Consider the following 288,358-nt stretch of genomic DNA (forward strand, 5'->3'; position numbering starts at 1 on the left):
TCGGAAGAACAAGAGGAGGTCTGCTGTTAAGGTTTTGGTTTGCATACTCTGAGAAGCAGCATGCAGCAAAAGCAAAGCTTGGAGTCAGGGCACCAGCCTGGCGCTGGCATGAAGTTATTACTGCTCTGTAATAACTTAACCAGCCAGCTGGGAACTGCCCTCTCATTAGAGGAATCAGTCAGAGGGTGGCATGAAGTGCATTACCCCACTCACAGCACACAGTGTTTGCAAGGAATAGCAGGTGAGGACAAAGTACCTCTGCTCTCCTCTGGCAGCTGCAACAGCCTTTTGGCCAGCTCTGAGTACATGAGAGCAGCCTTCGTCCAGTTGCAGAGGCAGAGGTGTGCAGTTGGCCAAAAAGGTGGCTCCTTTTGCTTAGCAGAACCACGGTATCAGGCCTTCAACGTACGGACAAGTCATTTCACTTCTCTCTTTTATCCTGTGTTTTCCAAGTAAGGAGGACTGGGACCAGGGCCAATCCTCCCCCTCTGTCATGTGCTGAGTGCTACTTGCCTAACTCGAGACTTACTCCTTTAGTATTTTTAAACGTACTCTGAAATCTTCCAAGGGTGTAAAACGGCACGCTCTCAGCTCCTGCCTGCATCCCTCCCTCTCCGCCTTCCCTTCCACTTGATTTTAATGCGGCGTCTCTCCAAATGCAGAGAGGTATTTTTAAAACAAACCTACCAGACACTTCTGGAAACAAACCCCAACAGCCCGTGCTTGGCCTGAGTCCTGGCAGCGTGTTTCCAAGAGGGCCCGGCTAGCATTTGGTTAGCCAAAACAATGGATTTAGCACTGCGTCAGATCCCAGCTCTGCTGCAAAATGCTCAAGTACAAATCAAGGTAATCATTGTTTCTTATCACAGAAGAAAACAAACCCTCTTGGCAGGAAACACTGTTTCAGAAAGCAACACCCTGCATGACCAAGATGCAGTTTGACGGCTGTAAATGCCCCTATTTATACAATATTGGACTCCCAGCAGACATTTGCACTGCAAAGGACAATCAGCTGGAAACACCTAACCCGGGAAATCAGCCCCAAAACCACCTTTAATTCCACATTTAATCCAGCTTCTTGCTAATTCAAGACAAGTTTCCGCTAGTTAGCGTAGAAATCCTCATGGGTCCAACAGTGCTGGATTTCATTCAGAACTGGCCTTTGAGCTCTTTTTCATAAATGAATCTTTATCCGTAGCGAAGATGTCGATTGTCACTGCACTGCAATTCAGTTGCAACTGGATCAGGAATTGCAACTTTAAATGTTACCAGCAGGAAAAAGTCTTTAAGGCTCCTCGGAAGCGATCCCCGAGGTGAATCTCATCTCCCTGAAAATCAACAGGGAAACTCCAATGTCAGGGGGCCAGGCGCTTCGTCGGGTAAGGAAGCAGCTCCGTGGAGGGAGAGCTTTACAGAGCCATCCGCACCAAGACCGCAACTCGCGTTGACAGTCGTATTTTACACTCTGAAAATCCTGACGCGGGTTCACTTTTCCGTCACGCTGGCCCCGCATTACCTGTGGCCGACTCCACGAAAGGCAGAAAGCAAAAGACTTCCTTTTGGCCTCTGCCGGCATCCAACGTGAGGAACGGGCAACGCGTCAAGCGAAGCGGGAGCCGGCTACCTGAGGGACCATCGGCTTCCTACCGCAGGTTGCCTCAAAGGGAAAAGGAAGCTGTCCTTGAACAATACGTGCAGCCGGTTATAAATAACTCTGGGACAGGCGCTCCTTACTGGAAGCGAGACGCTTATTCCCCCGTCGTCAAAGACCGAAGAGCAACGGACCTGTCGCGGCGTCCGAGAAAGCGGCGGGAACCGTGTGGCTGCAGCGAGTCCGAGCCTGAAGGAAGATTAAATTCTCGAAGCACGCTCTGTCATTAAAGGTCATGATTTTTAATGTCTCCAGGTCTTTGCCCATGCATAATGGCACCGCACAAAGTGGCTAAAAAAAATGGCCAGTGGGAATTGCAGCACCTGCGGTTTTGGGGGGTGGCGATGGGCTTTGCCGTGGTCCCTCCTGCTTCGTGTGGACGCGACGGTGCCGGAGGCCCTCATCACCCAGGCTGCGCTGAGGCCGGGGTCCCCGACACCCAGGGTTGTCCACACCCCGCTGGGGGGAGGCTGCACCCCTGAGGGCCCCGCCTACAACTCCCAGCGCGCCCCGCGCAAAACGACACCCCCCAACATGCAACGCGGCACGGACTACCACTCCCAGCGTGCTGCGGGGCGCGCCGCTCCCGTTGGCGCCGGGAGTGGGACTGGCCGCGCATGCGCCGAATCCCTTGCGAGGAGGGCGTCTGAACTCGCCGCGCACGCGCCGTGACGCACTTCTGCCAGTCTGCGAGCGACCCGGAAGGTGCCGCCGTCATGCCCGAGGCCCGCTCCGCGCTGCGGGAGGTGCTGCCCAAGCGAGGTACCGGGTCGCGGCGCCGGCCCCAGCCCCAGCCCCAGCGGCCTCGTTAGTTCAGTCAGATATTCAATTAGCTGGCTCATAGAATGATGATAACTAGATTCGGCGTTATTACATTAAACCTCACAGGGCGTACGTGCGTTCAGCGCCGGAGCGCCTCTGATTTGCTCTGCTCCAGCTGTCATCCCGGCCCCCTGCGCGAGGGGGCTTTCCCTGCTCCAACCCCCTTCTAAGAGGCAGGGTTTTAAGCAGGGCCTGTTCCCAGCCTCGCAGGAGGTTGCCAATGACACGAGTTCCCTGAAACCGTCTATTAGGCAGGTCCTGACGTATGTGGCCTATGGCCACCTCGCACCTAAACCTCACTTCTTTTTCGCCTGCAGGCCAGTTGGCGGTCGAGGACGTGGCAACCCTGGTGCTCTGCAAGCCCAAACTGCTGCCGCTGAAGTCCATGACACTGGAGAAGCTGGAGAAGATGCAGCGGGCGGCGCAGGAAACCATTCGCCAGCAGGAGATGGCCCAAAGGGAGGAGCCGCAACAGTAATGGGGGTGGAGGGGGGGCACATCCCCACTTCTCTCCTACAGTAACGGGCACGGCCAGAGGCAGCATTGTAGCTCCTGTGCTGCAGCCTCTGCCCGCTCATGTAGCAATCACTGGCCAGTGTTAAAAAGAGATTAGGGATAATCTGAGTTTGCATCTTCTTGCCGTAGGTGTGGACTTTGAAAGTGCGGCTGGACCCATTGTGCTTGGTTTTCATTTGAGTTTTGGGGGTTTTTTTGACATAGAGCTATCTACCTAGTAGGATTATTTTTCTCTCTCCTTTTTAAGTAAAAAAAGTCTTTATTAAAGTTAATCCTGGCTTTAGAAGAGAGAAAGAGACAGTGTCTTATTTCTGCAACTTGCTGCTCAAGGCTGCAGTTTTGCAGCTGGTCACTCTGATGTGTTGAAGTACAGGTACTCCTTCCTCCCTTAAAGTCAACTCGTTATTACTTCGCTGATCTATTGGAAAACACGCTCGTTTAAAGCCACGCAATGTTTGGTTATAAATATTGTCTGGTGGCCGCCTGCTAGTAGGCAGCTGCTGCAACACAATTAGATTCGCTTAACATTGGTTTGCTTAAAGTTGCATTTTTCAAGAACATAACTACAACGTTAAGCGAGGAGTAGCTGTCTTACATGCTCCGTCTCCAGCTAAAAGCCTTTCCCACTAGAAGGGAAGAGCACAGGTTCACAGCTACAACAGTCTTTAAGATGAGCAAAAATAGCAGGGAAAGGAGTGTATGGAGCTAGGTTTAAAATTGAATCCAGAAGGGAGACAGAGACTCAACTGCCTGAGGGTGTAATCAGTGGATGCAACCCAAAACAGTTGTCTGGAGCTGTGAGGCACACTGAGACTTGGACCAGGCAGACTGCATCCCTTGGTAGATTTCCTCCAGCCAGCGGCAAACATTGGAACCTTTTAGGGGTGGCGGCTCAAAATAACAGTGTAGTCCAAAGACCAGCACTGACTACTGCTGCAGATGTGTCAGCTTCACAGGCTGAAATTTGCGTGGCCAGGCTAGGCTGCTGCCTCCTGGCATACATCACATTTTTTGACCGTCAGATCACTAGGAGCCCTCATAGAAGTGAATCCATGCACCTCCCACATGCTTCTGACCTGTCTAACTAGTGCTTCTGTAGCAGATACAGACAACTCAGACTCTTTATTTACTGAACTATTATCAGAAGGCACTGTCAACTCCACAGGTAGAGTTAAGATGAATATTATCCCAGTATCCAATTTTCAGCATTGTAAGTTTCAGCTAAATAGACATTCTGGAGAGCAAAAGATACTAGCAGACAACCTTAACAGTGTTAAGGATCTGAAGCTATTAATCTATATATGCCTACTCACCCAATTCACTCCCGCATTTCTTCTGTGAAGAAACGGTTAGACGAATGATTCAGGAGCCGTGGAAAATGTCTGTTCTCTCAAAAATAGGTTTATAAAGATAAATGAGACCTGTGTGTGGTGCATTTCATGATTGAAGATTTCTCTGATTTGAAAGTCCTCAACATTCATTAAAGACAAGCGGTCATCAGAATCTCAAATCAGCTTGGGTACATGTGCAGGTTGAGGTTGCACGGGCAATTCTCTGCTTTCCACAATGAAACAATGGCAGAATACAACATGCAGTTGTAATGCCCTTCTAGAGAGATCTGAATTTCCGCTTCATCTTAGTGAATCCATATGTGCATGTCTACGTCTAAGGCAAAGCTTGAAATCTGAATTCTAGAGCAGTGACAGATGAGTGAATAATAAGTCAGGCAAGAACGCTAGCCTTAAAGCAGCAACTAAATACCACTTTCCATGGTTTACATACATCAAAAGCAAGGTAACTCATATAAGTTTAACGTAATAAATGAAAATATTCTATTTCTTTTGTAAAATGCAACAGGACAGCTGCGATTGGGTTAGATGTAATGAAGAATAAATGCTACTGGAGAAACTGCAGTCATCTTTACAGAAGTCTTTGGTGAAAAAAGAACTGCTAGTTTAGTTGCTCATTCATCTGCAGATAATGAACTTTCCAGAATTGATGATTAAAAACAGCAGAAAAATACCTTAACCAAGTGTGTTTTTTTTAATACATTCTACCAGAACTGTTCATTTTTCCAGTTATATAGAAAAAATAGATGTTCCAGCCACTATTTACTAGACTGGTCATTAAGACCAATCAGGATATACCCCTGGAAAAGACACATGCATCTGATGACCAAGGCCCGCCATCCTTTTTTTTTTCCAATTCTTTAAAACAAATAAACCATATTTTCCTCCCAAAGCACAGTATTTCAACAGCAGCAGCCAAAGGTGGGTCACAGGAGCTCCACTTAACCCCTTCTATAAAGCTTCATATAAACCAGTGATTTTACTACAAAAAAAAAAAAAAAAAAAAAAAGAAAAACCTGTTCTTGAAGGAAAAGAAATGGCAGTCAAAGGACAATGCAGAACATGGAATGATTAGGTCAGAAACATACGGCACTTACAAAATGGTAGCTTATTTGAAGGCACCACCACAGATGTGGTTACTTGTTCTATTATATGCCCATAGAAAGGAATCTGATTCCTGAAGATAAATTTATAAAGCTATTTTAAATGATTTTTACCCCAAACAAGTACTTTTAAAAATATGAACTGTGCTAAGCAACTCTTTATGATTCAGTTGTAGAATATATATATTTTTCCCTTTAAACGTCTAAGGCTGTGGGAGTCCATCCTTATATTCAGTAGCTCTCTAGTTTGAAACGACCTCCATCACCTTCACTTACAAAACGCTTTCTTCCCCTGGGAAAACAAAAACAAAAACCACCATGTAAAGACATTATTAGTTTAAATGAGTTGCTCTTGGCTGTCCTCGTCCACCAGAGCTGAGGAGTCCTCACTTGCGTCACTACCTCCTCTGGGCACAGGAGCAAGATCACTTAACTGATCACCAGCTCCCTCTAACTGTCATATAGTTGACTGTTTGAGAGGCCACGTCATCCAACCGAGCTCTCTAAACAGAACACTTGACTTGCAAATTTAGGCTTTTCAAAATTTGCCTTGTATGCTTTTATCTTACTTCCTCCTCCTATAAACTTTCATGGGAACATTAGTACTTGTGAAAGATGCTGGCTTGATATTTAGGAGACTGAAGTTCTCCATATATTCAAAAAGCAGGCTGGAACACATAGTGACAGAGCCTTTCAGAATATTTACTGAATTTTATTTTTATATTACGTGAGTTATTACATTATTTTTTTCCTAAAGTATAATCAATTTAACTCCTCAAAGACACCCCCAAAGGCAATTTTAAGTGCCAAGTGTATGGCTGGTGGCTGCCTGGGAAGAGGATAAACAAGATTTACATGCTGGATTTCTTGTCATCAAAAAGAAAAGCTGCTGTATTAAAAGCCACGTTGACGCAGCGCAAGTTGAAGACAATTGATAACCCCCCCCCCCAAAAAAAAAAACAGTCTAGATCCACACAGCACTTCAAATAGGAACTATGGGTATCTATAAATATACTACAGGGTGGGTGGAGGGGGCACACTTTAATTAAAGTGGTGCTGAGCCACTCTATTTAAACGTGCCTGTAGTATCATGTATACTCAGCGTCCCGTGCTTCAAAATGGCAGCAGGGGTGCTTTAACTAAAGCTCATTCAATGCAAGTTAAAGTGTCCCTGCTGCCTCTCTCAAGTGTAGGAACACCAGATCCACAGGACATGGAGGCTGCTGGAGTCTGCCAATTATAGCGTGCAATTAATTGAGTCTGCTCCGGCACATGCTAATTAGCACACGTTGGAGCAAAGGTCCATCACATGCATAGGTGCCATATAATCTGAAAGAGCAGAAGCCCAAAAAAACAAACCCTGGCTTTCTGAAAAGAGGACAGAAAGTACGTTTAAAGCTGTATGCTCTATAGGGTGCAATGGAAAAAGAAGAATGTGGCCACACAATAAACAGAACAAAACAAAACGCTAAACCACCATCTAAGCAAGCATCATCTATCTATGCCTTGCACTTAATGCAGAAATAAGGTCATGGGGTTGTAGATTATGTCACACTGCATATATCTACAAGGAGGAAAATCTGATGTTGGATAAAAATTCTTATTTCTGATATTTTCTTGACCTTTGATTGCTTTATTTAGCATCCTTGATAATGCTATCACAGCCACATCACTACTCCACTATAAGCATGCTCCCCACTTCTAAAATTACATTCCTTTTTTCCTAAAGTATCAATTTAACTCCTCAAAGACACCCCCAGAGGCAATTTAAAGTGCCACAGGTTGTTGGCACGACTGGAACCTCTGTTAGTGGCGTAACTCAGTGGAGTAGGCAGTGCTGGACCAGCACTGCAGGGCAATGGACACAACAGGCAGGTTTCACCCTGTAAACAGCAGGCCGAGAGCATGACTAGCATTTTGGATACCACTCTAGGTTCTGAGAGTGGGCACAACCTCTCTTATCTCTGTTTGGCTGCCAAAGCTTGAGCCTCTTTCTGCCCTGTTCTTTTCAAGCCTCTCCCAAGCAAGTCTTTTCTTTCTCACCCATGGCTCTTTATCCCAGCCCTATTCTCCCTACCTAGTCATGCCTAACCTTCTCATCCTGGCTTCTCATCCCAATTCTTCCCCCTAATTCTTCAGCCATCGTGTCTCCCCCGACCTCCTATCTCCACTTTTCCAGAGCTGAAATTCCCTGTCCCCATTAGCTTCAAATCTAAAATGTTATAAACCTATGTTTGGTTACTTAGTGAGAAGCGTTGGGCAGTCTTAATAATGACAAGTGCTATCACCATTCAGCTGAAATTATAAAGTACGTACCTAGAAGGACAGAGATCTCTGAGTGGTTTAGAAATGATACCAGCCTGGAAGCATTCTTCTACAAACCGCTCAAGCACGGAATAAGAGTGCGGCACATCCAGGTTAATATCTGGTATTTCACGATAAATTCGTTCATAACCCTGCAATGTCAGATTTAGAATACCGATTTCAATGTTCTGCTACACAAAACTTCCCTTTTATATTGTCAGAGCAAAATAATCCAAGCAATAATTCCAAGAAATAAAGTTTTTAATAAGACAGCTCAGTGGAAGGCTAGCACCATACCAGGCAAGCAGGCATATTATACCTACTAAATAGAAGAGCTACCAAATGTTAAGGCTCCTAAATGATGAGGCCAAAAAGTAGCCACAGTAAAGGACACATACAGCGCAGTCTTGTAGGTGGTGGCACGGAAAGGAAGACAATAGCTGTGAACTTGCCCTACTCCTCCCGTACAAGGCAGAAGAATTTGGGCATCCCTTCCTCAATACAGGCACTGAGCTGATGCAATGCAAGAGGGGAAAAAAAGCCTGCTAACAGGTACATATGTACTTCTCTTCTTAAGAAGGCTGGGGAAAATAACAGGTGGGTCCCCGTCTGCTCTGATAACATGCTTGCATTATTTGTTTGAGGCTTGTGACAAAACCACAAATAACTGATTTGACTAAATACATTATTTTTAAAGTCCACTGGAATTAACTCAATTTTGGCTGCCTCACTTATGAACATTATATTGCAACTTTAGGAGGAGTTAATATTTAATGCTTTCATTACATAATTTGATAGGTAGGCAAATCCCATTTTCTTGGCAGAACATGTTTAAGTATTCTAAACTTTGCAGGTCAACAAGGAATCACTGCCCAGAAAAAGTTAAATCAGTGGATCACCACCCATAGTTGAGGAAGATTTAAAATGAAACTGTCCTTTGAACAACCTGTAAATGCTTTTTTGATTTTCCATTTCATGTATACTTCTGAAAGACATACTTACTCTTCTCATTTGGTCCAGAGTAATAACAGAAGATGTCCACAGGGATTTCAGCAAATCCAGCATCATTTTAAAGGTCTTTTCCCCAGTTGACTCCACAACCATTACAACTGTCTAAAATAAATCAGGTATTTAACCAATGCTGAACATACACCTTGTAAACATGACAAATGAAAAATACTATGAACAAAGAACTATGCAGCTTCCACAGCAATACAGCCATCTGTCAAAACTACTTTGTGTCTTATCAATGAAAGGTACGATGGAAAGAGTCTTTGGATAAGGATACAAGGCATGAAAACCTACCATGGGTATTTGTTATAGGCCACCAAAATGGAAGAAGAAATAACAAAAGTTTCTGTACGATTTCTAAAGGTGCTATAAACCACATAACCCCAAATTCATGCATCAGAGCAGCATTACAGATTGCTGTTTTCTGAAATGACACATGCATGCGCTAGACACCTGTATGAAGAATTAAGATCTACTAGTAGAACTGTTTAGACCCTTCCTTGAACAAGTTTATAAAAAGAAAATTCAGCACGAATAATCAGTAGACAGTATTATGATCTCTCAAAATTGGAGGAAGCAGCAGGGAAGCATTTAAAACTACACTACATAAACTAGGAACTAGACTAGAAAACAATTCTCCACTGACAAGGGATTGTTTATATCATCTAAGGGAAATGGTAGACACTGATTAGAACAACAATCCATTTGTCTGAAGTCTGGTGCAATAGCTCATGGCTTTGACACCAAGAGTGTCTTGATTTAGCAGAACTGAAGTATTTTCTTGCTATTCTCCTGTAGCAAGAAAGCCACATACAACAATATACAACTATCCAATAACTGACCCATTCTTAAGGCAAATCACTTAAAAGTTCCTGAATACACAAACCCAAGTCAAAAAGCACAAGTTTTACTTGCAGAAATTTAGATATTCTAACAACATCAGAACTTAGGAAGTGATCAACAAATTCTACTTATGCTATCTGCATGCCTGTATCAAAAAAGCCAGCCCGCCTTCATTATGCATAATCAAAAGGATTCTGATTTCTGTCTTACTTCGTACACAAGTTCATGGTGAAAGTGGGGTACTTCTAGTTCTTGAAGGCAACGTTCGGCTTCAGATACATCTCCAGAAAGCAAATATTCCTTCAGCAACATATCAATCTATTGAAATAAATAAATAAATAAATAAATAAATAATTACCCCCAACTACGAGGTAGAATTTAACAACTTGATAATTCATTAGTCTATTGCATCATCTGGCAAAAAAGTTACTCTTTCAAACTGCAACTATTATTTTCATAAAAAATAATCTTTAGTAGTGAGGACATTATAGCATGTTGATGCTGTTTATGCTAATCATGCATATACAAATGTGAAATGCTGTTTAATAGGTTCAAATAGTCATACCCATTTTAAGATGTCCAAAATTCAAGTCTGTTACTCACCCCCCACCACCAAGTCCTGTCCACCTCATTCACTTTTCATTACTTGCGGCAGTATTAGCATCCTCCAGGCAAGACTGGTTTATAACCTGAAAATGATAGGCTCCTTTCTTTAAATCCCATATTGATATCTAGAACAGTACTTCCCAAACTGTGGTTGGTGAACTACTGGAGGCTCCCTGCACCCTCTTTTCTGTTAAAAAGTTTGATGTTAAGTGTGCATAGTCATTTGTGAGAAGTGAGGGTTAACAATAAAATGGGTATCCAAAAACTATTTGGGATCCACTGACCTAAAGCGTATCCAAAGCTTGCTCCCTATCCTAATCAAGTGAGTTATTACGTTGTTTTAACCAATATCTTTTGAAAAGCCACCTTCATCCACCAGGCCAAAAAGAATATTCATTAAAATACTGACACCTTCTCCCTTTGAATTTCTCAAGGCTTCTCATCTTGAATGAGCTTACCTTATTTAGACTGTAAACTTATAAAACTGCAGTTACACCTCCGCATTCGTTTACTATATAAAATATACATGCATGCTTTTATGCCAGCACCAAACAATGTTAGAGAAGGCAGCTAGTTCAACTAATGTAATGCTCAATAGCTGTTGTTTAAATTAGACGCATGCACTTCAAAACAGTAAAACACCGTTTAGTTGCAAAGTAAAATATACTTCTTTCCTCCATGCTACTAAATCAGTATAAGCTTAGGTAGACAATATAGGCAGAACACCCCCCCGTAGGAAACAGTTTTGTATGAATTTGTTACCTCTTTAACGAGATGTTTTACAGATTGCTGTCCACCTCCTGATCCCCACACGTTGTCTATACGCTTTCCACCCTTTGTCACACTCAACAACACAGTAGCTCGGTCCAATGCAGCTCTATAAAGCAAAGGTGGCAGAGAAAGATCACACGAAAGAGAAAGGAAAATATAGACAACATTTGGTAAACCTTCTCTGAATGCTAAATGCAGTACCCTCTCAACATCAGAGAGGACTTAGAGCACATATTCCCCCACCCTGTCAGGAAAGGTTTCACAAGATAGGTGGGGCAATCCCACTGCACAGATGGCTTCATGAAGTGGCTGTAGGTCCCATTCTATAGAAAAAGACATCAGCTCACCATGTGCATATAGCAGCACATATGCCATTCCTGCTTAGATGGGTTGCTCACACTAAACTCAGTCAGCCCCAAAGACAAAGGCTCTGCAGGACACTTCACACCAACCATCTGGGAACTGGCATTCATCAGAAAACATCCCCGAGATCTTTTCTCCACCAACTTTCCCCTTAGCTGCAGCATAATCAGGCCGGGCCATGCAGCAGCAGCAGGCTACTGAAGTTCTCAAGGCAGAGCCTGAAACATTCCCCTCTAACGGGAATCCAGTCGTGTCCTCCGCAGAGTAGTACAGAACCTGGAAACCTTCAGATCAGAGCTGACAACTGGGCATGTAGACCTTCAAAAGCTGTTGCTAAGCCCAGATCACCTCGATGTGGGCAAATAGTTTCTCCACTAGAAGCATTCCTCATGTTTGGGTCAATACAGCTCAGGAACCTCTTTGAGGCCCAGCAATACAAAGCACTTCAGTGGAGAGGCAAAAACCAGTTGTTTCCAGTGACATGGGAATTGGGGACGCTTGTCAGTATACTGGGAAGCAGGAGGAGGATCTGGCTGTGAAAAAAAACCCAAAAACCTAGATCCAGATGGACTGCCATGTACCCAACTTAGGGGTACCCCCTTCTTTGTAAGCACCTGGGGGAGCATTAGTCTATTCAGCATTAATGAATTAACCAAAACATTAGTTAAACCTGGTTTAATAACCCAAGAGTTGAGTCAACTAAACACTACATAATACACTTTATCCCAAGGCTTAGGTTTAGTCACTTCAGGTTTCGTGACAGACTCCCTCTGGTAGCATTTTTTTTGGAATAAAAATAAAAGTGGCCACACCTAGTTTACTTTAAAACCCTAAATTACTGGTGTGCCTGGGTCAGCATTTAGAAATGAAAATTATAACTATAAAAAACAAATCGCTTACCGAGCTTGGACACAATCCACAGTGCCTTTGTAGCCATCTATGTAAGTATTACTTAAAATCCCATCTCCAACAGCTCTTGCAATAAACTGGCCTACCAACTGTGAGAGAAAATAAACATTTCTAATGCATATGTAGTTTCACACGCTCTTGAAGTGCAAGTTGTTTAGTTAGTCATGCTTTCCTTAAATATTTTTCTTACTTTACTTTTTTTAATGAAACATCTCAAATGAAAGAGTTTGGGGAGCTAGCAAGGAAAGTAGAAAGAGAAATAAGTTTACAGCCCAGACTAACATTTTAAATATAGTGTGCTTTTATTTCATTATTCCATTTAATTTCAGACCACTGAACTGATCATCATCAACTATGGAGTTTAAAAGAAAGATTTTGCTTCTTGTACAAACCGTTACATGCATACCTGCGGTGCTCTGGGCGAATCCAATGCCAGCTCAGGTAGCTCTCTAAGAAGTCTATCAAATGATTTTTCGACATCAGTTTTGCTGACTACTGTTCCACAAAGGTCAGACAGGAGCTTAGATGTCATTTCTCTGTGACTAGCCTTCCCTTCCAGTGCCAGTGATACTGCCAATACTGGCACACTACATTTCATTTCACCAAGATGTAAATCCTTCAGCATCTCCTAAATCCAAGTCGAAAAAAATATTTCAACTATTTTGCACTAAAATTAAAGCTATACATGTATCACTACAAGAACAGAGAAGGATTTTTTGGGCACATTAACTGTACATTCATGTCAACACCTCCGTAATCTCAATCTCATCTCCAGCTCATTGTGGTTCACATGCAAGTTACAGTGTTTTTAAAAATGCAAGCTGTCTGACATACCGCAACTTCATTAGTATCTCCATGTTCAAAATACTCCTGTATAATTGGTGTTAATGTTTTTTCAAATGCTCTTTCATCCAGGGGTAGAACAACTGTTTCATAGACACAATTCTCCTGTTTAAAACGGAACAAAACCAAAAATTTGACATCCTTCTCTGAAAACTGCTCTCTCCTCCCCAATAGCAAGCCAGCCTGTTTTCCCCTCAAGTCACAGGTACCTGCATGGCCAGATAGGCACAAGCATGTAAAAACCTGCAAGGAGGAGAGGACAAGCCCTCTATTTTCAGCATGTTTGTCAGCTTCAGGCATTTCAAGGGGGGGGGGGGTCGAAATAAAAAAAAAAAAAAGAAAAAAAAAAAATCACACAGCAAGACATCCTGAGCACCAGGGTGTAACAGTATAAACACAATATTAGTGCTTCCTCCACCTCATTGTTAGCTCATGGACTGGCATATTAATTATTCAGCACATAATGTGCCATAAATTCAGGTAGAGACTGGTAATAAAAGGGGTTGAAACAGCAAACCAGTTAGCCAACAAAGCTTCCAACTAGTGCTAATTCAGGACAGTAGATGTACAGGATAGAACTTGTTAGCTTTCCAAAAAGCAATTATCCTGGACTCTCATAATTAGTCAATAATTTCCCAAAACAATCAGAGGGAAAGAGTGCATTTTGGAAAATATGTAACGCTGCCTGATACAGAAGGGAAAGAAGAAACAAGCTGGAAGGGAAACTACATCTGAAAGTGGACATTTGAGTACTGAAGAACTGAACCCTTCTCTCTGTTCCCAGTTTTATAGGACACCACAGTACTTGTCTTTTCAATATCTCTTTTTAGTTAGTAAAACATATCCCCTCAAGTTCTGGCATACAAAGTAGACAGTGGTATAAAGTGTTAGGAGAATCCCCCGATTTCCACTGCCAGACCCATTCTCTTACAAAGCGGATCATAAAGATGGATTTCCTAGATCTAATGTACTTACCACACTGAAGAAGTAAAGTCTTGCAACCCGGCATCTGATTTTATCATGGTTTACACACACACACACACACACACACACACACAGTTTGTACAACTAGTATGTTTTCCTTGTGTTGTCAAACTATGAATGGGGGGCGGGGCAGGGAATGCTGCAGACAGACTTAAGCAGAAAGCTGCTACTGGCTTTGAACTTGCATCTACCTACTATTTTGTATGCGACTATGAAGTTAATAGGCATCTTAGGCCTCTGGCATATGTTCATTTAAAAGGTACCAAGGGATTTGATCTTTGATCTTAACACTTGCACCTCCTACGATGCCACAAGTGTGTGACAGAAGGAGCAACTTTGGAACCAGGGATCAGATTCCAATCCCACCGTTTCTATTTGCCAGGGCAGGATCCTAGGCTCCCACTGCACCAGCAAGTTGAAAACTAGGTGCCTGCTGGTCCAGGGCTAGGGTAGACAAATCAGATGACTGATAGTCCTGCCCCCCAAACCTACCACATGTTCAATTTAAGGTGCCAGACAAACCATCCATTAAAAGACGTTCAACATTATTACACACCGAACAATTTTAAGGCTAGTCACCATTTTACAGCACCTTAAATTGGGTTAATCACAGTATAAATGTAATGTGTGGAGGGGAATCTTATAAACAGCATCAGGACGATTAGGCTGTGTCCACACAAGCCGAGGTGTGTATTTGCAGTGGCACAATTAGTAGTGGCACAAATTGGTGTCACTACTTTGTGCTGCAACGCACACCCCTGCCTGTGTATTCTGCAGCAGGACACAGTGTCCAGCCACTCCATGTGCGGCAAAGGGGACTGGCTGGGGCACAGGGGCCTCAGTGCAGGGCTAACTGGCAGGCAGCCCATGCTGAGGCACCATGTGCCCCAGCCAGGTGGAGAGTGGCACATGGAGATGGGGGAGCAGGCAGCCCTCCACGCACGGCAGAGCCCCTGCACTGGGGCGCAGTGTGCCTCAAGAAGGGGGAGCAGGCAGCCCTGAGCTAGCCGATTCCCTGTCTTGAGGCACACTGCACGGGGGCTCCACTTGGCTCAGCATGGAGGCTCTGCAGAGCAGCCCCCAGCATGAGGCATACGGAGACAGAGGAGCAGCCACCCTAAGGCTGCCCGCTTCCCCATTGAGACACACTGTAACCCAGCCAGCCAGGGGCTGGCTGGCCGGGGGGCACAGTGCCTCAGCGTAGAGGCTCCGCGGTGCACGGAGATGGGGGAGCAGGCAGCCCTGGACTGCCTGTTCCCCTGTCTCCGCATTTGTCTTGGCACACAGCACTTGGCATGCTTTCGCCACTTATTTCTTCAGGTTATTTTGCTACCAGGAAATCCCGGTAGCAAATTTTGCCCTGGCACTGCAAGTTACCAGCACTGCACATGTTTTAACGTGCAACATGTACAGTTTGTGGTGCTGCAGGTTTGCAGCACCACAAGCTGCACGTCTGGATCTGGCCTTAGTGTCCAAGTACTGAAAATAAGATTTTTCTTCTCCTTGTTCTCAATGCCAGCGTCTCCCTCCAAAATATTGCTACAGCATATAAAGACCCTGATGCTTTATTGCAGAGACAATAAAAATACTTATAGACTTAGAGAAATTTCTCTGCATCCTTCTTCTAAAAACCAACCTAATCAGCGTTTTATATGTACGTAACAAGCTGAGAAGCCTTCTTCCTTTTATGTCAGGATCAATTATGCGGAATTAAAAAGCTTGTCCCTGCAAGCTGGAGGGCACCATAACCCTTATCTAACAAAGCATTTAAAAATGCGAAGCACAAATATTCTCACTGAACAAACCAAGGCAACCCTAACAGGCTACACCAGCCTTCTTCACTGTAACTGGGCCTACTTATATGCTTAGTTAAGGATATATTTTCATCCAGGCCAGAGTATTCAACATCTTGCAGGACCATGCTTCACAGCAATTAGACAACTATTTCTACCTTATACTTCCAGCATGTACAAGAAAAACTTCCTTACCTGGTCATCATCATAGTTGGGATCTTTAACATCCACTTCCTCCACATCATACACTTGCCCAGGTGTTCCCCAAACACCTTTACCACCTGCACCACCTGGCAAAATGGGAGGCGATGGAGGGGGAGGAGGAAGAGGGACACTGTTAGTTTCAAGCTCCACCCAGTATTTCCACACTAGAATACCTTTGGACCCCAAGTACAATTTAAGTCTTTCAACATCTGCAACAGGCAACCGAAGGGATTGCATAACATGATTTTCCCACCATTAGCCATTGAGGTTTGCACTACTTTGATGAGAATGCTACAACCCAAGACAATGCGGGAAACACTGAAATACCTGTTAAGTTTGGAACAGCAATGTTTATGTTACTGCATCTTTATGACGGAGTATATCTCTGAACATGACAATCCACTAAGCATCTATTATCTTAAAGAAATAGTTGATAATGCTTGGTATAAATGAATGGCATACACACTAGATTCCCCTATTATCACTACCTGCAGTTCTCATCCCAGTACTACTATTATACAGAGGAGAACGGAATGAAAGAACGGACAGTTTTAGAGGAAAATAAATTCCAGGAGAAACAAAAAACAACTTACACTACGGGTACCCTCCTTAGTAGGTTACACTAACCTTTTTTTGGTAGTCCCCGTCCCTTCCCAGATCGGGATCGTCTGTCCAGAAATTTTCCTTTTGGACTAGTTGGTACAGTGACTCCACTTTTCACTGCCTCCCCATTATCGCTAACGGAGTCTCCTCTCCCAGAATCTCGAGAAGAATTTTTTCTCAAGCGTCTCTTTGCTTTAGCATTAATTTTAGCTTCATTGATGGATGATGTAGGTATCCAATTTCCATTGATTTCAGGCTTTATTTCCTGAGTGCCCCCATTTTCTTCATCACCAGAAAATGGAGTGTCACTTAAGTTATCCAGTTCTCAAGAGAGACGAGACACAGAAATACAGTTACTAATCTTAAAGTTATCTTAAGTCAGGAAAAATGTTCATCTTGTTTAAGTGCTTCTGTTTAAAATGGAAAGCCTGAACTATAAAAGTTTAGCGTTAATGGAGAGCATCTGACCAAAGACAAACCAATCAATTTCCCTACACGTCCAAGTAGGGGAGGAAAGCTTCCCTTTTTCTTCCCTCCTTGAACTACACAAGTTCTTTGACAGAGAAAGAATTGAGGCTGGGAGAGCAACTGAAGAGACAGTTGCAATACAAAAAGAGGCTCTTTTATGAATGATGGAGCAACTGGAATTCCTAGTAGGCATGCAAGTTGTATAGTTACAAACCCTCGGCATACTCGCTTCTTCATTTAGAAGCAAACAAAACTACCTATGCAATAGGCATCAAAACCAACATTAGTACAACGCTCTAGAAAAAATGAAAAATTCATCTTCTAAATTAGCAAATCAAGATCTCCTTCAAGATAAGGAATTAAGTACAGACCAGCAGTTAAGGAAGCACTGACAGAATTAAGACAGCACAGAAATTAAAACTGGAAGTTGTGGCAGCGTCCTCTCCTTTCCCTTTTATCTCCAGGACATCGGCTAACCAAAGAAGATTCTTCACCACACCATCAAAAATAAGAATAAAGTGGAACACCACAATGTTCAAAAGAATATATTCAGACAGAAAATTTCTTTTCTACCCAGTAGAACTCTTAACATCTCTGATTTCTCCTTTGCCTGATGAAGGGCGTGTGTGCCCGAAAGCTTGCAAAGAAAAAAAAAATTGCAGCTATTTAGCTGGTCTAATAAAAGATATCATCTCTGCCCCAAGAGTTTTGTCTGAAAATGCAATCACTTGACGCACCAATTGCTTTTGCACCTCAAAGGCAGTTCTGCATACTGGGGATTTGCAGCGTCAGGTCATTTAGTATTATTTTTAATTTTTTTTTTAACACAGTGTCTACATCCTTATGTAGGCCAATATATCCACACCTGCAGACCCTTACCTACTTAGCCACTCTGGCAAAACCCATTAAGGTAGACCTGCCCTTACACTGTTTTTTCTCCTCCATCTGCCAAAAAAAAAAAAGAGGTAGTCCCAAACTTGGAATTTACATTGGGCCCATACTGCAAATCCTGGATCTCTGCACACTCCATATGAAAAGATAGGTCAGTTAATTACAGAATCAAAAGGTTTCATATAGATCATACAGTTGTTTAGAATAGCCTACTGCAGTATAATTAAGAAAACTCAGCTCTCATTTCCTCCTCCACTCTCTACCAACTAGTTTCAAATCATCTTATGCTGCTGGAAATATATATAATCCCCTTTTCTCCATTTTGTGCATTTTAAAAGCAGCTACACATCACAATAACCAATTCTGTAAAGAATAACCTCTTACAAAACAAAGTGTGTGTAAAAGAGTAATTCAAAGGATATGCAAAAGTACCAAATGTATGCATTATTTCATCTTAATAATGATTGGTACACCATTAAGCTGCATGTAGCTATAGTCCCTCTGCATACTCACATGTTCATTTAGAAACAAACAGAACCACCTATGAAATATGCACTAAGAACCAATAGCATAACACCCTACCACAATGAAAATTAATCTTATAAATCAAGACCCCCTTCAAGAGGAGGAATTTTAAGTACAAATTGCTATCTTGCAATTCTGAACAACTAAACTTTACTTACTTTTTGGTCAAAGTCTAATGATTAGTTAAAGCATTTTCCAGTACCAAAAAACAAAGATGACAAAACCAAAGTCTTAATACAACATCTAAGTTGCAGGATCATCTATTCCAAGTTGGCAAATTCTATATCTGATCTTGCAACTTAACTGTTGCATTAACACTAATTGTATTCCATTAAAAAAGTAAATTCTGAATTCCACTATTTAAATATATTGCTCCATAGCCACTCCCCTTACAGTAAACAAAGTTAATAGATTAGTTTCTAAAAACAGAGTTATCCAGCTTTGTCACGAAGATCCTTAAAAAGATCACTGCATGATGCAATTTACAATTAAGCAACTTCACACAGAGAATGCCAAAGCTATTTCTTACCTCTGGGGTTAACACAGTGTGTCTGCTCATTTTCTACTTCCATAGTTCTTTAACTGTACTTCAACTGAACTGACTGTGAACTGACGTTTTAATGCCTTACTTTCAGACCTGAACAAACAAAAGTGGGAAAGCTTAAGTAAAAATCAGTGCAATCATAATGAATATACAACTATATTTGATTTCTTCAGCAAACTACTTTCTAAAGGAATCAGACAGTTAAGCGCTGCACCCAGTGTTTTACATTATAGTTAACCATCTAAAGTTCGTGGGAGATTGAAAATGTAACATGAGAGAGCAAAAACAGCATGGAAGTATCCAGACCAAGGTCTGGCCTATACTTGAGGTATTTTTCTTTCCCCCCACCCCCTTTCATTCTTTTTTTGCTTTGCAGATGTAGATATTATACTGGTAAAACCTTGAAAACTTTTCTGGCTGCATAACTCTTTACTTGAAAAATACTGTTGCTTGTACCCCCTGTACACCTCTGCAGGCTCATCCTTGGGAAGAGTGCTGACACCAATGTCAATGCACGGCACGACATTACTCACTGTGCACTGACCAATCAGAAGCTCCACCACCTTTATTAAAATTTAGGCACCTATGCCCTGGCAAAGCACCACATATCCCAGTTTCAAAGCCACTAGTTTAGATAATCCATTAGCATTCACCAGTTTATTGCTCCTCCCCCCCCCAGTACAGGTCCTCAGCCTATACAACTTATTCGTCATATAAACCTGTTTTCCAACTATGATTTCTCCTATTTTGCTGGGGGGACAGAGCAGAGGAAAGAAGGGCATGTCAAGGTAAAAAGTTCTTTCTGAGGAGATTTTTGTTATTGTCTCCTATCTTCTCCATTTCTTCCCTTCCCAGATGTTGCTGCTCTATACATTGCTGCATGATACCATCTCTTGCAGAGTTTCAACATCCATCTCTTTTTTCCCCAAAGGGGATTTCAACCTGCAAGACTACTGTCTGCAGGTGAGTCAGGTGGGCTGCACACAAAGGTGCACTGGCTCCAGCAATCATCACACATTTTTACCTGCAAAGTTTGCAAAGTGATTCGTGAAATCTTGTGAAAGTTACTTCCACATGTCTCTGTCCCACGAGACTTCAATGGCTCTTCTCCTTTCCCCTTTCTGTCTGCTGCTGCCCTGCAAACAGCTTATTGTTAAGTGACAAGATTGTGACATCAAATGACATCACCCTACTCTCACCTTCCTTCTGGTTTTCCTTCAGTTTAGTTGCCCACCACACTCCTACCGATTAGAACAACAGTCACCAGTAGTTGATGGTGCAAAAAAAAATAATAATAATAAATCCTTTTTACAGTAATTTACTAGTGTGCATAATCTTCAATTTTCTCATGTCACAGGACAATGTCAAACAGGTAACAACCTCATTTAATGAAGATATATTTTTATTCCCATCCCATCCATCATTTATTCCTCTTTCAATCATACCTCAATCACCCAGTAGCTCTCCAATGTCCTCAAACACTTTTATTTTGTTTTGAATGTCCTCTTCTGTGGGTTACTCATCCAGGGGAGTCCACATATAATGACTAGCTTGCGCAATTAGTTTTTTTCTTCCTGGTAAAATGTTCCATCACAGTTGTTCCCTCCTTTAAAAACAAAAAAGGAAGTTTTGTTTGTTAAATACACCGTGGTTTCTCTCCGTTTAAGTTGCTGTTAAAAAGCACTTGGAGAATTATATCCTATACCAGGCAATAAAAGTAAATATTCACTGAGACAGATTGCATCTGTTTGACCATAAAACCACCTACTTTACTTTTATATACTGCCCTTCATTCATGCAGCTCAAAGTGCTTTACTCCATTTTACAGGTGGGAAGAGAGAGGCACAGAAAGGGGAAATCTTTTACCCAGGACCACCTACTCAGCTGACCAGTGACAGAACTAAGGTCTCCCCAGTCCTGACACTTATCTGTTAGACCACAATGTCTCTCTCACAAAGACAGAAAAACAGTATAAAAAGTAAGTCCTCTCTAACTGTAGGAAACTGAGATATTGAGACCTGCCCAAGGAAATAAAGAGTTAGTATTTGAGACCATATTTTATCAGCCTTAATTCACAGACGTAACTAAAATGTACTCTTCCAGATGACTCTGAACTCCTGTTCTTTTAATTAAGCCATAAACACATGCTTTCAAGTGGTACCATGGCTAAAACACTGAATCATTTCTCTCCACCACGTGTCAATACTTCATTCTCACAGGGTTACAGCCATACTACTTTCCTGGGAAGTAGGCCCAGTATACTACAGACACAGGGACTATGCATCTTCCCCCAACATTTATAGCTAGTATTTAACCAGAGGGGCAGGAGGCAAACCTGATATGTAGGACACGTGGAAAGACAGAAGAAATCAAGTTTGTGTTTGAGGGAAACTGAAAAAAAAGAGTTCTCAAAGCAGGGACTTGTTACAATGGGTAAATCTCCTGCATCAAGATATCAGAAGGAAACTACTTGATACCATATTTATTTATTGCCACAACTAGCTTATAGCTGTAGAATAGCTTCCAGTATGCACAGAGACAAGTTCCTTAGAAGCCCAAATCAACCTCAATTATGAAAAATAAAAAAACCCCGCAACCTCCCCCCCATGCTACAGCACTGGAAGACACGAAGGCTCAGAACAAGTGTCACGGCTTCTTAACCTGGCAGGGGAAATACCATGCACCCATGTCCGAGAAGGCAGTTTCCTAAACTGCTTCGCAGGACAACTGCTCTTCCGGCGTGGTTCGGCACCCCCCAAGGTGCAGCCGCTTTCTGCCCAGTTTAGGGACATGGGAGTCTCCCAAGGGCAACCAAACTCAGGGGCACCCGAACCCCAAGCCTTTGGGCTTGGGCCTGCACGTAGGACGCCCGCCAAAGGTTTTGGAAACATGTGAAGCCCCTGGTGCAGGCGGAGGATGTTTGCTGGTAGTAAGGCCACTTGTGGTTCTGGACTCTTAGATTTGGAATTAGTTTTGGCTAATTTGGCCTTGGATACAAATTATATAGACACACACACATATACATATATATATATGCACACACACACACATATACACACACATAAATAAAATGCATCTTTGCTGCAAAATGAGCTTTGGGCACAACAGCCACAAACCCCAGCTGAAAACGGTGCAGATCTCCTCAGGGTCGGGGTCATGTTCTGCCCCTGCATTGGCCAACCCAACCCAAGGACCGGGCACAAGGCTTCCTCAGCCAATCAGATGCTATTTTTGCTTCAGTCGGGAGTCGTGACCGTTAAACGACTGAGGGCGTTACCTCGTCAGCGTCGAGTCAAGGACCGGGTTGATCGCAATACAGGTGCTTAAGCCCAAAAAATAAACCCCAGCGCCCAGACAGCTTGCAGCTAACGTGCCATAAAACAACGCAACGGACCAACGCAGAGTTGGCACCACCGCGGCCCGAAAGCCGAGGGATTCTCCGAGGCAGAAAACCCACAAAACGCCATTTTCCCGGGTTGCGAAAACCCATTGTCCTTTGCTGGCACCCCAAAAAATCCCAGCCCCCCGCCTCTGCGGCACGCCCCTGACGTCACAGGGGTACCACGCCTGACGTCACCGGACCAGCCCATGTTTGCGGCCGGATGCCTCCTGTGGAGGTCAGAGGTCGGGGGTCAGAGGTCACGCCCCTTTCCAAGAGGGGCCTGACCTGTCGACCCGCCGGCCCCTGCCCCACGAGCCTGAGGGGCCCCCCGGGAGGCGGTCGGTACCGTGGGCGGCGGTCGGTCGGTCGGTCGGTCGGTCGGCCCGTCCCGGCGCTGCCCCGTCCGGCCCGGCCCCGCCGCCGCCTGCTCCGCGCTCCGAGCCGCGCTGCCCTGTTTGTTTTGTTTTGTTCTGCCCAGCGACACAGCCGCGAGCGGATTGGCCGGCTCCTCCCCCGCGCAGCCAATCAGAGCGCGGGGAGGGAGGGGGGGGGCAGGGGCGTTCTGCCAGCCAACCGGCGCGCTCGGGGAGGCTCCATCGCGCCGAGGTGGGAGAGGGAGGAACTATTGTGCTGAGGGAAGGGGATGGAAGAGGGAGAAACCATTGCGGGCCAGTCCACTGGAGCAGGGGTGAGGGGGGAGCTCTGCCAGGCAGCAGAGGGGTCAGGGGCCTGATGCTGCATTGCCCCTTGTGCCTTCCCTGGAGCATCCCAGCTGGGGAGAGCCCCGCAATGCGGGGACTGAGGGCGGGGGCAGGGGATGCAGACCCTCTGCCCTGCAGCCAGCAGGGTGGGGGGGCACCACTGCTCCCCGCAAGCTGTGCATCCTCCACGCCCCTGTGGAGGGGCACGTGTCCTCCACGCAAACCGTTTTGGAGCCGGCCCCTTTCAGCAGGAGCGCACGGCGGGGCACCCGCCCCCCCAGGATGAAGAGCAGCTCTCCTAGAGCCCTGGGCGCCCCTCGCCTGAGCGCCGTCCAGCAACACTTTCCAGCACGACAGCAACAACAGCCACCTGCACCCCGGAGCAGAGAGGCCGCTTCATACGTGCCTACAGGGCAAGAGCATGGAGGGATGTGACGGGGCGGAGAGGTCCGAGCCCCGACCCCAACGGAGAGAAAACTAAACGCAATCCCTCCTGGACAAGCACCTTGATGCCTGCCTTTCCTGCCCATGTGCAGGGGCTGGCCCTGCTGACCTGCATGGCCCCTTCCAGCCCCTGGAATAGTTTTCATAGTTAACAACTCTGAAACGATGAAAGGCCCTCCCTCGTCATCGGGAACCAAAACCCGCTTCCAAAACCAGAGCGAAGCTGTTCCCCTGATGCACGCTTTGTTCTCCTCCCGCCGTCAGCCCGAGCTTAGCCCTGTCAGACCCCGGACAGAGTTACTTAACACAGGCACTTGGGGTAAGGGGCCACATGGTTTGGGTAAGAATGGTTTGAAGGGCAACCTGGGTGTCCTCCATAGCACACTGCAGCACCCCCCTCCCCCAAACTAGCCAGAGTAATTGCAAACGAGTTCCCCATCCATCATCCCATTTAGGGCTTTGGTGATCAGCTTTCTTACTGCCTTCACCGACTCATCTTTAGCATTATTTTCTCACTTCCCAGCCTGCTTAACAAGCTGCACAGGAGCCAATATGAGAGGGGTGCATTAGATATACTTCAGACAGACCAATTTGGACCAGGCTGTGAAACCACAAATCTAAAGCATGCACAAATGATGGCGCTCAGGGCCAAGAGGCAGGAAGCAGCTGGGGGAAGGGAGTTATCAGAGCCAGGTGTCGGGAGAGACGGTCATGAAAGGCCCAGCCCAGCAGTGCAATGCACCTCTTTTAGCTCCACTTATGCTGAGCACACTGAAAAGCGTCAGATTGTCATGCTGACTGTTCCCGTCCCCTAGTGCTCTGCCCACATAACCAGAACAACGAAACCAAGGAAACATTTACATCTTTTAAAAAGCAAATGGGAAAACAATGTGTCAGTGTGTTCGTCCCAATTTACGTGGAACCGGACTGCAGCCCATGACGGTCACTGGGAAGATTGGGGGCAAGGCCCTTCAGCATCGTGCTTAAGTAGTTCAGCTGGGTTATAAATGGCCTAAATACCAGGTGTGTTTTTTTAGTTAATGCCAGCCAGGTGGCCTAGAAACATGGTGTTACGTTCCAAATGTAGATAACAGAAAGGGAAAAGTTATAGTCTGAGCCCTGCAACTTAGTCGCTCCAGACTACATTCGGCCTTATCAGTTCTTTAGCCCTATCTTAACAAGGAACTTCTATTATATTCTGTTTCCTCCGAAGTCACAGTGCTGACCGCGTGGAAAATCTGATGGGAGATCTGAGAAAACAAAAAACAAAAAACCCCACACAAACACGAACGCGGATGATTTGGCAGATGTGACTCAGGAAGGTGGTCCTTGTGATCCTTTCCGACACTCGTGCATTTAATACAGGCACTTAAGATTAGCCACCTTCTCCCCATAAAACACATCTGTGCACACGCAGCTGTGACCTTCCCCAGCCTTGTTTACAGTACATGCTGTACCTCCTCGGTAGCCTATCTGCATTCCCGGATACCAGGCACCTGATCAGAAGGCCGTGCATTTTTCATCAGATACTTTGCCCTCTTCATTGGGCCCCTCCTGAAGACTCCTTTAGCCCATCGTTTCTCATTCAGTAGGTTGCCACTTCAAGGGGGCCAACCAGGTACCTTCTGAACTGGGAGGAGGATACAAGCTCAGTTGCATTCGATATTCATTCTTCTGCCAAATGCACTTATTTAACTGGTAACTCTATCTGTTAATATGGCACAATTTGATTTTTAAAGTGCGGACTTGCTTTTCTCCAGCATTGTCTATGTATGCTCTAGAACCAAATATCCATTTTGTGAACACAGTGTGACTGAAGGGCCTGACTCACAATCTTTCCACTGACTGTCACAGACTTTAGTCTGGGTCTAGGTGAATGACAGTAAATAGAAGTTGAGAGGGAGTGAAATCCCATTCAAAGGCTTGATTGCAAGAGCGTATTATTATTATTATTATTATTATTATTCAGGCAACCCTATCCAGTTGTTACCTTGTAAATCACAGACGGCCGGAATACCCAAACCGTCCCAAATCAGTTGAGGGATGGAAAGAAATCTCTTTCTCATTTTCAAGGAAATATGTTCTGGCTTAAGCAGATCAGTCAGGTTTTAACTGGCACCAAGACAAGACTTTTTTCCTCTCACCTGCAGCCTAGCGGCCCTCTAGAAACATGTAAAGTAGCCTTCCAAAGTTAGATATAACAAATAGAAAGTAATTAGTAGTTGGTATGAACCCAAGAGCACTAACGTAACCAGCTTCCAAAAGCAAACTTTGCTGACCTGCGATAACCGTATGCGGTGCAGTTTGGTTTTTGTGATTATGAAAAGGAAATAATGCTTCCAGCTGATGCTTACCCCAAGGAGGAGAAACGGAGGTGGCAGAAAGTCAGATTGTTTCACTAGCCAGAACCTGCAAAAGAGAAGCCCCTTGCATCGATTCCCCCCGAGCCCGCTGAAGTGCGGCAGAGACTAGTCGAAAGGGTTCTGGGGTGCAGGTTAACACTGGTCTTTTCTGAACAACCAAAAACAGGGTCGCTACTGACAAGAGAACAGGAAGCATTTCCATGCGGGGGGAAATAAGGAGGAGGGAGTTTTCTTTTCTGCCCAATACCACAACTGGCAACTTTGAGATGGATCATCAAATCTCTCAGCATCCGCTCACGGACTTCCAGACGCGTAAACTGCCTTACGTCCAAGATGCGCTACTGAATTCAGAGAAACACCTAGGCTGTAACCAAGCAGGGAGATTTTCCCATCTCAGTGACTACATTGCACAGCAAACACACTAAAAAGCCCCAGGGGAAAACAGGACTTTGCTTTCCTCCAGTTTTATAATTCAGAACAAATTCAATTACCCAAAGTCCCTTGAAAATAATCCCGTGGAAGCGAGCTCTGGCAGTCCTTGCTTCAGGAATGAAGCGTTTCAATCCAGTTGCTCTGTCCGGGGCTCCTTCAACACAAGTGTTGTTTGCTGCCTGCTTTATTTACTCGGGTGCTTGATAAAGCGGGATCCAGGCAAGACCTGCCCGTCTGCCACCTGTGACTCCCTTGCTTCTGCTCTTAACTCGGGGATTAACCAGTGCCGAGCAAGTTGCTTCCCAGCCCTTTCTCTGCTGTAGGTTCTGGTTGTGTGGCTGTTTTCAAACAACCCTCTCTCACGTGTTCAGGTCACCCACTGGGACCACCCATAAAATACACGATTATTGGCCAGCAACCCTCCAACAATTACAGTAGCTCTGCTCTCAGCTCAGGGAGCGCTACATCAGTGGGAGCCAACCTTTTTGGCTGGCATGCCACCCGCACCCTCCCTGCGTGACACTCCAGTCCCTTTCCCTTGCCTGATCTGCTGCTCAGCTTTCTGCTTCTTGCCCTGTGCTCCCTGCCTGATCTTCTGCTTTGCTTTCTGCTCCCTGCTCTCTCTCCTGCCTGCCCCTTCCCCGGTCTGCTGCATTAGGTTACATCCTGGAGGAATAATCAAGTTATATCTTCACCTGGCCTCCATTTATAACTCCTTTTGAGGGTTACAAGTGGACTCCATCACATTGCCTCTTTAAATTCGATATTGAAGATTCTTGAAAACTTAGTATCTCTCAGACTTTATCCCGTACATATGAACTAGTAACATGAGAGCGCCACGTTGGATGGAGACTTCCCATAGCATTTCAGTGCACACAGCAGTTCCGGCTTCTCAACAGCTAGTCTACTTACTAAATAATTTCAAGAGTCGCACCGCCTTCGATGTTAACCAAAGAAAGGTCAGAATCAAACTCCCAGATACATCACCCGTCTGCTGTCTTTTAAATGCAGACTCCAGTTTTTTAAATGCAAGCCCTGTCTTTTATTACAAACTTGCTTGGATGCACTGCATTTCTCTGAACTGGCCAGTAAACTCCTTGGATGAGGCCTCTGTCCAGTTATGTACAGCACTATGCTTACTAATAGGGCTATAACAATGCAATCCTACTGCTAATCATAAATACCATCGTTATAATCCCTCTTGAATCCTTTTTTAGCATGGATTGTTCCTAAATTCACAGCCCCACAATTTACAAAACTGACTTATCTGATGAACATGGAGACACTCAGGGTGTTCCACTGCTGCTGGAAGAGGTGCATATGTGCATATTTTTAATTTGGAAAGAAACACCAGAAAAGCCCTGGGTATGCTCTGTAATGCAGCAACAACTGCAGGCATGCCCTTTTGTATTGCACTCCGCATGCTATCTATTCATTCTTGTCCCAAAAGCCACAGCACTCATCTATGCGATATGCTCCTTATAAGATACCTGGGACAAATTAAAGTGACCTAATACAATCCAAATAATGACCTCAGTTAAAAGCTGGTACTAATGACACATGATGCTGTCTTCAGGCTATTTTTCCGTTTCCAGATTACTGCTGGAGAAAATCTTTTAGGAGTCACTTAGCAGAGCAAGTTACTGCCTAATTAATATATTATTTGATTAGCCGAGGTCTCATGATGTGCATGTGACCAGTAACTCATGTGCCAGTTGCAGCCGGTCTGGGTGTAGGATCATATTTCTATTGACAAGCGATTACAGAACAGCTCCCTGTTGCTTTACTTTTTCATTTCACTGGCAACGATTAACGGATCATTAATCTGAAATTGTGGAACTGCCAGAAAATCCAGTTTTGTCTCTTTGGGGAGGCAAAACCATGCGAGATAACCAAAAGGAAGGTATCTTCCTGCCTAGAGATCCCCAAGATCTGACAGTCGATGCCAAGGGGTCACCTGCTTGGTGATTAGAAACACAAACACACCTGTCTTTGTAACCTGCAAACTGCAACTAGAGTCAGTTGCTCAGTATAGAGAAAAAAATGTGAAGGCTCATGTCTTGGACCTGACAAAAGGAAACTCAATAGTCCTGATGCTCAATACTTTAATGGACAATTTGTTTTTTATTTAGAAATCATGAGACTTTCCAGGTTGTCCCGTAAAACGTGGAAGACACAATCTTGACTTTTTTGGTGTTCCTTAAGTGATGCAAAGCAGCCAACCCCGTTCCCACCCCAGCATTTTGGTAGGAAAATAAGTGACCTTTTAAAAAAGACGTTACGACTACATTTTTTTAAATATCTTTGCATGTCGCCTTCAGCGGTGCTTCACGCTTCGTCTGCAAGATCATTTTATCCCAGGGTGGCCGAGTAACGGGGAGCTGTGACTGGGACTCGTCCCCATTTCCATCTGCACGTCTCTCTTCGCTCAAGCCTTTTGTTTCTCGCCCAGATCTCTGCCATGCTGCGGGTTCAGTTCACCGAGCCAGGGGCCATTTGAACAAAGAGGTTTCTTTATTCACGCCCACAGCACCCAGGCAGCCATGAGACTCCTTTTTGGCCCTCTCTCAAACTCTGCCTCTCTCTCTATCTAACAGTAATATCCTGGAACAGATGAAGCCTAACCCTTCAAGGTACACGGTCCTCACAGTCTCTTCCTCTGTCTCCTTACCTCTTGCCCTTTGTCCTGTCACCGTTTCTGTCTCTCCTGCATGCCAGCCCTGCGTTGACCATCTGTAGATGAGCCCTAATGAAAAACTCTGACCCTCCTACACGGGCTTGACTTTTCAAACCCTGCTATTGCAAGTCCCACGGGTTGTGACATCTCACTCTAGTGCACTTCTGGCTCAGCCGGCCAAAGAACGGCGCACGTCCGAACTGCATTTTTCATCTCACGGCAGGTCCAGACTAGCTTCCCTCTCCCCCCGAGCACAGACATGCGGGAAAAGCAGCAGTGTTTGGTTATAGAGGAGGAGTGGGACATTAGGACTCTTCACCTACATGAGAGACATTCCTGGTTGCCCTTCTCATCCTTTACTAGGCCCACAACTTTCTATCATCCTAAAGCAGAAGCCCCATTGGCATCAAGTAGCTCTTTCGCCTTGAGGCTGCTCCTTGCTCTCTGCAATCAGGGGAGTCACGGCTCCACACGGCAGGATACCCCGGTCAGCTTTAATCTAGCAGTGAAGCCGTGGTGGAAGGCAATTCTTTTGCCTAAATAGGCACCCAGAGTCCCAACAGGTTCGTTCCACTTTGCGTTGAAGCCCACACCACCGTGTCCTCGCTGCTGTAGGTAACCTAGGCGAGTTTAATGCCTATATTGGCCAGCCTTGAGCATCTAGCTGCTGCACAGACGCAACCAAAGGCTTCTGCTGCCCCCCACTCTGGCTCTTTTGCAACTCTCCTGTGGTGTCGAGGGGCTACAGAGCCTGGAGAGTTCCCCCGAGCAGGACCCTGCAGCCCCTCGCTGCCCACGGCATAGCACACAGGTGTGGACAGTGCGTAGGTCAGGCACGTACATGCCAGAGGAGTATAGGCTGGTCCTTCGGACCCATGGAGCAGCCCCCAGAGCAGCTGTGCACAGCGGCTGGAAGTTCGAGCAGTCCCTGCAGCTCTTCCAACATGCTGGCAGCATCACCCAGGATCTGCAGAGCAGAGCCCTCCACCTGGTCCCTGTGCTCCCAACTCAAACTGTCCTGACCAAAAAACAAAAATTACCGCCCTAGGAAAAACAAGCAGACGGGAGCGGTCTAGCAGGGAGGGCACGGAGTCAGCAATTCTGGGTGTGGTGCTCACTTCTAACACTGACTCAGTCAAGACATTTAGCTGCTTTCCCAGCCCTGCTACAGGGTGAGGATAAGAATGGACCTGTTACAAGTGCTACGGGTGCCTGTCGGGTGCTTTGAATTCTTCAAATGTGCTGCATGTTTGTAAGGCAGTATTAATGATGCTCAGAGTTTACAGTCCGGCTCTGTGCACCCGGATCACCACCACCGGAGCCCTGGGAAGCCCCCAGGACCCCAGGTAAGGCTGTTGGGGCCAGCCCAGTCTCTCCTACCCCAACCAGACCAACTTGCTATGTGCAGGGGCATTTCCCAGTGACAACTAGCGGCCAACTAGTTGTCCATGGGGATCGCATATTCCCGCTCGTGGGGACACCCCCAGGAGGTTCAATAAGAAATGCAAATCCCTGCACTTAGGAAGGAACAATCCCATGTACCTGTACAGGCTGGGCAGCAGCTCTGCAGAACAGGACCTGGGGGTGGCAGTGGACAAGCTGAACATGAGCCAGCAGCGTGCCCTTGTAGTGAAGAAGGTTAATGGCATCCTGGGCTGCATTAATAGGGACATGGCCAGATCAAGGGTGATCCTTTTCCTCTGTTCTGCACTGGTGAGGCCACATCTGGAGTCCTGTGTCTAGTTTTGAGACCCCCACTACAGAAAGGATGAGGACAAGTTAGAGAGAGCCCAGCAGAGGGTGACAAAAATGGTTCAGGGGCTGGGACACTTGACTTCAGATGAGAGGCTGATGGAAAAATGAAATACTGCTTATTGCATTATTAGCCTGAAGAAGAGAAGACAGTGGGGGTTTCATAGCAGCCTTCAACACCCTGCAGCAGGGTCCAAAGAGGATGGAGCTGGGCTGTTCCCAGTGGGGGCAGATGACAGGACAAGCAGCAACGGGCTCAGGTTGCAACAAGGAAGGTTTAGGTTAGGTATTAGGAAAAAATCTCACTAGGAGGGTAGTAAAGCACTAGAATAGGTTACCCAGAGAAGTTGTCGCGTCTCCATCCTTGGAGGTTTTGAGCCCCAGCTAGACCAAGCCTTGGCTGGGATGATGTAGCTGGGGCTGGTCCTGCTTTGAGCAGGGGGTTGGACTAGATGTGACCTCCTGAGCCCCTTCCAACCCTCATTGTCTATTATTCTAATTTCATTGACCTCAGTGGACTTGCATCTGAAGGGAATTTGGCTTTCTGCTTCTAGACTACGTCATCATCAGATGCCATTTTCTAGCTGGGATCTTAGCTGTGCAAGTAATCCCGGCTTTATTTTTGCTATGGAAGAGACATTAACCCAGGAGTTGTGGCCAACTCCCCACCAGTACTGGGGCTATCCAGAAAAAAAATATTTACCATTAGAAGAGTGAGACAGTGGCATCGGCCACCTTGGGACGCTGTGCAATCTCCTTCATTGGAGGTGTTCAAGAAGAGCTTGGACTAGCGTTGGTCAGGGATCATCTAGGAGTAGCTACAGCTATGCTCTACTATGGGTATTTCCTATGCTTTCGGGCTTCACTGGTTGCCCCACGGAGCCAGAAAGGTTTTCCCTCTCCTTCTGCTATAGGTGTTGGCAGAGGAGATGGTAGGGGGAGTGGGTTGTCTTCCTTGGAAGCATTTGGTGATGGCTCCAGCCAAGGCTGGGGATTTTGATTAAACCACTGCTGCTGTTGGGACCAACAATTTTGCCCCTCCACTCAATGCCATATTTGAGGTGAGGAATGACTTTTAGCCCATGGTCAGGTTGGTACATGTGTGTGTGTGTGTGGAGGGGTGCCTTCCTCTGTAGTGGGGGCTGTGGTCCTCTATGCAGGATCTCTTGAGCATATATTGACATTTCATAGCAGCAGGACATTGGCTGCTGTTGGCATGTTATGCCTTATGGTTGCGTCCAGGTTGACTGTAGATTTGCTGATAGATGTAAGTCGCGGTGCCCAACCTTTGTGGCCTGTGGGCTGGATGAGTGGGACCAGGTCTGCCTGCGGGCCAGATCCCGTCCCTGCTTTTGACCTGGCATGCAGTGCTGACCCAGTCAGAGCCCAGTCCAGCAACATGAAACCAGCCCAGCTGGGACCCGATGCAGCCGCTCAGGAATGGCCTGGGTGGGACTTTACAGGCAGACAAGGTTCTTTGGTTGAATCTGATAGCTTTTATTAGGCCAACTTAGTTGGAAAAACATTTTTAAGCAAGCTTTATTAAGCAGCCACATGGGAATGGCACGGCCAGATCCCGATCCAGCTGTGTAGAGCTTGGAAATGTGGCAGTGGGGGAGTGGTGACAGTATGAATAGCCTCCACTCCCAAATTTGCAGACCCACATAGGCCAGGTGCACCAGACTTGGCCCACAGTGCACAGGGTTGAGTACCCCTGGGTTAGACAGTGGATTTGTAGAGGAAGGTTTGGATAGGGATGATCTTGCTTCAGGCAGGGGGTCAGACTAGATGACCTCTGGAGGTCTCTTCCAGCCCTACTTCTCTAGGATCAGTTATTTCCAGGTCCAGGGCAGGCATCCTGATCTCTGCCCAGGACTTCCTCGGCAGAGAGGCGAACACAAAGCAACGTCTGGTGGTTGCAGCTGGGAGGTTTTTAGCTAGAAAGGGAATTTGAATGATTGTTCTTAATGAGCAGGGAGTAGGAACACATGTCAAGCACACAGGGGCTGTGCGACAAAGCTGGTAGCGGGAGAAAGAAATAACAAGCAGTTAAGAGGAGCAGAGAAAAGCATACACAGGGGTGGGGTAACGTCCGCTGGAGGCAGACCTGCGTGCACAATGCAGGGGGCTCCGACACGCAGGTCTGGTCTGACCAGCTGCCCAGTCCAAACCTGAGGACCATGGCAGTGATACGCATGCTTGAGACTCTTGCAAGTCTCCGATTTTTAGTGCCTTTCTTAAAGCTCCGGCTCCTTGATCCAATACCTTCCTGGCTTTCATTCAACAACTTGGTACAAACACAACGTAAAGGCTCTGAAGCCAGAAGGCAGTGAGGACGAACCCAATGTTTATCAATTAAAATAAATATATAAATGTCATGATTTTGAATCCAAATGTGTAATTTATGGCTGTATGAGCTTGGCAAGAGCGCCTGTCATCTTTACAGGCAGGCAAGGTTCTTTGGTTGAATCTGATAGCTTTTATTAGGCCAACTTAAATAGTTTAAATAGTTGTAAAGCAAGCTTTATTAGATCAACTTAAATAGTTGGAATTTTTTTTCCCAACTATTTAAGTTGGTCTAATAAAAGAGATCAGATTCACCCAAAGAACCTCGTCTGCCAGTGTCCTTAGACCCACACGGCTACAACCTACACCCCGGTCATCTTTACAAGCACACTCGCCCTCTTTCAGCAGAGCGGTGGCTGCGACATGCAGGCGTTCTGGAAATGCTGACAAGCAGAAAGCTGTGGGAAAGAGATCGTAGCAGTGAATGCTGCCACACATCTCAGCGCTAATCCTTTAGGCCTGGAGCCTTACCTTCTCACCTGGCTCTCACTGGCAGGGAACTGCTTTTTATTCCAGGAGCAGGATGCAAATCAGAAGTATTTCTGCAATGCAAGAAACCCCTTACACGAGAGCCGAATGCCTTGCACCTGACAGCTTGTCCAACTGTATCCCAACTATAGACTTGGTCCAATAAAAGACACCGCCCCCCAGAAATCCTCGCCTCTTGCATCAATCCTGCCTCATCACGGCTACAACGTCACTTTGTCGCAACTAGAGGAGCCAAAGACTCCAAGATATCCCCTATGGATAGTTAAGTTATTCTGCATATTTAAGTTATTAATGGATATTTAACTATTACTCTGCCACACTTCAGTGAGTGGCTTTTGCTAAAGGCACGTCAGGCCAGAACTGAAGCTGTTTTAAGCTCTGGGGATGGAGGAGCTGTGCTCATTTGCCTCTGCTTACGGAAGGAGGTAGTAACTCGGATGCTGGGAGGATTTGCTGCTGTTTTAAACAGATGCCTCAGTAATTTGGGGGTTGATTCAAAGCTCACTGAGTTCAACACTAGTCTGGTGGGCTCTGGATCAAGCCCTCCATACATGTCAGTACTGGTAGAGCTGAAGAGCTGGTGTGTGAACAGCAGCACAGCATGAATCGGAGGCAGCTCTAGCACCGGCAGGAAGAGGAAGGACGTGGTCTGCACAGCCCACATGTAGACAGGGATGGAAAGATTGGGGGTGTCAGCTCACGGGGGAAAAGGGCCTTTAGCATGTACCTTACACGTCCCCTTCAAACTTCTTGTGCTGCCTGAAAGGAGTTTTACTGTACAGATCATACAGACACTTGGATAAAGTGTATATGAGCTGATACATTTGCACACACATGCACATAAAGACTTCTCAAGGCAATAACTAACAGATCAGATGCTAACAAAAAGGGCTGTCTTTATGGGGCAAAGGGGTAATGGGCTGAGCAAAGCCAAGGAGGCAGCACAGCTTCATCTCCTTATATGCTTCACTGAAGGTCACTTCTGGGTTTCTCAGTCCACCCAAGCTGAGGACTAAAGCCAGACGTGGGCAGTGGAGGCAGTCCAGGGATCCTCCCTGCAAGCAGCAGCCTTGATGAAGGGCTGCAAGCCTCTGGCACACCCAGCCACTGCCTGTGGTTCTGCAAAAATCAGACGCGTTCAAATAAACCAGGCCTAGGAAGAGTCCTAAAAAAAACACAGCTTTGTGGGAGGAAAGAGCTGAATGCCATGGGCACCAGCAGCACCATGGCTGCCTCCAAAAACTGGCCACAGATCAACACTCAGTGTGATCTCTCCTTACGCTGCAAATCCTGAACTGTATAATGTACTTATTTTTTCCCCAACTTCTGACCAATGCCACTTGCTGGAAGATCAGCACTAAACCAGCTTGCCCAAGGCACAATAATTCCTTTTTGTTTGGAGCCAGAGCTCAGATTTGGTTGCTGGCTTTCTTGTTATGCTCCCTCTACTTCATTTTTTTGCACATCCAGTCCTGCTGTCCCATAATCTGGCCCTGCTTTGCCACACCTGCCTGGATACAACCTCCTTCCTAGTGCTCTCTGCCTTTTACAGTCAGAAAACATGTATACCAGTCCCTTTTATCCTCTCATTAGGGTCACAGTCTAGTCCAATGCGCTTTAACACCCTGTGGGGGGTGAGGGTGAGCGGGGAGATTGAGATGTTAGAAACTCAGGCACTGTGTATTTCTTCTAAGTGAATTTAGTGCTGGTGAAAACTGCCAAACTGGCTCCTTAAGACTAAAGTCCTCTCCTTCTCCAATGCAAGGCAGAGCATGCTCTCCACCCACCCACACCGTGACCTGCCAAAACGCCCCGAGGGGCCAGCTTCTGCAGACCTTTGAGCATGTGGGGAGGCTCCTTCTAATGTCTTGGCAATTTTACAACCAGGCACTATTGCTGCCTTTCCCATCACTAGTATGTGAAGCAGCATTGGGCAACACACCCTGGGTCAAGGTGAAAGTTTGCTGCCATCAGCATGTCCGTATCAGCTCGAGATAAACCCAGCTAATCTAACCTGCCGTGTAAACACGCCAAACCACAGAGACACCTGCAGACAGCCCATGGCTTCCTGCGCCCTCGACAGACAGCGGCTGTTTAGGGAAGTCAGAAGTGAGAGGTGCTTTCATAGAAGTCAGAAGAATGAGGGAGGACGAGATCTTACAAGTCAGAGTCCAAGTCTCCAAGACACTGGGAATACACTGCTGAGTTTATAAACTAAGCAGTCTATGAGAGGCCATGCTGCTGGCAGTACAGTCCTGGCTGAAAGCAAGCCAGCCCCAGGACACGCTTGCTAATGTTTGCACCTTTAAGGAAATGGAGTCCAGCCTTTGCCTTGCCAAGAGGCCTGTAGAAGCCTTTGAACACAGACTCAAGCAGGCTCTGCACATTTGCACTAGTTCAAGTCAGTTTAAATGAGGCCAGTGTTGACTGGTGTAAACTCTCATTGGGGTTTTAAAGTGGCCAATTTCCACTTAGCTAAAACCTAGTCATGATGGGTTAAGCTCAACTAATATCAGCCTGGCTGAAGTGGAAAGGAGTGTGCCCCTTGGCACCTTTTGTGCTCCACTTTAATTAAATGGGTAAAAAAAATAAAAATAAAATAAAAATCACAGACCAAATTAAATTACCACATGTAGGCAAGCCTTATCCAGAGCATCTTTATTTTGTACCCAGCACTGTCCTGCCCCTTCCTTATCATCCACTTAACTCTGACAATGCGGCCTTTGGGGCAAGTACAAGAGGGAAAGCGGGGATAACTCATGGGGCAGCCACCTCTCTCCAGCTTGTGAATAGTTAACGGGTGCTGTCCAATGTGACCCATTTCATAAAAACCAGGGGCCAAATCCCTGGTAAAGCAGTGTAGTTCTCGTCAAGCCAAGCAAAGTCCATTGCATGCAGGATATGTGTGCACCAGTCTAAGAGAGGGGGGTGAAATCCTCACCAAACATGTTTGCCAACAGGGGCAGAACTTCACCTGGGATTTTTCCCCTCCAGGCCAGACTCCAGCTCTTACAGCTCCCAGGACTGATGGGATGTTGGTGCAAGTGAGGCTCTGTCATTTTTCTCCCTGGTGCCATCTCAGGCTATTAAGAGCAGCATGAGACAGCCCAGTAGTGCCCTGACCCAGTTCACTCTCGCACACCACGCCGTCTGTTTTTTTCAGTGGTGGTGAGCCTCTTGGAAAAAAAAAAAAAAGATGATGGCATTTGTCCTTTACAAGAAAATCACCATTAGCTTGTGATTTAGGACACTTGGCCCCACTCATCCACAGCCCCTTCTGTCCAAAGCACTTAAGACATGTTGATGACTTCAGCCTTGCACCATCTCTGCAAGCTACATCCTAGCCCCATTCTACAGGTAGGGAAACTGAGTCACAAAAAGGTGCGCTCTCTTTGCCCAAGGCCACATAGAAGGTCCATGGCAGAGGTAGGAAAGGACCTCAAGCTCCCAATTTCTGTGCTTAGCCACTCAGTAAAACTAGGCTGTGACAAGAACCCCTTGAAACTAACTTTACCCAGAGGCAAATGCATTTTCCAACAGCCCCGGGGCAGGTAGCAGTTTTTAAGCAAACAATGCTGAGAGCACAACCCTGCTGAAAACATTATTTGGGCCATTGTTATGCTACAGGCTGTCTGGACACGTGAGAAGTCCAGCCTGCTTTAGCACAGGCACTACCACATGCCAAACCCTTGTATTCACACCCATTCTTGGGTGCAATCTACCATAATCAGTGCCTTTTTCTAATGACTTGAGCAATCTCCTCAAGTCCTGGTTGCTTTCTTCCTTCTGCACTTTCTTCCTTCTGCACCCAGAATTAAAAGTGCCAATCTGAAAAATATACAGATCCATGTAAACGCTATCACCCTCATGACTAACGCCAATGCTCACGGCACAACGGCAGTGTAGAAAGGCAGTAGGAATTACTGATCAACAAGCCAGATAGATGGGAAGGAAGCAGGTCTTTCCAGGCATGAAGCTATGAGAATGATAACATCTGGAGCGAATGCCTTGTTCTTTCAGAGCCATGCCCCACTCCTAATGATCTAGCTTTAGGGGAGGCATACTGGCCAGACACTGCTGCTGGAGCAGCATCGCAGGCTGCCGTATTACTGCAACACCTACATCATATACATTGGATCTTGCCTCCAGATAGTGCCTTTCACGCAGGAGGGCTCCAAAGTTGAGATGCACTGGCCCAGGGCATTTCGCTATCTCCCCCACCCCATCATCCCAATGGCTATAAAGCCGATTACTATCCCTCAGCTTGCAAATATTTATTTTGGCACAAATGGTGGAGGACCTGCGATCCATACTGGCGATTGCGGGATGTGTGAGAACGCGGCCGGGTTCGTTACAAAAGCACTTCACAACCTGCTGTAGAGATTATGCTTATACATAAGCATGTGTGTGCATGCACACAGACAAACACACCCACACATGCTACCCACAAAGCCATCCCTTTGAAATCAAGGGGCGCCAGTGTTGAATCCTTTGGGATGGGAAGAGAAGCAGTGCAGAAAGCAACCAAGGATGTAGAATGAAATCACCGAAAGCAGTTTCTCCAGGACGCCAGGGGTTAACCCCCTGCTGGCTGCAAAAGGCTTCCTGATATTACCTGGCTGACTTCCAGCACAGATTTTCATAGATTTTCACAGCAGGACTGCCTTGTTCCTTGCAGCATGAATGAACTGATGAGCTAATCCTCAACCCTGCTCTTCAGGATGCCAACCCCAGATTAAAATATTTGCATCTGAACAAAAGTCTTCCAGTTAGCCCTGTAACGCTCCCTTGTCCCTGCCTCCAGCAGCTTTGTCTCACAGCAAGGTCCACCAGTACTGCAGGCAAGTAGCTCTGGCCCCTCCAAGAGATCTCTGGACACACAGAATTAAAAATCGAGAGAAAAGAGATCCCCTGATGTAGGGGAATCAACAAGTCTTTATTCTGTTGGTGCAAAACCAAGACCCTGAACATAATCAAGCTTGATTTTGGACCAGGTTCTCTTACCTTCTTGTACATCCTGCTTTAGATCTAATTCCTAGACCAGGCTCCAGAAGAGGAAATCCCCTGAACCAGTCTGGAAACATTCAGTGTTGACTAGCTGGTCTGTTTAGCAGGCAGACTATTAGTAATACAGAAGAATGCCTGATTAATGTTTTCCATAGCATTCAGTTCAAAAGCACCAGTCACAGCTTGGAAGCTCGCATATTGGGATAGATACCCAACTCAGAAACAGGTGCCATCAAGGGCACTCAAGGGTGAACCTATTCTTCCACACTAACTCTTTCCACCTGGCCAAGCAAAAAGAAAAAAAAAGCTGCATTAAAATTTTTGGGCGGTTTACATTAACTCCCATGTCGTCTACACATGCACACCCGTACTACGCAGTAAATATGGTGGCTTACACGGACTTGAGCATAAATTTGATACCTGCACCATGCAGGTATCAAATTTATGTCTGATTAGTTACTGTGCAGTAATGCACATGTAGATGCCTTACTGCACAGTTCTCTGCACACCAAGAGATTGAATGGCCCACCTCCCTAACTCTTGTGCTTTAGGTTGGTTTGCCAACCTGAATCCTAGTTCTCCACCTACTCTAAATGAACTCCCCAGGGGCAGTCAGAGCACACTTTTGTAGTAAGATCAACCAGAAGGGGCTGAAACAAACTTCTGGAGCACTTGTGGCCTGACGGTGTTACCCGAACTTGTCCACAGAACGAGCAGCTTTAACAGCGACAGTTTCCTCTCTCCAGTCGCCTCCACCAATTCCTGCGGCATCTTGGCTTTCCTTGGAGGTCTCTCATTTCACTATTAGACAAGCCTGGCCTTGCAACATCAGGCGAAGGCATAGCATTAAGACAGGTGCCAAGACAAAGTCAACTGCTGACTCGATTTTAAAGGCAAGGCTGCCATTAGCATGTGGGTGCACTCGTACTTGGAATCTGTTGGCACTGAGTTTCCCTCTAAGGCAAGTAAAAAAACCAAACCAAACCCTACAGTGGTGGGAAAGTCCTGGCTCCAATCACTGAACGCTCAAAAGAGTAAGCAAGATCATACATCCAAACTGTAGATCCTAAATGGCTGGATACAAAAAAAAAGGAAACAAACCCTCACCCGACAATAACAAACTCCCTGCTCTGAAATCTCAAGAGCACTAGCAAGTGAATCGTGCATCGTAACTTCTCTTTCTGATTCAATGTTGAAACCACGATTTGAAAGTCATCTGAGGAGAGGAAATGAAACCGTCTGTTACCACTTCAGTCACAAGATCTTTCTTGTTTACAAGAGGTCAAAGCAGCATTATGAAAGAGGACCGGAGAGTCAGAAAACCTGAGTTCCTATTCCTGCTCTGCCACCGATTGACAATGTGATTGCAGAGGGGTTACTTTTTTCTGCGCCTCAGTTTCCCCTTCTGTAAAATGACTACAACTTCAAGGGAAGCTGTGACCTGCCTCTGTTCTTCAGGAAGGCCCTCTCTGTCCCCTCATACACAAATACATTTGCATTCTCATTCATGGCCTTGCATCATTGCCACCAACATTCACATCTGGGGGAGGACGACTAATGACAGGCTGCTTTCTCATTCCTGGTGGCTGAGTTCAGGTTCTGAAGATCCCGCTCCAGAGCTCTCGTGTGGCAGAGATGATGCTGCCACTGAACCAGCAGACAGCTTTACATTATATTTAACAGTTTTGGGTGGAGAATCCTAAAACATAAGTAAAGTGACTACTTAACCTTCCCCCTATGCCCCTGAATGACAAAGAAGAGCTTCCAGGAGGCACTGTGCCTTATCAGTAATATAATAATATCAGAACAACTCAGAGGCACCTCTTATGGACCCAGAGGGACAGATTTTCCATCTCCAGCTCCCTCTGCACAAAAATGAAGTTTATTTCCTAACTATGGGGACTTTTCACCATCTTTGATTTTCCCAGAGCCTGACAAAGGGCATTTGAGCTTGAAAGCTTGCAGAAAAGGAGTTTTTGTGGGTTTTTTGCGATTTTCTAGGTGGTCTAATAAAAGGTATAATTTCTGAACCAAAAGTTCTAGATTTCTGCATTTCTTATCAGTAATATCGCATTTGTGATGCCATGATACCGTTCCAGAGTTTGTGAGCAGGACACCTAGGTATTACAGATATGTTGGCCATAAGAAAACTAGCCAGTACATAAACCTGCTCTAAGATCTAGTATAGCTAATACCAGTTCCTAATATCAAAGCAAGCTATAACTGCCTAAGGACTCTTTTGCCAGGAGAAGTTAAGTCTCCACCTTACAAGTTTTTCTAGTATACCTATACTAGCCAAGCAGCCCTGGCAAACCCCTTCAAGTAGAGATAAAGCCCAAGACAGAAGAGAGATTTTGTGCGAGCTGTTGCTAATGGGCACTGCATCTACATGCAGGGTTCACTCATCTAGCTCTGTTGGTTAAGCATAACCTGGGCCTTGCAAGCAAGCCATCTTTGTTTGTACCTCACCGACTGTTGCCATTGCCACAGTCCCCATTTATACAAAAATCAGCAAACACAACTTGCTATCCAAAAGGTGATAGATTGGTTTCACTGGTTCTTTCTGCCTCCTCCCTTAATAGCTCCTTCTCTCTTGTTTTCCACCCCAAGTAAAATCTCAGCAGATTCAGTATGCTAGGCTTCTCCCACTGCTTTTGTTCTTACAGCTTTCTATAAATTTTTCAGTTGAGATAAGAGAAAATGAACAGTTACTTACCCTTTAACTGACTGATTCTTCTCTGGGTGTTTGTTCCCATAGATTCCTGGTGGGTGATGTTACCCAAAGAAAAGATGTAAAAGGAGAAAAGGATCAGTCTTAGCCGTGCACCTTGCAGACCCAGTTGGGAAACTGGGAGCACAGAAGATGACCCATCAACGAGAAGGAACAGCCAGGGACGCAGGCAGACTGAGAGGAGACTAGTGCAATGAAAGCCAGAGGAGGAGATGACAAGCAGGAGAGTCAGACGGCAGGGTATATATGCAGATTAACTAAATAAGATACATATATGGAGCACAGACTTTTGTGGGCTGAAGCTCACTTCATCATCAAGGTGACAGGGAGGACAAGCAGGATGTGGGTAGAATTGGCCAGAAAGGGGCCTTTGGTGACAATGTTTTGAACAAGATAGAAGAATGAGAGGAAATCTAGGTAGAGGGAGGAGTGCGAACAGCTGCAAGCAGCTGGAGATTAAACTCCCCTAATGAGTTTGAAGGGTGATAATGCAGAGATCAGGAACAGCTTTAGTAATTAGAGAGAGCCACATTCTGAGAAGTATTGCTTAAAAATATGGGTATTGGGGACATGGCACCTCTAAGGATAATCATTTTTTGAAAAGTATATCTGCAAGCAGGTATTCTTGCCCTCCGTTCCTAGCACACACCAATTCTCTGCTTTATTTATTTAGGTTTATAATGGATTTTTCTCTGGCAAAAACAAGTGCAATTTACCCTTGTGGCAATTACTACCCACAGAGCATGCTTTAAAAGTCTCTTTATTAAAATCATTCTTTTTAAGAAACAAATTGAAATGCTTTGCAATCAGTTACACGGAGCAGTTACTGCTGGTGACAATTCCTACATAATTCAACAAGAACCAACACTTTCCAATGTTTTACAAGCCAAAATTTAAATTAACAAGATTGTATAAGCTCAATAAATAGTACATCTGGTCCAGTTCAAGTATAATTCAACAAATCACAGCCTTAATAGTTAGAAAATAGAAAAACCCTGAATATAACCAGCCTGACACTAATTTAGTGTTCAAGTCAGTATTATAATTTGTCAAGTCTTATGGGGCAATGTTTCAATTATTTTATTTTATTTTTACCTCAGAAAAAGCAGGTTGCATTTGATATGAAAGACCATTTGAAATCCATCAAGGTTTTGCACAGACTAAAACACACCCCTTGTTTAAAAAGTGAAATCTTTGGTTGAGACATGTTGAGATTATTCATAAATATTGAGGAAGCTCTTCTTTAAATAATAATAAATAACTTTTGGCTAGACTTGAAACTGCTTGCTGCTATACATATATTAATATACGTAGTGAAAATGATATTTGTGAAGACCTATACCAACTAAAAAAAATAATACATCTTAGATTCAGTTTCAGATTTTAAACATAACAAGCCAAAAAAAAGAAACAATGTATTTTACAGCAGCTGAGAGAGGCAAGTAAGCTACCTTTCCAGATGTGTTGACTCTCAGCAGGACAGGTGAGAGAGCTGTCTCAGTGATGCACCTGTCAGCATGGTCATGAAGGCCTGTTTGGTGAGAAGGACTTCATTTCAAATTGCACTGGGCTGAAAACTGATTGCACAGATTATTAGTATTTAGTCTAAGACGTGGGGTTGGTTTTCTTCTGCTTTTAAAATGTGCAGATTTTGAAAATAAAAGAACGTAACATTCTCACAATAATAGTTGTCTTTTTGGCCTAGGAACACGTGCGATTGCACAGCGCCAAGAGCAAAGGGGCTGGATCTGCAGGTACTACTGCAATATAAATAAATAATATTAATAATGATAATCAAAGCATTTCTTCTCTTACTTCAGTTGGGCTGAGGATAAATTGCTAGAAGCAGGTGGCTTTGGAGCAACACGAGCTCTACCTCCCATCCACATCAAACCCAACCAGATGGTGCAACTATCTGCCAGTAATCCTGGCCCCAGTGGGGTAATCATTTTGTATATAAAAATTAGGTGCTTACACTTGGGCGATTTTCCCCTGGACCTACTGTGCTGCAAGGTCATGTGGGTAATTCTGTTCACTCCGTCTGTGCAAAGTACCGTAGCCGCTTTGGACAGCGAAGGCAGGGAAGTTGCTTCTATTTCCATAATTTTTATACCTTCCAATACACACTTGCACCTATATCACTGAATTCAAATATTATTATAATATAATAAGAATGTGTGTAGCAAAACATGTTTGCTTTTCATGCTTTTTAAGAATAAAAATCCTGTGTTAAGTGAAAAATGAGCCCAAATCCAAATATCTCCAAATGCCAGGGAAGATCACCTCTGCATCTCACTATTGTATCTCTTCCCAATAAGCCAGCTCCAAATCTGATCTCCAAAGAATCCCTGAACTCTGGAGAAGTGAGGATACAACATCTGCCATTTGCATTATCTGTTGTTGAAATGAAGGCACATGCGCACCAGGCAAATGGGACCTCAGCGAACAACAAAATGGAGACGGCGCTGTGACAAAAGCTATTCCAGAGGCAGAAGGATACGGCTGATGGTACTGGTTATATGAAACAAGCATTTTGGTGGGAGCAGTTTCAGGATAAATGAAACAAGCATTTTGCATTATATTGTAGTATTAATGTTGCTCTCAAGGATGGATGGGCCTTTCTGGAAAAAGAGATTTCCCACATCCACCACCTACTGCTAGAAGCTGTGCATCCAGTCCCAGAAATTTTAATGGGATTGACTGCAGAAATGGGCAAAAGATGGGACGGGGGGGAGGGGGGAATTTGTAAATCGCCCACCCCATTTTTCAGTGAAATTTAAAAAACTTTCCAACCCTCTATAGTAACACAGTGACCATCTGTCTGCATTCTCCAGTGCATTTTGTGAAGGTGTAATTGCAGGATCAGTTTTTGGCGACGGCTGTCAGACATTCACTTTGCTACACAAAGCCCCATTGAAATTAATCTGAAATTTGCAAGCTGCATTTCAATGGGGCTGTGCATAATACTCAGCACAACACTGTGCAGAAACAATGGCACATAATAACATCAGCACTGCTGGTGCATCCTGTGTTCTCACTGCAGCATTCTGTGAACCATGAGTTGTTATATTTGCCATAAAAAATAGCAGGATAATAAAATACAGAAAATGTCAATACAGCATTGGCCAAATTCCATAAAGAACAGGAAATACAAGGTTGCCGAGATTAGAAAAACATGTTTAAAATAAAACACACCAAGGATAGACTTGTAGTTCAACAAGCACTGTGATCCAAATATGTAGCATTTATAAAGTGTTTTGTGGGAGCTTAATCTAAGATGGAGAAAGCACGCTTTTTAGAATTTTCTGAAGGAAGGTTTTCAAAACCAGAAATGGCTGAAGAGTGGCCTGGCCACCAGATAAGAAGAATGGGAAGTGAAGGAGATGAAGGAACATGAAGGGGATTAATCTTCAGTTTATGCAATTTAACTGCACTGGATTTAGATTGCAAGATGTCTGGGACAGAAATTGCATCTTCCTCTATATGACACTGACTTCATGTCCTAACATTACAGACATAAAATAGTTCTCTAAGGCACAGATGCAGCTGGAGTTTACATTCGCCCATCTAATGTTTATCATTCATTTAGGACTCACATACATAACTTATTATTCATTATGGCAATGAGTGAAGCGAAGGATACTTCTTCAACTACATTAAAGCTCATTTCACTCCAGACATTTCCTTTCTGATTATTTCCACTGGAGGACGCTAGACACTTCTAAATACTCAGCCTGACCCAACACGCTCCAACACCCAAATGAAAACGCTGAGAATCCCTGAGAATCCAATTTAATGCGGGAAGCTGCTCCCAACGGGCAGAGTGTGAGAAAGAATAGCTCCGCTTGTTAGAGATATGCCAGCACTGCTTCACCGTGGGAAACTATTTCAGGCATTTTGTTTTTTTTAGGGGCACTCTGGGCATAAATGCATGGAACATGCTCTTTATTGTGCTTTCCATTCCCCTGTACAGTGCAAATTGACGGTCACGTCAGAAAACAACAAGGAAATATTGGCATTCACCCATTTCCAACTCTTCGTTGGCATCACAACTTTTTCTTCTCAAAGCGAGGAACAATTCCAGTGTCGTCCTGTGGCAGACTGCTGTCTTGTTCGTTCATTTTCAGACTCTCCTCTGCAAGTTGCGAGAGATACTTCTGTCATCAAATTAAAACAGAGTGTCATTATGGAGACTGATGATACTTGGCGCACAGCGGTTTACAGCTTTAGTGCACTCTTGCTAACTCTTGTAATGCTCCCAGGAGGTAGAAAACACACATAAGCCCTGTCTACGTTAAGGGAATTTATCCCTACATCTGCATCAAATATAGCTATCTCATAGTAAACTTCCTCAAGGCTGACAGGACAAAGAAATGGAGCGACTTGCTCAGTGCCACCTAGAGAATCAATGGCAGAGCCAGGAGAGAACTACAGTCCAGGAGAACCTCACTTCTTGTTCCATGCTCAGTCACCCCTGGAGCAAGCCCTAGACCCTGTCACTCTACTTTCTTTAGGCCATCTCCCCTTCAACTCGCCTACCACACTTTTGATAGAACCATGCTTTTAAGAAAAAAGGGGAGGCTGCTGCAGGGCTCCCCAAGCAAGGTCTTGTCCTCATGAACAAAGCTATCACTGCTCATGGGCTTAAGGGCTAATTATGTGACTACCTCATCTCCCCTTATAGCCATGCCCAAGCCTTGTGGATGTCATCAGTCGCTGGGTGTTAAGCCCCATTTTCCAATCCAGTCAATCTTTCATCTGTGGGCCTTCAGCCCCAGCATCTACTCCTGTCAATGTGGGCCTCTAAACCTGGAATAGTCTGCCACTGTTGAGGCCTCTGGCCCTTGTGCCTTTAACCATTCCCGGCCCCTCCTGGGTTTGGGCCTTTGTACCTCGACCCATCTCAACCCTCTGGGACTTGGGGCTACTTTCTCTGCCCCTCCTGGGCTTAAGCCTCATTCTCTCCAACAGACTCTGCCCCCCCCTGAGCTATGGGCCTCCTGGTCCTGCCTGTTCTCACCCCACCTTGGCTACAGGTCCCTGACCTAGCTCTTGCCCCTCACAGGCTATGGGTCCCGACCCTGGTTCTCTCTCTTCCTCAGCTGCAGGTCCCTGACCTTGCCTGCTCTCACCCCTCTTTGGCTGTGGCCCTGCTTCTCAGCCTTGGCCCCTATTCCTCGGGTCTTGGCTGTACTCCTGGGCCAGTTGGGACTTCCACCATCCCTACAGCCTCAATCCCTAAACTACTGGTGCTTCCACACAGTTTAGATGCTTTATCAGAGGCTCCTCTTGCAGCTCCATGAGCTCTTCCCTCCATGACTCCTAGGGCTAAACTGCCTGTCCAACTTAAGCCCTGAGCTTATATCCTTCAAGCCCAGCCCCTTTTTGGGTCATGTGGTTCCCATGATTGCCCTCTGCCTCACCTGTAACCTGCTTTTTCTGTAGCCTGCCTTCCTTTAGATTAGCAGGAGTACCAAGCTGCCTGCTACAATCAGACTGTGCAGATCATTTGTGCTTGCAATGGAGTAAAGTAGGAGTAGCTCCACCAAGGAGCTAGAATACAATAAAATAATGCTGAGAACAAATGCAGCTCCTGATTTAATATGTATGATAAGTTAAATAGTTGTGCATGCAAGTCTATTCATTTTAAGGGAAGGAGAAGTTAAGGCAACAATAAACCACTGGTAATATTGAACAGCCTGGCCTGTCCTGAGTTGCTTTTAAATGATGGAATCTAACACCAACAGGGCAGGTGTAAATTTGATCATAAAATACATACACAGTTGGTGAAGCTTCTGACTTTTTAGTAATGCCCTGGGCTGAGAAAAGGGCATACAAAATTGGAGGCAAAATGATGCAGCAGTGTCAAGTGAGGATCATCGAAAGCACCTATATAGTAATCTAGACCGGTGGCCAGCAACATTTCCTAGCAGTAGATGAAATGACTCTGCTCAGGTTGGAGGTAAGCTGGTGTATGGACCTGCTTTCTGCTGCTGCCACCAGCACCACTTCTTAACACCACTTTTCCCCATGGCCTGGTCGTAGCACGGGCCAAGCTCCCCAGCAACTGTAGACTACATCCAATAGCTTCATGGGCCAAATCCCTGAGACAACCCCTGAGACCCTGTCTGATTAAAGGCTTGTATACACCATTACATGGCATGCACTGTATACAAGAATCACTGGAGTGTCATTAGGGAACACAAACCCAACAACTGGTAAAATGCTCCTCTCTGTGGATCTCAGCCAAGTAAATGCCAGTTCCTTCAATGCCTTAAACAGAGTCATGTTTCGGTTTGTTAATGCCACCAGTCATTGGCAACGAGGCCACATATTTCGCCAGGTATGTGCAACTGCTATGGTGTTGGATCAGTTACCCAAATATGCAGCCTCAGTGAGAGAAAAAGGATTCCTCATGGCAATAGTGCTACATGCACATGATCACTCTTTCACCTGCCACATGTCTCTTCTTTCAGTGGTGTCTGTGTGTGAGACTAATATACATGGCACAGACTCATAACTTGACGACCTTCATCTTTGAGAGAGAAGTTCACACTGGTTCACTGCTTCAAGTTTCATGTGTGCAGCTTAAATGGGAGGTGAAGCAAGACCATTCTTCAGCTTCCAAAGACGAGTCTATTGTTTTGGAGCGACAGTAGGAAGAAGCTGGTCCATTTCTAAAACAAACTTTGCCCAGATTGTATTTATATTGGAGTTGTTCTTAAATTGTGTAACAGGTGTGGATAATATAGGAAATTTTGCTAATGCTTTTTATAAAAAAATGTAAGTGGTTCAGTGTAATCAATCACTGTTATGATTTACTATATATCCTGTACTAGGCATCCTGTGAAAAAGCAGATGGAGGCAAAAACTGCTAGTGGCACTGTTGGGGCAGAATGCTGACATACTTGACCATATGCTCTTAGCTCAAATGCTAAAAAGGTCCTGGCTGCAGTAATTACCTTTCAGTGCTTTCAAAGTGGCATGCTGGTGCTGACTGTCGAAGAGGCAGGATGGAAGAAGTCTTTGGTACATACATGAACAAAATACATCCAAAAGAATAGGGACAGAGGCCGTAAGTCATCATGTCTTCTTCTTGGGATGACTGTGCATGTGTAATTCCTTTACAGATAGTTCCCAAACAGTTGTCACAGTACAGACTTCAGAGTCCATTAAAATAGCAATATTGGGAGTGCATATAGAAATTCTCCTAACTAAGCAAGTGTACATGCATCCATAATGCAGTCTAAACTTTGACCTGTCCTTGACATCTGTTTTTCAGATAGGTGGTGATGAGCTGGACTGTGAGTGAATCCTATTTGCAAAATATATTGGCCACTATTTCATCATTCAGAGACCATTAATTAGAAAGAGAAATTTCTGCTGCAGGTAACAGCTGGGGATTTCCTCACCCCAGGCTCAGAAATTGCTCTTCGTACAATGCCATTCTGGATATAGAAATTCTACCAACGGAATTGACAGCAGAATTGACCTCAGTTCACCCTCCCTGTTCAAACAGCCCATAGCAGCTGTGCTGTCCATCAGTACTTGCATTATGCAGCCCTTTGTAGCAGGAAGAAGCGACTCACATGTTCAATATATCCCTCTTAGTTCCCTAGACTTGTGTGTAAGGAAGCTCTGGAGTTGATTGGAGAGTCCAAAACTACAGACTTCTCAGATGAATACATGGATCTACAGTTGAGTTACCTGAGACCAGGACATAGATGGTGCAGGAGGACAAAAAACGATCCCTTTATAGATGCTGTGTGGCTCCACCAAATCAGGGAAGCTGGCCCTCATGGGAATGACGTAAGCCAGACCGGCAGGCATCTTCGGTGAAACCCAGTATGCTGAGGCACATGCACGCAAAAAGCCATGTGCCCTACTACACTGTTGTCCTTGGCTCTGTTTTCAAATTTTTGTGTAGGGTCAGGATAGTAACAGACCAGTCTCAGGTGAGCAAGCAGCAGCTAAGACAGTATTTGAAACTCTTGTTTTTAAAACTGGCATTCAAGTTGATTTTTCTGTACTAATTTTCAGCCCTGACTGAGACCACAGGAATTGGATTTGCCTGAGGGAATCTCAGGGCTCTGGAGGTTACAGGCTACTGTGCTAGTCCCTGGCATCACACAAACTCTGCCCATGCTACTGAGTTGTGTGTGAATCATGAAGAAGCTGTTTTATAGCACCCTGACATTTTTATACCATCCAAACCATTACTTATATGAAGCTAATGATGAGTTGGTTTTACCTGAAGATTTTTGTAGTGAACAGTACTCCTGCAGTGACTTGTTTTAGCAGTCTCTTCATTTGTGTAGAAGAGTCCACAGAGTTTGCAATAAAACCCAGTTCTGGGCACCACAAATTCCATACCTGTTGAAGGATTTTGAATCACATTAAAAATGGCAGGTGTACTTTTAGGGTTTGCTTTTTATGAGGAAAAAAAACGTGATTTAAGTAAGGGGTAAAGACAGCTAATTCCCACATGTACTATTTGCCATTTCACTTAAAGGAACTTCAAATGCTGGGATATCCATCAACAACAGTTAAAAATGACAACTTTAAACCTGCAAACTTCAACTATGCATTGTATGCCTTTTATTTTATATATTATATGCATTTCCATTTAAACATTTTTCAGATAATACATGGATTTGAGTTTTTGGACATAAATAGTCTTGTTGCCTAACGGGATGATCTTGTTGCTACAATACTTACTTTTGGCAAATTTATGTGCAAGTTACACAAACCATCCACAAGAATGCCAATATTAGTGCAGATCACAGTGTGTGTGTTGCTGCTGATCTTTGCTTGTGTAATATAATCAGTAATTTTAGGAGCGAAATCACTAGATACTGTTATGTCACAAGATTTTGAATTGTATGTAAAGCTCCTTCTTTTAGAGAGAAAATGAGAAGATCACTCCACTCTTAAGGTTTCCTTATCACTGGCCAACGCTCCTATCAAAGGCCAACCAATTTCCTTAGGAATGTCAATGTGTACACCACAGTCCCAAAAGGAAGTGCAGTGTAGTGCAGAGATACCTGAGCTAGCTTTAAACTATTTAGTTGGGCTACTGTTAGCAGCTTAGCCACAGCAGCACAGAGCTCAGTGCTGGTTAACCGGCCTCGCTTCTTGGGTAGTGTAGACATATCCTGGGTCATCTCTATGCTTTAGACACTGAAGACCAAAGGTGCTCACTTTTAGCTCATCAGTGCCATTAACAGATATCCCTAATGTCCTAAACAATTATAATCATCATCTGGAATAAAAATCCCCGTTCTTTCATTGTTTAAGCCCCTCTTATATCTACCTCTTCCAATTCTCCTGTAATTTGTTTTGACAAATAAATACAATTAGCAGCCTTCAAGTGACATCTTGTTGCAAGTTCAAGGTACTGTAATAGGTAAAGTCTCAGACTCATAAGCAGCATTCCTTCTAGGCTGTGTGGTGTGTGCGGCTGTGCAGGTACACTGGGCAGCATGCCATAAGTGCACCTGCACAGCCATGCAGCTTCGAAGGAACGCTGCTCCCAAGGTGCATATGTTTAAACCTACCTAGAGGAATGCTGAGTTCTGTGAACACATCCTCTTGTTCCCAGGCCGGTGAAGGAGGCATTTGTTTAGATTCCACCTCTGAGTATTCAGGAGATTTCATTTCTGTGCATCTAGAATTCACTTAACAGACAAACAAATGCACTAAATGAAAACAGTAGCTTTAACAATTCCATCTAAACCACTTTTTCGATGAAGCCAGATGCTAAACATGACCTAGAGATGATGCCCATTCAGTTTAACACCATGCGGCTGACAATAACTAGCCAAAAAGAAACTCCCAACCTAATTATGAAGTTTTCAGTAAACAGTTTCTTGTTTTTGCTGCTTATGAATTTTTCCATCTGACTAATTGCCTATTGTCATTAGAGAGAGAGAGAGAGACAGACAGACAGACAGACAGACAGACAGACAGACAGACAGACAGACAGACAGACAGACAGACAGACAGACAGACAGACAGACAGACAGACAGACAGACAGACAGAATGTTCTTACTGGTACTTGTGGCATTTTATATAAGAGGGCTACTGACAAATACCATTATTTTGTATTCATGTTTAGGGACATACCCGAGACACGGTGGGAAAATGGGTTTTTCATCTTGCTTGCAGCGTGCAGAGCCAATTTCACAGGCATTTCATGGCGGCCCTGCCTCTTGCCACTGACTGGCAGAAGGTGCCTTTACTCAGTCTACATCACTACCACTTTTTTTGGTTGATTTTGCAGGAAATTGCAGTCACTGCCAGATTTCCCACTGTTTTTCATGGTTTCTGCAAAATCTGTAAAACCGTGATTTAGGTAGGTCCCTATTCATGTTAAATACATGCAGACAGCAGACTTAACATTCACAAAAATAGTGTGTTCATTTGCCACGAAGGATTAAGCCTGCTTAGAACAAATGGCCTTTCCCTCCTTTCCAAGCCTGGAAATTTTCTGTTCTTTTCTAAACATAAAAGCATTCAGGATCCCTGGCTTTATTATTAAGATACAAAATTAAGAATAAGCCATCCTGATTCTCAGCCTGCGGTTATAGCCTCAGCTGTCTTTAGTCTAGCAAAATTCCTACCACACTGGGAATTTTACCCGAGTAAGGACTGCACTCTCTCACAAAGGAAACGTATTGGGTCTGAACCAACCCCCTTCACCTTCCCAGGGCTGGTGTTCAGAGTTCTGCATTTCTGGCTTAGAATAGGGGTGGGCAATTATTTCGGGTGGAGTGCCTCTTGTTGAGTTTTGGCAACCATTGAGGATCACATGACAGGCAGCCAGGGGCAGATAAATATTAATTTTCTAAATGTTTTAGGGGCCATGCGGGCTGGATAGAATGGCCTAGAGGGCTGCATTTTGCCCACCCCTGGCTTACAACAAACCTCTCTGCAATGTTTTGAGAATTTGTATTATTTGCCTTCTCCAGGAACAAGTTGCTGACTTCTGGCAGGTCAGCTTTTGCGTGAACATCAAGCTCTTCCCAGGATTTCCAGGCTTCAGGTCAGCAGCAGGACGCTGTAAAATCCTGCAAGCCCTACCTTGAACTGGAGCACTCAGGATCTCCAAGCTGCTGCTGTGCAGACTACAGCCGAGCCTGAGAGGGCCCATTTTACCCAGAGGCTTACATGCTCCCAGCTCTGAGAAAGAAGCCAATATGCTAGGCTTTGTGGAAAGGGTGAGAGCCCCAAAGATTTTCAGGCTGTGAGCTGCAACCCAGCAGGTTGCACAGGGAATGGGAAAGCCTAGGGAAACAGCTGGCCTAAGACTTTTGAAGCATTAGTGCCTTTGATCCCCAGGTAGTTCACCTGGCAGTACTGCCCCCAGGCACACGGGCATTGGCAGACTGCCTGGTAGGCAAATGGATGAGCTGGTAGCATTTCCACTCAGAACATCTCTAACCAGTTACTCTTCCCAACCTCCATCATTCAGCCTAGAGTAGCAGCCATGGAGCTGAACTGAACTGTGTCTTCTACGTGCTGTAAGACTCCAGGTTTGGCCGTCACTTGATCTAGGTTTGATGCGATGTAGGAATGGGAGCATGACTGGGAAATGTCACACTATTGAAGCTGTTTATTCCTAATAGCTATTATGTTAGTAGGCAGGTATAATTAAGCTTATTCTGTTAGTATATCTATGTTCTGGCACTGAATTATCATGTTATATTACAAGAAACAAACAAGAAATAATTGTATATGGTAATTCAGGTCTCTACAAAAAGTGATACCACTTGCATGAAAAATATTCATCCACAAAATATTTCCATGACATATTTGCATTTCAGGTAAGAAGTACAGACCCTGAAGTTCTTATGTGGGTAGGAGTCAGGCAGGCTTGAGAGATACTTCTAATACTTTTTGATCTGCAAGAACTGTCACTTTTCATTGACAATTCAATGTGCTTTCAGCAGAAGGCTCCAAGAGTTCAGCTCAACTTACATGAACCCAGATGTGACAGCTATGGCTGATAATGCTTTACAGAAAGCTTAAAAGTGACTTTATTTCTTTGACACCATTTGACTAAAAGCCTCTAATAGTTTAACTTGGCTGATGGAAGTGTGGTTCTTTAACTGAGCCAGCCCAAGGACAAGCCATACTATCAGCAGCGTGAATTCTTGTTAGCAAGAGATTAAACTCTGCAGCACTGGGAGAGAGAACTCACAAGAATTCTTGACTGAAAGAAAATCAAACATAGTAGCAGCAGTTACCCTTGGTCTCTTGACACTCCTGGCTTCCTTGGCTTGCTCCTTCATTGGTGCTTTTCACAAGCATTTCCATGACTTCTCTGCTCTCCGTTTCTTGTGATCCCGTTTGCTTATAATCATCCGTAAACTGGTCAGGGAGCTGGAGGGTCTCTTCTTTCAGATGATCAGATGGTATATGGGGATCTTCTGGTTTTAAGTCACAGCTTCCTTCCATTTTCCTCTCCTTATCATGGTAATTAGAATCCCTATGAAGTTTGTCTGCTTGCAATGTATCTGGCTTCTGTTCAGTGTCCAGATTTAGGTTTGATGCTTTAGTAACTGCATCATCATTTTCTTGACAGCCACTGGAAGCTCCTATGCTTTCCTCTGCTGACACAAAACTTGGGTCTATGGTTTCATGGGCAAATATGCCATCACTCCTATTTAATTGGCTATGGTCATTTTTCAGTTCTAAAATGGCAGACACGTAGGGACACATTTCTGAACTTGTTTTATCTTTATCAACTGGAACAATTTCTTCAAGTTCTGTTATATCAGGTTCCATAATAAGATCATCTTCTCCCACTTCATCCACTGTTACTAGTTCTTCCATGTTAGATGGATACCAGGCCTCACCTTCCATCTCGCTTTCACTCTCCCAGTCCCGCTCCTGTAACAAACAAGTAGGGAAAGAGCAGTCATGACATCTTATCAATATGGGCTTTAGAGCTGGAGTAAGTGATGCTTTTGGACTAGGTATGCTGCTGAGGTATACTATGGGCATATTATGACACCACCTAGGTCACAGGTGGCCAACCTGTAGCTCCGGAGCCACACGTAGCTCCTCAGAAGTTAATATGGCGTCTCCTTGAATCTTTGCACCAGTATACAGTGACCAGCTTCCATTTGCACCATGCGCAAAGATTCAAGGAGACGCATATTAAGAGCCACATATGGCTCTGGAGCTGCAGGTTGGCCTCCCCTGTTCTACGTGCTCTTTTATGTGCTAGAGTAACAAGTAAGTGGTCACCTACTACCGTCACTTCAGTCCACCATCAAGGACCCTTTGCCAAAAACATGCTGGTACAACCCGGTTTAAGTTGTGGGAGAGTTAGCTTTCAGAAAGATTCTAAGATGGTTGTCATCTGAAATAGCAGATGAATGCCAAACTCCCAAAATCTGCAATGTGGTTGTTGTTAAATGCTCAGTGCTAGACAGTGGACTTTTGTTCCAAAACATTAGGACTGGCTTGGAGAACTGCATTAATTCTAAGGCTTGATTATTTTTAATGCATATTTGCAACAAGTTGAATTCAGCTCCTGGAATTTCCTAATGCACATAAAAGATTAAAATATCTACGGTTTCCCCTGTTTGGGTATTTGAAATAATTTCTCCTAGAGCCGTAAGATGGCGCTAACACTCATGTAGATACTGTTCTTGAAGGGAGATCAGTTTCCTACTGTAAGAGATATCAATAGCTTCCATAACCATTAACCCATTACTTTAAAGATACGAAGCTGGAGAATTGCCAAAGATATTGCTCCATGCTACTTCAGTGTTGGAAAAGACATCATTCAATCAAACAGAAATATATATTTTTTAAAAAGAGTTCTATGCCATCCATTTAATCTCACCGTTCTGGAAAGATTTCTTCTCTGAAACCCTCCTCTTCAGTTGCAAAGCAATCACGCCCTATTTTTGGACACAGTGTGCAGAGTTAAGATAGTCCTTTCAGGCATACGTTACAGTTAATTGCCACTGCCAAGTGCTATGCATGCGAGGCAGACTACACGAGGAAAGAGCAACTAAAAAAAAAGCCTCTGAAGACCTCAGAACAGCTCTCCCTTGATGCAGAGGTCAAGAAGAGGTAAATGAATCTAAACAGGCCCTCAGAAAAATCTCAGAGATGACTTTCATTGGGGTTTAGCATTTCAACTCAGAATATCTGCTGACTTTCATTCATTTTATAATAGCAGCTAAACCAGTAAGGCATGACTTACCTTCTCTTTTCTTGCACTTTCCATAGGCTCTCCACATTCTTTTCCATGTTTATTAGCTGAAGGTGAGCTCTTCTCTGCAGTATGCTCCTTTTTCCCAAGCTAAAACAAATACAACATGTATAGCTGTAGTGACACTCGCCAGTAATCCTAAACAGAGAGATTTCCGTTATGTTTCTATCCAGAGTCTGGGGCAGTGAAAACATTCACAACGTCACATCCTTTGTTTCTAAAGTTTGTGCAAGTGCCTGGGGAAAGCCTCAGTGATCGGAGTCCTGTACTCTGAATAGAGGCAGAAAAAACGAACAAAAAACCCCGGAAATTTGGGCGGTGGTGGGAGGGCAGGGCATGAAAAATGGAAATTACAGAAGAGAGTTGTCTGGAAAAAAGGAAATTCACAACAGTTTTCAACCTCTCCTCTCCTGTTTTCCAGTCAACTCAACAGTACACGCAGCACCAGCAAAATGAGTTCCTGCTACTGGTTAGTTTTAGAGGAATGACTCAGAAACGCACAGCTCATATTCTGGAAATACCAGCCCACAAAATGATGTGGTGTTTAGAAAAAGGTAGGAAGAATGGGACTTCTGGTTTTGGATCTGGAGGAAGCCCCTTTGGCCAGAAGAGTGCCCTTTACCTTTAAAACCCGTACAAGATTTACCGTTTAACACAGTTAGCTCATGTTCACACAGCAAACTTACAATGTGTGGCAGCAGTGTCCTCAAGCCCAACAGCCTGCCCCCAAAACCAGAAGCAGTATAGTTGCATCTGCCAAGTACTTTATGTGCCTTAATTAGCACTGCTGAGTGACAGACGGTTGGCCTGCCCTTGAGCTCATTACCCAGACCTAGTGGGTTGACCTGGCTAGACTGCTTCTAGACCTGAGGGCAGTCTGTGCAAAGCAGCATCACATGCTTAAGGGCACAGTAAGATTACCATGAAGATGTGACCCTAGAGACTTGTACGGATCTTCCCCTACATGACAAGAAAACAAGATGAACCACATCAACAGGAACAAGATCGAAGACAGTCTTCATGTAGCTTGCATAAAGTGGCTTTACAGCAGCCAGAGAGCGCCACTGGAGAACTCTCTCTGTTCAGGCAATGATAGGCTCTGGGGCCCATCATCCCCACCACCTTGTAAAGGGAAGGAGGGAGCATATCAACTGGCATGCCAAGTGTGGGATGAGACATAGCAGAGCGAGGACATAAGTTGGGGCTGCCCTTGAGCACTGGATGGAGTGGCAGTGAACCGGGGAGTTCCCTAAAACCCTCCTTCCTCACTCCAACCAAGACAGGGTCACGCCCATAGAGACTGCAATGTCAGCTACCAGCAGAGTTTGCCAAGAAATTCAGAACCGTGAATTAATGGATGGACTGATTCGTTGCTCTCTGCTGAGAGAAGACAACTAGCCCCTGCCAGGTCATTAAATGAAGCAGTGCACTAATTATGAGCATTACTGGCATCACAGTCAAGTACAGGGAACTACAATGACTAGTTTCTGATTGCTGCTCCACAGCCATTACAAGCCCACTAAAAATCCATTATTCCAACATTAAATCTTTTCACTTGCACTATGCAGCATGCCCTGTTCTAGATGAACAAGCTCCCCCTTACCTCATTCTCAGTCGCTTTGGCTTCCTTTGCATCACTGCTTTCATTAGCAGCTGTAGGATCTGCCTCTTGGTCTTTGTTAGCTTTCTTTGTTTTATTCTTATCATTTTGCTTGTGTCTGGAGCCCTCAGACCCCTTGCTGGGCTTCTGTTCAGAGATGTTCTCCTTCACTGGTTCCTCACAGTGAGAATGCTTGCGCTCTTTCAATCTCACATCTTCCTTTCTTTTAGGCTTTGCCAATGTATCTTGCAGCTGCTTCTGATGCTTATCAGATTTTGGCTTGGATGATTTTCTGTAATAATCATCGTCCTTGCTCTTGTAGCTGGGCGAACCACCCCTTAAATATTTGTCTCTGTGCCCTCTGCCTCCTTCAGTCCGTTCATCCAAGTCAAGTTTGTCCAGCTGCCGTGCATAATGTTTTCTCTCATGTACCCATGCATCAGTCCTGTCCCTTTTCTCCCCTCCATTCTCTCTCCAGGGTGCTGTCTCTCTTTCTTCTTCTCTTCTGGAATAAGAGGACTGATCCCATGACTCTCTTCCATTTCCCCAGTCTGCCTTGACGGTGCCCAACGGACTGCGGGGTGAGCTGCAGGAAGTAAAGCTTGGTGTGTGGGATCTTGGCGACAGGGAGTGGCTGATGGGGCTGCGAGACCGTGGCCTCTCTGGTCCATACCTGCAGCAGAAGGCAATAAGCAAATAACTAGGTTTGTCTGAAGGAACTGCAGGAAGGCCGTAGCCCATTTTGAAACAGCTAGTGACTCCTGCACTTGCACAATAGAGCCCCCCCTCTTAAAAACTGCACTGATTAATTTTGGGCAGGCTGTCATTTATACATATGTTGCAGGCTTGTGCGTGTCAGCAGGTGGTGATTAATACTGCACTGACCTTCGCATCACACAGAATCAATCAGGAAGGAATGTACTTAAAAGAATATAATTAAAAGGTCCTGTTTTCTGAAGCCAGTGACTTGCTTAACACCCTGAACTGACAGACTGTTTGTTCATGCACCCCTGCTATCAGTGAGGTGCTAAAAGTGGCACATCTACCTTGGATTTACAAGTTTTAAGGATCCTTAATTCTGTGGCTATTCCTCCACTTCAGCTGCAAGGCCCATAAACGCAAGTACTGGGAAACAGCCAGAAAAACAAGAGACATGCACTGAAATACATTTTTAGCTCAAGTGGCTCCTTCCTCTGGCTCTCCCAGCGCATCCAGACTGTCTATCTATTTTATCTGGTAGTTAGGTTGAACTGAAAGGTTTTCTTCAAGCTCATGCATGCCACATCTACATTATAAACCTCTGAGCCCATCCCTGGGCTTCCAACCTCATCCTGGAAGCTGTGCTGAACTCCTGGGTATGAGGTTCTCTCTGCTGCCACTCATCTCCTAGCTCAACTCTCTCTGCAGAGTGAGCGAGTGTGTGTGTACACATGTACACACACACGTAAGCACTAAAGGCCTTAAGCACCAGAAATACCTTAGCAGAAATTCCCTATTCATGTCCCTCCTACACTCCCCTTCCTTTCATGACTGGCTGTAAGTACAGACAAATTTGATTCGCAGCTGATTCCTTGAAGGGTTCTGCTTTCCGTGATGCAAGGAAACCTGGGATATACATCCCAGTGCCACTGAGTCCAGAAGTAAGAAGCACAGTGTAGAAAGCTTTGGTGCAGGCTACAAGACCTGATGGTAGCAGGGAAGGCTGGCTGATGCCAACCTAAGCATAACACTAAGCATCAGTGCTGACACACCTTCAGGTTGTAGGGGATTGTCTTGATGTTTGCATCTCAGATGCCATGCACAACATAATCAATGCTCAGTAATAATTATTACTAAAACATTTATTTTATTTATAACAAGCATCATCTTTCCAATTGCATCCTATCTGTTAGGCTGTGTGCTTTAACGCAGCGTTTCTCAACCCACAAGTCATGACCCAAAAATAGGTTGCAAAGAAACTTTAAAAATGGAGTCTCCTTTAAAGGAGAAAAGTGTGGGAAATGGCAGGTTCCCCTTGCAGGCTGTCAAAGTTCCAGCCTGCAAGGGGCTGCCTGGGGCTGGGGGGAGCACGAGGAGGGTGATCAGGCAGGGGGTGCCATGTGCACATGTATGTGGCAGCCACCACCACTACCAATAGGAGAAGTAATAGGTGGGAGGGCAGGAGGGCTGCACTACCCTCACTTCCTCCTGCTGCCAGCCACTTGCCCTCTACCCTGCCTCCATGGCCCAGCTGTCACCACCACCACTGCTCCCCTAAGGCAGCAACTCTACCCCAGAGGGGAAGTGGACTGGTGGGCAGCATGGGTGGCCTGAGGAAAGCAGTGGTAGTGCTAGGCCATGGCAGCAGAGTAGAGCCACAGCCCAGCATGTAAGCAGCTGGTGGAGGAAGGAGGCAAGGGCAGCACAGCCCCCCACCTCCCCCATCTGTTACTCCTCACGCTATTGGTGGCATAGCTGGTGTAGGGGTCCCAGTAGTGCTGGCAGCAATGACTGTCACTGTTCCAGTCTGCCTTCCCACACTGGGTCCTGCCTTCTAGGCCATGGAGGTACCTCCTTCCCAAGTCGGTACAGCCAGGCTGCAACCCCATGCCCACTGCGGTTGCATAAATCTGGGGGGCACATGCCCCCCACCCACACCCTCTGCCCCACTGGGGGGCTGGGATCATGGGTTGGGAGTGAGGGGCACCAGCAGGGCCAGGGGGCTGTTTTCTATTTAAACTATTTACTGGGTCAGGACTGGCCAGCAGCGTTCTCTTTAAGCTGTGTGGCATGCGCAGCCACGCAGGTGTGCCTGGCAGCGTGGCATGAGCACACCTGCATGGCTGTGCACACCACACAGCTTATAGAGAACGCTGCTGGCCATCGATGTTTACAAATGGGTCCTGGTACCAAAAAGGTTGAGAACCGCTGCTTTAACACATTGTTCATTTGTAATTTTTCACTGAATCATGCGAGTGGCATATAAGAAACTTTCAAAACACAGAAGAGAACACGAAGGAAGCCAAGCAAGAACACAAGCACTGCTTGTTTGACTAGTAGGTTAGCAAATATTCCAGTGCTCCATTTCCCAAGCATCCAGTATCATTTCAAACACAGGAGGTAACAGCTCAGTGTTCAGCATTTGGGTTTTTATTGCTCTACGAGTTCCCTTCTGAACCAAGGCAGGGGTGATGCATTACCTGTCTGCTTCACGGAACATATCCCTCTCCCTCTGAGAATGGATGTCCTGGATGATTGCTGCCACATTCCTCCCTGGTTTCTAAGTAAATCAAAAAAATCGCCTCTTTAGAATCCAGTGCATTTCCAAGCTATTTTACAAGTAGCAGCCTCTCTCAAGTGATTTTCCATGTACTTTTAGTACACTGCTTGTGAAATAATATTCCGACTCTTGTGTTCTCCTCCCAAACTTTTCTAGAGTACATAGTACAATACCATGGTGACTGATGTGCTAAAACTGCGTAAGAAGGAAAGACTGATCTGTTATAATACAGCACTAGTTTTGGATTATATTATGTTTTGAAAACAAGACACTCTCTTTTCTGCTACATGTTCACTACAAAATATTGTCTAGGACTCTGCTTGAAAGAGGAAACAACCTAAAACATGTTCTAATACAGGGATTAGATCACTATGTCATGCATTCATTTGCCTCCTAAGAATGGATGGCCCTGGTATTTAATTTCACTGGTTAGCCTATTTAGGAATATAGTCCTACAAAAGTGTAGCCATGGGAGAGTCAAGTAAAGCTAAATGCAAGGAAAATTTGACAGTGGAATTTTGGCAATTGTAGGCACCTTGCTCCAAAATGTGATACAAACTGACAGGGTTAAGTGCCTAAGCTTCCTATACAGTGAATAAGAACACTTATGTGCCTCTTAAGAATGGCTCACAGCACCTCACTGCCAAGCAATTGCTGAGCACCTGTTGCCAGCAATTGAAAATGAGTGGCAGAGAGGGATATTTGAACTCCTACTGCTCCTCGGAGCTTAGGTGTCAGAGACCAAGGGCTGTACGAGAGGCACTTCAGCCATGTCCAGTTCCAGATTGCTCAGGGGATGTGCCTACCTGAACCAGAATGTACCGAATGACAGGGAAGCACAAAGCACAGTGGTGGTGCACACCTTTTGGCCAACAGTGTCATGGTAAGAGCATCTGAGACTTGTGTTCTAAGCCCTCTTCACTCTGAGCAGATTTATCTTCCTCTTCCCTACACCGTGCCTTAACCATGACCTGTGGGCCAGGCTATGTGGCAGGATCCTCCATTCCTCCTGTTGTAACTGGGCAGCCAAGAATGCAAGACTCACAGAGCAAGAATAGCAAGTCAGAGGGAGTCCAACATTGTGGTCTGGGCACAAGGGCACTCCTTTGCTTGGGAGGAGTCTTGAGATCTTGCTCTGTTATTTAGGTTATTTGTCTTTTTATCCAACAACTGTTACAATGCTAAATGCATAAAGAGCTGGATAGTAGGGACTGTATCCAAAGGCTCCCTCTGACAAAAAAGTGCGCCCTCCTCCCAGAGCCACCGAAGAAACACTTACCTGTGTCAGACCTGCAGACTGACTAAAAGACTTCTTGTTTTTGCCGCCCCATGCACTATGTCTACCATGCCGACACAAGCTGTGGCTGTGCAGAGACCCTCCATACCTCATCATGTGTACTAGCTTCCACTAAGCAGATCTAAAAATGGGGCAGAGGAGAGCAGACTTGCAGCCTTGGCTCCGCCAAGCACACGCAGTGAGCTCTGAGCTCACTGCTTGGTCAGCATAGGCTGCCGGAGCGGCGCAAGAGCAGTGAGCTCTGAGCTCCTCAGCTGACTGGGGCAAGGTCTGGCCAGAACTCCTGCTTTCCCATGACTCCAAAGCCCAAGGGGCTGCTATTTGCCCTTCCCTGAATTCAGCAGCAGGTGAAAGGAGGAGACAAGCTGCGGCAGCAGCGCTCACCCCCTGGGCTCTGGGACCTTGCCAAAGCAGGGGCTTCAGCCGGACCTTTTGCTGAGAGCTCCTACATGCAACATAGTCAAAGGGGAGAGGCGGTGGTGACCACACTACCATGCCCCTCTGGGCCTGCCCCTGCTAGCTTCTGACTCAGAATTGCAGATGGGCAAATGTGGCACTGAGCATACGCCCATAAACTTAGCTTCTCAATGTAGCAGTGGCAGATCTCAGCATCTTGCCCTGAACCACAGAGACAAACCCACAGCATCTGTAGAGTTTCATGCCTGGCTGCAGATTAGACTCATGTTCAATTGAGCAATATAGGAATCTGTCTGTAAAGATAGCGGAGTAGACGCTTTAGAATCAATGGTGCAGTGGGACCAGATTGTGGATATTTAATGATATGGAAGCCTACAGCTAAAATACAAGGCAAAAGCCAAGTGTCAAGCAAAATGGGCTTGTTAACATGTCTTGGTTTGAGGCTAACTTGCCTCAATTTCTTGCTTTTTTATTATTTTTTCCAAGATTCTTAATATACTGATTAGAACCAAGTATTTAGCAGAGGTTTTTGGAAGGGTTTCTATGGGAAGACTGCAGTTATTCCAGTGTTACCATACAATGAGGAACAAGTTTACAGTTTACCTTCAGCTGAAGTTCCTTGTATCTTTTAGACATCCTAATGAGTAACTTGTCATCGTTGATCATAGCGGGCTTCTCTTTGTAGTACTGTACCATGGCCTGTGCTGCCTCGCAGTAAGCCATTTCTAGGAAGGCCTGTCATGAAACAGAAGAGGTGTGTAAATCTACTGTATGGCAGATAAAACATAGCAAAAGAAGAATGTGGTACGACTTCAGCTGGAATTTATTTTAAGTGGAGTTTTCTGACACCAGAGTTTAGAACAGCCTTCCCATTAAAACATAATTTTCACAAAGGTTTAATTTTTCACCTGTATCACTAATATCTTCAAGCAGCTTCCACTATATTTAAAAAAGAGTGGATTAAAACCAGTTACAAGAAATGACATATAACTAAAAACAAGGAGGAAGAAACTAATTTAAGAAAAACAAGAAATAATTTGAAACTTTCAAGAACTTTCTTGAAATACTGAAAAAGGTCTTTCACTTTTCCCCATTTTCTCAGATGCCTCCGTACATTATGGTTGATTGGAAATAGGAAGCAGGAATAACGTAACTGAAACTGCAATAAGAGATGCTACTCCTGGGATTTCCAAGTAAGTTTTTGCAGACTCCTTAAGTATCCAACCTTTTGTGTGCAAACAAAACAAACATCAAAACTTTCGGGGACATGTCTGTCTCCAGCACAAACCAGGGTGAATGAAAAAAAAAAAAAATCAGAATGCTGTTAACTGCCAGCTTTATTACAACTTAAATAAATTTCAATGTGACATTTAAATGGAAACTGCAAATTCACGCATGTAAATTTACTGTATTTTAAAATTTGATTATTGTGAGACGAGTGATTGTAAAACAAGAAATTACCATTTCAGACTTATTCCTCTTCAGTGACTTCCAAATACTTGTGCGTCAGTTTACAGTTTAAATGTAACACTGTAAAATCAACCTGGGATCTCAGACTCCAGGCTGCGTTCTTTGGGAATAACCAAGCACGAAGATTTAGTAGCCAGAGGAGTAAGCATTCAGTGATGAATGAAACAGAACCAAATATAATATACTCTCCTACAGCTTTACCAGCTATGCAGTAAAGAGTAGGGGAAAAAAGTAAAGGGAACTCTGAAAATATATCACAAAGTAATATGGGCAAAGGAGCCAGTCAAAATGATTGTTGGGGTGTTTTTAAATTTCTTTTACTTCTAATTTTCACTTTTTAATAGACAGTTTTCACTTATTTGCCTGGCTAAAAAGGCAGGAACAAGATATTCTCCAGCCAGTGTCTGACCCTAATCGCAATTTGATAATGCTTCTTTTGACTTTCACAGCACACTTCAAATATTCAAGATTCTAGTACAAATAAGGAGCTCCCCTACAAATTAATATGCCTAAATTCATAGCATGACATGCAAAATACCTGATTAGTAGATTTCATAAGGATATAATTAGTGACTTTCCCAAAGGGAAGTCCAAGATTAATAACATCATTCTCTGTGCAGCTTCCTTCGGGGAGATTGCAGATGTGTACTACTCGACCAAGGGTGGATTTCCTTTGTGGAAACTAAGAACAAAAAATTTTAGTACAGCATATAATACAGGAATTAAGTACGGTTTTGCACTTCCAGTATAAAATGAAGTAATATTCAATGCTGAATAATAGCTTTTAAAGACAAACATCCCTCTTTCAACTGTTTGTGATTTATCTAAGGTGTTTCAGCTTTTCATTGGCAGGACATACCAAGCAGGGTGGTGAACTCGCCATCACCAGGAACTTTTAAAATCCAGGTCAGATGTTGTATTAAAAGACAGGCTCTATTTTGAGCAGGAGTTAACTGAGGGGAGTCTACTGGCCTAGATGTCAGACTAGATCATTGTAATGGTGCCTTATGGTCTGAGAATCTATGAACTTGGAAAAAGTTGGGTTGGAAAAAGTTCAGGTGACTGCCAGAAGGGTGGAAGTTAGCTGTGGGGCAAAATAAAATTTTTCTTCTGGATTGAACTATGTAGGAAGTAAAGGAAGCCCCATTTAATTTGCGAGGAGGGGAGTTACATTTCTATTTCACATACTGTACATACTCCCTTCCTCGTTCACTATGTCAACACGACATGTCAATGACTTTCCCATTTGAGGCCACTTTTCCACAGTGAACACACCCACAAGCAGGACAAACTTCCTAATTGCCTTGGCACAGACAGGAGTCTGGCAGAGCAGTCATCACTTCCAGACAGTAGAAATCTATTCTGAAAAGCTGGGGTCATTCCCAAAGCAGTCTCCTGTCTCCCATAAGTGGAAAGGGCGGCTTTACACTCCTGGTTCAGAGAGATGTACATGAGTTAACCTACTCAATGATACTCACGTCTCACTTAGGAGGTAAGTGTGGAAATACTTAACTGGACTTATCTTGGTATTTGGGCACTGCAGGAGTTTACTGAAGGAGTAACCGTACCTTCATTCAGAACATCCAGTTCAAGGAAAGATACAAATCAACTGAGCTAGGAGGATCAAGTTCACTGGAGTCATCACAAATGTTTGGCTTGTCATCAACGTTTGCAAGTTAGAAAGTGAATGTCACCTATCTGCGTTTGTAAAGCCCCATGCTTTAGCATATGACCATATGAATGTTTCTTGCATTAAAATGCTATGTAGGAGAGACACAATGTAGTACAGTATTTATTTAGCTGTACCTTAAAATAGGCTGCTTAGAGCCCAGGCAACGACCTGTTATTGTTATTCTTTGCTTCATGAATAGAGTTTTTTGAATAATACTCACCGACTAAATTGATAAATGCATTTTTAATGAGTTAATGCATCTTTTTCATTATTATCCAGTTATTCTGAGTTTATCATCTTGACTTCTCAACTTTTTCTTCAGAATAAAAAGGAAACAGTCATTTCCATTGTTTTACTAATGCAGGGGTGTCAAACATATAGCCTACAGGCCAGATCCAGCCCACAGAGCCCTGGCATCTGGCCCCCAGTGCTGACCTTGGGTCTGATTCGACCCACATGGGGCATGGTGCGCATTGGATCCCTCTGCCAGCTAACCTGATCCAGCAACTGCTCTGGCATGGATCCCAGTGGCCAGAATGGGCACTGCACATGGCGCACTGCAGCTGGAGTGACTGTGCCCCACATGGCATCTGCTCTGGGAAGTGTGTCACACAGGACACCTGCTCCAGCAAGGCAGCACATGTCCTGGACTGGCTGCAGCAGGTGCTGTGTGCAGTACAGTCCCAGCACTGCCGAGGCAGGCGCTGCATGCAGCCAGACTGCACTGCATGCAGTGCCCGCTGTGCCCCCTCCCAGTTCTGTGCCCCATGCAGCATGGGTCCCAGACCAGCTGGAGCATCTGCCACATCAGGTATGCTGGGGGAAGAAGATGAAGTGGGTCTGCAGGCCAGATGAGTTTGACACCCCTGGACTAATGCATTAGCTAGGTTTACTAGGTGGATACTAAGCAAGGCATTAGAAACACAGCTTCTGGCAAAGAAAAAAAAAAGGTGTTAAGGGTGTTGAGCATCTTACACTAGTTTGTTCCCAGGGAACAAAACCACTATGAAATGTTTCCATTTTCTTTGATAAAATACATTTCCTCCTAAGTTTTTTATATCTAATCCCAATGCTAGTTAAGCTCCAGTGGATACCAAGTGTGTTTCCTCCCTTAATTTAAACATTGAGCTATTGCACATTAGTTATAAGTGACATATTGATTATTAAAAGAAAACTTATTAGGACTATATATAGCTTCCATGAGTAATTTGCCAGCTGGACAGAGAAAGGCATGGATCCTGTCTCCAAGTCTGTATACTGTGTGAAGCTACACTGCCATTGTGCTGGCTGCAGTACACATGCACAGAAATCGTAAGAAACAGCCTGTGTCCCAGCAAGCTCAGGAACGTTACAATTATGGCCGAATCCAAGAGCAGAGATTTAGGACAAAGCCCAAGTCCCAGTAATGACCGAATAACACATTCCCCTTCAAAACTGACATTCAGTATAGAAGCTTGCAGGACGGATGCTGCTGGGGCTGTGAGGTGTCAGACTAGGTTGGCTGAGCTGCTCTGGCCCTTGATAATATTTTGTTTTGGTTTATTTAAGGATGATGATTGGGCTGCCGTTGCCAGTATTCCTGAGAACAACAACATGGTGTCAGACATCCACTTAGCAGGCACTGTGAGTAATATAAAGCTACACTGGAATAGCCTTGTGCAGAGTGACATTGAAAACGAAAACATCAACACATGCAAGACCATAAACCATTTCAGTTGTTTGGTTATGGATGCACACTAGGTTTGGTGAATAGAGTTAAGGGTTATGCATATCGTGAGCACACCTGGGCACGTTTATAGCTCCATGTCCCATTCCTGTAAAATCTGTTGTTTGTACAGATTTATCCAGAAACAGGGTCAACCCTAGATAAAGTCTGGGTGGCTCACAATACTTGCTGATATGCAACAACATTTTACCAAGTGGCACAACTGAAGTGTTCAAACAAACGTCACTATTTTAAAATCTGAACAATTAAAAACAAAAATACTAAGCCAATGATTCTCTTTGTCCCGACATGGCTGTAAAAACCTATGGGACTTGAAAAATGTACTTGTCAACTAGTAGGTCAAGGACTAAACCAACTAGCCAGAATGAAAATACCCGCTCTCTCACACAACCCAAATCCACATCTATATCCAGTAATTTAAGGAGGAGTTGCATACTCAACCTTAGACATGGCTCTCTGCAACACTGCTAGTCAATGTTTTTTACAATCAATTTTAAAGGAATTTATTAACCAAATCTGTCACATACTGAAACACAGAATTTGTTGAATAACTCACTTGATGCATACTACTAAGGTTCATTAAATATTACTAGTTAAACATTACTCCTAACCTACGTACTCCTTTTCTCACGTTTGCTAGATCTTTTTTAAATGCTTGGCATTGCTCTTCAAATTCTGTATCCTTCCTCTAACCAAACACCTGGCTTCTTTGCCTTTCTTCAGCATGGCCTGCAGCTTCTCTAGAGCTAATCCGAAAAAAAATTTTCATTCTAAGGAATATTTTAAGATTTCAACATTTGTTTTCATCCCAAGACAGGACAAAAAAAACTAAATAGCAAAATGATTTCCCACCCTCCCCCCTCCAAGCCCTAAAAAGGCTGGATTTATTTTAAGAGATATCCATTATTGGGACAGTCTATCCAATAGCCAGATCCCAAATAATACACAGTTGGCACAGTACAGATGAGTCAACAAGTGTTGTTGTTATGGCTCCTTCACCAATATGCTAAAGAAGAAAAACCATCTTCATCCAACCAGTCAAGCTCTTCTATAACCGGGAAATCTGAATTCAGTTTCATGCAGCGTAATTTTATAAGTATCACTGCATTTGATACCTGTGGACAGATAAAGCTATTTACAGCCAAAGAATGTGCAGCAGATTCTTGCCGAAACCTGAATACTTTGTTTATCATTACATACAGGGCCAAGCGTAATCTCCCTGCTACTCAGTTAAATGGCAGCAGCTTAGCTGAAAGAAAATACTGCTATATAAAAGCATAATAATTTATACGCTACTAAGATTGGGTGCTGAATGACCCAGCCTGTAAATCATCTGAACCAAGCTAATACAGCCCTCTGTATAAGCAATGCACTTCTGAAGAGAAAGGGGCACAGAAGTCTCCAAGGAAATCATAAACTATGACTTGTTCCACCTTTCACCATGTCACAGATCATCCACAAGCAGGTCTTGTGCAGCCATTTTAAGTGATAAACACTGACAGGCTCTATTAAGCGATAATATTGATGATATTGGTATTAACGGCAATTTCATTCGTTGCTAACTTGACAGACATGATGAAATGAAACAATCCTTTATAACCTGCTCTTTCTCCGCTTCTGCACACAAAGGCAGACGTTATAACGCACTCTCCCTTGCTTTACCGTGCATGTTCGTTCTGTGATGGTGAAAAATGGAAATCCTCTCACATAATACTCCTAATGATGAACTTTCACAGCATTAGCAAAATGAACAGAAGAGAAAACTGACCACTTTAAAGGAAACAAGGTGACATTTCCGGGGATGGTAACTTAAAGCAGAGGGGTGAGATGGGGACAGAATCAGCTTGGGTTTCCAAGGTGCGTTTGACACCACACAGCTCAGTAGACCAACATACAAAGGTGAACATAAAAAACAGGTTTTATTATTTGCATCATACTAGCATCCTACATCCATTTATAGATTTTTTCTTCTGTCTACAACCAATTTTAACCCTTGTCAATTGCTACCCTTTAATACCCTACTAACCTTTTTGATTTCAGAATCACTTTTTACTTTCGCCTCTGGTTTGTGTTTGCCCCTCGCCATTTTTGTTCACTCAGTCAGAATTTTGAATGAGCACAGCGAGACTGGGATACAGAAATGTTACTTGTGTGCGAGGAATGGCGATGAAAGCTTGGCAGAGCTACGACTTGAGCTGAGGCTGTGCACAGAAGTGAACTGGCTGAAATGTTACAGACAGAAGCAGATGAGGCAAGTAGCACAGACTATTAGCTAACAGAAAACTAGATCAGCAGAACACGGCTCCCTAATTCAGCACTGTAATCACCCCAGTTATGGACTACAACCACTCTCTTCTTCTCATGTTGCCAGACAAGTGGGGAGAGCTTCAGTATGGGAACAATTCAGAATCAATTGTAGATTTTTATTTTTTTTTTAACCATAATGGTGAATTAAATGCTTTGAATTGATAAGAACTAGCCCAGATCTTCATCCCAAACTGAACCTCTTTGGAGTTGAAAATTTCCATGTTTCATGCTCTTCTGAAAATTGACTCATTGATTAATCTGCAAACAGTCCGTTTTCTACAATGAAGGTGAGGACAAGGAAAATAATTGGCTTCTATACTCACTCTTACCCCAGCTGGAAGGGAAGAAAACGTAGGAACTGGCTGGCTGAAGGATCTTGCCGACACAGTGGCATAAGATGAGCCAACGTTTGATGAGAAATCTAAATAATGGATTGTATACATAGTGAAAACCTTGACTTGTATTAACTGCATTCCTGTGCTTAATTAAAAAGAGGCCTGAATAAATCAGAATTATCATTCTAGCTTCTATGCTGCATTAGAAATTGCTTTCTGTTACTGTAAAAATCAAACACTAATGGAAAGAAAACAAAATTCATATTTTAAAGTAGAATCTTGCCTTTCTTGATTTTTCTTTTTCTAGGCACTGCTTAAACAAGCAGCTTCTCGATGAAACTTTTATGATGTAATTTTGTAAAGAGGCTATTTGTTTCACCAGATTATTTAAATTTTACAATGTGCACTAGTAATATAATTGTGTAATAAACAATTCACCTTCAATACTGGAAGGGTTAAAAATTGAAGCATTATTTGGCGATAAGTGCAACGTTCCATCTACTGAACTTAATGCACACCGGATGCCAGTGCTGAAAAGGAAAAAAGAAAAAGCTTCAAGAAGCAGGAATACAGTGAACACAAATATGTCATCAATATGAGAAGCTCAAGTTTGATCCTAATACAAGTCCACTAAAATCAGCAATTAACGTGGCCTGGAATCTCTAAAGCAATACTTACTTTTCCGAGAGCACCATACATTTTTGGATGTGAAGATTTCCTTTAATGTGCTGATCCCAGTCCTATGTTAAAATAAATAAAGTTTATCAGCAAAGCAAATTTTGAGGCCCGCATGCAACACTGCTTTTTTCTTGAACAGTCTAATTTCCTACACTAAAAGCATAAATTACTTAATATTTCATGAAAAAAAAAGGTTGCAAGGCATGTGAGGCATGTTATTCAGGAAGTAAGAGTTAAAAAGTTACACCTTATGAAAAAAAAGTCTTCATGCTGAAACTCAAATGGAATGAAACTGGATCCCCACAGATTTTCATCCCATACTGACATCCTTTCTTACATTATAAGTGGAAGTATGATAAATGGGCATTAAAAAGCTACAGTTCCAGGAAATCATCCCTACTTATTTATTTCAATTTATAAGCAAACCGGAAAAAAAAGAAAACCATCACATCTTCTGTTTTGAGATGCCTCTCTGAGGTTGCATTACAGACTAATCCATCAATCATGCTTTGGTGTAACAGCAAAGTCTGAAAATGCCTCACTCTCCCCAGACATCAGACCCTTACATAGTGGCTGTCAGCCATCAGCAGAACAGCTTAGTGGTTAGGGTACTTGTCCAGAGCGTGGGAGACTAAGCTTCTCACCTGCAGGGGGCTTGAACCTGCATCTCTCACTTGACAGCGAAGTGCTGTAAGTAATAGGCCTTGAGCTAGGCACTCTCTAGACCTCTTCTTGAGGCTGGCTCCCCAACAGGAGACAAGCAAGTCAAGAGGATCATATGCAATGAGGTAGATACTGTCCCCACTGAAGCATAAATGAGCCCATTGGTTTTTTTTAATCCATTTCATCCAATGAACGTTAAGTGCAGAGAAATCATTGGGAGGGGGAACCTTTCTGCCTCCATCACTAGGGAGTTAGAAATATACCTGGCGATTTTATTCATTATAGGTGGAAACAGAATCCAAAGCCTGCATAACTGCAAAAAATTGCACCTGTGAGTGCCACTTAGGCACATAAAGGTGAAAGAGACTTTGATCCGATAGTTGTATGATTACAACCGGCCTGAAAGGTGAGATACTCACCTGCTGTGCCTAACTTGGACTGAATAAGGATGAATCACTCTGCTCTGAATTAGGCAAAGACTTGACCCTTAGCTTTCACATCTTAAGCTAGTGATTTAAAAAACACCAAGCTAAAGAGCGGCAACACTGGTTTTCCACCGTTTTCACAGGACTGGAATAAATAGTCATAGAATCATAGACTAAGGCTGGAAGGGACCTTGGAAAATCATCGGGTCCAGCCCCTCTGCACCAGGCATGTTGATGTGGCCGCAAAACAGAAGTACAATCTGTCCGTCAGATCCACAAATTATGCCCACAGTTATATCTGGATTACACTAATGAAGGTTGCTAGGATCACACAGGTAGAATCCTTTGTTTTAAAACATCACTGTGTCTTGTGAGAATACGCAAGGGTAAAAGAATACAACCTGACTCTCAGACTGACATTTGATTTCTAGGGCCCTTCTTAGCAAGCTTTCGGGTATAAATACCCTTTGTCATTTTTTAGAACTATTTGAGTTGGTCTAATAAAAGATATCAGACTTACCTCTGTCCTTAGACCCACATGGCTACAACTTACACCCCTGAACATTTCTAGGACTGGCATTTAAAAATCAACCAAGACATTCTTACTTGTACAGCCAACCCTTTTAATGCACAGTGAAGTGAGACAATATGAACATAGGGACCCCAAAATCAATTTCATCAAATCACTTTTTAGAGCAGAACAATCCCTTAGAATGACTTACCTTTAGATCAAAGATCTTTTTGTCACAGACCGTGCAGACATGTGGGAAGTGAAGCGGAGCTATCCCATGAAAGTCATTTAACTCATGAGCCTGTAGAGATCTCACGGGCAAATTGGATGCATTTGCCGCCAGGTCCTCATCCTGCCTCATTCGGGAACTGCTGAGGCTCTGTTTACTATTGTTGAGTCTGCCAAAAGGAGGTGGAGCCCCAGAGCTAAACTTTGTGTCAGGGGTGGGCTCTTCAGGGTTGTAGAGCTCATTTCTTATTTCATACTGCTGACTTGTCGATGGCCACATGCTGGGACTGGGCATTAGGTCAGGCTTGTTTTGGCTGGAGAAATTAGGGACATCTTCCCATTGGTTGTTTGTACCTGCACCATGTAACACGGGACCCGGCTCTACTTTTTGACTCACAATTTGATCACCCGGGAAAGCCAATGGCTGTACCCCTGCTGTATGCTGCCCTTTAGAATTGGGTCCATAGAAATCTTTCTGAAACCCAGACTGGCTGTCATGTTTGAGCTGGCCTGGAGGACAAAAATGACCCTCATAGGACACTCCTGAATGGGACCCAGTGGTTATAAAGCTGCGCTGAGTGGATTGTTCTGCGTCTGACGTGTACACTTGAGGGGCAGAAACGTTTTGTTTACTGTATTCATAAAATCCTCCTGCAACAGTTGAGGGACCAGTCTTATTCAGACCCATCACTACAGCCTGTTGACTGGACGCCTGAGACATTACATTCCCAAAGGGGTTCATGACCACAGCGCTTGGGTTTTGCGTCTGCATGTTCCCAAGAGGCCCTGTGCTTCCTCCTTGTGCTGCCAGAGCCGGATTCTGTGCTGGAAAAGGGATTCCACTAGATGGAAACCTAGCATTACTGATCCCAGGTCCTTGTGGAGGTCCTCCAGCATGCCCCTGGGGGGTGCTGATCATGGACGGATGCCGTAACTGGTTAAACAGCGGCTGAGACATAGCCACTTTGGAGAGCACTTGATTCAGGACGCTTGCAGCTGCTGGGTTGCTGGTGACTGCTGTCTGAGCCAATTTTAGCCTGTGCAAGGTAAGCTGAGCTTGGAGCTGAGCGAGCTGAAGACTGGCAGGAGAAGGAAGCAAAGGATTCGGGGTGCTGACAGAGAATGGGTTCTTCTCCAGAAGCTTGGCAACACTGGAAAGGAACAGGAGACAGGCGAGTTAAATTGACCTCACAAATTTAACAGTGGCCCCTTCTTACCAAAATGTGGCCTGGAATATCACCCCTCTACCCCCCACTTGAGATTTACTTTCTCTAAACCAGGGAAGGGGGAGGGGATGATTAAGGATGCAGTATTAACAGTCTCTTCTACTTAAGTGTCTGCTGCTGTATTCATTTTAATTAAGATGTTACTGAAGAGATTAATGTTTCAAGGTCACCTTTAAAAAAAAACACCTCACTTTTGAATCTGATCCAAAGCCCACTGACATCAACTGAAAGACTCCATTGCCTTCAGTGGATTTTGAAGAAGACCATCAACTCATTTAAAGTGTATGTTAGACTCATGACTGGCAAACTGTATATCCACAGAGCAGAAACAGAAGTACAAGATTTTCAAAAGACTCCCCAACATTTGCATCAACCTTTGATTTAAAATTAAAGGATGCTGCCAGGGGCTAGATAGTAATTCCTTCTTCAAGGTTAATACAATCCTGGACCTCTCTACTGAAGCATTATGGCTTCTGATGGTGCTTTTGTGATAATATTAGGAAGGGGAGTAAGACCGCTGACTTGCTCCAAGAACTGCTGGTTCTGTGTTGGCCACAGTTCAAATCAGTACACTGCTATCACAAAAACCTCTCATTCATCTTCTACTTTCCTATACTACAGGTTGCAACAAATGGGATTCTCTACCGAGTCAGTGTAAAAGGGGAGTCCACAACAAAGCTGGTTGGGTGAAAGCAGTCATTTAAGGAAAGGTTTATAGCTCGAAAAGACGGTTGAAGAGATGCTTGAGAACAGTCTTTGAATACAAAACGGGTGTTATAAAGAATATGCAGATCCATTGTTCTTTGTGTCCACGGGGGACAGAACAAGTAGCAGTAACTTTAAACTGTGACAAGGAAGATTTAGGTTAAGATGTTAGAGAGGATTTTCTAGCTCTGAGAATGGTTAAACTCTGGAGTGAATTACCTGGAGAAATTGTGGGATTCTGTCACTTGAAGCTTTTCAGTGCAGAATAGATCAATATTTGGAGGGGTTTGGGCAAGAATAATGTTGTCTGGGGAAGAGACTGCCTAAGGTACTTTTGATCCATATTCTTCTATGAGTCTTTAACATTTCACACACACACACCGATTTCTTTTTTTGCATTGTTTTACAAAGCATTACCTAATTAATGCACACAGCACCCTTTCTGGTCAGCATATATTTTCAGTTATAGCAATGCCTTTTGCCCTAACTTGGGTCTCTGAAACAGCTGAATTATTTTTGGAGAAGCCTGGGAAAAAAAAAAAAACCCTAGCAAAATGACCACTCAGCTTGAGGCAAACAGTCAGCATAGAAAAATCTCAGCCCAAATGGTTAAATTTATAAGCAGCTTAGAACACAGCTATGTAATGGAAAATGCAGAGTCCTAAATATGGACACCAGTGCCCGATCTGCCAACAATGACCATCCTGTGTTCTTCCAAGAAACAGGAAAATCTGTTGTGGATGTGCATTACATGGTACCCTTTGGCCACATGCCTTCCATGAGTACCGTAAAAGAATGGGTTGCGGCAACGTTGTTACCACACCAGGCTTTAGTACAGGTAGTCCTCTGGCTTACGACACAACTGGTTCCTGAAAAAAGCATCTAAAGTCAAAATGTTTTAACTTGGAACAAATTTTCTCATAAGAAACAATGTTATAAATGGGGGATTTGTTCCTAAATCAACGCCAGATACCCTATTGTCACCAAAAATAACCCAGAATTTTGTACTCGATCAATAATAGATTAGTAATATAGCAACATTAATGTATTTCTATTGTAAATAGCAATCATATTGGTTTGGAAGAACCTCTTTGTGGTCACTTTGCTGGACGTTTTGAAAGGCTCTTGGTTGGACTTTTTGAAGGGTTCTTAGCTGAAGGCTTCTCAGGAGTCTTGGCTGCAGGTTTTCTGGAGTCTTGTCTGCTTTCTTAAAGGTAGTGTCCAAGGAAGTTTGGATGCATATTCTCCAGGGAGATGGGTGGCGCAGCGAACTTTGTTTGCTGGCGTGGCATGGCGTCAGATTGAGTGTTGTAAAGTTGAAACTGACATCAAAAGTTGAAACGGTGTCAATTTTATAAGCATTGTAAGCGTGAAACGTAACTTGAAACGTTGTAAGTTGAGGACTGCCTGTACTTCCTTTTGGAAGCATTAAAACATGGTGCAGTAAATGCCCGTATTGCGCAGTGCATGATTAGTTTTCACTGACAGTTCACCATAGCAGCCCGCTATAACAGAGGAGCATGCTGCTACAACGAAGTAGCTGCCAATGACATGTAGACTCACATGCTGCCATAACACATTGTCTGGCACATCGCTACGGCAATGTAGGACAACATGTAGATGTGCCCATAGCCACTTTAAAGCCCTTACAGAGAAATGGTGGCATCTACTCTCCACCAACCAGAGCTACTACTTTCCACAGCCTCTGCTGACATATGCCACACATAATCAACACTTTTCAAATGGCTGCTCATTCTTAGAGCTATTACATACTGTACTAGGCTACTGAATAACAGGAATGCTGTCCAACACTCAGTTTGCTCATATTGTCAAAATGTATTAAACTTTGCTTTGGCCCTTTCCAAGCAACAAGAGCTAGACATCAATTACCATACAACATTTACTGTTAATAATTGACCAATTTGCTAAAGTGCAGGGATAAAGTTGTCATTAATTTTGATGGCTTGTCAGTGCACTACATTTTTAAAACCACAGATTAGAAAAACATCTGTTTAAATGTAACATAAGCCTAAAAAAAAATGAACGGGTTTCATGTTTAACACTAAACCTCCATTAGTAACTGCAAAGCACATCTGTCTCCAAGACTATCAGTTTGAATACATGCTTCATTACAAAATAGCACAACTCCCTGCTCGCAGAGCAAGTTCAGATCAGTAAGCTTCGGGTCTATGATACCATTTGTTTTCCTTACTTCCCATTGCTCACTAGCTGGCCTAATTTTATGGTAGGGGGTGTTGTAGATTCATTTATTAACGGACTCATGGTCAAAATAATACATGTGCATACAAACCCCCCAATCCTGAGGGTGCTAAACACCCACAAATCCCATGTGGCTATTAACAGACTGCTCAACACAGGATCAAGCCCCAAATTAGCAAAACACTGTTGCTTTAATATGCAGTGAAGTGGGAGAAAACTAGCAAGCATGTTGTTACAAGCAGTGGAGAAGTAGGCACACTATTAGACTTAATTATATACCATGAAAGATATATTGTGTAGTTAACATCTGGAATCTCCTTGTTAATACTGTGCTGTCTGGGACCCGATACAATCTGAGCCATTGTTTCATTCTTAGCTGTTAGCTCATCCCACACATTGTATAAGCAATACAACTCTATAGCAACGTGGTATGTGCATAACAAAGAATGGGGAAGTACTTTTAGAGTAAAATGAAGACTTGAGGAGCTGGTAGCCCTGCTTATAATGCTCTCAGATTTTGGAGAATCAGATGTTTTCAATGGTTTAATTGCACCATGTTGAAGGAACAACACAGACACATTGAAACAGCTGCAGTGCCCAAGTCCTTCCACTTACACTGGGACACATGGGATTGTGTGTCAGGAAAGACAGTCAGGAAAAGTCTTTATCTCAAGTGTCATCATAGCAAACCATGAAGCCACCAGGTACTTCATGTGTTGTAAACACTGGTGAATTCGTGAGCTTTGGGTAGCTTCACAGCCTGTTCTAATGCTTTAATATAGTGACTTCCAATCTGCAGTTTACAGACCAGCCCCAGACAACTAGAGGAACTTGCTTTGCTTACAACAGCAAAGCATTTGTCCATTTTAAGCAGGGCATGAGGGGAAATACGCCTGGGCAGCTGAGACTGATGTCTGGTATTATGCCAGGAAGTGGAGGACCCTTCTTCATCAGCAGCCAAGCAGACCATCTCAGTCACTGCCTTACCCTCCAGTGGCGTCAGGTGGTTGGAAGCTGGCTCAGCTACCTATCTGCTTTATCCCTCTGCTAAACAGTCCCATAGGTATGTCAGCAGAAGAACCTAGATCACACAGGGTGAGATTAAGCCATTAACTCAAAGAAGCAACTGCCATCACTACCCTGACTCTTGTTAAAGTATAAAACCATCAAAAGCCGCATTGGAAAGGGACAAGGCACCTAGACATCTTGGGGACAGGGTTTCAAAATCATAGGTTTCAAATTCACTTCGGGATTTCCGGACTTTACATTACAACATTAAAGTAGTTTTAATAGAGTTTCCTCCTCCCAAGCCATGGCTGGAAATGTGTAGCAATGAGTCACTAGGGCTAGGGACAGACATTCAAGAAGCCTAAGCCTGAATTGATTCAATCTTTGTAGGTTAGTCTAACTTGCCTACGCTGAATCAGTTTGTAACTGCACAGACATCCCCTCTGGACTGAAAAAATGCTGGCACATGCAGTGGCTTTGGCTAGAAGCTGGGGGTGGGGGGGGCTAGAGCAGCCTTTCCTTCCATAGTGCTGAGCTAAGGGGGGGCTGTGGCCAGGCCCTGGCAGGACACAGATTAGGAAGTTGTTCCCCCCACCTCCTTGATAACAGAGCATTTATCAGCTCTGTTATCAGTATTTAGCACCCCATCAGAGAACAAAGCCCCTCTCATTAGTTCAAGCTCTTAACAACTTTTTCCAAGGAAGGAAACATTCCAAGGAGGGACACTACCAGCTGACCTGCTGATTAGCTCCAAAAAGCCCTAAGCAAACGCTGTCCTGTCTGCCTTATATAGATACCTCTCAGCATTAGCTAGCATACAGTAACCTGGTTAAGTCTGTGCTATGGTCCATGCTGTGGGAGGGAGGGAGTGGTGGAATCCTTGCTTACGCAGCTAGTTGAGGGGGAGGAGGTGGGGCAGGAAGCATGGGGAAGCAAGGCAGACACTGCTGTGCCTGCAGGTCTGTGTCAGAGCTACAGTCAGGGAGCAGAGGGGAGGGGCCAGCCCAGCTCTCTGAAGAAGAGAGCCCCGCACAGCCCAGAGCGCATGTCGGGATGTTGATTTAACTTAAACCAGGAAGGGGTCTGGAACAGACATTGCATAAACTGGTTTGACTCAGTATTAAACCTGATACTACATTCAATCAGGTTTATCTCAAACTAGTTTCAGCCATTGTCAAACTGGTTTATATGCTCTGAGTGTTTCTTCTGTTACAGGTTTAAACCTGTTTCTGATCACTTAAACCAGTTTATGTGTAATGTCTGTCCCTAGCCTGGGAGGAAAGGTCCAAGTTGTAGATAAGGCACCTGGGAGCAGAGGTGTCCAGCAAAGGGTTTCTATGTTTGAAGAGCAGTGAAAGATAGGAATAGATTTCAGGGCTTTTATTTGTTACATTATATGGGCCCTAGGACAGGCCATGCAAGTCAAAAATACATACATTTTAAACACTGTTTCTCTGTACCACTGACACAGCCCTAATATAGTACTTGAATTTATGACTAGCTCCTTTTAGCACAGTTTTGCAGAGCACCCTAAATGACATTTTTATCAAAACAGCGAAGATTTTCAAAGCTGGAGAAAGATTCTTTTCAGTAAAGATACCGTATTTCCTCACATGCAACATGCCTCAAAATATAATACACACCTTGTTTTTGAAAGACAGAATAAAGAAAAAATATTTTTTCTAGAATTATGGCTGCACTGCGCAGGGACACAGCCAAATCTTCAGCTGACACACCTTCCCTTTCCTGCTTAACTAAAGCTGAAACTCTGCTTGCTCCTGAACACTGGTTTCCATGGCTGGATCTATCATTCTGAAAAGAGCTAAAGAGTCTCCAAGGCTGTAAAACAGTAGGTGAGAAACCAGAAGCAGCTAGCAGACAGCAAAATTGCCCTAAGAAACATTAGCATGATCATCAAGATCATGAAAAAGAAGAGACAATCGTTAACACTTTTGGAGTAAAGAACAAGGTGCAATTAATTCAAGTGATTTCTTTAGCTGCCTGAATAGCAATGCAAAAACCGCTGCAGCAGAAATCAAAGCAGGGTGCTTCTATCTTAAGCTTCCCGGCTTAATATTTATATAACCCAATTTCAGGGGATGGCACATTCTATTATGTGTAAGAAAATGAGGTTTAATGATGATTAATTAGCTCAATTTTTAAACACAGATGGATAAAACAACCCATTACCTAATTTTCAATTGCCATTCCCAATATTACCAACCACAAGTGTCTAAAAATCACGAGCATGCTAACTTAAAAAAATCAAGTTTGCGTTCATTTCCTTTTTGAATTTTGTTAATTACTCTTGTGTCACACTCTCCACATTTTTTCCACAAACAAGAAGCTGGAACCTTTCTTTTAGAGTGAAAGCTGAGATTCTTGAAAACTCTAAGAGCTGCACTTTAACAGTTTCAGTTGCCCAAAAAAATCACTGTTTAGCAAAGCTCCTATTAATCAATGCAAACAATCTGCTATCTGCATAGTCTTTAATTCCCAAGAGCATACAGTAACATGTAGTTATCTGTAGTAAAGTATCTGGACTAGTGGATTAGCGGAGTAATCCCTTCTATGAGAGTGATGAAAAGGCTAAATAAAAAAATATGTCCATTAGAACACATACAGAATCTGTGGTTGCTTATTCAAAGCCAAAATTAATGACAAAGTACTATCTGATAAATTACCTTTCAATATCAACAAGGTTCTTTGGGTGAATCTGATATCTTTTTATTAGACCAACTTATAGTTGGAAAACATTTTTTTCCAACTATTTAAGTTGCTCTAATAAAAGATATCAGATTCGCCCAAAGAACCTCGTCTGCCTATTTCCTTAGACCAACATGGCCTACACCTCAGGGGAAAAAATGAATTCTGTTTGTGGAGTGATCGAATTCAGCTGGAATTAGTGGTTTAGGGAACACTTGCATATACATCTCGTGTGAGCTTAAATACGTTAGGAAAAGTATTATGCTTGAAAAATTCTGCAAAATGTAATTTGCTTTGGGGAATTCTACATGCAATTGGTGTGTTTTGTGATTATACAGCCCCCACAGATGAATTTGGTTTTATATTTAGGAAGGGTTTTTAATTACGCTTTTCCTTGAAAGACTTTGTGAAAACAAAAATTTGAGAAAGTTTCAAAGATAAAAGCAATTTTCATTCCAAGTGTAGCCAAATATATATATATTTTATATATATTTACATGTAGCCAACTTTTCTGAGAAAGGGGATCCATTTTAGAGCATACAAACATTTCCAAGCTATCTGAAATACAGAAATATTTTAACTTTACACTCTACGCCAGGAATTCCTGCTTGGCTATAAGAAAATTCACTTTAAATTGTGTTCATAACAGTTTGTTATTTCTAAGCCAACTCAACTTTTCTCAAGCTTTGAAACTTTCTTGAGACATACATGTGGTCTGGTTGATGACTTGGGATAAATCCATTTTTGGAGTTATCCCAGAACAAAAAAAATTACATTCTTTCAAAAGAAGTGTAAAATGTACTTTTCCCCTCATGTTACATTTGTTCAGGAACATCCAGAGGATATTTGCTAAAGTCTTTAAAAAGCTTGGGCTGAGAGAACAAACAGAAATAAATTCAACCCCAAACAGCTTTTGTGAATAGTTACGAAGTGCTACAAAATAATACTTTGTGGCTAAACCTTGTTTTCATGTGAATGTGTCCAACATGGACAATCATCAGTGAGGAGGACAAGATTTAGCCTGTAGAAATAAAGACGCTCAACAACCACATCTATGGTACCGGCAGTTATGGGCACTAGTACAGAAAGGATGAACAGAGGAATACAAATTTCAGTGAAAATAGATGAAATAGCAAAATTAGGATTTATATTACTGTATTTTTATAAGCCTGGCAAAAAGTATAGACTTCTACTTCCTGTTTATCTGCTGCACGAGCTTCAATAAGGATATGTGCTTTGGTGAAAGAATTACTGTAAGAGGTCATGTTTTTCTTTTCTGTTATATTGCACCCAAATTACGCTCAAGGACCATTTACTTTCTTCATAGCTCCAAGATCAGTATTTTCTTTCGGTTTAATGCAGGGGTGGGCAAAATACAGCCTATGAGCTGTATTCAGACCACCAAGGGATTTTATCCAACTTGCAGTGGGTCCCTTGGCCCCAGTGTAGGAGGCAGCCCAGGCTTCCCCCCACACTGGTCCTGTGCTGTCACCACCCCGTAATCCTGGCCCCAGCCCCCACCCTCCCATAGCCCCATCCCACCCACACGGCTAAGCACACCCTGCCTGGGGGGTTTCCAGCTGGTCTCCATGGAGACCAGCCTGCCTACTCTATCTGGTGCCCCCCCAGCTGTGCGTGCAGGGCGGACAGGCTCAGGCTGGATAGTATTAAATGAGCCCTCCCCGCTCGCTGTACCAGGTCAGCACCCCTTCCCCTCCCTGCCAACAACAGCTCACCCAAATTCCTAAAGTGGCCCTCCAGGAAAAATAATTGCCCACCCCTGGTTTAGTGGGATGATTTTCTGGGTCAGGAGAGTTTTGCAAATTTGCAGAAAGGAGGGAGGAAGCCTCCACCTTTATAATTTAGGTTCTGAAATCATATTCAGCAGGTTTTTTCTTGCTGACTGTGATTAGAAAAGAAAGAATTTGATAATAGATTAATTAGATAAAGTAAGAATTAGATAATATCTCAGAGTAAATTCAGGTATTTATAAGAACATGGATAGCCTGACCTATTTGAATGCATCTCAAAGTTTAAGGGGGGAAAAAAATCTTTCCTATCCCAAGTAACTATTTAACACCCACCATTATGTTTCTGAGAAAGTATAAGAAAACACTAGCCAGTGTTCATGTAGGGCCTAGGCAACTTGTTGGGTGTATGCGTGTTGGTGGCTGTGATACTCATTCAGGCACTTACATACCAATGAACATGTTACAAAAATGTTACGCCTGAGCTTTTCAAAGCCACCTGAAGGAGGTGGGTGGGTGCCAGACTTCCCTTGCAAGCTGCTTAGACTCATTTGAAAAGCCCAGGCAAATCATTCTGTCCCTATAAAGGGGTGGGGATTTCTCTGGACTGGAGACTGTCCTGACTTCACAGGCAGAAGGACAGAATGAAGGAGATAGCTAGCCGTTAACACATAGCCATGTACAATGGCTAACAGTTCTGGTCATGTCTCCTTCAAGTGGCCGCACCAGTGACTATAATATCTGTATCCTTCAGCTAATGGAGAAGTCCTTGTCCTCACGTGGTAGCCTCCCATGCTTTTGGTCCTGTAGGTCCAAGGCTTCTTTTTCCATTGACAACTACATTTATGTACAGTACTGTTTTGCTCAAGGGGAAGTTGGGCCTTCTGATGCTGCTGATATTTTTCTTAGTAACAAATCCAGTTTATGACATGGGGGCTGCTGTTGTGTGCTGCAATGAAGATCACATAGAAAGCAATGAACTGCGTAGGTTAATTTAGAAAGAGTTTTGTTTTAACGCGACTTATTCAAATACAACCACCAAACAACAAAGCCACTGGCATTAAAAAAAATCCCCAAAACAAACCTGAGCTATGGCCTAAGAACAATAGACAGGTCTGTGACATCTATGGAGATCTTTGCTCATTCACTCCCTCAGATTTGATTCCCATTCACGCTGCTGCCCACGTCTCTATTCTGCTTCTCTTCCCTGTGTAATTTCTCAGTGCATTCCAGCTTTTGTCATCTTGCTCTCTCCTATAATGCTCCTTTCCCATTTAAGTCTTCAGAGTCAAGCAAAGGAAAACACCTAATTAAGCAGAGATCAACCCTCGTAAAAATAAAACTCTCTGATATAGAAGGTATCATATATTATTAGGCACTTGCTACCTTGTGACCCTGTAGATGTCAAAACCATTTAACTGCTTTTGAGTTAAGACTTTGACTTTTATTTATTTTGATATAATATTGCATGCATTACCATTAGTATTCTGCATTTTTGGTTTTTACTGAATTTCACCGATAAATGATCTGATTTTTTTATTGAAGTCATTCATTTTTTACTGATTTACACCCATTTTTCTTTTACACCCCCCCATGCCTCCTGGGACCTGTTCAGCTCCCCGTGCCCCCCAGATGAGCACCTGGGGGAGCACACGAGCACATGTATGCTCAGGTCCCATCTTCCAAATTTATTATTTTCCTCAGTTTAAACTGATTTTTTTTCTTTTCTTCCTTTTATCCTGATTTTAACCGGTTTTTATGTTTGGAAAATAAACCCCAAGAAATTCCTGGAATATTTTTTTGATAATAAAAACCAAAAACACAGAACACTAATTATCATATTGTTTAATGATTATTTTGTACATATTAATAGAGCCTTGTAATTTAAGTGTATATTCAAGAGACAAGGATATTTTTGGTGATCTCTTTCATTGAAACAACTGTGTAACTGGGAGAGATGATAGGTGATTTCAGACACAAGGTTCCCTTCTTCAGGCTCCAGGCCTGAAAAAAAAAAAAAGGATATCACCAAAGAAAGCCTTGCCTTATTTTCTGAACCAACATGGCTACAATAGCTAATGTATGTTAAAGCAAATATAAAAATTCTAGTGTCCAGAGAGGCGTTGTCTTCATCTATACTGCAAACACAGTCAAAGAAAACTCGGTTAATTGTATCAAAATAAATTTCTGTCTAAATGCCTTGAATGCAACAGGCAGCTAGGTACACAGGGCCAGTGGCAACTTTCAAGTTGCTGCCATGATCACAGTGCATGCGTGCATGTGTGTTACAAGTATGTATTATAAGTATCGAAATATACAAACAAAACAAAAGTAGTATACCGACCAATATAAAACGTGTGTGCACATATATAGCTTATATCTATACAAATATACACGTAAAGATTCAAATAAAACAAAAGAACTATGGAAACTATACAAACGAAAGTAGCACAAAGTCTGCATTATATTAGTAACATGTTTCATGAATATGTGGCACCCAGCAATATATGGGTTAACTTTTTCTTGCTTCCTAAACTGCTCCCCTGGGACAAACAGTGCGAGTAGCCACAACAAAGTAAGTAGGGGAGGGGAGGGGAGTGGGGCAGGCAGTGAGCAGGGATCTGGCATGCTGGGGATCACAGATTGGGGGAGGGGGACCTCATCTTATTTTTGATTAAGTATGGTATATTAGAATATCATCACATAGTAATATCTGAGTCTTTTCGGGACTCACAAGTCTTATTCATACCTGGAAATCAGAAAGACATAGTGCATGTGTTTCAGTGCATAGCAAGCATGAATATTATTCTTAAGTCACAGATCATCTTTTTCACTAATACAAGGCTCATCAATCTAAAAATACCTAAAAAAAAAAAAAAAAAAAAAAAAAAAAAAGCGGTCATCGTTAGTTTGCAGACCAAAAACCTGAGACATTAAGACTTATCTTTTATGTTAAGAATGATTAGCTTTGCTAACACCCTCACTGGGCTTTTAGAATAAATACTACTGCTGTTGAAAAGCAATAATACCGGGCATCTTTACATGTGCTCCAGGGTGTGCATGTCAGAGCAGGCATAAGGCACATGTATAGATGCCCACATGTGACTGCCCTCTTACTGGTTAGCAAATATTAATCCAAGTGACACTATATTTAAAATATTCAGGGAAGGATGAGCCAACCTATATGAGAATATTTGTCATAATTCATAATACTAAATTAATAATTATGGTAAAATTAATCCACTATCACTATACTGCAACCAAAAAATAAAAATCCATGTATCTACAAATCAAGGAATTTATGCCATATTAATCACCACACCATATAATCACATAAAGAAAAATCCTGGAATACCTCCACCCTCTCTAAAAGAGCCATGAGACTGTTAGAAATACATGTCACCTAGAATAAGCACCATGGGTCTTTTTGATAGATATCCGAATTCATATTATATAATTGCATACTTAGGGGTTCTTTTACGTTTTCCTTTACATGCATGTTTTGAATTATACATGCACATTCTTGGTAATATATCGATATATCTAACGCATTACTTGCACACATACGTAGACACATAGATTCATCGTAATATACAGAACTGAACCAACTGATTTGTAATTTACCAATTCAAGTAAATTACAGCACTCTTTTTAAAATCAGAGGGAGCAGAATCACCCCTTTGTTGCTTTAGCGTTGACTTTTCTTTAAAAACTAAAACATAAAAAGAAAAAAAAAAATATAGGAGCCCTAAAGATTTCTTTAAAATCATATATTAGGATTGAGGCATGATATGGTGTAGAAATAACAGCAGGTACTGTTTGCCCAGGTTTCATTCTCTGTTTGGTAGTTGTCTCTTGCTTGCTGTTCTTTACATGATCAAATACACTACAAAAAGAACATCTTAACACAAGTTTTGCAATATACATTTAGTGTTTTGGGGCTTTCTCTTTTGTTTTTGTTTTTTACTTTAAAGAGTAGTAGTTTAAATGTAAAACAGCAAGGTTGAAATATAAAAAAGGAAAAAACAGATTGTTTCAAGCTGTATCCCATATTATAAGGGAGTTTAAATTTGTGTGTCTTGATTAATAAACTGTTACACAAGCCATTTTCCAAACCCAGATATAAAATAGACTACTGCTGAAATCTCACAAAACACGAAACATGTTTGACGAAGGAAATGATTTAATTTAAACGTCCAAATTTTACATTAACCGTTTTACATTTTTTCAGGACTGTGCCTTCAGTGTTCATTAGAAGGAAATGACAGTAAAGATGCTAAGACGCTGGCCAGTAAAGTTGATTAATATACTCTACTGGAAAATAAAAAAACCTGTTTTGTTGAAAGTAATCCATTTGAGACTTGCATGTGGCAGCTGCGGAGAATAGAAACATTATGGAATTATTAAAAACTCCTGCTTAACTTTCATCTGAGGATGAAACATAAAATGTTCTCTCTCAGGATATAATTGTAAATATTACACCCACCCAACAGAATGGATGTCAGGACTGATGAAATGCTGGGGTTCATTATAAATACTGCCTGTGCTAATAAGGTTGTACAGAACTGTCTGAAAATTTTCAATCAATCTAATAAAATTGTGCATGTAAAATGGAAAGATACTCCTTTTTGTTGAAGTGATAGTCTTATTTCCCATGAATTGAGATGTTTGCTTATTGCTATACTTGCATTTAAAAGTCAGTACTATGCCGTAGTTGTAGTCTCATAATAGAAAAAAAATGTGGGAAGCTAGAACAATTAAGAATTAAGGTCTTAGTTCTATCAGATACAGTATTAGAGTGTTGTAACTAATTAGCAGTATAAATAATACTTGAACCACAAAACACTTCAGAGTATAGACAGCACTTTCTTTTCTGTTTGAAAAGCACTTAATATGCATTACTGGAAATTACAATGAAATTGATTTTCTTAAATATTCTAAGCTCCTTGAGTCTCTGGATTTCATTCTGAGAACTAAAGGCTTCCTTTGAAAGGACTGAATACCAATTCTTCTTCAATATTTCTTTAGCCAAATGGCCTCTATTCACGTTTTCATAGATTGAATCCTAATCTATGCAATTTGGACGTGCAAATATAAGGATTTCTAAATTCAAACTTTGGTAGTCGGATTCATTTTAAATTTAGTGTACGCAAATAAGAGAAATAGAATTCTGCTTTTCATTTATTCATATGATTTACAAAGCTCATAACAGTATGTTTCAACAGATAACATCAGTATGGCTTGATTTGCTATGGGCCTTTCTTCAAAGTACATCAATCTTGATGAACATTCACCAGCATTATGGGAAACCCCCAAATGAAATGGACTGACGTGTTAGTTTAAAATCAAAGTTAACTATTACAATTAACCTGTAAATTGCTCACGTTTTATTGTGCTGCAGAAATATCCATGCTACAAGATTAATTTTTTTAAGTATCAGAATAAATCAGATGAAACCACTAAAATACAATGCTATGCTTGGCAGATTAAAAAGCTATCAACATTACCAAGATAAAAGAAGCCAGCTTTTTGTCTGTGGCACAGACAAATCACTTAATGCAATCTTACCTTTCTGAAACATTAAGGGGTGCCAGCAATAGTGATTTGATGTAGAGGGAACACAACCAATAGCTGATTTTAGTGTTACACACATGCCTTCCTATAAAATTCCACTGGCATTCTATCTACTTTCTGCTTGCAGACTATTTACAAGCTTCCTTTTCCAAAGTCACAACTTTAGGAGTGGAAAAATCATATCTAGGATTGGAAGACGGGTCACATGGTCTCTGGGAGCCATTCTTGTTGCATTACACACAGCAAGTGTAAATGGCAAACAATATCAGTTGATGTTTCTGCCATATGTTCTCTGTCTCTTCACACATCAGCACCCCAGAGCCCAGCTTGCACAGATGCAATCCAAGGAATCCTACAGAAGGGGACATCCCAAACTAATTAGGCAAATTATGCATAAAGCCCAAAAGGCACTGAAGATATAGCAGAGTTTCAGAAGCCAATGGGAACTGTACTTTGTTCCAGAAAATCAAAAGTTATCTCCAAATTAAAAGCCTTATCAACGTCAAAACAGAGACTCACACAGTGCATTTCTACTGGCATCTATAGCTGACTCATTCATAATTTTTCAGATGTTCACCACCTCCGAATAAGAAAATTCAACATGCGAGACAAAAAGATAACGCATATTCATGCTAAAGTCCTGGGTACACATCTCAGCAAAAACAGTTAATATGTTCTTCCTTTCAACAGAAATGCAGTAATCAGAGTTAATATATTGTTCAGTACACACATGAACAGTTTAGCATGATGTATGACACTGGTTTTGATCCAATAAAATAAAGGGACTTAAAAGCTGTGCGTTTTTACCCATTAGCTGCAGTTCTCTTAGCAATATGTCACTGTATTGCAGTCTCATAAAATGTTGATTACTAAATATACAGGGTTTTGCCTCCTTGCATATCAACTAGAAAGTGTGCAACTTACACCCGCGTGTCAAAATGATGGACTTTCCCATCTTTGTATCAGCCATCAAGAAAGGCTGCTGTTCTTCCCTTACCTTCAACAGACTAATTTACTTTCATAAAGTAATAAAAGAACAGCTCTCATCTATAGATCAAAATAAGTGAAATGGTCCTGTTTCTCTTAAGAACTTAGGTACTTGGAACTCTTGAACCATACAGCTCATTCGCTTTTAGCTGTTCAGCTGATCTGCCCCAATAGCCCCTTGGGACGGTTCTTTTAAAATCTTTTTTTAGTAACAGTTTTCATCTTATAAACCTTTCCCAACATAGCTGAGATTTTGCTGATTGCGAGCTTCTACTCCCCAAGATGCCAGTTGCAAAATTATTATTAAAAATGTAAAATTTGTAATTTCTGTACAAGATCTACTTTATGTCTGACATTAAAAACATATGCATGACTTTAAAAATATCATGCTTTGTGTTTACCATAAGCTGAGCCATGAAGTGTCCCTGACCACTTTTCTTTTTTCTTCCCCCCCTCCATTTTTGCAAATCCTTTTAGCATCTCTCCAAACAAGAAAACTGTTGGTCTAACTTAGGGGTTTTAGAAGTTGGCTTACTAAAGAGGGGATCCTCTAAGAGATGACACAGAGCGTTGCTCCACTTAGATGAAACTTCACTGGCAGAAAACGGTATACAACTCTATGGTAGAATAAGCAACTATCCACCCTATGGCACATCATACCTTTCCATCAAGTTGAACTTCTCCCCACTTTCTCCTCTGTGTTTATACTCTGCTAACTATGGCAAAGAAAAACGTATTAGCTTTAAATAAAACCCCCTACATTGTCCTTATCAGAAGTTAAAGCTACAGTACATCTGTTCCTAAAAGCATGGGAGACACAAATGCTGAGTCTAGTTGGAGAATCACAGCTTTACATCCAGCAGCAAAACAATCCTTCTTACTGCCTATATATATGATCCGCAGCTGGATTGTTCAGGTCCCCTGCAGTTCCAACTGGTCAGCCAACCCATGACCTGTGCAAGTCATGGAATAGGCTTACTAACTCAAGGCTTGCTGTGCATTTCCTACAAAATCCAAGTAAGCTAATGCCAAAGTAGAGGCATACTAGGAACCTAAGTGATTTGATTTCAGAAACATTACCTTGTGGGCAGGCTGCACACAGTAGGTGCAGTCTCAGGCTACGAGTCAATTGTTCAGCTGCACAGCTGTCCTTGACCACAGCCTAAATTTTCACCTGTTGTTGAATATTAATTTATACCCAGAAAAAGAAATTGCCCCAAGAGGCAACATTACAGATAATCCAGCACACTGCATTTTTGTGGAAGCTGTCTCTTTGTCTAGCTAAAAAGAAATATCTCTGCTGAATTACAGAGATCGGAAACAGCCCAAACTTTATCATACTGCTTCTTTGCAGCCCTCTGAAAACCTTAATTAAAAATGATCAAAAAATAACCTTGTGGCTAAGTACAGAGTCAGAAAGCCCGAGGCTGAATCGATTCAGTCTTCACAGGTTAGCCACATACATTAAACCAATAAGCAAGTGAACAGACATTCACTTTTGATTCTGGAAATACAGCCACATGCCTGCAGTGGCCCAGGCCAGAAGCCAGGGGGCACTAGAGCATACCTCCCTGGTCTGCAGCAGCAATTTGAGCCAAGGCTAGCCCACCCACCCTGTGAGTGGGGGTTTGAGGGAAGGTGCAAAGCATCCTGGGATGCTGGGCAACTGTGAGTTAACTTGAATCTGGATGGGATTTGGGCCAGAATTTCAATAAATTGGTGTAACCTAAATCAATGAAGTCTGATACTATATCCATTCAGGTTTATCTTAAACCAGTTTCAGCCCTTTTGAAAGTAGTTTATGTGTGCTGAACTTCTGTTACGTTACAAATCTGAACCAGTTTCTGATCACTTATACTTCTGCCTGTTTAATTTCTGTCCCTAGACTGTAAGACCCTCAACTTCATTCTGCTCCTGAAAGTTAATCCAGTTGTGAGATGGTTTATTGATGGTACAGCCCCCTAATCTTTACTAGGTAAAATTTTGACCAGGAGCCATTTCATTGGAAATTGTGTTCTAGTCTCAACAACATCCAACATTCAATCCACGTACGTGGTCTTCCAGCTGTCTACGTGCATCCCCTCCCATTAGGGTAGCATGGTACATGCACAAAGACAATCAAACTCTGTCTGACCCAAGAGAGCACCTTGGTTCTTCCTGAACGGCAGTGGGTATAACAAAGTCATTAAAAGTCATCACCATACATAATGTGAAAAAATAGGCAACAGTGAAGTAATCCAGCCAAGGATAAGCTGAATCCAGTAGAACGGAGTCCACAAAGGGAGAGATCAGTTTGTCCAACTGGAGAAGAGCAGGGCATGGCCTGCCATGCATCACATGGAAAAAAGGAAGAAATTTAACCTCTCCTTTTCTGCCTTTTATTCCCTCACAGACTGGCTCCACAGCATAGGGTACACGCAGGTTAACATCAAAGAGAACCAACTCCCTACCTGAGCAGTCATGGACAGATCTAGGATTTCAAAAACAAGGTGCGGGGGATATGACTGGCACCCCCCACTCCCCATGCAGGCAGACTGCACCACAGAAGCTGCTACTAGGGTTTTTTTTAAGTCCCTGAAGCAAGTATAAACCACAGCCCTCCACTCCAGCACTCAGCACCCCCCACCCCTTCCCTCCTCCCTCTCCAACCAGGGCTGCTGCTGGGCATACAAAAGTGATGGTGGTGGGAGGTGAATCCACCTGCCACTGTTGCTGTCCCTTGCTGACCTGGGGGTAGAGGAAGCCTCAGGATGCTTGTGCCCTGCTTCAACTAGAGGCTACCATGAGCAGCTGCCTGGGGTGCCAGGTTAGGCAGGTGCTCCCACTTCCAACACCTGCTTTCTGCCTGGTGCCCCCAGGGGTCCCTCAATGGCTGGGAGCAGGTGCTGGAAGGGGTGGAGGGGCCACTGTGTAGACACTCCCTGAGCTGGAGTACCTGGGCCAGCAGGGGAAATTCAGGAGGGGCCAGGAAGCAGGGATCTGCCAGCTGCTACCACTGCCAAGCCCTGCACCCTGTACAGACACTCCTGGCAACCTGCAAACGGTGAGCTACATGGTTGAAGGAGGGGGCAACTACACCACTGCACCCCACCCCCCACCTGTTTCCCACCAGATCTACCCCTGGGAGCAGCAGAAACAAAACCAGAAATGTCAGGAAACTCTGCTGGATTGGTTTTGCTTGATTTCTAGTCTGGAGGGACAGTTTCCAGGGCATGTTCTCACGTGCTTTGTGTGTTTTTGTTTTAACATTTTTAAAAGATTTGTAAGTTAAAAATCATGACAAAACAAACAAAAAAAGCACAGGGCCAAATTTCTCCCCAACCTGTGGAAAGTCTAGATTAAAGTGTTGTAGTCAATAAAAAAATATCTGCAGAACATTGAGAAACCAGCAGAAGTGTCAAATATATTTACATTTACATTAATAATAAGCAGCACAGCCAAGCACAGATATGATGCATCAAGTTTGATTATTTAAGAAACCAAAATCAGAAAAAGATTGCATGTTTATATGGCTGATGAGATCACCCCTAGGAAAGGACTATACTGTAACCCAGGTTGGCAGGAATTCTCTAAATAACAAGGCTTAGGGAAAGTATTTTTGGGGGGTAATATCTTTATTGGACCAACTGCATGGCTGGAGTAAAGTTGGACAAGCTTCTGAAGGCAAGACACTCTTCATAATGTCCCAAGAGTTTGGAAGATATTCCCATAAATTATGCTGGCTTTCCACAGTTGCCTACTTCAGGGTTTCTTGCCCCTACTTTTGAAGTTTATGGGCTATCAGAGGCAGAGCACTGGACTGTATAAAACAGTGGTTTGATCCACCAGGAGAACTCCTATTTTAGATACCTACACTTCACCTAGTTCTTCAAAAGAAATTCAGTAAGAATTCACTTGTCTTCAGATTTCAATTAGCTCTGCTATGAAGCAAGCCCAGTTCAACTTAAAACCTTAATTCATAGATCAGTAAGAGACAGAGAAAGGAGGGAAGGGGATTGTCTTAGTAAATTTCAGGCAGAACAATGACATGTACTAGTTCTGACTTTGACAGCACAAAGTCATACTCCCCTGGAGCTGTTATAGTGTCAGAAAAATAGGGCTGGAAGGGATCTCAGGAGGTCATGTGCTTAATGCAGGACGGCTCCATATTGCAAAGAATCCCATATAGTCAAGAGGTTCTTGACTATATGGGATTCAAAGAGGTTCTTAAAAAGATTAACAGCTTTTCGGCAGGCAGTATTGTACCCTGGGCTATCCTGCCCTTACAATAGCAACACAGGAACCTCAGACAGGTGGATCCCTCATCTAGGTAGCTTACAACAGGGAAATAAGACAGTCTTTCTTTTATCTGATCTCCCACATAGTAAAGAAGAGAAGTTTTCTACCTGATGATGCCACTGGTTGAAAACTGAAAATCCGAGGATCACTAATTGAAAATCTAAGGCCCATGTTGCACAGAACATCAGAAGAGATTATCTGGTAGCTATTAAAATGTTAAAAACCATTAATCTATTTAATTAAAGTTATATCTTATAATATTTAAAGACTAAAAGCTGCCCAGCTACCCACACTCTCCTCTGATGTTCCCAGCATTTGGTTCCCTTTTATCATTCCCATTACTTCGTGTTTTAGCACCAATGAAACTGATGCCAAGGAGGAAAGGCAAAGCTATCTGCATAACTTGGAGTGTCTCCAGCTTCTATAACTCAGTATTTATCACAAACTCCAAGGGAAAAAACTGCAGAAAGCAAAGCCAGACTGATATCAGCAATTCCTCTCCTCACTGAAATATATGTCTTAAGCTATTAATATTCCCCTAATAGCAACTGAGGCAGTACAACTAGAACCGACATGCTATTAGTCTAGACACTATACAATTTACTTAAAATAATTAATACTTGGAAAACGCTGAATGTATTTTTAGCTTCTTTTTAATGCAGTTTACCCACTTAAACTACATGAGAGATGCAAGACTACATATACCAGGGAGCTCCTTACAGACCATCACGGTTGGAGGCATGTTACCCTAAAGAAAAAGTGAGGACCTTAGGATGCTTAAAATGATCCTACTAATGATTTGCTTGCCACCTAAAGGCAGGAAGAGTTCACTCACAACTGAAAAAGGGAATTTCTTTCTGGCACACCCTCATCTGAAGTCATATATTTGGGATTCAGAAGACTGGCAAATGATAGATATGAAAGGTCAGGTTTCATCACCTTCTCAATAACCACACCAGGAAAAACCAGACTGGCAAATGGCAGATGGCTAGAAGTAGAAGTGAGAGCTAAGCACAACCAACTGGCCAATGCCCTGAGGGAGAAAGGATACAATGTGAGGGTACGGGTGCCAACTGTCAGGGCACTCAGTGCCTGGGACCTGAACAATGACAGCTAGGGCTGTACAAAGCTTCGGTCCCTAATTAGATTCAGCAGAGATGTGGCCAAATCTCTGAATCCGAATCGAATCAGAGAATCCTTTAATCTCTCTGAATTGATTCAGAGCCCTCCAAATCTCTCAGAATTGATTCAGACAGATTCAACTATTTGGACATAGACAGCTTTAAATGTTTTTTCTACATGCCTCTAGGTAGCAGGTAGCATTGTGTTTGCTGCGATGCTGGGGCACATGAAGTGTCCCACAGAAGCACGGGGGGCTCCCGAGCATGGTCAGCTTCCCAGCATGCAACATCCACCATTCTGGTGTTTAACTTAAAGCTAAAATGGTAGCCTACTGTCTGGGTCAGCAGCTAGAGTTAACTTAAAAGAAGCACCTGGGGCCTTTGTACACACCACAAAATTGGCCTTTAAAGAGGCCTAAATGCCCTTTTGCACCACTTTAATAGCATTGCTGTTTACATTGTTGGTGTACTGAACATTAAATGACTTTAAAACACCTCCAAGGCAGTGGCATGAAACAAATCATGTGGTGGCACAGGGCCCCCAACAACAGGGGGCCCTGCCGCCAACACTGCTGCCACTGCTGGAGAGCCTCCCACATTTGGTTTGTGGCCCTCCCTCCCACCCAATGGGTTGTGGGCATCTTCAGCCAGCCACAAATTCTGGCTACCACTCCTCCCCTACAGCCAATGTGCCATGCTAATTCCCTTGCAGACATGAAATGGTGCAGGAGGTAGGGCCCCACACTCTACTTGCATCACAGGGCCCCACTAACAGTAAATCAGCCATTGCTCTAAGGAGTTTTAGTTTGCTACCTAACGAAGTTCAACAGCTATGGAGAGAAGCACCAGGCCCCGTGCAGCTCAGGGGCTGTGCAGGCAGCTCGTGCAGGCAGGCTCCACTGAAGGAAAAAAAAAACCAAAACCAAAAAATGGCAAGCCTGATCTTTTTTTTCCCCCCTCCCTACAGTCTGCCTGAGCTGTGTGGGGGCCCAGTGCTTCCCTCTGCAGCTGTGGGGGGGGTGCCAGTACTTCCCTCTGCAGCTGCGGTGCCCCCCCCCCGGACCACCCAGGCTGGATGGGCCGCCTGGGGGGCACTGCCACCGTCACAGAGGGAAGCACCACTCCCCCCCTGCAGCTCAGCCCCTGCACACACCCCCACCGCCAGAGAGGCAGGTAAGGATTGGGCCTGACCCTTGTGTACATGCCACAGGGATTTACTTCAGTTTAATTCTCCCTAAATTGAAGCTGTGTTTTTAAAAACCCACCACTTCAATTCAGGGAGAATTAAACTGAAGTAAACCCTCGTGGTGTGTACAGGCAGCCCTGGTGGTCATGATGGCTAAGAGTACGGTACTTGGAAAAATATGTTGTTCGCATTAGCACTGGAATGAATGAAATCTCCGAGATCAGTCTTCAAAGCTCCCTCATCAGATTAGACAGAAGCTCTCTGAGCTCTTTAAGGAATTCTACCCGGCTCTTGGGGATCTTTGAGTAGACTCATACTTCAGCCCCTTGATTTGTATATCAGAGAGTCACGTAGATGCCTTTACTCTCAGGATGCCTTCCTTCACTCGCATGAGGCTGCAAGAGAATGAGAGAGACCACCTTTTCTGTCCACTCCAGGATGATGAGATGCCAGGTATCCCGAAAGGAGCATCTGAGCCGGCCTAGCTAGGACACAGTAATGCAGTGCTTAGTTAAGTGTTCCTCCTACAACTGGAGGACTGTTGCTGGACAGCACTCTCGTTCATGTAAGATCAGGTACCCTGTTCTCCTGCACTCCATGTCCTGCTCAATGCTTTTCAGATTGCACTTTTACACACTCACTCCACTGAACAGAGTCAAGACCAAGTATTGCAGGTCTGTAATTAGCACCCATTAGTATATTAACATAGAAGAGAGAAATAGAGAAAGAAATGAATGTTCTGCATCAAGAATAGATTTGGCACAGTGGGTGAAGCCATCTGATTCAGACCTTTGAGAGGTCTGCTAGCGAACAGTGCAGGGAGAAACAGAAAAGCTGTTATCCAGTGTTTTGAGGAGGGGCATTGGAGTTTTGGCCATCAGTCCCTGAAAGCCATTCAGCACACTACATGTGAGGGTTGCTGTGCTGCTTCTTTGTATGCCTGCACAGATTAGTTGATGTCATATGGGCCATTACACCCTTCCCACATGGGCACAAGCAGCAAAAGTCTAGTTCGACACTAGCCAAGTGGAAGGGAGGGGCAGTCTTGACAAAACCCAAGTCCTGAGTCCTTTGGAAGCAATGCCAAGCAACTTTTGGCTACCGAAGCAGTATTAGATGCCCTGGGAAGTCAGCCAGGAAGTCCTTTCCAGGCTACATAGTCAGAAGCACCATAAAGTTCTGTCCTGAATAAAGTCTTTTGATATTAAAAACATAAAACTTCCCCAGCCACCCACTCCCTCCTTTGTTGTTCCCAACATTTGGTTCCCTTTTGTCATTCCAATTACTATTGCCATTGTAACTCATGACAAACACTGTGGTGGTTTAGTGCCAAGGAAAATGGTGCCAAGGAAGAAAGGCATTGCCTGGAGTGTCTCCAACTTAGTATTTATCAGAGACACCAGCAAGGCAGGAGACTGCAGGAAGCAAAGCCGGGCAGATATCGATGATTCCTCTCTTCAAGCATGCTCTTCTGACAAATGCTGATCTAGAACTGAGAATAAAGGAAGTGTAGAGACTGGTTTTTCACACACGCATATCTCAGGAACAAAAGAGGGTAAGAGAGGATGAAAAAACCCCTATTTGGTTCAACTGCTTCTGCTTAAGAGACATTATATTAGGGCAGCTCATAGCTGTCCAAAGATATTTAAATGCATGGTACTAAACGGAAAATATTTTAGCACACATGAGCAAGGTAACTAATCACAAAACGTTATTCCATTTTTTAAAATTAAGCTTAAAATCATGGAAGGACTTGAGCAGGGTCTCATACTGGGGATTCCAGCTGAAATTAAAAGTGAAGTGTTTGAAAGTTTGCTGAGAGAAACCTTGGATTCAAATGCAGATATAGGTATTTAGATGAGGCCTACAGAATTAACAATGATCATGATTTTAATTAGTTTACTACGGAAATTTTCTCAGAGGACCTTATGCTGATAAAATGTGAAATTTAAGGTGCAATTCATGTAATCTGCAATTCTGACATTTCCTTACATTTTGCTAAAGTCAAACTGTACTGTCAGTTAAAGCAATAAAACTAACAAGGAATTCTTGATTTTTATTTAGTATTGTACATTACTCGAAGGGGGGGGGGGTTGATGGCAAGAATTATGAGCAAGTTAGTTTACCTGCCTATGTCACACTCCAGTCAGATTAACCAAGACAATATAAAAGAAGTGACAAGATAAATTTACTGAATGTAAATTGTCAACATGCAAAAGGAATCAATTCACACCCTTAGTAACAGAGGATAGTGATTATTTGTTTAATATTCTATAAAACACAATTATAGAAATAGCTCAAGCTAGATACCTTTGTGAATTTTTATAATATTTTTTCCTTTGCTCTTAGCATTTTATTAGTGCATCAGTAATAGGTTTGCATGACCTCTATTTATGTAGTACTGAACATTAACTCATAATTTTTCCTAACTCTAATCAATTACTTGGGAAGTGTATTATAATCAGATTGATACGCAATATATTGTTTCTTGTCCTTCACGTTTTTGAATTTGAAACTCAAAATGTATGTTGCTATCCCCCGCCCTAATGAAAAAGATTAATATAGCTGCAGACACCAAGATGGTCCAACTTACTAGTGGATATAATGTAAAAGATGGTTTGAATGACAGCTTATTTATCATAAATAGCATTTTACAAGCAAAAAAAATTGAAAGGATAATTTGAAAAGGACTACTTCAAGGTAAAAATAAAGAGCCCAATCTCAGCTATTAAATGTCAGTGTGCATCCACTGAAGTTTATGAGAACGTCATCAATTTATACTAGGTGGTACTTGGCCCCTAATTTTTAAGATAAGTAGAATTGTTTGAACAGTAGCATTTTACTCAACCTGAAATAATTAAAAATCAGGTTTATTTTCCCCCTCCATTTGTTATTTTCACTTTGGTCTTTAAGATGGATGGATCAGTGGTGCTTTCTGCTTCTTGATGTTTATCTTCAGTTTTCTAAAAACTGTTACAAAGTTTATATATGTTGTGCTCAAATTACTTTTAACGCTCCATTATTAATCTCCTCCTGTTTCTTATTTTCAGAGAAACTTGTTCATTAAAATTATAATTCCAGCATAGACTTTTGCTTGTAGTTCAACACTTCACTTACATGCCAACTGATTTATAGCATCACCCAGTGGCTTCATGGTGCCTAACAACTTAAAAGAAACCAGACACTAATAGTGAACCAATCATGTTCTGCTATGGGAATGTAAAATGGTCAAGTTAGGCAGCTTCATTAGAAAACTGCTGTGTGAGTTAAAAGATCTTGTTAAAAAAAACAAAAACAAAAACAACCCAGCAGAGACCAGAAGTGAAGGGAGCTGTCCGGTGGATGTTATTTCCTAGAGAAATGCAGTCATCAATTTCGCAGCTTCATACTCAAAGACTTTATGGGAGCTTTTACTCATTGCAGAAGAATGCACTAATGGCAGCCCTCTCATCCATCCTCCCTTGAATCACTGATAAGCAATACAGAGCTGGCTCTAAGTAATATATGTCTTTCTTTGACATTTAAGAACTAACCTAGTGTGCATGGGGAGCTTCAGAGCTTATCTTAAAAAAGCAAGAAAATTAATTATTCCAGGTGTTGTAACACACTCAGTATATTGTGCACTGAGACCTGCATGATTAATATCTTATGATAGATTTACAAGCAGCCATACGCTTGGCTGAAACATTGGTACAAAGCAAATACTAATGGGGACTTAAGGCATATAGTTCAGGGAGTCAGAATGATTATTCTGTAATCTGTGAACACTTATTTATGTAGACATATTGGTAGAGCCTTAGAAAAGAGCAACTGGAGCAATTAAAGGAATAGATATGCCAAGGATCAATGTAAAGCTGGAGTTGTGTGAAGTGCCTGCATCAAGTCTGGTCCCTGGACTGACAGGCTAGTAGCTCCAGTGAGGCTTTACTCACACGGACATATTTACAAATAAAGAATTTTTCTATGTCCAAAAGGTTATTATGGTAGAAGGGGTACACTAAGAGGAATACAGAAATGGACCAAAGAAATATTTCATCTCAAAGCCACAGAAGTTTTCCAACACTGAAAATTTTGTAACAATCTTCCAGTGTCTCTGGGGGCAGCCTCAACCCCATATACGAGTACTACAAATTATGCTACAAAGAATACATTTTGACACATATAACTTAGAACTCACTTGTCTATAATTTACTACCACAAAATATGTGCAATTGTGTCTTCTACATCTGGTAGTTTAGTCCATGAAACACTTCAGCATGCAAACACATAAGTCCTACTACTCTACCCCTTAAACAAGTCTGTTGTACGAGCCAGCAGGGAAATGATTTTGTCACCCTAGGTGGCAATCTGACACATCCTCACCAAGCATCAACACTTGTTTCTTACTTTATTTCTCTTGACTGAATCAGCTGACCTGTCACCAAATGGGCAAAGTAGCAAATCCACATAACATTTACAACTGGCAGATAATATCAGGGAGCTGAGGTCACATTGAAGTGATCTGAACTTCATAACCCAGGAATATATTTTTCAGGTAGGAAATGCAATTTAAATGAAAATACTATGGCATTCTTTCTTGAAAATTTCCCTGAGTAGTAAGATAAATGTGATATATGCCTGTTTTCACCAAAGGAATACAGGACTGCAGAAATGTAAGTAACTGAAGTACTTCTGATGCAGCTGCAAAGGGGAGGAACAGTGGTCAGTTGGCCAAACAAAACAGCACAGAAAAACAATAAAAGTTACCCAAACAAAACCTAAAGTTGTCAGAAGTAATACTACAAAGAACCTGACTCCATTCTTCCACTTTGTCCTCCAGGCATCTTTCTTACTGATGCCAAGAGGAACTGTGTGCAAGGTAGAGGGGAAGTATATGGCCTATGCAAAAAAGGATGAAATCTGGTGGGGAGGGGGGGAAACAACACAGAACAAAACAAAAACCCAATAACAAAAATCGATCTGTCCACTCTCCTGCAATCATTAGAACCAGAAGTGAATTTTTTTGTCATTGGGTCAGTGTGTCCCTTAATTCAGATGAATCATAGCAGAATTCATTTTGGTAAAAACTTCTACAGTTCTGGCTAAAAATTATACACCATCAATACTTGAATTTCCAAATATACTTGGCAATGCTCAGTGGCGATACGTAGGGGGTGCATGTGCACTCCCTGACAGCCAGGACTCCCCAGTTAGATGACGGGCGGGGAGGGGGCAGGCGGGAGCGCCAGTGCTTTCCCTGTGAGTGCTGGCCGTGGAGTGGGGGCATCAGGAGAAGCGCCACTGTCACTTCCAGGAGTGCTGCTCACACTTCTGGGTTGGCAAGATTGGCCACGGGGGGACCTTACCCTGGTTGGTGCGATCGGCTGCAGGCCCACCCCCCACTCACTGACTGGCTGCTGGAGGGGCACATGCCCCCCCGATTCAAGAGGCACTAGTCATCCATGGCAATGCTCCTTCTGACCTTCATGTGCAACAAGTACCACAAGCACCATGAACAAACTAGAATGAATATTTGCTGCAAATATATCCTGCATCTGACAAAATGGAAAATACACAGAAGGTAAGGGCCTCATTGGTTTTATGGAGAAATTAGAAAAATTTAATTTGTATTCAGCAGAGGGAGGACTAAACCTGGACATAATGCAGGTGGAGGAAGATGATGGATGCTACAAAAATGATTTGAAGTTTAAATAAGTTCCAATAAAAGAAGGTCCAAAGTAATTTATGAAAGAACCAGGAAATAGGGAATTCAGGAGAATCATCGTTCATCATCATCAGGAGAAGATGATGAGTCTGGGAAGAGCATTATATTTAACAGGAGAAGCTTCAGGTCTGAATGGAGAAGGCACTTGAAGGAAAAACAGGTGGTACAAAGTACAAGTGCAGGAAGATGCAGTTGGGTTTAGAGCAAATACAGCATCCCATCTCTCCGGAATATGTGAATGACTGTTGAATCACCACTAGATGGGGATGTCTGCCCAGTGTGAGCCGCAGACACTGAAGGATGTTCTTTCAAGTAATTACCTCTCTTCAGTATGACTGGTGCACACAGATGAGAAAAATATGGAAGGACAATGTATGCTCTAGTTTGAGTGCTGTATGCTACAGCTGAGTCACATCCTGCTGAGGCATGGGATACAGTTCACACACAGTGAAGGTGTATATAGAGAGAGAAAATACCCAGCTCATTCTCTTCTGCAGAAAGCAGAAAAGAGTTCCCCAAAAGTTGAGGCCAACCTTTCTGGCAGACGTACCACAAATTAGCCCTGCAGATGTCCCAAGTGCCACTCTAATCCCCTCCCGCTGCCCAATCTGCCGCTCTGCTTTCTGCTCTAATCGCTGCTGTGTTGCCTGTTCTCTCCCTGAGCTGCCACATGCTACAAGCTGGCACCTTGACCTAACTGTTATAGATAGGGACCTACTGAAGTCGCAGCGAGACAAAGCTATTTTTGTGGCTTTGTCTCAGCACAAAAAGCGTTTCTATGGGCATTTTGCAGCAGCCCCGCCCCTCACTGGTGGAGAGCCCCTGCCCCTCAGCACTGATTGGCAGAAAGGCCCTGGAGGGGAGGAGAGTTAAGGGGGCGGTAACTGTCTTGACTGCTGGCTGCCCTTTGTGTCTGGCCCCACCCCTCAGCACTGACTGGTGGTGAGGACCAAGGGGGGGGAGCAGCTGCTGTCTTGGCTGCTGCCCGCCTTCATGCTGCCCCATCAGCCGCTGCCTTCCACTCCTGTTCAGACTGCGAGGCCCGCCCAGGAGGGGAAGACTTAATAAAAACTTTTTTTATTACATTTTTTTCCCCCATGGATTTTATGGACAACCCTAGATTTCACAGTTTCCACAAAGTTTGTGAAATCTTAATTTAGGTAGGTCCCTAAAAGCAGACTGCTACTGCACTGCCACGCTGCTTTTCACACATTCATCACCACCCACTCCTTAGACTTTGTGTCCTCCTCTGCCTCAGGAAAGTCCATTCTCTTCTGGTTTTCCTATGGCAGATAGTTAGTCCATGCATAACTCTCAATCATTCTCCTCCTCCTCACGATTCTTCCACTCGTTAGAGGCTGCAACTCTGCTTCCCCTTTCCTTTGTCAGCTAATTTTTTTCTAATTTTATATTTTATGCGATACTGTATTTTTTTCACATAAAACACACACCTGAACACATTTCATAACTTATTTTAGAAAAGCACAATAAGAAAAAAAAAAGATCTTTCCTTGGAAAATACTTCCAAGTAGAGTAGCAGCTTCTTTGGCAGGAGCCTCTGCCGGGGAAAGGACGGGGGACGAAGAAAAAGTACCCACATCCAACAGCTGGGAGATCTGTGCAAGGTTACTTTCACTTCCCTCAGTAAAGGCTATTATCGTATCTTCTTGCTTATAATGTACACCCCGATTTCTAGCTGCTGAATTTTGGGGGAAAGGTGTGTTATATGCAAGAAGATATGGTATTTAAGACAGTTTAACCCATACCAGTAGAATGCTTGCTCAAATTCGAGCCTTTTGGATAAAGCAAGATATAACTTAGTAATAATGAAAATCCTCATCTCCTATTTTAGTACTGTAACCCTCTTTCCTCTCAAGTCCTCCAAAAGTAATTCACACAACACTCTGTACATGAATAAAACTGAACTACATCATTCTCTACGCTGCATATATTCTTTTCTTCATATATTACAGCAAGTGCAAGGGAGCAGAGATTAGATCTTATCTGTGTAATGCCTGCTGATTAAACTGTGGATGCTATCAGAACATACATGTATTGGATCCTAGGCAATAGCAAGGAAAAAGCTTTTAATTGCTTAAAGACTGCTGTTTTGTATGAATGCATGTGCAACAAGCTGGGGAGGTTGTTCACACAGAAATACAGATGTGTTTCCATGCATTTCCAATTAAATGGAAATTGAGCCTCTCTCAAATGTAAATTATTTACAACACAAGGAAGTTACAACAGAGATGTTCCTACATATGTTAAATTATCCAAATCATTTTAACATTCTTAATGACCTTTTTTCTCATGTCATTTTTTAAAATTCCTTGTCCAGTAGGTCAGGATTCAAACAAAACCCCGTGTAATTAAAAAACTATGGGCACATTCATTTAACAAAAAATACTCTGTACAAGACATCAATCTATGAGCTGGCTACAAAATTTTCCCCAAATTGTTTCTTCATAGTATACAAGGACTATGCTCTGGTTAAGGCCATATAAGGAAGTTATTTTGGTTATTTTTAAATTTGAGAAAAATAAAAAAATATTAAACATTTGCTATTTTATACACTCCCTGGGATTTTTAATATCTGGGATAAGCAGGTCACTTCTGGAAGCACTGCAGACCACACATCTGACCCAACACTTGTAACATCAATGGTACAGAATCAAACTGTCATAAAATGTGGGGGTTTTGTATTAAAACATTTAAGACTTAAGGAGATTGTGTTACCACTTGCAGAGAAATAATAGTATAATAAGCTAAAGGCACTTTGTTCTCACAATACATGATTTAGTCCATAACTCTGTAGTTAAAACCTCCTTGTACCATTACTATAAGAAGCCATCATTCTCTGAGCAGCAGCGTACAATCAAACCAAAACTACATATATTTTATATTCATCTTATATTTATGTATACAGTGAGAAGTCTCCTCATTTCTAATGAACGAACCCTGAAAAGTTCATTCAGACCACACTGAGGCAAAACTACAGGTACTCTTCACGGAACGTCATCCCGGTTAACGTTGTTTTGTTATTACATCGCTGATCTATTAGAGAACACGCTCGTTTAAAGTCGGGCAATGTTCAGTTATAATGTTGTTTGGCTGCCACCTGCTAGTAGGTAACTACTGTGACGTAATTGGATGCTCTTAACATCAGTTCGCTTAAAGTCGCATTTTTCAAGAACATAACTACAACATTAAGCGAGGAGTAGCTGTACTATAACATTTTATAAAAGCTCCAATGAGGGCCTCTTGTGTCCACCCATATTTTTTTCTCCTTTTACATATAATATTCAGGTTTTCAGTCATAAGCTTTTTTATGCTGTCTCCTCAGGAAGTCTCACAAATTACATATTTGTACAAAAAGGGTACATGAGCACTAGCAATGCACGAATGTTGTCAGGGCGATGACTCCGTTCAGTTTACTGTGCAGTAAATTAATCTGTGACGTTTCTTCCGACAAGGCACAAAGAAAGTAATTCAGTGCGCAGTGCCTCCACATACCAGCCTGAAGGTGGGCATTCAGATTGTTTCAAAGAATACATAAAAGGTGAGAATTAAAAACGAAAAACCCTCGGCAAAGGGTACCATGAAACAGCCTGTGTAGAGATCTGCTGAAGTACTGTGAACAACAATACTCCCAAAAGGAAACCTGAGCCCATCCTCAGAATTGTAACAGCAACCACTGCAGCAAGGAAGCATAAAACAGCTCATTAGCAACCCGATCAAGTGACAAACCTAAAGCCAACTCCAAAGTTACCACACCTGTCTGGCTATAATGCCTGCCAAAGAGACAAGAATCCACTGGGGGGGGGGGGGGGAAATCCTTTTCCCATTTCTACATCTGGATGCTGTAAGATCCAAAAACGCCCCTGTGCACTGCAGGTTTTACAGCTGGCAAGAGAATGGTTAAGCAAGAGGCAGGGACAAAAACAAAGGATCAACTGCAATTCTGGAAACAAGGGAAAAAATCAAAATACTGCACTGCAAATGTGAACATTTACAATGTTATTCCATTTTATTCCTTTTAGCACCAGCTGGCAGTGTTCATCAGAAAGTGTGATGCACCCTGGAAACACAACTTAAATACTATTTTCTATGCACAGGCAAAGTTCTTTGTGATAGATGTAGATGTGATAGGGTAGATGTGATATTTTTTATTAAAACAACTAAACAGTTGAAAAAAAGTTCTTTGCAAGCTTTTGGGCAAGTTTTCCATGCACAAATTTCATGGGTGTGTTATCAATACAGTAATCGCATATTATTTGTGCAAGATACCACCTCCATAAGAGGTGGCCGCAACATCATGACAGCATGAGGCCAGGGTTTTCATGGAGACCGGCCCCAGCAGCGCTGGCAGGGCACATGACTGGGCAGGGAGCTGCTCTGCAACTGGGCCTGGGATCTTGCAGTGGTGGCAGCATGGTCCAGAGCCAGGGCAGAGCCATTATCTGCTGCCTGCATGCCCCTGCCCAGGGCATGCAGGCAGCAGACCGCTTTGCCCTGGCTCCAGACCACACTGTCACTGGTGCAAGATCCAGCCTCGTAGCAGCTCCCTGCCCAGCTGTGTGCCCTTGCCAGCGCTGTTGGGGCTGGTCTCCATGGAAACCAGCGATAGTGAAGCGGCCGGGGGCTGCTAGGAAACTGGCTGCAGCAATGCAGGCAGGGGCTGCTGGGAAGCAGAGTCTGCCACAGGCCCAATCCAGCCTGCAAGTCGGACTTTGCCCCCTCCTGGCTTGTAGTGTATACACCGACATAGGAGCATAATTAAATACAAGAAAAGCTTCTAACCATGCACTCTGAAACCATGACATTGTTTATAGTGCAACAGAAGTTCTCAATTCTTCCTTCTCTTTACAAACCAATAGGCATTGGCAATATTTAAGTATGTAGCTTAGGATTTCATCATTAGTGAACTTCACTGCAACATAAAGCCTTAAGTAGGCCTGAGCAGAAATCTCAGATGGCCCGTTGTTCCTATATAATAGTTTATATTTGCTTCATGAGGGTCTGAAAGGTCTGCAGGCCCACCAGAATTTCCATTTCTCTAGTGAACAGTTTGGTGAAAAATGGTATTAAAAGGGGTCTCAGGGAATGTTTTCTGCTGACAAACAGTAACAAGACAGGGGATACCGAAACAAATTCTACTCCATTAATTCCTGGGCAACACTACTAATTACTGGTCCCTGTATCTGTCTATATGTAACAGTGGGCAGAACATAGTCCAATGTCAACTCAAATTTTAGTGGTGTTTGATGCTTTGGGACTACAAGTTATACATCTGATACTGAGAGAAGGAATGCTGTATTGCTCACCAGGTTCAGTAAAGAATCAGGCATGAATGAGAAGAACTAAGCAATCATTTTTGTTTTGCAGCAGTAGGCCAGCCCCTGCAGACCCTTTTTCTCTCTCTTAACTAGCTACTACTACCTGAGCAACCACATCCCAATCCCCAACTTTTATCACTACAATGTCCATTACCTCTCTCACAGAAAACAAATTCATCCTAGGAGGAATAATTCATTACCAGGGATCCTAGTTTTCTGTTTACCAGGGAAAACCACAGAAAAACAGAGAACCCATATTTTTCCACAACCTACTGAAAACACAGTAGCATCACATGGCAAGCAAGCAGCACCATTTCTGCTCTTATTTTTGCCAGCATTTTTGTTTCTTAGCCAATCCGTGGTGTGCCCTCCCCTGCTGCTGATTGGCTGAGAGGCAAAAACTGCAGCAAAAATAAAAGAAAGCAGAAATAGCACCACTCAAGATGCTGCTATACTTTCAGTAGGCTGGAAAAAAATGCAATTTCTGTGTTCTTTAGATATAAATTTTCTGTTTTTCCCCCGCAGAAAACTAGGATCCCTGTTCATTGCTGAAAATTGTTAAGTGACTGATAAATTGCAAGAGAAGGTAAATCAACATAATTTGAAATGTCCATGATTTGTAACAATCTTTAAAATGGAATCCTTCTTAATGCCAATAAGTTTGGTCTATTTTCCTCCAGGTTATGATCATAATGATGGGAGTCGTTCTTGTAAGGTTCTACTGCATTACTGCTCTCAGTTCTGGATACAATCCATACTGCTGTAAGACGACTGGCAGTCGAGATCCTCTACAGCAGGCTGAACGAGGTAGGATTCTCCCACTACCTGCAGTGCAAATAATCATCAAGACTGCAAGCCCATTTGTAGCACTGGAGGAGATAGGCTATAGTTTATGAAAACTCATGCCTCTCTGAAGGAGTCAGCGTATAAGGTGCTGCCCTGGCCTCCCTTCTGCTTATCAGATTGTTAAGAAAGACTGGCTATATCTCGTCTCAAAGAGAAAAGGTTGGAATCCTTTCAGCTTCCATTTTCGGGGCTGAGAATATAAGATAGTCTTGCAATTAACTAAATAAGCATATCTGGAAGGAAAGGCCAAAGGACAGTCATGTTCCAGAGAGAGGAAGGATAAGAGGTTGGCCTCCTTCCATACTATTCAAGGCATCTGCTGTAAACTGGATTAGAAGTTTCCTATGTTGGCCCGTAAACCAACTGTTTTTCTGTAGGAGCAAAGAAAAGATATAGGGTTATCTGAGATCCCTTTCAGGTCTGTCTTAAGACTATAAAGACCTTGGCAAGCGGAAGTTTAAAAGCAATACATAAAGGAGCCTATACTGAAAGGCTGGATAGTGGCACATCCTGTCAGCCATCTCTATGGTATGAATCCAACATTTGGCATGGAAATCCGAAGTCAGTTGCATCTTCAAAATTTCAGAACAAGTCTGCATTGATTGGAAACAGACCAGAAACTGAAGCAGGTTTAAGCAGGAAGGCAGCTGGGCCAGCAGTGGCAAGAAAACTCAGTTATATTAATGCCAAAACAGTCTGCTGTCTCAAGGTCTGTAGAGTTGGTTACACCTAGGACAAAGTAATCGACAAGAAAACTAATGATAGCAATTCCTAATCCTATCTGTGCAATGCTGGCCTTAATGGTTGACAAGAGAAAGATGGTTTTTAACCTACACAATATCTTACCTATCTAGTATTTTAAAGACAGGCAGACAGACAGAGACAGACAGACACACACACACACACACACACACACACACACTCTGAGATTTCAAAATATTCATTGTGTCAGATACAAAGTTGATATTCATATATCAGGAAAGAGAAATTGACGTAAATCATAAAATATTCCATCAAGCTTTCTAAGATTCTACATTATGAAGCAGCAAGATATTCTGCAAGCTGTTCCTGTACTATATCAAGGCAGAAAGAAGCAGTATTTCCTAGCTTTACATGTAGAAAGAAGAAGCCTTTTTTAAAAATATATTATACATGACACATTACGTCCCGTTAACATGCTAGAAGTTAATTCAGTAGTTTCTAGCTTCTGGTACACTGCGACCACTACATCCAAACTTCAAATTCACTGTATTATTTTGGAATAAGAGGTACCTAGATTCTAACTTCCTTTAAAATAATCAGAAGATATTACTCAATATGGGGTCTGTAACAAATATTTGGCTGTACAGTAGATGGCAGTAAATCTTCTCTATTGTCATATTAAAAGAACCTTCTCTCTTGCTCCACTATGGCAGGGATTCCTGAACGCGCTTGTGTGTTCTCCAGAATACAGAAAAAACAGAATTCTAGCCCAGGCAATACCCATCTCTTACTTTTTCACAGGATATTTCCTAGTCACATACATAAATTATTTTATTTCACCCGCTACACATTCTCAGAGCACTTTTGTTGCTCCATTCTCAGCTTGGGACAAGCACATTCTTACATATGTAGCTAAAAAAACATCAGATGATGGCATGCTTATTTTAGGATAATATAATCCAAAAATGTATGAAATTTCAAACAGAATATTTTTATATCACAGCTGTACATATGTTGACACATACGGTATGAGGGAGAAAAATATACTTGGTGGCAGTATGTAAAAAAGCACTGTAAAAGAGAAGCAAGTCACAGTTGTATGTGACTTGGACAACACTGGAAACAGAATAAAAAATGCCTCGATATCTGTCACCATAAAGTGGCCCCCATTCTTGCCAAGCCCTTGCCAACTTGTTAATTTTGCATACTTTAGGTTTTAGTGTATGCTATTTATCATTTGCAGCCAAAAGACTGAGTTTTCAACTCTCATATATCCAGTGTTAAAACTATTTTAAATGGCTGCAATATCAAGGCTTTCAATTATTAAGAGTTTCACATGGCAAGAAACTTTAGGTCCCTAACACTTGGAGGCCAGAAACCAGAAGGACAGCAGTAATAGCAGTAATCACACTCTTTGAAAAATCGGAACTTTTATAGAGGGTCTGATCCAGAACAATAAATAATTAATGGGAATATTTCCACTAATTGAATGGCTACTGGATCAAGCTCAGTAAAGGCAAGGATTTGGCTTATCTTTTAAATCAGATTCTGAGTCCACAAATTCAATTGAGTTACTCAATTTACACCAGTCTTACGTTTCTTGTCAACTTCTCTCCAATTACAGTCTGCTGCAATGAAACATATTTAGGAGCCTTCTGTATTATGGCAGACTAGTAAAAGCAAAGGTCAGAGATGAATCACAGAAAATAATGTTTTATTTAGCATGGTTTTGGTTTCCAGTGCAATTGCTGTTGCAGTAAAACTAACACTGGATGTTGATACTGGCAAAACGTCTGTCCATTTTATGTCCTTCATTTTAACTGAATCCAGGAACTCTTCATCTTTTATCTTAAAGAATAAAAAAATTATGAAGACCTGTTGTAGATAATAAAGGGAGAAGGTTTAAATGATCATTCAATACAGCAGAATATTCTGGCAAGAAAAGAGCTCATAGAACATTCCAGCAAAAAAAGATGCATCTGTGGAAAGAGATGGAAAAGTTTCAAGTCTATCTCAGAAACTAATACAAAGAGTAGGTATACAGATAGGATGAACTTAAGAATGTTTCTATTCAAAATGTATTTAGCCTACTGAATGCACTTATTTTTAGATTTTTGTTTATAAATTTCAATGCAAGAAAACAAGTAACTTATTATATATAACATCATAGATTCTCACAAGAAAATGAGCTACCTGTGGGGTGCGGGGGAAGAAATGGCAAGCTATCACTTCATTATAAACCACCTGGCCAATATCACTCCTGTATTGTTTAATATCTTCATTAAAGATTTGCATGCTGGGATCGAGTGCATGCTTAGCAAATTTGTGGATGACACCAAGTTGGGTGCAATTACAGACATGGTGAAGGACAAGGCTAGGATCCAAAATGACTAGATAGACTGGAGAAATGGTATGCAATCAATGACATAAGATTCAACAAAGACAAGTGCAAAGTCCTATATTTGGGAAGGAATAACTGCAAGTACAAATACAGACTAGGGAATTACTAACTGGCTAGGCTGCAATACTGCAGAGTAGGACCTGGAGGGTACAGTGGACCATAAGCTGAGTAAGAGCCAACAGTGTCCTCCTGTTGCAAAAGCAGCCAAACAGCATCCTGGGTTGTATCAACAGAAGTGTCGCTTGCAAATCAAGGGAAGTGATTCTTCCCCTCTGTTCAGCACTGGTGAGGCCTCACCTGGAGCACTGTGTCCAGTTTTAAACTTCAACAAGGTGGTGGACAGTTTGGAAAGGGTCCAGCACAGGGCAACAAAAATGATCAGGGGCCTGGGAGACAAACATTATAAGGAAAAGCTGAAAGAACTAGGGTTATTTAGTCTGGAGAAAAGAAGACTGAAGGGGGGTTTTGATAATAATCTTCAGATACCTGAAGGGTGATTATAGCAAGCATGTTAGTGGGCTTTTCTCTGTGATGTAGGGGACAAGACAACAACAACAACAACCGTCTCAAGCTGCAGCAGTGGAAATTTCCTGATTGGGGGTGGTAAAGCATTGGAACAGGCTACCTAGAGAAGTTGTGCAATCCCCATCCATAGAAATCTTCAAAAGCAAGTTGAACAGACGTTTGGATGGGATGTTTTAGTCAAGGGTGAGCCTGCCTGGAGCAGGGGGCTGGACTACATAGACCATGAGGTCTCTTCCAGCACTGCTTTCCTATGATCCTGATCTAGACCTATACAATAATAGTGTGTAAACATGTTTGATATACATTTTCAAACTTAGTATGTGAAGAACGTGCATTATGGTGCAGTCTGCAGGACTGCATCAGCAGCAATTTTAGATTATTCATATTGCTCTTAAGTGGCTTCACACATTTTAAATTCACACTGATAAAGTCTTTATACCACAGCCTGCCAACATGGATTCCTTTTCATGTGATGCCGAAATGTATAATGTTATCACTTCCAGAAATACAGTGTTAATGTGAGCTCTGTGTGTGTGTGTGGGGGGGGGGGTGTTAAACACAATTGCACTGACATAAGCAGGAGAAGCCTCATAAAGAAAGGGTTGTTTTTTTAAAACACCCAGGATATAGCAGCTCATTTCAACTGAACATGCTTCCACGGATAGAGGAGGAATGCCATTCTTCACAGTCTGAGCATCCGTGGTGTATGCTTAAAACCTCTCATTATCTATGCTTTGGCTGTTCAGTATTTGGATACTCCTTTTCTTTCAGATGGCTATCATCATGTCACAAGGAATAAAGGAAGGGCCCACTGGCAAAGCATCTATCTGAAAACTAAGACTATATTAAAACTGAGGTAATGAAGAGGATTTTACCTTATTTTTCCTAAGCCTTCTAGGAAAAGGGTGGAGACTTTCTTCCTGAACATAAGGGAATTCTTTTAGGAGTCTGAATTAGAACCTGAATTGCTCAGAAACCCTGCAGGAAATATTTCATTACCAGTCCCCATGAAGGTTCATATTACTCCACAATACACTGATCCCCAACTGACATACGAATCTGCATGCTCCCACATTTTCATTACTGTAGTAACAGAGACTGTTGATCCCACTGGGTTCAGTGTAATTTGCTTTACTTGAACTCCAGCAGAGCCTTGCTAGCATGCTCTGCCTTGACCTCACACAAATGTACCTTACATGCAAGACCAGGTAGTTTCTGTCCACTTACCACTGCTTGTTTAATAGAGCTTTGGAGCTGCAGAACTTTTACAAAATGTACCACAGGATATTACATCACACACGATGTCATCATTTTATCCTGAACAGTTAGAACTATCAGAGAAAATAAGTTAAAGATATGACTCAGATGGTTTAACAACAAAAGCAAGCAGGCCCACTGTGTCTACTTGCTTACTCATTACGTTTCCTAGCCTCAGCCCAGCAAAGTATTTCTTCACAGGGTGAATGGTAGGCACATAAGCAGTCTCATTGAAGTCAGCAGGTGCTCTATTTTAAGCAATGCTTACATTCTTTGCTGAGGCTTCAGTTAGTATGAGCTAATGAGATCCTACTGTAAAGTATTACATAGGCATATAGCTACATTTGCTCCACCACTTGAACTTACTGTGGGATAGTGTTCAGACAGGAAAGCTAAAATGCTGTTGGTGACATGCAGGCACTCAGTTTAGAAGAGCTAATCTTTCAGCATGAACAAAATGGGCTAGATAAGCATCTCCATACTCCATTAAGTCATGGTCTCCTCGGTATCAAAAGACAGCAGACAGCAGCTGAGTCATATACAGTGTTTATGTGACGTTCACTTGTCCAGTGCATATTATCTGAAGGAACCGAATAATTGTAGACCTGATATGGAAGGCTCCAATACTTAGATAGCAAATGTGCATAATCCAGTCATACTTACAGTTTCATGACCTTTACTTATGCCCAATACCAAGCTGCTCACTGGTGTGTGGGCAATTCTATTCATAGTAACAAATAATCATTGCATGTTAGCCTCTGCCTCAGTCTGGAGATCAGCTAACATGGACCCTGGTAGATATCTTAATATTCTCAACCCAACATTTGTTCAGTTTTAAAGATAAACCAACTCCAGTTTATTCATCTTGATTTTAATCCTGTCATGGTTCTTCACAACGAGCGGCATATGCCAAGAAATGTCAACTGGGTATTCAGTTCTGTAAAAGAGCATCAGCAATCAAGCTAGCGTGATGACTGGTGCTAAAAAGGTCAGAACCAAGACAAAGTGAAAATCTCTGCACATGAGGTTGGAAAGAGAACAGAGCATGTGGAAAAGCAATCAGGAAAAATGAAGGATTTATCTGTACTGGCCATTACTTTTACCGAGTGCCTTCCCATTTTTTAATCCCTTCATTGGTTTCCATTTCAATCTAACCTTCAAATCGAACATTCCTGTCCCCATTCTAAAAGCTCAACATAATTCTCTCCCTCCAGGCCTGTCTATCTTCCCTTGTCAAGCTTTATGCCAGCTTCTGTTTCCTCCATGTAATCAGTATTCTCAGCTCTGCCCACCCCTGTGGCCCTCTTCACCCTTCTCCATACTTCCCATTATTAGCTTCCCTTATCAATTCAGTAAGGGGCCTACCCTTTCCTTTGTCATCTTCTTTCTTCGGGTGTATTTATAGAATACTTTTCGTTGCCTTTTATGTCTCTTGCTAACTGCATCTCAATTTGTGTTTGGACATTTCTGAATTTGTCCCACCATGTTGTTGCTACACTCTTATACTCAGTAAGAAGTCCATGTTTTTATCTTTTATAAGGGCTCTGTTACATGCTGTACCGCTTGCTGCTCAGATGTTGATCAGTGTTAGTGCTAACGAGAGTTTGGAGAAGTCACTTCTTAAGGCTAAAAGTCTTCTGTCCCCCACCTGCACAGCTATTAGCATTTATTCACATATCCCTGTCCGCTCCGACGTGCCAGAAATCCAGCACATCACAATAGACTCGATTAATCGAGTCTGTAGAGCATGCGAGCTGACTCGCCCAGCATTGCATTGCAAAGATTTGTACAAATGGCGAAATGCACGTCAGCACTGAGAACATGGTGGTGGCGTGCTTTTGAACTAAAACATATCAAAGGTGTTTTAGTTCAAAAGTGTGCCACTGCCATTTTGTCAGTGCTGACATGCATTTCACTGTTTATACAAATGCATGTGCAGCAGCACTAGGTGCTTTTAAAAGCGCCCAGTGCCGTGGCACATACATGTGTACAAATGCCCTATGACTTCCCACTAGAGGTGTGGTGAGCAGAGGCCTGACCAAGAGCTACAGAGGCAAGTTGCCACTACAGGGCTGGTGAGCTAGGGCAGGCTTCTACACCTGCTCTAGGTGTGGGGGTGAGAGCTGGCTGGGGAGGTAGGGGGCAGAAACATGAAGCTGGGAGGCAGAGAGTTAATGGGATGGGGTGGGTAATAAAATGGAAAGTGGAAAGGAAATGGGGGTAGGAGCAGGGTGGTGAAATGAATGAAGTCAGCCAGGAGAGAATAAAATTAAAATAAGTTAAAAAAAGGAAGAATATAAAAAGCAATAAAGAGGATGTAAATTAAAGAACGTCTCATGTTTTAATAAACTGGGATGGGGGGGAGGGGGGGGAATGTTGGCCATGCTTCCCAGGGTAACTGGGAGGTGGAAGCAGTGAGGGAAGGCACTTTTGGGGGAGCTGCTGCTCCTGCCTTGGGAAGGAAGCCGCAGCTCATGGACACCCAAACCACTGCCCTAATTTGTCACCCCACCCCTCATAGATCCCACTCCTCAACTTGCCCATGTCCTCCAACCTGCCTAGCTGGCATGCACTCTGCCAGCTGTTCGCATGGGGTTGGGAAGTTGCACCCTCAGGGGTAGGAGGGGGAGTTGGCTTGGTGCCAGAACCTCTCCCTGGGCAGTACAGCTTGGGAGGCAGAAAGTTTGTCGAAATACAACAGGAGGGTGGAGGAGAGGACACTGCATCCTGGGATGCTGGAGGACTGCAATGTGGGTAGCTCATCGGTGGGGACTGACCACACATTAATGGAATGAGCTGGGTAACACAGATTAGAGATAAACCTGCCCTGCAGTGGAGTACTTTAAACTGCCTAAAGTGTGCTTAAAACTAGTTTCAGTTGTTACTGTGTGGACAATCCAGGGGTTAAGAGCTCCAGGAGCCACAAAAATTAATGTGTAATAAGACCCTAAGAGACCTTTGTAAGTAACTCTGAAATCACTGAAGAGCTTATAGTTTGGCCAGATAGGTCTCTTGCTATACTGCCAATTCATTTCTTATTGATGTATAACTTCTAATTTATACTGATTTATGATTGCCCCTATTTCCCCTTTCCCCATTCATTCACTGTATATTGCTAAATATTGCATTTACTATATATTCTTTTGCTGCCAATGTTTCACAAAATAAAAGCTTCAACTTTGCTCCAGTTCTATAAGACAGAAGATACTTAATACCTGCAGCTCCTGATGCATGGTATGACTTCTCTGCATTCATCTACAAGGCCAACACTACCTTAACACTTATGTTCCGCTTAATGACCCTTTTCACCTGTGCTAAGTGGTAGTGGAGTTTATTGATTTATATATATACACTGTTTATAAACTGCCCGTTATTATATTGCCTCTCCTCTGGCCTTTACCACTGAAAACTCCACAGAGTAAAAGGTGTCCCCTTTCTTCAGTATTTAAGAGAGTGGCTGCAACTTCAAACAAATAAACTAAATAATGATTAATCATTTTTTAAAATGGTCCACAAAGTATGCTTTTGAAACCTGGACCTTCAATGTTGTAACCTTCTTAAATCTGCATTTGCAATCTGAGACCAGAGGTGGACAACATCAAGGAACCTGTAATGTGAGAATCTAATATCCTTGAGTCATATTACAAAGAGTCATAAAAGAGCAAAAGTGAAGTTAGGAAAAAAAATTGGTTCAGATGGTAGGACCTCAACTCTGGGTCACTAGTTGTGTTCTAGGCCACAGCATTAATGATTGATGGGAATTTTCATGTACAGGTTTTCTGATGACCAGGGATCCTGGTTTTCTCTGTTTTAAAAATGCAAATTCTCTGATAAAAACATGCAAGTTATCTGGTTAAAAAACCTCAAATCTGTGTCTTTCTGCGATTAAAATGAAATGCCACTATATATATAGATATCAATGGCACACAATATTTTATTGATATATTTACAATTTTGAAGCAATTTGGAAGCCTACCAAGCAGGGAGCACAACTCTGTGCTCCCACCCTTACTGCTGCTGAGTGGGCAGGGGGTACCTTGCCACGGCGGCATGGGGCTCCTGAAAGCAGCACTGAGCTTCCCCCCCATGCTCTTCCATGCTGCACCAGGTCCCGCTCGATGGGCCACAGAGGCCCCCAGGAGGAGAGAAGCAGGGATATCCCCTTCAGGCAGCCCTGCTGCCCTCTTCTTGAGGGGTTCCATAGCCGCCATCCCTTATCCACCCCTGTGCCATGCACAAATCTGAGGGGCACATACCCCCCACCATACCCTGCCCCTAGGAGTTCATCCAGCAGCAGGGAGCTGTCCCCCGCCTACCCCCGGATAAGCCACTTGCAGCTCCGTCCTGTTCCCTGCCTGCACCATCACATGGACCACCCCACCTGGGCAGCAGCACCAGCCTCAACCCAGGCCCTGCCCGACTCCCTCCCTCCCTCACTATGGGGACCTCAATCCTCCCCCTCAGACTTACCTGTGGGGAACTGTGGGAGCTGCTCTTCATGCTGCCTGGCTGCCACATGCATGTGTATGTGTGCACATGCATATGGTGTCCCCTGCCTGATCACCCTCTTTGCACTCCCCACAGCCCCTTGTTGGCTGGAACTCGGCTAGTCTGCAAGAGAAAACCTGGTGTTTCCCACGTTTTTCCCCTTAAATAGAGAAAATCCAGGTTTTTCTCCTTAAATAGAGAAAACCTGGGTTTTTCCATGGCAAACAGAAAAGCAGGATCCTAGCTGATAACCTATAAAAATTGAGTTAGAAGTTTCAATCCAGTTCCTGCCAAACTGGAGTCCATGTTAAGAAAAAGTCATAATGCTTAGCACTCATATGAGATGTTTCACATGGGCGACCAAGCACTGAATTAGTATTGTTTAGCTTCCAAGGTCAAATGGGGCACTGAAAAGAAGTTTACAATATCGCCAGCAGCATTGCATCTATTTGGCAGATAAATAAAAGGGAAGGGTACATAGATAGTTAGCAACAGTACTTAGCTCTTCATAGTACTTTATATACCATGTATAATAATTAACTATTTATACCTTGCAAAAATCCTTTGATATAGGCAGGTATAAACTATTATTCTGTTTTACAGATTAAGGTGTCATTTTTCCAGTTAGAACATGGGAGTCAGAAGCAAAAAATCTGGGTCCCAGCTCTGCCTAGAAAACTCTAGAGATGGCCGGGGGGGGAAATCAGCAACATGAAACTGAGTGAGCACATAAAATACTACGCAAAATTGCAGTTTTTAATACTACACAGCGGAGGGGAAAAGACTCAGAGGCAAATGGACAAAAATCAGGGTCAAGTAGTAAAGGCACTTAAGAGACTCAATTACAATTAAACTAGCTGCATCTATGCATGTGCTTTACTGCAGAGCAAACTAGTTAGTGGCAGAATAAAGCATCACCGTCTACACGTGCAATGGCATTAGGCTGCAATAAACTAATACTAATTTACACCGCAGTAAAATGGTAACGTAAGGGATAGTACTATTTTAGGTCAGGGTAATTTACTGTGATTAAACACATGTAGATGCTAACCGCAGGCATAAATTGAGCCCAGTCAGCACAGCCAGCAGGGACCCAGACTCCTGCCTAGCCACACAGCTCCACACTTTCAGCACCCTCATGCCTCAGCCAACCCCTCTGCTGCCTAACACTGCCACTGGGAGCCTGAGACTGAGCAGCCCTGGCGTAAACTGCTCTACCCCAGCCCAAATTGCTGCTGTGCTGGGCACACATGTAGATGTTGCTCCAGAGAGTACATTACTGTAGCCCAGACTGCTCCAGAGTATTAACAGAAAACCTAAGATATAAAAATGAAAACATTAAAGGCACATTTTCCCATACATGCATTAAACATTTTGATTTTAACTTAAAATTGGTGGAATAGTGGGAAGCACTTTGGAAAAAAATGATACGCAAACCTCCCCCCTCCCCGCATTTTTAACAATCCCAACACACACACACTTGCAACAATCCCAACAGCAGGAACCTGTTTTTTCATTATTCCAATGCCAAAAATGTTAATCCCTTTTATAGCAAACACCCCCTTTTAATGAACTTTTGTTCTGATGGGGTTTATTCTAGTGGGGTTGTACTGTACGCAGAATGTAGAAGGAAGGAAAGGCTTAATCAGTAATGGAAGACTGGAATTAATAGACAGAAAACGTTGGTGGAACAGCAAGTTGGACTGAGTAACTATTGCTTAGAATTAAAATGAATACGGTAAGTTAGCTGAAAAGTATCTGCACAAGCAAATTTGCAGAGGAACCACGAGTGAATGAGACCTTGTAATGGGCTCAGCCTCTGCGGGTGCTCTGGCACCCTCTGGCAGGCACTCCAAGCCTATTTTTATACTCCAGCTTGCCCTGCACTGCCAACTGCCCTGTCTCTGCCTGCCACGCCGATGTTAATTTACATTAATTTGGGAGGCAGCTCTCAGACTCTTCGAATGCTACTTTAGGTGCCTCACTCAGCTCTGCTCAACATTGGGCCCCCCTGTCTGGCCCAGTCTTTCACCAGTGCTGATGCCTAGCCAGGCATCTTGCCTATGAGTGAGTTCACAGGGCAGCAGACAGACCACCTTAATCCTCGTGATACACATACAACATAAATAATGTTGCTCCACTACCTGGCTATTCCCTGACAGCCCCTGGGGGATACCTTACTGTCTGAAGTTCTGTCAGACGCTCCTCAGGGAACGCCTCTCACTGCTATGCCATACTGACCCCTTAACCTAGGAACCAGGCTCTCTCTCTCTCTCTCAACAGGGCACAGGGGTCCTCCATTACTAGTGCAATGGCTTGCAAATGGCATCCTGCACCCTCTGCAGTAGCAAGGGTTAGGGTCCCCTCTTAAAGACCTCTTCTACCTCTCTGCTGCCCATTACATCCATTACCAAGACACCCCTTGAAGTAACTAGGAACGATGGCCACAAGCTGATGGACAGCAGATTTAGGTTGGACATAAGGAAGAACTTCTTTACAGTTACGGTTGCCAGAATCTGGAATGGGCTTCCAAGGGAGGTGGTGTTCTCCCCTACCTTGGGGGTCTTTAAGAGGCTAGACATGCACCTGGCTGGGGTCATCTGAGCCCAGCGCTCTTTCCTGCCCAGGGCAGGGGGTCGGACTCGATGATCTGCTAAGGTCCCTTCCAACCCTAACGTCTATAAATCTATGAATCCAACAGCGTTCTTCTTCCTGGGTTGTGGGTATAAATCTCACCCTGTTGGGGAGGCAGTCACCAGCTCTGAAGTTCCTGATGTTAGGAACAGCCTTCTTAATTCACATCTCATCAAGTCTGCATTGCTTTTCAAACCACAGCTGGGAAAAATGTCACTTATGTGTACACATAATAAAGGCAAAGGCAAAGGAATGGGGAAGCTAATGCCATAGCTGTCCAAACTCTTCAAAGGTTTCTGGGATACAGTTTACATGTGAAGCTATGCCAAATAAAACTGTATGTTAACCCATTCATCTGGTTCACATCTGAGCAGTGCAAAGTCTTGCACAACCTTTTAAAAATAACCTAAAAATGGCTAAAATGCTTGTTGCTATGAGCGGAAATTTGGATCAATTCATCTATGAAAAGACATTATAGTCAGAAATATCTCACAGCTTTCACAGATTTTTAGGGTCAGAAGGGACCTCAGTAGATCATCAAGTCTGACCCCTGCCCTGGGCAAGGAAGTGCTGGAAACAGATGATCCTAGTCAAGTTTTTGTCAAATCGCCCTCCAGCCATTTGACTTGTTGAAACATATACTTCATTCCTGCTTAAAGCTATATCTGGAAAAGCATCTGAAAACATCAACACTATTTATACTAGAATTTCAGACTGATTATCAGAACACTGACCAGTCTTGTGGTACCTTTAACCTGCAGGAGCAGGTGTCTGAGAAGACATAGGTCCATGGCTATTGAAAGGCGAGATCAGGTCACAATTCCTGAACAGAAGTTACCCAATATACTAGCCATGAAATACTATCACTGAACCAACTCCCATGATCACCTCTTGGCCAAACTGCCCAGTTGTGGCTTTGGCTCCACCACAATCCGCTGGCTGGGAAATTGGCTTTGTGGTCGGACCCAGAGGGTTGTGATTGATGGCAGTCACTCATCGTGGGGCCCTGTGACCAGTGGGGTCCCTCAAGGCTCTGTCCTGGGACCCATCCTGTTCAACATCTTCATTAACAATGTGGACACTGGAGTCAGGAGTGGACTGGCCAAGTTCGCCGATGACACCAAACTTTGGGGCAAAGCATCCACGCCAGAAGATAGGCGGGTGATCCAGGCTGACCTGGACAAGCTCAGCAAATGGGCAGACTAGAACCTCATGGTGTTTAACACCGAAAAATGCAAGGTTCTCCATCTTGGGAGGAAAAACCTGCAGCATCCTTATAGGCTCGGCAGTGCTACGTTGGTTAGCACTACAGAAGAAAAAGACTTGGGGGTCATCATTAACCACAAGATGAACATGAGCCTCCAATGCGATGCTGCGGCTAGTAAAGCGACCAAAATGCTGGCGTGCATCCATAGATGCTTCTGGAGCAAATCCCGGGACGTCATTCTCCCCTTGTACTCGGCCTTGGTGAGGCCGCAGCTGGAGTACTGCATCCAGTTTTGGGCTCCACAATTCAAAAAGGATGTGGAGAAGCTTGAGAGAGTCCAGAGGAGAGCCACGCGCACGATCAGAGGTCAGGAAAACAGATCTTACGATGACAGGCTGAGAGCCATGGGACTCTTTAGCCTGGAAAAGCGCAGGCTCAGGGGTGATCTGATGGCCACCTATAAGTTTATCAGGGTGACCACCAGGATCTGGGGGAACATCTGTTCACCAGAGCGCCCCAAGGGATGACGAGGTCGAACGGTCACAAACTCCTGCAAGACCGTTTCAGGCTGGACATAAGGAAGAATTTCTTTACTGTCCGAGCCCCCAAGGTCTGGAACAGTCTGCCAGCGGAGGCTGCACCTACATTGAACACCTTCAAGAGTAAATTGGATGCTTAACTTGCTGGCATCCTATGACCCCAGCTGACTTCCTGCCCTTTGGGCAGGGGGCTGGACTCGATGATCTCCCGAGGTCCCTTCCAGCCCTAATGTCTATGAAATCTATGAAACTCTGCCAACCACCCGTGCTGAGTATACCCCATCTCTCATGAAGAGGTATTGGGGGCTCAGAAAATCAACACCAGACAGGACAGGGACTTGCTGGCATACAGCCTAGAAGTCGATCTGCTGAAAAATTAGCCAGCAGAAAATGTAAAGTGGGTGAGGAATAGGATACTTGACTCAAACTGAGGCATGAGGGCCATGCACAGGGTTTCATTCATGAGGGAAGGAGCAGAGAGAGAGAGAAGCGGGAGACAAGTGCATCCGTGCCAATGCTCCACCCTGAAATTCTCCAGGTGCATATCCTCTTGGTTGTTAACACAGGGACGGGCAATTATTTTAGGCGGAGGGCCGCTTACTTAATTTTGGCAAGCCATCGAGAGCTCCGTGATAGGCAACCTGGGGCATTAAGTCAAGCGTGCTAAACTCAGGGGTTTACCAACAGCAAGTGTTTAGGGGTGACTGCTTTCATTCTCTGGATGCAAGCAGGTCCAGGAACCGGGCGTTTGCCATCTAAACTTGACGTTGCTCTGTGAGTGGTGGTGTTCTCACTGCTGCACCCTTAAAACCTGTTGGGCGTGGCTGCTTGCAGAGATAGCAGATTTCCATCTGTCATCATGAACAAGCTGTGGCTGTCAATCCCCTAGGCTTCACAGGAAACCCTTGTGTTACCAATCAACTTGGCCTACCGTGCACACGCCACACAGCAATAAACCATAAAATTATTGTTTTTACAAGAGTAATGGATTTAAAATTGCTCTGCTAAATTCAAGGAACACCAGGCTCTTAGACCAAAAAATGCATGACCATAACAGGGATATATGGGTAGCTCAGATAAAGACACTTTGTTTTATTATGAACCTGATGCACATAAAAATCAGCCATGTGTCATAACAATTAGCCACGTGACCTCAAGAGCTAGCTACAGAAACACTGTTGTATATGGGTACAGAAGGGTAACAGGTGGGCAAGGCAGGCAGACAGTTATCTTTGAGGTGTTCAAAGTCTGTATTTCATTTATGCTATTTGTGAAACAATAACATCAGCCGCCAGCCATGAAGCCACAAGTTAGGAAATTACATCACGCATTTGGCTATAAGCGCAAGATATAAATAACCTGGAACAGCAAACCTTTCATAGAAACAGATGCAAAAGGGGATGCACTTGCCTGTAGGCTATTCACAATATGTAACACTGACATGTCTCCCACAAGGAAGAATAAGTACTAGTTAGCTTCCTAGGGCTAGGTACAGATAGTCAAAAAGCCCAGGGCTAAATCAATTCAATCTTTTCAGGTTAATCTAAGATGCATCGATTGAACCGATAAGCACTTGAACAGACATTCACTTTTAATTCCAGAAATGCAGCTACATGTCTGCAGTGGTCCAGGCCAGAAGCCAGAGGGCACTAGAGCACACCTCCCTGCTCCACTGGAGCAAACAGCTTGAGCCAAGGCTAGCCCATCCACTCTGCGACAGGGGAGTTGCAGGGAAGTTGCAAAGCATCCTGGGATGCTTGGAGACTGTGAATTAACTTGAATCTGGAGGGGATCTGGGACAGAAGTTCAATAAAATGATTTAATCTAAAGCAGTTAAGTCTGATGCTACATCCATCCAGGTTTACCTTAAAACAGTTCTGGTCATTTTGAAAGTGGTTTATGTGCACTGAACTTGAATTGCATTACAGATCTGAACTGGTTCCTAATCACTTATACTGGTTAGTGAGTAATTTCTGTCCCTAGCCTAAGAGTCCAAAGCATGAGCAAAGTTGGATTGCAATTAACTGATGGGAAGCACCGCAGGTGTCTACTACAGGCTTCAGTAGACTGGAGCTTAATTTGGTATACTATGAAAGAATAAATCCTAGAATGTGCCACAGAAATAACTTGTTCTCATTCCCCGCATTCCACTATTTTAAGCAGTTCAAGGAATAGAAAACATGTCCATTAATCTGAAGTATAAGTAACCCCTGATGAAAAACTACCTACTACCAATGTCACAAGAAAAATGGTGAGGCTTTCTTCTGCACTTTCGGTTATAGAAGACCCTTTTGCTGCCTTTCTGGGAGTATTCCTGTGAATGAAATTATACACGGGCATATATGTTTCCAGGACAGGGCTCCTGACATGCAGTGCTGTAAAAAATGACTCACATTCAAACCACTAACCCACCCACACACACACACACACACACAAAATCATTATGTCTTCTGCTTTTATAACCTAGTGACTCAAGGACTGCAGACAAGGCATGTGTAGACTGTTGAGACACAGGGCACTGGCCCACATACCTGTCAACAACTACAGACTGCATGCATCACATGGTCATTCATTAAAGGGGACAGAGTGGCTACAGTTCTCACTAAGTAACGGAATGAACCTGGTGTAATTCTATCAGCAAGTGAGCCTTTAGGCTAAACATGTCATGACTACCGATCCTACTCCTAGTTTTCTCAGCCCTTTGAGTATATTCAAATTCATAAGTAAAAAAATTCAAACTCAGAAAAACTACAACTGGGAAATCAATTTAAAATTTTTCCCAGATGGGGTGTTAAAATTTTCCCCATGAGCACCTACCTCTGTAGGGCTATCTGCAGCCTGAGCTGGGGTCCCTGAAGAAAGCCTCAGACTATTCCTACCTTTCTTTATAGTCATATTTTAATTTATACAGTCATTTTCAAAAAATAATTAAAAATAATTACTTTGTACCCCTGTGGTATCTCCTGTTGAAAGATCTGAAAGCTAAAGCTGAGGCTCTTGGAATCACAGAAAATGAGGGTTGGAGGGACTAAATAATCCCAGCTCCCACAGCCACGTCTCACAAGTCATGTTCCCCAGCCCCTGAACCACTTTCGTTGCCCTCCGCTGGACTCTCTCCAAGTTTTCCACATCCTTTCTGTAGTGGGGGCTCAAAACTGGACACAGGACTCCAGATGTGGCTTCACCAGTGATGAATACAGGGGAAGAATCACTTCCCTCAATCTGCTGGCAGCACTCCTATCAATGCAACTCAGTATGCCATTAGCCTTCTTCGCAACAGTATGTTGGCTCATAATCATCTTAATGTTCACTGCAACCCCCAGGTCATTTTCTGGGGAGCTGCTGCTTAGCCAGTTGGTGCCCAGCCTGTACCGCTGCATGGGACTGTTCCATCTAGAGGTGCACCGTACATTGGTACGATACTGGATTGGCACCAATATAAAGAAAATTTCTATATCAGAAATCAGCCTGATGCGCCCAATAATTTGGCCGATATATGCCTGTGCCTGCGCACAGCCACAATGCAACATGCATTGAGGAGCAGAGCCCAGCAGCATGAACAGCTGTTGTGATGGAAGGGGATGGGGGAAGGGAGGGGCAGGGCATGGGGAGGGGCAGATCAATGCCCCTTCATGGTGGGGGGAGGAGTGGGGCTGGAGTAGGCACTGCCCAGCTGGGGTGGGGCAGGAACCAGGAGAGGGGCAGTGCAGCATACCCCCTGACCCGCCTCACCCTGCACAGATCCACTGGCACCCCCCCCCACAACCCATGCCCTCCTGGAAAAGCAGCAGGAGCTGCCGGATGAGTAGATGAGCTGCCAGACAAGCTGTTTCAGACCAGTGGCGGGAGCCACTGCCCCCCTCCCCGCATCCCCCGGACAAGCTGCAGCTCTGTCCTGTACCCACCCCACCCTGGCTAGGCAGCGCCTACCCCAGCCCCAGCTCCATTCTTTTCTTACTGTGAGGGGGCATTGATCTGCCTCCCCACCTCCCCTTTCACAACAACAGACTTACCAGCTACACACAGCTGTATCGGAAATTGGATCAGTACCAGCAGATATGCGTCCTTAAAAATCAGCTATCATATCAGCCCCCAAAATCTCTATCAGTGCACCCCTAGTTCCATCCTAAGTGCAGGACTTTGCACCTCTCTTGTGATTTCTTTTGGTCCAATCCTCCAATTTGTCTAGGGCTCTCAAAATTCTAGCCCAGCATATCTACTACTCCTCCAACTTTGGTGTCATTTGCAAATTTGCTGAGGTGCACTCCATCCCATCTTCCAGATCGCTGATGAAGATATTGAACAAAGCACTCTTGTTAAGTAACATGACACTTTGAAGCACTCCTCCTCTCTTGCCATCTAGGTCACAAGACGCTATGTGTTCCACTGCAACTTGGGTTTCCTTTATAACATGGTAGTACTGGCATTACAACCTATCCCAAAAACAAAGCCTGCAATATTTCAGATTTCCACTGGCCCTTTAGTATCCAGGAATTTCCAAGTTTTGTAATACTACACCATAGTTGTGTTTTACATGACAAATATTTTAATATTTAAGAACATAGCTCTGAAACAAACATATAATATTTAACAGGCAAGAAAAAAAATAAGGCAAAGAAAGGTGGTGGGTCTGATGTTGATTGGTTTTCTAAGCACCTCCCCTTAGGTGCTGCATTGGCTTAGGTGCTGAGGGACACCAGCATGATGAGGCAACTGGTCCCAAGAAGATGATTTAAATAGGTTTACATGCCTAGGCTCTTTGTTTGGGGGGAAAGGGGCATGGGGGGAGTCAGCTGGAATGGCTACAAAGGGGGAAGGTAGAAATCTTGCAGTCACCTATGCCAAAAAGAAATTCAAAGCACTGCAGTATGTCTTAATTCTGGCCCTTCCTGGAGTTTATGTGCCCTCTTCTAGGTACACATTGGGTACCTCTGTTCACTTAGGATCCAGGATACCCAGCTGCATTTCTAAGAACAGGGACTGAAGTTGGGTGATTGAGAAGGAAGAGGTCATTATATTGGTGGCACCTTTTGCTAGAGTTACCATACATCCAGGTTTTTCTGGACATGTCTTCTTTTTGGGTCCTCCCATCTCTGTTTGGGTTATTTTTTTTAAATATCAGCAAATGTCCAGGATTTTGCTGTGCCTTTGCTTTCCCAGTACCGTCTGGTTTGCCTAAGCAAGGAACTGGTCGGGGATGGAGGCAGCAGGGGAAGGTGACTAGAGACCGGGGCATCATGCACATGCCCTGGCAGCTACAGGCAGGTAGAGAGTGTGAGAGTGTGCACACACGCCTGCTGGCACCGGGGCTGCAGCAGGTGAAGGCAGTGGCAGGGTTTTTCAGGGCCAGCTGGGAGCTGCGTGAGCAGCAGGACTTGTGGTGGGGGGCTGAGGGTCAGGAGTGAGAAGCACAAGCAGGGCTGAAGGGGGTAGGCAGATATGGGTTGGGAGTGAGGGGCACCACCATGTTTGGGGGGGGGTGGCACAGTGGGTAGGCAGTGAGGGGCAGCAGCAGGGCTGGGGGAGCTGTGGCTTAGGAGTGAGGGGCAGGGGCAGGGGCAGGGGCATATCCATGTCCCCCTCCACAATCATATACCCCCTTCTCCACCTCCTTCCCCAGGTGTCCTCTTTGAAACTGGAAATACAGTAACCCTACTTTTTGCATGACAGTCTAATGGCTACAACACTTGTCCAGGAAGTCGGAGACCTACGTTATAATCCCTTCCTAGCCCGAATTGACTGAAATCCCCATCTCCCTCTTCCCATGGGAGTGCTCTGACCACTAGGCTAAACAACAATCTGGGCAGATGCATTGCACCCTTCCTGTTGAAGCTGGACCGCCAGGCAGAAGGGAATGCACATCATGAGGGAGACAGACTGGGAGGTAGGAGAGCAAGAGCAAGAGCATGCTTGAGTGAGTGAGCACACACACCTGACCCTGCAGCCTAGTGGTAAGGGCACTCAGCTAAGACAGGGAGGTGGTCAGTCTCAATATCAGCATCACTATTACAGCTATCACCATTGTCCATGTTTTTCAAGTAGAGGCGATGGTGGGACCAGGTGCTGCATTTTGTACTGAACTCAGTCCTGACAGCACAGGTTCTATATGATCTGGGTACACCTAACAGACTGGGGCTCCCTGAAAAAATCAGATATAATTGAGAAGCCTTCCCACCTCCATTATGAAGCATGGACAGGAGTTTGGTGACTAGATGCTCAAAATGGATTGCTTCTGAGCATCTTTAGAAGCCCAAAAACAACTGCTCAAGGGTTTCCTGTCCAAAAGGAGAAAATTAATTCAAGCACGGAGTGCATTTTACAGCCAGTGAAGTAAGACCCATTGTGATTCCTGCTTTGGGACTAAATGGTCTTAAATCCCATTCAGGCAATTATAGACCAAATCTGGATCTGGCCGTAAGCAACTTGTCCAAGGAACAAAACCTAGGAATCAGGAATCTTTCCTTTTCAAACCTACTTGGTACATTAATGCCATTTTACCCACAGATTTATCCACGTTTTACAACAGGCCGTCTCCGAGTTAAACAAAAGTTACTGTAAGGATGCTCCATTACTATTTTTTTAAATTAGACCACGTATTAATTTAAACAAATGCACAAAGCAAGTACTTGCAAATTCTAGAAATCAGTGCGAAGACTGAAACTGCTTATCCCTTTATTTTATTTCCTGGGCTTTAAACAATGCAAAAGTGTTAAGCTTCCTGACTACTAATTAAGATGACAATACATAAAACTGACCACCCAGAAGCAGAATAATTCATGTATAGGAATCAAATTATCTTAGATGACATCTCGGCTGACTGAAGACTTCGCAGCTTCTGCAGTGAAAGAAAACATGATCTTTTTGCTTCTCATACCACACAGCCAGGATACTCGCATATATGTGTATCTCAGAAAAATCTGTGTGTGGCAACATGTCAACCTTGTATGTGATTTCTACCATCAGTGTTGTTTTTATCTTCTATCGTGCTTTATACTAATTTCTTTGATCTAATTTCAAAGACTGAATTTATCTCCAGCTCTGGTTGCATGGAAGCTAGTAAAATGAACATTTTGTTAGAAAACAAAATGAACCCAAGAAAGAACTTCCCAGGTCAACTTCATGAGGCTTGAGGCCTATTTATAGCCAATATAGAGTGGACATGCATTTAAGTATTTACTAGCTGGAACACAGGTCAATGTAAGGTTCATAAAGCCAGCATTTGTCAGTCCCACAGACCACCTGTAGTCTGGATAATTTACTATCAGTGACAACTGCTTATTACAGCAAACACATTTAACTCTTTGCTATCTGCCATAAATAAATGAAGCTACTCAAAAAGTAGTATGACAGTGACCTCCACGGTACTTGTCAAGTATGACATTTAAGCCTTAAGCCTACAGAAATGCACCACTAAAATACTGATTCTAGTGACTTACAAGCTTTTCACACTACTCAAATTCTCAGGCTGACAGTACCAGTTACACAAGTTGTGCCAAAGTACCCCAAGAAATCGCCCAAAGGCAGGGGAAAGCTAAAGAAGCCCATCTGCAAGCAATGAATGGAAACTGAACAAGGAAGCCAAATCTGACAACTGACTGCATCCACTTAGTGTGATGTCTATCCATGTGTCGCTTTAAATTAATTTAAATACTAATATATCATACCAAATAACCTCAAAAAAGAGTTTTTATTAATATCTCAAAAACAATGAGATATTAAACACATTTTTACATAGCATTCTAAAAACATTTCTCCTGCCACATTAATTATCAACTATATTTTCCTATTCCCAGCCTGTCTTCCCACACATAGCAGGGTGCATTTACACCTTATGAACTAACCAAAGTAGACAGACACACAGACACAGACAACACAGGCAGTTGTGAGTTGAAGCTCACTTCATCAGATGCTGTGAAGTGATGTGCAACACCCACGCACTTTGGTTAGTTTATAAGATACATATCTATCCTTTTGTCTACTTGACTTCAGACTAACACAGCTAACTTAAGCTTCTCCATACATCCCTAGTTTCAGTTAAGTAATTCTTCCTCCCTGGCTTTTGGCATTTTTCCTGCAATTGGCTCTATGCAAATGGCTCCAGGAGTCCTGCTAGGAGCCACGAAGAAGTCAATAGGGCTTTATGCAAACAAGAATCTGCTCGTATGGAGTGACTTTCAAGATCTGAGGTTTGACTGGTGCTTTTCTATGCTGTTATACAGGGGCCGCATTTTCCCCTGGAGAGGGGATGCACTACTGAAGGTCCACAAAACTAGACTTATTAGTCTATATACCAATAAATAATTCTTTCCACTATTTCTTTGTGGCTTTGGCAGTATAGACTCTAACCCCTTTGGGGACAGTGACCCATTTTATTTCACATCTGCATTGTACTTAATATCTTCTTGGCAATATATACTAGGGCTGTGTGAAGCTTCGGTCCCTGATTCAATTTGGCAGAGATTCAGCTCAGTTCGGTGGCCAAATCTCTGAATCTGAATCAAATTAGGAGACCCTTTAATTTCTACGAATTGAATCGGAGAGATTTGGAAAGATTTGGCAATTCGGATATAGACACAGTTTTAAATGTTTTTTCTACATACCTCTAGGTAGCAGGCACGGCTCCTGAGTGCTGCAATGGAGCAAATGGAGTGTCCCACAGAAGCGGGCGGGGGGGCGGTGCTCCCCAGCGCACTCAGCAGCAGGCCTGGAAGTGGACCAGAAGCAATTCCAGTCCACTTCTGGGTCTGCCAGGAGCCTCCCTGCACCCTGCTGGCTCAGCGACTGGTGCCTCCTGGCTTTGGGGGGGCACTCAGGGTCCCCCCATGGCTGATCGCCAAGCTGAGGAGATGCAGGGGGCCCCCCCATGTGTCCTTGGTGGTGGACCTGGAAATGGACCAGAAGTGCTTCTGGTCCACTTCCAGGTTTGCTGCCAAGCACATGGGGGGGCCCCCCTGCATTCCTGTGGGACGCTCCATCCGCCCCAGCATCGCAGCGTTCACCAGCCACACCCGGTACCTAGACGTATGTCGAAAAAAACGTGTAAAACTGTCTATGGCCGAATCGCTGATTCACCGAATCAGCATCAAATCTTCAGATTCAGCCAAAACGAATTGGGGACAGTGATCCAAATCAACAAATCAAATCACTGTCCCCAATTTGGGCTGAATCCAAGTCTGAATCGAATATAGCCTGTTTTGTACACCCCTAATATATACACACATCAAAGTGGTTGCCATGTGTGTTTCCTTTGATCATTTTAGTTAAGAAAAAATAAATAAATAAGAAGAGGACTCTGACCTGGGATTTTTATTTTTTCCATCATCTATGCAGACCCAGTGACTCGCTGCAAAACATCTCTTTAAAAAGTTCTCAGGAAAAGTTCCTTATAAGCTGCATAAGCGCCTGTACACATGTGGGGATGCCGCTCCAATGCACTGTAATAACGACGTGTCAGAGCAAACGTGATGAATTGAGTCGGCTGGAGCGTGCTTGTTAGTATCGAACAAGCTTTAGTTAAAGTGCCACCACCACCATTTTGAAGCATGGGACACTGAATACACAAGACGCTGTGGGCGCTTTAATTAGAGCTGCTATTGGAGAAGCTGTAATTAAAGCCCCCCACCCTCTCCAGGGCACATGTAAAGATGCCCTCAGAGACCAGCTCATTAATCAGTCTTATTACTCAGTATGGTTTTCAAGGGGCCCTTCTGTATTTCTGCAGCATGGCCTCACATTTTCCATAAGCCAGTTACAGCACATAAAGCATGCATCATTGTAATAGTTAGGATATGGGTGTTAAATGGTGTATAACATATTCAAGAGGTGAATTAGCAGATCTAAAGCACAGAACTCATTAAGAAATTCAAGACGTACTGAACCTTTGATGCCTCGGGGATTGTCCACAAAGAATTTCTAAAGAAACTTTGATTTGTTTTCTTGTGCTAGCAAAATTGAATGTGATACAGAAAACAAGCAAGTAACTGCAAGCTAACCGAAGGAACGCAAGCTGATTTTGTATTTGCTTGAAAAACTCTGTAATGGTAATTTTTATTTTTGGCCTTTTACCAAGTAAATAATAATAATAAAAAAAAATGCTGCAGGAGGAGGGGGAGACACAATGCAACTTTGTTTCCATCTGTTATGACAAACTGCAGTCGGAAGTAAAATAGGAAAGTTGGCCTTCTTCCTGCGACTGCAGTAAACAGAATTTGTTCTGCAGCAGATTGTGAATAGCCAGACTCCTTGCACCTATATTCCCTACATTTTCTACTGTTTCTCTCAACAATTAATCTCTGTGTTAATTAAATCATAGGTCACCATGAGAGCACATCATCAGGTACCTACTCAGGAAATTCATGTAGCATACATAATCTCTCAGCATTGGAGAAGTCTGGGTTTACAAGAAAGAAAGGAAGAAAAAGCGTCAAACTTCATTACCCACCACAAAGGTGACATTATTACTACAAGTTGAATCAAAAACGCTTACTAAATCTCAAACTTTTCACTGATAGTACAAATGCTAAATTCTAATTTATTAAAAATGCTTTTCACAGATGCAAATGGTAACTGAAAAGATTTCAAATAAATAATGCAAGGTTTCTCATCTAGATCAGGGGTGGGCAAAATTTGGCCCATAGGCTTGGATCCAGCCTGATGAGGGATTCTGTCCAGCCTATGGTGGGTCCCTCAGGCCCGCCTGGGCCAGGCACGGGGAGCAGCCCAGGCAGTGGCCAACGTGGTCAGTCCCAGCACCCCCAGGCATACAGCAGGGCTGGGCATCATGGGGGCTGGACTCCATTTCCTGGCAGCTCCCCGCTGCTCCTTCTGGCTGCCACAGCCTCCGGACCCAACCCCGCTGCCCAGGAACCTGGGTCTGTCTGCCCCACTCACACTGCTGGGGGCAGGACCTGCATGGGCAGGGTGCTCGGCTAGGTGGCAGGGAGGGGATCGCGGGCCAGTGGGGAGTGAGATGGGTGGGCAGAGCCAGAGAGACCCTAGGATCTTGGAGCAGTAATAGTGTAGGGCTAGAGTTCAGGGAAGAGCCCCAGTTCTGCAGGCAAGGATGTGTGGCAGCAGACCACCGCTTTGCCCCAGACTCTGGCACTGTCACTACCCCACCTCCACCCCACCCGGCAAGGAGGCCCAGGGTGGCACTGCTGGTAGCAAGGACTCCAGCTGGGTTGCCCCTTCTGAAGCTGCTGAATTAAGGCTCCAGCCCCACAGCTGCGCAAGCTCCCCACTCACCCACAACCCCATCCCACATAGGGAGGTTTGGTGACCTGTTGCGCTGGGTGCAGGGGTGCTGACTCAGCCCACAACAGCTCCGCAAAACTCCCTGTGTGGCCTGAAGGCCCACCCCGATCTAGATGCAACCTGGCATAACATTCTGGGGAATCAGTTTGCCACTAAGTCCACAGCCACAGCTCCTGTTGAGGTGAACAAACATTTGGTTTAAAACCTTATGGAGTGATGAGTCCTATCTTAAGTGCTTGTAATTTGACAATTATTTTTGAAGTGACTTCTAAACAAAGACCTTAGCATTCAGTTTTACTAACTTAATTCCACTTCACCTTCACATATGCAGAGAAAACTTGTACTGACTAACGTAAGTTCTGTTTGCACCTGTGTGGTCACATATGTATCTGCACACACACCTACACATATGCACCTCCCCGCCAAAGGACAAGGCTTGGACCATAATATTTAATCAGTGAGTCACAAAAGCAATTGTGTGTTGTTTTATTAAATCTCCTTACTGAAAAAAGACAGAACTTGTTTCATACTGAAATATCTGGACATATAATCTTAAACTGGTCTGCCATCCATCCACAGTAGAGCACCCTGCGTTTAGCAGGCTCAAAACCATTCTTTACGGTTCCTTATTTTCAGATTAAAGCAACATTCTTGCTAATAGCAGATCATCATTCTCCTCTCCTTCGGCCTAATACCTACATGCCTCTGGGCTTCTAGAGTGAAGACAGTTTCTCAGCACACCCTGGATCAGGTTTGCTCTTCAAACTTACCATATTTACTTGAATACAAGATGAGGCTTTCCCCTAAAGCTAGCATTGGGGAAAAGCCTTTTGTCTTATAACTGCATACAAGGACATCTCACTAAATACATTGTCTATCATTAAACTACTGCCAAAAGCACCATGTCCTCAGTGATGGAAAGCAACTATAAAGTTGATTAAACACAACAAGCAATAAGTACAACTATAACACATATGGCTCACATTGGGCAAACATACTGATGGGAACCTACCACAAGAATAGGTTACTACAGCCTATTTGAGTAAGAGATATGGTAGGGCCCATTAAGCACCGTCCCTTTCACTACCGACTATTTTTCAAGTGATAGTGAGCCACAACACTGCATACCCAGAATCCTTCTGTTGGCCCTTCTTTCAGCTGGCACATATGATTAGTGTGGCCTCACCCCCCATGAGGTCGAGCCAGACCAGGCTGCCCTGCACCTCGTCTGCATATAAGTTTTTGAAGCATCCCAGGACTTGTGAGAAGAACACTCAGTTCTAGGCATGAGTAGGGCTAATTAGCGCATGGATCTTTCATGGGGCATATCTGGAGCACACACACACTGGGCACTGGGGTCACCATGGCCTGAAATGCTGTTGACTGGTGGAGCCAAGCCCAATGATCAACATGGTAAATCGTGAGCATTTGGCTTTAGACTAACATCACGCAGAGTTTGTACCAAAGTGCTGTTCAAAAGTGTGTTTATGGAGTACCTGTGCTAAGACTTGCTGCAGATTCAAAAAAGGTAACCTGCACCTTGGATGAACTCAATGCATGGATACTCTATGCAAATTCCCACAACCATGTTTAATTTCAAGATCATTTTTTTCAAATTTGCTCCTCAACTTCCAGGGAGAGCAGGGTCTGACAGTAAGGGAAGGGGCTGCCAAGGGGAAAAAAGTGCGTGGGGGGAGGGGGGAGTAAAAAGCAAAGGTCTACCAGACTCCTCACATTAATTTTCTCAGCTGTAGCAGTGGGAAGGGGACAAATTCAGGGAAAACCTCCAATATTTAGATTTTATACCTGGGAAATTCTAACAAATGGAATTTAATTTTTGTGGAGGGTCTTCTTCTATTCAAGTAAATATAATAATTCCCACATATATTAGGAGTAGTTCCACACCTGTCGAAGAGTTCCCCTTTAAGTAACTTAGGTTATCAGTACTCAGACTGGTGGCTTTTCTTGAAATAAAACAGGCAACTTGACAAATGTGTGTGCAGAAAGGAGAAAAGCTCTTTCTTTTTAATTTTTCCTGTAGCAATCTTGTAAAACACTTTTAAAGATTTTTCTAAGGAAAAACAATTTGTATCGTGCAGAAAAAGTTTTATATGTGAAAAGATGGTTAGGGGGCTGGGGAACTTGACTTGTGAGGAGAGACTGAGGAAACTGGGTTTATTTAGTCTGGAGAAGAAAGACAGAGGGGATTTAATAGCGGCCTTCAACTCTTCAGGGTGGTTACAGAGAGGATGGAGCTGGACTGTCCTCAGTGGTGGCAGATGACAGAACAAGGAGCAATGGGCTCATGCTGCAGCAAGGGAAGTTTAGGTTAGATATTAGGAAAAGCTCTCTCACTGGGAGAGTAGTATAGCACTGAAACAGGTTATCCAGAGGAGTGGTGGAGTCTCCATTATTGGAGGTTTTTAAGACCTGGCTCGACAACGCCCTGGCTGGGATGATCTAGTCAGGGCTGGTTCTGGTTCTTTGAGCAGGGAGGTTAGAGTAGCTGACCTCCTGATGTCCTTCCAACCCTAATTTTTTATGATTCTGTATGGCTCTATGAAAACATGATGTTCCTATTTCACACTACTGAAAATCGGAAATAGAGATGCATTTCTTGCATGGAAACATACAAAGACTTGCATACGGTGAATATAGATACATATTCTGTTTTGCAATAAAGTTTAAGAGTGCTTTTAAATGTATGCGTGTATCATTCTCAGTACCTAAAACCAAGATAATCAAAGATCTTATATAGATGCGTGACCAATAATAAACGCATTGATATTATAAAGAAAAGTTTACTAACGGGGTGATAAAATGTTTGAATATGGTAAAATAAGTTGTGTTACAGTTCTCAATTTGCCTTTAAAAATGTTTTATCAATTAGTGAACAAAAGTATTAGCCAATCACTTGTATATCATCAAGGTTCCCCAGTTTTTTGTTTCACCAACCAGTACTGTGCAAATATGATAATCACAAATGTACAGTTTGCTAACTTAATTATTTTAAACAATTTCTCTGTTGAGCATGAGCCGAGTAACTTACAAGAATAATCTCACACTTGCACAGAGCAATAAGAAGTGTCAAGAGTTCTTGGTTGGCTGTAATAAATGCCTCCCAAAGGACACAGACGCAATTCTTCAGCAATTATCGTTGTCCAGAGGCCCCAGGCTTTAGTAGGCATCATTTGTTATGCTTAGATGAATACTGGTTTCTAAATAATTACCATGACCTCAGCAACATCCATTCCTAATGGCAGACTCATGGCAATTAAAAACAGCTATCCTGGGCCTAATCCAAAGCTCAGTGAAGTCAATGAAAAGATTTCCAACAGAATTTGGTCAGGTCTTTTAATTTTAGATAGCTAATTAAAAAAATCTTGTCCCCTGTGATGAAACATAGACTTTATCTGGCATTTCAGTATTGTACTCCTCAAGCAAGACAATCCGGCACAGAAGATTGTCAGATTATCAAGAGGGTATACTAGGAATGTCACAGCCTCTGTTACTCTATGTAGGGACATTTATCAAAAAGACAGCTGCTATGAAATGACTATCTCCTTCTCCCACTACAGCAACTAAAGGTTCTGCTTTGTTTTTTAATTTTTAATTACTTATGTTTCATCTTATTTTCTACAATTCACAATTCCACAATTCAGACTTTAGATTACGGCTGTATGGGATGGTTTGAATAGGGCTGACTGTGCCTCAGGCACGGGGTTCAACTAAATGGCCTCTGCAGATCCCTTCCAGCCTTACTTTTCTTACTTTTCAGACCAAAGAAGTGGTTCCCTTTTCATTATGCTAGACCAGTTTTCATAGTGTGACATTTACCTTTCCTCTCGCTCTTTGAGTCTCCCAATGGACAGGCACTGCTGGCAAGTATACAGGTCACAAAGTACTCTAATACATAGCCCAGATTCACAGATAAGCAATTCACAGGTACAGCACTGTACTAAAGTGAACTCCTGAGGACTCAGAATTAGCTATTAAAATCTGGTTCACCTCATTTTTGACCACCAATGGGAAAGCCTGCAAAACAGTAAAAATTTCAAGTAAATGTACATGAAGAGTAAGATCTCCACATTTAGTATCTGAAGGTGCATCTGAACCCACCTATGAAAAAGTCAGCGACCTAGCTAGGACCCTTAACCTTTTATCAAATGAGGGTTTTGAGCAAGGGATTTCTAAAAGGCTCACGCTCACCTCCAAAAAACCCTTCACCAGAATGCAGCTCCCTCTGAAGGAGTCTCCATGTCCAGTTAAAATACAAGTAAAAAATAAAATGGAGAAAAAATAGTTTCTGAAACTTTCATTTACAAAGTACTAAAGTATATGAGTCAAATATAAATCAATGAAGTTTATATCAAGCACCAAAAAGTCAAATGAAGATGAAGACGACACCTGACTGATGTATTTTGCAGACCGACTGCTAGAACACAGCAGCACGTTTTGGTTTTGAGTCATTGCTAACCCCTTTCTGAAACATTTTATTGTCCTCATGGCATGGTACACATCTCCAACAAAGAGGAACTCTCAGGAGGGAACTTTAACAATAAAATCTCCTCTTCCTCTTCTTATTTTATTGCTCAAGAGACCCAGAGTACTAGAGCAGTGATTCTCAACCAGGGTGCCATGGCACCCTGGGGTGCTATGCAGTGAAAACACCAACAAGGTAGGTTCACAACATAAACCCAGAGATTACTAATAGAAATCCAGAGTGCTGAAAGCACTCGGACCTGCTGTAGTCCTCCTGAGTTCTTTGTAACACATAAATTTATTATTTTTCTTTAGGAAAACAGGAGTGAAAACTAAGAGCTGACATTTTCTAAGGGGTGTCTTCAACCTAATGTGGTGCCCTGAGTCTAGAACCAGGTCCAGACTAATTTTTGTTCTCTGAAATATTCCTGAGCAAGCACTGTGCATTGAAACATGAGCTAGAGCTGTTCTACTCGCAGTACATTATAGTGACATTAAAAATTGCTAGCACTACTGTCATTCCTCTGTCAGAGAGCTGAATTTATTAAGATTACACCTGTGCTTTTCGGTGTATTTAATACATCAGGTGAATCACTAGAATATAAAAAAGACTGGCTATTTATATTTAAATATAATCCAATATCAGAGACCTGACAAAAATAATGTTCTACCAATGTAGCTTAGTGACCAGGTGCATGCAGGATAGATGTGCCTGCTTCACACTGGTGTACTCATTTCACTCTGCGTGACTTGGCTGTAATAATATTTCACGTCAATTTCTGTCCTGACTTTGCATCAAACCCCTGTAAAGAAATCAAGTAGATCTTAGAAACATGAGCAGAGCCTTAAACTAAAATTTAATTAATTTTGCATCCTGTCAATCGCCACTTTTTCTTAGAATATTTCTGGCTTCTGATAGGCTCTGGAGAAGAAAGTGGTTCCTATAAACAAATAACGGCATTCAGAATTAGTAATAGCAGGGTTACGATTTGGTACAATATATTTTGATTTGGCCTTAATGACTAGTTTGGGGGGGTGCCCCCCAGAAAAACTACATCCACAGAACTACCATAAAAGTAGATGATACTAATGTAGTATGCAACTCAGTCTACATTGCAGACTCTTTCTTAGCAGAGTAAATTCACCTGAGTAGAACTTTGTACAGCCTTGGCTGGGCTGTTTCCAATACCCAGACCAGTTTATTTAAAGCTAAGGTCAGGTATATATCTTTATTACACAACAGTCTACAGTGATTCTCAACCACAGTGCCGCCAGATCCTTTAAAGGGTGCCTTGAGGTGTGAGGAGATAAGTCCATAAGCTAAGGAGATAAGCAGAGGGTCACAGTTATCCCTGCCTGGATGACCCTCACCCCACCACCCACAGTGGAAGGAGGTGCATGCTGCCTGCATCTACACGAGACACTGACTGTGCAGTCGTTACAGCGCAGCCATTAAGTACTTGTATAAACAAGTACTAAATGACTGTGCAGTAACCAGAGCTGAGGGCAGCTGTTTCAAGCCACTGACTGCGCAGCTCATGTCACGCTCCTGCCATGTGACGCTATGGTGCAGTAGTCATGCGCTACGCCACTGACTGCGCAGCGGTGTCATGTCACACTCCTGCCACATGACGCTACGGTGCAGTAGTCATGACCTACTACGCAGTCTGCGTCTCAGATGCAGCCACTGTAATATATAAATTAGTTTCGGAAATTGGGTACCACTCAATGCACAAAAGCTATGGAGGGGTGACTTGAGTCACCAGAACCACTGGTGTAGACATAACCAGTGAAAGTCTCAGCAAGCAGCTAAACATCATTTTTAAATACACAATCCTGTTTAAAAATTGAGATTAGAGAGGATCATTAACTCTCAAATCTCCATGGCTTAAATAATGTTGTGCAAAAGCCTCTAAAACCTGAACTGCTGGGAGTGTTTGTGTAATGCTTCCTCAAGGTTTAGATACTCTAAGTGTTAACAACTTACCTAGTTAAACCTTTTTTCCTCCTTCCTACCTCTGACATGTAAAAAAAATTAAAGAATGTGGAAGGTATTTTTTCCACTGTGAAAAACTTAAGCTGAGGAACAAGACTGTCCTGTATATAACTGGTGAATTGTGCAAATAGGAAAAGAATTAGCTTGTTCCTTTTCCTCCATTTTATGAAATATGAAAAGTTTTTAAGGGGGGGTTGTAGAAAGAGGGAGACTTGTTTTTTACATCTGAAATTCAGATCCTGGTTATAGTGGAGAAGTTATTAGGAGTGAAGACTTAGTGGAATACGGACATAGTAAAAAGCAACAGAATTATTTATTTTGTTTAGTTTACTTATTAAAAATGCTTTTACATAAAGTATTATTTATACAGAATAAAAAGTTAAGCAAGGGAAAGGATTTTTAGTCAATCATTTATTTTTATTTATACCTTATGTTTACCTTAGGGTTAAAGTTAAGATAAAAAGCCTTACTGCTGGAGTGAACTCTAACTATCCTTTAGACCTCCCCAAATGCCCATCTGGCAAGATGAAACCTCCAATTCCTGAAATGTCTTAACAAACAAAATGGTTAAGCAAAACAGAACCCTTTCTGAACATCTTTCACACAGACTAATTTTTTGGACCTTTGAAGGTTGCCTATAAGCAATAAGGTCAAACTCAGTCATGCTGCTCATAACTGTTCTTACCCTACCTAGGAATCCATATCTTTCTTATCTTTTTTTTTTAGCATTTCCTAACCATTGCCTTGTAACATGCCATCCAAACAAGTTCCATATTTATATACAAATGCATATTTTATGATCCTACTACATTAGATTTGCCTGACTCATTGATGCATGAGCCATCACTGGGGACAGGTTTTCAATCTACCTGTTCAAACTAATTTAATTTTCAATTGCTTCTGTACTTGAATATTTTACATCTTCATTCCCATTCTCTTCTCTCCTTTCAATTTCTCTCCTACTCGAAAAATAAAACAAGAACTAGAAGACAAGGCAAGGAAAAACAGCAATTTATTACTCAGGCTTACTGAAAAGAAAAAAACAGCCACTGTAGATTAATGTGTTTCCTTTCCCACAGCTTTTTGGCTGAAACAATAACTATGCATATTTACTGCAACCTTTCCATCTGCCAATGTCATTACGCTGACACATCCTGCCCGCAGGTGTTATGAGCCTATGAAGGCTAGACTGCACCCAGAAATGTTTTTCAAATTTGTAATTAATGATACAATATCTGCCCATAGGGCACATTTAGCATATTTCACTTCAGTCAAGCAGCAAAGATGACAAAAAACACAAACCCTAACACTCCATGTTACTCTTACCATTTATGCCAAGCATAAGCCAATTAATGAAAAAAATACTGAAGTACGGTATGACCAGAAACCAAAACTCAGCCAACAATTTTCTGCCAGTATTTTAAGCACAAAGTTACCATAAAATCTATGTACCCATAGATATACGCTCTTGTAGATACGAAGGAAGGACTGGGTAATATATTTGTTTGCTTTTCAGTTCATACAAAGTATTTACTTATAAGCATAACCAAAGAAAGAGGCACTACCAGTGGAAAAAACAAAATGTCAGCAAGGGATAATACATGCTCAAATTTGACCATTAACATTAGGGCTGTGCGAAACTTTGGTCCCTGATTCAATTCGGCAGAGATTCAGCCGAATCCAAATCAAATAAGAACCCTCCAAATCGATTCGGAGAGGTTTGGCGATTCAGACATAGACACAGCTTTAAATGTTTCTTTCTACATACCTCTAGGTACCAGGTGGCTCATGAATGCTGCGATTAATTCATTTTGAAAATATGAATAAACTAGTTCGTTAACATGGCAAAAGTTTATGAATGTGTGTGTGTATGCATGCATGTGTGTGCGCACGCGCACACACACACACACACTTGGCACATTAATGAACTAGTTTATACGTATTTTCCAAATTAATTAGTATTTAAGTACCTAAACTCTGACATCACTTGTTTGAATCCTCTGTTGGTATGTCATAAGATTTGCCAGCCACAGTGATGGTCTGGACACCTGTTTGATCACCTATAAATTAAGCTACTGAAACCTAATTTTTTAAACTTTAACTAAACTTTTGCATTCATGAAGAAGTATTGGTTATTTTTTGGATCTCTTTTCTAATGATATGCCCGCTGTAACAGAAAGGATTTCCAAATGAAAGCATGATTTGGTCTGAGATGAGAAACTTTAGAACACAATTCTAACTGCCCAGTTTCAATTCTTGAAAGAGCCATTGAAACCCAGGTACAGACAGGTAAATTAATAGGACCACCCTTTATTATGTGTTAGGTGCTCTGTGGTAATGATTTTTATGCCCAATCCCATCCTTCATTAAGAAGCTAAACCATAGTAACCTTGTTTCATTCTAGATAAACTGCCCCAGTTCAACTTTCACTTACTATGGGATAAAAGTGAACGCACAAAACAGTTACTATGGAGGAACTGATGCAAGGAAAGTCCTTCCTCTTTCACCCCTTTTTAACTTGGTATAAATTTGTTCAACTCTCTCCTTTCCCTACATACACACTATGCTGAAAGGCTGGGGATCTAATAACTCCGGAGCCTCTTCAGGCATATGACAACAATGGAGACTTATCTATAGAAGTATATGGAAAAGTTGGTAGATGGAAAGGTTGCAGAAAACTGTTACATCATCTCTAAACTACCCTATCACTCTTCTGATGGATGACAACTAGAACTAACCATTACCTGAGTCTAAGGTAATTCAGTATCCATCCCCACCTTGTTCATTCCGCTAACCAGCCTACCAACCAGACTGCTAATTACAGTGGTTGTTTTGTGATGCAGACGCCTATTCATTTAGGAACTAAGACCAGACCATCAGCTCGTGTTGTATATGTCACTGCACCAATGCTCCATAATACAAAACTTCAATAACTGCTAGCCTAGACTCATATGTTTGCCGTGGGCAGAAAGGCTCCATTATTCCCAACAACCTTCTGCTGACCACATAATCTACTGGTGATACCTGGAGGCATTCAGTCAGGTGACTTTTCCATTGAGGTATCTATTACCTCTAATGCCCTTCACCAGCACCTTCCTCATTCGTTTATAAACAAAGTCATTTTAATCATGGACACATTCGGCTACAAATTCACTTACCACAACAACATCTGAATGCAAGAACATTCCAGTTTACAGCACGCTAGTCTCATCAGTCATCAGGTTGTAAAAAAAGTTGACAGGTTCAGAGGTAAGAAAGTAGCTTTTAGCAAAGGGAGTCAGATGGATGATATGGGAAACTCATCAAAGAATCTCATACGAAATATCACCCATTGCTGTTCATAAACATGAGCCCGGTTTGGCTATATTCAATTACAAGCTGAGAAGAAGTATAATTAAGCAGCTCATGATATGGAATGGCTAGAGCATGTGTAATCTTATTTATGTTCTCTGCACCTGTGTTTTTTACGGTTTAAATTATAATACTGATCTTTTAAACTGCACACAGGGAGTATCCCAGTTCATCCACGTGAGGGACAGTAATAGATCCTATTTTTAATCAATATATATATTGTAGCACATTGTCAATTAGCAAATATATATTGAGAAATTATAATTAGATTGCCTACCATGGTCTCAGGGACATGAGCTCATCTTGTCTTACTGTTGCTATCCTAATCCTCCATCTCCTCCTTTCTTCTGTTATTCTTCCACAAACAGCTGTGTTCACAGGACGATTAAAATGGAAAAGCTATGGAAACCCACCATACCTCTTGTTTCAAACTCAATTGTAAATTCCTCACAATTTAAGCAGAGGATGCATTTTCGAGTACCTAGAACAATGAAGCCCCAGTCCTAATCATGGTCCTTCAGTCCTCGCTAAGGTTTTGTTTTTGTTGCATTTGTAAATTGCCTAAAAAAATGGGGCAGCAACTTTTCGGTATTGCTGCAAGCTAAATTAAACACCGCCGTTTAATTAGGAAGACTTCAGAGTACCTTACAAATAATGCAGTGAGCTGCAGCACATTTGTACCGCATAGTCTGGACAATAACCAATCCTTCAACTGTTTTACTGACGAGAAAATTAATAAGGTACTACTAATTGTCTAGAACTAAATCACACATCCAGTCTGTCATAGCTCTGGGAATACTACCTAAGTCTTCTGACAGCCAGCCCTATCCACTACGTGCCAGACTGTTCTTCTCCTTTCTAGGGAAGAAAAAATAATATCCTTAGTCACATACTTTTAATTAGTTACTACATACGGTACATTAATGTAATTGCCTCTAATTTCAGTGTTTCTGTGTGTTGGAATTATTTTTACATAGTTTAAAGGAGGCGCTACATTTTTCACTTATTTTGTTTTACTGCTTTATTTAAAACATGGCAGTTAGAGCACAGGGATGTTGATGCAGCTTGAATAAAGTCTGAACTTATCCAAGTAAATGGGCTTTTGAATACGATCTGGCCTAAAGCCTGCTAAACCCATTCTAGAACAATCAGCTTCTATTATGAAGTGAGATGAGTTTGTACAACGTGCACAAAGTGAGGACTACCAGTATTGGCAATGGATTTGTTTTCCTACCCCATTTTAAACAGTGTGTAACAAGCTAATCAATATGTAAAGAGAAGGGTTTTACCTTATTTGCAAGGAAAATTGTTTCGCTCAAAATTGTGAAAGAGATACAGTTTTACAGTAAAACCTAGGAACACCTTTCAAGATAGCCAAATGCATGCAAAGAAGAGACACACCATCCAAGCAGTATTTCATAATAAATGAAAAAATATTTAACAGTATAAATTATAATGTATTATATTAACATCACGTTGTGAAATATTATAATTTATATAATCAATGCTTATATGAAAAGGGACACATGCAATATTCTACATGCTAGCTAAAAGATTAAGCATTGTTACTGTGTTATTTTGTGTTCTTCTATTACTCCATATACAAATTAATTTAAACAGTCATTTAACTGTATTCCCAAGGAAATCCACTCCAGGATCTTAAAAGCACCAATAACAATCCCATGAGGTAGTTCAAGTATCTCCTTTTACTACTGTGCTCCTACTGAGTTATGTCCAGTACCAGCATACTTAAATTTAATGGTCCCATCTCAAAAACACTTGCATAAATCTCCTTTTTTGCAGGCATATGGTACAAACATTTATATATTAAAACAAGAATGTTATGATTTCAAGGAAATGGACTTCACTTTTAACTTGATTTGTTATCATTTTGATTCATTTCAAGGGAAGCAGAAATTATGCAATCTTGGTGCTACTTACTAGTGTTTAAAATGCTTCCCACTAAGAGTGAATTGCCATTCCTTACCTTCATAGTTTGAATTGAAAAGTCCTTTTTCAGCTGGCCAACACCTTTTCCCTACTATCTCTCAACATGCAGAAATGCATTTAGAAGTTATTGAATAACTGAAGGAGTATCTCAATTTTCCTTTCATGGAAAAGGTTTGAAGGGAAGTTGCCAACTCAAGATCGGCTCAAATGGTAAGACTGTTTGTTCAAAAGCAAACTTTTAACAAAGCCTATTCATTTGTTTCAGATAAAGACAGTTACAGACAGTGTTTTAGGCACTGTTTAAATGCAAGAAGTAGACACTGCTTCTGAGAGTCAGGCCCAATAGAAGTTTTTCCTACTGATTTTTCTTATATCAACAGTGATAATTTTAAACCTAGAACAAGCTTATCTATGGATTAACATTCCCCGCTAGTATCTACAACTCAACAGCTGAGAACTGAGAATCTGTCACTAACGGCAATTATATAAAAACAAATAACTGACTACAGTTATTAAAAACAAGGGAAAGGAAATAAGTTAAAACAGCATAAATTAATTGGATTTTCAAAATATCCAAATTTAGTGTAAATAAGAAAATTTAATAATACGTTGTTAGAAACATAAGTTAAGAAATTTGTTTTAAAACTTTTTTTTTTTTTAAATGGCTATAATCTCCTACGTAGCTAAATACATTTCATACTATAGTCAGATTTGCCTTATGGCTGCTGAATTTACTTTTCAGATAAAAGAGCATGAGCTGTTCTATATTATGTAAAAAGAATATACTGCGCTGATGCTTACAAAGTCTAGCAAAGGCAAATTTAGAGTGAAGAATAAAGTAACATAAATACTCTTATCTACAGGATTTCTTTTCCTTTACCATTTTATTCAACACACGTCTCTGGGCATTTCAAATAAATACTCTCTGTGTTCTAAACAAATTTGAAAAACATTCCTTTGAATTCGAAAGTCCTGCCTTTATTGTACTTTTTAATCAATTAAATGGCTTTAGCGCTACAATTCCAATTTCCCACTGAGTTTGGGGTTTACAGAAATATAACCAAAACCCAAATCAAACCGGGATAATATTTTCATTTTAGTCTTTAGCTATCTGGAGACATTTTTCCTCAAAACTCCTCTGTCAAAATTAGACTTATACAAGGGATGAATCTGAACAATTGTTTTTAACAGGTTTAGAGAACTTCCACTGTGATCCAGCTGTTATGAAAAGACACCTAAAAGCTGGACATACTAAGCTATGATTAAAAACCCCCGATTGTGTGAAAAAAGTTGCAGCAATGCATTGAATGTGCATCATTTTTTTTTTAATTATGTGGAATATCTCTAGTATAACATTCATGTAGTGAACAGCCATTTAGTGATCATATTAACACAATAACAAGTATGTCACTCTTGACTGTGGAGTTTTCACATAGTTTTTAAAACTCCAGAAATGGAGGCAATTTAGTCCTCATATACCGCATAAAAATCACTGTAACGTACTGCAGATTGGGGTGAGCAAGCAATTACAAATAATTGATTTAAAACTGTCTAGTTTTCACTGACAAATTTTCCCTATGCTTTTTAACTCTGTTTCAGTCATTAGTAAAAATATTTATTAAGTTTTCAGATCATTTTTTTACTTTGTCCAAAAACAATTCTATTGAAGTAGTAGATATTCAAACTGTAAAGTTTTGAATAAACACTTAGGTCACGGCATACCATTTTCAGGATCTACCAAAAGTGCAGCAAGAAACTGACTTCTTGAATTCTGTATAGTCTTTCAAATTCAAAATTCACTTTCCATAAAAAAGATATTTATATTTGCTTAACATTCTCTCTTTCAATGCACAGTCATGGTAATACATTCATTATTTAAAATAATCACAGAAAACAAAAGTAACACTGCAGAGTTGATATATTCATTTATGCAATTCTGAATGAATATTTACAGTATTCTTCACACAGTAGTTAACATCCATAGCAAGTGTCTTTCAAACTAAAATGAACCAAAATTGCTCAAAGGATTTTTAAAACCTAATAAAAAGATGAAAATGGCTAAGAGAAGCAAATGAATCTCCCAAAGGAAGAAACTAGAATCGTGCTATTGATCTACATAGGAGCAGATCTGGGTTCAGATGTTAAGAGTCCTTGTCTTCTGCTGGTATAATTTTCAGTACTGCCGAGTGATAGCTATTAGGGTAAATTGCTAATTTGGCACTATCAAAGTTTGACTATCAAAGTTAGGCTCCTGTGAGAAGGGACAAACTCCAAAAATCCTAGGGTCTGATACTTCCAGGTGTTCTCAGAGTTGCTTAGCACAATGATTTACCCAGTAGGTACCCACCCCCACCCCACAACCTGTTTCTAAGACCATATGCTTGGGCTCTTAGGGCACTGGCAAGGCAACCCTGTGTTGAGGCTACACTGGAGGGAATCCAACCATTCAGTCAGGGAGGGTGTTATTCTCAGCCTCAATCTTGAGTAGCACGAGGGAAAATTTGCTAACTCTTACCTCTTTTGGGATTACTTCCCTGAGAGACTGAGGAGGGTATTCTATACAATGCATTGTATTTCTAAGTTTCTTTTGCAAGATAAACTGTGAATTTGAGTAACTCCTTGGGACATAACGGGTCTAAAGCTGTAGGTCCATCCATCAACTGAATCAGAGCCAAGCAGGGATGGTAAGAGGCAGATTGAAAGTAGTGCTTTCAAATAGCCTCATATGAACTATTTGTTGGACAAATTCTAGCCACTTTCCTACTCGGGGAATTTCCATAAGCTAATCACATATTCCACACATTTACTCTCAACTTAAGAAATGCCCATGTACTTATTCTACAGATTATTCACCTCAATTTAACACTGGACATTCAGGACATCTGCTCAGTTGTAACTGACTATGGATAAGTCTTTGTATGCTTCAGGAGAAAAGAGATGGCTGAACCGAGGAAGAAAGGGCTGAAGAGGAGGAAATGTTTTCTAACCTCAAATAAATTAAAAAGAAAGACAAAAAGGCTTACTGGTTTTGGTAGCTGTGAGTGACTTATAAATTTGTAACAAGCTCAACAGGGTCTCTGCATGCTCAACAGGGTCTCTGCATTTCAAGGTGCATCTGCTATCCCACTGTCCTGCATCATGAAGTAGAAGAACAGGGTTTGTATAATTTCTAAGCATTCACCTGGGGAAGCACATATGCTTATTCATCAATACACTCTTGGGGTTGGCATACAATATACTACTCTGAGATGTTTAGACACTTCTTTAATTGCACAATTCACTTAAATATATATTTCAGGATATGCATAGCGAACCCTTTCCATTTGAAGTACTGTATCATAATTGTTCCTTAGAGAAGATGATGCATATACAGTCTATTGCACCATTTGTTACAGAATTTTTAAGCATTTCAGAAATACAGTACAATCCCATTGTAGCAAACCCCAATGGGACCAGGAGAAACATCTACCCAAAGAATATTCACTCTAATAGGATTAGCTGATTTGCAGCATCAGTAATAATGGGGGGGTGGAAAAAATCAGTTCCTGCTAGTTGGGCTTAATAAAAGGTTTGTTATAAGCAATCAGGGTTGGTTATAGTGAGGTTGCACTGTATTAGACAAGCCTTAGAGATTCCCAAGACATTCAGCCTGTTTCAAGGATGGGGAAGCTGAAATAGATAACCACTCGGCGCTGTGGACTGCACAGTTTAAGCAGCTGTAGTCTTCCAGTAAATCTACTGGATTTAACAGTGCCTCAGCAAAAGGATCACTGAGGCTCTCTGAAGAGCAGATTTTTTTTAGCCAGTAAGCTTACAGTGACATATGTATTAAAAGAATATTTTCCATGTGTAGTAAAGCCTATCTGTCCAAAAAAAAGAAAGTAAATCCTTGCATAAGTTTTCACCACCCAGAATGTGTCAAAAAAAAAAAAAAAAAAAAAAAAGCAAGTAACAATGCTTTAAAAAACAAACTACGACAAAAACAATACCCCCCCAAAATGTTATTCAGCTCTACACTATACAAGAGTTTAGTTATGGATTAGCAAGGCAGCAAAATAGTATTAGAAATCAAAGTTGTTCCCGAGCTCAAGGACACTAAAAGAAAACCAGATTGCTGTTCTAAAATACAGGTTTTTTTATACTACACTGATCTGTAGCATCAGAGTGAGGATTAAAGAAATGATAACCCAAGTTCCAGAAAGCTACTAAATTAATGCGTCAGCCAGATGCTTTTTAAAAATTAGTAAATTAAAACATCTTGCAGAGGTTAAACCGTGTCTGACAACTGAAAAGGAATTTTTCAGCTGTTTAAAACCTTGATGGTAAAGAAGAAATTCCAACACATTAACTCTAGCAGCACAAAGGATGCTATGTTCACAGCCCAAGGACTCTCTGATTACCACAGTATATGCTCTGAATGGGCAAGCCCAATTTTTAGTGACATGGCATGACAGGGTGATTACACTGCTGACAAGTAAATGTTTTCATCTCTCTCTCTCTCATTTTGCTAATTCTATGGGTCAGTAGGGATAAAACTATATGGCACTTAAAATCCATGTGTTTACAGATTGCCTTTTGAAAACTGTCTTCCCTCAGAAGTCTTTATTTAAAATCAATGTGCATGCTTCCTTGCAGCGACTTACGCCAGATCCCTTTTTCACCTCAATATATGAATAGGGAAGCCTAGGAGGTAAGCTTCTGGAACAGGATTTGTCTGGCTTTTTGAGAGATTTCTGGTACAAAACCTGGTACAACGAGTGTTTACTCTGCTTGAAGTCCTTTGCTACTAATGGTTTAGAAACAATATATAACAACAGCCAGAAGCTAGCTGCAAGATCAAGATTTTAATTAAGCTGTAGAGATTTTTGCCATTCTGAGATCAGTGGGTGGAACATTAGGTTTAGCTTTTCGGAAGCTTTTTCCTAATGCCAAAGTTACAATGCAGGCATTAGGAATTACTTATTCTTCTGACAAAAACACCCAGAGTACCTATCCAGTTTTATTTAATGCACTTAAGCTTATCCTTACTAGTTACAGAAATGTTTTGAAGAGTTACTAGAAACTCTCAATATGAAAAGTGCAATTTTAGGACCTTTCAGTCAATATTCACATCCCTGGAAGATGGGTATTACAAAGAATGGAAAGCCAAAACATTACCTTGAGAGAAGAAAGGAATTAAACAGTACTGTTTTGCTTTCTTATGCAACATAAATAAATACTTTTTTAAAAACCAATCATCTAAAATAAAATGTCAAATTTACACCAAGTAGTAAAGATTAGCTTCTGCTGTACAATGCAAGGTAAAACATTTTTTGACACCTTGTTTTACTGTAAACGGACAGGCAAAATAAATACCGCAGGGTGTCATAAAAATGTCTGCAACTATAATACTGAGAGGAAATGTCTTGTGCTACATTGGAAAAGTGTGTAATTCTTTTTCTGTGTTTAATTTTTTTAAAAATTAAAGGATATTGCCAGCTTGAAGGTTTTTAAAGAACAGAACTAAAGAATACAGGTTTGGAAAGACTACTAATCAAAAACATCTGTGTGTCAGATATAACAGCCTTGAAAAGAACGCTCTGAATTTCCTTCTTAAAAATGAAAGGTTGTGCTATTTTCCCAAATAAATTTTAAAACTTAGGGTACGTATTTTTGCTGAAGCAAAAAATTCAAACAATTGATTTCCTCTACTGGATAAACAGCCACCAGACAAAAAAAAAAAGTTATGAATGCACAAAGCAAACAAACTATGAAGAGGAAAATGACCATCTTCTCAGCTTCTTCCTGTTACAACCACAAAAAGTATTATTTAACCGTACACAGTCTTCACTGAGATTTTAATGTTGATGATGACACTTTAGCCCTTCTGTAAAAACATGTCTTTTTTGATGTAATGATTTTTTTAAAATTCTTATTCATTTGCTGCCTTCAGTTGAAGTCATGGGGATTTTTTTAACCTAACTAGGGTAACGCCAATTAAATGTTCACCTTTTGGTAGCTATCTAGTTTTTATTATTATTTCACATATCTAACAAGCACTATTTAAAGTTTCACATTGGACTGCCGAGTTCTGAGTTCTTGCACTACTGCAAAGTTTAGGGAAGCTGTTGCCTGTCAAATCAAAGTAATTAAAGCCTGAGAGGAAAATTAGGTTCAGATGGTGCAAATACATGTTGACTAGCTCCATTCTCTAAGACGTTAAATCAATTCCACCTAGCTGTGAATTCTACTTTGTTTCACAGGGTGAATCCCTGAATTTGATGGACTTGGTTTATTCACAGCTCAGCTTCCTGCCACATCTTCATTGCATAAGACTCTTTAACCAGTTTGCATTGGCTAACTTAATTGTAAATCTTGCTAAAAAAAAATTAAAAATAACAGTTTTTCTTACAATACGTACAGGAGAATTTCAATTATCTCTTTAAACAATTAAAATATTTTCAACTGAACCCACCAAAATGATAATCACAAAAATACGTTTCTGCTACCAACAATTTTATAAAACAAAAATGATCACCAAATAAATAAATGAGAATTAGGATAAATATTTAGATGCGCATATCCCCACAATTTATTAAACACCAACAATCTATGCTATTAACCCCTTCTTTTTTTGAAGTGATGCGGTAGCAGGATATATTTTTCTGTGATCCGATGCACTCCCCATGTATTTCTTGACCTTTGCAGATAACTGGGTCTGCCTACCAATCATTGTGAGCATCATTAAAAATAGAAAAACAAGTTCTGTGACATTGCCTATCTAGATGTTTAAATACCAGAGCTATCTCCTAATCACCCTGTGACCTAGGAGGGATAACAATATGCTAGAAACTAAGAAAAAACATGATAACGCCTTCAGTTGCCACCAGCTGACCTGACAAAAGCCAGAGCCTGTTGTTGGTCTCAGTGTCAAAAATAGACTGAGTCTGAAAGTAGCCATGCACATTTCCAAAGTTATCTGCTAGTCAGTTGCTTTGTGAAATCCATTAAAGCACTTAAAATAATGGAATCTGGAGTTGGTATAACCTAAATGAAAATAGCTGCTTCTTTGACATGCTCTTGAAAAAGCAAGATTGTCAAGGCCAAGAAACAAATTTTCAGAAAAGCTATTACTACATAAATGCTTTTGCTGGTGTATTTTCAAGATTGGCTCAATATTAGCAAAGTAAAAAAACCCCACCTCCTAGAGATACTGCTAAATATTTTATAATAAACATAAAAAAGAATCCCCAACAGATACTCCTTATCCACATTCAGCTAATCTATCCATTTTATAATATAGCCAGACACACAAAGATTGCTCCCCACTTCTCAGGAGAGATTTAATAGCTGTTAAGATGTTGTTAAATCTTTGCCGTTTTACAGAAAATATGAAAAACTTTCACTAATCCATTGTTAACAATTATTCAAATTAGAGGTACATTAACATTGTCAAATTAAATGAATGAGATACCTTTTTGGATCCATTGGCTTTGCTTCTTAACTTGAGTTTGTTCTCTTGCTCACAACAATGCAGTAATTCTCCACGCACCTTCTGACCATTTACCCAAATTAGCACTGCTCCACTGCACATGGTTTTCAAAAAGCAGTCCAGTTAAGTTAAAGCGTTGGCAGCTAGGAAACAAGTCAAATAACAAGTATGGGTTCTTACTGGCTTATCTGATGAAAAGTAACCAGATGCCTGAAATAGCCTGAAGTCACAGTGGTCTGCGGATTAGTTATGTTTCATTGTTACAGATCAGTATTTTGAATTATTAAAATAAATAAATAAATATACACAGATCAGAATCTTTTAGAGTTCCATTAGATGCTAATTTTACTGGATACAATAGTTCTCATTTTTAATGGGCAGATTTTTGAAAATTGATTTCTTCTGCTGTATTTGCTGAAGTGCAAATTTCCTAACAAGGCAATCAGGGCTTGTAGTAGAGATGATATCTTTTATTTAGACCAACAGGATTTTTGCAAAAAAAAAATTCTTTTACATTTTTTTGCAAAAATCCTGTTGGTTTAATAAAAGATATCATCTCTATTACGAGCCCTGATTGCTTTCTCCTCTAAACCAATACAGCTACAACCTGGGTACCTGACCAATTTCCTAACAAGACATTTCTATTAATCTGGATCTCCTTAATAAGAACTGGGTAAAATTTTCACTTGAGACATACAGCATTCTTTACAAGAGAATCAGGTCAAGCTTTTTACTTTCACTGTCAGTGCTGAGTCTTATTAGAAATTTTTTACATTTATTTAATTTAAAAATGGAAATTTAGGAAAGGCATATTGGATGAGGGCAAAATAAATTATTCACAACCCATATTTACACAAGTTTTTCTTAAAACCCCAAAGACTCCAGAACATATTTCTGAGGCAGCTTCTAAGATTGTGAAAACCTGACCTGTAACACTCTATACAAGAAAGGAAATCTTCAGAAAAAGCTGTGTTCACTGCAAACAGACATGTGTGACTCCATAAGGATGCTACCAGCAAGTACAGTGCACCAGAATGAATTATCAAAAAGCTGCCCAAAGAACAAAAGTGGCTTCTTCATAATTTAGTCAAGTTTCTGTAAATCCTGGCAATTAAGTTAGACATTTAACAAGAAGATTCAAGGCAGAATTTTTGGTAGTACATTATATCACCCAAAATACTAAAAAAACTAAGGGCTGAATAAGATTATGAAATCAAGAGAAATGCACAAAGCTAGATGTAGTAGTTTGAAGCACAAGTATTATTCGGTAATAAATTCCAAACACTGGTAACAAGTTAGCCATGTGTGAAACAAAGATCAGCACATAAATCAGTGGTAAGATCATGTGATTAAGTAGGTGTTAATTAACAGAAGTCCATTTACACTCTTAAACCTGCACCTCTTCATTAACCTGAGACTTTCCTTCAAAATTTCAAGTAAATGTGTTAATTTTAAGCCAGCAGTGAACATATGCCATGAACGCACACTAAACAGACATTCTCTGAAAGGCAGCTCAAAATGGCATTGCTGGGTTTCAGGTTTTTCTAAAGAATTCCCCATTCCATATAGGTAGTTTAAAAGTTTTTTTAAAAAGAGTCTGAATTGCCAGCCGTCCATCTGGGACTGTAAAGCTGAAGGGGTTGCGGGGATGGGGCAAGACTTCAAAGATCTTACTTTCGGAACATAATGAACAGGTTTGGCTTGGTTTTTCTAAACAAGGCACTCCTTTTGATGATACAGAAGCTGAAATAAAAATAACACATTTCTCTTTGCTTTAATTCTCATGCAGAACTAAGAGTAGAAAATATTTTTTTTTTTAAATAAACCAGTATCTCATTTGGGACACTGTTGTTGCTGTAACTATTATTAGTTAGTATTGCAATAGCACACAGATATGTTGGGTCAGAATGGGGAGTTTTTGCAATCACTTTTCACAGCAGAATTACATTGTAAAATACTAAAATGAATAATCCAAAAGAGGGGGAAAAAGTAAACCATGCAGATCTTGAATACATTATTTTGTTTAGCAAATATCAGGATCTAAAAGAAAATGCTAAATTACAGTAACGTTTTCTGCAACAGAGAGATACAATATTACAGACTTTTCAATAAGATGTTTGCTATGTTTCAGGGTTTCCTCAGCATGCACCTGCCCCTATTTAACCATAAGCAGATATATGTACAAAAAAACCCCTGATTTCAGCATGTACTATAAACCCTATTTTTTTTTAATCGGGTTGTCCCCAGATTCCCTGCTGAAATAAGTGCCTGCAATAAAATGCAAGATTACACATGTAAAAAACTGCTGAATTTAGGATTTATTGGAAACTTAAGTGGAAGGATGGGTATTACCAACATTTTTAAAAAGTAACACTTGTGCCTGAATGATTTTTAGGCTATTGATGTTAAAAATGAAAACTAGTTCTACTTACTGAAACACCTGGATTTTTAAGGTATTTCATACATGACTGTGTTCTGTATAGAAAGTTCTTTTGTTGGTAGGGACTTTGTTATTGCAATAGGAAAATGTGGTTGCAAAACCACAGAAGATTGCAGAGGTATATTTACAATAACGTTCCAATACAGTATTTTAAATCAACTACATTTCAAAACCAGTAGTGCACGTTACAACTGGTACAGAATCAAAATTAAAAAGGAATTTAAAAAATCATGCACAATTATAAATAATCTTGCACTGCCATATCAGCGTGGATTTGATTTAAATCAAATTAATCTGAACCATTATTTAAAACACAAATTAAATCACTGGTAAGGAAGCCATGATTTAAATTATTGTTTTCTACTAAAAGTGCATTCTTGTGGTTTAATATCCTTTATTCTTTTAACTTCTTCAAACTTTGCACTTTTAGAGAAAGGTAAGGGCTTGACTGTGCGTACGCAAACTTGCAGAGAGACAAGAGGGCTGAGGGGCAGGTAATCAGGTCTGTTCTCTCATCTCCATATACTGCTGTTACAAGGATGTTATCTTTGGAGACCCAGATCCACAGTTTGAGAACTGAAGTTAAGCATGACACCGATGCTTAATGGGATCTTCTAGACTGAGCACTAAGTCCCATTGGGTAGAGTGGATTTCTTTAATCTTTACTAATCTATACAGGAGCTTCTGGGAACCCCATAATATTGGGCCCCTAATGGCCTGTTGTGACCTATTTAGAAAAAATTTCAAAAAAAAGTTACATTGTCTCAGATAATATAGAGTTAGAATATATCGTCTCAAATAGTCTATAATTAGAAGTTATAATCCCTATTCCATGATGATATCTTTGATCTTTAACATATCTTAAATTAAAACTATCTTTATACAGGTTTTTTTTTTTAATCTTAACAAAATAATTGAAGTGGTAAAATAAAAATATCCAACTTAAAATGTTTAAAACCAATTTTTTTTTTTACATATTTTTATTAAAAGGCGTTGATTTTTATCCACCTTGGTCATAACTAAACTAAACAATAAATCCCGTTGATTTATCAATATCTATGATTAATCCTGGATCGGATGCTTCCTAGACACAGAGTTAATTCAGTGGTGACCTTCTGTGCTCCTGGTTTAGATTTGAAGCCTATGGAATGTGGGCCTGGCTAACTCAGTGACTGCTCCTTATGTTAGTGCTCTGATATGCCAGACTACACCCTTCAACCAGTATTCAGACCCCTATATGGAATCCTGAAAATGCGAGGAAGGTCACCCTATACTCCATTAACTCGACAGCCTAAATTAGGTTTTTGTAGCTCTTATACACACTCTACGCTGTCCCATCAACATGGAATTAACTAAATTCAAAGTTCATTTAATGCCAAAACACAGCTGACAAACAGCTACCAGGCAGTTAATTCTAAGTTGCCAAATAAAAATGATTTTCTTAAAAAAACCCAAAACAAAACAAAAACCTATTGTGGACTTGCATCGGCTTTGAAAATCTCTAGTCCCTCTTAGTAAGCAAACAGTAAGTCTCAACTTAAGTCGGCGAACTGGATTCCATACCATTAACATTGATCATTGCCCAATTCTCCATAGCCTTCTTTCCAATATTTCTAGCCAATGCACAAAAAACTAGCAGATTTTCCTCAGCTCAGAGGCAACAGTGGCTGGGGGAGGCAGAAGTCGAGATGATCACCTGCACCTGACAAGCAAAAGAGGGCTTGGCAGAGACGAATAGGAGAATCATACAGGAAAGGGGGCAAATAAGTATTGGAGGGCATCAAGGCTGCTGGAAGGGGTCGCAGTGGAGGAGAATCTGAAAGATGGTGCGTGGGAGAAGAAAGGGCAGAGGATGGTGGCAGTCTTCCAAGGCTCCTGTTCTTCCCGCTGCCCTCCCCTGCAATTCTTGCTCCATGTTCCCAGATGCTTGCAGAAAACAGCCACAAAAATCCTCACAGGCAGGGAGGATTAGCTACTGCTGCCTGGAGCCCAGCTGAAGGCACAGAATAGCTTACCCAAGATATGTGGCACTTGACAATGCTGAACACCAACGTAATGGCCACACAATGAATGATACCAAGACCACCCACAATGGCTCAGAATTAAGCCTTCCTAAACTTAGGAAAAGTCAGCTACAGACATAACATTTCAGCACGTTTTAAATAAATACACGAACTAAATAACTTCTGGAGTTCTTACAGAAATCCACTGTCCTTCAATAGAAATCAAGTTACAGTCATGGTCAGTAGCACTGAATTAAGCAAAAACAGCTTTATTCAATTAACAAGCCTGGATGGAATGACTGAGAATAGCAAAAATTTGTCAAAAACAGTCCAATTAAGTGAAAGAAATCAGAAAGCTATAAAAAAAGAAAGGCATGCTCATCACATAGTTCTTTTTTTCCTCTATAAGACGACATTTCCGCACTGAATTATGCAACTCCCTAGGCATATGGTGAAGGGAAAATAAAAACATTTCACAGCTGTGCAATGCCATGCATGATAACAAACATCTGAGAAATTAAGAAGGGACAACAGTTGCAGTTGAATATGATGCACTTTTTTGTAATTGTAATTATGGTAAATGAGCTTTTAGGAGTGAGAATCCTACCCATATTCCAAACCCCCTTTTCTACTTTGGAAATACAGGTCAATTATATAACAATTGCCATGTTAGATTGGGGAGAGAAGGGGGGGGGGAAGGGGTTCTAGCCCAGAATCCTGCAGTGCCCACTACCAGATGCTTCAAAGGAAGCTGCAAGGAACTATATGCTGTGATTGTCTGCTTCATTTTTTAAGAAGTTTCTCTCTCAGAGGTTGTGCAATGCTCTCAAGAAATGTGCACCTCTTCCCAACTCTTAGTCTTACTCCAGTCCCATTTCCTGTACCTGATTTAAGTAGATGGGCCTGTGGAAGAAGTAAGGGAATCATTTAAAGACTCTTCTATTATTTCTGATAACAATTTTGCTAGGGACCGAAGTTACACAAAAACCAGTTTAAGTAATCAGAAACTGATTTAAACCTGTAACAGAACAGAACAGAAGTTCGGTGCACATAAACCCATTTCAAAATGGCTGAAACTGCTTTAAAATAAATCTGGTTGAATTTGGTATCAGACTTAACTGATTTGGGTCAAACTGGTTTGGGCAACTTCTGTCCTAGACCCCTTCCTGGTTTAAGTTAAAACACAGTCCCCCAGCATGCCCTGGATTGGACTGGGCTAGGTCGTCTGCTCCAGCAGAGAAGGATTGTGCAGGTGGGGGCAGCAACTGCCCCCCTAGGCAAACCCTGTCTGGGGTCAGGGCGAGGAGTTAAGCTCCCCTTCAAAGTACAGAGCTACCCTGCCCTGCTAAAAACTTACTGCTACTGTGAACTACAGATCTCAGAGGCACCTGGAAGCAGGAACAGGAAGTGATGAGCAATCCTGCAGAGTCTTGCTGCTGTAATTCTGAACTGCAAATCCCAGTGACTTTGGGGGCAGCAGGAAGAAGAAGTGAACAAGCACAGTCCATGCTGGCTATGTGCCAGAGAGCTGTGTGCTCTAGCACGCTCTCAGCTTCTGGCCTGAGCCACTGCAGGTATGTGGCTGCATCTCCTGAATCAAAAGTGAATGTCCAGTTTTTGCTCAGTTTAATATCTTCAGTTTAGACTAACCTGAAAAGACTGAATCGATTCAGCCTTGGGCTTTCTGACTGTCTGTACTTAGCCCTGGAGGACACTGAGCCCTACAACCCAAAAACTTTGATCAATACGTATCCATAGTTGGGCTACACGACTCATCTGACACCATCTGTGATGACTTAGAAAATCCTGTGCTAAATGTCTGTTTAAATTTGATGCATTCTTACCATTCAAAGGGTGCCTAGTTTTAAAAAGCTGTATGAATCTTATTTGTCAGCCTAATAAAAGCATCAGTTAGTAAACAACATTGCTGTAATGACACCAGGAGAATTATGAGCAACTGCAAATTGCAGTTAACTTGATATCAGCCTGTATGTCTACCTTAACACTGATGCCAGCAATTTAATTTTATTTCAAGCCAACACAAAAAAAAATGTTTTACTGCTACTTCTCTTTGAAGAACATCAAAACACTGCAAATATCTGCTAATATCCTATACTGTTAACAAAATATACTATACAATGGATGTGAATTACTTTACTAACTTTAGAAAAATGGAATTAATCAACTCTAGTTTAGTTTGAACTAGTTAATCCAGTTTAGCTATGTAGTTATGTGAGAGCTTTAAGTAGTAATCAATCTTCTTGCATTCACCGACCAGTGACTTGTTAATCTGTAGTTTTCATAACATAATAAAGAATGTTTCAAAGATAGTTGTATTATCCTAATGAGTTTCTACAAGGCTTGTGGTTATGTGCTGGATAAGACTGCATGCACAGTAGCGAAGTGTATGATACCATATAAATTACCTCATATCCCGCCATCTGGAACATGTTGTCAGAAAACCACAAACACTTTGAAGTTGCCTGAATCTCTTCTGACTAACAACATAACCAATTTGAGCTCCATCATGAATGCCTGAAGAGTGATTTGTATCATGTGAGACTGCCTTATTAAGCAGGATATTGCTCTGAATAAATATATTTTAAAAAATCTGAAATTTAATTTCCAGCCTACTTGCAAGTCAGACTATATTTTAATGTAAGCCTCTTTTTAATATTGAATCAGTTAATTCATCAATGTGGCCATAAGTGAGGTGTTGGGGTACAAAATTTTTCCATGACTAGCAAGGCAACTGGAAGTTTCCCCGCGTTGGCCATATCTTGTTGTTATGGTATCTATGAGGTTGTTACTTCATTAGGGCAAACTCAGAAGTAGGGGTTCCTGACTCCCAAAGAGGTGACGATCTAAGTTACTGACTGGGTAAGACAATATGGCAGGGAACATACTGAGAATATTACAACTTCAACTGTAACTACAATTAATTGGAGCTACGCTTAAGGCTGAGTGAACTGAATCAAATACCCCAGGTTCTGCTAATGAAAAATATAGCAGCAGGCAGCCCAGCAGCTAATAGTGCTGATTTGTAAAGTCCTCTTCACCTATCGAATTGCCAGCTTTCCAATGCAGAGTCCAGGCTCTTTGTTTCTGATCCATAATGAAAGTTTGGATGAGATGACTGAAATCTGTGAACAATTTTGATTTCTCCCTACTCCTCCCTGGCTAAAACTGCATTTTTTTGTGGATTTACTATTTACTGGAAAAAAATTGGCTGGTTCGCCTACCACTTGCCACTTGAAATTTTGACTCAAATGCCAAAGCCCAAAGGCTGGTTTACCTATAAGCACAGTAGGGGAAAACATAAAAGTAAAGAACTGGACCCATGTTAAATACACAGACCCACAAAAACCAGTACGCAGAGAGGGAAGCACCTGCCCCCCGCAGGTGGGCTGACCAGGACTCGGCAGCTGGCCCTAGGAGCAGGGACTCTTTTCTCCCTTCCTGCTGTGCATCAGTGACTTGCACTGGCCTGGCATGGCAGCGAGAAGCAGGGGCTGAAATTACTCTCACCTTTCCCCCCTCCACAGCTGGGCAGATCACAGCTCAAGGAGATCTCGGGCTGGCCAGGGGAAACCCTCCAGAGACCTGGGGCTCCCCCCATGTAGGCAGACACCCAAGCTCAGGGCCAGCTGGGATGAGGGACTGTTTCTCTGCTGCAGGAGGACAGCAGAGGGCTGGGGGTGTGTGACAACTAGTAAGCCGGGGATGGCCGGCAAGCTAGGACGCAAATTCTAGCACCCCGTGTCTTTTGATCTGAGTCAGTGCAGGCCTTCGCCTGCCTTTCCCAACTCAAAAGTAAACGTCCGTTCTGTTCATTATCGAGTAAATCTATGCCACTTGAAGAAATCCGCAAAGATTGAATCAACTCAGTCTCAGGCTTTTGGACTGTCTGGACTTAGCCTACGTGTTCTGACACACTGGTTTAAAATGTTAGTGTCAATAATGCCGCTTCTACGATTACTAACCAAAAGGTTTTGCTAATTCTTTTTTATAAATGTAATGAAAAGTTCATTAAATTTAACCTCACAGCACAATTCAGTGCACAAACCAAATAACTTATAACTGATGCCAAGGATGTCATACATCCACACTGCTTTAAATAAATAAATAAGTAAATCACTCATCAACACGCTCATCTAACCGTCCAAAGCACTTGCTATAATCTCAGCTCCAAACTGACAGGACAGCCAAAGCATGAGACAGCATCTGGGAAGCACATAGAAAGAGCACATTAATTTTATTACTTGACACCTTAAACCTCATGCTTTGAACCAAAGATCACCCAAAGGTAGTAAAAGAGTTCCTAACCTAACACAAACCCCTATTTAAATCAATGCAGGGTATTTGGAAGGATATCACCATTTTAATTATTTTGAAGAAAACAAAGGAATAGTCATATCAACGTGGAACATTTGTGAATAATAATACTTAAATAATGCAAATACTTTTTCTGAAATAACCTATGCTGATTAAATTAAAATGGCTATACATCTTCCATTTATTAACACAATACTAGTACAGTACTCTTTACTTTATTTCATTGACACTGCATAATTTAACTAATACTATATTTCACAAGAGCTGTCATCCATTATCTTTGGTTCTTTCATCACTGGTTCTTCCTATACTGAGAGACCTAGGTAGCTGTGTTAGTCTGAAGTTAAGCAGAAGGGAGGGTATTTTGAACCTTATAGACTAAGGGCATTTGTAGACATGCTCTGGGAGGCAGTGGAGAAGGGTGTCTTAACTACAGTGCCATCTTAATTGAAAGTGTGCAAGTGTCACATATATCAGCACCCCCCTGCTGAAAAATGGGGGCAGAAACCAGCTTTAGTTCAAAGCACCCCATCCTCCTGTCTCAGTGACGGGACACTGATGCACGTGATGCTGGAGGCTGCTGGACCATGCCGAGTTCCATGCTCCAGCAGACTTGAGTCTGCTCTGACACACTGGACTTACAGTGCATTGGAGCTGGCCCCCTGCACTTCTATAGGAGCCTGTCTATTTTAGCATAAGCTTTCATGAACTGGAGCTCGCTTTATCAGATGCTGTAAAAGGACATGCGCAGACCAGTGTATAAAATGGAGACGTTGATTTGAGTACAAAGGTAAAAAGTGGGAGGGGGACAGTGCTGGAAGAGGCAGCAGGTAAAGAACCCATAGGAACAAAGGAGTCTCAAAAGCTACTCTAGGTAATGGGTAAGAATCTAGTCCCTGTTTAAACCATACTTAACACAATCCAGTCTTGCTATACTGAAACATCTACAGTATATTATTTTTACAAATGCTAATAATTAACAAGTTGTACAAATGGTTATTTTATTCTGTTACATAAAATAAGGTCAATTTAAGATTACATGTTGTTTGATCACTTCTGTCCAGAAAGAAAAGGTATGTATTTTTCTAGGGTGCGAGACCAATGTCAATTCAAACTTCAAATCTCTAAAAGACTATACTAATTAATGTAATAGGAACCTTCCACCGCCTTAAATAGGTATAGTTGCTGCTTATTGATACAATTTTACAGATTTGGAAAGTGTGTAATTTTTTTCTTTTACCGGTTCTTTTTTGTGCATTTTTGTATTGAACCAAACTCAATTTTAATAATTACATTTTGAAATTAATGCTAAGATCTCCATCCCTTAGTGAGATCCATTTGAAGTTTCACATTATTTTTTCAAGAAAAATAATCACACTGCTCAGATGTTTAAATCAGCCAGTGGGACCACAGCAAATGTATCTTGAAAAAATTAATCTCTGACAAAATCCCAATGCAAATGAATGGAAGGGAGCAAAACTATTAACCCCATGGGGAAATGGCATGGGCCCCATTTTGATTGCACAAATTGAATAATGTAAATTATTCTGAGCTACATTACTGTGACTGAAATAAAATGTGGTGTGGCACCATTTTTGGGAGCAGAGAATGGCATTTACACATCATGCTATAATGTGAATTTCTAGCAACCCAGGGGAAACTTGAACTTCTACCAACTCAGGGGAAACTCCCAGTATTAGCTTCCATACGTTCAATGTTAGCCTGTACTCTCAAAGTGCTTTAAAAAAGCAGGGAAATGCTGTCATCTCCAAAAACAGAATGAAGGTCTACTGACTTCAGCACTTTGTCTAAATCCAGCTGCTCCTCTTCACCTCTTCTTGAAGACAGCTGTAGAGTTTCTTAACCGCGATTTGCCTAAGCTCTACACCAGGGAGCCTGTTACTGAGAAAGAGACTTCATAGACCCATGGCCAATATTAAGTTCCAAACAGATTGTACAGGCTAAAATTCCTAGTTCCAAAAGTAACAAATTAAGTACATCATACAGCTTTGACTTCGAAGGGAAGTATAAAACACCAGTGTTTTATAATACTTGCATACCTTCGCTGCCAACAGAATGAAGAAAAGGGCAGAAGGATTTTTAATCATTTAATCATTTAATTTGGGTAATGAATCTGTACATGTAAAAATGTACGGCATTTGAATAAATGCGTAAAATTTTCAAGCTGTTAAAAGGAAGCTATGGTTTCTAGCTCTGTGGTAATTTAATCCAATTCTCTCTCAAAGTGACATTAGAGAATTTAAAGCATCTTTTGTACTACAAGCTAAAGCCAGTAAGGTATTTAAAACAGATGGTGGTAACCACAAAACACTTCATTTGGCTGGCCAAATACATTAATTTAATTAATTGTTTATAAATGTCCATTATTCTCTTCACTATAATCACACCATTCGCTTTCCACTTGCTGAATGAACTGGACACACTAACACAAGCTATTGGTTATATATACTGTGAGCATCAACCGCTTAATTTTAAAAGGCAACTGATAAAAATAATCAACTTATCCTTATTAGCTGAGTAGAATTGTGTTAGTAAATGTATAGCTGCCTATGTTTTACGTTGTAATTTAGCATTCATGTTTTGACTGCATCTCTCCTGTTAATGAAAACATAAGAGTTCTCTCTATCTTACACAGAACAAGTTACAAAAGACCATATTTGTAGTGAGCAAATTCTCCAGAGGGAGCATGATTTAAGGGTATCACTTCACTCCACTACTGAGCCGCCTAACTCAGGCTTAACACTTCTTGGGGTGCTGGGTCACGCTGCTGCTCCTCTTACCAACTGTCGCTGAAAAACATGAATCATGTGGTCTTCTGACGGTCGGACGGGTGGAAGTAGAGAACTGGGGAGCTCTCAAATGCATGTAATATCCACGTTCCACTGCTTCCGTGGTCACAAAGGGCCTGTGTTTCATGGTGAAATCAAGATGGAGAACTCTCAAAACTCAACGTTCTTTTACAATGTATATGTTACAAAGGAAAGCTCATTCCATTCACTGTCAAGTGGCATTTTGTTAATAATCCAGCAAAGTAACATTTAATTAGTTTGGGCAACAGCCAGCAGTTGGAAAGCTGGTGGGCAGAAATAACAGGGTGAAAAAACCTGCTGCTCAAGTCATCTCATTGTTCAGATTTAAGTCTGAAAATGAAACTTTTATTCATGAAAGAATGAAGCTGTTTGTGGGAAAAGTGCATACATTCTGTGACAAGATGCAAATATGCCACGCATATCTTTGTGCTGAGAAATTTACAATTTCAAGCCAGGAAAAGGGAAAGCACAGAATCAAGCAGTACAGGATGAATAGGTGATAGGAAAGCAATGGCTGTTATTACACCCACATTTCCAAAGAGATATAGGAGAACCTGCATCACCAACACTCAGCACTTCCAGCCCAACAAGAAAATGCTCTCAGGACCCAATTACTCTTAGCTCAAAGGTAGGCCTATTCATCCCTACTAACACACCTTCCAGGAGCATCGGGATACAATGGGAAACAACCTTCAAAACCTACTTTTCTGCAGCACATCAGAATAGCATTAAAGCAAAATCACCCAGAGTGCCTTGCAACTACCTAAACATCAGCAGTGGGTGAACGAATCCAAAGAAAAGATTCTTAACTAAAACTATCATCATCTCAGCAGCACTCACAGACATTAGATGAATATAAATAAAATATATGACATATATGGGCAAACAAGAGTTTCCTTGTCACTTTACAGTTTATTATCATATTTCGTCCCATATAACATACTTCCTCAGCCCACCCCCAATCAACCACCCAAAACTAAGGTGTGTGTATTAAAGGGAGAAACTGATTTTCTGCCTGGGATAGAAGCACCCCGCTTTAAGTCCTGCTCCACACTGCAGCAGCTGCGGTATTACTATCCATAGCTCACGCCTCTTCACTCAACGGGTATTAAAGATGGTATCTCCTTTTTAATCATCTTAACGTTCCATGAATCAAGGTAACCTTTCCTAGGATAATCTTGCCATCTACTAGCTGTTCCTCATCTTGTCTCCTATTTCATGGTCCTGGAAAGTCTTTTGCACTTTTCAAAATCATAGACTCACTTATGGAGACCAGTCTTCAAAAACAGCTGGTTTTTCAGCTTTAGTTAAGCAAGCAATAGGAGGGTGAGTTAGCTGAAGATTAACCTCTGTTCCTGCTCTATGTAGCCATAACTCTGGAAAAATCATTCTTCTTCATTCTTTCAGTAACAAAGTGCATATTATATTCCATGACATATTGTATGCAATAAAGTATGATACCATCCCATACATAATCAAAATACAAGGGTTCCTAAATCAGTATTTTAGTCTCAATGTACTAGATTCTATCTGAATACAAAGTATAGTCCAGGGGTGGGCAATTATTTCCGGCGGAGGGCCACTTGCTGAGTTTTAACAAGCTATCGAGGGCCACATAATAGGCAGCCAAGGGCAGATAAATATTAATTTTCTAAATATTTCAGGGGCCCTGCGGGCCAGATAGAATGGCCTGGTGGGCCGCATCCAGCCCATGGGCTGCATTTTGCCCACCCTGGCAAAGTCCATGCCCCAAAAAGCGTCCAAGGAGCCAAAAGACATGCAGATGAAAGTGGGAAATTAGTATGTACAGTTTCTACAGAGGTGCAATTAATCACCACCAGGGTAGTTCTCAAACTCTCATGAACTGGTGGGGTAGATAAAAATCAACGGGTTTTTTTAAAATTGGATTTTTAATCAGATATTTTTAATTGTATTTTTTTTTAATTTTGTTTTTAAATAAACCTATGTAAACATAGTTATAATTTAAGATACATTAAAAATCAAAGATATCTTCATGGAATAGGGATTATAACTTCTAATTATAGACTATTTGAGACAATACATTCATGTAAACTTTTTAGAAAAGTTTTATAAATAGGTCACAACGGGCCACAGACTATATTAGGGGCCCAATCTTATGGAGCTCCCAGAGGCTCCTCTATAGATTAGTAAAGATTAAAGAAATCCACTCTACCCAATGGGACTTAGTGCTCAGTCTAGAAGATCCCATTAAGCATCAGTGTCATGCTTAACTTCAGTTCTCAAACTGTGGATCTGAGTCTCCAAAGATAACATCCTTGTAACAGCAGTATATGGAGATGAGAGAACAGACCTGATTACCTGCCCCTCAGCCCTCTTGTCTCTCTGCAAGTTTGCATACACACAGTCAAGCCCTTACCTTTCTCTAAAAGTGCAAAGTTTGAAGAAGTTAAAAGAATAAAGTACATATTAAACCACAAGAATGCACTTTTAGTAGAAAACAATAATTTAAATCATGGCTTCCTTACCAGTGATTTAAATTGTAATTTAAATCATGATTTTAAATCTATTTGACATAAATCAAATCCACCCTGTTAATTGGATAGTGTCTTATAAGCATTGTGCAGAGAAGAGATTTAAAGGAGGAAAGATGTCCACTATAAACCGGATTCAAGATTCAAGCTTATTCAATAGCTGTTGGAACAGACTGGATATTACATCACATACTGCACTGTAAAACAAGGTAACACACCTACTAAGAATATAGGGAGAAATCATTTTGCTCTATGTAAACTCAGAGGTTTCCTATTCATTTTGATGGCAGCTACTGGCCAAAAATACCCATATTTAAAGACAGCAGACTGTTAATAAGTCTAAACAGAGCAACTTGCAATGCTACACATGAAAAGTTTTCTAAATTATTTTGGAAATATTTTCTAAATTTTGTTTTTGCAGGAAAAAATATTGCTTGATTTTTTTCAAATTGGACACTTAAATTTTCAGTTTTACATTTGAAATTTTCATTTTTAACTTTTTAGAAAACACAATTTTGAATATTCATTTTCCTATATTTTGTTTAGCATCAATTGAAATAAATAATCAAATTGTCTGTTTTGGATATCTGGGTTTCCCCATTTTTTTCCTCTTTTCTATTCTCTTTTTCAAAACATCTGCAAATTCGGACAAACTACAGTCCCCAGAAAAATGGCACTAACTTTGCCACTCTTCAATTTTTCTGAAGTTAACAGCATTTTTTAAATGTTAGAATAGTAAAGTTAGTATTTGATTATTCCTTTCACTTGTAACCCATACAAAGCTTTTGTTTTGAAGAGTTTTAGAGCTGAAAAAAGCAGCAGGAAAGAAAATTAATCTTAAACATATTTTGTTCTATTCCTTTTAGGAAACCAATAAATAATTGAGAATGGAAAAAACAAAACTCCACAAAATATAGAAAATTAATTTTTGGAGTTGCTCAAAAAAGTCCATTCAAATCAAAACAAAAATTTCACTTCCAATGTCAATTACTGGTCTCAAATGAAGTTCTCTCAAAACTAACTGCAATTTTTATTTTAAAAAAGCGTGTTTGGGAAAATGTTACAACTCTAGTTGTAATGCCTCCTAGCAGATGAGAAACTGAACAGCTAATCTCTTCTATTTCTATTCACCAGAATTTCTTGAGAGACAACTTTAATGACCTTCTGTGATGCCTCTAATTAGGACTAAAACATGATTATGTAACTAGTATCTGGGCATAAAAACCAATCAGACAAACAACGTACAGCTACAGAAAATCCTGTTCTTTTCTAGAGAACCCACAGGATACAGTAATGCAGTTATAGTTCTGTAATCTGATGAGGGAATGTTTTGAATAAGTGGATAATTAAGTTAGTAGAGTCCTAAAGAAAGATTTCACACTCACATTCATATACTAAAGCAGTTTAAAAATAGAGTGCAAGAACCGCCTGACTTCACTTTTTAATTTTAGCTGGGTGATGAGCTGGTCCCAAAGACAGAAAGGCGCATCAGGTTTTTTCTCAGCAAAGTGCTCTTCGTATTTTATGTGAAGGAAATGCGGTATGTTCTATTAATAGATGGCTGCAGACCCAGATAAATATGTGAACTCTGGGCTGTGGATCAGAAAACGGTTCTTGCTGACTTTCTCGGGCCACTCATGCTTTCAAAGGCATACAGGCATCAAAGGACACTTGGAAATCTGAAGCTGCTCGAAAGGCTAAATGTTTATTGCAAGGGTAGTTTTTTTTCCACTATATCACTGAATTATGTATCTTGTAATTTCTAAGTGACGCACGTATACAAAAGTCTGGTATGTTTGGAAAGAAAACTGTTTGTCAATACACTCAAAGGCTTGAGGAACAGACAACACCAACAGTCTAATCAACTAATGATGCATGATACAGGCAAATTGTTGTGAGCCTAGAGAGCATGTTTCCATCACTTGCAAATATTTCACTTAAAGAAATAGGAAGGGAATTCATTTTACTTATTGCAGGCAGCCTCACTCATCATTTACATAGTGAGAATGTTATTAGTCTTCCAATGAAGGAGAGTGGGTGGGTGTGTGTGTGTGGGGGGGGGTGAAGACACGCAAAACAGTTTTCTCATATTTCCTAGACCATCGTGGCTACATCACTCCAAGACTACTACCCCTCTCTGTTTTATTTCTGACAGCATTTAGTTTCATTTTAATTTTTAAAAATTGGGCTAAGTACAGACAGTCAAAAAGCCTGAAGCTGAATCTGTCAATTCAGTCTTTGCAGGTTAGTCTAAGCTGCACAGATTGAATTGATTAGCAATGGAACAGACATTCCCTTTGATTCTGGAAATGCAGCCACATGGCAGCAGCCTGGGGATGCTAGAGCATGCCTCCCTGCTCAGCTGAAGCAGACAACTTGGGCAAAGGCTAACCTGTCCACCCTGAGAGGGGAGGGTCTGCAGGGGAGACAAAGCATCCTGGGATACTGTGGGACTGTGATTCTAACTTGAATCTAAAGAGGATCTAGGACAGAAGTTTAATAAACCAATTTAATCTAAAATAGTTAAGTCTGATACTACGTCCATCCAAGTTGATCTGAACTGGTTTCTGATCACCAGGGATCCTGGTTTTCCCTGATAAATAATTGCAAATTCTCTGACAAAACCCCCAAAATCTGTGATTAAACTGAAAAGCCTCCAGCAGCCCCCCCTTCCCCTCCCACAGCCCTGCTGGTACCCTTTACTTCCCCACCCACAGCCCCTACCTCCCAGCCCTGCAGGAGAGGCCCCCAGCTGCCAGAGCTATGGGGCATGGGACCTGGGTCCACAGTCCCCTGCCCCGAGCAGGGGATGACGGCAGCTGCTACAGCAGAGCAGAGCCTGGCACCCTCCCTGCTGCAGGAAAGCTTCTTGCTGCTGCGAGCTTTGGACTGCCCTGATGAGGCATCCTCTGCACATAGTAGTGAGGGGCACAACCCTGCACACAGGGGATGCATTGCCAAGGTAGCACAGACCTCGCAGCAGCAAGCAGCTTTCCTGGGCGGCCCTGCTCTGCCATGCTGGATCACACCCACCTGGCTGTGGAGGCCTCAGGGGAGGGCAGCAGGGTGAGGAGCCCAAGTCCACAGCAGGCAGTGCACACCCACCTCTCCCTACAGATCTGGGGTGGGGGTCACAGGTCCTGCCTGCCCCCTGGGAGTGTGTGTAATGGCAGGGAGCCAGCACCGCTCCGAGCCCCAGATGAGCCACTCAGAGCCCTGTCCCACTCCCCACGAGGGCCCTGAGGCCACGCATTGCAGCTCTGGGCCCAAGACCTACACGCTGCCTGGCTGGACAGCCGCCCCAGCCCAACTCCCTCCCTCCCTATAGGGACCTCAATCTTCCTCTCCCAAGACACTTACCTGCAGGAGCTGCTCTCCAGGTGGCCTAACGATGCACATGGCACCTCCTGCCTGACCACCCTCCTCCCACTCCCCCCAGCCCCTGCAAGCTGGAACTCTGCCAGCCTGCAGAGGGCTTGTTGCAAAACTTGAAAGTCTGTGGGTTTCTCTGCTAAACTGATGAATCTGCATTTTACTCTGGTAAGGGGGGAAATCCACATTTTACTCTGTTTTCTTCCATGGGAAACGGAAAACCCAGATCCCTGGTGATCACTTATACAGGTTTATGTGCAACTTCTGTCCCTATTCCAGATGGAAAAGAAAACAGGTGCCCAGCTAGGCCAACAAGAATTACATAAAGGGAAAAAAAACCCAAAACCGTTGATTTAATATGTCAGATACCCAAGTGTTTCCCAAAACTATAAAAAGGTGGGCTCATTTTCTGCCCAGATCTTCACTGTACAGTTGGACTGAATAACTGGCACCAAGTCTGAGCATCCACCTTATTCTAGAATCCCTGCAGCAATGCCTGACCCACATGACTGTATTCTCTCCTGTTCCTTCACTCACCAGCGTGTACATCTGACAACATATACCATGGTTTAGATGCGCTTGGATTTGCTCCCAGTCATTGTGCCAATGAAAGTGCGGGAAGGGTTTTCACGGATTTACAGACCTCGACTGATTTTGTCCTAACTGCCAAGTCCTAGTGAAGGTGAATCTAACCAAGTAGGATACCTGCATTTTAAACCATCTTCTGGGGAAGATTTCTGTGTGGACAGTAGGGAAATTAGGGCCAAAAGCTGACTGAGAGCATGGATTAACTGTGCAACAACAAAGTCTCCCCTTAACTCCCCTCATCAGTCCCCCTCTGAAAGCCACCCCCATTCTTTAAATACAAGATAAATTGCCAAAATAATCATTTTTTTTCCCTATTGGTTTATTTGTTTTTTAACCTAGGAGCTAATACAAAGTCCAATTCAGTAAACTCTCTACTCACATAAGCACTGAGCCAAGTGAGACAACTTGTACCAGTTTAAAAATGTTGCCCCAGTGTGGTCATTTAATTATACATAATGAAGCTCCCTTTACTCACACAGGTGGGCAGATAATAAACACAGGTGGGCACTGTCAGTCACATAAGTAATCCATTATCTCAGTGAGAAACTCTCACCAATATGGTAAAGAGTTTGCCATCTGGCCCAGAATGCCTATATCCTATTCCTTCAACCATAATGGAGGAGGAAGGGTACTCTTATTTACATTTCTTCCTAGGTTCACTCATTGTACTTGCTTGTATCCATATACTTGTTGAACACCAGTCTTTTCTTATTTTAAGACTTTTTTGCATTTTTAGCTATTCTATTTACTACAAGTCAGCCTCATTTCTACACAAATTTACATGATCTCTAGTCTTCTGGAAACCATTTCCCCATTAAAAAATTAAGTTTTATCTTTTTTCATCCCAAAGCATGGTGTTTCAACATAGTCCACACAAATATAATTAGTTCAGTCACCTTTCACTGTACCACTTAGCATTTATTTAGTTTAAGTGTCTGATATAACTGGCTGAGGCATCAATAGCATCACATTCACGCCACAAGTGACAACTTCTACTTAAGGTATTACAAAAAATTAAACGTACAATCCCTTAAAAGCAAAGATTAATATTAACTACTTATATTATTGCTTGTGTGTTGGATGCTTATATCTTATATCAAAGACGTTAATCTTGCAAGGAACCTATTGAAACTGATTTATTTGTGCTTATCCCCAACAGGTATCCTTGGTTATTCATCATTTTTGCTCCACAAACTTAGTTATTTACACTGTAGCAGGACTCATGTTAACATAATTTCAGAACCTATTAAAATTAACTTTTTCATAGGAATCTACCAATCAATGATAGTTTTATTTATGAATTAGTTCAGATTGTTTAAAATCTGAATTACAAGGTCAGCATAGACAGTATTTTTCTTCTTTCTGCCCAACTGCCCACTCAATGCATAGTTTAAATATTTCTTTCCAGATTGCATTCATATCCAAAACTGAACTTTTTTATGTAAGAGCTGCTGTTTTAGCAGAACAAAGAGATTCAAATAGAGACACACAGCCAGTAAGGATGTATTCTGAATGAATTTATTTTTGTCTACATTAAAACAGGAGGAAACATTAAAATAGAAGGCAACATCGTTTTGCCTTGCCCACCACGACTCAATATGGGTAACAATAAATCACCTCTCTATAGTTAGTTACCAACTTCCAACTTAAAATTCAGATTTAAAGATAACTTAGTGGTACATATGTAATGAATTATCTCTAGCAGTGGTCAGTCAAATTAGATTTCCAATTAAGAGTAGAAAAAGCTAAATATAACCAACTTAAACTACAATTATCATCGTGGTGCCTACTGGTGTTACTCCAAAGCAGTTAATGGTCCATCAGGGATTTATGGATCAGCTGTGAAAATTTGCTCAGAGCTAAAACTTGCCAATCAAGGACTGAGCCTTGGAACACTGCTACCAACTCTAATTTCATGGGACTTTCAGTTATAGAAATGGCAAGGCAAAACTGTGTGGGTTTACTCCACAAAGTAAAGTAGCACTAACCTGAAATGCAAGGGAAAAAAAAAAAAAATCACTTACACAGAACACTGTTAGGTGAATGAACAAGGTGGGTGAGGTCTTTTGCCTTCATGCTGGAAGCCCTATTAAATGAGGTTTGACATATTAGCAGATGTACTGAGGGGTTTTTTTTAACTCTGTAGCAGGTTAAGAGCAAGGTCCCCACTATGCTAGGTACTGCACATACACGTAGTAAGAGACAGTCTCTCTACCAAAAAGCGAACAGCAATCTATTTTAACAGCAGTTGCATCAAGGGGTCATGCCAACAATTAGAACATGAGAAACAAGATGGGAGAAACAGTAAGGGAGTGCATGGCTTCACAACCTATTAATACTTAAAACCCTGTTGTTCTGAATAATACAAAGGATTTTTTGGAGGGCAGTGGGTTTAAGCTGGCAAAGAAACTTCAGCAGCCTACTTGGCCATTGTATTTATTTCCCTTCCTTAGCTGCCACTGGCCCTCTTCCCCAAAACAGGACCTTGAGGCCAAGTTTACTCCTTCAGACAACACCCTGTCGATTATGTGCTGGTGCATTTGGAGTCTGAGCCAAGCCTCTTGTGCCCTTATCCAGCCTTGATCACAGCACCTTAGCAGGTGTGCAGAGCACTGCACGGAGCATTTCTCAGAACGGTACTTCCTTCATGGTGAATTAATTTTCAAAAGTATTTTTAAAAATTGATTTCACACAGCAATGTAATGGAAATCCTCTTCAAATGTTTAACTTCCCACTCTGCTTCTGAAGCTTCACCAATTCAAACTGCCAGTCTGGCCCCTGGATGACTCAGTGAAGCAACTTTAAGCTTTCAAAAGCTTTGACTTGCGCTTAAAAATGATGAGGGGTTTTTTTAATAGTAGAATATTGAGGTTTTGTCTTCTAGATGTTGAGTCCTCAGGGTTCATCCACAACCAGGTGGAACAGGGAATTATTTTCTCATATACAAAACACATTTTTTCCCTAAAATTACACTGCTAGAAATAGGGTGTGCACTAGAAGCAAGGCAATGTAGTAAAAGCAGTTTTTGCCTCTGCCAAAGGAAAGTGAAAGCAATTCTGCAGTGCTGCACATGGTGCTCCTCCTGACCTGCTGACTGTGGACACCATCTCTTACCCCTGGAAAACGAGCCTGCTGCAGAAGCAACTATTCAGGTACTTACCAGTATCTTCCAGGAAAAATCTTTTTTTCTTCATTCTGCCCTTCAAAAACAAGGTGTGTATGTTATTTAAGAGTGTGTTGTATATGAGAAAATACTGTAACCCCTCCCCTCCAACAATTGAAATTGGAGAGCTGAAATCCTTCCTTAAGTACCTGAATGCAGGTAAGCAACACAGCAAGACTGGTAATAAATACAGTTGCAAGACTTGGAAACACTATATTTTAATTCCTTTACAAGCAAATCTCTGACAAGCAGACATCGCTCTAGACCAGATGCACTGGCAAAATAAGGCAATAATCTACAAAGCAAGTGTTCCTAACTGTAGGCGTTGACATCTTATATCTATGACTCATGGCTAAGGATAAAATAGGATCTTACCATATTCAAAGGATTTTTTATGTATATAATTCTCAGAGAATAAACTAACAACAAAGTTATTTCTTTTTTAGGAGAGAGTACATTCTGCTAACTTTTTCTTAAAACAGAAAACAAATAAGAAGACTCACAAGTGAAGTAACAACAAGAATGTGATTTAGCACATTGAATGTGCTCTAGTAAGGGTCTGAAACATGCTTAATAGATATTGGGCAGTACCAGAAACAATCACCATTCAAAGCGAAAGGTTTCCAAACTGGTTTTAGAGACATTTTGAAGAGGTCTATCAAACATGTGAAATGTTACGACCATGCTTCTTTCTAACACACTACTGAGATACTGATACAATAGCATAACAGCGGATCAAGTAAAATGTTATAAATTCTGTAGTGCTTGTTTTCAGATGTGAAGTCAGACAGTTATTATTGCTACTATGGAGTGCAATAGTACTACAACTGCTACTATGGAGCGGTGCAGAGTTGTGCCCCTTTGCTGTGGGTGGGCGGGCAGGGGCGCCTCCCCATGGTGGAGCAGATCTCCCAGCAGCAACAAACTTCCCTGCTCCACCCCGCCACACTGGGTCCTGCCCACTGGGCTGCGGAGACCCTGGAGGGAGGACAGAAGGGTAGGAAGCCTGCACCTGCCCCCCCAAGCCTCCACTCCAGCAATACCACCGCAGGGGAGGGGGAGCCAGGCTCCATGCTTCACTCCCCTCTCGGGCCTCAGCTGCCACCACCTCCCACATGCAGCAGTCAGGGCTTGAGCGCTGCTGCAGGAGGGCAGGGGGCTGTGGACCTGGGTCCTTAGCCTCATAGCCTCTGGCAGGGATCAGGAGGCTGTGGGTGGGGAGCACCACCAGGGCCAGGAGGCTGTGGGTAGAAAAGGATGGACACCAGCAGGGCTGGGGCCTGGGGATAGGGAGTGAGGGGCAGTGGTAGGGTGGGGGAGCAAGGGGCATCAGCAGGGCTAGGGGGCTACAGCTTGGGAGTGAGGGGTCTGGACTTGTGTCCTGGTGAGGAAAGAGGGTAGGGGGAGCACGGATTTTCCATGATAAAAAAACCTAGAAATCAAATGTCAAAATGTATAGGTATTTAGAATTTCTTTACAGTGATTGAGGCACTGGTAGGCTCCAAAATTGCTTTAAAATTGTAAATATATCAATAAAACATCGTGTCCAACTAATACCTATGTACATAGTGGTGTTTCATTTTAATGGATGATTTGGGGGATTTTAGTCAGAGGATTTGCAGGGTTTTTTAAATCAGAGAAAACCAGGATCCCTGGTTATAAATTTGTATTGTCATCTTGTTTCTGTGCAGTAGCCCAAGTGCTTTAGCAGAAGAAGCTTAGTAATATTCATGACACCTTGTGGAGTTAGTTGATACAGTTAGTATGTTTCTGTACATACACGACAGGTTTTGTTTTACTGTACTGAAACTCCTCCATTGGTTATCTAAAGATAACTGTAAAATGAACAAATAAATTGTTAATTTTTCTCTATCTCATACACATTATTTCATAGGTATCCAGGTATCCAAGGCTGGAAGGGGCCTCCTGAGCCTTCAGCATTTACCCAAAGAATCCCCAAAACTTCCACTTCCAACCTTCACACACTACAGGTCACAAAATCCAAGTCACCAAGTTGCCATTAGTAGAAATGGGAGAGAGATGGGCACTGCCAAAACCCTGCATTTGCAATGACAGGGAAGTAATTGGTTAAGAGAAGCTGAGAATCCCAGGAAGAAAAGTATGTATGCTCCAAATAAGAGAGAAAGGGAAAAAAACCCAAACCACCCTTTAGCAGGACCCCCTGAATTTTCTACATTCTAGCAAAAGCAGCAACACACGCCAGCCAAAAACCCTTAGCTGTAGTCAACATCCCAGTGCTTTAGGGGAATGAAAATCCGTGTTCAGAAGCCAGTAGCGTTCATGATGGCAGGGGGAAAAATCCTCCTTGGTCCCTACAGGTGAGCAACAAAAGCCCCGAAGCATGGGATTACCCCGCGGTATTGTGCAACACCGACCACACTACAAGACAGTTCTCTCTACCCCGCAACACAGGGATTGCAGATTCATCACACTCACTCACTCAAACTGCTGACCTGGTAATATCCTATCCTGTCATACCATCCCTTTCATAAATTTAAGCTCAGTCTTAAAACAATTCAGGCTCCTTTCTCCTACTACTCAGCTCAGAGGCCACCTCAAAACTTCACATCTCCTAATTTTCTGACTTCCAACATAAATCTTCTAAATCTTTCTATCCAAATGTTCTTCTGATATCCCATCTAAACTTGTTAATAGCTCATGTGTAGCTTTTTGAGCATGTGCCCATGTTTTTCAGACTAAGAAATTATATTCTCTCCGTAATATTTACTCTATGGATATATTTGTAAAAAATGATCAAATGCCCTCTATGTTCCTTTAATCTTCTTTTTATACAATAAGGTCATCATTCTCTTAAACATGAGTTCCCTTCTTTTTACGTGTTGCAAGTTATTGCAGTGATCAGCACCACAGTATTCTAAATGGAGTCTTATCATTGCTTCATACAATACTACTAGTCTTATACTGTATGCCTTGTCTCTACTGAATATACCTCACCTAAGATACGCTACAATAACCTTTTTCATAAATACAACACACTGGAGCCCCATGGTCATCCTACAATGAACCAGCATTCCCAGGTCCTTCCCTTCCCCAATTATCAACTACCCTATGTGATCCAATGTTATAGCCAAACTCCTTGTTTCAAAGAAGTTTTGTTTATTTTATTCTAAATACAAATTCAAATGGACAACAATAATGATTAAAGTCGTAAAGGTACACTAGTATTTAGTTCACACTAGTTTGCCTCTTTATTTTTATTTCTATGAATATAAAAATGAAGTAGTTGTTTGGCACATTTTACATAAGAAGAGATGGTAAAATACACTAATGTGGTCAAATTGTTTCAGCAGCCCCATGATTCAACTATAGATGTAAAAGTATTTTTTATGATAACTGACTTTGAACCAAGGGAAAAAGCAAATCTTAAAAATATTGTTCTAGCTACCCATTTGGTTCTCCAATTAGGCAACTAATAGCTATCACAGTAGGCCAGCATTCTACCGTGCTATTTACAAATTTGTTCCCTCCTAGACACACACCAAGATCTCCTTCACCAACATAAAACAGACAAAGGTAACCAAGGGGGAGCCATTCTTTACCAATCAACTAAATACTGGGCAAGGATTTTTCTAAGTGCACAAGACATTAATTATTAACAACAACATAGGCAGATTCAGAGAGGCCAATAGAACAGGCTGACTATATGGTTTCTAGAAAGCTCAACCTCATGATCCATTTCTGGAACAGCCGGTGAGCCCTTCCAAAAGAGGATGAGAGAGTATTACTCCAGTGAAAACTAATGACCTTGAATAAAGTTGCACGTAGAAGAAAGAACATAATGTTGGTTTGCTGGTTGACTGGAGGATGGAAAGTGGTAGGTGACCTTGAAAGAATGTGCCAAGTGCCGGGTGGCGAAAGAGTGGAGCACAAATGGATGGCTTAAAGAACATGGAAAGTTAGGGTGTGAATGCTGAGATGTGTTAATGGAAGAGTTTTGAAAGTAAAAGGAGACAAGAGCTGAAACATACACTACCTCATTTGCTAATACTTTTCTCTTCTGTTTTACAAGGCAAAAGAAACCCGCTCCTAAGACTCCATCCTCAAGCTGAGATGTGCATAATCTTTAACATCAAGGAATTATTTTAGGTTGTGAAAGTTGTTTTTAGAAAATGTTTCTGAATGGGCATCTATGATCAATGTAAGCTTAGTTCAGAGTTGTGAGAATAAACTTTTTAATCTCTAGAGGTCGGGGGGTGTCTACACAAGATGCTACTGTGCAGTGGTTACTGTGCATTTATTTAGTACTTGTATAATCGAGTACTAAATAAATGTGTGTTAACCGAAGTTATTGTGGACTACCCTGCAGTAGTCCAATACTACTGCGCAGTAGAGTACTAGCACTATCGGTGCTGTGACACACTACTGTGCAGTATTATTTGGCTACCGAGCAGTAAGAGTCTCAGGTAAATGCACCCAGGAAGAACTTCTCAGATAATTTTTCTACACCACAACTTGTCAGCACATCTTATTTACAGGGTAAGTGGGACAAAAGCGTGTGTAATATTTTGCGTGACTTGGCTAAGAAATGCACTACGTTTATTTCTATATGAATACTTCAGTGATTTAAAAACAAAATACTTTGTTCCCCCCCCCAATTCAATTGGTTTCCAAGCACAACAAAGAACAGCCTATTTGGGAATGGTTGATCTAATGAATTATACATCTGTCACTGATTTAGAAAATTACTTTAATGCACTAAATTAAGAACATTTCCTTTCAGCAGAAACAGTTACCTATAAAGAATGCCTTTTACTATGGAACACAGAGTATGCTGTATTCTGTATTACTGGTATTTTTACATTTACTATTTACTATTCAGGAAAGCTGACTTTGACAAGCTCAGGAGGCTTGTTGGTGAGGCCCTAAGGGACCACGACCCCAAGGGGAGGGGAGTTCAGGAAGAGTAGTTGCTTCTCAAGGAAGCAATCTTCAATGCACAAGCTAATGCTATTCTATCTTGGAGGAAAGGCATCAAAAGGGCACAGCAGCCCCCTTGGCTCTCCAGGGAACTAGCGGACCTCCTGCAGCTAAAAAGAAAGGCCTACAAAGGATGGAGGATGAGATCCACCTCCAAGAAGGAATATTCCACACTGGTCCGGACCTGCAGGGAGTGAACCAGGAAAGCCAAGGCTGCAACCAAACTCCAACTGGCTACAAGTATCAAGGATAATAAAAAGTCCTTTTTCAGATATGTGGGGAGCCAGAGGAAAAGCAAGGGCAACACTGGACCCCTGCTAAACCAGATGGGACAACTGACAACCAACGCCCAGGAAAAAGCCAATGTATTAAATGGGTACTTCGCGTCAGTCTTTCATCAGTCCCACAGATGCCCCTGCCCATTACAGGACAGGGCAGCCCAGGTGAGGAAGATTCCCCACCCTCCCTTAATGCTAACCTTGTGAAAAAACACCTTGAGAGGCTGGACACCTTCAAGTCAGCTGGCCCTGACAATCTGCACCCCAGGGTACTCAAGGAGCTGATGAGCATCATAGCCCAGCCCCTGGCATGGATCTTCAAGAACTCTTGGTGCTCCAGTGAAGTGCCCGAAGATTGGAAGAAGGCCAATGCGGTGCCTTTCCTCCTCTTCAAGAAAGGGAGGAAAGTGGATCTGGCAAAATACAGCCCCATCGGCTTGACCTCTATCCCAGGGAAGGTCTTAGAAAAGATAATTAAAGAAGCCATTCTTAACGGAATGGCTGACGCCAACATCCTGAGGGATAGCCAACACAGGTTTGTTGTGGGTAGGTCTTGCTTGACCAATCTTATTTCCTTTTATGACTAGGTGACTATCACCTGGACAAGGGAGAGGAGATTGATGTCACATATCTTGACTTCAAAAAAGCCTTCAATCTAGTACCCCATGATCACCTCTTGGCGAAACTGGCTAACTGCGGCCTCGGGTCCACCACGATCCACTGGCTCAGGAATTGGCTCTGTGGTTGGACCCAGAGGGTGGTGGTTGATGAAAGTCAATCATCATGGTGCCCTGTGACCAGTGGGGTCCCCCAAGGCTCTGTCCTCGGACCTATATTGTTCAAAACCTTTATTAATGATGTGAACATTGTAGTCAGAAGCAGACTGGCCAAGTTTGCCAATGACACCAAACTCTGGGGTAAAGTGTCTACACCTGAGGACAAGAGGGCAACCCAGGCTGACCTGGACAGGCTCAGGGAATGGATGAACAAGAACCTGATGGTGTTTAACACTGAAAAATGCAAGGTTCTCCACCCTGGGAGGAAAAACCTGCAGCATTCTTATAGGCTCGGCAGTGCTACACTGGCTAACACTACGGATGAAAGGGACTTGGTGGTCATCATTGACCATAAGATGAATATAAGCCTTCAGTGTGATGCTGCGGCTAGTAAAGTGAGCAAAACGCTGGCTTGCATCCATAGATGCATCTCAAGCAAATCCAGAGACATCATTCTCCCTCTGTACTTGGCCTTGGTGAGGCCGCAGCTGGAGTACCACGTCCAGTTTTGGGCTCCACAATTCAAAAAGGATGTGGAGAAGCTTGAGAGAGTCCTGAGAAGAGCCACGCACATGATCAGCGGTCAGGAAAACAGACCTTACGACACCAGGCTGAGAGCTATGGGACTCTTTAGCCTGGAAAAGCGCAGGCTCAGGGGTGATCTGATGGCCGCCTATGAGTTTATCAAGGGTGACCACCAGGATCTCGGGGAACAATTGTTCACCAGAGCACCCCAAGGGATGACACGGTCAAATGGTTATAAACTCCCTTAAGACCGTTTCAGGCTGAACATAAGGAAGAATTTCTTTACAGTCCAAGCCCCCAAGGTCTGGAATAGCCTGCCATCGGAGGTGGTTCAAACACCTACATTGAACACCTTCAAGAGAAATCTGGATGCTTATCTTGCTGAGCTCCTATGACCCCAGCTGAATTCCCGCCCCTCGGGCAGGGGGCTGGACTCAATCTTACAAGGTCCCTTCCAGCCCTAATGTCTATGAAATCTATCCCTGAAGACCATTTCCCAAGGTACACATCTTCCTTGCTTTGTGTTATCACAGTAATAGAAGTTTGTCACACTAAATTCAATGTATTTTATTTTGCTGCCAGTTTCAACATGAAGCAGATTTTTGTTTTGAAAACATAAAACTACAAGATAGATTTGTTGGGGAAAGGCAGGAGTTCTCAGTGGGGCTTTTGGCATCCAAAACTCAAAGCAGCTGGGAAGGAATGGAACTACGTTGTGGTTTTTGGTGCTCACTTCCTACTTGGTCAGGGGAAGAAATTACTTTAAATCTGAGGAAAGGGTATTAAATTCCCACCCTATTTGCACACTCCCAGTACATGCTCTCACAACCAAAAAAAGACATTATTTTGGCATGTCTGCTAAAATAACCAGTAGTTAAATAGTTACCATTCGTAATATTTCCTATACTATTAACAGGCTTCAGAGTCACCACCAGACAGACGCAAGAGTTTACACGTATCAGACGTGCAGATTCAAGCTGTCTGCTGATTCCGACATGCATATTTTACCTTTTACCAGCTACCCTTCCTTGTGACCACAAAGGTGAAAGTTTTTTGTTTGCTTTTTTGTTTCACTAACACTTTAGAGTTTGTAATATCATTTACTGGAAAATTCAGAAGCCCATTTATACTGAAATGCAAATGGCCATAAAATATCATCATGTAGACAGCACTACTAACTGGCAGCTTTATTAATCTACTTAACTGTTTGCACTGGGAAACTAATGACAAAGTTGGCCATTCTATAATGCCTTAACTGTCTGTGGCCCAATTAATAAATATTTCTTGGAGATAAAATCATTTTTGATCTAACGGTCAACATAAGAAGAGGTCTAATAACTTTATGCAAGAACTCTGTAATTAAATTATAATCTCTGTGCATTTACAACTAAAGCATTTATCCACACCCCAAAGGATTCGTTGCAAAAGGATTTACCTCTTTCCTGCAACACGCAGAAAGCTCATATCTCACAGGCAAGAGGCATTCATGAAACGAATGGTGCTGGAGTCGCCAAAACAGGAGAGGTATTAACAGTTACCACGATGCAAGAAGGCACGTTTGCTGATTTTTACCCAGGCTGCAAACTGACAGCTTCCCAGTGACGGGTCATTAGTGTGATATAGAGAAAGCAGCTGGGTATCAGGGGGCAGAGGCTAACAGACTAATTACATCCTTAAATCATTCACAAAATACCTCAAAGGATGAAGAGGGAAGAAAGCAAAGGGAAGACACCATGACAAAATATCTAGCTGCGCAAATATTTTTAGAAAGAAGTCAAGGTATCCTAATGCTTGCAAAGAAAGTAAGAGGTTTCCATCAACAGTGAAAGTACCTACCAATGTGATCCTTTCAAATAATGCCTCTGTTCATTCTCCTAAACACAAGCAAGTACTCCTTTCTAAACACAACAGTAGCAGTTACTTCTTTAAAGGTCCTGCTTCTGTTGCAGTTGTTTTTTCTGTCCAAGGAATGAAAAAAAAAAAAAACAGCGAACACTTAATCAAGGCTTTTATCTGTGCACATTGTTCTTTCCTTTATAAAGGACCAGAAAGAAAATTTTAATATGGCAGTGTTAGATATACAGATTATAGACAGCTGCATTAAATTTCTAGGTGCCTTCAGATTTGAATGCACAATGCCTGCTATACCAAAAGCTGACTGCATAACCAAAGCAAACGTTTTCCAGTCTCCTCACTGATGGGAACAATAGTATTGAATATCCAATAAAAAAGAATTAGATCCAGTCAACTTAGTTCCAGTAAAGAAGAATCCACAACCATGTGTTGTGTTCTCTAAGCCACTAATTACATTGCTTACTTCTTATCCTTGGTCTGAAATATGTATCCTTCCACTTTCCACTGAAGTTTAAAGCACTGCAACCATGACTAGTACAGCTATCTGTGCCAGCTGCAACTCAGCAGCGTTTCCCCCATTAAGAGCTACAAAATGTCTTCCACATCTGTGGCATCATCCAAAGTTGCTGATCATTATAACTAGGAATAAAAGATAGATTAGATGAGATGTTTGTGCACAAGATCTTTCAAGCTTTGAAGGAAGCCTACTTCTCTTTTCTGTTTTGCTAAAACCTCCATCTCAAGTGCACCCTTAAGTTTGAAAATCAGCAGTTGAACATGTGTAACCACAGGAAAATGCAAGGCTCAGAACAAAAAATATGCAGTCTTTGTTTCAGACAGATTAACAATATAAAATCAACTTAAATCAGCCTGACCAAGGGTGTTTGTGCCCGAAAGCTTGCTAAGATTTTTTCCAGTTGAGTTGCTCTACTAAAAGATACCAGATTTAGCCAAACAACCGTGTCAAACTTAAAGTATCATATTTATGCCTGAAAATATTTTACCTGTTGCTGTTACGCTGGTAACACTTAAACAGACCAAAGAAAAAAAGACTAGCGAAAAAAAATCTCTTAGTGTGTTAATGCCAAGTATTTGACAGCATCTTGCATATAATCCGTTTGACAGTTTCCAAAAATCACACAAGAGAACAATATTTAAAATAGGACATTATAAAATCACAAGCATTAGGAAGAAGACTCAATGGTGAGTGTTGTGCCTGACATTACTTTTAACTTTTTTTAAAGTTTTTATTTTGCACTTTATTTGATACCCACATTTTGAGTCCTGAATTGATTACTAGGCACAGTCTGGGAAGGGCATGATTGTTTGCATAGTTCAGTGATGTTTTAGCACTTCACAGTGGAAGACAAATTTGTAACCCCGGAATTTCTAACGTAAGTAGACAACAGTTGGACAATGGATGGGAGAAAAGTGGGAAGTTTACTAGATTGACCAATGTAGTTTAACAAAGCTCTGGCTTGTTCCAGAACATCAGTTTTGCTTGATTTGGTTTTTATTCCTTTTCCACTGCTGTTAGTATTTCTCCATAGAGAAGGCTATGGTGATTTACTTCCATTTGGCACTGAACGAAAAAGCAAGCAAGTCAAAGTTGTTCTGATCTGGAGTGATCGCACTGTGAGGCCTTTGTTGGGAAAGGGAAGGGAAAAAAAGTAAAGAATCAAAATCATTTCATTTTTTAAACTCTTGACTAAACTAGATATAAATATAGAAAGTCTAGATCCAGTAAGAATATTGTCAATAAAAACAGTATTTTTCCTGAAGTGCTCTTGTGAAATATCAGCTTTCCATGTGCCATATGTAAAAAGCTATTTGCCATGTTGAATGGCTATAATGGAGTACACTTCATATTTTCTCTCTCCAGCTTGGCCCTAGGCACCTTACAGAACAGTACCTGTAAGTTTCTCAGGAAAACAAAATAAGCAAAAGGAAAACACTATGGTACATTTAATTTTTAAGCACAACAGCAAAAAGATTTTTTTCCCTTTTCGCTGCTGGAGAACAAGAGCTATTTTAGGATATAATAGGTAAAGAAACACCTCTCAAATCTTCCAATTGCTGAGCATGCAAAGTTGCTTGACAGTATATTTTTCCGCTATGTGCTTGTTTTTCTCCCAGCTAGTTTCTAGTTTAAGATGTAGAGCGTAAAAGCAAGACATGTCAAAAATATTCAACACTAACATGTGTATCCTTGTCTTCCCTAAAACTAATGACAACTTAGGCACAGATGTTGGAAATTCCATTTTCCTTCCAAAAAAGTTCAAAACCTCATAGTGTGGTAACCTTCCCCCAGCAGGAGAAAATGTTTACTGTGCTTTGTCTCCTTATTGCAAAAGTCTCCCTCAATTTGTGGAACAGATGTATAAACACATAACAATTGTATGTACACGAGATAAGAAATTCCTCCTTTTTTCATGACAGTTATTGAAACTCAAAGCGTGCAACTCATCATTTAAAATTTGCAATGTGTTAAGTTGCAACGACTGTCCTAAATTGTGGTGTTTACTTGCAGCACTTTCAACACTGATTTTGCACAGAGAACACATACTCAAACTGCCATTTCATGCAGCCTTTTGGTACTTAAAGCAAGAACACCTTGCTTGTGAATCTTTTCTCCAAATTGTTTGTTGCTTAGACCACAGCAAATCATGCATCTTGGAAATCAAAGTTTAGTAAAGTAAGATCTTGGCTCTTTCAAGATGCGTAAACATCATCCTAAGAACAGGCGATAGTTGGTCAAACGTGACACTGAATCATCATCTAAAAATTGGTCACACAAACAATTAACTAATATTATTATGTACAGAGTTAACTATTTTAGGAATCTTAGAGGCATCTAATATTAATACGTTTTTATAATCCCTGGTACTACCAGACCCTAATCTCCCACTACGGTCCCCAAGCACTATCACAATACAAATAGGAAATTTATAACAGCTACTAATGTCTGATTTTCCTATTTCTCTTTACTTAATCAACAGCTTTATTTTGTGGATAAATGTATGTTAATTTTCAAAATGGTGCTGGTTCGGGTTGCTCCCCCCCAACTAGTCTGATAACTTTGATCTCAGAGTGGTAGTTTACTTTTACAGAATGAGAAATCTTCTTTCAGTTAAGCTTAACTATACAGGCTTAAGTCTGGAATTTTAAATTTCCTGTAAATCCTGTTTATAGATCTTCATTGATCAAGACCAATGATGATGTCAGTTCAGGGAACGATGCATCACCGTGTAGACAGCATATTCAAGTGGAATATCTAGGATATATTTTTGTGCATTGAAGCAGTCAGAAAAAAAAGTAAAATAAAGTAGTTCACATATTAGGACAATATTATGCATTTAAAGGTGACAAACAAGTCTTAAAATCCTAAAAAAAAATTACAGTGCATTTACTATAGTTACATCTTAAGAATTTGGAAAAGTTACCTCCTATCAAACTTCAACTCAAACTTCCAGTTTAGTAAATTTTGAAGAAAATTGAACCGACAGGCTGTTGTAAGTGCTGCTCATCAAGTTGTTGCTGTATAGGCTTATTTTGAAATGTCTTTAATGATCCTGTAACAGTCCGCTAACTGGAGTCGGGAACCCGTTTTAACACTTTTATAGGATAAAATATTCACTAATGACACTATAAGCAAAAGTAACCACCAGGAAAAATCCAATCAAATTAATTTCTACAGTATGCCACAACGTTCTAGATTAGTTGTTAATATGTTTATTGAACTTTGCAAATCAAAAATAAAAAGTTGAGGCCTTTTTTTCCCCCAAAGGCAACGAAGCAGAAACAGAAATCCTTGTTTTCCACGGATCTATGGACGAGAAATTCCTGTGCTAGTTATGAATAAGCTATTCATGGAAAGAAGCCATATAAAATCTACTGCTTTCACTGATTTCTTAAAACACGTTACTCTGCAAATCTCAGTATCTGTATGTTTAATTTAATTTAAAAAGCTAATTGGATACATCATTTTAAGATAGGCCATAACGGATGATTCTCTCTAATAATCTCCATGCAAATTAAAAAACTTCAGTATATTTTCCATCATCTTGGGGTTGTAAAATTAATTTTAAAAATCATAATGATCCATGCAGCAAAGCACAACTTGCCATTGTTTCTTAGCTAAGGCAGTGTGGAAGTGTGCTAATTATAATGGAAACCTGAAGGCCCAGATTAAATTATGCAGCACAGTTACAAAATAGCGCGATCAAGTTGCAGTACCGTAGATGGAGATGTTCGACGTTTGCCATTTTATGCCATGCTGCCATGACAGAGAATGGCTGGAGCACACCACAATTGTTAAATCATCCTACAAGACAGAACTGAAGGCAGACTCATTTCCTAGTTTTCCTACCCACAGCTTGCCACAGAAGCCATTTCCAAAATGCATTAGAGCTTTGCAGCATCACATATTTGCATCCTTCTGGTTTTGCTTAATATGTGCAAGTACAGTCAAGAAACCACCTTGAAAGCTTCACCTAGCTAATTTTTCCTGTGCGTCCATATAAAGGCTTGCTAACAAATAGGATGCACCAAGGCCATTTTCAGTGGCTGTAATTTAAAAGTTCAGAAAGATTTCATGACAATTTATGACTATGTCGCACGACCTTCGAGCAGGATTACAATTCACGTGTAGCTCTTGAGTTACCCAATTGACACATGCAACATGCACCAATATCTCAGCATGAATTCTGGTTTTTCTATTGGGAATAACTGGCCTGAATACAGATGATGGTAATGTTTTTCACAGATAAAAACAGTACAAGCCCTGTCAAGTCCTAAAATAAAAAGACGAGGGGGTCTTTGAGAGTCTGCTTTCATTCACCCAGCTCTGTAAAAACAAACGCACACACTTTCCGACTCAAATAACAAGACGCTCGATTCAAAATTTCCTGTCACGTTTGAAAACAAACTTTGCTCTGCTGAAAACACTGGGGAGAGGCACTGAAAACGCTTCCTCTGCTACTCGCCATCGGCAGGCGTCTTTCTTGGCGACGTAGTGATCTCTAAAGAAAGTTAATAAGTTCATTTTGCGAGACGCTGCAAGGAAATGCTACGTTGAACTAGGAGCCAGCACTAGCTTACGATGTTTTATCGCGTAATATTTAGTTGACGTCTGAACACACGCACACAAACAGTGACCTGGGTCACCATGTCAAGATGTGTTTTTCAACATAGGTTAATGCTCCCATTTGACACACGCGGGCACTCGTGCCTTTTCCAGTCGGCAAAGCAAACAGTGGTGTGTTGTTCCGATGGCTCCCGAACTGGATCCCCTTCAGGATATTTCCTCCTAAAAACGAGCTGCTCTTTCTTTGAACATCACCCTTAGCGAAATGAACAAAACCCCCAGTAGGCGCAGTTAAATCACATCACAACCGTCTCAGCTCTTACGTGTATCCCTGTTTCGCTCCCCAATCCCAATGCCCTCAACTAGCCCTGGACAAAACACCACCTGCCTAATGAGGCGTTTTCTCAGGATAAGCCTTTTTTGTCTTCCTCCGTTTTTGGGTGGAACAACAGCAAAAAGACCCCTGGACGCTGCCGGGAACCATCCTTAGGAAGAAGCGGCTGAGCCCACCCGGAAAGTTTCCGAGGAGGGTTTGGTGGAAAGAGGTTTGCAACTCTGTCCCCTCACCCCCCGCCCAAAACCTGCACCCACCCCGCCCGCCCGCTGCGGACAGCCCAACCCCGCCGGGGAATGGGGGGTTCTCGCTCTCGGGTGTCCCGAAACGGCCTCTGGGCACGGAAGGGCAGAAAGAAAGAAAAGAGGAGAGCGAAAGTAAGGGAGGGAAGGGGCAGGGGGACAGGAGGGAGGGAAGCAAGGCGGTGAGGGGGAAGGGGACAGGAGGGAGGGAAACAAGGCGGTGAGGGGAAGGGGGCAGGAGGCCAGGCCGGCGGCTCTTACTGCTGCAGGAGCTGGGGCAGGCTGGTCGGTGGCGGAGGCGGCATCCCTGTGCCGGGGTTGTGGGCGGGGGCCGGGCGGCGCGGGCCGGGCCCGGGGTCCATGTCGGCGGCGGGGACCATGCCAGCCGGCCGGGCGGCGGCGGCGGCGCTGAGGGGGCGGCGGGCGCCGGGGGACCCGCATTTATGGCGCGGGCGGGCGCGGCGGAGCCAATGGGGCGGGGGCCACCCCTCCCCCCCGCGTCTCCTCAGGGCCGCCCGGGACCAGCGCTGGGGGCGGCCCCCCCGGGACGCCCGTGTTGTGTTGCCCCCGGCCTGAGGGGGAAAACGAAAGACCCCCCCGTGCCACCTGTCGCCGAAAAGGGGAGAGGAGGGCAACGAGCACGTGTTATTATTATTACTATTTTGAGGGCAATGAACACGTATTACCATGATTATTACTATTGTATCCCGGCGGCAAGGACGTCTGCCTGTCCATCTCGATGGCTGTGGAGCACATCTCCACATCTTCCCATCCGCGTCGTCCGACACGCGTTACGCCCCGCATCGGGGTGCCGCTGTAGCGGCCTGGAGGCCATGGGGATGCGTAGTCTCTTTTTATTACACCAACAAGATTTTTTTTGGCCCAAAAACCCTGTCCTTAAGGGCAAGCTTTCAGGCACCAGCGCCCTTGGTCAGGCGTCGGAGAAGAGATCGCATGAGCCGTCCCGGGCCGAAACGCAGGTTCGTGTTTCGTACGATTTCACTGAGGAGTCAGTCGATGGAAAACTTCCCGCCGGCGCTTATCCCAACAGCGAAGGGGAAGGGCGGACGTGACTAATTTCCAGCAGTATTCCCTCCCCTGCACGGGCTACAATTATTAGTAACTCTTTGGGATGCATCAGTTATGTCGTGTGATTACCAGATAAGAGAGAACGACTCTGCCTGAGCTGGTGGTTTTATCGCTTCCCAAATGCCACGCATGAGTTATGTAGTCATCGCTAAAACACACTCCTATTAGGCCTCAGGGCTTATTTTTACTAAGCGGTCACACAAAATACAGCATCCCCAGTCTTGCAGGTACTTACACGCATGTCCAAAGGTCAGCAAGATCGTGGCCTGCGTAGCGGTAATTTTGCCCACCACTGCAATGATGCCGCGTTTCAGTTCAGAGAGCTAAAAAGGAAGATGTGGCAAGGTATCGTTATATTTGCTTCAAGATGGGGCAGACGTGTTTACTGAGGAGTGATAAAACAACCGAGCGATGGCTGCTCTGAACCGGAAACCATGCTAAAAAATGTTTCCAAGCTATTTAAGCTGGTCTAATAAAAGATATCAGATTCACCCAAAAACGCCCGATTACTAGTTAATACACCCCTGGGTGGTTTCTGATGTACAGCATGTCATGAAGAAATAGGAAAGGTGGGGGTCTAATCCAGCCCAAACTTATTATCTGAAAAATTTGGTACAAAACATGGGCATTGAGTGTTTCCTCCTCTTTCCTGCAAAAGAATTGGGTCTCTTATATTCTGCACCGCCTTGCACCTGGTATAATTGTTTGCATGTCTGCAAGACTGAAATGTGCCTGTAAAACACTCCCAGCAGCATGAGTGGCTGGAAAAAATTGATTTGGTTGCATTTTACGCCTGTGGTGCATTCACCTGCAGCAGCATATGTAACTAGAGCAAGCGCACCGTAGGTGTAAGCGCACTGTATTTCAGTTTATGCAATGGCCTTAAAAACAACGTCACACTAAAGGAACTACAAAAATGAAAAACAGCCTATGCTTTGTCTTACATAAATATTACAAAATAGAAATTGGGGCATCACGTCAGCGCACTAGGTTGAGACCAGAACAACATTGCGTTAGGAGCTATACACACATCAAAAAACATGAGGCAGTAGGTGGACACGGAGAAACCAGGGAGTATAGTGCATGGAGAGAACAGGACAGCCTTAGTGAGCATAAGCTATACTTTCTTCAACGTAGTTTAAAAGTTTCAAACTTTCACCATTTTCTTTGATGGGAAAAAAAAGGCCCTACATGGAATTTGTCCTTATTTTGAGGGCAACAAAAGCACCTGCAGTTATATCTCTGTTTAAAAAATAAAGACAATTTCATGGCAGTATTTAATCAGGAAAATTAAAGAACCACCGCTCTCATTGCTCTGTAAGAAGACTGGAAACATAATTGTGAAACTAATGTATACTTGTGCTTTATTATATGGTCTTCAGCTTTGTGACTAGGTCACCTGCACACAGTCCATGTTTGTGTCACCCCTGTAAGTGGTAAGACAAACAGTAAGATTTTTTTTTTAATGTGAACGGCAAATAAATTCCACTCAGTGCAATACTGCATTTGAGGTTTACACACACACACACACACACACAACTATTCCGAGCCATTTTCTATTTTTCAACTCTATAACTTGCACTACCCTCTCTTTGAAACTCACAGCTACAATTCCTATACCTTCACTATCTTGCAAGCGTTCTTCTTCCCCTGTTCATTTCCTCATGCTTAGCTTCAGTCACAGTTTTACTTTTACCCCAGTTGTTTGAAATATTGTCCTTTCCAAGTTAATCACTGCTTTATCTAAAAAGCTACCTGATTTGTGACTGCCTTGAACTGTGAGAGGGATACTTGATGAAGTTGGCTAGCTGAAAACAAATGATGCTGTATTGTGACTATGAGCGCACACTCCTTGCTGATTTTCCTGCTGCCTTTTCATCCAAGTGACCAAAAAAGATAGTCTCCTCTCCAGGCCTGGCTGTATTCCTAGAGCAATAACATAAAAGAGGGGAAAAAAAGCAAGAATTGCTGATGATCCAAAACCCACAATTTTGTGGTTGCACACTAGATATCTCATACTAGTAGTTAACAGGCTCAGATTTACTAGACAAGGAACTCTAGCTTTCTTTGCATTCTAAATAGATTCGTATTTGTTATATTTGTAGAAAAATCATGACGGTTTATTTGTGCTAGAGTAGTCCACTGTGCATACTTCCATGCTATCCTCAGTTTTCAACAACCGGCTTAGATGTGTCAGTGTTTTTAATGTATTATAAGTATCTGAGAATTTCTTTTTTGCTCACAAATATCCCTGTGCTTTTAGAAATGCAGTCTCTTTAATTGAAGAATCTAATCCATGAAAGTTATGTAATGCAGAAGCATCCTGTGTCGAAACAACTCTTAAATGTTAATCTGCCAATATAGAGGCCTTCTATTTTAGAAGACTTTAGGAGATCTTTGTTTTGCTATCCAAGGTATGCAAGTCTGAGTGTGTATATATAAACTGAGGCATGGAGCTAGCTTCTGCTCTCATTTATATCGGTGTAAACCAGACACAACCACTCCAACCAACGGAAATGACAGCCATTTGAGTGATCTCAGAATAAACTCTTCCTTGTGAAGATAGATTAGCAAAGGATGGGCTACTGGTTGGATGGTAGTAGAAAACAGAAAGAGCCAGTAAAGCATGGAAAGCAAGCGAGGCAGGCGCACACAGGATAGTCTGTCCCTAAAGAGTGCAACGTCAAATAGCAAAAATAGCTATAGCTTCATTGCCTTAAGACCTCAATTAACTATAGACACTACATAGCAGCAGCAAAGAAACAGGTCTAAGAATAAAAAGATTATGCCAAAGTACGTGTGTGTATGGCTCGGGCAAGGCCTTCGGTTCATGCCTGGCTTGCCTCTCACCTAAATTTAATCATGCGCAAAACAGATAATATCCCCAAAGCACTGACTCTTTCATTACAGTGCATAACATGATTCACTGTACTTTATGTGGCATTAACAAAACAGTGCTGAAATCATTATTAATGTTTAAACATGAGCTTGTAAAAATAAGACTGCTCTTAAGTCATGATAATGCTAATTTTAAAACGTAATCAAACTGCAGGAATGGAAGAGGGTAGCTGTGCATAACCTGTGGAAAAAGCTCTGGAATTCCCAAAGCCGCTGGAGAAAGAAACAGGTGTTTTTGTTGCCCTGCTCAAAAATGCAGTGCAGCAAAGCACACCGTGAACTTCAAGCAAAGAAAAAAAAAACTTCCTTAGAGCCTCTAGATAGTATCGCTTCCTCCGGAGTTCCATAAACATATCTCACTCTTGTCCCCAGACCCTGTTGAATATGTCCATTTGTTGTTCCTCCTAAGGGCCATTGAGATGGAGAAGCCAAGGTCTTAAATAGAAGCGTGCAAGACCTGCTGCTGAATAAATCATCACACTTACTTAAGCATTCATTATCAGCTTCTCCTGAAAATAATCTCAGCCAGAGTGGCTTTTCACTTGTTCTTTTACAAGTAAGTTTGCACTGGATGTGAGTGGGAACAGGTGGCCACAACTGCCAGAAACAAGAATGGCTGCTGCATTAAATCTTTTTGTTGCTGGTCCTAAGCTGCACCTGTGCTACTTCTTTGGCCCATTACCATTCCTTTGAAGCTGTAATTCATTTTACTGGGTCATATGTAAACAGCAGAAATCTAACAGCTAACTGTATGAGCAGATTTGCAGATTATATGTGAACAAAAGGATAAGCCCTTTAGCATCGCCTCTAAATCCAAACTACAAATCAGAAAAAGTTTCCTTGAAGAACTAATGGGAAAATGCAGGAGGCCACTAATGCCTGAAAAGATACCGGTCTACACAGCTGTAGGTAGCCTATGGAAATAACATCATTTTGAAACAATTAGGCTAACCCCTTAATGCTGGGAGCAAAACAATCACTCTCTATAGGCAGTGAATGACATTTCCAAATGAGGCTTGAAGAAAAAGAGCATCGTTTCCCAGGGGTGGAAGGAAAAAGATAAAGCTCAGAGCTGGATCAAAACCTGAATATGATGGTCAAGTGTCATTGAGATTCATACACATCAAGAATTACAAGGATGGAAAAAAAATAATGAATGGAGGCAAAGCTCTCAGGCACTCAAGTTCAGAGTCATCATTATGTGACAGTGGAAAGTTTCCAAAATACTGGAATACCAGTCATGTGATTGAAGGCAAATACTATAACGGTCTGGTGCCTGTGATGAACAATTAATATTGCCTTTTGCATTTACTGTGAAATGATAATATCATATCCCCCACCCCCAACACCTGAAACTGGTGACAGTATAATCCTCAGTCCACATACTGTAAGTTTAGAAAAGACTGGAATGTGCAACCAATCATACCTAGGATGTTTACACATGCTGTTTGATCCCAAAATACTGGCTTATGTCATTAATGGCTGTGTCATGCTCCTTTCCAGTTTCAGAAATGGCAAATGTTCACTCGCTTAGCTACATTAGTCTCTTGCTTGAACAAAAATGAAAAGGAAAGGAATAAAGCAGAATAGGACAAAACTGGATTTGGGGTGACTTTCAGAAGGGACACAATAAGAAACACAGTTTTAAAGTTTCCCCTCTTTGTACTGCTGACAACATCCTTGATGAAAAGAAGTGGTAGATTGAAACTCCCCCTTGGTTTTCATTTTGTTCACCTTTGCATTTGACTGCATTTAGGGAGCAGCATAGCTAAGCTTGTTTGTTTTAAATGCTTTTTGGTACTGTGTCTCATCGTTCACTACCCCAGGGATGGAGGGGAATCTTTAAAATCATTTAAAAATTCTTTTAAGTTCACAAGATAAACATTATATTCAGACTGAGTTTTTACTCCCTCATAAGCAATCACAATTAGGGGTTTGAACTCAGAGTGTCTCCTTACTTTTATATGACTGTTACGTCAATTAAATACACTAATACTAGGAAGTTTTTGTTATTTTCTAATTTTTCATAATTTACAGCAACATTTTCCCTCATTCAAAAGCTTTTTTTTCAAACATCCAGGGTCAAATTCTGTTTTCAGATACATGCACACAACTTTCTTGAACGTATACATAGCTGATGGCACAGTGTGATCCTTACTAATTTCAGTACTCATTAAGAGTACTGCTTTTTGTGAAACACCAAACTGCCATTTAATGGAGGTGAATGTTAAAGACAGGCTGGCAAGTACAGGAGACTTCAGTAGATAAAATTAAATTATCTCTTTGAACTTCACCTAAAAGGACTAATTTTTTTAAAAGATCTCACTAAAGCCTTGGAAGCATTTCTAGAACATGTGCTCTGTTTAGCTGGCCGTATCTGACAGCCAGGATACAGCAGATCCCTACACTTCCACAGTCAGTTCCTTATTAGTGAGGCAAAACAATTATTTCAGTATAAGGAAGTTGGCCACATTTCAGCTCGGGTAATTCAATTATCCCTAAATAAATTCCCCTTTCACTTTGAAAAATGTATACTTATTTCCACCTCCTAAAATCTCTTGTAAAAAGTTGCAGGCACAGAAACAGAGACTTCGGTTCCTTTTCAGGAAAAAATGGTTATTTATCAAGTTGTAACTGTGATTCTTTGAGAAGTGCTGTCCTGCATAGATTCCATGCTTGGCACGCACGCATCCTCTCCATACCAGATTAGATTCCTTGGGCCAGTAATATCTACTGGGACCATGCCTGTGCCCTAGATGTCCTCGTGTTCCCCACTCAGGCTAGGGCACAAAATATAGAGGAAACCCAGCCATCTCTCAGCTCCTTCACCAGCAGCAGAACATCACTGTTGCAGGGAAAAAGGTCCAGTTATAAAATCCATGTAGACAAGGCTCGTAGATTTTTGCAAAATTATGGACTGAACTCATAACTACCCCATAGACTTCAAAACCAGAAATGTTCTTTTAATGGGCAGCAGAGGCAGCCTGAGCCAGTGGAATGAGTCTAATATGGCTGGGTGAATCTAATCTGGCTAATTCATATGTTTTTATGAAATTGGAGAGTCACTTGGGTAACCTCTGAGAGGATAATGTCTGACCCTAAACTGCTCTGTGAAGTTCATAACTAGTCTAGATGTATGTCCAAGTGGTTTGTCATTATAAAAGGACAGTGGCCTTACACTGTCCTAAAATATTTGAAGTTTGGCTTCTCCTGGGGAGAAAACTTGGAGATAAACATGGAAACCTAGTAATCTAGGGTAGGAAACTGGTGTGAAACCTGAGAGTGCGTCTCATTCAAAAGCACCTTGTAAAGAAGACTCTTCACAACAGACTGACTGTCTCCTGCTATTGGAATGATAGGATGGCTATGTACCAGGCAGCCTTCATCCAAAAATAGTAAAGGAAACAAGTTGCTAAGGTTCAACATAGTGTACCTGAGGTCCCAAGGGGATAGGGTCCCCAAACCAAAGAAAAGAACACAAATAAGGCTCTTGGGGAATAGAAAATTAGGGTTGGAAGGGACCTCAGGACATCTAGTTCAACCCCCTGCTCAAAGCAGGACCAGCCCCAGCTATATCATCCCACCCAAGGTTTTGTCTGCTCAGATCTTGAAAACCTCCAAAGATGGAGAGTCCACAACCTCCCTGGGTAGCCTGGTCCAGTGCTTTACCTTTACTACCCCATCTTGCCACAGCATAAAATATCACAGCCCCAGACAGTAGCATGATGCACGGGTATTTCTACCAAGTGGACTCTCTCAGAGCTGACAAAAAGTTTTGACTGTTTACAGACAAGTAGAGTCCAGTACTGCTGATACGTGGGCCAAGGAAGATAGTTGGTGCATGGACACCCACCACTCTTCCACTTAGCTTTAAAAGTCAGGCTGAGTTTTTTCTGTTGCGGAGCAGACTGTTCTGAACTTCAGCCAAACAGCTTGTTTCTGATGGACATCATCCAGCTAAGATGAAGATGGTCAGAAATAACAATGCTGGGTGTTGAACTATTGTTCTGCAAGGCTATGCCAAGCAGAGCAGTTGTTGGCTGTACAGAAGGATTCATTGGGTCCAAATACCAGAACCACTTGGCCCAGACTGCAGCCATCATAAGCATCAAACCCACATCCTGCCTCCGTTTTTTCAGAGCTTGTAGTGATATAAGTTATACTTTAGAGACATTCCCTCATTTAGAAGAGTTGGGAATTGGGAGATGGTCCCACCAGCAGCAGGTAGCTAGTTAAGCAGTAGCTGACAGCCAGTTGATCAGAGCCAGATAAGGTCTGCAGAGGTTGTACAATTGAAATCTGTGGTTCTCATTCTGTATGCATGTATTTATTGAACCTGGTGATCCCTACGGAGCTCTCCATACAACGAGAATTGGTGGAAAGGGAGACGTTGGTCCTAATATTCAAGGGAGGACAAAAAGCTTCTATCCAGGGGCTAGAATGCAACCTGCTCTGGAACAAAATGTCTGACCCTTGCTCTTCTTGTGAAAGATGTTGTGCAGGACTCGATCTTTGACAGACCACTTGTGATCATCTGACAACTGTCTGCTGAGTTGCTGCACCGAGGTGTTCTGATGGCCAGGAGGGTCCAGAGCTACTAGCATGCTCTGATCTGGAAAGTGCCAGCTTCAGAGCTGCATGGCTTCCTGATAGACCAGAGACGATCTTGCTCCTCCTTATCTGCTGACCTAATGCACAGCTGTGGTGTAATCTGTCAGCACTTGTATCAGGGATCCCTGGGGAAGAGGCAGAGGTGCTTTGCATGCTAGGCAAAGGGCTCTGAGCTCCAGGAAATGTGTGTGGAGAAGCCAAGCTTCTTGAGGGGACCTCTGTGCCATCCCTGAACAGAGATGTTGATCATCAGTTTCCCAGCAGGTAGAGTTGCAAAGGGACTTTTTTAGGACTATGCCAAGGTTCCTGCAGCATCTGTTGGGTAGATAACTACCCTCCACACAATCTGGTAGATTGGGTTACATAGATGCATCAAACCATGCATTATAAAAGGCTGAGTTATACCTGGAGTGATAATTTTGGATAAACCTGAAGCTATTTGGTGAGGTTTGCTATAACCTAGTCTACTGCCTTCCCTGCAGAACTATTCCTGACTGGAAGCTAACCCATCACCTTTATTATGTCTGTGTATGGATTTTCTCTGTTATCTAGCAAGACATGACCATGATCCCAGACTCCCCTTGCACTGATTCCCAATCCCACAGTTGTGCCTCTTGCTGTACACACATGGCATGGCAGGAGGTGAGATGGTTAGGATCACGGATCAGATCCCATTGTGCCTTGAACTGAAATTCAGCTCTTCACCCAGCCTGTGCCTGATGCTGACATTTTTTTAAGACTGCAGCAAATATGGTTCAGCTGTTCCTAGGAACAAGATGACATAAAAATAGGTTGTGAGACCCATGTTAGAACAGCAACGACTGTGCAACAGTTTCATTGAGAAAATCAAGCATTTCTGTGCTTTGGAGCTGGGGCATGAAGAAGGTAGGGCCTGATGTCAGGGACACAGTCAAGAAGAGTGTCCTGGCACTCGGCACCAGGGTACCCCTGGACCAGGGGGAGTCACTGCACGAGTAAGCCTACTCAGTCTTTGCTAGAAGCATAAGCCAGACAGATGGAGCTGGTACCTGCTGGCAGTGCAAAGGGAAATCCTATATAGACTATTGGATGCATTTTTAATGCCTGTAAGAGAGACGTTTTTATTCTTCCCCCACGGCCTGTAAAGCCTGTCCCCAAGGCACCTGGTGCTTGGGATGGATCAAGACAGCTATGGGTGTTCCCTGGAGGATGCTCAGCCCAGCAGGACACCAAAGCTGAGACCAGGCTTAGACAGAAAAACACTCAGAGGAGCTGCGGGGAGCGGGATTAGCACTCTGCAGAAGTCCCAGCTGTCTCATGGATGCTGTCCCCTGAGGGAGCTAATTAAGTGCATTGTAAAGAGGGTTGAGTTACTTCCAGGGGACAGACAGGATGTGTATATATAACTATGGGGCAGCACCAAGAGAAGGTACGGCTGGCTAGGACATGATTGTGTGATTTGCTTTATCATTGCTGTGTTGCTCCACTGAGGAATCCACTTTGTTATTATTCCAGCCAGTGATTAGTTTATGCTCTGAAACATGAGAATTGATAGCCCTGGAAACTTCATTGCAGCTGGTATGACTGCAGATACTGTTTTTATGAGAAGTGTCTAATCCTCACTTTTAAAATGTTATTAAATTATCTCAGTTAACAGTCTGCACAGTGAGTGCCCTGGGTTAAATATAAGTTTTGCTTGTTTTATGTGTGCACTGAGTAACTTCAGTTTGAACAGAGCCCTTGTGTTGGACACTGTTGTGTGAACTCACCGGATCACTCTCTTCCTGCTTTGAGAAGCTCTCAGTCTATAAAACTGCTTTAGATAATTTAATGGTTGACTCTAATTTAATCAAATACCTACTTGTATTGCACAATAAGCAATTATTGAATAAATACCTACACAATCTGGGAAGCAGAGACCAGCACAGCCAGGGTTCCCTCCTGCTCCCAGATGCATGGCCTAAATCGCTACAGTCACGCTGTCTTGTATTCTCTCTTTCCCAATTAGTCCTTAATTATGCCATGTGATGAGTACAGTCTCAACAGGAAGGTTAGACTACTCCCTTGGGGGGTGGAAGATAGGGGGCTTGAACCTCATCTGACAGAGCAGGAAACTAAACACAGATCTCCCAGATCTTAACCACTAGTGACCGTGGTTAAAGAGGAGAAGCAGCACTTCCACTACTTCCCTCTCCAACTATGTTTCACAAGAAAGGCGTGCCCCCTCGTTCGTGCTGTCTGATAGAAACAAATGAGACGCTGAACATCAGGACAGAGTTTAGAGTTACAAAACCCAGTGGAGATGAGAGCACATAAGTCCTGGACAGCCCTCATTTCGGTGTTTCCTCTGCTTCTCCAAACACCATCCTGGCTTGTTTAAATCCTGACCTGAAGCATTTAACTCTCCCCACACATTGCACAGGGAGCCTGAGTGCTTGATTCAGGCCTGTGGACCAAATTTGGTATTTACTACCTCAAGCTCTAAACCCTTTGTTCTACCCCATTGAATTCAATGGAGTCACATGGGCAGAAAATTAAAATGCTGCGAAGAGGAATCAGGCCTGTAGCTTTCTAATGATGTTCATAAAGATTGTGGGGGGCAACATTTTTTTAAATTAGCTCTTAAAATACAATTGATATTTTATAAATATCAATACTATATTAATATATGTATATGTATTGATATGTATGAATATCAAGTATTTACACTGGTTTCCCGGAGTAATTTTAACACTTCTTCCTGTCCCAGACCATTTAAGTAAAAAATAAAAGGAAGATTGACATTGGCTGGGATTTATTTTCTCTTGGTCATCGGTGAAGAAACAGGATACACATGACACGCACTAGCTTAGTGCACACTTTCCTTTGATGATTAGGACTGAATTTTCATTATGGTGCACGGGGATTAAAAGCATGTCACTTTAAATAATAAGTGCTGTCCACACAAATCAAAATGCAATTTTCCAAGGCCAGGGTTCAGGCATCTGAAAACCCCAGGCAAGCAAGAGAAATAGCATGTTGTAATGGTATGAAAAAATATTAATGCAGTAAGGATGAAGTTTTAACTGCACAGAAGTAAAAGAGCTCAGAATTAAGGTCCTGCCACTTGTCTTGGCTATGACCCTGTTAGTAGACTTCTCCAATATTTGCTGAGCTGTTCTTTGTATAAACTGTTTATTTATAAATGCAACCTTGGTGCTTTGACACCAGTTGTTTTTTATATAATTGGTAGCTTCAGCAGAGAAAAACTGAATGGGTATAACTAGGGCTTAAACCAATCTCAGTAAATGTTAGGTTGCCTAATAATGGAATTGCTCATAACACAATATTGCTTAGCATATATCTGGTGTTTTATAAATATCATGGCCATTTTACAGGTTGGAATAAGATGACAAAAATGAGAGTGAATTTCTCTGAGAAAGTTTCTCTGTGGTTTCTGAGGAACATCTGGCAGTTATCAGGCCAAATGAATTTTTCTAAAAAAAAAAAAAAAATTAGGGAAAAAGTTATGGTGAAAGATAAAGCAGGATTCTAATACGGTATCTGCTGACAACTTTGGCAATCGTGCAGAAGATTGCATCACGACTTCCCCCACCGTCCCGTAACAGCCCAATCTGAAGTGACCCAAGCAATGTCAGATGGAGCTGGACTGTTCTCAGTGGGGCAGATGACAGTTCAAGGAGCAATGGGCTCGAGTTGCAGCAAGGGAGGTTTAGGTTGGATATTAGGAAAAACCTCTCTCACCAGGAGGGTAGTAAAACACTGTAATAAGTTACCCAGAGAGGCAGTGGAATCTGAGTCCTTGGAGGCTTTTAAGGCCTGGCTTGACAAAGCCTTGGCTGGGATGAAGTAGTTGGGGCTGGTCCTGCTGTGAGCAGGGGTTGGGCTAGATGTGACCAGCAGGCACTGGGGAAATCCTTGTTCCCCTGAGCACCACCATGAGTGACCAGGAATAAGGGTCACAAGCTGGCAGAGGGGAGATTTAGGCTAGATATCAGGAGGCGCGACTTCACGGTCAGGGCAGCTAGGACCTGGAACCAATTTCCAAGCAAAGTGGTGCTGGCTTCTACCCTGGGGGGTTTTAAGAGGAGGCTGGATGAACACCTTGCTGGGGTCGTTTGACCCCAGTATTATTTCCTGCCATGGCAGGGGGTCGGACTAGATGATCTGTTCAGGTCCCTTCCGACCCTAGAAACTATGAAACTATCTTTTGTCTTGTCCAGGAGAAAACTAATCATATAGATCAATGCTGCATTGATTGATTGATTGATTTCATTGTGTGCATCTTTCAGATGGGCCAAAAGACCTTGAGGAATTGCCTGAGGGACCCAAGAAAACACTGACATTGACACTGGCATATGGCATGGACACGATAAAAACCTCAAAATCTGTGATTAAAATGAACACCCCCACACAACCCTGTTGGCCCTAATTATGCCCCTCAACCACCCTGGCCCCTGACCCCCAGTTGCCAGGGCTATGGGACCAGGGACCTGGGTGCACAGCACGCTGCCCCTGGCAGGAGGTGGCAGCTGGAGCAGAGCCCAGCTCCTCAGGCCCTGCTGCCTCCCTCCTGCCGGTTCAGGCAGGGCTGGGGCCAGCTCCCCACCATTGCACGTGCTCCCAGAGGTAGGAGAGGCCTGTGCCCCCCAGGTCTGTGCACGGGGCAGGCTTGGGATCCCACCCTGCTGCCCTTCCCCAGGGCCTCCACAGCCCAGTGAGTGCAACCTAGCATGGCACCCCCTGCCTGGCCACCCCTCTCCCGCTCCCTCCAGCCCCTTGCAGGATTAAAGTCTGCCAGCCTGCAGAGAGCTCTTTGCAAGAGAGCAAAATCCAAGGGTTTTGTCTGGTAAAATGAGAAATCCACATTTTCCTCCGACAAAGGGGGAAAATCCATGGTTTTCTCCATTTTTCCACGGGAAATGGAAAACCTGGATCCCTGATCATTACCCACTGAGTCCAATAACCCAGCCAATTTTTGGTCTACCTTACAGTCCGTTCATTCAACCCATACTTCCTTAGCTTGCCTGCGAGAATGTTGTTGACACATTACAAAACGTTGGGGGAAAAAACGATACTGGGAAGACCATTCAATTTGTATAATTTGTATATAGGTTTGAGTAGAACTGTAATTAAGCATCCCAAGAAATCTACCAAAGAGGAAAAAGAAAAGTCTTTTAAGACACTTTCAAGCAGGTATGAAACAAAGCATAAGCATCTATGATGGAAGACCGTATCAAAAGCCTTGCTAAAGTCAAACTACATCAAGTCCACTGCTCTTCCCACATCCACAGAGCCAGTCATCTCATAGAAGGCAGCCAGGTTGGTGAAGTATGACTTGCCTTTGGTGAATCCATGCTGTTACTAATCACCTCCTCCTCCAAGAGCTTAGAAATGCATTCCTTGAGGACCTGCTCAATGATTTTTCCAGTGACTGAAGTGAAGTTGACTGGTCCATAGTCCCCCAGATCCTCCTTCCTCCCTTTCTATTTGGAGGAGGTGGAAGGTGTAAAAAACCCAAGCCGTCCCGTATGCACTTTTTGTTGAAGTCCCATCTATCAGCATGATTTATAGACTATGGAGCTTGTAAATGTTTTATTGCAGAATGGTGTGAAGCTCTGCAAGTCTTCTCTTGCTTTAAAAAGAGAGAGACAGTTGTTGATTAAATTACAAAACATCTGTGAAAGTTCAGAAGCCAGCCAGTCTCTTGAGTCACAATTTGCCAAACCTGGGGACTGAACATGGCATTGTTTTCCCTTCCTTAACCATTTTCTCTACAAAGTCCGCAGTGAGATAGGTAAGACAACATTTCTGATGGATTGTTGCTCTCATAGGGGCTGAAAGCACTTGGCCTGCAGCCCCGTGTCTCACAGCATGTTTAAGGCCTCTGATAATCCTCCAAAAATACACAGCCCATCCCGTCTCATTGCTTCATTAGAGACATACTTTCTCTGTCTCCTGTCCAAAAATCTTTCAAGATATCCAGTAGGGGAGTGGCAAACCACTGAAATCCCAGATGGTGCTGGCTTAATAAACTTGACCAAAGCAGAAACAGGAAGGGAAGCGCATAAATCTGCACCCAAGTGCCACTGAATGCCGGAAACTTTAGGCTTCTATGAGACTCAGGCACTTTAGAAATGTTTGCTCTGGATCACTTCACCTCTTTGTACATCTATTTTTTCTTCTCTAATGGGTATGTATTACTTACCACCTTCCTAAGGATAAATATTTTAAAATAATCCTTAATATTTTAAATAATCAGTAATATGAAGTACTTCTGACACATTACAAAACGTTGGGGAAAAAAAACGATACTGGGAAGACCATTCAATTTGTATAATTTGTATATAGGTTTGAGCAGAACTGTAATTAAGCATCCCAAGAAATCTACCAAAGAGGAAAAAGAAAAGTCTTTTAAGACACTTTCAAGCAGGTGTGAAACAAAGCATAAGCATCTATGATGACTGATTTACTCAACATTAGGGTAAAATAGATTGTCACAAGGATATGAGAGGGGATCACATGTAATCTCAACACTGATCTATGAAAAATGTTTTGTATTTCTGAACCCCTCCCCTCCAGGTTTGTTGATTTGTTTCTGACACCTGTTGCATCTGATTTTACACTGCAGTGAGATCAATCTGGCCCATGTGAACACATGATTTTGTGCATACAGGGCTTGTATGAACATGTGGTTTAGAACTGAAGGCAGCATCCAGATGAGCCTGGACATTTGTTTCCCCTGGGGACAAGTAGGAGCAGCACACCTTGTGCCACTACTTGCCCCCGGGCAACACCCGTGCCATGTGTGCTCTGATGCACGGCAGGTTACCCTGGGTGGGGTAGGAGAGGCTGGGGCCAGCGACCTTACCTGGGCTCCTGGGAGCCTCAGGGAGCTGCTAGCATGGTGCTTTTGCAGCTGGGAGTCTGGCCAGCAGCTGGAGCCACCACATGTACCGCCCCACTTTTTTTGGCGATGGTTTTTTTGATTTTTTGACCCCAGGATCTCCTGGAGTCAACCTCCTCACCCCATGCTGAAAAGTGGCAGTACGAGGAACACCTGCATATGCAGTGTGTGATGCCACAGATGGGTCTGCACGTGTCCACGCTAATCTGGATGTGGCCTAAGATGGTAAACTCTTTAGGGCAGAGACTATATGTTCATGTTTTGCCTACCACAGCTAGGACTGGAGCTTTCAGTTGCCATTCTAACATACCACGACCAGAAGCTTGTAACTTCTTGTTATTTAGCATAAGGAAAGCTTGGATAAGGAATCATCGTTCTTGCAAAAAAACAGACTTCTTGCCATTGACAAAGAGCCTGAGTTCAGTAAAGGAAAGCACCCAGGCAGTTACAGCACCAGATGTGAACTCTGACCTGACTCCTAGTTGTGCCCTGGGAACCATCTTCCCAACTTCTGTTATGGGAGCCAAGGCACAGCTTCTTCCCCAGCCCTCCAAGACAGCTGTGGAGTAGAAAGAAGTGGGGTCTTTCTGCAGATCAAATGTCCCATTGTAACTGTGCACGTGCAGTAAAGCCTCTTTTACCATGTGGTAACTTATTCATATAGTACACCTGCACAAAATAAAACTCAAGGGGGTCTACCATGTCAGACCTCTGTTAAATTCCCTGCAATCATAGGTCTTAAAATGGCAGGGTACAAGGCAAAAAATAAAAGACCAGGTATCCCCAAAAGTACAGTTTGCATCTCCCAGTCAGTTCCTTGATGAGATTTATTACCATCATACCTATAGATAGCAAAAATAATTCCACCCTCATTAGCAGTAGAGCAACATGTGCACAATCATTTGTTAACATGACCACGAACAAGATTTTTTTCCAAGGAATTTCAAAATGAAATAAGTCCCCTATGTTTTGCAATATGCTTTTCCCACTACGAATGGAAATAGAAGGGACAGAAGTCTCTAGGCCATCAACATTTCCAAGTTTTCTTCTATAATACAGTTAATCCATTTACTGCTTTAATTTTTAACCAATTTCTATATGAGGAAGGACCTTTCATATGAGCTAGAAGGTACCTTTCATTTTCTCATTGATGCCAGTCTCTAGCACCAACAATTCTGAGCAAGAGAGTGCACAGGCAGAAGCAATCATAGATTTTGCTAATTTAAAAATACCAGTCCAATTAAGAGAGAGGGGAAAAAAATCAAGAAAAAGTACATGCAATTTAAGCAAAATTCCCTGCTTTCTTTCTCATCTCTCTGTTCAGCTCTTTCAGCAGCCCCTGCAGACATCTTTACACACATGTACACCCCCCCCCCATCCCGATTGGGCCTCTGAGGGGAGATCCGGTCACATCAAGTCATACAGGGGCTCGTGTGTGATGATGAGAAAAATCCCAGCAGGGAACCTGAGAGTCTGCTTAAGCAGACACTCGTCTGGAAAGAAGCTCGCTGCAGGTGAGTCTAGTTAGTCTCAGACCCTGAAAAAGGGACAGGCCTCTCAGAAGACAACGCTTACCAAATTAAAAACAAAGATGAGGAAATTCAGCAGACAGGCAGTCTGACAGCTGAAGTTGGGTTCTGCTGTTCACAGCTGAAGGATTACAGTTACACGTAGGGAATGTGACCATGGACTGTGATGAGTTTTCTGTTTAATTGGGCAAGAAGCCTATAAAAACATACCGGCCAGCCTTTAACCTGGGTGCCTTTAACCTGGGTACCTCTGTGGCTCGTTTCCTCCTGCGCAGACCCTGGACCCTGCCAGTGGCATCCCTGCGGGTTTCCAACGTGCTGACAAAATGCACGTTCAGTGACAAAACTGTTTTCAAGAAGTGTTGGAAAGGAAGGTCAGAAGCCGCCACCCTCATGAAACGGCTCCTTCAGACGTTACGGGAGAGAAACCGTAAGCTAGAGCATAGAGGGCAACAATGTCGAACCTGTGAGTAATTCTGCAGCACCTGCGGCCAACATGAATACAAGATGCCTGTACTCCAGCTCCACTTATAAATATGCGATCTAATTAATTACTGGTCTAAATACGTGAGAGCGCAAAGAACATGTATAACACTATGCATTTCCCCCCACCCCTTAGAGCTGATCCTAACCTAGCATCACAGAACAGCAACATGTCTCCAGACATACGACTCTGCACCATGTATTTTCCTTTGCCCTGTACGTCAGGGTTTTGAAAAATAAGGATGGGATGCCTTCTGTGCAGTAAACCGTCTTTCTTTCTCAGTGCCTTCAGTACTTTGCCATCAAATTCAACTATCGTGTGCTACCACCTTCGCCTCTGAGACCAGCATTGTCAACGTTCACGGTTTCAGCGCGAGTCTCACGATTAGGGACCTATTCAATTCACAATTTCACGGATTTTGCAGAACGTGAAATCTGGCGATGTCTATGAACTCTGCGAAGGGGGGATACTTTTACTAAAAATAAAATACTGGCTCGCCAGTGGGACCCAACAGTCCTTATGGCCGCTGCGGCCCAGCTGCACAGCCCGCTGGGGAGGAAGAGGGGCGGGGGGAAGGTGGCTGCGGCGTGAAGGGTTGCCGGCAAGATAGCTGCTGCCCCTGCCCCTCACCGCTGATTGGTTGAGAGCTGCCTGCCAGCCAATCAGTGATGAGGGGCAAGACTATATGATGAATAGCCTTCCCCACCAATCAGTGGCAGGGGGTGGGGCCAGAGGCAGTGCGGGGGGGAGGTGACCCTAATACAGCTAGCCCTTGAAAATGGTGGCCGGCCTCATGATTTGCCTGCAAAATTGGCCGCCTGCCTACTCAAGTTGGGCAGGTCCTTACTCACGATACTTGGCACTGTCCTTTGAGCCCCAGGTGCAGGAAATGTTTAATTACATGAGAGTCTTAAGTATTCATTAAACATTAAAGCTAGGCCTCGTTTTTCTAACGAAAAACTTAAAAAATGTGGCCTGAGCACACTGGAAAAAGATTAAAAAACAGAAAGGAAATCAAATGAACCCAATGCATTTGCTCTTCAGAAAATCTTGTGACTTGGTTTTTTTTAAACAGTCTCATTTATTTTTTATATCTGACTCATCGTTCTTGACTACTTAGGTTTCAAAATACTGCTGAACTATTTTCTCTGTGGGACAGCAAACATGCATTACTGTGCTGAGTGCTAAATAATACAATCTCCCAGTCGTTGGTCAATCATTCATCCTCTAGATCCTGCAGTTTGTGCAACAGCTTTTCAAAGATCCCTCAAGGACCTTCAATGTCTTGGTCTTCAGCTATGCTATCCATCTGCAGGAGGTTTCTTACTTAATAACTTAATCCAAAGTCTGATGAAATCAATGGAAAGACTCTTAATTAAAAGTCAGTGGGTTTTGGATCAGTCCACATGTTGCCAATACTACTTTGATTGATGCAAACAGAGAGGTACAAGTCTGATTTGGCTGGCATCGCTTCTGCAGGTGACTTACTAGTTTAATTTCAGTCAGTGGGAAAGCAACTAGCTTTTTAAGGTTTACTTGGTTTTCTAGCTCTTTTCCAGTGAGGTGTGCGAACCATACCTATCACCAGGTTGCCCCTCGCTTTCAGGTTTCCAGGCACAAGCTCAACTCATTCCTGTCTGTGTTAACAACATTTACATTATGGATCCTGTTCCTTTTCAACAAGATTAAAGGAACAGGAACACATTACAGTTTGAAAGACCATCTTGTACGTTTTAGTCCTAAATAAAGAGCCCGTTTAAATAGTGGCTGCATGTGTAGTTATAGGATTGCCTTATCATAATTATTGTAAATTAAGGATACTCACTTTGCGTTCCAGATCAGCCTTGTGGATGCATGCTAAACAATTACAATAGGCACTTCAGGATTGAGCTATTATTTCAGCAGCAGTGGAGGTCACAGACCTTGACCTTGGCTCCCTGTGTGACAGTGGGAATGTGCCAGCAAAGGAGGAGGACTTACAAGACAGATGGCCTAATTCATCATACACCAAAAATAAAAAAAAAAGCTGTTCCAAGCATCACATCCACAGTGACGATTGTAAAATTCACAACTCGAGAGACCTGCCAGGCGATTACACACCACACGCACATGTTGCTCCAGTTCCTGTGCAGACCTCTAGCAAAGGAAAGCCTGAAAAGTTTACAAAATGCAAAAAGTCTAACAAATGCAATCACCTAGAGCTAGAAGAACTGACCAACCCCTGGTTAGGCTGGGCACTTAAGAGAGGGATGCTGACAGAGTATTAAATATTAAAGGATGTCAACTATTGCTAAGTTAAAAGATGGCACTTGACAAATGATGCGACTCACCAATTTCTTTTCACCCTTTCCTTCTGTTCATACCCCCAGAGCTGGAAAAGGCTTCTGGGTTTATGTCTGGATGCTAGAAAATGAGCATCTCTATCTGTACACCACGTACTGCCAGCTTCCCCACACTCTCTTTACACCAAGCCTTAGTCTCGGTTTGGAGGAAACAATGCTCAGACCAGGAGAGAGCCGTCACTCTCCAGGGTCCAGGCAATCCTTGGCTTCTCCACAGAGGCTGTGAGGAAAGGTGCTAATTCCTCTCCGTGGGGAGGGGGTGGCTTCTCTGTGGTGTGGGAAGCCAGCCACCTGGAAACGGACCGAGAACAACCTGACTGAAAACAATATTACTTTATTTATAGCCGCTCCTATCTGAGGATTGCAAAGCCTTTCACAAAACACCAATGAGTTAAGCCTCAGCTGCCAAACACACGAAGAAAACCAAGGCCGCACATATTTCCTTCCCAGACGCACACAACAACTCTATGGCAAAGTTGGGCCACAGCCTACTCACCCTGCCCTGACTTTAATACAGGCCGGCACTGGGTACCAGATGAAAAGAAGATATTCATGTTGTGTACACTGGCCAAGGGCATGAATGAAACACTTGGATCCCACAGCTTTGCTCCGAAATGGCTTGGACTGAGCCTGCTTTAAAGCTCCAATCAAATATTTCACGCAGGCCACCAGAATCATCCCCTTGCCTGTTTGCAGGCTGAGGAAGATGTGCGTGGAAAGGCAAGAGAGGAAGGATCACTTCCGCACAAATACTGTGTGAACCCAAACACACTGGAGAACCTTCCTCGCCGACAAAGTCCCCCACTCGGGATTTGGGTCTGGCTCTGATGCTTTTTAAGAGTCAACAGGTCCTCTTGAAGGGTCCTACTGAACCATGCCCTGCTCCTCTGCAAGTCATGCCTGCAGACCTTGTTCTTTTTATAAACTTTATCTGCCCACAATGCACTGAAAGATGCATACTGGGAACTCTCTCAAGTTTTAGCTTCCCAGCTGGAGTCATCCACACTTCCCCCTCGTCGCTCGGCATATTGCAGAGATCAGCCCACGTCGCTTCACGCAGTAGCTCAAGAAAAAGGAAGGAATTATAGTTTCATAGTTACTAGGGATGAAAGGGACCTGAGCAGATCATCTAGTCCGACCCCCTGCCATGGCAGGAAAGAGCACTGGGGTCAAACGACCCCAGCAAGGTGATCATCTAACCTCCTCATAAACACCCCCAGGGCAGGAGCCTGCACCACTTCTCTTGGAAGTTGGCTCCAGACCCTAGCTGCCCTGACCGTGAAGTCGCGCCGCCTGATATCTAGCCTAAACCCACCCTCTGCCAGCTTGTGACCGTTATTCCTGGTCACTCCTGGCGGTGCTCGGGGGAACAGGGACTCCCCCAGTGCCTGCTGATCCCCTCTGACTAGTTTATAACAGGCCACTAGATCCCCCCTCAGCCTTCTCTTCTGGAGGCTGAACAGGTTCAGGTCCCGTCGCCTCTCCTCGTAGGGCCTGCCTGCTGCCCCCTGATCATGCAAGCGGTCCTCCTCTGGACCCTCTCGATGCTGACCACATCCCTCCTGAAGTGCGGCGCCCAGAACTGGACGCAGACCTCCAGCTCCGGCCTGACCAGTGCCGCATAGAGGGGGAGGATCACCTCCCTGGACCTGCCTGAGATGCATCTGTGGATGTAGACAACAAAGAGCAGGGATGTACTGTACCGAGTGCCAACTACTGATTCCCGTTTGGACAGGAAGGGCTCTCCCAGCTTCTTGTCAAGCAGCACATACATTTAGAGAGGAGAGCAACCCAGCACCAAGAGAACATCCCGCTCACCTTTGGGCACCGGGCGAGGGGCTGATAGTATGAGAAAAAGCAAAAGACATGAAAAAGAAGAAAAGCAAGGAAGATCCTCCAAAACTTTAGCTCAGCATCCTATGGCTTGGAGGCCAGATCTAGGCTGCAAAGAAATTTTAGCTGACCTGCCAAGCCAGGTTGGTGGCAGGATTTGGCCATGAGGGGAATCAGTGGTGCAGTTGTTGGGCTGCGTGACCTGCCTTCAAACCGAGCTGTGTTAGCATTGATTCAGCCCACCGTTGGTACAAGTTTGCCAGCCCCTGATCCTAGGTACTTACACAGCCCCATTACTCTTGTATCTGAGCTACCTCAAAAACTTCAAGGTATTTGTCTGGGCAACACCTCATTAACTTGATATTTGCTCTGTTAACAGACGGGGAAGGGAGGCCAAGCGCCTCACCTTGCATCATGCAGGTGCAGCTGGGACTCATACTTCCCAGCTTGGCACCCTGATCACTAAACTATCCTTCCTCTCTCGCCCCGTGGTTTTCAAGGTCCTAGTTAGTGCAAATGCTCCACAGGACAACCGGTCCACTATGGACACCACCAGAGATGTACTGATGTGAACTCGAGTCTGTTCACTTGATGTCTGCAGCTAGGCTTAAGGGAAGCCCCAGAACTCAGCAGAGCTACGTTCAGCACCTGGTAATTGGCGATGAGCAGAATGAAGGCTCTTGACAAGAGGGCTGCATCCATGGACCAGCAACCAGCATCTTTTCAAATAAAAGAAAATGGTTATGCAAACCTAGTCAACATCAGAAAGTGCCAAGCAAATGTTTTAGCAAATGGAGACATTGCAGGGGATCAGACTAACCTATTCTTACCATGGACAGACCCAACCAGAAAAAGGTCGAATGTTTTTGGGCTTGGCATTCTGATGCAAGCCCATGTCTGGTTTTCTCCAGATGTGGTTTACTAGAGATCAATCACACCGGTTCTCCGTTGCCCAATAAAGGACAGGGAAGCGACATGGGTGGGACAAAACCCTGTATTGTTCTAGACTCGTTTGGCGAGATTACTGGAAGTGGTATCAGCCTTTCCAGCGCACACATTTAGCTCTTTATCCAGTGACAGATCGTCGCTCACTGCGGGTCCAAGGTAGCAGAACTTGCTCGCTGCTTTGAGAGGTGTGTTATCACAGCTGATAGATGGTGACTGGCAAACGACCTGTCCTAGGATTACAGTCTTCTTAATGTTGATGGCCAGGGCAAACCACTTTTGAGCATGGGAGAGACAATTCATGAGTATTTGTAATTGGCTTTCTTCATGGGCAGCGAGTGCAGCATTGCCACCAAAAAGGAACACCCTAATGAGTATGTGCCTCACCTTTGCCTTTAGACATGATGAATTGTGGAGTTTACCATCTGATCTTGTGCAAAAGTATATGCTGCCGTCCTCCAAGCCATCAAGCACATAGTGCAGCAGCACAGAGAATAATATCCCAAAGAGTGGGATAACACAACCCTGCTTCACTCCACTCTTCATCTCAAACCTGTCATCAAACTGAACTGCGGCCTGCATGTTTCAAGGAAGGAGTGCATCATACTGAGTCATGTTGAAGGGTACCCAGTCTTAACCAGGATGTTGAACAAACCTGCTCTGCTGACAGTGTCGAAGGCTTTCATCAGGTCAACAAATGTACAGTGGCTTATTTTGCTCTCTGCATTATTCTTGCAGTTGGTGTAAAGAGAGTGTCGTGGCCACTGCTGATCTCCCTGCTCTGAAGCCACGCTGTGATTCTGGGCAGATGTGGTCAGCAAAGTGTTGCAAGCATTTCAGGATGACTCTGGCTAAAGCCTTGCCTGTGACTCGGAGGAGAGACATGCCCCTATAGTTGATGCAATCACCTTCATCTCTTTTGTTCTTGGAGAGAGTGATGACGTTAGCATCCTGCATGCCCTGGGGTACTTGGCTTTCCTTCCAGCAGCACAATGGGAGTGGACAAAGATGTAGTAGCAGATTAGCCTTCCTGCACTAGCTACTAGGAGGTAGTAAAACAGTGGAACAGGTCACCAAGAGAGGTGGTGAAATCTCCATCCTTAGAGGTTTATAAAACCCAGCCAGACAAAGCCTTGACTGGGACGATCTAATTGGGGCTGGCCCTGCTTTGAGCAGCAGGTTGGATTATATGTGACCTCCTGAGGTCCCTTCCAACCCTAATTTCCTATGATTGGTCGTGCGCAGAAATCAGGATTAACCACAGGGATGTGAGGAAGGGAACAGAAAAAACAAAAGGGCTTATTGCAAGGAAGAACAAATAGTATCACAAAAAGTAACCCAATGCTTTGACCACACAGTACAGCAAAAAACGAAAACTGACAAAATCCTTACCTTACCAAACTACCTCCTAGCCCTCAACATCCCTTTGAAAATCCCCTGGGGGACCTTCATTCACCATCTCCTCTCCTCCCCCTCTCAAGCCATCCCCTAATGGGCACTGGCCCCAGGACTTTCCACACAGCCTCAGAGGAGCTGAAGAACCCTCTAGACCCTTTTCTGCCTGTGCAACTGCGACACCGGGTACAATCTGATCCGGATCCAGAAAAAGAGACCAAAAGTGCAACACACCCGAGGCAGTAAAACTTGCAACAAACCTGCACTGTCAAATGCATTGGCTCTTTTGCCTGTTGTGGCAGGTACACAGAGTCTGGGCAAGTCTGAAGAGAATTTGGGTTTCATCAGTAGCGCTGCCTCTGCAAGTAGCACCACGCAACGATGTCGACGCTGTTAGTGCCATCACTGTGGACGCAAGCAGTACAGAAGAACCACTTCTTTACAAAGGTAAACACACATGGCAAAATAACTACTTCTTTACGAAGTTAAACTCCCCCATAATAGAAACAGTATAGGATCGGAGAAGAGAAGGGCTGGAAAAGCCCTCAGAAGGTCTGCTAGTCTAACCCCCCTGCTCAAGACAGGATCATTCTTGCCTGAATCATCTCATCCAAGCATTTATCTAACCTGCTCCGAACAATTTCCAAGGATGAATACTGCACAAGCTCTGTAAGTAACCTAATTCCAGTGCTTAACCACCCTCAGAGTTGGGAAGTTCAACCTAAATCTGCCCTGTTACTATTTAAGACTGTTACTTCCTCTGTCCCCTACAGTCACAGAAAATAGTCTATTACCAACCTTCTTAAAACCACCAGCAATCAAAGACTGCTATCCAAATCTCCTCGTGTGTGTTGTGCCATGTGCTTGAGAACTATCGGTTTCAATGCATTTCCCACATTTGGCTACATACAGCAGCCTGGGGCAGACTCCTGTATTCTCTGGAGGATCTGAACAGTGAAGGTCACAGGCCTGTGCTTCGTTCCAGAAAGTAGAGGATAAACACATTGAATTCTCCGTGGGTAGCAAACAGGCTTTCTATCTGTAGTGAGGGTCAGCAGCGATTAGATATCATGCTTCTGACACACAGACACTATCCAGAAATGCCATCCATCAGACAGCACAAGAGCAGTGAGCCTCCTGCAATCTGCAGCTGACTGATACTCCTGGAGCTGGTGATGAGTTTGCATGGCTGGGCCCTAACTTCTAATCCCATCTGGTTTAGATTAGGATTCTAGAAAGCCGGGCAGTTGTCAGGTGTCAAAATCCAGAGATCTTGTGTGTCACTTCACAGACTACCCCTCTGGGCTTCTCCCCAGATGGAAAAGCTTTTCTAAATGTGGAGAATTAATATGCTGTTTAATTAATAATTCTGCTGAAAATAATATGGGAGGGAGTTTCTGGGAAAAAAAAAAATTTCTAATTCTAGTGCAAGTGAAATGCAACATGAAACAGCTGCTGATTCAGTAGCACTGAAAACTGATGCTAGTGCAGCATGCTTATAAATGGACTAGCTCGCTGCGCCCAGTTTATGCTGCTTGAAGCAAGTAGTTAACACATAGCTCATAAACTGCAGCAACAGAGGAATCTGAAAACTATCACCCATTGATCTTCCCCAAGTGATAACGTCACCACTTGAATAAGAAACGGCTGAGGGGAAAAACAGGAATCAAAATGCCAGTCCAACGTGAGACAAGGGACAGGTTAGCGTGTTCTGCACTGAGGGCACCCCCTGCCGGCTGCGGGAGTGGGCTGCAGCGTGAGATATAGAAGAGGAAGAAAGAGCAGGGATGCCATGGAGCAAAGGGCACAGCAGAACGATAGAGTCCAAGGATCTCAACCCAAATGATTTCCTTGTGTATCGAAGCTCAATGTAACGGGGCAGAAAGCGAGCTCAGGCCAGCAAAGTGGTGCCCCAATGTCAAAAAGTTTTTTGAAGATGTATCCACCCAGCATAAGCTTCCTATGCCAGAGATGTTTGTACCCACAACGCACTATTTAAACTACCAACAAACGAGGCAGCAACTCTGGTAAAACCAATTTACGCTGAATACATGCATGGAACAATTTAGGTTTTGTTTCTGGAAATACTATACCGAGTACGATAGCGACAGTAAACGCACCGATTTCATAGTTTCATAGTTTCTAGGGTCGGAAGGGACCTGAGCAGATCCTCTAGTCCGACCCCCCTGCTATTTCATGGTGTCTAACATGGGATGGAGATGAGAGGCTGGAAATGAAGGGCATTTGCAGAGTCTGGGGTCACCTTTCCCTAGGAGAATATTTTGAAAGAGTATCTGAGCAGACGCGCAGCTAGTGTAAATTGTCATAGCCCCACTAAGCCCGTGGAACCAAGATAATCTCTCCTAAGGGAGGGCAGGATATTACTATAACCTAGAGCATTTCAACAGCAGAACAGTTGCTCTACCAGAGATTTAATGTGCTCTAGGGATGAATGATCTGTGATGCCTGACTCCACCCACAGAGAAGTCATAATAATTTACCTTCCAATCGAGTGGCAGAAGTTTAACGAGGGGTTCCCCCCATGGCACACCCCTGCCACAAAGAAGAAAAACAGGTAAGGAGAGAGTATATAGCGGCCTGATATTTCAGGTGCAGGGACAAGGAAAAGCACAATTATCTTCATACATCAAATCAAGAAACTCCCTTGAAATATAACTCACCATCTGTTTTAGCTTCAAGCAAAACTCAACAATTTTAGCCCTTGCTTTTCCTAAAATCCTCCCTAATTTCTTACCTGCTTTTTTTTTTTTTTTTAGCATTACAAGGGATTACCAGAATACCTGCCCTGCTACATTTTGCTTCTGCAGAACATGGGAAATAGGTTTATTTTGGATACAGTGATTCTACCAGTCAAACCACAGATCTAGCCAGTTACATCCCCTCAAAACGCCAAGATTTGGATAGTTTTGAACCAGGGAAGAGAAGTGATTCCAGATGTTTTTTACTTTCTTCTGGTCCATAGTGAAACAATTATTTGTTCTACCTCATCTGGATTAGTAACTATAAATGAGCCTGCAATGCGATGCTGTGGCTAGTAAAGCGACCAAAACGCTGGGGTGCATCCATAGATGCTTCTTGGGCAAATCCCGGGACGTCATTCTCCCCTTGTACTCGGCCTTGGTGAGGCCGCAGCTGGAGTACTGCGTCCAGTTTTGGGCTCCACAATTCAAAAAGGATGTGGAGAAGCTTGAGAGAGTCCAGAGGAGAGCCACGCGCATGATCAGAGGTCAGGAAAACAGATCTTGCGATGACAGGCTGAGAGCCATGGGACTCTTTAGCCTGGAAAAGCGCAGGCTCAGGGGTGATCTGATGGCCACCTATAAGTTTATCAGGGGTGACCACCAGGATCTGGGGGAACGCCTGTTCACCAGAGCGCCCCATGGGATGACGAGGTCGAACGGTCACAAACTCCTGCAAGACTGCTTCAGGCTGGACACAAGGAAGAATTTCTTTACTGTCCGAGCCCCCAAGGGCTGGAACAGTCTGCCAGCGGAGGTGGTTCAAGCACCTACATTGAACACCTTCAAGAGTAAATTGGATGCTTATCTTGCTGGGATCCTCTGACCCCAGCTGACTTCCTGCCCTTTGGGCAGGGGGCTGGACTCGATGATCTCCCGAGGTCCCTTCCAGCCCTAATGTCTATGAAATCTATGAAATCTACACAGTAACATGACAACCACAACTGTTATTTTTACTGTTGTTCTTGGTGCTGATTTTATTTGCAGCAAACACAGTCAAATCCTGCCCTTAAGGAAGAACTCTTGCCTGTTTAGTCCTCTTCAGCTCCACCTGCTGATCAAAGAGCCAAACTGCAATTTGAAACTTAAAATATGGTTTTAAAATACTCAATGAAACTTTATAACGGTGAACTTTAACTCAGTAAAACTACTAAATACTTCTAGAGATGAAAACTAGTCTAAGGCAGGGGTGTCAAAGATACAGCTTGCAGAGCCCTATCACCTGGCCCGTGGTGCTGCCTGTGGGTCTTGGACTGGACCTGTTGGCTCTGGATTTAGGACCCAGAGCCTAGTTCTGGGGCCCTCAGACCACCCATGACCTTTCCACTGGATAACAGGCAAATGCACTGATACCCAGTGATAACAGAAAAGAAACGATACAAACAATCAAGCAATTCTATACATCTGCCAAATCCTAGGGATGTCATCAGAGTCAAAGTACATCTGGCCAGGACGCAGTCTTCACTCTGAGGCTGTCTCGTAGGTGGCACACGGCAGCAGCATGGAGGTTCGATGCCAAGGCCCACACTCCTCCTCTTGTGGGGTGGGTGAGACAGGCTGGTGGTATGCCCGCTGTCCATGGTGGCCTCGGGGACGGAGAGGGGATGGGGAACCTCTTTCAAGGAGAAGGACAGGGAGGAGGAGGAGAGACGGGGTGGGACCCCGGTGGAGGATTTGTTGCTCTCAAATCTCTGCCTTTGTATTCTTCTTCCCTCCTGATGACTCTTCATTCAGGGCTGTCTCTGGCTGGTTGTCTCCACACTGTCTAGGTCAATACGTTTCAAGCCTATCACATGCACACCTACTAATTTGGTCTTTCTGGGCTCTCTCCTAATTTGATCTTTTCCCCCAAAATCGGGACTCATGCCCCGCCCCTGCTCTGGGGCCTTGTTAACTGATGCCACTTATCTTCTGTTACGGGGAGTGTAGTACATAGACCCTCAGTTCCCAGGCTATGTGCCCATCCGTTGGTTTTGTTGTGTTAGGCTGCCTGTCTGCTTTCAAGGCTGTATAAAACTCTGTGCAAGAGAGACCCAAGCTCTTTAGAAATCAACCAACCATGGATGCCCATCCTGAACCATTCTAATACATATATCTGCAATTGGACCTATCTGCTGCAATCGGACCTAGACAGGCTACAGGGGTGGGTGGATGAGAACAGGATGGGTTTCAACACCGACAAGTGCAAGGTGCTGCACCTGGGGAGGAAGAACCAGCACCATACCTACAGGCTGGGGAACTCCCCTCTTGTCAGTGTAGAGGCAGAAAAGGATCTTGGAGTCATCATTGATGCCAAGATGAACATGGGCTGGCGGTGTGGGGACGCGGTCAGGAAGGCCAACCGCACCTTGTCGTGCATCCACAGATGCATCTCGAGCAGGTCCAGGGAGGTGATCCTCCCCCTCTGTGCGGCACTGGTCAGGCCACAGCTGGAGTCCTGCGTCCAGTTCTGGGCGCCGCACTGCAGGAGGGATGTGGCCAGCATGGAGAGGGTCCGGAGGAGGCCACACGCATGGTCAGGGGGCAGCAGGGCAGGCCCTACAAGGAGAGGCGACGGGACCTGAACCTGTTCAGCCTCCAAAAGAGAAGGCTGAGGGGGATCTAGTGGCCTGTTATAAACTAGTCAGGGGGGATCAGCAGGCACTGGGGGGGTCCCTGTTCCCCCGAGCACCGCCAGGAGTGACCAGGAATAACGGTCACAAGCTGGCAGAGGGTGGGTTTAGGTTAGATATCAGGAGGCGCGACTTCACCGTCAGGACGGCTAGGGTCTGGAACCAACTTCCAAGAGAAGTGGTGCAGGCTCCTACCTGGGGGTGTTTAAGAGGAGGCTGGATGAACACCTTGCTGGGGTCGTTTGACCCCAGTACTCTTTCCTGCCATGGCAGGGGGTCGGACTTGATGATCTGCTCAGGTCCCTTCCGACCTTACTAACTATGAAACTATGTATACTTGTAAGTCAATTCCCTTAAAACAAACCTTTAAATACCATTTCTAAGCCAACAAACCCACATGCTACATGTGGCACATGCTGGACTGCATGCAGGACAGGGTGCACACTGCATCAGGCATGCATGGCTGATCCAGGACTCATGCTGGATCAGATGCGCAGAGCCAGTCCATGGGCCCGATTCAGCCTGCAGACAGACCAGCACGATGCTACTCATCCAGCTGGTGAAGCCTGATGACTTTGACACCCCCAAGTTTAAGTAATCAGAACCTATAATGAAAATCCACATTTTGATTGTAGCACAGCTTTCATAGTTTCATCATTTCACAGTTGGTCGGGTCGGAAGGGACCTGAGCAGATCATCAAGTCCGACCCCTGCCATGGCAGGAAAGAGTACTGGGGTCAAACAACCCCAGCAAGGTGACTGTCAATTGCTTTGACAGCTTGAAGTGAATGACCCCAATAAACGTTTTCCGTAGAGTTTAATCAATAGTAGTTTTAAGAGTGAAGATATTTTCTGAGGCTGTTAGGAGATGCACAGTTGCCCAGGGAACCAAGATAATCTCTCTTGATTATCTGATATTTACTACAACCTGGTGCATTTCAGAAGGAGAAACCATTGTTTAGGAAGTGCTTGAAGGTGCTCTTGTGATAAATGATCTGTGATGGGGACAATTTAGCAGAATTCAGAATCCAGACACCACTTGACTCCACTGACAGAGATGTCTGAGGTTGGTAGGAGATGCACAATTACCCATTTAAAAACATATTCTATGACCTACATAATTATAAATGTGCTTTTAATTAAATGTCCAGTAAAATAATTGCACCAGACTCCATGCATTATGTGCCTGTCCCCCTTTCTTCCTGACAAAAATCAAGCTGGCAGCACTGCGGATCTAAAACAGTTTCAAGAGGAAAGAGATGACATCTTGCATTATACCTGCCAGCAAAATGGCTTGCTAAAATCCTGATGGTTGGACATTTACTGCTGATAATGTACAGGCAGAACAACAGCCAAAGGATTTTTCAGAACCCAGAGTGAATCTGCTGTTTGTAGGTTAGATCAATATTTTGCTCGTTAACTGAGTAATTGGGTATGAAAGTCACGAAAGGACCACAGGGCATGTGAAAAATCTCTAGATAATTGGTGCATAAATTGCTATGCTGTACAGTGAAGGTCTGGGGGTTCAATACATGATGGGACTGTATCACATGTACTGGCAGGATGGGTGGAGGAGCAAGGCAGTAGCTGGAGAGCAACTGCTGTGTAAATTCATTAAGCAACTTCTGCCCTTAACTGTAGACAATTATGTCCCAGGGAACACACAATGCACGCTAATTGTGGCTCTGTTGGCCATTTACTTCCTTTATAGACCAAAACTTCCCTTAAAACAACAAACATGGCAACACTGCCCAACACACAGAACCTCACCAAAAACATGTCCTTGGAAGAATCTGGTTGCAATCTCACTGCAGGGCTACTCCAGGTTGCCTCCACATTGAAGAAGTCAGTCACACACTAGAAATCCTCCAAAAGAAACTTCCTCTCTCTGTCTCCCTCTCTGTAAATAAGGCTCCCCCACAGAAGAAGTGATTTGTGGAAGTCAGCAGCACTGGTGCTTGGACCACTTGGTAAGTGCCTTATCAATCCACGTATAACATAGACATGAAAGTAGGTCTGTTGCTGGTGTTGGACTTCCTTATTGTTTTCATATAACTGCACAAGATGCCTGATACACTCTTAGGCACTGTGACCTGGTCCTACGAATATGCAGATGAGAAAGCTGGCTCCAATTGGTATGATGATGATGATGAAGAATACTCCTGGTACTGTGGTTGAAATAGTGGCATGCCAAATATTCCTCTACAGACTCACCAACATGCATATATACACATATATGTATACACACACACACACACACACACACACACACACACACACACACATTCATCTGCCAGCCAATAGCTAGCTGCTTGGAAGAGCAGGGTTTAGCTGGCAAGGGTTGTGCTGACAGCTTGGAGCAGTACTTGAGGAAGATGAGGGGCTAGACATGGAATGGGGTCATATTGTTAATGCTCCTCCATCTTCTGAGGAACAGAGGGCAGCAGGGGTTGTGTACAGAAAGACACGGGAGCCAGTGGAAAGGTCCTACCTGTATTCAGGCCCTATAACTTACACGGGAGCTACGTCGCAAATCCACTGAAGTGGCCACGTGGTGGGGTGAGTAGCAACTGAAGCAGTCACAAACCTGGAACCTGCAAGCTCAGAACTGGGGGGCTCTGGCTGTACTTGCCCTGAGAAACTAGCTTAGAGGCTTTTAGTATGAATGCTAGAGTGGTACAGGGGAGAGCACCTAGGCATACTCAAGAGTAGACACACTCTCAAGCACGAACATCCTACAATGGACATTAAGCCAGGCAGTCTAATTTTCATTCCCTTTTTTTTGCTTGCCTACTTCGCATACAGAAGCAAAAAGCATTTTTGTTCCACGTTTCCTTCTTCCCCGTGCCCCACACACACGGGTTTATTTATTTATTTTTTTTAAACATGAGGGCAGCTGTGGCTGACATTATAAAAGCATAGGGAATGAAGTGGCTGTCTGGAACATTTAGGAAGATAGTGGAATCAGGGTTAAATTTGCATTTAAACCCTGGAGAGCTCCATTTTCACATGCTCTCATCTTGTAAACACAGTCAGGGAGTCTGCACATGAGCCCATATAATTTGCACTATAAAAAAAAGTCTCTAACTCCCACTGCTCTTATTAAACTCCTGGAGCCAGTGGAAAGACATCCTGTTTTATTGCCTGCGCTCACTGCCTACTGTACCCGTGTCCCCTTTCAGCACAGAACAGTAATTCAGCCCACTGGACTGAGGTCTCGGAAAAGTCTATTTTTGTCAGCCTGGACAGACCTGCCTCAAGTCAAATCTCTAGTGGAAGCCACTTTCTTGACTTCTTTTCTTCAATGAAATCAGCACCTTACAAACAGCCTGAAGACCATTTTGTAGCGGCGACTCTTTCAATTTGTGATTACAGCTTGAAGAAATATTCGTCTGAGCAAGGCACGTGATTGAATATAAATATGAAGCCACATTAATGTGCACCTTTATAGAGCCATAAAAGAGGACTCCAACGTCCATATGAAAAACAACAGAAAGGAAGTGAAGGGTACCAAATTATTGCTAGACATATCATTGTCCCTTTTTCTGCATTTTCACCTATTTAGGAAAATTTCTATGCTAGTTATTAAATAGAGCTCCTTTCCTTTCTAGGATCAATGTCTCCCAGAATTTGCAGCTCCCAAGCTGTGTGGCAGTCCCTTTGAATTTCTGGATATGTCTATAGCTCTGTGTGTGGTGAGGAAACTCTGGGATTAAAGCAATCATGTCCACCTGACCAAAGATCACTCAGAGATACTTCATACAAGATGCTCATTACCACTCTCGCACCTGTCACTTCAGCTTCAAACATGCCAACGAGAGAGAGAGAGAGAGATGCACAGAAAAATAAAACTGCCTTCTGTCTCCTAGATCAGACACCTAGGAAAAGAAATGACTTAGGGAATAGATTTGCATCATTTCTTCCCCAATCCTAGGATCCTTAAAGCAAAGAGCTACAGAGTAAGATAAAAAAAGATGGCACAAACCAGAGAGTCTCTTTCGCCTTCCCTGTTGGAAGCAGTGTGACTTTGCAGGAACGTGGAGACTGCTGCACACAGCACTTTCCTATCACTCGAAGCAGGTCTGCTGTGCTGAGGACTTGGAGGCTGGTTCTACATATCCTCTCTCTCCTAGCTGAAGGTGTTTTCTAGGATGCACCCCCATGTAACATTTGCGTGGGGGCTACAATTATGAGCTCTAATGTACTCCATACTCTTCAACTGCACAATATTTTATGCACCTGGATAGATTTTTTGATGCTTTGGATACTAAGCATTTACGTTAAAGAATGAGAGACACCCCACAGATCTGCAGCCATGCTGGAGATGTGTTGACTACTCCGAGCACACCGCGTCCAAGTTCCACATTGCGCTGTTGAGTGTTTGGGCAGCAGGGAAGGAGAACTTTCTTACCCAATCATTTCCAATTAGCACCTTATTTTTCACCAGTGAGTGATATCTCAAGTCTGGGGAGCTGGGAGAGTTTCCAGGGTTGCTTGCAGGCAGCTGCAGACTAGGCTCTGCCCCTTTTTCCCCAAGCCATCAGAACAGTTTGGCTGAAGCTGGAGAAATATTCCAACCACCGACTGTTAGCCTGGTGACAACAACATATGAAAAACTTCAAAATAAATACAGGCCTAAGTTTCCATTTAGACAAATACTCCAGTTTGTTAAGAGTTGGCATAGGCTTTTTCAGTAGACCCTCTGACGAGGGCAGTGGGTGGGGGTATGGATATAGAGATAGGTGCATGGCACGTGGTTACGCATGCAAACTGTGTAACCCACTTTTAGTGTGCTTTGAGCTGTCAAGTGAACCACAGAGGCCACCTGGCAGTGTTGAAGGTGGAAGTGTGTGTGTGTGTGTGTGTGTGTGTGTGTCACACACACAAATATTTTTGCAAAAAAGAAAACCAAACCAAACCAAAAAAACAATAAAGAAGTTGTATGTCAGTCACTTACCAGGCTACCAGATGGGCTGAATGTAGAGAGAAGCAAATTAAGAGATAAGAAATTATTTATCCTTCCACAGATTCTCCTCTCATCACTAATAGGAAGTAGCAGTGAATCACAGAAGTAGGGAGGGAAAAAATAAGCCTTGCTTTAATTATCACCGTAGTGGAAGAGCAGGCAGGAATTCCCTCGATAGACAGCAAGAACTCGATCATGTAAAGAACTACTTGGGAAACAAACAGACAACACTTTTATCCCGATGGGTATCTGCAAAGAAATAGCAATATTTTGTGAAACTTCCTCTGATGAAGCCAGAGGATTTTCCCCAGAATGCTAGAAATGGGTTCCCAAATTCGGTACAGGATTTTAATCTGACCTGATGGAACCTGGAGACCCATCATTCTTTTAGGCTAGAATAATGCAAAAGGTGGCATAATTAGCCCACACCCTCCTCCATAGCCTAGGTGGGGCTTCCAAAGTGTTGCAATACCTGTTTCAGAGCCTCTCAGAGGGAGCTAACAATTGCAACAAATTGATGGAGAATTATTTCTAGGGACCTACTCAAATCGTGATGAGACAAAGGGGTTTTTGTGGCCCACTCACAGCACGCAGAGCCGATTTCCTGGGCATTTTGTGCCAGTCCTGCCCCCCAGCGCTGACTGGTGGAGAGGACCTGGAGAGGGAAGGGAGAAGCTGCCATCTTGATTGCAGGCAGCTCCGTCTTTCAGCGTTGATTGGTGGAAAGGCCCCGGCAGAGAGAGATGAGAGGGCAGCCACTATCTTGTCTGCTGCCCTGGTGCCTTCCCCTCCCAGCAGCAAGGGCCTCTGACTCCCACTGGGGAGCCAGCATTTTATTTTCTACCTATATTTCGTGTTGAGTTAGCAGCTTTCACAGACAAGCCCAGATTTCATGGTTTGCCTGAAATCTCCAAAGCAGGCCCTTTTCCCCACTAACTGCAAAGGAAGATGGGTGGGGTGGGAACTTACCTAGAATTGAAACTGTTTTGGAACAAGATTCTTTTCCCCCTCATGGTAACAGTATTGTGGGTCCTTGAACAGATGGAAATAGCAACCAGGAAGGCCAGCCACAGGCTTGTCAGATGTTATTTTAATTTTGACATGATGCAGAGTCCAATGCATGTGCCTAGAGAAACCCACCAGAGCTGTTACCCACTCGTCTAAGCTGCTTTGACGCAGGACTCCAGTCCTCCATGCTGGAACAACTCTGGGGTAGCTGAGCTCATCAGGCATTTGTGATACTAGAGTCAGATATTTGCATCTAGAGATCATGCAGTGTATTAATAGTCAGTTCTCGGTCCTGTTCGCTACCAGAAATATAAATTAAAGCAGATCAGTGAGATATTCTCGTTTCCTGTATACTAAAGAAGCATCCAAGTGAATGTCAGCTACACAATTCTGATTCTCTAGCTGTTAACCGTACGCTTTCTGGATCTGGATCAGGTAGGGAGCCCTTGTTTCAAGAGACTGAGTGTTTTGTTTTGCAAATGCGGTAGGACTTTGAGCAAGCATGAGGTGCCTTCTGTGCCACTGGGGGTGAGGGGCAAAGTTTTCAGCTTCCTTTTTTCTGCACCGTTTTATATGAACAGCGCAGAAAGACAGCAGATTTTCCTTAAGACAGGTGACCCACTGCACAGCACACCCTTTTGTGGACAGGTGCAACACAGCAGGACATCCTTTGGCACTCCTGCCACAAGACGCTCTGCTTCAGTGAGCTGTTGCTGCTCAGGGCTTGGCCCTGTACCCAGGTGACATCCAGCTTCACCCCTTCAAAGGAAATGTCAAGTCCCACAAGTGGAAAATCTGAAGAATTTGTGCCAGTGCCTGTTTACCCTGTGGCGGGACACCTGGACTGGATCCCAAACAGCTACAGTCTGTTCCTGTGCTGGGTGCTTGCTTATACAGACCAGCCCATAAGGCTACTTCCCCCTTGGCCCTTACCCGCTTGCCAGGGCCCTCCCCAGGTATTAGGTCAATTCCAAGAGACTTTTGCCTTGTACCTTTCCAACCGTCTCTCTCACCTGGACTTTTCTGGATACAGAGAGCAGACCACCACGACAATTCTTGCAAGTTCTCACACACAGAGGTTCAAATCACCTTGGTTATATCAACAACTTCTGTTGATTCGAGGCAAAATGATTTAGGGGGGTTTTGGGGAGTTTCTCCTCCCATACCCTTTTTTCCCCACCCTTCTTCATTGGGGCAAAACAACTTTGAATAATTTTAATGTTATCAAAGACCATTGGATTTGCCTTGAAAAGGAGAGCAGACACCTCTGCATTCTCGTTTGTTAATTTCTGGTGCTTCTCCAGACACCTCCTCACCTCGTTAAGTGCAAGAAAAGCCTTTTTAGTTTGTCAGCACAGACTGAATTGTATAGCATGTAATTCAGTCTCAGGTTTACTGAAGCTTCTGAAAAGAAGTCTTCTTCCAAGCACTTGACTTCCTACCACTGGCTAAGGCTACTTCTGCACCAGTTTTCAGTTTCCAAATTATTTCATAAACTCCCACCCGGCCCGATAGCAGCAGACCTCGGGAGATCGAGTCCAGCCCCCTGCCCAAATATCACTTCCCCTGCCTGCTTTACAAGACGGCACTCTAGATGAGGACATCAAGTAGACTTATGGCAGCACAGTCAAAGGCACTGGTACCAAATACTTGATCCTCCAGTTCACAAGTATTAATACAAATATCCCTGGTTGTGGGAATAGGTTCTAGGTGGCTTGAGGAGTGGCAGGAGAAAGAATACCTGTCTGGTCCCTAGGCTAGCAAGCAGTGCCGGAAGAGCTGTAAAATACATTCAGTAAATCAAAGTAATTTTTAAACACCAGCAATGAATTTCCTCACAGTCCTCTTTGTAACGCATGATGGCTCAGCTACGTGGTGAGTACAAGTCTCATGTTGCCTCTGTTCTGGTCACAAGCCTGCCTCAACTGCTCCTTGTACTTTAGTTGAAACAGAGATATACATCTTCTTAACTGCAAGCCTTTTTTACAGGCTGACAAAAATAGACTTAACAGTCTCATTACGCTGCATGGCTTCACAGAAAGAATAAGTTCTTCTGTATTTCCAGACATACTCATGGTGATGAGCCTAATACAGATCACGGTGAAAGTGGTTTTGTGCGAAGCCCTGAACACTTTCCTCACGGATGCAGAAAATGTTTTTATCGCGTTTACTCTTTCAGTCCCTCAAACTGCTGCCCTCCAAAGAAGATACTTACTCTTTCCTTTTTGGATTCTTGATTAGCACACTGCCTGCAGCATTTCAGAATGGAAACGTTGAAGCATCTAGTCCCACCTTTCCAGTTATTCAAATGCCACAGTGGAGTAATCTATTGTGGGTACCCGTCTTGAAATTGTTGATTAAGGTTAAAGAAGTGCTGGCTTTGTAGCCCTCAGCAATAACAACAGAAAAAAAACCCACAAAAAACTCCAAACCAAATTTACTTCTACTTCTCCACTGAGTTGCAAGATGTTGCCCAAGTGCTCCTGGGACACACCCTCTCCTGAACCATCAATCCAATTACGGAAATGAGTATGGAAGGATGAAGATTTGCCTCTGGATCCTGTCTTTTGAGTGGCTCCCAACTTGCATTTGATCTTCAGCCCCATCCACAATCTATCAATCCCAGAAACTGGCCTTTTCATGAAGAAACTTCAAGAACCTTCCCTCCAATAGTCTACTGTCTGTGAGGGGAAAGAGCAATCCTATCTGAACCAGCTAGAAAAAACCCCTTTAGGTAAACTATGAACCTGCCTGCTTCAAAGGGAAGCAGCACAAGCATATTGCTGAATGAGGTCTTGTACTGCTGTTACCTGAACTTCACTCTCACTGATCTGTAAAGTTGCTGTACTACAAACTCCTGCTGGTATTTTTCTTTTCTGAAGAGGAAGAAAACACAAGAAACAGTCCTAAGAATTTTTCTGTGGATGAAGCCATATCTATTAGTCCTCGATCCAGTATGTATATAGTTTTGAGGACTCTGAGACTCATGCTAAACTGGGGCCTACTCACAAAAGTTAAAATACAAAATACTGATGCTAATTGCATGGTGCAAGAGGATGAGGATGTGAATTCGCAGCTAGGCTATCTGAGAAGAAATACTGAGGTATCACCCTCCAGCTTCTCTTGCTATATTCATGACTATTTTAAGCAGGCTCCTAGTTGTTTGCTATGTAGCTGTGTAAAATGTCTATCCTCGATTAGTGAGTATGGTAAATATTTCTTTTGCAATTAACTCGTCCTTACATGCAGGAAGAGTCATTCTCCATTAGTGACAGATGTCTCCTCCCAATTTACTTTTGTTTTGCTTTAGTGGTTCTCTTGATCTTTCAAGCATGAGTTAAAAAACCTTGCGTTTTTCCTGGGTGTTACTCAGTTTCTTGACACGTTCCAAAACTTAGTAGTAATTAATTCAAATGGGAACTTTCTGATAACCAATAATGAGTAGTTTGATCAACAGGATTTCCCTGCCAGTTACTGCTTAGGCTTCTCTCTCTCTTGATTTACACTACAAGAATGCTTTGAAGATGCTGAGCTAAAGGGTGTAAGAAGAATGAAACAGCTAACAGGGTGCTGCAAGAACGAAAGATCCTTCTGACAAGAATTGCAGCTGAACCCACCTTTCTTCTGGTGAGAGGATCCACACCTGGAGAAGCTGCCAAGAAAACAGGCTGCCTCTCTGTCGCTTGTTTGGTGAGAAATTATCACCTAATAGCTAAATACTGGACTTTGGTTTGGGCTCGTTTAACCTTGAACACTTGCAGTAAATAAAGACTTTGTCATTTATTGAATGAAATGTCGTGTCCATCCTTTAAGACTAGTCCAGGATCCCATTTTATTACTTAACAGTTTCCTTCTAAATAATTTGGCATATGCGAGTCCCTTGCTATAAAAAATAAGGAATGGATGAAGACAAGACTTAAATTTCAGAAGAATAACTACAGCAAATATTCTGTAATACACTCTTTGTTAGAGGTCTCGTGGGTCTGGATCTTTGGAATTGCACCATTTAGAGGACCGAAATCCCATATAGCTTTTGACAGACCAAAAAGATGCTGTAGGAATTATTACTTTACCATTTCCAAGGCTCCAAGATTACTTAGTAGAGGAGATGGCATCTTCTTTGCATTATAAATCAGAGATAAATAGAAAGTCTGTTTTGACAAACGACTTGCACATCTCTAACACTCCTTTGAGACTTGCCAGTATTGTCTGTGACTTCACCCAGTTTTTGGCTCAGCCATTAAAACACCTGTGGTTTTTGATAAACACAAGCTCAAAGTAATCTTCTGCTGAGCTACAGCTGGTCTGTCCTACAAAGAATGAGACTTTTGCCAGACTAAAAATATGTTTGGTATCTATTGATGCATCATTCAAAATGAATACATTTGTGATGTAAAAGTATACCAAGAAAAAAAAAAAAGAAAAGAATAATGAGCTCTGTTTTAGCTCCTAAATGTGGAATTAATAAAATGCCTAACTCTAGAAGATTCCCTTTCCACCAGTCCAAAGAAGAAAAAAAGAGACAACTGCACAACACGATGTATATGAATTACAGCAATAAAACCAATTGTTTAATTGAAGCTATTTAAAAAAAAACATGTGAGGCAATATAAATGATAAAAATTATAGCCAGGAAGGGATAGCTAACACTTTCTGAAAAGCTTTAAAACAGCAACAGGACATTTTACAAAAAGATTTGTGGGGATAAAATTTAAGAACTACAGGGTACTGTATAAAGGTAACATTAACAGTTATCTTATAAAATACAGCAACAGAACAAAATGGGCACTCAAGCTCCTTTGAAACTAATAGTTTTCTGGTGGTCTTGGTTAAAATGTATGTTCAAAAACTATTTTTAACAATGACTAAATATTTCCTATTGTAATGTACAGTTCCCTAGGGTAGGCATCACACTATACACATCTTCCAAACAAGCTGGCAATGTTTCCACTTAACCATGAGTGGTATCATCTTCCACAAAATCTTTGGCCATCTCCGCTGTGATCACATCAATATGACTAACCTGATGAAACAAACAAATACACACTATTTAAAAGAAATCTCCCAGAGTCTTAAAACAGAGCATATAATGGTATCAGAAATGAACAACTATAACATGTCAGCAAATTAGGGTTACACTAATTGCAGTTTCTACCATCTTTTCAAGGAAGGGAATCATGACAATGGCCAGAACTAAGTATGTAGACCCCTCTAATACACCTCAGTTCTGAATGCTTTACAGATATATGTGAACAAATAAAACCTTGCCATTCAAGTCGTGATTCTGGCCCCAAAGAAAGTGGGGGCTGCCAATCGCAGAATATTCCCTAATCATAAAGTAACTTTGTGACATGGCTCTTGATCTGTTAGACACCCAGTGCAGGTCTAGACTGCATCAGTACTGTGCCCAAGATGCACCATGAGGCATGTACTGCCCGACTCACCACAGCATTTCCTATACTTTACTAAGGTGGTACAGAAATGTTCTAGACAGTGGTGCCACCCTATCTTTCAGTTGAAAAAAATTCAAAGCAGTCTCTAACCTATTGGGTAAACTCACAGCCCAATTTGTTCTCTAATACCAGCAACAATTTTAGTTTTAGTATTTACCTTGTTTCTGAATTTTACACCGTAGAACTTGTCAGCAGACTCAAGAAGTTCAGGCCTAAAAGTTGTTGTAATGAACTGGGCGTGTTCAGCTAGTTCCATAATCATATCTGAAAAATAATAATAGTTTTAAACCAGGTATATTTTCAGTACTGTAGAACACTGTTCATGTTAAGCAACAGATAGGCAGTTGCTGAATTTTTGGGGTTGTGTTTTTTTTGGGGAACCAACACACTCTCCCTACAAATCTGAATTACATTTCAAATTGTAACAGCAAATCCAATGTACGGCAACAAATTCCATCGCTTGGCATATAACCCCATATGCTGGAAGGTGGTCTGATTTACTAGGCAGTTCTTTTAATAGTAAGATGTGCAGACTGCAAAGAAGTGTTTGTTTTTCCTTAGGTAACTTGCCCATTTCAGAAACAGTAATGTTCCTACAGCATATTTTAAACAAATCCTTTAAACACTGTGTCCCGCCCAAAAGAGCATTCCATCGTTTTAGTCTTCTGTGAAATATGAAACACCATAACCAGAAGGGAATATGACTACATCCTGTGCATCACCAAACAACTTCGACGTAAAGAGAATATTCCAACTTTTCTCTGAGCCTGATCTGCATAAAATGAACTGTTCCAAACAGGAGATTTTACTGCATCTTCAACTCTCCTATGAAATATGAACTTTCATTTCTACCTAGGAGAACTTTTACAGTCTTTTCTCTTATGCCTGAAGAAGGGTGTTTGTGCCCAAAAGCTTTCAAATAAACATTGTTTTTTCTAAAAATCTAGCTAATCTAATAGAAGATATTACCTCTACCACATGTACTACACAAAGCACGTATTAATTTTGAAAACATTTCTAGAAAGGTTCAAAGATAACAACTGAATAAACAGTTGGTTTTCTGTATTCCTTATATGCAGTGACATATACCTTTTAAAATAGCAAACAATATGCATTGGGAAGCAGAACATTACCATCTTTACTAAAGAGAATACAAAACAAAGCCTTTACCTGAAACAGCCTTTCTGTGCTGAGCATCTAGAGCTTGGTCGATTTCATCAAAGAGGTAAAAGGGAGCCGGATCACATTTCTGGATAGCAAAAATCAGAGCTAGGGCCACTAATGATTTCTGCCCACCTGAAAGTTGCTGCATTTCTCTCATTTCACCCTGTTTTCCTGTAAATGACACCTGAGAAAATGACACAGAATGGAGTTAGTTCTAAAGTACTAACCACACTGCATCACATGCTACTGCAATGAACACAGATCAACCACCTTGTATCTTCAGTTTCTAGAGTTAATTTTTACAACTACACTGAATGCAGACTAAAAAGATACTGAATGAAAAGATTCTGGTTTACCCGAATCCCAACTCCAGTGAACTGGTCGACAGATGGCACGCTACTCTGTGATCCAGATCCCCTCTCGCTCTCGGCGCTGCCTTCTCCCTCATCCTGGGACTGACTGCCTTCCACATCTCCTTTCTTCATTACCAGTGTGGCTTTGCCGCCAGGTACTAGCTTCTGGAACACTTCACTGAAATTTTTTGACACCTTGGAAAACAAAGTCAGTGGCAATTCAGTTCATCTCTAGTCAAAGAAAGAGCTGTTTTTACCTCATGGTAACATGTTATCTTTACAGCAGTTACACGCTTGTATGTTAGAGCATATTCAAAAGAGCAAGTTTATAATTCATATAATTTAGTGCAGAATAATGGGCTTATTTTGTATTCTACAGCTTCCTTGGAAGATCTACAGAAAGGGATATGTCTTGTAACTGTAAAGAAATCACATGCACAACCAACCAAATGTCACAAGGTATACTTGTTGCTTCTCTAGGCCAGAATCCAAAGCCAAATAGCTAATGAAAAGACACTGACCTCAAGAGATTTGATATTGTATTTCAGTTAAGCAAGGTCTTGGACAGCTGCAACAAGAGCACTTTGCACTAGCTGAAGTGAGGCCTAACCCCCAATACCCGAATAGGTTCATATCAGAAGCAAATCTCAATGAGATCTCAAGAGAATTAAGAAAGGATTTGCCCATCACAAAAGGTAAATCCTTATGCTGGGCAGAGTTTAATACTACGGATTGATCTACAGAACAATCTTACACAAGGTGTGCATCTTAGGTGTGTTCAAGTGCTCCATGAATCTGGGGTGAATGATTTGTTGTTTTTTTTTTTTTACACAAATTTAAAGTATTAATGACACTTCCACTATTCATAATTATGTTTAAAATATTGACTTGTTTAAGGCCTTCATTATTTTAAGAAAAAAAAACTGCATAATCACACTGGTAAGAAGATATTGTCTTCCACTCCTTTTACTGCAATTGTAACTGCCAACACACAAGGACTAGATCTATTTCCTCCTATAAAAATTACTACTTTGCAAAACAAAAACCAATTTTTTCTGGTTTTGCAGTCTTTTTGTAATGGTTTCCAAAGTTACCTGTTTGAAAGTCAGTTGGATGGCTTCATATTTTCTGAGTTCAAGCACATTCATCAACTCCATGATAGATTTGTAGCCTCTATCCAGCTCCTCCTGTCGTTTTATCAACTTTTCCTTCTGTTCTGAGAAGTTGACAAACTGGTCCAAGGCTTTTTTATTGACATGACTGTATTTTTTCAGTTCTGTGTTGCATTGTTCTAACTTACGGAATAACTGTAAGAGGAAAAAACATTAAACACATCATGATGGCTTATGGCTCTATTTCAGTTTGACACTCAAGATGGGTGGCAAGGCCTCTTTTACTCTGGTCTTTAGACCAAGCACACACATTACCTGCTTTAAACTCAATGTCTGATATTTTTCAAAGGCCTCCTGTGGAAGAGAGCCCAACTCCCTGATCTTCTTCATGCATTCCTCCTTCTTCTTAAGAAGCATGCCTTGCCGGTTAGTCATCTTTTCAAGTTCTTTCGTGTCATGGTTAATGGCATCCATGTGTTCCTTCTCCATGTTTTTCCAGCGCTCCATACTTTTTTGAAGTTCTTTAATCCCCGCTTCTGTTTTGTCAATTGAATTATCCAGATCTAAGATGTTAAGAATAAAAACAAAACGGTAAGTTTATATGCCTGTGTAAAAAAATCAGTAATTATCCAAGCAACAATAATTATCAAAGAAACTATAAAAGCCACCAAGGAACTGATATTTAAAATGGAAGCAGTCTACTTCAGTGAGATAAAGCTTTAAAGAAATAAAGAGTATTTTAGATGCTTTATAATACTCAAAGAAAAGTGAGCACTTAATTAAATTACTAAGCAACAATTCTTATACTGATGAAGTTTTAGCATAAGACTACTTTCTGCTGCCATTTTATTTTAGAAGCTTTTATGGGGAAAAATGATTTTGAAACATACTGGTTTAGCAAACCAAGACTACTACCATGAAAAGCAAATTAAGCCAATGACTTCTGCATGAAAGCCACAGAAATCTAAATTTCACAAACTTAATGCAAAGCCCCAAGACGGACCAGATTTGCCTGAAACCAAGACCAGGATCGCTAACCACAAATTAAATGCGTGGTCCATCCACATGCAGTATCTTATCTGACAGCAGCCACTATTAATAGGTTAGAAGAGTCAATACCAAAAAATTATGCAAGAATATGCTTATAAGGAAGGCTTCATCCTAAGCCCAATAATTAGCAGGAGATGCATGTCCCGAAAAATGACTATGGATGTTGCTTACACATTTTTATCTTCAATAATTGAAACTTGGCATTTTAAATCTTTTCCGGTTCCTGCAAAATTCTCTGCCCCAGCATTCTCTCATAGAACAAACTCTCAAATTTAAAGAGTGTAAAAAAGTTCTTTTAGTAGTTTTACTCTTGTCTTAATGTTATTAGACGCCACTTGTTCTCATACTAGGGTCAGTTCTTGAACTAAATGAACACTGTACACAGGCTTTCAAAGAAATAACATTACCAACCATCTGATCGTGCCAGGGTATCTTTCACTCGTTTGTTGATAGCTTCTAGTTCTGACGTCGTGGCAGTAAGAACTGTGCCCCCTTCTGTTTCACGTAGTTCGTTCAACTCCTGCAGGACAAAATTAATGGTGTATGAAGCCTAACTAAATCAAATACAAGTAAACTCATGTGGCAGATGCACACTATTTTCCACAAGTCTTGCCCAATGTATCCAGCTGTATTATAAAACACAGTAACTGTAAAGTGCACGTAGGTTTAAAAAAAAAAAAAAAAAAAAAAAAAAAAAAAAGAAGAAGAAGAAAATGGGGATTTCATGGTCTTGCTGTAGTTATGTTAGTGTGACCTTGTATAATTAAGCTCACAGAGGAACAATGTACGTAAGCACTCTGTAGATCACGCTTCAACAAATTTGAGAAGTATTTTGAGTTGTATCATAGGATTTACAGTTCATGTTGCAGGTTGGTTAAAGAAAAATAATGGCAATGCAAATGTTACAAGTCCTCTGCAGGGCACTAATGCCTATTTAACAGGAAAGGGACACTTAGCCAAATGCAAAGATAAAAATGGATCTAAGAAAATAAAAATCTTACTTGCTCCACTTGGTCTAATCGTTTTCTCAGATTTTCATTGAGGTACGTTTCAACTCTTGTGATGATGCCTTCCAATTTTATCCTCTCATTCAGAAGCTGCCTGTTTTCCTGAAAGCAAGGAAGGAATATTAACCACGTGAAACAAAAGCTCCCTTTAGAGGTTCTTATTCTTTGACGGGAAAAAGTCTGTAGAACACAGTAAGTGAAAATTTAATACAAAACTCTTAAGAGTGATGGCTCCATTACGTAATACTAATTTAATAAATTGAACACCTACCTTATGCAACTATCTAGAATTAAAATAGAGCAAATAAAACCAAACATACCCATAGTTAAAAAAAGGCTACTGAGGCCTTTTTTCATACAATCACAGAAGTTGGGTCGGACTGGACCTTGTAGATCTTCAAGTCCGACTCCCCGCCTGAGCAGGAGAAAAACTGGGCTCAAATGACTCCAGCCAGGTAGGCATCAAGACTCCTCTTAAAGACCCCCAGGGTAGGAGCCAGCACCACTTCCCTTGGAAGTTGGTTCCAGAACCTAACCACTCTGACTGTGAAGTAGTTCTTACGGATGTCTAATCTAAACCTCCTCTCCAACAACTTGTGGCCGTTATTCCTTGTTATGCCAGGGGGTGCGAGGGAAAACAAGGTCTCTCCCAAACACTTCTGGTCCCCCCCTAGTGAGTTTACAGACGGTCACCAGGTCCCCCCTCAGCCTTCTCTTGTGAAGGCTGAACAGGTTCAGGTCCCACAGTCTCTCATTGTAGGGTCTGCCCTGTTGTCCCCGGATCATGCAGGTGGCCTCCTCTGGACCCTCTTTTACTTTATCAGACTCCAGTTCTCAGCAAAGAGCAAAAGAACTTGAAAGCATAAACCTTTAAAACAAAGCATTTCTCCACATATAAAAGGCCAGATGAAATCAGAACTTAGTGTCTCTATACCGTAACCTGGATTCAAAATATACTGAAGATCAATTTTAATAATAAATTTGCCTTTCCAAACCATGCTGGTTTTACTGGAAGAGCCCTCTCATATATCCTTCCTTGCTGCAAAAACTGGTGTAGGAACAAGTTAAATTTAACTGCTACTGCAGAAAAGAAAGGTATTGTCTTGTCTTGTTCTAAAGTAAGTACAAGGCAAATGTCTAGATGTCTGACAGCTTCGTTTAGAAGAGACATACAATATAGAGCGAGCACAGATAACAACGAAATAAAATAAAATGGCAAATATGCTCCTGCTGAAGCTCCAAGATTGTAGAGCTGTGTATTATCAATGGCAGTGCCCTACTCTTCCAGGAATAAAGCAAGAATAAAAAGTAGGAATAATGCACGAATAAAAAGCCCATATAAATGAATTCACATCTTCAGGTAAGAAATATTCTATATTTTGAATCATGACATTTTCCTCTTACTTCTCCTTACTTGTTGTAACTGTCGAATCTCATCATTAAGAGCATCCACACGTTTCTGATCCTCTAGGCTGAGCTGAGATAGCAAGTCTGTTCCAAGTTCTGCTTTTAATGATTCCCGAGTTGATTCCATGGCATGTAGACTTGCCTCCAAGCTTTGCAAGCTGCGTTGCTACAGATCAGATTATGTTAGATGAAACCATCTCTCAAATAAGCATCCAGACTTCTCTAAACCTGTCTTTTCCTACCTGTATGAAGTATATCCAAGGGTGGCAGCTTTATAGAAAACTATAAATAATCCACAGACCTGTCCAAAAATCATATCCCAGCTATGCCAGACCACTAGTACTTTTTCTAAGGGCCCTGCTACATGTCCAGATTAAAGCTGGATAGAAACGAGCTATAGAGTTATTACACATTTTCAAGCACTAACTTTGAAGCTGTTTGGCTGTATAGCTGGATAGTCATTTTTATGGCATGATAATTATTATGCACATGTGACCTATCTGAATTTATTGTGCAATTTACCAGTAACTGGCGTGTTATATGTAACATGTAGCAGGTGTCTCCCTTGAATACTACCTTCTCCAGCTGAAGGTTTCCCCAACACAAGTATAAAAGAAATGAATAATTATTTAAAATTTAATGTAATTAAAAATTAATTTAAATTAAATTTTAAATTTAAATTTAAATTATGTCCGTCCCTTTGATATCCTTGTGTACCTGTGGCTTGACATTATCCACATTTTGGTCACTAAGGTTATTTTTAGACATGTAAGTACCCAGCACTGCGATACTTACAGTTAAGTAGCAAAATGTGCATCAGCACTGAGAAAATGGCGCTGGCGCAGTTTTGACCTAACACACACAGAAGGAGCTTCAGTTCATAAGCGCACCACCACCATTTTCTGCACGCTGACGTGCATTTCGCCACTTGTATAACTGCACGTGGCGCAGAGCATCAGCTCACATGTGGAACAATCTTGATTAATCGAGTCTGCTCCAAAGCAGCAGATCTCCGGCGCATTGCAGGACAAAAAAGTATGTATATAAATGCCCCTAGTGCTCTGAATATCTCCATTTTCTAGAGTTTGTTTATCCAAACTACATTCATTGTGACAGGAACCAAGTCTCTACACTCTGCTCCACAGTAAACTGATACCAACCAAGCAAATGTCAATAACTAATCAGACATACACGCACCTTGGGCATAAAGGTTTTTTCAGACTGCTGCCTCTTCTCTTTCAGCATTTTCATCTCTGACAAGATACTGTCTCTGGAAGCTTTGAATTTTCTCTGCTGGGTCTCAATCTGTTGCATCTGGTTCATCAGTTGGTCAATTTCATTGTTAATCCATACAGTGTGCTAAGGAAAATTCTACTCAAATTTTAAATTCAATTTTTGGCAATTTTTATCCCAAGGCTGTTAAAGGGATTATCCCACTATTTGCTCTCCCCTATCAAAAATGTCCACATTGCAACTTCAGAACCAGTTCCATTCAGCTGCTCTCTTACACAAAGCCTTCACTTCAGGCTAAACAGAAGAGCTTAAATGAAAACCGATCTGAGTTGGTTTACGTCATTTCCTCTAAGTTGCAACACATTACTTCGAGAGCATCGCCAGGAAAGACATTTCAGCATATGTAGCCCTGTAATCAAGACAGCTAAAGATGCACTTAACTCTTAATAAAAAAATTAAAAAGATCAGAGTATCTTATTTAAGTCCTAACAATGTACTTAGTACAGTACAAAAAAGGAGGAGGGCGTTATTCATCCTGTTCTATGCCTGACAATAATTTTAAGCCAATTCAGACAACATGAAATTGACAAAAACCAATCTCAAGAACCAAGTTTCCAAGGGGATCCCCTTCTGAATCAAGGTTCAGACAGTGAAGTTCTCCCCAATTTTAACTTTGCTTAAGTGACTGCAGTGGGGGGGGGGGAAATCACTGCTGTTCCCTTCCTTTTCCCTTGCCACCAGTAGTGCCTGAAGGTCCTGCATTTAAACAGTAGGCAAAAGGTGGGGGGGCAAACAGTGATGGCATTCACTTTCTGCGTTCTGGGACTATGCAAGAACAGCAGCTCCAGTAACTGTGCTGACAAGCCCCATGAAGCACAATTTAACCACATGCAGGCTGCAAGAGGCCCACAGACTGCCAGTTGGACAGTTCTGTTTTAGAGTAGAGGTGAAATCTTGCCCACATTGACATCAAAAGGAGTTTGCTATTGTTTCAAATGAGACAACCACTTATCTTCAAGAAAAGAGACCCCCCTTCTACTTCCCTAAGTAATGAAAGGCTTCTTCCATATTATTTATTTTTAAAAAATATTACTAAAAAGCTTGAATGTCACCAAGGTCCTACAGACATACAAGTGTTATTTACTCATGGAAAGAATAAGTCATCATGATTCACTGTGCCTTTAAAGTTTTACTAATTTCTTTTGAATTTCTCTTTGGTAGCTACAACATCGACAATGTTAGTCACTTGCACTGCACTGCACTGCACTTTGCCATATACTGAGACAGCTTGGCAACTCTTTATTTGATATATTAGTCAACAATCTGAGAAGGGTATAATTTGCAGGCTTCTAAAACAGCTGTTTTGTCACGACTACAAAGTTTAAGGTTTACAAAAGCTATTTAATGAGGAATTTAGAAAAATCACTTAAATGTTCTTATTTTTTAAAACACAGACGCTGTCCAACTGTAATATTTCCCTCGCTACTATTCTATAAAAAGTACCACACGTGCAAAGCTATCAGCTGACCAAATTTTATACTTAATTTATGAGTAAACAAAATGTTCTTCTTTGAAAGATATTTAAAGTAACACAAGAGAGGTATAAAGAAATTGGAAGGATTAACGGAAGAACTGGGCTACTTCTCTTACATATACACAAGTAAAATAATGGGACAAAGAATCCCATAACGTAGAACAAAACTACACTGATATTAAAAATCTAGCACAGGACAATCTTGTAGTGATTATGGGCCTAGCTCACCAGTAACACCATCAGCAGCACACAGATTTTTGTCAGGGAGGGACGCTAGGAGAATGGAGCCGGGCACGGAGCAGCCACTTAAGTTTCCTCCCTGCAAGCTGCTGATTGTCTTCCCCAGCTGCGGCTGGCTGCTCCTCAGAGCTAGAGCCACCTGATAGTTGCTGGTCAGATGGGGCTTTTTTTTCCCTCCTCGCTGAACAGGGAAAAGATGTCTTCAGCCTTGGAACTAAGTAAATATGATGCATCACACCTATTCAAATACAGACTACTTTCAATTTACAGTGTCTTGCTATGGCTACATCCTGTTCTATGAGAAAAAAACAGCCATGAAAAGCAGAAATTATGAAAAACAAATTCACTTAAAAATGTTTAAACACAGAATTCTCACAATTAAATCTGGGCTGCACTAAATGGCAACAATGTTAAGAAGCTGGACTCCCCCACTCAGTCTCAATACTTTAGAAACATAATATTTTCTGAAAGACTATAACTGATTGAACCAGTTTGTCCTTAATCCCAAATACATAAGCCATGGTACATGAAATTCTGCACGATATAATATTCTTTTCTCAATTATAATTTATATACTGTATAAAAATGAAGAAATGATTTCTAAACTAGAAAAATCACATCTGTCATAAATGGTACATTTTAAATATTGTTCTAAAGTATAATTTATAAACACCTTGTTACCTCTTGGTCACTGACAATTAAATCATTTAATAATATCTATTAATTTATTAGCACTATCCATACTATGAATTTCCATTAATATAGCCAAGAATTTTTTGTGCTATACTAGAAATTCATGTCTCCAAAAATACAAACCTCTATTACTCTGGTACACAAATTTATTAAGAAGATATTCCTCCGTGAGTTGTACTGTGCTGAATTTATTTCCTACTTTACCCCTTGCTTTATACAAATGGCTAGTATGGGGACCAAATAAACAGTGACGCACCACTTACCAGCCGACTCCTAACACAACATATCCACACAACTTATTTCTCCCTCATCATCTTCATTGTCAAATAGTCATCCTATCATGAAATATTTCCCAAAAACATGAACAAATATGTCAAAAAGGATATTTTCAATGTTTCTACGCAAATTTTCGTTAAGTTTTGCCTCAAGTTCACCAAGTTCCTCTTCTGCCTTTCTAACATCTTTCTGCAGTTCAAGTCGAGACTTTCTTGTATCATAATAACCTCCAGTTAAAGCACCACGATGGCTGACTTGATCACCTAGGAAGGTAACAAAATTAAATGGAACTGTGTAGTACATGCCCACATTAATAATGTTTAAAAAGCTGTTCCTACAAAAAGCCATGACTATGCTTATATTTTAACTACTGTTAATTTTTCTATAGAGATTCTATACAATTCAATGGAGATGAGCATTTAACATTTATAATTAAATTTCACATACTGAAGGCAAATTGTGGGGTTTTTTAGTATTGTTTTCAAAAGTGGATTTAAATTGCTCAAGGTAAGCAGGTCCCTAGCACCTTCTCAGCAGTAACCAATTCAACTGGTTTTATTAGCTTAAATCTCTCCTTAAAAAAAAAAAAAAAAAAAAAAAAGCCCCCCAAAAACTTGAACTAAAATTTGTTTTTAGAGCTCATGCTTTGTACCAAGTCTTCCAACTTAATTCTTTACGTGTAATTGCTATCTCTTAATTGCCATCTCAATTCAAATTTTACCCATAGATCGCCAAGCCTAACCTAGATTAATCTGCCACAAACTGTGGTTCTGAGAGCTGCCTCTGCCTAACAATCTGTGCATATGTATGCTAAAACTCTGCTGATGCAGAGTTACTTGAGCCATGCAAGGCCACGTTCCTAACGTTTAGATTCCTGTTTATAGAACGGACTGTGGGCTGAGCGGCCCTTTGGTTCTCTCAACCTAAAAAGCCATTAAAAATAAACTCTGGAAAACAGAAGGAAAAGTTGTGGTGCGACTGTTCGCAAATGAACCAGAGAACTGCAGATACTAATTAGCTAGTATTCTCTTGAGCGTGGAAAGTGATTCTTAGCTAGGGTGCTCCCGGAGCCCAGGGGTGCTGCCAGAGCCATTGAAGGGTGCCACACGGTGTGAGCAGAGAAGCCGATAAAAGCTCAGGTTCGGGCTTGTCCCCATCTGGATGCCACCCCACCCAAACTGCCCAGCCCTTCTGCAAGGTAGCAAGTCCTATAAAATACATAAATCAATTTTTGAAAATGGGTGCCACTCAAGTCACAAAATTTATGGCCAGATGCCAAGACTCCAGGGGCATGCCTCAAGTTCAAGAATGTTGCAAGCTACTGATATACAGGAGCAATTTTGAGAAATATTACAAAAAGGGAAAAGAAGTAGCAGAATGACTACTAGGGAGACTGCTTTCCCAAAACAGGAGGATGCCTAGTCAAGGCAGCAATACTGCACAAATGTGCTACTGGTACGCTGAAGTACTCAACTTGCCCTTCATGCCATGGGAGGTGTTTTAATTCTAGTAGCATCAGCTCTCAATACCTTAGGGACAGACACTGGCTAAGCTGAATACAAATTTGGATAGAAGCCTAATCCACCTGGTAAGCTTCTAGAATGGGAAGAGACTCCTACTGACTTAACACCTCAAGTCACAAAAAGCTTAAGGAACTTACAGAAGGATTTTGTACTTTGACATCGTAGCTGTATTGACGTTTAGTTTGTCTAACCTCGCTTACCAGGTCAGTTACTAAATTATCAGGTTTTACAAAGAAAACTGGGACAATAATAAACTATCTTCAAAGAACCTTAATCTCCAGTGGCCCTCTTTTCCTACCACACCATAATTTTTATGATTCTGTACATACCTTCCAAAGTAATACAATCCATAGTGAAAGCTCTAGCCAACTGAGTAGATACCTCCATGCTACGACAGATTAGAGTCTTTCCAAAAACATGTTTGAAGGCTTTGTCAAATCTTGGATTGTATCTCAGTTTACTGATCATAGGAATAGCATCCTGAAAATGTAGCAGTCATATCAACAAAAATAGTATGATATCAACAACAGGCTGAACTCATAGGGCACAGATATTAAAGCACTGTGCTCATGTACAGGGCAACTGCAAGTGAAAAATGTTAAAATACTTAAAGTTTTAAATAAACTTTGTCCTCCAATTTTTAGTAAGGCCTGCTAATTTATATTAAGACCTTCTGGATTTTTTAATTTAAGGAAATAAAGCATTAGAAATTATAGAGAAAATTAACACACAACGTATACCTTACAGGCAAAGAGCTTTTAGAACTTGAGTCAAATTGTGTGCGCCATCATAAGTTATATTTATAATACCTCTGATTGTGTATACATTATGGATGATCTACATGATCACTTTTATATAAACAATTAAGACAGTAGGCATATTAAACATTTTCAAGATAAACCAGAAATTCTGCACATGCAGTTTAGGTATAAACAATTCTTAAAGTCTTGAAGGCCCAGACTGAGAGCTTTTTCCTACTTTCATTGAAGCAAACAGAAGATCTGTCAATGACTAACAGGAACAGGATCAAGCTGCTGTAGCGCATTTAACTATGCGTGTATTTTTTCAGCAAAAATATTACATCATTATATCTGTTATTATAACTTCTTTACATAAGATGATCTAGGATATCATATTGTGACATAATACAGAAGCATTAATACGCCACTCTGAAACAACGAATATAAAACATGATGGCTGCATCTACACGTTGCCATATGGCAATGCTGCTACGGCACTTTAGTACTTCCAAAAAGTGCAGTGTTGGTGGTTACTGCGCCGTAAATGCGGTGCAGTTAGATTCTGCCACTATGTCACTGTAGCAGCACACTATAATTGGGGAGCACGCCGCTATGGCAATGCAGCTGGCAAGCATGTGTAGACCCGTGTGATCACTACATCGCCGTAACGTGTTGCACATCGCCATACTGCATCGCTGCAGGGTGATGTGTAGATGCACCCAATGAGTAATAAACAGCATCTGTAGTTTAAATAACAACATAAATCTAAATACTTCACTGGGGGATAGGAATCACTGACATAAATATAATGACTCACATTCGTCTCAGGGTAAGCAGTATCTCTAACGTCCAGCTTGTTAAGAGGCAGAAAAGTTACTTCTCCAGGAAGGTTCATTTTATTAAACTCCATTAAAATCTTTGTACTGACTTCATCAGAATCCACAATGTGATAAAATAACCTTGTTTAACAAAGAAATAACCAAGAGTTGGTTATATCAAAATCATCACTATTTTCCATCAGGAATGGAAGTGTGCAAAATGTAAACACTACATTCTATTTTCTCTATAGTTTCCAGTATCAGTGTGCCTCAGAAAACACAAGTTTTCATGGTTCTAAAACTGATGAAACTTCTATTAATAACAATAAATAATTATTAGTTGTAGGAACTTCTACTCCTCCTGTAAGTGTCTCTCATTCAATATCATTTAGAACAGATCACACAATATCATTTAGATTACAGATTAAGGTACCCCCCAATCTGCTGCATATTCCTGTTTCAGCCTTAAAAAAGCAAGGCAATTCAATCTACCTTGCTCTCCTGTATAGCTTTATAAACAAAAGAGGCTGTACAAACATGTTATCATATCTAGGCACAACTAAATCCTTCCATTCCAAACAAACAACATATAGGCATCTAATAAAAGAGTAACTGCAGTATTTTCCATGCGGCATCAATTGCCAAAAGCAATCAAGGGGAGCCCCAAAAGCTACTATTTGCAATCTATGGAGTAGTTGATTTCTGCCTATTAAATACACCTCAATTGATTTAATACATTGAACATAATATCCCATTGTACTTAATGAAAATAAAGTGTGACAAAGGTGATGGTGCCAACCATATTTCTTTAAAACTATGTATTTGGATTCAGAAAAGGTAACCGTTTTGATTGCTGTGCATGGCTAAAGGTCTGTGACCTTCCAATGTGGAATTCTACAGATATTAATGTCATTATCATCTCTGGACTGAAGTAACTGCAACATACTCTACTTGAGCCTACTCAGAATGCTTCAGACATCGTTCAAATGATAACCCTTGATGATTTCAACCCTAGATATCGAAGAGACCACCCTTTCTACAGTTCAAATTTTCCCAGAACGTTCAGGCAAATTGACTACAGACAGCGTTCACTGAAACTCCTGAGTTTTGAACTTGCTCCAGGATTTGCTCAAAGACCAAGCCTATTGATCTTCTGGGCAAATCACAAGGATTTTTCTAAAGGGGAAAACTGAGAAAAGGGGGTATCAACAGGGTAGAGTTCTTTTTGGCCTTCTGGAAGTTCGCTTATTTTATCCATAGGCATCTAGCATGGACAAAAGGTACAACATGGGCCTCAAAAGAATAAACTGTCCCGTGGCAAGTTTGTGCCAATAACTGTATTCCGACATACAGAACACAGTACCTCCAACCTTGTCCACTCCAACTGAAAAAGAATTTTTAAAAGGTTCAGAATACTAAATATTATTTAGTTATTACCTGTTCCCCGCAGTAACTTCAACACAAGTGTAGAAAGCAGGTTCGCACTCAAAGTTATTCATCACAATACCATGATAGCCATTTAGAACATGCTGGTTTATGCCTTTTCGACGGAAGTGCTCCAAAACCTTATTTATGCTGTCTATACCATTTAGAATTGCCTGCCATATTAAGACATAACAGATGTTGTTATGAGACCTCAGGGATTATATAAACTAGGAAAAACTTCAAATCCCAGCTTTTGCTTTAGAATAGTGGTGCTCATCCTTTTGGCCCCATGGACCAGATGAGTGGTATGGGACACCACCCGCCCCCCCGCTCCTCATAGTTCAGGTTCAGTCCCCGTTGCAGAACTGGGCCTTGTGCCATCCCCGCATGCCCAACCTAGCATGCAGGGCTGGGAGGTAGGGAGCCCTGCAGGCCAAATGACATGGCACGAATGGCTGAGCATACCCGCTTCAGAACACTTGTGACAAGTAAAAAGGCCAACTTAAAATACAAACTGATAACAATTTATGAACTTTCTGCTTTGATTTTGAGTTTGTCAAGCAACTTCTTCTAGAGATTGCAGGTAGGCCTGTGTGAGCTGGCAGTGATCTGATCTAGCTTTGGATCTGGCTGCTTTGGATGGCAGTGATCCAATTCAGAGCTCCGGACTGGGTTTCTGCCTCGATCTGGCCAAAGCTGCTCTGAAGTTTTGGAGCCGCCTCGGAGATCCGGCCACAGGGTATAATAGGGGAATCAATGAAATATCTATAACTGTGTTGTTTTTTGTCCAATTTGGATGCAATTTACAGGATTGGTAGCCTCTGCTAAGAGCATGAAACCTGCCAAGTTTCAAGAAGATTGGTGCAGGGGTTTAGGGAGAGCTGTACCCCAAATTCTTGAAAGCAAAGCTCTTGTCACATCCCCCCACAGAGGGTTCAGAACTGCAGGGATGGTAGCTCTTACTGAGGCCAAAAAGCCTACCAAGTTTCAAGAAGATCAGTGCAGGGGGTTGGGGAGAACTACACCTCAAGTTGAGGACAAGCAAAACTCGTGACGGGTGACACTGTGTGTTAAGGTGCAGTGGAGTGACAGCTGCAGGGATGGTCGCCCCTGCTGAGGCCACGATGCCTGCCAGCTGTTGAGGAGGTCGGTGCAGGGGTGTCCTGGGGCCCTGCACCCCTAGGTGCTGGCAGCCAAAACTTGTGACATGGGTGCTTGTGGGACTGACTGTGTCCGTCCTGGGGCAGTTGATTGTCTGTATTGAGTCTTTCTTGTCCTTAGTTTGGCTTTGTAGGTGCAATTAACTGGTTACATTAGCTAAGTCCTGTGTATTGAGCTGGTCCATGCGTGAATCATGATTGATTGGTAACTGGTAACACAGCAGCTTAGCAGTCAAGCCTGCAGTAGTATCTCCCATGCCCCAAGACAGACTGTAAATATCTGAAAAATAGGGCTTATAAAATATGCTGTCAACCTTGATCTGAGCACAAATACTGTAAATCTGCAGCAGTAAGCATTACGTTTCCTTTAAGATTTACCAATTTTTTAAAAAGATTGATCAGTTTGCACCTTTCCTGTTGCTGCTCTAAGAAGCTGCTGTTTTTTTTCCAAGTCCTCTCGTTTTGCAGCTAGAGCTTGTTGTTCTGCATTCTCCTCTCTCCACAGATAACTGCAAAACAAGACTAAAGTCAGCTTAACGTTATTAAGAACTCTTGATCATTAGGAAATTCTCAAAATGAATACAAACCAAGTTAACTCTTCTTCTAGAACACTAAATTCTTCTTAAAAGAAAAAAAAAGATGTACAAGGTTAAACCTTAGATGAATTTCAAAATACCTAGGTAACTATGCCACATTAACTTCACAGCTGGAGCACTTTACACACAAAATAAATCTCATTTTATTGAGTTACTAACTTTCTTTCACTCTGTAGTTCATCTTTTTTGTTTTTCACTTCGTAATATTTTCTGTCCAGTTCTTCAACACGAGCCTTCACTTCATTGAGATCCTGGTCCAATTTCTAATGCACATAAAAAAGAAAATAATTGTCTGTAAGCTGTAACTCTTTAGGTTCACATTCCTATTCTTATCCACATTATTACAACAGCTGAAAAATTATGAATGAGGTGTTCACAACTTTTTCTATGGTTTGCATTAAAATTGCAACAAAGCCAGCCAACAGCTCTTCAGAGGTGGGAGACAGACCAGATGTTAATAAAACCAGATAGAAAGAATTAGAAAGATTCATTCTGCCAATTTTGACATTCCAGCCACCTCTTGAAGTTAGCAAATAGACAGGAACATGCTCACAGCTATCATGAATTACACCAAGTAGTGGAATTATACCAGAATACCACTGACACCTACCCAGAAGTCTGTTCCTTCATATACAAAATTAATAATGGGCCAGCAACATCCAGACTGCAGTAAGAATACATTGTTACTACAATCATGATTCTCACAAGTTCTCCAACAGAGTTGCTGGTACCAGCTTAACAGCAGCTACTCAAGAGCAGTGCTCTGGACGTACTCCTCAGTAGACATTCTTCTGACCCTTGCTGAGACCAATGGCTTTCACTGCTTTTATCACTTTAATAGACAGAAGTCTATTCCATATTGCTGCCAATATTATCTGTGATCTTAAAATACCTCTTGTTTTTACCTTGGCTCTTTTCAGCCTCTAGATCAGATTCTTTGAAATGTCTCCACGTTGTAAAAACACTACACAATTCTTTCACTTTAATTAGATCTCTCCTGCCCACATACCCATCTTCCTGAAACAAATTTAACAACTCCAGAACCAAGACACCTTTGACAACCAGCCTATTAAGGACTTTTTCCCCTACTTCCAGAGAAAATAGATGCTTAAGAGCTATTGACTGGGTGTAAAAAAACTCTGCTAGTACAGACAAACAGCCAGAAATCAGTATCACTTCCCTCATTTAACCAGCCCAGAATGAATATTGCTAGAGTAAACTTGCTCTCCCCCAAAGTACCTTTTATACTCACAGAACACGTTCTTCTCCAGTACAACTATGTTCATAAATTTTATCAGGCTGTCCATTTATTATATACCATTTATATATATCTACTAAGTTTGATAGATATATCACACAACAGAGATGGTAAGAACAGCATCTGTCAGCACATTAAGCATAATGGCATACTCCCTGCACAGGCATATAACTGGTCAGAGGCAATTCTTCATTTATATAGCTGCTTCTGACATGCTGTGGGACCTAACACAGTTCAGCAAAATCAACACCCATTAAATAAGTTGTTTAAGCTGGATCTGAAACTCTAATAAAATAGACAGTATAAGGCCATCAAAGCTGCTGTCAGGTTTTTTTTCTTTCAATCTAGATTCAGGAACATTCCTTATAAATGATTATTATAAACATGATTGAAAATATGTGTACAGTATTTCAACTGGATATCACAAGACAGACCCATTCCTCTGCTGAAAACAGGGTCCGTGTGTTTTTTAATTACAACCTGTAGAAGCAAAAGTGCAACACCCCAGCAGCATTTTGATCGTGCTGTTTGCTGGAGCTCACATATACGAAGGGAGAACATCCACTGCTAAATCCTATAAAGAAGCTGCAGAGCACATTCCACTCCACAAATGAGCAGCTCCATGGGTTCAGACAAGTAGAGCAATGCCTCTGTGACATGCTTTCAGAATAGCTAAAGCCACAAGACAAACAGTGAATGAAGAGATGAGATTGCTTCATTTAATCCTTTCCGTTTCAAGTGCTTTATCTTGAGCTTTCTAGAAAAAGTACCCCTATACCCAAACACATGAACAACTCTGGGCAGATATTTACTTTTGGAGAAGTTGGACCCAATTTTTCATACATGGATCTGAAAAGGAATCTTTGTTTTGATATTGCAGTGACAGCTTTGTACACAAACACACGCAAAAGGAACATACAACTTGGGTTATATGCAGACATTACACTTTTCCCTGGTAGAAAGCCTTTTGTTGCCAGATCCTACAGGCAGAAAGCCTTTTGTTGCCAGATCCTACAGGCACTGATGTACTTGTCTCTGCTTCCAGTATCGGCAAAGTATACTAAATTAAGAAGGCGCTAAGAGTTTTTCCTGGGACATCACTGTGTGTCAGTGAGTTAAGTGAGCTGCAATTAAATGCAATTGTGGTTCATTTCAGAGAACAATCTGTGGGGCTCTCTCTGGCCACCTCCTGGCAAAGGGGCAGCAACACAGCCTGGAAGGGTTATGTGTGTAATGGGCCAAGGCACTCCTACTTTCATCAGAGTCAAAAGCCAGGATAATCAGAACCAACTCTGCTTACAGCCCCCCAAACTACCCCTCTGCAATTCTTCTATTTTGCTTTTACTGGCAAATTGCTCTAGACTGGTGATTCTCAACCAGGATGCCACAACACCATGGGTTACAGCCAGGTCCTTTAAAGGGAAGGTCTGAGAAAATAACTGAGGTGTGAAGAGAAATGGATAAGCTTAGCACAAGCACAACTTCAGGCTTGTCCCTGCCTGGTCAATCCTCCATCACCTCTGCAAGAAGGTAAGCACTATAATATATAAATTTTTGAAACTGGGTGCCACTCAAGTCACAAAAAGTTATGAAGGAGTGCCTGGAGTCCAAGGAACCACTGCTATAGTCATTTTTTTGGCTTCTGTTCTACCCAGGAGAGGACACAGTTCACCAGCAGACTCTCTATATGCCTGAAGAAGGGTGTTTGTGCCTGAAAGCCTGCAAAGAACAATTTTCCCAACTATTTAGTTGGTCTAAAAGATATCACATGTACCCAAAGAAGCTTGACTGCTTTAGACAAGTATTCATGCGCAGTATTCTTCTCTTCATGCACATGGAAGCAGAGTCCTATCAAGACGTATCATGCAAAATGCTAATCCTACATTAAAGTTTGTGGAATTATTTAACTTGGAACAAAGGAAAGGGCTCCCTCAACCCATGGAATGAGTGAACAGAAGGACAGTGGGGTTTTTTGTTTGTTTTAAACATTTCAGGACAACATTGCTACAATATTTTTACAATGCTTAAAGCCTAAACTTCATCAACTTACCAAAAGTCCCTTTAACCTACTGCATACAGAAAGGCATGGACATGCTACCTTGCAAGAGGTGGTTGAGTACTGATTTCACTCCGCCTCAAGAATCGTAGAAGGGAGAAAGAGGGGACCCAAAAAGCCCCTAATATGTATATTGATAAAGTCAATATTTGAAAACTGTTTAGTAAGAATTCCTAATAATACTGTACTTTAGAGACCAGTGCAAGAAAAGTTTTCTGTCTTGTATATCTAAAAGGAAATTAAATTATTACTCACTGAAAGAAATGCAATTACTGACAACTGTTTTGCCTCCTCTCTCAAAATATGTCTACACAGTAAGAAGCTCAGGATGCCTTACACTGTACTGCTCCAGATTCTTCTCTTTATTAGCCTCTGTATCCTCTAAATCCTTGTGGATAGCTGCAATCTGCCGTTTCTTGTCATTGATGGCCTGATCTAGAGACTTCAGTTCCTTTTTAATCCACTTATCTCTTTCTTCCTTGGAGGTAAACTGACTTCCACGACCTTGTTTTGCATAAAGATCTGTTCTTTCCTGGGTAGCTTGAGCTAATCTAGTTGAGAGGGAAAAAAAAAAGAACTCTCCTAAATTAACTCAATTCAGAAAACATCTAAGAGTACAATCAAATTTATAAATAGTTACCAAATGTCAATTAATTAAAACAAACACCCAAATTATTTTTGTAAACTGTACCATAATCCCAGGAAGAGCTTAATAAAAAGGGGAGGGAAACAAAGTAGGGGCACAGTTCAACTCACAGAAGCGCATTAATACTACTTTTTTGAATTTTCATTTATTCTCTTGTAGTTGCTCTTTGAAGCATGACAGTGAAAACAAAAGTACTCTTTCATTCAGGGAGGAATAGGCTGCAATGAGACCTAGACAGGTTACAGGGGTGGGCAGATGAGAACAGGATGGGACTCCAACTGCAAGATGCTGCACCTGGGGAGGAAGAACCAGCACCATACCTACAGACTGGGGAACCCCCTTCTCGTCAGTGCACAGGTAGAAAAGGATCTTGGAATATTACTGATGCCACAATGAACATGGGCCGGTAGTGTGGGGACTTGGTCAGAAAGGCCAACCTCACCTCGTCATGCATCCACAGATGCAGGTCCAAGAAGGTGATCCTCCCCCTCTATGCGACACTGGTCAGGCCGCAGCTGGAGTACTGTGTCCAGTTCTGGCCGCCGCACTTCAGGAGGGATGTGGACAACATGGAAAGGGTCCAGAGGAGGACCACTCACATGATCAGGGGGCAGCAGGGCAGGCCCTATGAGGAGAGGCTACAGGACCTGAACCTATTCAGCCTCCACAAGAGAAGGCTGAGGGGGATCTAGTGGCCTGTTACAAACTAGTCAGAGGGGACCAGCAGGCACTGGGGGAGTCCCTGTTTCTCTGAGCACAACCAGGAGTGACCAGGAATAACAGTCACAAGCTGGCAGAGGGTAGATTTAGGCTTGATATCAGGAGGCGCGACTTCACAGTCAGGGCGGCTAGGGTCTGGAACCAGGTTCCAAGAGAAGTGGTGCAGGCTCCTACCCTGGGGGTCTTTAAGAGGAGGCTGGATGTACACCTTGCTGGGGTCGTTTGACCCCAGTACTTTTTCCTGCTATGGCAGGGGGTCGGACTTGATGATCTACTCAGGTTCGTTCTGACCCTACCATCTATGAAACTATGAATTCATCAAGTCTGTCTTTTTCTAAAAAGATACCTCCTTTTTATTCTTAAGATAACAAAACCATGTTGGCTTTGCCTTCTTGTTTGCTAAAATAACTGGTTCTTTCAAAGTTTTGTAATAAGGTTCTTGAGAAGCCAAAGTTAACATACTGTGTGTATTATGTATATGGTCCTGCAATATTTTCATTGACCCATAATCATTCACTATATACATACGCATATAGGGAATGGTACATATATAGTGAATGATTATGGATTCTATTTTTTTTTGGCAAAAGCAGCCATCTCAAATGTATTCTCTATCACTTTATTGCTGCCATAGAATAGGATCCATTTTGAGCAAATGGCTTTGACAGCACCCTTTGCTCCTTTTAAAGTGCTTTCATTCTTCATATGGAGCCACAGACCTAGCAATTCCTCGTTCTTCCTTCTCTTTTACACTGTTGAATTTGGGTTCTGTTTCTGCTAGTTCCTTCTGTTTCTCCTCAATTTTTTCAAGAAGCTTCTGTCTCTCCTTTAACAGCCTTTTCTGAAAGTAAAGCAAGGTAATGTTTAATGTCTATTCCAACATCATTGAGCACAGCAGCATTTCTAAAATACATTTGTAATTATAAAATTGCAAGCTGCCTTTGCTTGCCTGTCTCTGGAACGGCAAGGAGAAGGCTTGCATGTGGTCTCCAACACTTGGAGCAGTCCTACTGGGCTAATAGCTATATGCCTGCTAAATGAAGTACTTGGTAAAGCCACAGCTGATATCAGAACTGAGAGTCACAACAGCTGAATCTTCACAAAGTTACACATAAGATATACTGTCACTGTTTAGATCTACAAGAGATGACAAACAACGAGCATTATTTGCTCGATATAAATGGCTGCCCATGCTGGAAATGGGTGTTTTAAGTTGCGGGGAACAGGACTATATACACTATTTTTGAAAGGCCACAGATCTCTTAGATTAGTAACAAATGAGTGCAGGTCAAATAGCTGAGTGCAACTCAAGGGTGTTCTAATGACTTCCCTTCAATGAGTCTGAATTGCAATGGTCTCTTTAACATGCAAACAACTGAAGCAGAGGAAGGACAGCTACAGCTGGTTGATTTTTCAGCCAGGAGGCAACAATATAATTGATCAAAATGGAGGAGTTTACTATTGTTCTACAGCACAAAGTGTTAGGCACTTCACAGAAACAAGAGTCCTGTGTCCTGAAGTACTAACAGTGTAATTAAAGCTTGCAGCCTTAAAAGCAGATGCCTCATGGTACATTACTGCTCCAACTACATGCACACCCCACTTTTGAGATCCTCACAAAATAAAGTGCTTACCCTTTGTTCACTGTTGCCAGCCAGCTCGTCTTGCAAGTCTTTAGCTTTAAGCTCCAGTTTAGTCCTCTGTTTAATCTGCTCCTGTCTTTCAGCACTAAGTTGTTCCTTTTCTTCTTTCATTGCTGAAATCTTTGTTTTTAATTCTCGAACCTGTCGTTCTATTTCCTATACAAATAAAAGCATGTGTTTTATTTAACACAAGATACATGTGCCATTGATAGATTTTTTCTGCATTTTTGTTTCTGTTAAAGAAACTGGAACAATGCAACCTTATTATTCATCCAATGATATAAGAGGAAAGCTGAAGATACAAAATGTGAAAAAAATGAAATAAGTGTATTCATCACTATATATTCACAACAAGATGAAGCCCAAAACAGTATTGAAAACTAAGCTTAAAAACAGGAATACATGACTAAAACAGGACCAACCCAGCCAGCGAACCCAGTACCCTGTATTCGTAAGTTACCATTTCTCCAAAAGCAATCAATTTAATCCTGAGCACATGAACAAGATCAGCCAGACAGGCAACTCAGCATTGCTCAGCATTGTTAGGAGCACCAGCTAACCAAAACCAAATTCCCCAGTCTAGCTATGGCCACAGTTCAGTATTTCAGAGGAACTGGGGGAGATCAAACATCTAAAAACCAAACAATGCTTTTTAAGAAAGTTCTAGCAATTCCAGGTGACCAGCAGAAGCCCCAAAATTGAGGATTACAGGATACTTTCCACATATTCAAGCAACCCACTTCAAAATCAAGTTCTTGCAACTTGCTCATAGGAGTCACACAACAGAAACAACATATCACATGTTTGGTTTCTGCTCGAAGGTTTTACTGCCCTGTTCTGGTAGGATCTTTCTTCCATAAATCTGTCAAACTTCATCGTGAAACAATTCAGACTCCTGTACCTACTACTTTGTCCAAAAAACCATTCTAAGACTGCAGTGGTTAAACCTTTATTCTGTTGATTAGATACCTCTTTCAGCTTTCAGTCTAAATGTACTTGTGGCCAACGTGTGTCCAATATTGTTCTTTGCCTTATAGCTCTTTTCTTTCCCCAATACATTCTTTTAAAATACTTGCTGGATTAAATCTCAATTTAAATTTTGCTAAACTAAAATGTGCCAAGTTCTTTCAAGCTCCTCCCATAAGGCAAGTTCTACACTCCCCTAAACTTCGAGTGGCTCTTCCAGTATGAATCCACCTTTTTATGAATGTAAATGACCAGAATTGTAACAATAGTCTAGACAGGGTCTTACCAATATTTTGTTCAGTGCTAGTTACCTTTCCCTGTCTCTACTTAAAATATCCCACCTAATACAACTAAGAACTGCATTAGGCTTCTTCACAGCCATATCACACTGGCAGCTCAGGAACATCCTTCAGTGGACTAGTATACTCACGTTCCTTTCTTTTCTGTTTCCTTCAAATCATAATCTCCCATTTAACAGCAGAAGCTGAAGCAGGAGCTTTTCTAAGTTGACGTAGCAGATAATGTCACTGATAAATGTTGTGCGCAGCCGCAGCATGCACGTGGCCAGGAATACAGTCCAGTAGCTTGGAGAGCAGTGTCCAGCTGGTAAGTCTGTGCGGTGGGGGCACAGACTGAGGCCCCCACAGTGAGAGAGGAAGTGGTGCTGGGTTAGGGGCGGGTGTAGGCGCTGCCCAGCTGGGGTGGAGCATGGTATGGAACTGCAGGGTCATCCAGGTGTAGGGTGGGGCTACTGAGGACCGTGGGCTGCACTGGCCTCTTTCCAGCTGGGGCTGGGCTAGGGCCGCGCTTAGGGCTGGCAGGCAGGGGTGGTGCAGGTGACAGTGGTGCTGGGAGGGGGCCACAAGGTGGGCTATAGCCATTCCAAAATTCCCCATAGGCACCCTCCCAGTGCTGCCACTGCCCAACCTGCCCCCATTTGCCCTGAGTGCAGCACCAGCCCAGCCCCCTCACTGGCAAGAGGCTGGCACAGCTCCTGCCCCCAAGCCCACACATATCTTGCTCCCCATGCCTCCCCTGTGGCTGTGCGCACAGCAAGAAGCTGCCTGCCATACTCTGCACGAGCTACCAGTGGCTCCATCCCGCACCCCGCCCCACTCCTTCCCTCCCACAGAATTACCCGCCAGAAGCTTCTCTCCATGCTGCCAGGCTGCATACCGACTATCATATCGGTATCAGCTGATAGGACTGGTTAATTGGCCATCAGTACCAGTCCTCCATTTTACAGGTGTTGCTATTTCTCATGCCAGATCCTTCAATCAATCATTTAATTGATCTTAAAATTTAGGAGTACCATCAGGATGATTAGACAACTTCAAGGTCTGTGTTTAAATTCATTCCAATTTGAGACATCGCAGATGAAAATAATATATTCTCTCTCAAATACATACACGTATACAGAAACCCAGGAAAAAGATAGCCAGTGGCAACTAAACAATGCGTCATCACAGCAAGTCTTGAAATTGGTCATGTTAGAGCTCTTCTAGAGTATACCTCCATCTTATCTCTGGCATCTTGTTGTGCGTCTCTCAGCTGCCTTGATTTCTCTCCGCTCGTCTCTCGTTTGGCAGAAAGCTGGAGGCAAATATTATCACATATTTAAGTATTAAATACTTATTTTAATATCATTTTTATCCAGGACAATGTCAGCTTGGCAAATTAACAAACATAAAATGAATGACAAATTTTTAAATATTCTTTCTAGAAGGATAAGAAGTCTGCATAAAATAAGGTAAGTTTAAGTGTTCATAATAAAAGAATTATGAAGTGAGGGATAGACAGTATGCTCTACCTCATCCAGCTTAGCACGGGTTTCATTAAGCTCCTGGTTATAAATGGTGTATTCTAGTGCTCTCCTCATTTTATCCCACTTTTGATACTGAGCAAGCTCTTCTTTCTCCTCTTCTAGTGTATGTAATCGCTCTTCAATGTACTTCAGCAACTCATTGATTTTCTCTCGTTTACCCTCTTTAGAAATAATGAAATGCAAGACAAAGATAGCAGCTAAATTATACAATGTAGTCTGAAAATAATATTTATTCTCTTTTTACATCATTCCCTCTCTTTATGACTCATTAAATGGGTCTTTTGATTTAAATCAAATGACTGCAGAAAAAGGCCTACTGCAATTGTGATCTTGGTCAATGGTTAATATTCACAGTCCCCCTAACCAAAATCTTCCATCTGCCAAGGATTATGCTAATACTGCTTCACAGCTGCTGATCAGTGGTTATGGACATGCATGCAACAAAATAAAAATCACATTTGGATTTTCTGGAAATTGTCCCAGGAGACCTCCAGTTTTAAGCCCACAATACTGCAATTCCTAGCTCTATTACAGTTCATCATACACTCCACAGGATTAAAGTAAAAATAATTAAAACAAACTTTAAATCTGCACAATGCAAAAATATATAATAAAAAAATGGCTGAAAGTCCAGGCTGCATAAACCCGATTTCTTCTACCCTTCATTTTTCCTTCAAAAATAAGTTGAACACATTCCCCATTTTTGTTCCTCTAAAGCAGAAGTGCCAACTGAAATGAGCTGGCAGGGTGTATTCCTTTTCCAGCAGCATAGGGGTTGGTCATAACCACTTCATAGGCATCAGATCTTGCTAAACTATACCGGCAGCTAAGGTCAGAACCTCCTTTTTACAGGTGTGCTGTGAAGGGGGCAGCTTGGTCCTTCAAGAGTTTAACACTTTGGCCTCAGCTGCTGTGCTGTTTTCCAAGAAGCATAGCTTGCCAGAGGTACTTCTTGCTCTCCCCAACTGTTTGGGCTGCAGCTTTGACTCCATGCAACACTGCAGGACGTACACGCTATAACTCATTTAAAGCCACCAAAGAAAAAAAAAGAAAAGAAAGAAAGAGAGTTGCTGCTAGGATTTGATAATGCAGTCAGGCCGTTAAATGTTAGGCTCCTATCCATAAACAAACGGTGATTTCTGCTATAACAATATACCGCTTCAAAATTTAAAAATGTCAAACTCTGCAGTTATGGATTTGTAGAGACTACAGGATTTGAAATTAAATGAGCAAGGTAGCTCGTGTATTTTAGTCCTGCTGTTTCATCTAAATCTGCAGAATCAGGAAGACACCATTTTATACACAGTTGGCATTTTCAACATCATCATCATAAAACAAAAGACAAGAAATGTTAAAAAGAGAGATCAGATTCTGTGGCAAGAGCAAATTTATGGAACCAAATTCATGATCAAAGCACTGCGAAATATACAATGATCTAGCCTTAACTTTGAATGTTTTGGTTTTTAAAATGTATTAGCAACATAGCATTAAAAAATATTTGGGTTATTCTTGCAAAGGTTACTAATTATTTCTCCCCCAGGACTAAAGGCAGCACTGTCACATATCAGTTGCTGACAAAATTGAACCTCTTAACATAGCACTAGGTGGCAGGTACGTTCCACACACAATCTGTAAAGCCCTTGGGATCTTTACAATGAAAGGAAAAAATAGTTAAAAATTTAAATTACTGACCTTATTAAATATTTAATAAATATTTACAATTAAATATTCATTTTTACAACCAAACTGAAAACCCTTGTGATTAATCAAACCAGTGGGGCAAGAATCACCATATTTCTTACATAAAATCAGAGGAAGGGAGGAAGGGGGATAAAGATAAGGGAAATCTTTTTTTTTTTTTTTTTACCCGTTTCTTTCATTAATGAAATACTCTCTTCTTTCCTTTCATCATATACTCTAGTACCAGCTACTTCTCTTAACAGCTTCAACCTCTGAGAGTCTGGTGCTGTTGCCATCTGATTAATCTAAAAGATCAAGGAAACAAAGTTATAAGATTACTGTTTTGAATATCTTCGTTACACACTAATAATTATCAGCACCATATACAATATCCAGTACGGTGCATTTTTTATAACTGTTCAAATACAGTAGAACTTCTGTAATTCTCATTTAACTAGCCAATAAACCAGTAATTCTTTCTAGTCAGGCGTCAGATGCCTAAATCAAGATCACATGACATTTATCTGAAATGCACCTACTCCTAATTACCGGTACAAACTTGCTTGATGATACAACTTTTCAGGACTGACATATTTTGAGGAAGATCAGTATGTATTCTCCTCCTTTTGATGCATCAATTACTTGTTTTTAAAGAGAGGTAGCTAGCCATGTTAGTTGGAAGTCAGGCAGAAGGCAGGGAAGGGGGTTTTTTTTTTTGGTTTTTTTTTTTTAAGTGAAAGAAGTTTTCTGATAGTGATTCTGATAATGTAGCTCATTTTTATTAATTTTAAAATGCTAGGGACCTTGAGGCCTAATCTGAGTCAGTATTTCCTGGACTTTGAAAAAATAAACTAGATCTGCTTAAGCTGATGTTCAGAGAAATTCAGGCTTCAGTCTTAATATTCTGCTGCTAAACCACTTAATTAACCTACTAATTTAGCTAACGCCATACGACCACATAATTCAATACACTATGTCCCCAGATGGCCTTGAATTTTAAGAACCTCTGCTTATTCAATGGGAGTTCCTCTCATTGCAGCAGCCCCTACTGCTTAATAGAACTTATTAATACAACTGATTAACAGAACTTGTCTGATTACTTCTAACTAATTACCAAGGTGCCACACTCTCAACTATAGAGTTTTGGTTCCTGCATCCTTTTACATTATCTGGAAGAATAGAGTTGCTTTCCAACTATTATTTTCCCTTAACTTTGGCAAATTCAGTAACATCATAAACATGTATAATGCAGTGTTAAAACTGGGGCCCAGTTTTAGCAGTGCATAATACATGTTTATGATGTTATGAGACTATCAAAATCTCTCCACTTTGTCATTTATTTACAACTGATGAGATCTTTTTCAAAGGTTATAAAGGTGGGGGGGGAAAAAAAGTCAGAAACAACTGACAGATTCAGACAAGGTATTTTCTTCAACAGCTCTTCTTGAAGGCAGGAATCTTGGAAGCCAGGATGAAGTGCATATACTAATATTTGCTCTGTAAATAAACATAGCTGGTACAATACAGCAATAAACAGTGTGGGAAAGACATGATATGGGCACTTCTGATCAGAGCAATGGAGGAACAGAAAATTAGTCAATACTTCACTTCCATGCAAGGCAGCTGTACCTCTAGGGATGACTTACAAAATGAGTCTACAGAAAAATGTTTTATTTTATGTCATTCAAAAGGTGGAGGTTTTTTGGTTTGTTTGTTTTTTAAAAGCCTTATTTTTATATTTAGAACAAAGTTAAAGTTTAGTCCTCCAAGAAAATTTGACCTTTCCCAAAATAAGTTCAGTTAACTGAATTTCACCGGTGATAACCAATCTTACCTTTCCTTGTTTGACAATATAGTAGGGATTGCTGCGTGAAAAACCAGCACTTTCAAGAAGATTCATCACATCGTTTTTCCTGCAAATAATATTTTACCAGTTAGTCAGCACAGGTTTCTTATTACTAAAACATGACAAAAGTGACAACTAAATGATTTAAGGAAAGCAATGCTATGACTAACATGCTACAAAGCTGTATGTAATGTATGATTCACTGTCTCTCTCAAAGTCTGTGACAATCCCTGGTCATGTGTTAGAACTTGGGAAAATAAGAACACTAAAACAACAACAGAAGATATTAGAGTGTAAGGAAAAACGATGACAGCAAGCTAATGCAAGTATCATAGAATGATACATAGTTTAGGTTAACATTCTGCCTGTTTTTTCTTCATTTTCAGTTACTAAAAGCAAGTTCCTGAGAAAAGTATTATAAGGAACTTTTACAGACAATGTGCTATGGTAGTTTGTGGCACTAACCCAGTGACTGAAAAAAATGGGTGCCTTGCTTCTAAAAGTAAAGGACCACTGCACTAGCTTTTCAAATCTGAAGACTAAGATGTCTGCAAATTTTGCTAAGGTCATGAGTGAAAGTTGCCTTTTCATGCTCTTTTTGGTAAGCTACTTAGCCACATAACTCTTTGCCCCATTAACTGGGCAAGACTAGAAGCAGCCAGTTAAAGAAGCAGAGGTCTATAACAACAAATTCAAATCAAGAACAATTGTAGAAAAAAAAAAAAAAAAAAGAATACACAGTAGTTGCCTGTATCATGCCTGGCTCAAGCTAGTAACAGCCATCCCTCACTTTCACAAGCACTAAAATCTACCCGTATTTAACTTAAATATGTCAACTTTTTTATTTTTAATAAATAGGTGATCAGTTTCATCCCTGCACTCTGATCTCTTTAACTCTGGCAGAAAAGCTTGATTTCAGATGAAAGAAAAAAACCTGATGCTATTTACTGTATTATTTAATCTTTCATAAGTAAATCTCATGAAGAAAAAATTAACAATCACTCCTACAAGCCATCTCTATTGGATCTAACATAGCAAAGTATCCTTTTTTGTCTTGACATGCAAGTTAGAACCTGTTTTGAAAAAAAAGTGCATGCTTGTGAAAATTCTCTCAAAACGAATCTTCTTCATAGAAAAACTGCCTTCAAAACTCTTATATGCAATCTGTACCAGGGTTTTTTTCAACACCACCACTCATGCAATCCACCTGTATCCCATCTGTCGCTGGAAAAGGCATTAAATGTATAACCAGTTAGGGCTGGGAGACCAGGAATTACATTGTGCTGACTTACACCCTAAATAATTTCACTGACTTCAGACCATGTACCAGTACAGAATCTGGAGTGAAAGCAAGACCCTTGCCATTAAGGGAATGAAATGAAGACTAAATTACTGCATACAAGGTTGGTGTGTGCATACCATCTAAAATTCCTCAGATCCCACCTGCGTGACTGCTGGGGCAAATCCAGGCGTTGAACATCTGTATCCTGGACCCAAGGGACTCCAAGGCTCTCCACAGTTACCTGATCATCCACAGTTACCTGATCATTCAAACCAGGCAAAGGGCAGCCTCAGGTCTGGGACACTTGCCATACATTCAATTTAAGGTGCAATACAAACCAGTCACAAAGATGTTCCACATTAAACATACAACACTTCTGTGGTTGGTTTTCAACTGTATTACGCCATAAATTGGCTGAACATGTGGCATGTTGCAACCTATTCTACATTTCACACAATTATTGTGCAATAACTATAATGTCTGCCAGGGCTTTGAGTTGTAACAATTATGTTTTTTAGTAAGTATATGTAGAATTAGCAGTCTAATGTTCCAAGCAGGAGATGGCTCCTACATGTTTAAATGTCTTAACCAATACCAATTTAATTTCTGAAAAAAGAATAAAATGGTTCTAAGTTTAGAAATAAACAATTTTTTATTTAAGATATTAATAGTGAGTCAACAGATAATCAAGTTCAACTCAGTTACTGTTCAAATATTACAGAAACTATAAAATAAATCTTTATTTGATACCAGGCTTTATTGGTATTAGAATAAATTAAATTGTAAGGGATACTAAAAAGGCGCATTATAACCAGCCTGCAATCCAATAACCCCAGGTAACCTCTACATTTTACCAGCTACATTCCATCACCAGATCAACTTTCCCCCTTTTCACCTCCACACCTGTCTCACCTATTATCTCCCACAACCTCTGATCCTCACTGCACACATCTGTTTTTTCACAGATCTCCATTTTGCACATTGGCTTCTATTGCACCCAGGACACCAACAGACTCTCCCAACACCTGAAGAAGGGTGTTTGTGCCCAAAAGCTTGCAAAGAACAATTCTTCCAACTATTTAGTTGATCTAATAAAATATATCACATTTACTCAAAGAACGTTCTCTGCTCACGTCTGTAGACCACCACAGCTACAACAAATACCCACTAAAGAGGAACTCAGTTCAGTTAGAGGTGTTCACTGTCACCCATTCTGCATGACTCCACCAAACTTTACAATACTGGGTAGTCAGCTCATTTTGGGAAAAGAGAAGTACCTACGTCACCATTTTCTTGTCTAAGAAATATTGGTCCTTTTTGGCTCCAATGACTCTGCGAAGTGACACTTCTTCTTTATCAATCTTACAAGAAAAAAAAAAATGACACAAAAAAGACAAATATAACCACTTGTGAGAGTTATCTACAATGTCAAGCTCATTTTCAGTATTTAGCATTTAGATAACAAGAAAGGGGAATCATTAATGAAAATTCAACCAACCAAGAGAACAAGAAATCAACAAGAATCTAAAGTGAAAAGATTTTCTGTATGAGTATACTTGTTCACTTACCGGTAACCTGTTGTCAGAGTTGTCAAAAATGATTTCCACAAAAGCTGAAATAACGCGTGGTCCTGTGCCTTCCTAAAAACAGAAAATATTTATCTTTAAAATAGTGCTTGGAAATTCGTAAGGATTTTTTTGGGCATTTTTCTGTTAAGGATTCAAGAATATATTCACGTCACATTCGACAAACTTCAAAGTACATTTCTAAGAAGTGTACATAGAAGTGAGATATCAAAAAATCAATTTATGCTGTATCTTCTGCCTGTAATGCAGAATTTGTATAAGACGTAAAATAATTACCCTGTGCCAAAGAAGTATTATCCAATATAAATCTAGCCTCCACAGGGTGCACTCCCCAGAAAACACTACTAAAATGTCTGACAGTGCAGCAAAAGGAGGTTGTTCAATATTCTGAAATAAAATATGCATTACAGCAAAAGCTTTGTTATCCGGCACCCACAGTGAATGGATAACAAAATATGCTGGTTAACTGAGTGACCCAAACAGGTGTCTTTGCCTGTTCGGGCTGTTGCCTCTCCTGCTGCGTCCAGGGCATCGCTGACCCTCCTCCGGGCTCTGCAGGACAGGGAGAACAGGCCACGCGTAGCCCGCCATTCCTCAGCCTGTGGGGGCTTGGCAGTGCAGGCTGCTTTGCCCCAGGCTGTGGGGGCTTGGAGAAACCAGAAGTACCACGGGTGGCACTTCTGGTTTCACTTGATCTTACAAGCCAGCATGCCAGTTAATAGAACACACCGGCTTGTAACGTGCTGGTTAAGGAAGCTTTTACTTTATATTGTTATTTTGTAGTACTGTATCTTTCTAATTTGAGTTCATCAAGAAGTAAGTAAATGCCTGTTAATTAGAGGTGAACCAATATATCTGTCTGTATCGTATCGACACCAATAAAAGAAAAAATGACATTATCAGCAATCAGCCTTTTTTGCCTGATGTGACCAATAATGCCATCAATACATGCCATGCGCACGCGTGCAGCTGCAGCATGCACGCAGACAGGAATGCAGGTCGGGAGCTTGGAGAGCAGCGTCCACCCATTACGTCTGTGAGGGGTGGGGAGGGGGAAGTGGGAGGGGGCAGACTGAGGGCCCTGTGGTGAGGGAGGGAGTGAGGCTGGGGCAGGTAGGGCATGGGACAGTCACGGGCAGTTCATCCAGGGGGCACGGTGGGGGGGGAGTGTTTCGTGCTGCTGCGCACCCTCAGGGGAGGTACATGGGGCATGTGCCCCCCAGATCTGTGCGCAGGGTGAGGGCAAGCTGCCCGCTGTAGGCTCAGGGCCAAGGACTGTGCTGGCCCCTTCCTGGCATGGGGGCTGGGTCAGGGTTCCACTCAGGGTGGGTGGGCAGCAATGGCGGTGCTGGGAGTGGAGACTCCAGCAAATTTTGGGGTGGCCATAACCCCCCTCCAAGCACCGCCAACCGCCCCAAGCACAGCCCCTACCCAATCCCCCCCCTGCTGGGAATAGCTGAGCACAGCCCCTGGCCCCAAGCCCACAGCAGGCAGTCTGCCTTAGCCCACACACAAATCCAAGGGGCACATGCCCTCCATGCTTTTCCTTGGGGTGCGCAGTGGTGGGAACTGCTCCCCTTCCCCATGTCCCTGGACAAGTCACCCATGACTCCGTTCCACACTCTGCCCCAGCTGGGCAACACCTGCCCCTGCCCCTGCCCCACGCCCTCTCTCACTGTGAGGAGCCTCGATTTGCACCCCCCGGCCTACAAGCCAGACTCCACTGGGCTGCATATCAGCAATCGGATCAGTATCATTCAATATGGCTGGTTAATAACTGGCCATCGGTATTGGCCAAAAAAGATTCTTTATGGGTGCACCCCTACTGTTAATTGTAAAAGCTCTTTCAACTTTAGTTCAACATGAAGATGCATATAAATCATTTTTAAGTATTTTCACTTACATGCAATAAAGCCAGTCTCTGTTCTGGGCGAAGATGACTAAACTCATCACTGAGGACGAACTGAATTGCTACAATAAAAAGGTACAAAAAAAAGTATGTTTTCTTTTATGAATAGTACACAGCAGAGGCTAACAGGTGCACTTAAAAAAAAAAAATCAGTATATTACTGTAACACAGAAACATTACATCTATCTCGATTAGTGAAAACATTCCTCCCCACACACACACACACACACACACACACACACACACACACAAAGCTCTTGGGTTCCTGGTCATTTAGACTTGTCTACACAAAGCTGTCCAACTCACCTGGGGCCCCAGGCTAGATCCCAGCTTCTGTGGTTACAGTGGGGTAAGCAGCAGCAGTGGGCCAGGAAGTCATTTGCCATGGTGAAACAGTGGTGGGATAGCTGGCTACAGGGTGACCAAAGGCTGTTTCACAGCCCCGACTTTCCTGCCTGCTGAGGGCCATGCCTGCCAGGCCCCAGACTCCACAACAGGCCATGTTCCCAACTAGCCATACCCCCAACTTCTGGTTGCCTGGCAGGTGGGATGGAGCAGGTCCACAGGCCAGATCCAGCCCATGAGCCACACAGTTGAAATCTCTGGTTTACATTAGGGGTCATTCATAATAATGCCCCTTTATTGATACTGTTGGCATATGACCCACCAGGATTTATATGGTGTATTTAAATACCAGAGCACATTTAGTCCCAAATAAAGGTTAAAAGTCTAGAAGTTAAAAAGTGAACAATTGTTTTTTTAAAAAAAGCTTACTGCAATATAGAAATTTGAGAAAGCAGAAGTGGCACTATGGAAGGTGCCCTACATTGTCAGACCCACAAGTTACAGTCAAAACTAGCATAAGGGAAGGCTAGGGAAGAAAGAGAGCCTTCAAAGGTCCATAGAAAAGCAAACTGATGCCACATGAAATATTCTAGAGTTTGTTTTCAAGTGACACAGTGAACTGCAAATGTGAAAAAAGGGCATAAAACAGTTAAAAATCCTACATCTGCTTTTCAGTTTTCCACCACTTATTTATTTTTAAAGCTTTCTTGGCCCTTTTTCAAGTATAAGAGATCTACACAGACAAAGGAATCTATTCTCTTAGTGTAATTAAATGCATAACGTAAAAACTATTAAAAAAACACCTACAGTTCTTTAATCATCTAACAGGTGTGTCATAACATTAGGCAAAGAAATTTTAGAAAAAGCAACTGTTTTTATTTACTAAAAGAGAAGGAAAAAAGTTACTCACCATAGAAAAAGTTACTTTTTCCAGATCCATTTCTTCCCACTAAATATGAAAGTTAAGTTACAGATTTTTAAAAGCCGAAGTAAAACAAACTTAGGAGCAACAACATTTTTAAATTCTGTTCACAAAATTAAAGACTCCAAATTTAAACAAATCATTACCAGAGCAAGAGAGAATGGGCCTCCTGCCTAATATCCTGCCCTGCCCCTCTCCCCTCATACACGTCTGGGATTTACAAAACCTGTATCAGAATATTTTATCTTCTCTCACTGAATGTCAAATTAGCATGCTTCAGCATCTATTTATAACAGGCCTAAAAGCATGTGAACATAAAGTTAAGATCGACTGTTCTTGTTTAAAATGATCACAAATGAACATAAACTTGTCCATTTAGGGTTCAACTAGATAAAGACAATCCAATCCAATCCCAGAGCCATAACCATGCTTTGGAAATTTTACTTTGGAGACAGGTAAGTCAAACTGATTTTTATCATCAATAACCCAGCAGAAAAGTAGCAACATATATGGCAGCAGAACTGCTAAAATATTGCAATCTGAATTAGGATTTCAAATACACTACTCTAATTGCATAACATTAATTTCTTGAAAACAAAATGAGATCATTGCTGGCTACCCAATGATTCTCTCAAGGAAGCCAATGTGCTTAGCAAACAAAGCCAAACACATCTAAAAGATACATTGACTATCAAGCCACAATCTTATACAGTTAACTGTAAATAATTAATACAACTGTGGTTTCACTGAAAAAGGCTAGTTAAAAAACCCAAAAATTTGTTTTCAATGCAAGTTAATACTACTGCCTTTATAAATTCCTATAGGAAAATCAAAGAGTCAAGGAAAAGACACAGTTTAAATGCTCTAAAAAAACCTCTAAAATAGAAAATGCATTTTTAAAAAAAAGTTTTATTTAGTATTACTCTATTCAGAACACTGCTGCAAGTACAAATATCAATATATTGTCAGGGCCCGATTCAAGCTGACCCTGCATAAGTAGATCTTTGCAATTGAGACAGTTCTTTTGGAGGAAATAAACAAGATCACTTAGTAATCGGAAGAACCTGGTATTTGCATCTCTTTGGAATATGTGCGTTAATTCACAGTTTAATGATACAGTTAACAATCATGCACATTTTGTTGGATATTGCAGTTTGACATTTTAATACAAAGTATCAAATACTGTTATAACAAAATGCTACTTTCTATATATTTCTTTAAAGTCAGTTTTAAGTAACAAAATATATAGCAGTACTAAGATACATTAGGAGTCACAGTGAATTTCAGCAAGAATCACCTGACATCCAATATATATACTGATATATCGAGGGCAGCTTATAGTAAGCAAAACAAAACTTAAGAGGGGAACTAGCATAAAACTACAGGTGTTAAAATAAAACTGAAATCCACCAAACAGTATCTTAGACTAGCTTTGGTTATTAAATTCCTCCCCAGTTAGAAATGTTCTTCCAGTACTTCTGAAAGATGTCCAGGCTCTAGCTCTTTCATATATTCTACCGCCATGGTTTTGCAACAAGCCCTATGTACACAGAGCCCCACGCATTCATAGGGCTTCCCTGACTGCAACAGATCTTGGGACAGGTGAGGAGATATGCCAAAACAGATGATCGCTACAAGCCTGGAACCTTAAAAGATGCTGACATTTTGGCAACTATCTTAGTACTGAATGATTTCTGAAAGCAATTATTTTCCTGTGTGGTACAAGAAGAAGGTGTCCTCTAATACACCACAAAACACAACTTCAGAGAAGTATCAGATTTTAAGTGTACTCAGTTGCCTGACATTTGAAAGGCTATCAAAAAAATCAAAAGACCTCTAATCTGAATCTTAATAAAATAATGACACGTTATTTCATATTATTGCATGTATACTGGAAGAACTCACCTATGACATTATGCTTTGAACTGAATGGATCCACAATTGTCTGATCTCTGTAACTTCGAAACCCCTGGATGATCACCTGATGGATAAAAGCATTTAAAACATTAAAAAAGAGCATCTAAGCTGTTTCAGGTAAGTATCATAGTTACCAGTTTTTAGATTGTAATGTAACTGAATATGTTTTATTCACAATATATTTGGTCTTTTCTTTCAGATTTGCTGCTATAAACAAGGTCCACTAAAAAAAAATGCCTACTCTCACCATAAGCAATAATACTGGTTTGGTTACATATGCCAGTACTTTCTTTCCCTTTACTCCAAATTTTACGTTTGGTTCCTAAAAAAACACCCCTAGAAATAATGAATGCTTCAAGGTTCATGTATTATTTGTATTTAATTAATGTCAGAAGGCCCCATTATACTAGGCATCTTACAAACCTGACAGAAAATGCTTCCTGTCTCAGAAAGATTACAGTCTAAATAGCCAAGACTCAAAAACAAATGGGGAAGGAAGAGGAAGACACCACAAATCATTCCCTAAAAGTCTGGTGCTTGTTAAAAGAGGGTAAAAGAATGAATTAACAAACTGAATTATATCATGGAAAACTGGTTTACACTAGCATCCTGTCATTTTGGATCCTTCACCCCGTTATAATTCCATTGTTATTGTGCAAAGGGAAGCAGCATATGACAATCAGCAAAATGCATACAGGATTTAAGAGGTTGTTGTCAGTTAAATGCATCAATGTCAACACTTTACTCAGAAATCAAATAATTTTACCCCTGTTGGATACTATATACATCTGCCTGTAATCATTTATAAAATAAATCAGATCAGTACTGGCAACTGCAGCTGTCTTAGCCACCAATTTTCTTTCCCCTCCACCCCATCCCCTGGACAGCTGATAACCAGGCTGCAATCTTTAAGAAACAGCATGCACGCCCTTCATTCATGGCAATGAAAATGTGTGCCACTTCCTCCTCTCTCATGGCACAGACAGAAGTGACAATTTTCACTTGATCTTGCCCCTGGAAAATGCTTTACAGCCATGACCAAACACAAGTGCATAGCTGCAGAGAGCTTTAAAAGGGCCCAATTCCACAACAACCTGAGCCCGCATCACATGAGGGTTCAGATGAAGACACTCCAAAATGGATTACCTTCATTAATGTCTGTCTGCATGTGTCATGAGCAGGGGAAGTGGGGCAGGGAGGGAAGAAAATGATGGGAGTTTGGTCTGGGGTTTTTTCAGCCAGTGCTGGAGGGTGGGGCAGTTGGATTGGAGTCCCCCACCTCACAGCTGAGGGTGTCTGGCTTGGCCCAATGAGGTGCCATGACAGCTGGAGCAGGCGCTGGGCCTGAGAGGTTGCCAGTCCCTCACATGGTGCACAGCCCCAGGGTGCTCCTGAGAGGTCATGGCAGAACAACAGCTCCAGCCTGGGAAGCCTCTGTTGCAGCCCTAATGGAGATCCCTGCTGTGCCACTGCCCCTCAGGAAAGCCCTGGGGCCATGCTCACTGCATTAGGGGCCAGCAGTGACCCCTCAGACCCAACACTGCCTACTACAGCTGCCAGGGCACCTCCTCAAGCTGAGCCAGCCACACGCTCAACCCTGCCTTAGGGCTGGGCCAGGTCCCACATGACTTCAGCACCAAGGGTGAGAGGGGGAAGGACAAAATGCAGGCAGCAGGACTGGACACCCTTCCTCCCCCCGGGGGGCAAACTGGGGAGCCCCCAGCAGTGCAGAGGAGCCTTCCAGGTCCAGGCTGTGGCACAGGAAGCCTGTTGCTCTTCTCAGGCCCCACCGCTGCAGGGGTGGGGCTAGGGAGACCCACTTGCTGTCCAGTCTCGCTGCTGCGGCTACTATGGGAAAGTCCTACCTGACCTCCATAGGGAGCTCCACACCTGTCTTCCCATGGCAGTGGGATCCAGGCATGGGAGAGGTTTGCAGCCCTGGCCCCGGCCCCTGGGGATGAGGGGAAGCCTTAGACTCCCTTAGTGACTGAGCCATGCCCACTGGCCCACACCCGCAGCTCCCAACTACTGACCTGGGGCCCACAAAGTGCCAGGCACATGATGAAAATACAGGGTGGAGACTGTTCCTGCCAGAGCTCACTAAATAGGTACACGTACTATTGGTTAACCACTTAACCAATATAACTAGAGGAGGTTAAATACATATATTTAAATAGTATTAACATCCCTAATACACAGCTAAGATTCCCTGCCTTGCTAAAACACCATAACCAATACCACCAAGCTAACAAACTTGCAGAGGTGCAACAGAATAGAGCTCTTACACAAGAGATCCCCCAGAGTAAGTGGGAAATTGCCCAGAATAACCTACCTTCTGGGATCTCTCAGACAGGTAAGACAGACAGACAAAATGTACACTTTTCTAATGATCACAGATGAAATCAGCATAGCACCAACATTATTTCCAAGGTAATTGGCAGGACTAAAATATTACGCATGGGCATATAATCTTCATTCTTTGCCACCAAAATAATCACTGCAACATATTTACTCTATTACATCCATGTCTAAAAATAAAACACCCGGATTAAAAGGAAAAAAAGAATTCCAGATTCTGTTGATTTGTTTAGTAAATGATCCTCCTTCAAAAATGAAAATTTCAGAAATGGGAAGGGAAATCTCTCAGCATGAACCAACCACTTACTTGAATAGCTTCTCTAAAAGAACTAGTTTTGCCAAGCACTGCTGAATGGCCAGTGAACTTAAAAATAGTGCCAGGACCTCTTTCTTTGCCTTTAGACAAGAGGAGCCTACATCTAATTCTTCACGGGACTCCCTGACAGCTCCAGATACTCAGTCACAGACAAGAGTTCACTATCAGTCTAGCATACCTGGATGAAATGCAATAATCCACACATGACAGTGATGTCATCTTTGAAGCAATCCGAAAACTGCAAATAGTCAGAAATATTTACTTCAGGCAAATTAATTAAGCTGGCTGTTTGCCATCTGGAATTTTTTTCTGATCCAGGCTCTATGGGCATTTTATACAAGCAAGTACCCAGCGCTGTGACACTTGTGGTTGTATAAGTGATGACATGCAGGTCAGCACTGAGAAAATGGCGGCAGCACACTTGTGAACACACTGGGGGTGCTTTAGTTTAAAAGCACCACTGTCATTTTCTGCTTGTTGACACGCATTTCACTGCCTATACACCTGTACGTGCCACAGCAGTTCGCCTCGGCTTGTGTGCGGAATCGACTCTGCTCCAAAGCAGCGGATCTCTGGCACGTTGCGGGACAGAAAAGTACGTGTATAAACGCCCTATGGCATTTCATACTACAGTGACTTTTTACCACTCTCACAGACATAAAACTTCAAAGACCATGTCAGTCAGTTTCAGAATAAGACTTTTTCATCAGTGCCCTCTAAAATTGTTTCCTTTTACCTCCACAATCCTCAATAGTCTGATTGTTGCTACCTCCAACCAGCTTTTCACAGTATCACACTCTTCAAGCTTCAGGAAAGATTCTGTTTCTAGTAATATCTTTGATCTTATTTCCTTTCAACGTCCACTGCATTCTTTTCACTTTGAGCTGCACACCCTCTTCCCGTTATCCCCACATCAGCTTCCACATCTAGGCTACCTTGCATCCTCTTTTGCACTTCAAACCCATTTCTTCCACAAGGACCACCTATGCTGGGTGCCTTAGCAAGTCTCCCCATATTCTTACACTGCTCCTCTAGCCCAGGGGGAGCCCCACGGCCAAAATTTCCAGCTGAAACACAGGTAAAGATACTTCCACCCCTTCAGGCAGTGGTTGGGCCAAACCTCAACTGCAACTGCCATGGGCCCTGCAGCAAGTCGTGGCCTCTCCACCTGGCTCTGCGTGGCCACAGTTTGCTGGTCTGCAGTTAATTCTGGCCTGGCAGCTGACCAGGCCCAGCACCAAGATGTGGCCCGGAGGTTGGGAACCCCTTCTCTAGCCCACATGTGTACAACTATAACTCAAATTCTATTCTATTAATAAAACAGTGCCAATATTTGTTTCATTACTAGAATAAAGGCCATATAATGCAATGAGTAGGTAGCAAATTTAAAAATAACTAAAGAAAGTTCTTTTTCACACAGCGTGTAATTCAAGTGTGGAACTCACTGCCACAAGATTTTGCAGGAACTGACAGTTTAGCCAGATCCAAAAGGGGACTAGGCAAACTCTTGGACGAACAGTACATGGATAGTAACATACAACTACTAAAGTGGAAACTCTTTAGACCAGTTGTTCCCAAACTCTTGACAGATTGCGCACCACCAATTTAAAACACAACCATAAGTACCACCAGAAAATTTTTCAGTTCAACATTAAGTACCACCAGATAATTTTTGTCATATAAAGTCATTATAATAAATCTGTTAACGTATACCACCGACAGGTTGTCTGCATATCACACTGGTGGTATGTGTACCAGATTGGGAACTGCTGCCTTAAACCTTAAATGCTGAAGGCTGCAAGTGGGAGGAACAGGGAGAAAAAAAACCCCTAGTCATAACTTGACAAAGTTCTTTGGGTAAATCTGATATCTTTTCTTAGACCAATTTCTTTTGGAGTAGATTAGGCAAAGATGCTTTCTAATTTTCGCTGAAGCTCTCCTGCAGAGCTGCGAAGCCTACTTGGAGTTGTGTGTAGTAATCTCAGGATCGTAGATGTTTAGTCCTCATATACACAGGGGCGTGTGTGTGTGTACACAACTTTCCATATACAGATATGGAAAGCTGTCTATACACACACACACACACACGTATGTATGCATGTAGGGCCACTTTTCCCCACGCTCAGCACCAGCTTGTAACCTGGCCGTGCTGCCAGCCTGGGCCCCGCCGGCTCCAGCCTCACCTGTCAAGGCTGTGCGCAGCAGCGGCAGCTGCTGCCTCCCTGCTCGCTGCGCTGCTGTTTGCTGCTGCTGCCTGCCCAGAGCACACACTGGGCAGCCCAGAGGTGGCAGTGGCCAGACAGAATGGCCTGCAGCCCACAGGCCGTATTTTGCCCACCACTGATACAGGTGAATGGATATACATGGGCGTGTGTGTGTAGATATCTATCTATCTGTGGAAAGTTGTAAACATATATCTGTCTATATAGACAACTTTCCATAGATATATACACACACACAAGGGAATGGACATATGTGTGTGTACATATTAGTGCATGTACAACTTTCCATATACGGATAGACAGATATGGAAAGTTGTCTATATACATATATAGGGGAATGGATAGCTCTCTGCGTGTGTTAGTGCGTGTACAACTGTCCGTTCAAATACAGATGTGGAAGTGTCCATGTCGACGTGGACAGACAAAGCACGAGGCCAAGCCCGCCCCCCCCTCGCGCGCGCGTCGCGGCGGAGCTCAGCCCCGGGGGTCCCGCAGCGCCCCGAGCACAGCGCGTCTCCACATGCACACGCGTGTCCGGCGGCGGGGTCCGCGGACAGACGTACTCCAGACATGAGCGCCCCCCCCCCCCGCCGTCCACAACCGGACGGGGCGGGGGAGCACCGGCATTTGTTACCAGGAAAGGCCCGGCCCCGCCATGAGGGGACCCGGGCAGCACACCCGACGCCCCGATCCCGGCGGGGCAGGGCCCGGGGGCGGCGCGGGCCTCACCTGCTTGATGTACATGTCGCCTGCGGGGTCGGAGGCCACCGCCCCCACGCACGGCAGCACTCCAAGCCTGCCCCGCCGGCCCCTCACACAGACAAAATGGCGGCAGCACCGCCTCCCGCTCCCGCTCGGCGCGCACCACTCGGCGGGAGGGAGGGAGGGACGCGAGTAGAAGGCTCTCGAGTAGCGCCCACAATGCCGCGCGCGGCCGGGCTTCCCCCCCCGCGCGCTGGGAGAAGTGGTTCCGCCCACTGGAGGGCGGGTTGGGCGCCAAAGGCGAGTGCGGCCAGAGCGAGGCCGCGGGAAGGGGAGGGGAGGGGCGGGGCCTGGGGGAGGGATGCCCTGTTGCCATGGCAACAGGCCTGGGCGCATCCTTGGGCTCCTGCTTCCGCTCGCAGGGCCCGAGGGTCTGGGGTGTGCACCCATGCACCCAGTGCCCGCCCAGCTGGCCGAGGGGTTGCCAACCCTCCCTGGCGTCTCTGGGGATTGGGGACCGACCTCTGAGAGAGAAAGGAGAAAATAAATATTAAATGGTTGAATCTGGATGTGTGCGGACGTGCGGCGGGCTTTTTTTCGATGCAAGTCGCGCACCTTTGCTTTCCTGACGGCGAGTCTAGGCCCCAAATGATATTTGCGCGCATCCACGTTTTGCATCCGAGGTGCGTCGGCGTTTGGGAAACCTCCCGGGATAGATTCAGGTCGAGTGGGCCCCGAACGAGGGCACCGGGCACCTGTGGAGACAACCCACTTGCAGGGGAAGGAGAGAGCGATGGACTGTGAACGATGAACCGTGCTTTCTTGGCCGAAATCGGAGAGCCCTCCAGAGCCCTGGGCCCAAACTGGAGGCATGAAAGCTAAATCCTTCGATAGCGACTAGGTGCAATAGTCCCTGGGCCTCAATGCCTCACCTTTGTGCAGTACATCGTTCAGATTTCCCCAGGAGAAAAGCCTCCCCATGTTCCAGGTGGCGTTTTCTAACCCTGACATTCCCTATTAAGGCAGTGATGATTGATGTGATTCAGAAATTCAAACAATGGTATCTAAAAAAAGAAGAGAGAGAAAACTTAGAAATAATATTTGCAGGCAGCTTTCTTTCTAAGGCTGCGAGCTCACGTTTATTTGTGGGGCAATAAAGTGCCTCCGTACTTTGTAGCACTACAAAAACAGAGCACTGGGAGGGGGGCGTTGCACACGTGCAAAACCCCCTGGCTGCAACATGAAAAAGTCACCTCAAAGAAAGGCATGCTCTCCAGCCAGGGGTCAGTAGAGGCTATTTTTTACTTCCCATTCTGGCCCCAGGGAAGGTGGTCCAGGAGTCCAGCAGACTCATCTGATCAACTGTTGCTGCCCCAAGACAGCTGATCCTGCTGAGAGCCCGAACCTGATCAGCTGTTGCCACTGCCAGGAAGATCTGCTTCTGGGCGTGTTCAAGAGCACAAAGTCCTGACAATGTTGGGTGCATCTACACAAGACACTTAAAGCCCATTGGACTAATTCTACTGCATATTAGCACGGCTGGCAAAAAATCAAGCTAATGAGCTAATAATGTGCGGTAGCTTTAGTCCAATGGGCATTAAGCGTCACACAGAAAACATTCATCTCCATTAATGCTCAGTAGCTTTAGTCCAATGGGCATTAAGCATCACATAAAAAGCATCTGCACTAGTGCACAGTACTGCTGATTACAGTGCATTAAGTTAGCACCTGTAATAACTTACTGGCTACAGGTACTAACTTAATGTGCATTAATGAAATTGTGGATGTGCCTGCTGAGTAGCTAGTTTCCTAAGCCCCGCCATGATCCACAGATGAGGCATTTCTCTGTCTATTTTTCCTGCAGGGTTTGATGCAATAGGCACTTTCTGAACACAGCTATGAGCTGGAGCAAGTAAGGCTGCCTCTGCTCCACCTTGGAAGATTTGGGTCAAGTTCTTCTTCTGTTTGAAGGGCTTTGAACCTGCATTTCCCAGCTGGCTATATATTATTCTAGAATGGTTGCCCTCAGTCTCTCACTTCAGAGTTGTTCTGCTTTTCAAGAGATAGTTGATTGTTTATCAGGCCAGAGAGACAGAACATGACTGTACTTCAGGGGTTTGTTAGTACAGTGATTCTCAACCACGGCTATGGCAACCTCGGGTGCCTTGGGATCCTTTCAAGGGTGCCACGGTATGCCACAGAATATTAGCACTGATACATGTGCAAACACAATTCACACGATAAACACAGAGATTTCAAATAGAAATCTGTAACTGTGGTCTTGCTAAGCAGTTTCCAAAAAATAAAATAAGATAAAATAAAATGCTCAATTACTTTTTTTTGTAGTAAAGAAAGAGTAAAAACTAAGAGCTGGCATTTTCCAAGGGATGTTTTGATTTTATCCAGGGGTCCCTCCAGTATAAAAAGATGAAGAACCACTGACTTAGAACGTGCATTTAAAATGGGGGAGACCTGGGTTTCAGTCTTCAGTGAAGGTCTTAGTATTATATACTCAGCGTTCATTGGGGCAGAAACATGCGTCTCCCTCCTCCTAACCATTAAGCTATAGGATCATTCTCTCCCCAATTTTCTTCTCCATGAATATTTAATTGTTTTGTGAAAAAACAACAGCTGCAACAGAAGAAAGATAGGCAAGAAAATGCCTTGTTTGCGAGACAGCCTGAAGATTAGGCATGACATGAGCTAAGTGATCCAGTTAGCTCAGTGGTGAAGGGTTGCCAGTGGTTCCTAAATGATGGGTTAGCTCTATACTATAGCTCATGACATGACCTATGTACTAGTACTATACTAGTATAGTATAGGCATCTACACCTTTAAGCATGCAGGCCAGGTCCTCATATAATTCAGGGCAGAGTGAGTGAGTGTGCATATGGGCATGGGGATAAGATAAAGCTGAACCTTTGCATTCCCTTGATCCTGGGCTGGTTGCAAGATGGCTCAGGTTCTTTGACATGAATTAGAACAACCTAATCTGAGTCAGCTGCTAATAACTTCAGGAGTCCATGCAGCAGGTAGGCATCACTCAGGTGTAGTTAAACCTTTATCATGGTGACCTCCTTAATCCCTTACTTAATCACCTTGGAGAAAGCTGGCAAAGGAACTGCTGTAGCAGTGCTACCCACCCTTCTTCTCATGCAGCAATGGAGAATATGATCCACCAACTCCTGGATGTTTTGAATGACAGTTCAAAGACATGCTTAGAAAATAAAATCCTCCTGTTTGGAGTTAAGGCACAGAGCTGGAAGCAGTCACCTTTGATGTTTGAGATGACCGGACTGACTGATTAGCTTTTACCAGAGTTCTGAAAATAGATCCCTGTATGGGAGTAGTAGACTTGGCTTTGCTGCAGTTTTTGCTATTGCTCCATCTTTGTTCAAGACAATAATAGGAATGATGTGCACATTCTGCGAGAAATAATAGGCCGGCAAAGATTAGCCCGAGTCTGTATCTACTCCTTTATCTCCAAAGGAGCACATGATTAATTCCAGAAGCTGCTGTCAAATGTGCAAAATAAACAAATTGAAGAGAGAGAAAAAATGTTGTCTTTTAATCTCTTTTCATTATAGAAATTGTGCGTGTTAATTGTGATAACAGTAAAGGCAAAGTTATGAAAAGGAAATGAGATTTTTCAGCTGGACAGTGTTCCATCAAACGTAAGTCTTACCAAAATTAGTTTATATGTATAACAGAATCCCTGTAGCTATCCCCTTTATAATTAATAAAAAAAATCATTCAGAACATAATTGCTTGGTTCCTGTCTCTCTCGGAATAATAGATTGGTGAATTACTTCCTCTGTTTAATGTCAGCATCCCCAGTGCCCCAGCCACCTTACCTGCCCTTTGATAAAATGTTTGTTGCTGAATATTGTCCACTGGAGTGGTGTTATAATACATTTTCCTTCTACTTTCAGCCAAATTGTTTATTGCTGCTTCTACATAAAATACAACACGTTGCACAATAAACCGTACATGTTGAATGAATCATTCTGCTGAACAATTACAGGAGGAGAAAATAACATATCCAGCACTTCTGAATGACACAGTTGAATTAAAAGAACTTGGAAGAAAAAAAATTACTTTCCTAAAATTGCGGTTCTGAAGTGCTTCTCATTTTAGGATCTTAACATGTTTTGAAGACATTATGCAGTTCAATGAGCAACTCTTCGAGGTAGAGAGGTACAAGTTCTTAGTTTTGTTTTTACAGGATGGTGATATGAATTAGAGAGTTTAGGGGATTTGTCCAAGTTCAGAGCCAGTGTCTTGCTTCCCAACCCACAACTGACCCAATAGATTGCACTCAACTATAACCAGTTGGAAAAAAAGAGGGGTGAAGAGAAACTGGGGGGCGGGAATCCCCGGTTTCCCCCCAAAAAACCCAAATTGACCAAAATTGGAGGATTGTTGATTGTGAAAGCAGTCTGTTTTTTTAAAATGTCAATCAGCATTTTTTTTCTGATTTTTGCATTTCAGTAACATCTTGACATTTTAAAAAACACTGATCAGCTTGAAACACGAAGTGACATGGAACCTACTGCTGACTATCTCCACAAGTGGCGCTGAAAGTCAGGCACCAATAAATCAGTATTTTCACTCTTGCAGCTGGGCAACCGGTTGAGCCATGAGCACGGTGAGTATCAGAGTAGGCAATGAGCAGACCCCAACCTACCTAAGCAGTCGCATTAGACCATTCCCTCACCTATAAACATCACATTCAGAAGGTCAGCAGTAAAGTCTCTGCATGGGTAGCTGTCTTAAGATGTTTAGTCAGCATGACATGAGTGCCAAATTCAAAATGCTCAGAACCCCTGCACTCGCAATGGGAGATGCCCCAGCAGAATATTGTGCTCCTGGATGGTCCAGAAGCTGTCACACTCAAAAGCTCGACACGGTATTTAACAGTGCACCGAGACTCATAATAGGCTGCGCAACTTACATACAGAAGTGTTCCCTGTACTCTTGGGCATTAGACCAAGTGATATAAGAAAACAGACCCTAACATCTTTACTGGTAATAGAGGCAAGAGATGACAAAAACAACTTGCTCCATCAACTGTTAACTGAAGACCCAAACAGATGGAGGCTTAAGAGGCTTAAAAGTTGTAAACCATTTTTACATGAATTCCACAAGCTCCGGAAAGAGATTGCAGATGCTGAACCAAACCTATGGGCAGCCACAGAGTGGGCCAATGGCTGGGAAAGGTTAAGCCTATCCCTACAGCATTTTATACCAACCCCAAACAAGTCCCACATTGGGCCTGACCTTGACAGAGAAGCATGGGTCAAGCTGAACAGACTGAGATCTAGACACAGACACTTTGAAACAACACTTACCAAAATGAACAACTTGGACAGCCCTCTGCGTGAATGCAGTGTCCGACAAACAGCACAGCACTTAATCGAAAGCTGCAATCTATACAAATGCCCAGATGGGGTACATGACATCTGGGCATTGAGTGATAATATGAGACAGTGGTGCATAGATTTGGAAGTTGATGCTATAGGAAAGAAGCAGCTCTAAACACTATCTAGACTCAATGGTGACTTAAAATAGCAGAGGGAAATACTCAAAAGCAAAATATCCCATAAGGTGGGGGCATTGAAGGTCATGCTGTTTGGTACAAGGAGTCCTTTCCAGCATAGAGCACCTAGAAATATTCCAGTGGAATTTTTTACTTCTCTGATTCTCCAACCTTTCCCTCTTCAAGGCCAATCTTCCCTTTTCCTCTCAGGAGTCTGGATAGAAAAACTGCCTTTACCCTTGTTCTGTCATCCTGGTAGGTTCATTTAAAATACTTTTCCACATCCGCCTTTCAGGGTACATTAGTTTGCACGGCTGTAACTGTGATTGATTACCAAAAGACTTCCTCCTCTGTTACTAGAGTCAAATACAGTGGAGGACTCGGCACCGAAGTTCAAAAAAGCATGTGTCCAGCCACAAATAGCAGGAGACTGACTGAAAAATCATGAGATTGAAGAACAATACATTCACTGTTCTTTTTTATTGGTCTTCTGTTTTGGGAGTTTTTATAGGTGCACTCAGGTCGTATTTTAAAGCCTCTCTGTGCAATGGGGAGAGACAGAAACAGTCTCACTTAATCATACGATCACAAGGCTGAAACTTGAAGTTAAAATTTGGATATTACAAGAATTGGCAACACTGAGTGAGCACCTATGAAAACCAGGCCAAAAGCATCTGGGAGTGCCCTTCCCCTAAAGGAAACGTTGCTGTTTTTCTTCATTCTCCACCATAAATTCACACCTGTATAGTGAAGCACCTCAATTCCTTTGTTCTCTTTTGAGGATTTTTGCACTTTCCAGACTCCAGCCCCTGCAGAAAGATGGGTGAAATCCAGGGCTGCGTACAGACATGAAACCCCGCTCCCGCCCAAAATGGCACTTTACTTTCAGCTTGGCACACTCCTGTGCCACGTGCAGGACATACCCAGAAGAGAGAGCGGATTAGTTCAACTTAGCTTGCCCAACATCTCTATAGATCGGGGGCTTCATTGGGGCTTGTTGGCACTTTTATCTGGTTGAATTAGCTTTAGATGAAAGCGCCAACAAGCCTCACTGAAGCACCCAATTTATACAGACACTGGGGACCTGGGTCAAACTAGCGTGCTTCCTCTTCTGATAAAGTGCTGGGTTTTTGTCTTTTTTCACATCTGTCAGCAGCCTAATTTTTTTAAGCTTTTCCACCAGAAGAGATGGCCATTAAGGCCCAGCGCTGTTCCCGGTCAAGCACAGAGCAGACAGCACATTGTGGAAGATGGCAATGGTTGCATTTCATAACGCTGATGAGAATTAATGAGCCTTATGTAGCTAAATGTCTCCAAATCATCATAGGCATATACCAAAGCTGCTTTACATCGTGTCAGCCAAACATGATGATGTAGATATAACCCACACCCCACCTGTAACACCTAGGCCCTGGATGGCTCACTGGAATCAAGACCCTCTGGATCTCGAAGCAGGAGTTTCTAGTGCTGAAGCAGTAGAAATACCTTTGTTAGCCAGAGCTATAGCAAGTAAACTAGTATCTATATGTGAGGCAGCTTTCACTGGAGCGGGACAGTCCAGGTCCCTGGGTGAGTGCACTTTACTGTGATATTTTACACTGTACCTAATTCATTTCCCCGTGGGGACTGTTAATGGCCAGTTTGTCTCCAAGTCTTGGAATGAATTCCACGTGGCTGGCGTCTGTACAGCAGCATGCAGACAAGGGGCTGCCCTCAACCTGGTCACTGGAAGGTTAAAATACTATTTGTGCAAATAAAGGTCACAGCAATGTTTCACCCAGCAACACAGGCTTTAAAAATAATTATCGTATTTGTATTGAAAAGAAAAAAAGAGTGACTAGTGATACTCAGGAATGAGTGGTGGGTCATTCTGCGGCTCTGCGCATGCAGCCTTTACCACTCTCGTTAACATTAACTGGAGGTTTGCAACGAGGTGTTTTCTGTCGACCATGTGGGAACGTACACCCAGCTGACGAGCGATGCGTCACTTCTTTACGCCGTCACGCTGCTGCTGTTGTAGGAGTGTGGCAAAATGGCAGGTAGTAATACAGCACACTTTAATGAGTACCTGCAAACATATAATCAGCACTTACTACATGTGGAGACCACATCAATGCATGTCTTTCAGTAGATGCTGCAGTGCATACATGGTTTTTCATGGCCCTGTTTCATAAGGGATGGTTTGCTATAAATATCCTAGAACTAAACATTAGCATTAGAAAGGGGATAACAAGTAGGAACAGCAATTTAATTTATTCATCCTATACACCAGTCATTTTTTTGACTAAGCTTACTATGAAGGGATATAAATAGGATTTTCAATTTCCTATGTTTGTTTTCTTTCCAACTGTGGTTTCTTTTTCAATTTTTTCGAGAGACGTAGTTAAATGAGAGATATATCTTATTAGTAAGATGTATACAACACACTTATATAGAGAGGTATAAATGTCAGAGAGAGAGAGATTTTATAAAATAATAGTTTGGGTGCATTACAAATGAATATAAGTATTAATTATTCATTAACTTCATTCCCACCATTAGGTTTGTTCAGATCTTTCATAAAAGTTGCTTGCTTTGGGCAGTCAGCTCTCGTAATTATTTTTCTAAACTACCTGAGATTTGAAATGTGATTGAAGGATGACTTTAGAAGTCGTAAGTCAATAGTGTCGCCGAACAACACAGTTTCATAGTAGTTTCATAGTAGCTAGGGTCAGAGGGACCTGAACAGATCATCTAGCCTGACCCCTGACACATCAAGTATTAGTGTTATATGGTTCACACTGGTTACAGCAGATCACAACATACATTCACTTGTCTTTGCTTTCATGTCCTTAAGTAGAAACTTATTGCTTTGGAAATTCATCCCTCCATTTTGACACTAGATGGAGAAAGAACTACGATTCTCGGTACACAACCCACCCACTCTGGCCAAGCAAGTTCTGCCTTTCGACACTGTTCAGAGCAGACTCAGCAAAGCACTTGCACAATTCTGCGGTGGAGCTGCCAGTCTCATTAAAATGATTAAAATAGCAATACTCGGTTTCCATAATTCACAGAGCTCTCCCTTCGGAAGAGCGTCAAGTATCCGAGCGCATTCCTCACTAAGGCTTAATTGACGCCATGGACCCCAGGAGGTGATGATACATCGCTGTAGTGTGGCACCACTTGCCATCTGTCATGCCAGTCTGGGGAAAAAAAGTTTTAAAAAAGTCAAAACTTTCTTCCAGAAGCTTTTGTTTCTCCAATGGAAGGCAAACCATTGGAGCATATGTTCCTGAGCCAAGCTTACAAGCCTCTCAAATTTGCAGCGCAGCAGTAGTGTCTTCCTGTTCTAGTTATTTCTTAGTCTCTCGGGTAGAACACGTGTTCTGCTAACCTTTCACGCACACTGTATACAGGGGTCTCCAAGAAACCCCAAGTCGTCATCTTCCTTTTCCTGTGGCATCCTTACTGAATACAACCCTCTGAAAGGAGTCTCCATACACCAGCAACGAATTCAGAGCTTCCAGCAGGTGAAAATCCATTCCTCATCATCAGGCAGATATTTTATTCTCTTCCCTGCTGGGCACACATACAAGGTCCTGTGTGTACCAGGCGTGGCCAAGGGCCATCTGTTAGCATCCGGAGCCTCTCTGCAGCATGGGCCTAAAGCAAGTCACAACAGCTAGCTCAGTGTCTAGATCTTCCTCCTCCTGGCACTGGAGACAGTTGATTTAGCTGTTATGCCTCTCCGGGTCTATCTGCACCTACCAAACCACCAGCTTCCTGGATCCCCACCTGGACACCAGCTCCAGCCCTCGTGGACTCTCCTCTTCTTTCTCCTGCCCTTACTTGTTCTGCTCTTCTGTCCCAGGTGGCAATCTGGTCCTCTGCCCTGCTTGAGCCTGCACTGTTTGTCCGGGCAAAGCGCTGGCTTTATTTTGAAGCTCCTTGTGTGACTTGCTGACCTGCTGCAGACACAAGCAACTCATCCTTGTTATTGCACCCTAGGCCTGGGCTTATCCTCTCTCCAGTTCCCAGATGCTCTGGGCAGCCAGGCATCTCCCTACCTACTCCAGCCTCTGCTCCAGCCACTACTTTTCTCTCTCCATTTGCAGCTTGGGCCATTCTCAGGCTTGGCCTGGGGACCCTGGCCAAGGCAAAGCCTGGACACTGCTTTGGCCTTATGCACTCCAGTTGTCTTCGAGACCTGCTAGTGAGATGAGCTGTTCCCCTCCTACCTCCCATGCTCTCATCCAGAGCTGGCCCCCGACTCCTTCTCTAATGGTCTAAATGCAGCATTTGAGTCAGCTCTGCTTTGGTTTCACTGCCTGGCTCTGCATAACTCTTCCTGAGCTGTTCATTATTACTCATGTTTCTGCCTACCTTTTCCCCAGGCCCCCTTCAAAAAAGCCATTGCTCTCATTGCTTTCCTATCTGATCCAATGCCAGCTGTGAGGGTGGCTGCCCTCCCTGGACATTTGTCACCAGGGTGGGAGGGCCTGCTCACCTTCCCCCTCCTCTGCCTGGCGGAGGGAGCCATGACAAGCTGTGAGCATCTGGACCCTCCACGTCCCCCCTCCCCCTCCACCGCTCACATCCAGCTCTCGCACCATTCCTGACTTCACGCTTATTTTCCTCCTTCCCCCCCTCTCTCCAGCCCTTGCTTTGCTGTTTTCGAGACACCCATGCCAGCTCTAAAGACATTGTGCTCATGCAGATCCTCTTCCTATCGCACTCTCTCCAGCTTCTTGCTCTCTCACACACAGAGCTGACATTGCCCGTGCAGGGGTCGTCTCTGCCAGGGGCCCCTCCATCGCCCCCACTCCTCACCCCGGATCAGCTCATGTGGTTTGGGCATCTCTCTTTTAGGTCCTGCTGTTCCCAGCCTGTCTTCCCTCCCAACCACCTTCTCTTTCTCTTCTTTTGATGGGCACTGCACCTGACACATCTATCTCACCCCCAGGTACAGTCCTTTACCATTGCCCAAACTGGGACTGTTTCTTAGGATGAGCGTGTACAGTGTCTAAGTTTTCTTCCCATCCGCAGGGCTCTTTGGTCTCACGTCTCGATTACTACACCATCTTTCTCTAACCTGGACAAACACCCTCTTGCCTTGCTCATCTCCATATAATAGGCTGTTGCAAAGATCATCCCCCTGCTCCATCACTTGGACCATGTCACTCCCCCTTCTCCATGGCATCAAATATAGATTACCGGGCATCACTCCCAAGACCCTTCACAGCCGAAGGCCTGCACTACCTATGATCTCCCTACGACTCAGCCACGGAGCAAAACTTTTGTGGGCAAAAGTAAAAGGATCGCCAGGCACCTGATGTCAGCATGAAAAAGGGACAAGTAGATATTTTTCATGCGTTTGGTACCATTTGTTTTTCCCAGCTGACTGATACTATCAAAAAGGGTCATTGCAGGGGGCCCTGTCTAATTTATATTGCTTAGTAATTGTATTGTGGTAGAAAATATAGATCCCCAAATTGTGCTAGAAAGTATAGACCCCAAAAGGGATCCGGGCCCCATTCTACACACACACACACACACACACACACACACACACACACACACACACAATCCCTGGCTAAGGTTTTGTGTCTGAGTGCCCATGACAGATAAATGAAGGATTATCTTCCCTATTTTTCAGCTGAGGAACTCAGAAATAAGCATCTTGCCCCCGGTCCTATAGAAGGTCTACAGCCAAGTCAGGAACAGACCTCTGGTCTCCCAAATCCCTCTGCAGGGCCTTAACGCCAACCTGGAAAACCTGCCGGCTGCATCTTTCTTTTGTCTTCTTTCACTTTGGAAACGAGTGATGGTGCCAACAAGAGATATTAGAAGCAGGCCAGTTTCACTTACTCCATTTAATGTGCACGTTGAATAAAACATCCTCCGTGACTTTGGTGGCAGTCTTGCCACTGACTGTTGCAGCTACACAGCAAGCCACGCACATCGCATGGAGCTCACCTCCCAGCTGCTTTGCAAGAAAATGCTTGCTTTCCCATCAACAGCTGTTTCTGACCTCTGGTGCATTGCAAGATGGATTCTGCCTACCTTTATGAGGCTTCAACCTACAGATACTTGCTGATGCTGCAGAAACACCAAAAGAGGGTTATGGGTATTTTCTGCTAAGTACAAAAATGGGAAACCCTAAGAAAACGTACCTTCCTCGACATTAAAAAAGCTTAGTTTATGTTGTATTTGAGCTCCAGATATGCCACTTTAATGCAGGATATCATACGTCAATCAGGCCTCCGTCTTGCTCAGTGCTTGGACGGGGACGCTGAAATTCGGGATGTCGTAGGAAGCAGTGCTCGTAATTCAGCAGCAGGTGGCAATCTTTCTTGTGAGATGTTACTGACCCTGGAGGGTGGCAGATGGGGCTGTGCTGACAGAGATGATTAAAGCAAAGTGCATTATGCACCATCTTAAAACCCCCTCTGCCATTCACACAGGAGGTGTTATACCTATTTTCCATGTAGGCTTTCAGCTCTGAACTCAGACCACTCTCAGACTTCACTCATAAGGATGTCCCAGGGCCTTTCATAAGAGAGCGTGCTGGTGTTTTGTAGGAAGAGCTAGGAAAGGTACAGAGAAGGGCAATGAAGATGATCAGGGATGTGGAACAACTTCTATCCGAGGAGATCCTGAAAAGGCTGGGACCCTTCAGCTTGATGACTGACGGGTAAATATAGCAGAGGTTTATGAAGACATGAACGGTGTTGAAAAAGTGAACAGGGAACCACTATTGGCCAGGTTCTGTAATACAACAACTAGGAGGTACGTGATGAAATTATCAGGCAGAAGGTTTAAAACAAATAAAAAGAAGGGTGGGTTTTTTTGCACAAGGCACAATTGACATGTGAGACTCATTGCCGCTGGATGTTGTAGATCTCAGAAGCATAACCGGGTTTGCAAAAGGGTAAGACAAATTCACAGAGGACAGATCCGTCACACCACTCGGGGATATCCCCTACTCTTTGTGCCTGGCAGTGTACAACAGGGCTTACCCGGTTTTTTCCTCTAAGGCATGTACTATTTGCTATTATAGCAAATGGGATGCTGGGCTGGATGGACTGAGCCTGTACGGCATTGACTACCGGCATTAAGTATTTACTTGTCTGACTGGAAAGAAACATTAGGTAGAGTAGCAATTAGCACACTTGTTGGTTGAGTGAAATAATGATAAATAGCAAACAACAGGATTATTCTGAGAGTGACCCTTTGCTGACAGCCAAATGGTTGGTATGGGAAAGTAACTGGCCTGATCATTGTCTTTTGATAAAATACCAAAAACATAAAAATACCAAAGAAATGTGGCTTAATGGTTAAGTTTACTGTAAATTACTTTAACTTTTAACCAGACACCAATATGGACTTCAGCATCTCCTCCAGCTGAGCACTCGTGAAGGATTTCTGCCAGCAGATGGCAGAATCTGAAATCTCCAAGGTCATTCACTACATAAGGTTGATGTTTAAATGACATTAAAAGACCTGAATGCAGCCAGCAAAGACCAGGAGGTTTCTCTGTTTTTTGCAGTCTGGTAAATTGGACATGCACAAGGAGTCTTTCCAGGCTTGCACGCCTTGGGAAGCAGGAGTCGCAATGGGCAGAGTGCAGTGCTGGCTCTTCCCAGCTACTCCCACGATGGACCTGCTAAGAGGAGAGCCGTGGGCAGCCGCAGCTCGATCAGTGCAATCCCCAGACATGCCGCCCCGGGACGAAGTGGGGCTTGCATGCTCCGAGCTCCAAGCAGCTGGGGGCCAGCGCTTTCTTTTATGCTGGCAGATGGATTAGGATGGAGATGGGGCAAAAATCTCGAGGTCACCTTTCTCCATACGTGGATCCCCTTGGAGAAGACATGCCCCACTGGGGTCAGCGGGGGAGATATCACTGTGCAAGGCATTCTGTGTGGCAGGGGAAGGACCTATAGCTATTATATGGTCCCAAGCACACATCAGCCCAGGGGTATTGCGCCTCGGCTTACATCTATGTCTCTGGACACTGAGGCACACCATGCACCCCACTCGGGGGGCAGGATTTGCACCAGCGTAGCACTTGTCGAACTACATAAAGGCACCATGTCCTACTTTTCTGGTAGCTGTGCATCTGCCTGTGCACTGGGCATGCTTGCGGCTTGGCCTGGAGGATGGAAGTGAGCTGTTCCTCATCAGAATAGCTACAAGAATGGTAGGAAGGTTAATTACTCACAAGGAATATCCCCACACCAAGGTGACCAGCCTGGCAGGCAAGTGGTTGAAACCATTCCTGAGAGCTGGCCAGCCCGGCCACCTGCCCTGCGCTCGGCTGTCTGAACTGAAGCCGTGTCTGGGAAAACAGCCCTTTCCAGATGTCCTGCATGGTAGATGAGGGGCTTTGGAGAAAGCAGGGAAAAGAGGGGCCCGGTTCCCAGGGCTGTAGGTGTCCCCCCTGGGCTGTAGATCCACTAGCTAGGAAGCAGCTGTAACCAAAGAGAGGCCTTGAAATCCTCATCATCCCTTCTCAGCAGCAGAGGCACGTAGTCTAAGTCCCTGGTGTGCAGAAAAATCACAGAGGGAGCGTCTGAGCATCTCTAGAGGCATGTGTGGTGAGACAGGCTGTGGGAAGAGAGGAAGAGGAGGAGGAGGAAAGTTTATGTGCATGAGCTCAGACCCAAGGCCACATCATCCCAAGGCAGACTTTTCTCTCGTCACTGTCCCCACATGCCAGCTCATTTCCAGCTAACTGGAGCCTTGACTTCCACAGGAAGCTCCTTGTCCTCCCCTCCATGCCCACTGCTGGCCTCTGGCACAGATTAGCTCGCCTTAAGGTTACAGCTGATCTCTCATAGAGGACCGATGTTATCTGCCTCTCTACAATCCCCCCAAGAGTGTAACTGACTGCCTAAGTACGAGGTCTCCCCTGGGCTCCTGTCACCTGGACCTGACTCTCCTCCTCGTGCTGTTCAACTGGTACGCCCTCCAGACCCACTGAGCACAGGCTTCCCAAATCCGATCTGCCGGCATCACCCTCTTGCAAAGCCAGGTCAAGTTCTGCCTGGCATTTGAAAGCCAAGGCAGGCGAGCCATCTTAGGCCCACAAGCTGCAGCATCCTCTACCTGCAGCCAGGCGGACCTCCAGAGATGCGAGTGCTGCTCATCCTTTGAAGATCAAAGGGGAGCAAAGATCATGCCCCCTGCTCTGTTATTCCAAAGGATTTGCTTGGTCTTGTCTCTCTCTGGGCCATGACCACAATGTTAATTAGCACGCATTATCTCTGCTCCATCCCACAGAAGGCCAATAGAAACAGGACCTCTCCCAGTTGCCCTACAAACGTGGAGGCCTGCTAGTATCAGTGGAAGTCACAAGGTTTCATTTGGGCCAGTTAACAATATCGCAGCTGCTTTTTCACCCCTGGAAGGGAATGCCAATCCCAGTCGAGGATTGATTGAGCCGACATGATTTTGAAGATGTCTCTATAGCCAACTGGTAGCGCAGCTTTGTTTTGTATCAGGTCCCTCTGACAAACTACGCCTCAAAATGCTTTCGCAAAGGGAACTGATACAGAGCAGCGATTGCCACCGGATGATAGGAAATGAAGGTAGGCGCTCCAAATTCTGCTGTCATTCATGCTGACTTCATAGGGGTTCCCGGAGGAGTCAGCAGTGGAATTATTGGTATTTTCCAGCCAGACAATACCATTTCCTTGTCCATTGAAGTTGCCATTTATGGGCCAGTTTTGCAAAGGAGACTCTGCTGAGCGCATGGGAACTAGCGGTTGCTGCTTTTGTATTATTCCCGTCTGGATTCAAGGAGACCCGTCTCCCCCCTCACCATTACAACCCCTTCCTCTCCGACACACTCGCAATTCCCAGTCTGCTTCCCATTGCAGCAATTAGAAGAGGATTCTTTGTTTCCTTTCTCTCTCTCTACCAGGAGGGGGCTGAAAAGGAGAAGGAAGTGGGAAGAAAACCAAGAGAGAGAAGAAAAGGTCCAAAATGTTAGATGTGGCAACCTTCTGCAAGTGTCGGCAGACATGTCCCATGCGCCTGGGTGACCCTTCTTCAAGATCCAGCTGGCCAGGCAGGGAGGAAATGCAATCTGAGCCAATTCGAGCGCGTTCTACTTTTTGTTCCCCCTCATATGGCCTTGCACGTGCACACGCTTGCGCACGCACACAAACTTTCCCTCTCTCGCACATTTTCTGAAGCACATCCCCATCAGACGTCACTCTGGCCTAGAGAAGTAAGCACTCTTCACAGCTGGGTTTAGTAATCTAAACTGCTGGGAGCCACTTTAGCGCTCAGTCGCACGCAGAACTGCACACCCTCCGATTTTCCCTCTTCCCAACAAGTGCCCCCCCCGACCAATTCTCTGAAGCATATCCGCCCGCATATGCCATGCCAACTGCCAGAAAACCAGCTGCTCTTCACAGCTGGATTTAGCCTGCCGAACGATGTCACTGCTTTAGCAGTCAGCAGCACATAGACTTTTCACCACCCACCCAGGGCCTTGCATTGTCTGCTTATTGCTGGAGCGGCTGGCATTCCCGATAGTTTATGAAGCTATTATATAAAAGTTCTGCCCCACGCTTTTTACTGAAGTAAAACCTTTTTTGTAATGGAAATAAAATCTTCTCTCTTCATCTTGAGCATACAGGTTTGTGGAGGATTGAACTTAGTAAATAATAATAATGGGACTTTGCTTTGCTGACGCCCCCTCTTCTGAGGATCTCCAAGTGCTTTGCAAACCTGCGAGTCCTAGCCTGGTTCTTCCTCATCATGAAGTCCCCCGGAGCATGGTGACCCTGTCACAAAAAGCCAGTGTTAGACCTTAAAGGGTCCCTAAAAGTAAAGTGCACAGCTCTGCTCCTTCTTAGTTGCAAACCTACTTCAACCAATTCTTATCAGTCCTTCAAGCCGGGCCCCTCAGTATGTTAATTTGTCTAAACAGCACCTTTTAGCTGTGTCCGAACTTGAGTTAAGCAAGTTTCCAGTTCACTAGACTTAAGTAACTGGACTGTAATGGTTAATGCAGAGGCTCAACCACGCCTGTCCTTCCTTGGCTGCGATTTGTTCTCATCTGAGTCCTATAAAACAAGTTAGAATAAATACAGATGCCAATTGAATGCAGGAGAGATAAGGCCATGAACCAGTCCTTCAAGGTTATTTCCCCATGGGCCCAGTCCAAATCCCAGTGTCATCTGTGACAGTCCTCCCAATGCCTCCAGTGGGCTTTGGCTCAGGCTCCGTATTTATAAAAAGGCTCTGTTGCCCCCCCACTATCCGATCCTGCCCACTTTGCAAAGGAGTCTCAGATTCTGTGTCTGACAGAAATAAGGCAGCAGTCCTTGAAAAAAAATGACATGAAACACTCTCCAGCACTTGGGGAGGTGGCACAGTGCACTTGCCCTCACGTGGGTAGCTTCACGGGGTGAAAAGTCCAGTGGCTCCGAGACTGGAAATGACTCTAAGGACCTTTGCTGTCAAGTTGGGGCTGTAGAAAAGTGTATCGTAAGGCTGGGTTTCCGAAAGCTGTCAGCATCCGCCTCACTCTGTTCCCGCTGTCTCCAGACACGATGTGCTGAGATCACTGTCTACCATGCGGAGCAATATTGTCTAAGTGTTACCTAGGGCTCCGCTCCTTCCCTGCATCCGGCTCTCACCTCTTGACTTATCTGTCCAAAGCGCCAGCTCTCTGCGGCAGGGTCTGCCATTTGTACAGCACCAGCCACAGTGGCATCCCGATCCAGCAGCAGGGCTGTTTGCTGCAGCTGCAATACAAACAGCAGCCACGACAGTAATAATAAAACGCTGATGGCCACGTGAGCCGTTAGCCAGGGGCGGGCATTTATTTTGGGCAGAGGATTGCTTACTGAGTTTCAGCAAGCCATCGAGGGCTGCATGACAGGCAGCCCAGGGCAGATTAGTATTAATTTTCTAAACTGTTTAGGGGCCTTGCGGGCCAGATAGGATGGTCTGGCGGGACGCAGCTGGCCCCCAGCCTGCATTTTGCCCACCCCTGTGTTAGGCCAATGCCGGGTACTTGGAAAATCCCTGCTTCCTGCCACAAACCCTCTTGACCACCAAGCTGAAACAATGGGTACTCAGTTAGGCTATGACCATCCAGACTCCTCCTATATAGTCTTGGCACGGGTCTGGATATGCATGCGGGCAGCCAGAGAAGAAAAACATATCAGAGCTGAAAATTGAATTTCTCTCATAATCCGCATTACCTTGTGAATGTCTGGGTACTTGTAATTTTAAAGCTGAAATAGATGCAGAGTGAAATGGCCCCGTGATTTATAACGTGAATCTAAAACAAAGAGGGACTTTAAAACCGAAGCTCCAGGACCAGCGCTTCCTTTGATTATGCTGATGACTCAACCTCTCTCATGAGCTATTTTCATAGCCCTTATTTAGAGTACTTACTCATGTCTCCGAGAAAGCCTACAATGTGATAAAGCAAATGTCAGAGATCCGTAATGTGTGGTGGGGGTGATGGTCACACTTCCCCCACCAAAAATCTGATTTCCACATTGATGTGGCTCTGCAAATTGGCTCCTGCTTTTCCCCAGACACAGTGAGTTGGCATTGTCTCTCCCTTCCAATTAGCACAAGCCCGTGAAAGGAGGGAGGCATCGGGTCAAACCCCTCCTGGGTGAGCTCCATTTCCTTTCACCGAGTTACCACCACAGCGCCTTGGGTCCTTAGCCGAGCAGCGATGCAAGTGTTATTTTTAACATACAAATGACAACATGTGCAGAAGATCGCCTGCATTCAGGTTTTGTCACCTGGACTTTTTCCCCACAGGAAGGCAAGGAATTTAAATAAATAAATCAATGAGTGGCCCACTTTAGCTATGCCTGCACTGCTGAATTTGCTGCCGGATTTACACAGCGGCAGCCAGCTCAACTTAACAGCCTCATGGAGACAAGGGATGTATTCGGTAGCCGTGTTGGTCGGAGACAAAAAGAAATGCAAAACTCCAGAACTCTTGGTTCAGAGACGATCCCTTTTATTAGACGAACTGGGAAATGGCACAAAAAAAGAAAAAGAT

General features: G+C 42.7%; 4 protein-coding genes across 13 annotated transcripts; 1 reads left to right on the forward strand and 3 right to left on the reverse strand.

Moving 5' to 3' along the window:
• Nucleotides 1-2,264: 2,264 nt before the first annotated feature.
• On the forward strand, nt 2,265-5,375 carry BBIP1 (BBSome interacting protein 1). Its single transcript, XM_090057039.1, has 2 exons — nt 2,265-2,413; nt 2,791-5,375. Exons 1-2 carry the CDS (start codon nt 2,368-2,370, stop codon nt 2,949-2,951), a joined length of 207 nt encoding a protein of 68 aa, XP_089913165.1. The 5' UTR covers nt 2,265-2,367; the 3' UTR covers nt 2,952-5,375.
• On the reverse strand, nt 5,009-22,988 carry PDCD4 (programmed cell death 4). Of its 3 annotated transcripts, none has more exons than XM_090057038.1 (14): nt 22,832-22,988; nt 20,549-20,709; nt 20,128-20,234; nt 19,089-19,196; nt 16,700-16,999; nt 16,064-16,158; nt 13,083-13,196; nt 12,655-12,876; nt 12,240-12,337; nt 10,968-11,082; nt 9,810-9,917; nt 8,748-8,858; nt 7,758-7,897; nt 5,009-5,733 (listed from the first exon to the last, which is right to left on the reverse strand). In XM_090057038.1, exons 4-14 carry the CDS (start codon nt 19,129-19,131, stop codon nt 5,673-5,675), a joined length of 1,407 nt encoding a protein of 468 aa, XP_089913164.1. In that variant the 5' UTR covers nt 19,132-19,196; nt 20,128-20,234; nt 20,549-20,709; nt 22,832-22,988; the 3' UTR covers nt 5,009-5,672. The 3 variants fall into 3 exon arrangements, with proteins under 3 accessions (XP_089913164.1, XP_089913163.1, XP_089913162.1); XM_090057037.1 differs by having other exon boundaries at nt 20,128-20,239; XM_090057036.1 differs by lacking the exon at nt 20,128-20,234.
• A 19,183-nt stretch (nt 22,989-42,171) lies between these two features.
• Nucleotides 42,172-187,213, reverse strand: RBM20 (RNA binding motif protein 20). 8 transcript variants are annotated; one of them, XM_090056869.1, is made up of 18 exons: nt 186,711-186,850; nt 151,133-151,293; nt 146,703-146,810; nt 84,612-84,725; nt 82,947-83,168; nt 72,233-73,400; nt 70,423-70,484; nt 70,183-70,274; nt 69,733-69,830; nt 64,243-64,386; nt 62,838-62,969; nt 60,441-60,520; nt 57,265-57,934; nt 55,653-55,751; nt 53,677-54,322; nt 50,985-51,104; nt 49,679-49,800; nt 42,172-45,584 (listed from the first exon to the last, which is right to left on the reverse strand). In XM_090056869.1, exons 6-18 carry the CDS (start codon nt 73,205-73,207, stop codon nt 45,474-45,476), a joined length of 3,351 nt encoding a protein of 1,116 aa, XP_089912995.1. In that variant the 5' UTR covers nt 73,208-73,400; nt 82,947-83,168; nt 84,612-84,725; nt 146,703-146,810; nt 151,133-151,293; nt 186,711-186,850; the 3' UTR covers nt 42,172-45,473. The 8 variants fall into 8 exon arrangements, with proteins under 8 accessions (XP_089912995.1, XP_089912991.1, XP_089912992.1 ...); XM_090056865.1 differs by lacking the exon at nt 82,947-83,168; XM_090056866.1 differs by lacking the exons at nt 82,947-83,168; nt 146,703-146,810.
• Nucleotides 187,214-226,347: 39,134 nt separating this feature from the next.
• SMC3 (structural maintenance of chromosomes 3) lies at nt 226,348-269,968 on the reverse strand. Its single transcript, XM_090057072.1, has 29 exons — nt 269,817-269,968; nt 264,180-264,255; nt 262,263-262,301; nt 261,002-261,069; nt 259,081-259,152; nt 258,794-258,873; nt 256,219-256,297; nt 254,572-254,689; nt 252,690-252,865; nt 252,392-252,472; nt 249,905-250,069; nt 248,990-249,111; nt 247,242-247,455; nt 243,750-243,853; nt 243,404-243,503; nt 241,847-242,007; nt 240,409-240,550; nt 239,181-239,331; nt 237,439-237,591; nt 234,550-234,701; nt 233,360-233,518; nt 231,940-232,047; nt 231,350-231,458; nt 230,204-230,451; nt 229,871-230,083; nt 228,780-228,971; nt 228,430-228,607; nt 227,417-227,523; nt 226,348-226,829 (listed from the first exon to the last, which is right to left on the reverse strand). The coding sequence occupies exons 1-29, from the start codon at nt 269,829-269,831 to the stop codon at nt 226,758-226,760; spliced, it is 3,654 nt and encodes a 1,217-aa protein (XP_089913198.1). The 5' UTR covers nt 269,832-269,968; the 3' UTR covers nt 226,348-226,757.
• Nucleotides 269,969-288,358: the final 18,390 nt, after the last annotated feature.

Source organism: Crocodylus siamensis, chromosome 7, assembly GCF_052110815.1.
Source record: "Crocodylus siamensis isolate JL-2025a chromosome 7, ASM5211081v1, whole genome shotgun sequence".
NCBI lineage: Eukaryota > Metazoa > Chordata > Crocodylia > Crocodylidae > Crocodylus > Crocodylus siamensis.

Coding starts and splice junctions, on each gene's coding strand:
- SMC3 (XM_090057072.1), bottom strand. Junction 262,302..264,179: donor TTCAAAGCATAATGTCATAG/GTGAGTTCTTCC, acceptor TTTCATATTTAG/TGGGAAGAAATGGATCTGGA. Junction 240,551..241,846: donor GAAGTTACTGCGGGGAACAG/GTAATAACTAAA, acceptor TTGTTAAACAAG/GTTATTTTATCACATTGTGG.
- BBIP1 (XM_090057039.1), top strand. CDS start 2,368: ATGCCCGAGGCCCGCTCCGCGCTGCGGGAGGTGCTGCCCAAGCGAG. Junction 2,414..2,790: donor GGAGGTGCTGCCCAAGCGAG/GTACCGGGTCGC, acceptor TTTCGCCTGCAG/GCCAGTTGGCGGTCGAGGAC.
- RBM20 (XM_090056863.1), bottom strand. CDS start 187,213: ATGTGGAGATGTGCTCCACAGCCATCGAGATGGACAGGCAGACGTCCT. Junction 57,935..60,440: donor ATGTTCCGTGAAGCAGACAG/GTAATGCATCAC, acceptor CTTCTGCTGCAG/GTATGGACCAGAGAGGCCAC. Junction 49,801..50,984: donor AGAACTCAGCATTCCTCTAG/GTAGGTTTAAAC, acceptor ATCCTTCAACAG/GTATGGAATTTGTGGTGCCC.
- PDCD4 (XM_090057036.1), bottom strand. CDS start 19,131: ATGGAAGTAGAAAATGAGCAGACACACTGTGTTAACCCCAGAG. Junction 16,159..16,699: donor ACGGGGACTACCAAAAAAAG/GTTAGTGTAACC, acceptor CCATTTTGCCAG/GTGGTGCAGGTGGTAAAGGT. Junction 11,083..12,239: donor GTGGATTGTGTCCAAGCTCG/GTAAGCGATTTG, acceptor TTTGCTTTATAG/AGCTGCATTGGACCGAGCTA.